This window comes from Seriola aureovittata, chromosome 14 (genome assembly GCF_021018895.1).
Source record: "Seriola aureovittata isolate HTS-2021-v1 ecotype China chromosome 14, ASM2101889v1, whole genome shotgun sequence".
Taxonomy (NCBI): Eukaryota; Metazoa; Chordata; class Actinopteri; order Carangiformes; family Carangidae; genus Seriola; species Seriola aureovittata.
In genome coordinates, this window is record NC_079377.1 from 855,001 (window position 1) to 1,058,840 (window position 203,840).

Consider the following 203,840-nt stretch of genomic DNA (forward strand, 5'->3'; position numbering starts at 1 on the left):
GTAGTTGTCCAGTATCTGTGATAGATAAGAAGTAACACCAACCATCACCCACACCATGCAAATGCCATATTAGTCTAATACTGCACTGTGTGGAAAAGAGATAATGCCGCAGATGAACGTGGTGTCAGTGTTAACTATAAACTCAAGGTAACATTTCACTAATCAAATGTTTTTTCCACACATCTCATCTGACCCTAACCCTAATTATTTATACTTATAATACTATCCTTACTGTTCAATTCTGACATAACAGTACAAACAAGTGCAATATTTCAATACTTCTATTCTCGGTGCAATACAAAGTGCAATTATTCCACTGTTGTTTCAGACAAGTGCAAATTTCAACTGTGCAATTACACCATATACTGCTATATTTATATTTATATTAACTATCACCTTTTTCTTATATCTTTAGTGGTCATATATCATAGTATAAGGACAATTACATTTTATTTTTGTCTTTTTATGTTTATCTTTATAATATTATTCCATATTCTCTATTCTTTGCTGTTACACTTCCATTCCTGAGGGAACAACTATAACGTAACCTAATTTCCCCCTTCGGATCAATAAAGTATTCTGATTGATTGATTGATTGATTTATTATAATGGCTGTCACATCATTCCATGCTCTCCACTTTGGTTTGCTCTGGAAATCTCCTGCAGGGGCCGTTGAGTTTCAAGGAGAGTGGCTTAGCACAGACAGGAAAAAGAAGCAGAACTTATTGGAAATTATTTTCAGAAGAGAAACTCTAAGCAGCAGATCAGTCAATATGTCCCGACTCTGTTGTTCTAATGGGGAAAATTATGTAAATGTACATGATGCTTGTCACAACAGGTGCACAGAGCATGTGCATTAACTGCTGGCAGCATCAACAGCTTATTCAAATAGGAGCTGAAAACAGGGAGGCTTCTCACAAAAATATGACAAAAATAAACCCATAAAATGAGAAACAAGAAATAAAGTCTGGTTCTCTTTCTCTGGTCAGTATTTAACAATTATTAATAAGAAATTGAAAATATGACTGAAATGTTTAGTGATTTTTAGCCTGAAGAACTAGATACCTCTGCTGTACCTAATGTATACAGTATGTGCTCTCTCTGTGTCTGCCCCTCCCTCCCTCCCTCACTCAAACACACACACACACACACACACACAAACATTGACCAACACAATGTCCTGGTGAGTGAATTGTTGAGTGACAGGTAAAATGAAATGATTGCACACATTTTCCCCTTAAAAACTCTTGGTTTGCTGTTTTCTCATTTTTGAGGCTCTGATCCATTCTCATTTGACGCAGCATGTTCTGCACAATAGCTTGTAAGCGAGTGTTTGAAGATGATTTTGAACCATGCCCCCTGCACAACCAGCACACCGGCAGTCACAAATCACGTACAGACACGCACAGCTCTCTGATGGTAAAAAAGCACTACAGATTGAAGTGGTAAGCACTGCCATGGTGAGGCTGATGGCCGCCCCTAGAGAGCTCATCCAAACGTTTCAGGCTGCATGCAAAAAATAGCAAATTAATGCAAGTGAAGGGCTTCTTCCTACAGGAGCAGTGCCCTCATTTTAGCAAAACCTGTTTTTTCCCCTGAGTCTTTTATGATGAGTTCAAAGGGATGTGACTTCCCTCAAACTCCTCAGAGCCAACCATTTGGGCAAAATAGATATCATAATATTCATGCATTTATCTTGTATGTCTGCTGCTTTTGTTGTTAAAGGTCTCACACAAAGCCCTGATGTACAGTATAAAACTAATTCCTGTGATAACCACAGGAACCACATTCATCTTTGGGAGATTCTGCAACACACAACCCTTCACTGCCATCGCTGGAGGTGTGTTATTTAGAAAAGTCGAAAGATGGTGATGTGGAGATTTTGATCTCTTTCTATTTAAAAATGACCACAATCTTTCAATCACTTTAAAGCTGCACAAATCAATATTTTTAATATGAATGGAAGAGGAAAATGATTATAAATAATGTTGCTCATAGGGACAAAGACACAGAGAATTATCCTCTCAGCTCTACAGAGCTTTTTAGCCTCTTTCAACTTATTGTTTGCTTAACTTGCCCCCACATGGAGTTTTGGTTCACATTCACTGCTCTCATCAACGGTGTTTCTGAGCAGGCAGCTGGTTCAGTGAATAGGCTCTGAAAAGCACCACTGTTGATTTAGTTTTAGTCTATTGACAATAAGGTTTGTTAGTTTTAGTCAAATTTAATTTTATTTAACATCTTATTGAGTCATTAACACCTGGAGAGTCATTGAGATCCCATGTGAATTACTGATACCCCCCCCCCCCCCCCCCCCAAACCCAGTGATGACTCACAGTGATCTCAAGACTGCATCTATGTGACTGACTGAAGTTGTTTCATAAACCACCTCCTCTGTTTATTGATGGTCGTTCCAGTTTGAGATACATGTTTTCTTTTACTCCTCTGAAGACTAAATGTGGACATTGCTGTCCTCAATTGAATGTTGAGTGACGGACAGACTTATTTTATTTTATTAGTTGGATTATTGTGTTGTCTGTTCACAGAGTCTTTAAGGGTGTAATCAAATGCTCAGAGCAACTTAGCATTGCAGAGTGTCCTACGTGTAATTCCTAAAGACTGCAGTTGAAATAGTATTTAGTAGACTGTCCTGTTGGTCAGTGTGCAATTAATGGATAAAAATGATGTTACACTAAAGTCATACTTTGTCCCTTACTTAGTAAATGATTCTGTTGGTGCTTCAGCCAACACATTAGCAAATGTGTTTGTTTGTTGGTTTGTCCACTCTGATTATTCAAAGTTAGAAGCCTGACCTTTAAACAAAGTAGTTTTATTAAAAGGCCTGTCGGTACAGAAAATAAAAAAACAATGTACCAAACAATGTACCATTAACTATTTTTGCAGATGAAGCCAGGTTTATTTTTTGAGTTAATTAAGGTTGGCGAGTATGTGCTTTTATATATCTATGCCCATGGCTTTTATGTCCTATGGAAAGTACTCTGTGGTAGTTGAAAACACCATATACTATTAAAGAATATTAATGCAACAGGATCAGACTGTGCTCAATGTCTTTATAAGCATATCTTCTTCATCTCACATTTTTCCTTCAGATAATTTAAAGGTGACTGTTTTACTTTAAGGACTAAACCAGCTCAGTTTCCCATAGTGAAACAGTTCAGTTTTCCATTTATAAATGAAAGGTAGTCACAACATGACAGTTTGAGAACCAGTGGCAGGACTGAAACATTTTAAACCAGATTTCAGAACAGAAGAGATGGTTGCACTGCATTTGATACCACAGCAGTAGACTGCTCTAGATCATACTTGTCAAACAAGGTGTTTTCATCACCTGCTCAGCCCCTCTGACCTGTGGTGTTCCCCAAGGCTCCACCCTCAGCCCTCTGTTGTTTTCTATATGTTTACGCTAGGTCATATTATTAGCAAATACAACACTCATTATCATTTATATGCAGATGACAACTTTTGCTGTCAAGGCCTATCAGCTTTGGAGCTCCCTGTCTGACTATCAGAGATTTGCAGAATCAGTAACATCTATCAAATCACCTCTTAAAACATAACACAATACAATAATAAGACTATTATTATTATTGTTATTATTATTATTATTATCATAGATAAAACTGATCTTTTCTGGTATACACTTTCCATTAAAGCTAAATTACTTGATTTCTTTTTCTCTTTTTTTTGGGGGGGGGGGTGACACAGCTATAAATGCAACATTGACAACTCATAAGTTGTAATTGCTGAAGCAAACAATTGCCTGTTTCCACAACTAGCAGGAGCAATATTAGTTTTGTTTATGTTTATCTGATGACAGTCCAGTATTCAATCTCCTTTTAGCTAGTTTGCTCTTGGGAAAAATATCTGGCTCGTTAGCTGTTAAATTGTCCAATATGTTCATCAGCAAGATTAGCTGCAGCTAGCTGAACCAAAGCAGTTGACTGTTGAGGAAAAGCATAGAAGCAGATAATAATTCTCTGTACGCTAATCACCACAACTCTTTCACACGTAGCAAATAATACTATAGCCTATTTTACTATGTACCAGGATTTTGTTCTCCTTCTGTGTACCCACTAATAGCACTGGTGTACTTGTGAAAGTGATATTAAAATAACTACTGTGTTTCAACTCATCTGAAAATGATGGTTATTTCATGGCTTTATGCAAAGTGTTTTAGAGAATACACAAGTAAAAAACTATGCTTTCAGGGGGTTTCCACTCCCCTCACTCCTTTGATTACTTAATGGGATTAATTATTCTGAGGAAGCAGAGTAACTAAGATGTGCAGGTTTTTCACTGGGATGCCTGGAAGGAATCCTGTAGATTTATTGCACTGCAGACCTTAATGTAACTAGATCAGTGTACTATTAAAGGGTTGTTTTTTTAGACTTGTTAGCATGTTAATCCTGAGATCTACTGTGTGACAAAAACATACTAAAACAAAACGGGATGTAGCCCTTCTTTCACCTCCTAAAACTTGAGCTTAAAGACAGGGCCATGTGATGGGAGAGAATATGTTGGTGGTCTGCAGCACTGACAGCCCTGCGCCTGCAGACATATGCACATTCCCCCCAAAACCCCCCACTTACAAAAACCTCCCAGACCTTCCTTCTAATTGGACTTTCTGGTGAAGGGAGAGAATGGGTGGGTGGGGGTGGGGGGGCTGAGAGGGTGTAGGAGGCATAAGAGTGACCTTTTTTTCCTCTAGGGAGTTTCCCAAGACACAGTGGGGAGGACTGGTTTCTTTGACTCTGCTCACAAAAGAGCCTCAGTTTTCTCTGTTACTGGACAGTCCCTACATTTCTGCTGTGCTACAATAAGAAGCAGAACTAAACTCAGACCAGAACACAGAATTGTCTGAATATTACAAACAACCTTAAACTTGCAGTAGCATCTTTGCAAACCACTGTGTTCTCACCAAGTGCATATGTTGCTCTTAGGTCAGTTTCTTCACAGAAAGTGGTGGACAAAGTACCTAGATCCTGTCTTAAATAAAAGTTGCAGTACTACACTCTACAAGTAAAAGCCCTTTTACTTTCTGTACTGTCATAAAAACGCAAAAGTGTGATCAGAAAAAGTACAATTGTTAACAGCACAGAGTGCTGTATTATTATATTTTGACTGTTAGTAATGATGCATCAATATGTAAACAGCATATTAATGTTATCCTGGTCAAATTAGTGCTAATTTTAACTACGTTACAAACTGTAAATTAATTTAATATTTAAAAATAAACCCTGTTCACATTTAAGTACCGTCCTTCAGTAAATTCATATAATTACTTACACACCACACTGCTGTTTAACTTGGCACACTGCTGAACAGATGCTTGTGGTCTGTATCTTCTGCCACTTCTTTCAGCATATTTCTCACAATTTATAATTTATGTAAATTACTTAAACATTTGTTTTCTCTCTTTCTCTCTCTGTCTCTACCAGTCCAGTAGAGCTTTTGCTTTTTTGGCTGGACCACAACAACAAGGTCAGCCCTATAAACGCGAATGTGTGTGACTGACTGACTGAGTGACTGAGTGACTGACTGCAACCAGCTGACACTAGACTGAAACCAGCTGATACTAGACGGAAACCAGCTCACAGTAGACTGAAACAAGCTGACATTACACTGAAACAAGCTGACATTACACTGAAACCAGATGACACTAGACTGAAACCAGATGACACTAGACTGAAACCAGCTAACACTACACTGAAACCCTGCTGACACTAGACTGAAACCAGCTGATACTAGATTGAAACCAGCTGACACTAGACTGAAACCAGCTGATACTAGACTGAATGCAAATATGACATGATGATGTCAGTTATTTACAGCAGCCCCACAACAGTTTTCAACCACATCCTCAGTCACTAATCACACATGGTGCAGCCATGTTCTAGGTTTTGACCTGGTCTTGTTAATGGTGGAACCAGTAAAATTCTCCTGCTGTATACCTCAGCCACCACACAGCGTGCGGGGGAAGGTGAAGTGTTTTCATTACCACCAAAAAAAAAAAAAAACCTGCACTGTGTCAATGCCAAACAAGGAAGTTCATTGATAACCTTGGAAAACATTAGTTTAACTTTCAACCACACCACACTGTTTTCATCATTTCTGAGAGGCTAATGATTAAGACAGTAAGGTGCTGTTGAAAGCTCTGGTTAGGCTGGTAAGTGACCTTCATTTGGTCAACTTATTTGAATGCTATATCTTGAATATACACAAATATATGTTAATCTGGTAAATGACATATTCTGATGACATAAAAATGGTTTCCAAAAAAAGACAGATAAACATGACATTTTGTTTCAATGACACAGAGTTGATACTTAATCATAGATATTTTAAACTAGAAAGAACACCAACCTTTACTTCCTTGTCTTTGATGTTTAATTCTAGTGTATTTTAGGAGAATAGTAACTAAATTATATTTGACCACTTTCCGCCCTGAGAGGTGCCTGAAGCTCCCTGAAGCTCCCTCGTTAAGATACAATGACTTTTGCTGCTTCTCGTTGTTGTAGATCATTGTAAACTGACTGTTGGTCAGACCAGACAAGATATCTGAGGACATCACCGTGGATGAAACTGTTTTCTGACATTTTATAGACCGTACAATAAATAAATAATACAATAATTGGCAAATTGATTGATGGAAATAATTAGGTTAAGTCCTGAAACGTATTGTCATTGCTTTTTAAAACCTCTCACGCCAATTTATAATCCTGCTGTTATCACAGGTTTATAACCACAGGTTGTAAATGTTGAATATGGATGAATAGTAAAAACACCAGCATGTCACATGACCAGAAATAGTGTAAAAAACTCTCAGGAGCACACACACATTGGGTCAGTGTATATAAGAGGTATAATAGTCATGAAATTTATCATAACTTGATTCATAGCAACATGTATGAAAGAAAAATGGAAAACACACTTTGTCTGTATCCAGATACATCATATATATGCACATTTGTACCACACGTTTCACAAATTTCAAGATATTTCACAACAACAGCACCAAAGAGCTTTTGATTGATTCCTCAACCCTGCAAATACATTCATTCATTATTTTCCAGATACTAATAATCTATTAATTACAGAAGTGAATAATTTACAATAAAATAACAATTTAAGGTACTTTTCTTATTTCCAGTACTTTTATACAACAATAATGTCACTCAGTCTTCACATGTATCAGTCTGCCTGTGGACTAACTGTAAAACTCACTGTATCTGAATGATTGAAAAACCTGTTACCTGCTGCCGTGTTCAACAAAGCAAGCAGCTCACTAATGCTGAAAAGCCAATTGTAAGACCCTCCTGCTCAGCAGCTCATTCCTGTGATTAGTTCCTGCATGGAGTAGAAACTGTACACAAAACTCTGAGAACTCACAGTGGTATTAAAATCACAGGCAAACGAAGTCAGGTACTGCACCTCAAAGAGGAAAATTCCACAAAGTGAAGACTTCTGTTGTAAAATGTTCAAATCCTCACCAAACCATAGAGAAAACAACACTGAACAATTGAACCATCAAACTGTATGACAACACCGTCTCTGGATTATGTTTTGGCTTGGTCGAAACTTAATACAAACAGATGTACAAAAGATCTTTTTGTGAGATAAATTTTTGCAGGGCATCTGCAAAAGCATATCTAATGCACTGGGCTCTGCGCTCACACTGGCCTTGCAGTGACCTTCAGAAACAGGCACTTTTTTTTCTTCCCCAATTCTATGTTGAAAAATCGACCTTGCTTGTTCATTCATAACGCTGCATTTTAAATTTGAAACATTCAAATCGGCTGATTGGATCTCACAAACTGCTGCTGCTGGTGTTTGACAACTCCTCCTCCACTTACTGTGACATGCATCTACCCAACACAATCAAAAAATAAAACAAAACTCAAAAAGGTACCATCACTTTACACTTTCTGTCACCTTCACTTCCTGCTATACACTATGTACCACTCCTGCAGTGTGGTATGAAGCAGCCATATTCTCTGGTTATTAGAACAGATAGGACTAATGATCAGTTAATCAGAAACCTGAAAGAGCCCTCAGTGATCACCTCAGAGTGTTTCTCTCTAAATCTCTGTAACAAAGTCCTGTTGTGAATATTTTGTGCAAAATCCTCCCACCTCCACCCGGTCCCATCAGATGAGCTTGTACAGGTTTTTGTTTTCTTCCTTTTACAAGGCTCCAGATGTGCAACTAGAACACATGAACTGCTACAGAACTTGACACAGAGAGATGAAAGAGACTGAGCAAAACCAAACAAAGACAGTGAAAGCCAAGAAAACAACCAAACACGTCCAGAGGAAACAGGAATCCATCTCTGTAAAAACAAAGCATCATTCCAGAATTTTCTTGTCCATGGATTCTTTGCCATTGGTCCGCGAGTAAGGCTCAAACGCAGAGGAGCTCAGGTAGCGGGCTGAGAGTTCCTGCAGGTTGCCAGCCAGCGAGCCGGCCATGGACAGGGGATTGGAGGAAATGCGGGTGGCGACGCCACTGAGTAAGGACGGCATGGGGAAGCTGAAGAGGCTGTGAGCCGCAGGTGAGCTCTGCAGGCCCGCAACTGTCCCTGAGCTGGTAACGGTGGGTAGAGGTGGGCTGCCGCCCGCTGTGCCTGTGCTGCTGCCGCCGCTGCTGCCATTGCTGCCATTGCTGGCCATGGCCATGGAGGGAGGGCGCAGGGCGGAGCCCAGGGTGCCACTGCTGCAGTGGGGCAGGAGGCCCGGCATGCCCGGAGGTGTCAGCAGCCGCCCCTGCTCCAGCAGTCTGAGCACGCTGCAGGTCGCTGCTGTTTCTGAAACCACTGAGCGCAGCTCCGAGTCCTTCCCCTGGTCCTTCTTCTGCTTAGTGCGCCGGTTCTGGAACCAGACCTTCACCTGGAGAGGAGCACAGAGGAAAGAGGGTTTAGAGAATGTATCATATATAGTTCTTATATTATTTATGCCAGATATAACATATAGAAAAAATATGAATTTAATTAAAAGCTTTTCTATTGTTAGTGGCAGCAGTAAAAAAAACTGGCTGTGATTAAAGTGCAGCAATAATCTGATCATCTCAGTAGTGATTATGGCAGCATGAACTATACAACTCAATAACACAACAACAACACAGATGAAGTTCATTGATTTTACTAAAGCTTTTGTTCGTGCAGTAAAAGTTACAAAGCGCCTGTGTGTTCCCACCACACACATGTTCAGATACTCTTTAATGTATCGTAGCTATATATACAGGCAAGCTTACACACACACACACGCACACACACACACACACACACACACACACGCACACACACAAACACACACACTCACTCAGAAACACCAACAACTAAAACTTTGTGAAGCCGCTCAGAGATTCTGAGTCTGTTACACTGAAGAAGCTGAAATCACTCACTCAGTTCTCAGAAAAACAGATACAATCATTTTACTGTTTGCTGGTTTGACTGAATTTGTTGATTGTCATGACGATGTCGTCTAATTGCAGTATAATGACGATTTATTTAAAGCTGAAATTATCAGTCGAGATTGACAAAAATGAACTGTGGATAATTTTAGTTATGGCTGGATTGTTAAAGTCAATTATCAAACAAAACAGCCAAACGTTTGTTGGACTTAGACATGAGGATTGTCTAAGTTTATTCATTTATTTATTGATTTTAAATTGAATATATTTGGATAGTGAAAACAACAATTATCAAGCTGTGAGAACTGGGGATAGTTTTTTATTTCACTATTTTCTGACATTTCATGGACTAAATGATAAATTGTTTCACTGGAAATCTAAACGACACATTAACTGACTGTGTTACTGTAAATTGCAGCCCTCCTTTTGTTTGTGTACAGTAGATGTTCTGAGATAAAGAACACATTTTAAAGACAGAAAAACACAACACACTTATATAAAAGTTGTTCTACTTTTTTTACTGCAAATTTCCAAATTCCTCCAAATTGTAAATGGCCACCTGTGACTTCAGTGACCTGTATCGGCCCTGGCTCTGCAAATATAGGTTACACATTTCAGACAGAATCTGAGATACTCTAAATGTGAACCTGGCCTTTTTAAAAATCAAAAGCGGTTGCCATAGTTACACCTCCTTTAATTTCTGAAAATGTAAAGATCTACAAATCTCCCCTTACCGGAATAAATATATCATTGTCACAACCAAAAGGTTTAGCTTCAAATATTTCTGACAGACTGTGTGCAGCAGCTTCTGTTGTATTAACCTGAAGAGAAAAAACTCACTTTATTTCCACAATGATGGAAAAAAGAGGACATTCTTGTTGATGATGTTATTTTGACACATCCATTGTGTTCTTCCACACAGTCGTCTAAATTGAATAAATGTCAAAACTGAAATAAATACAGGCTTTTCTATGTATTGTACCTTTAAGTCTTGTGTAATCACACCTGATTGCTTTAATATAGAACAACATTTGCATGTACCAATCAGCAGCAAGCCTCTAGCTCAATTCTGTTGGTAGTCCAATCACATTTGAATATTTTTTTCCTTCACTCCAATAGGAGGTTTAACTCCTCAGTAGCTGTTAACAACCATTTCATGTCCAGAGGAGAATTCAATGTGTTTTCTGTTTGCTCAGAACATCTGGTTCATTTTAGAGGCACATAAAACAATAAGGTGGAGCTGGTCGCTCAAACAAAGATGAGGTGCACACACAGTGACTAGCTGGGAGTGACAGGGCTACATGTTCATTTCACCACGCTATCATTAAAAAGCATTTTTTCATCACTTGAAGAAAAACCCTGGAGCCTTTGTCCTGCCTCAAATCTATACTATCTTTATGTGAGCAAAATAACGTCTTCAATTTTCAGTTTTTGTAAAAAAAAACAAAAAAAAAACAGAAAAGCAGCCAAATGAAAAATTTTAAAATATAAAAAGTAAAATCTACACAGCTGTTAATAAAAGGAGCCGTGTGTTTGTTGTTGGTTGTGCCGTCGTTTTGTGAGAACAGGTCGACCCCTCACAGACCTCCACTATGGGTCAACCTCCTTCAGCCGCTCTGAAAGCCTCAGCACATCAACACCGAACACCAAGCTGATGGCACCGTTAGCCGCTTCGCACATTTAAAACAGGAATAAAATAGATGAACGAAACTGTGGCTGAAAACACAGCAGAGCTTTGATGCTGACAGCCGGGGGTTCCCTTCAGTCCAAGTCACAGGGTGACCGGGTGAATCTGGTGTCAAACGCAGTTCACCCACAGCGGACACTGCAGGGCCCGCTGTTGATCCAATATGCACCACGTGAGGAGGAAGTCTGAGATTTTCTCTAATGACAGTGTTTGGCAACGTCAAACGCTCTATAAATCAAGATCAATTACATTTACCATAAAGTTCATACAGTTTAATATATGTCCGTGTGAAATCCTCAAACAAAGAATGAAGACAGTGAGACTGTGTGAGCTCTGATGAGTCTGTGAATACAACCAGCAGCACTCCACAACAGCTAGTTTCATTACTGGTGCTGTTAAATGTTTGTTAACATCAGTAATGTTTGTATTCATGAATATGATCAGCTGTGATGCACTAAACTCTTCTTTTATCTTTGGACTGTATGTATCTGATCATATTACTTTATATGATATAGACAAACAGGGATTAGAGGGACTCCTCACAGACTGGAACATGACTATTTAAAGTCAGGACAGATGCAGTGAGTAGGTGTAAAGAGGAAAAAAAAAGAAAATTACATTGAATCAATTAAAAGTAAAAGGATCCATTATGTCTGTTACTCAGTAAATTTTCCTGTTTACACAGAATCAGGTCATCATTTTTAGGTTTAGTAGGTACAAGTATGATGCATACCTACCTGAGTTTCAGACAGATTGAGCTGGCGGGCCAGTTCAGTCCTTTCCCTCCCAACCACATACTGGCACCTCTGAAACTCCATCTCTAACCGGTAGAGCTGCTCTGCAGTGAAGGAGGTGCGGGTCCGTTTGGGCCGGTCCAGATCCAGACCCTTCGGCAGAATTATCTCTCTGATGGAGCCTTTAGCATCTGCAACAAGAAGCTCTTTGAATCAACAATGTTCAGGCAAATACAGAGGCAATTAAAACAGATACATACAATTTATTCCCAGGTTTACCTGAAACAATATTATTATTATTATTATTATTATTATTATTATTATTATTATTATTATTATTATTATTATTATTATTATTACTACTACTACCATTACTACTACTACTATAGGGAGCTCCAATGTGGAAATACTGAGAATTCATAATAATATGTCAAATTGTGATTTTATTTATTGAATTTAAGTATATGTTCACGATGTGCATGATGAGACAAATACTGTTTGTTTAAATTATTTATTATAATGTATTATCACAGACGATTCACTATGTTTTAAATTATGAAATTGGAAAATATAAATCCAGATGAAGTGTCATAAGTGACAGAAAACTCCATAATGTTGTTGTTGTGTTATTTGATAGGAATTTAATTTACATGTATTAAGACACATTTATATCAGGTGCTGACAAATTTGTGCAACTAACAACAGAAAAAACATGAAATAAAAATGACTGAAACATGATGCGGTTCTATTTCCATTCACTCATTTAACTCAAACCTATGTTACCACAAAAGAGAAATTACAACAATGTGTGTTGTCATCAGAAGTATATTAAAGTAATGTTACCAATCTCTGCTTAACAAATATGTGTAAAATTTTTACATCCTTTCAAAATAAAAAGTTGTTGCAGTGTTTCAAAAAAATCAATTTACAATCATTTAATTAATAACAAATAACAAACAAATAAATGAATGAATATTAAAACATATATATTACATGATTGTCTGAAAATATATTTCAATACAAAACTTTTCTCTATATTTTGAGGCGGCTCTGTCTTGTTATATCTTGTGTAATTAATCCTATTTTATTATGATGGAAATCACACAACTGACTCTCTGAGCCCCTGACAGACATAAACACAAATCCACGTATGGTTTGTTAACATTAAATATCTGTACAAAGAAATTCACATTTCTTTATTTTTTTGTGTGATTGAATATTTATCATTTCAATATGTATCTCTCTGGAAGTGAAATGCAAACCTACAGTGTAAAACCCCGCAGGCATTTTTCCTTAAATACATGACCTTGCACATATTTGAATTAAACAGGTAAATACACATGAAAATGTAATTTTGATAATTAAAATTAAACACTTTTGAATAATCTAACAGCATGTATTATATAAGTATGACATATGAAGAAAGATGTAGTTCATCTCAGTCTTTATAAAAATGTAATAAAAATGAAACAAAATCACTACGGTTATGCAGAAAGATTGGCATAAAATTAAAGATACATTATTGTTTTTTCATAACAATTGAGTACATTTCATGACCAATAATAAAGTTACACAAACAGAAGAAAGAAAGAAAGAAAAAAAAAACAAATCCAGATGCCTCTTCATTTAAATAGGCTCCATAAATGTAAATTAAAAAAAACGATTTTTAGTTTAAGGGGATATTTTTGCTATTAACTTAAATTTTAAAATTAAGTAAAATCCTCATAACTAAAACAGGTGATTTGTCTTTTTTCTCTCTATGCATCAACAACCAATGTCTGATATTACCAAGGCCTCATTTTACAACTTGGTTCTGTAAGATTCTCTGATTGTAAAATACATGGGAATCTAACAGCAGGTCACACCGTTCATCTGGACGATTCCTTCAGTACCGAACTGCAAGTTTGTTAAAAACAAACAAAGAAACAAACGAAAAAACCAGCCTTACCTCGGACTAGTATTCTCCGACAGTAGTCTGGGTCCCCTGTGCTCCCTCTGTTCTTCTCGCAGTTGTCTAGAGTCCCAGAGGGGGAAAAGGAGTCCTGCTGCTCCTTGAGGAAGCTTTTGGACAAGCTGCCCTGGGAGTCCTTGCTATCCTTCCCCTCCTTTAGTCCATTCTTCAACACCATCCCGTCCGTCTCTTGGTTGTATCTGACCTCCATTCTCAGTTTATCCTTTTGGACCTGCGGTTTGTCTTTTTTTTCCTTTGTCAGGTGAAAAAAAAAAGGAGATTACGGAGAGCACGGAGCAGCAGCTCGTCCGGACAGTGTGGGTTTTAGTTTCAAAACAGCACCTTTCAGCACGGCACAGTCAGCTATCTAATGCTTGGTGAAATATTTCTGTCGCCAGACTAAGGAGCCCTATTATCACTGACCAAACTCCCTTTGCCCAATGATCATGGACTTCTCAGTGAAACTCAACAGTAATTCAGTGCCCCCCTTTCCTCGTTACATAGACATCAGGCTGATAGATGATCTTCAAATAATCAGAGCCATGGATGCGCACTCGCTGTTTCAATTGATTACGGTAATTTTGCTGCCTCCACATTTGCGTAACCTCATGAATACACTAAATTGTTTGGGGAAATAGATCAGGTCTTGATAGAGGGGTTTGCTCGTCCCGTCCCCCTCTGTTTTCCTGCTCTCAGCCCAGGGAATCAAGACAAATGATTAGTCTTGTCTCGCAACCAAGCCTCCCTGAACCCCACATGAACGCACACAATCACAGGGGTATGACTCTTCCAGACCTGAAAAAAGTTCCCGGGTGCTTCATTCTTCCATCCACAGACCACGGCCAGGCATTTTTCCCCGAGACTTTTCACAGTGCACCTGATTGCTGCAGCATGTCAGCGAACTTTGATTCCGTCTTTTTCTTGGCACTCTCGCCAATCACCAGGTTTTTGCAATGTGCAGATCTCACCACTATGCTACTGTAGGCAAGAGGAACTGGGAAAGAGCCAGAGAGGGAACGAGAGAGATAGGTGGAAAAAAAGCATAGTGAACAAATCCATGTCAATCAAAATTTATGAAGGCAGTGACGAGCGAGCCAGCTTCAGCTAACAACGCAGCTCTGGTTTGACAGGGATTGTGTGAAAGTTTCCTGAGTCGTCCTGCGTGGATTCAGAGAGCAGGGTCCTGGCCACTAACACCACATCCTGCAGGATTAAGATGATTGCACCATCCTCAGTTCTCATAATCCTAACCTACACATTTGAAAAAGACAAAACAGGAGAACAAAACTTGTCATTAGTGCTTAGACTGCCTACACTCTCACACATGCATGCCCCTGGAATGGCCCCTACCTCTCTCACCGCTCGCCTTCCAGCCCACTACCCACCCACCCAACCACCAACTCTTAGCTATTTTCATTGTCACTGCAACAATATCTCTGAACACAGCAGTGGCCAGTAATCCAATAAGACCATTGATTAGGCCACAATGATTCAATTCAAACCAGTGGCCTAGTGCAAGGAACATTCTCTGGCCCTTCTTGTCACCTCAGCTGGCCAGAAGCCCTCTTCAAGCTGCCCCCCTCCTTGAGTGCCATTCATGCTTTTATGGGAAACAGAGAGGAAAAGGAGTGAAAGATGGCAATTATCTAATTGGACTATTAACAAACAATTCTGCGAGTGTGGCTGCCCGGCAGCAGTCTTGGGGTGGGTTTAAGGGCTGCATGTTGGACTAACTTTATTCACTGACTGTTTGGGGGGCTACTGCTTGATGTGGGGCAGGATCCATTGTTTGAAAGAGGTAAAAAGGAGGCTAAAAAGGGAACGACTAAAGGGGACTTGGGCTTCTCAAGCTGTGGTGCGGAGCCCCAGCCTGGGAAATAGGTTGAGGATGCAGCGTCTTGGCCTCTCAGTGACACACAATGGCTGAGGAGGAGAAAACACTAATGTGTTCAGTTTCTACATCAGACACTCAGTGTGCACAGAATACAGCAAAAAAAAAAAACACAAAAAAACCAAACAAAAAAAACACACGTCTCACAGTGGTAAACTGCCAGCACTGAAATTCAAGTGATTTGATTCAAACTATTTAGGAACCTCAATTGTTGGATCAGTAAAATTTAAAAGCAAATTTCTAAATCTATGATGCCAACACATACACTGCAGCGCATGGCTCCTGGAAAATATGAATAGTGTTCCGGGCCTCACTTCTGATCACTAATATAATGATCTGCAATACACTCATTACAATGATCTGTCTCACAGTAGAAGCCTTTTGGTGCTGTAAACACAAAGCTTCCAGTTTTGTAACTGCTTTATATTAGCTGTATAGAAAGGGAAAACTATTATATTTGTGGGCTAACACCATGAGCAGCCATGCTGAGCAGTCTTCGGGGAGGTGTGTTCAAGTGTCAGTCGGCAGACTGAATATGAAACCTACAGCATTCATCTAGTAATAAGCTGCTCCTCTGGGTTTGTGTGACCCCGTTCATTTTGTTTACTTAAATAGCTCTATGGAGAGAATGTAGAGACAATAACTTCACTACATACAATGTATACAATTGTTTTAGTTTTACACATAAGTAAATTTCAATTATTTTAAATTAAAGTCGTGTATATGAACATGTCAGGAGTGTTTAACCTTTCTAACGCCACATTTGTCTAAATGATCCAGTAGTTAGACACAGCCAGTGGCACCAAGGATCAAGACATACTGTGCATTCATTATTTTCTGTTGATATTCCATTACTGCCATAAAAGGAACCCTGTTCAAAAACTATATTACTGTTCATAATGAATGAGCTCATGTACAAATGATAAACGTCACCTGCAACAGAGTAGATGTGAAAGTATTACTGCTTCAGATTTTGTTCTATCCCCTCTGAAAGGATAACTACATGTTCTACTATAATATGTTCAATATTATTGTAGAATTTCAGCAGTGCAAAAAAAGCCTGTATAATATAATATTATTGAAGAAAATTATACCAGCACAGCAGCATTTCACTGAACCTTATCCTTGGTGAATATGGTAGATTTGGGCCACAGTCCTTATCGTTCATACAATCCAATTTAACACAAGGGTTCCCTCCAATTGGCCTTCAGCCGTCCCTCAGTCACATCACAGAGTCTGATATAAAAGAAATGCAAAAGGTGAATCCACAGGGTTTGAATATATATTTCTTCATGTGTATTTATACTGGAAGCATCCAACTTTGGAGACAAGTACCCTCCCACACACGCTCACACACTCAGAGCTCTGCAACGGTCCAATCACCACAGGCCAGCAGTGAATCACCAGCATTATCATCACTATTACAGTCATCATTTTAACACAGCAAGGCTTCAGTGACATTCTTTAAAATACTGGACAATGTGCTGTGCTGTAATTTGACCCGGCTCAAACCGGTTTTCATTATTTCAACACCGGAAATTAGAGCTGTTCTACGGACACATTTAATGTCTGGTTATAAAGAACTGTGTCCCAGGAAATCAAATCAAACCCCAAACTGCTGGAGCAGCTGGACAGAATGAGGGTGTGAAATTTCAAGTTATTTCTGCAGAGGAAATGGTTACTTTTGTTAAAAAAAAAAACCTGCTGAGATGCCAGCATGTTTATTTGTAGTGCCTTCTCCACAACTGTGACTGTGCCACACATAAATAGTCAGTTAACACAGTCAAAGCAAACTACAGAAATGACCATGTGCCTAATGTTGTATTAATACTTACTGTAATTGCTATAAGTTGGCTCTTTATGGTGCTGTTATTAGGACCCAGGGCTCCTTGGCACTTTGTGGCAAAGCTTTTTAGGCTCTCTAATACAAGGTAGGTTGCTGTGGAGAGCGCAGGCCTTGGAGAGCCTTGATGTCTGATCGACAACATGGTAACTCAAGATGAATGGTTACATTCAAAGCCCTGCTTTACGTTTACAAATGTGGTGATTATGTTCCACAGTAAGAGAGCAAGCTGTTCTTGAACCCTCTAAATAAAGAGCTTGTTTCCATCTATGGCAGAGGGCTGCGCTCGCAGCTGAGCTCAAAAATTGTTGAGCGCTGATGGTTTTCAGTGTAAGCATGGAATTTATATCTAGCTTCTTTTCCCTTTGCTTGAAAATCCTTGGTAGCTCATAAACACTGAGTGCTTGTAGTTACTGACGGTGTTGTGAAAACAAACTTCCCGAGCAATTAAGCTTCATTAGAGCTGTTGAAGTTTACACGTTTGATTTCAACTCTGAGTAGTTTTGACAACTGAGCTAATAAGTGGGATTAATTGTTGTGTGTGTTGGTTTCTGGTGTAGGAACACTATGTTCTCAGGCCAGTGACAGCTCTATTGTTAACGGGCACTGAGAGCTTCCAGATATGTGCTCAGCTAATTTGTAGTAGTGAAGGCACAGCCAGTGTTACAGTGCTGGAACAAGTGCAGGAGAAACAGAGAAAAAGGTTCATCTGAGAAGCCTTAAAGAACCTATTTGTAAGTTTTGTTATTGCTATATAGGTTAGCATTAACAGCTGTTTACTTACCAGTCTTGCAAAGAGCTCCAGCTATGGTGTTAACGACACAGTAGGTTATAAAACGTCTGAGCAGCTGCTTCTTCAGTGACTCAGTATGGGAAGGTGATGAGACGGTCCAACTGGACCAGGGTTGGTTGGTTAGCCTGCTAACTTTGGTAGAATAAGAGAAGTGATAGAAATAAAGGCAAAACAAGCTAGTTGGTTTCCCAACACTGTTTGTGAGTAAATGAATGAAGTTTGATGCTGAACTCACAACTCCCTCTAGACTGGTGAGCAAACAGCTGTTAATGCTAATGCTAGCTATGTAGTAATAGCAAAAATGACAATTAGCTCCTTTAAAGGAAAGTGCTAGTGTTTTTCGTAAATTGTTTTATTGTCAATGAATCTAATGAAAAAACAAACAATAAATGTCTCCAAAAGTGTTGTGTGTGTGTGTGTGTGTGTGTGTGTGTGTGTGTGTGTGTGTGCATCTAAAGCCTGATGTATTTTATTCCTCCATTGTTGTCCAAAAACACACACTGCAGCTCATCATGACTTAATCCCACAAGCTTTGTCCTGCTGGTGGAAACAGTCCCTGCTGCACCGAATGTGGATTAATGCAGATGAAAAAATGTTTGCTATAAACTACACTGGCCGACTGTATTACAAAATTATTGAGCCCTTTTTAAAAAATGAAATCGCGTTTAAAGATTGTATATTGGTGTGATAATGTCAGGGCTGTGAAAACAGTGCGTGTTGTCTTTGATTTTAATTTATATTATTGTTTGGCATTATGATGTAATGTTCACTTGACCCCAGGAAGAGTAGTCGCTTCCTTGGTAGTGGTTAATGGGGATCCAAATAAATAAATGAATAAATAAATAAATAAGAAAAATAAAAGAAATAAATATCACATCTGTCTGGATGATATATAACCACAGTGACTGTATTGGCTCTGATTATACCGAGGGAAACTAATGTTGTTTTCATTTACATCACTGTACTTCAACACTTTGCCTTAACTCTTTCCTCCATTCTCTTTGGTTTGTTTAGGCTCAAACAAGCTGTCCACCACATGATGGATCTTTGGCTGATACCATTCCCTGAACTGTTGAGCTGACAAGGTTCTGGAGTTTGTAGAGAGACACGTCATCATCTTGCTTCCTGACAGACCTGACCCTGAGTAGCTGGGCTTAACCACATCTCAGCGCACGTTTTCCTTCTTTAAATCTCCAAAGGTTTTAAGGTTTAGGCAGCCTCTGAAAGGTTGCTGGGATTCATCAAGGCCTAAGCAAATTGTCTTATGTTATTACATGATGGTATGGAATAAAGACATTTTATGAATGTAGATAGAAGGTTGACTAGCTCGGAGGCCATTTGTATTTATGGTACTACATGTAATTTTGTCATTTTAAAGACAGAAAATACCACAGTGCTGTTGTACTAATCTGCTGTTGACAATACAATATTTTAAGTGTGACATACCAGACAGCCTAAAACCTGCAACAAAGCCTCAGCAGTAATTGATTTTTTCTGTACATTCTCTGTGAGTAGTTTTAGATAACACTCTTTTGTCCCGCAGACAGCGCCTAGCTGTAGTAATTGTCACAGGTGTAATTTGAGCAGTTCCTTTGTATCTCTGCAACAGTTACGGCCCCATTGGCAGTCGTAGTATGCATCAAGACTAAAGCAAGAGGGAAACAATGGAAAGCATCATAAAAGCCTTGAAAATAAATCATGTTTTTTTTTCTTCCCCTCTCTCACCACTCAGCCCACCATTTGTCAGAACACAGACAGATTTTTTTTTCTGGGAAAATCTTTTAGCAGTGTTTGGAAACACGGCAGGCATGACTGTGATTCTCTGTTTAACCTCATCTTAACTGTATTGGGTGATTAAGAATTACAGCAAATTATTCCTGCTGCGAGCTGTAGTGATTAAATAAGCATAAAGCTGGTGAACAGTAACCTCTGAGGAAACCAGCGTGTTGGGAGTGAGGACCTGTATGTTGGCACTAGGCCCCTCTCAAATGATTTCTCCCTCTGTCCCTGCAACAGAAGGCGTGCACGAAACGGTTCAGTTCTACAGCGTTCTGGAGCGGCTGTGGCTCAGGAGGTAACACAGGTCATCCACTAATCGCTGGGCTGATGCCCGGCTCCTCCAGTCGGCATTTCAAAATGTCCTCGGGCAGGATATTGAACCCCAAATGTATCATCGGTGTGTGAGTGTGTGTGTGATAAAAAGGCACAGTATGTATAGAGAACAAAGTGCTGTATGAATGTGTGAGTGATTGTGGCTTATACTGTAAAGCGCTTTGAGGGGCGAGAAGACTAGAAAAGCACAATATGGGTGCATGTATTTACCATGTATTTACAAGGGTACAGTAAAATTTTGGCAAACTGTTTCATAATTTATGGAAAATAAACACACATTAACAATTAAAGGATAAATGTTTCTTTTTTTTGTCAACAATTCTCATGAAACGACTGAACCAACGGTGTCTCGCAGTATTTTACTCCCTACTCCTAATACCCCATTGGTTCCTATAATGAAGACATATCATTAGAAATGGGTCAATATATATAAAATAAATTTCGTTTTTAGTGTCCTAAAACAGATGGCCACTGTATTTTTTAGCAAACATTAGTCAGACAGACAAGAGATGTTTGCATTTTTTGAGGGACTATTTTCTGCTGTGGATGAATCCACATTTGGTGCTCTGGTGAGTATTTCCAGCAGCAGGGTGGTATGTGTGGGATTGAGTCAGGTTAACTCCTACAGTGTGTTACGTTAAGAGGTTACGGGTAGATAAAGGTTGGTTGGCTACAGTTAACATGAAACTTCCAGGCATGAATCAGTTTTAATAATTCATTAGTGATTGCATGCAGTAAATGTGTTTAATACAGGGTTTAGTATATTTTACTAGAGTCAGTTATGGTTCTGAGCTGTAGTTGCAAACACAGTGGAATAAAAGATGATATCAGCTGTAAAATGACCAGCTCTCATCAAGAGATGAACACACAGAGCTGAGGATGTCCTGGCTGCATGAGGCAGTAGAAGTTTGTCAAGTTACTGTTTGCCTGTAAAAAAAAAAAAAAACGAGCCCATTGGTCGTGTGTTCAAGCAGGTTAATCCAATCTATAGTGATGCTTTATTGTTAGGTGCCCTCTAGTGGCCAAAGCAATTGTGATGGGAGCAAAGGAAGAAGTCATCCACCCTCCTTCATCCTGCCATCCTCCTAAATGGAGGATGGCAGGATGAAGGAGGGTGGATAGCTTGATCAGACTACGAAAGTCAACATTGTTTCACACAACCATAACCATGTGTTTATCATTGTAACCATGACGAGGAAGGTCCTTTAAACTGAAGGAAGTCGGATGCTTATTTAAACCCAAACCATCATGTTTTTCTAAACCTTCTTCAGCTGTTACTGTCCTATAACATTAACTGTGTTTATTATTATTACCATAACAACCAAGGTAAGGTGCGCCTACCACTGGTACACTCCTCGAGTTAACCACAAGCAACTATATAGTAGGAGGACTTGTTGTTTTATATAACCACAAATCACAAATTTCAGTAGCAGACAGCGCCAAGAACTGTTAATACCTGGACCCCAAAACTGGACTTGGACTGTCTGCATTTGTTGAAGGACTGTACACACACACACACACACACACATACAGTGGGTCTATATATGCCTTAGGAGCATGTGCTGCACACTTCAAGTCAACTAATGAGGAGGTGTTGTATGACTGAGACAAACACAGCTGCACGGGGCAAATACAAGTAATGGCAGCAACCCAGTGATCATAACAAAGACAAAGTAAAATCCATGCTGGCTCAGCCCTGTTTACTCCTCAGGGCAAGAGAGAGAGATTCAGATTTTACTCAAACAATGCTGCAGTGTCTCTTTACAGAACAATTCAAAGAGCTGAGTACAGTCATAAGTGCTTGAGAACGTGATCATATTTTCACTGTCATACAATTGGTCTCACTTGTGGTCAATCATTTTCCTGTAGAACGCAGGAAAATCGATGCTGGCACACAGCTACCAGCCGTCACAGAGCAAACAGAGAAGTCACTACAAGCAACATTGAATATCTAGATGAACAAATGAGGCAGGAGAGAAGCGGAAGCCCTTCACATCTCCTCTGGGATTTGGTTTTCATCAATCAGCAGGATTTACTACAACTATATCTTCAGGTCAGCTCCAAGGTCAGATCCATAGGTGGAAACAGTTACAGTCAATGATTGTAGCTGTTGTTGACTATGGGACTAAAACATATATGGCTTTTTATAATCCTTTATACCAGTCCATCATTTACCTAAAAGTAAGTGCTGACACATTCTCGTACATGCTAAACAAAGGAAAGTGATTCAATCTGATAATGTCTCATCTAATCAAGCCATCCTTTTCATTTCACTCCTGCCGTATAAAAGATGTCCTTGGAGCTTCATTAACTTTCAGTATTTAAAAAAAATCTGTTTTTGCAGACATTCAAAGTGATAAAGTGTGTACAAAGTCTAAGTACCTCTTATTGCTGAACTCTTGACACATATTTTTCATTAAGACTATGCATGAAGGTATGAACCCAAAAGTTTTGATGGTAGCTCATGTTCTTCCTCTTCATGTAGGTGGTCATCCTTATGATCTAAATAACTATCACCCAATCTAAAAGCTGCTCTATCTAATAACGGTTTTAGAGGCCATAATTAAGAGTCTGAGGTGTGTGTGAGTTCCTGGTGTGTTTCCTGTAAATGATGATGCTTCAGTTTATTTTTCATTAGTTCAGCTAGTAAACACCATTGTGATTCTCAGGTCAGTTGATTACATGTTTTTTTTTTTTTTTTTTTAACTAATTGAATAACAAAGAAGATGAAAGTATAAATAACTAAATTAATCGATGATTACTTTTCCAGCAACTGTTGTAATATTTGTTGTAAGAAAATGCTAATTTGTCATCAGTCATACAAACAGTGTCCGTGCAGCCAGAGATGGTCACATTTTATTACTGATGCATCACAACAATCCTCACTAAAGCCTTTGTTTGCTTCCCATCCAACTCAATAGAGTGAGTGAAATGTAAACAGCTGGGGATCAATGAGTAAAACAACAAAAACACAATTTCATATTACATACATTAAAAATCCTGTTCCTTTTCTCATTAGACTGAACTTGTGTAAATACACTTGTGAATATTCAGCAATGTACAGTATGTTTACACTTTGTGAGGATGAAGCTAAAATGAAAATGACTGTTTTGAAAGTTTGTAAAAAAAAAACAAAAAAAACAACTGATTAATCAATTAGTCAATAGACAGAAAATCAAACAAACATTTTTTTTTAATGTTTAGCCATGAAAATCATTTATCAAGCAAAAATTCACTTTTTGGTTTCAGCCTCTGCAATGTGACAATTTGCTTATTTTCTCTGTTTTACATCATTAACAAGTCAAAATCTGTGGATCCACTTAATGGTGATAGTCTACAAGACTGTTTGATTAATCTGTAAGTAAATGTAGTTAGTGTCAAGAAAACGTTTTAAGCATAACATTGTTGTCATTAAGACTATCTGCTCTCTCAGCAGTGAGCTCAGCATTAACCTGAGCTCTGACATACGGCAGTGGGCAGGAAACCATGTGACATGTGTCATAGTATTTAACAACACAAGTGTATTTTACCAACATGGAAGTTGTTATTTAGGATGTTAAGTTGTGTTTAGATAATGACATTAATAAGATTAATTAATAAACCTTTTAAAATTTGTATTCATTAATGCATTGTAACTTTCCAATTATATTTTCAATTAAAATTTCTGTACATTATTAATTCCCTTAATGCTGAGCCGCATTGGATATAACGCTGGGAAGAAGAATACTAAATCTTTTTATTAAGTTTTGATTTAAATTAATAGTTTGGCCTGAGAGCAATAACATTTGAAGACATTTAGCTTTAAAGAAAATATCACTGAGGACATGAAATCTGTGATCTCAGCTGTAGCTACGTCCGACCCTGACACACATCAAATGTGTCAGTATGTTACTTAAAATTAGACACGTAGCTCTGATCACAACATTGTACAAGTTAAAATATTTACTCACCTGAAACAAAAACCTGGAACTTTGTGACAGGACTGAACCTTTACCCCCTGCTACCTCTAATCTGCCAGATCTACAAACATCTTGTTTGATTTACATATACATAGCTATTATTCCAGTCCATAATTGGAAGGCTAAATCACCACCATAAATTATGATGCTGGACTAAACTGTCACAAATTTGCATATGAGGGCTGGGTTCCTGTGCCAGGGGCCATTAGACAGGAGTTTGTGGGCCACAGATTCAGATAGCTGGAGAGCTGGAAAGATTTGTAATATTTCAGCACCAGTTTGGATGTGTGACTATCAGACCTCTGAGGCCCTCATGTGGCCTCTTCAGGTACTACGCCCCAGCTTCATCGAAGGCACAGAACATGGAGAACAACATGCAGTAAACCTGCAAACACTGGCTGGCAAAAACTGGCTTCAATCAATCAGTGAGGTAGTGGGTTGATTTTCTGTATGATTCATAAGAAATACATAAAGCACACACCCTGAAACGCACAGACGTGAATGCATGCATCTGATATGCAAGTGTGTGTAATTACAGTAAGTGAGTTTTACCTCTCTTATTTCAGCAAATGGTATTGGAGAGGGGTGTAGAAGCATTTTAAGAGGTAAAGTAGGTTAACTTTAGTGCATGTGTGTGTGTGTGTGTGTGTTTCCTGGATGTGTTTTTATAGAAGAGTTAATGTAAAACTGGAACATTTGCGGCATAAAAAAGGATGTTATTGTAGGCAACATATAGGAAAACTATAACTATAAAAGTATTAGTCAAATAAACAATAATAAATAATCAATAACTGGCCACATGTTGGTGCTATTTCAACAACTTTTAACTATGTGACACATTTCACCTGTCGAGTTTCAATTCTGTAGCATTTACAATTTTTGAGATTAATGATTTCACACACTCCTAGTTAGAAAATTAATAACTCATGAGCTATAAGAGATATCCGCAAGCTGTTTAAAAGCTAATATGGCATTGTGTTGATTGACATATTAAAAGTGGAACCACCTTTCTACCCATCACTATATGGCAGTAGTACTGATTTGTATTAAGCAATTTGTTTTTATTTTGTTTGTTTTTTTCCATAGTGCCCCTTAGGGAGCAAATGAAACTCAGCAGTCTTATCTGTCATCTCAATGTATGCATGCACCAAATTTGGTTGCAATTAGATGACACAGACACAAGAGTTACAGCAGTTTGAATTCATTTGGCCACACCTACAAAGATTTGTCAGCCAATCATGGAAAAGCAATATGTCTTATCTCAAATCAAACATGTGTACAGTGTTTGTGGTTGGTGAAGCTTGGATAAAAGATACCGGAGAGGGAGTCAAAATTATGTCTAAAGCAAACTGAAAATGTTATGACACCAGTGAGTGTGGTTTATTGTATTCTCTTCAGCATCATCCACTGAATCCATAGACACCAGAGTTTTTTTGCGAACCGCAAGGCGTAGAAAAAAGATATTAGCCAAAACATTTTGCAATATTTGAAAGCTCAATCTCACCAAAAGGTGGCGCTATCGCTAACATTATTGAGTAGGTAAGGCACTGAAGTATGAGGATCTGTTCGCCAAGTTTCAGTGTTGTAGCTTCTGTAGTTTTTGCAAAATCATCATATTCCATCAGGTTTCATAATATTTTGTTCACTCCCAATGGAAAACCATTCAAAATAAGTCCTTAAGAAAATTATATAAAATCAACTATTACAGATGAAAGTCATAGCACACATGAACACATGAACATATGAGAAAAAATATAAAAATAAAAGTATTATTCAAATAAAATATCAATAGCTGTCCACATGGTGGTGCTATTGCAACACTATTGCGCTATTTTTGACCGTGTGAAGCATTTCATCGTGGGCTACATCTGTCAAGTTTCATATCTGTAGCCTTTACAATTTTGAAAATATTTGTGATTTTACACAAAAAACGATTTTCTCCAACTAATTAAATAAAATATCCAAAGTTAACATAGTATTAAACATTTTTAAGCACTTGAAGATCCCATCATCATTAAAGCATGTGTCATGTAGAGAGCAGATAAAACAAATAGAATGGTCAAAGTTGTCATATTTACATTTAAGGTGTATTGATTGATTTTAAAATGTCAATCAAGTATTGAGTAACATACAAAAAAACATTCCACCTTTAAAGCAACCAATAGCCTCTGAGCTGGAAATTGAATTAAATGGTTAATTATTAAAGATAAAAAGACAGAAAACATCCTCTCATTCATCATTCACTCCTCTAACAGTTTCTTTATCTGTGATGTATTTACACAGAAACATGACAAAGTCTGTTACTGTTGGACAGCTTAGTATAGGCCAGCCTGTTAGCTTGACCTCTGCCTGCACTGCAGCTTCTCCTCTGAATGGCTGTTACCAATGTGGCTCAAAGCCGGCCCAAGGCATAAGCGAACTAAGTGGCTGCTTAGGGCCCCCAAGAGTGCTTGAAATGCCCCATGAGATCTTTATATATATATATATATATATATATATATATATATATATATATATATATATATAAAATTTATTTATTTATTTATTTATTTTAAACACTAGGACCGCCAATATTCTAATGGTCTGTCACATAGACCATCACCTATAATTAATCACGTTGTTTGGGCTCCCAAGCTGTTCTGCATTCACTGCAGAATAAAAATGATCAACAAAGAAACAATAAAAACATCACTTGGCACAAACATCTTGGCACTCTCATGCCAAGAGCCCGTGTTCGCTCAGAGATTTATTGGATTGTTATTTTTTGTGTCAAATTCTGTTTACAGGCCCATAAAGGCTTGGGTCGGCTCTGATTGGCTTCATTTGCTCAACACAAGTCAGTAAATGAAATCATTCAAAACACAAACTACATGTGTTCCGTCACCTACTGTTTAATGCTACACTAATTACAACCTGCTACATCACACATGATATGGTACCTACTGTGGTATGGTCTTATATTACTGAGCTGGATGTTTGTCTGATGCTGTGTCATATTCTCAACATGATGAAATTCATTCATTAAGTCAGTCTAACATCTGATCATGTGATCATAGTTGACTGATCAATGTAAACTTGTCAACGTACGAACAGTGGTTACAAACGAGCCCCAATTTAACAATGTGGGTGAACAATAGGTGCAATCTGGCACGTAAACAAAGAGCCCTACACCTCTGCACCTGAGAGACAAAAACATGGCAGACAGGGCTCCAATTTAGAGGAACAATTTAGTTCTCTGAGAATCTCATTCATATCGAAACAAATTGGAATCAGTTCCTATACCCAGCCCTAATCACACATAAAAACTGTTACAAGGAAGAGCTTGCTGAATCCCATCGAGAATCAGCACTCAGTTGTGAAAGCAGTCCTTGAATTCTCTTCTTGTCGCTCTAAACAGCAATCTGATCACAACCTGTGAGAGGCAGGAATTTGCCATGTGGCATCTAGTCCACCAGCACAGCGCACAACTACCTAAAATGAAGGCAAGGAAAAGTTTTTATATTTTGTAACCATGCTGAAAAGACACTATGCCTGGAAAAATCAGAACCACAAAGATTTTAGTGTCTGAATTCATGTTTACCACGGTTCCCTCCACTGTTGAAACATTTCACGGTGAGCCTACCACTTCAAGGAGGAGTCCTTCAAAAACCATGCACAGTTCGAATTTGGATTTTCACAACGTTATTTCTGAAGGACTGGGCAGTGCCCACTTCATGTGGCCCACCATGAGACTCACAAAGTGTAAGTCTGCATTATTATTGTGGATTTGTGATGGATTCTAGGTTATGAATATCATCATGTGAAGTCCATCAGGCTGTTGAGAGACTTTACTCGCAGCACTTCTTTCTACATTTGCCATGTCCCTCTTTCTAGCTGCCTGACAGTGGGTATGATTGTTTCCTGCTTCAGTCCAGCTTGTGAAGGTGGGTCGGGTCTGTCATCTTCTGGTTCAGGATGGGACTCTGGCTCAAACTGATAAGGAAGACTGTAACGGCCAAAACCGTTTGTTTACAGCTGCCCGAGGAGGGAGGGGGCCTTAAAGAGCCCTGAGCTCTAACAAAGTGTTTCAGACAGAAGGTGAATAGAATACAACATAAGATTCATAGACTGCCATCCGTGCTTCATCTGCTCGAGGACTTTAATAATCCCACAAGGTTACTCGTTCATTTCTAGACTCCTTGATCTGGCCCCTCAGTCTCATATTTGCACGACCAAATCTCACTGGATGAGGGCTGCCGTTCCAATCTAAAATTCTGGTCACTGTTGCTAGATCAGTGGAATGGCATCTCCTTTTTCTATGACTAAGTAGTACACTCCGATTCCATTCAGGTTTTCACAGATGCGGCTCCATCTGTGGGTTTTGGGGGGTATTTTCAAGGTCAGTGGTTCACCAGTACCTGGCCTATTTCATTTCTGCAATCACATTATTCCTCAGCACTGTACAAGATCTATCCCATTGCAGTCACCTATCCCATTGCAGTCACCTGCCATGTGATGGCAACGCAAAAGAATAGCAGTGTTATGCAACAACGAAGCTGTTGTCGATATCATTAATAAAGGCTGCTCCTCCGCAAGAGACATCATGCCTTTCATGAAATGCATCACCTGGCTTGCCGTTACACACAACTTCCTCATCACTGCCCGTCACGTGCCTGGCCACTCCAACATTATTGTTGACTCATCTTGTTTCAATTTTCAGGTGTTCCGGACTTTGTCCGGATGCCAGTCCAATTCCTATGCCTGTCCCACCTCTCAACCTTCTAGCTGTGTATTAGGCAGGGAGCCATATGAGAAGTATACAGATTCAGCCAGGTTTTGCATGAGGAAAGGTCTCGCAGCTTCCACTCTAAAATCATACGATTTTGCTTGGGTCACTTTTGCTTTATTTTGTCATTCAATTAACATTCCTCTGAAACCCGTACTTATTGATACCATATGTGCCTTCATCTGCTATTGCACCAATGTTCGCCATCCAATTTAATGTTAGGTGTTTTGATCCCACTTGTCCAAGCTTTTTTTTGCCAATCCAGCAAAAAAATTGATACTGAAAGGTATTTCCAAATGCTTCCCTTCTGTTCCTGACATTAGACACCCCGCCACACTGCCTATTCTGCATAACATGATTTCAGTCCTTCGTGTTTGTGCATTTTTACTGGCATTTTATGGGTTTCTTAGAATTGGAGAATTCACTTCCCCATCGAATTTATTCAATCCCAATAGAGATAGCTCTTTTTCTGACCTAGTGTTTCACCGTAGTCACTATGGCTTATTCCTTTAGCATTCTAAAATGAAATGGGGTTGTTCTATTGTTAAGCTCGCATCAAGTCCCCCTTTTGTCCTTTTAAAGCCATGGTAAATTATATTAAACTCAGATCCTCCACTATTTCACTATCGCCGCTTTTTATAACCCCAGGCAATAATGCCATGTCAAAGTTCTGGTTTACTCATCATTTAAAAAAAGTTCTCCTGAAATGTAATTTATCATCTCAGCATTACTCAGGTCATTCATTTAGAATATATAAAATTTCCTGCATCATAGCTGTTATTTCCCCCTGCTTCAGTGTCAGCTTTATACTCACACATTAATGGCTTTCTCCCCTGCATCATTTGACATTAAATGTTTTTTTTGCAATTTCCACTGCATCAATGCCACATTTCTCCCATAGATGTTGCCAGCTTTCTCTAACATGAATGGCATCTCCCTTGCATTATTTCATCATTGTTAAAAAAAATAAATTAAAAATTGCCATTTCCCCTACATCATTGCCATGGCTATATCCCTGCATCATCAGCCAATTTCCCCTGCATCATTAAGAAAATACTTATTTCCCCTGCATCATTGCTCATCTATTTCCCTTGCAGCACTGCCGGGTTTTCAACTATGAAATATCGCTATCTCCCTTGCATCAATATTTGCCATTTTCCCCTGCATCACTCAACACTACAGGGGTCCCAAACCTTTTCAGCTCAAGCCCCAAATGAGAAATTTTGTCTCTCCCCGGGACCCAAACTTATAAAAACATATCATGCCATAACATTTACATATATTAACAAATGATAAAGTCGCAGGGGTGTACAAATAAACAAACAAATAAATAAAGATACATCTTAAGCTGAAAAAATTACATTCCTGGCATTAACATTCCATAATAAGCTTATTCTGACTGAATAACATCATTGCACTGGTTCTTTCTTTTCTCACCACCTCAAATATATGTACATGTTTTGTTTGTAACACAACCAGTATTTAACACTTAAATGAACATGTTCCACATGTCCCTACCCCCCTTTTTCATCCCTTTCTGAACCCTAATGAGAGGTATGTGGTTAGTTGAAGTTTTCAAACGGTAGATCTATTCTGGGCTGGGTTTTTTCTGAGGTCATGCTGAGCATTTAGTCTGTTTTTGTATTTGTTTTTGAGGGAAGCTAGAGTGGAAAATCCAGATTCACATAAATATGTGGTGCCAAACTGAATCAATCCTTCTACAGCTTTCCTAGCCAAGCAGGAGAACACCACCTGCTAGAGATGAGCAATCCAAAACTTGGAGAGAGCGATTGTCTCAAACAGCATCTTACTGCCATTGTTGACCTGCAGTGTGACCAGTTCCTCTAACTTAGTTTGACTTCTTGAGGTAGGCCATGGCCTCTTGACTCAGCTCCCTCAATCTGTGCAGAACCCTTCCCGTGGAGAGCCACCTCGACTCACAGTGAATTTCCTTGCGTAACTCTGTGAAGAGCCTTGATTGTAGTAGTCACTTTTTGATTAGAATCATTACTCTCGCTACCATATCCAAAACGTCACCTAGGTCACGCTGTAATGCTTCGCTGGCCAAAGCTTCCCTGTGTCCTATACAATGTGCCAGCTTCAAATTTGCGACCACTCGTACATAGACCCACAAAACCAGACCTGCACCCAGTCATGTTCTTGGCACCATCAGTGCAAATTCCAATACAGTGAGTCCATTCCAATTCGAGATCTCTCAAATTTGTGTCCACCACTCTGAAAATATCCTCTCCCCTTGTTGTTGTGTCCAGTCGGTCACAGAACAGGAACTCTTCCTTGTGATAATTATGGCCCTATAGGAGCACATATTGCACATCATTCTTACATGGGGTTATTTGTCTTATTTCACATTTTTGTATGAGCAATTGTCCCAATTTGCCAATCTTAGGTAATCTTCAGCACTAAGTGATTCAGTGGTAGGGTACTCACAATGTGCCAGACTGACAGGCTGTAATATGACCCACATGTTTTCAAAAAGTGTTTGGATTCTGTAATCAGAGATCGAGATCCCTTCATTCATCGGCCACAATGCTACCATTCCTTCCGATAGATCCTCCTTATTTCAGCTCAGGCTCATCTTTCCTTAATGATACATGTTTTAGGTGCCCTTCATCCCCTGTCAGACTATATATGCTTATAGATACATATACAAAAAGAAAATCATCTGTTTATCTCTGAATGGTTCACTTCCCTTTAACACAAGCTGGTGCATTCCCTGTTTTTTGCTTTTTCCATGGATGCCTCCATCCATTGTTTTGTTTTGTTTTGTTTTGTTTTGTTTGTTTTTTGTTTGTTTTTTGTTTTTTTTTTTTTTTTCTTTTTTTTGGGGGGGGGGACTTCCTTATAATTTATGTTACCATTTCATACTCATTTCAGCATGCATTTCTCTGTGTAACCTTTTTGTTACCTATTTTACTAGAAGTCCTCTGCTGCAGTAAGGTAAGGATCGATATATCTCTGTGGTCTGTCATTCTTTCTAATATGTTGCACAGCCTCACCCCCTTATCACATATGATGACATCACGATGGGGTCTAACCAATGATGCTCATATCTCTCACTTTTCCTATCTTGCTTTGCACAAGACAATACAAGTTTATTCGTTAAGAAAATATGTCTTTCCTGATTGAAATACAACTTGTGTGTTGATGGTGTGATCTTTCTTCCTGTTTACAAATACCTCCTCGTTTTGTGATGGGGCAATGATCTTTACATGCGTTCCATCTGTTGCACTGATCACACTGGGTCGATCGGCCATGAAGCTGCTTAATTTCTCTGTAGTTGGCAAACATTTACAGGAAATCATATAAATTGCCTTATGTTGTGGGGTCTACAGAGCTGTTCATGGTTTGCTCAGCATTGCAAGCGTAGTGGTGAATGCTTTCAGGTACTGTAGGGCCCGTGGACTCAGCCCTGGGGTGATTCCTTCCCCAGCCAACCTCCTCATCAAGGCCAAGTTATAAAGATTACCTTCTGGCTTCTTTCAGTTTCTTGCTGGTCCCTGTCTGTCGTGCCAGGTAGTATTGTTCACCTGCTGTTCTTTTGTATTTGTAGTTTTGCTTGGTTTATTTGACTTTATTGGGTTCATTTTTTTAGTGTACTGGGTTGTTTTTTGTTTTTAGGTTGTTTTGTTATTTTGTTATTTGTTACTTTTTTTTATTTACTGGTGATTAATTGCTTTTGTATTAGCCTTTCTTTTGCAGTGTCACTGAGTGTTGCCAGGTTGGGAGGCTAGACACCCCGGGTGACATCCCCCACACTTTATGCATGAGCACTGGGACACATGTATATTTGGAACAGTCTGCTTCTTTATTAGTGGCCTCAGCTCACTTTTCCTCTTCTTATTTTGCTTAGTTTATGTTCGACTGGTTTTAGGCATTTTAGTACTGATAATCTTTAGTAAACTTTTTTTGTAAATTTTAATCTCAAACTTAATTTATTCCTTATATTTGTTTTGATTTGGTTTCTCATTTGCCTGTATTATAATTCTTCTTTTCAGCAGCTTCAGTCCCTGCTTCTTCATATTTTTTTCCTAACAAAATATTTTGTTAAATTCAAAAACACATTTCTGTCTCATCAGTTAACAAGCCTGTGTCCTGATATCCAGTTAACAGTTAGAGCTTAGAAATAGCTTAGAGCTTTAGAAATAGGGTGTGATTCCCCAGGTGGCATTGTTGGCCCCCCTTATTACATCCTTTCCCTTACTCTACACTCAGCTCCACACTTGCCTTTGTCAGCAGGGTACTGAAGACAGAGATGTGTAGTTTATTTACTTTTCTTTTTTTTTTTTTACAGCCTACTTGACTTATTTGATTTGTATTGAAGACTTGGGTGTGTTGGCAAAACAGCAGCAGGTCCTGGATGGATCTAGGAACTGCTATTCTACTCTGTTTCCTCATGGAGGAGGAACTTATTAAGAGGAACACAATTAAGAGACTTGGTCACACGGCTGCAAGGTGAGAATCAACCGATGTGTAGGAGGTGCCAAAAGCCTGGTCACTTTGCTAGGGAGTGTAAGAATGACTATGTAGCTACACAGCCCCAGCCCTCTTCTGTAGACATGCAGCCCAGCTCTAATGATAGGTACTGCCCCTAAAACAAGGGAAACTTACACCCCATGAACCATTGAGCCAAATTTTAGGTGGGGCTCCTCAGGCTCAGATTTGGCTGCAAGTCATGAAGATTTGCTTGTAAGCTTGCCCAAATATTACCATATTATTGGGTGGGTTCCATGTCCCATGTATGGTTGACACTGGGTCAATGGTGTCCACAATAACAGAGTTTCTTTGTGCAGCATTTTGAATCTTGAGGCCCAGAAAAGCTCAGTTCTTGTAACTGGTTGAGGCTAGGGCTGCTAATGGGTTAGCAATATCATATGTAGGCTACTTGGAGTTGCATCTTTGTGGTAAGGTAATTGGGGGTGTTGGTGGTTAGGGATCCCCCACATAGTGTGCCCTCACTTCCTGGTGTATTACAAATGAACATTATCAAGGAATGTTACTGGGAGTTGTTTGTACAGCATGGCCCTGCCCTCTTTAACTTACCTTCCGTGTTGCAGGCACCCACCCCAATTCAGCAGGCTCTCTGGCAGTGTCACCAGGTCCAGGCTAAGGCCCCTCCTGAACGTTCAGGTTGTGTTATGGTAAAAGGGGGGAGGGTTTGCGGAGTCCCTGGGTGTACCATGGAAAATATGGCCACATGTTCCCAACATCTGAAAAATGATGTTTTGTTTGAGCCCCTAAGCATCGATTTAGCTGCAGGACTACTACCATCCCCAGCTCTGGTCTACATGACTGGAGGTACTATGTACATTCCCATTGTCAACGTAGGGACCCAGGATGTTGTACTGTACTCTCGCACAGTCCTAGGTACTAGGTACATGCACACCTTGTTGGCTCACCCACAGGCCTTGAGGAGAAAGGGGTAGCAGTTACAGTCTCTTTCCGGACTGTAACCAGTTCAGTGCAAGACAAGAGCGCGGCAGTTTATTTAACAGCACTCACTGAGGAGGAGCAATGTCAGGTTAGGTCTTTACTGCAAAAGTACAGTGGTTACTCTTCTACTCATGAGGGAGATATAGGATGCACTAATCTCATTTCCCATGATATTCCATTAGTGGATGAGGATATTGGTGTATCCCCCCCTCAGAGTATGAGGCAGCAAAGGTCCATATCCGCCAACTCCTTGAGGCACAGGTTATCAAGGAAAGTAGTTGCCCCTTTGCCTCTCCCATTGTGCTGGTGAGGAACAACATGCCAGATGGCAGGCGGTTGTGTGTGGGCTACCGGCTTACTGAACAGCAAGACCCCGCAACGATGCATCTCCCCTGCCCCATACTGAAGGGTCCCTCTATGTCTTGTCAGGGGCTCACTGGTTCTCAACCTTGGACCTGGCTGCTGGGTACAACCAAGTACCCATCACAGAAAAGCCAAAATGAAGACTGCATTCTGCACCCCTTTTGGGCTGTTCGAGTTGAACCGGATGCCATTTGGTCTTTGCAATGTTGTAAAAGTGCTCGTTCTTTAGATTAGATTAGATTAGATTAGATTAACTTTGTTAATCCAACAACTGGGAAATTAATTTACCACAGCAGAAAAATAAACATCTATAGAATAAACATCTATGGAAATATACATCAAAAATACACCAAATATACACTGATAAATACAATATACACAATACACACGATATGTACATGAAAAAGTGCAAGTTTGCACATAGTCAGGAAGAGCAGGAGTTGTGGAGTCTGACAGCTGCTGGAATGAAGGACCTGCGGAACCTCTCCTTCTTACAGCGAGGATGTAAAAGTCTGCTGCTGAAGAAGCTACTCAGAGACCCTACAGTGTCATGCAGAGGGTGAGAGTTATTGTTCATGATGGATGTCAGCTTAGCTAACATCCTCCTGTCACCTACTTCCTCAATGGAGTCTAGGGGGCAGCCCAGGACAGAACTCGCTTTCCGGATCAGTTTGTTGAGCCTCTGCCTATCCCTGTTAGTGCTGCCCCCTCTCCAGCAGACCACAGCGAAGTAGATGGCTGAGGCCACCACAGAGTCATAGAAGGTCCTGAGGAGAGCCGCACACACACCAAAGGACCTCAGTCTCCTCAGCAGGTGAAGGCGACTCTGACCCTTCTTGTAGAGAGCGTGGGTGTTGGTGGAGCAGTCCAGTTTGTTGTTTAGGTGAACCCCCAGGAACTTGTAGTTCTCCACCACCTCGATGTCCAGTCCCTAGTTCATTGGCCCAGTTCTTGTCGCCGCAGCTCAGGTCTCTCCTCACTCCTTTTCCGTGGCCAGAGATGTTCTGCAGTCCACTCCAGACATCTCTGGTGTTATTCTGCACTAGCCGCTCTTCCAGTTTCTGTCTGTAACAGTCCTTCCTTTTCTTGATTTTCTGTTTGAGTTCCTTCTGGACTCTGCAAAGCTCCTCCTTGTCCCCCGACCTAAACACCCTCTTCTTCTCGTTCAGCAGGGCCTTAATCTCGGAGGTCACCCAGGGTTTATTGTTGGCGAAACAGCGTATTGACTTGGAGGGCACAGTGTTCTCCACACAGAAGTTAATATAGTCCGTGATGCAGTGGGTCATGGTGTCGATGTCGCCATCATGGGGGCTGCAGAGTGCTTCCCAGTCTGTTATTTCAAAGCAATCTCTGAGTCTGGCACTGGTCTCCTCGGACCACACCTTCACAAACCTCTTCTTAGGTGGTTGTTTATTCACCAGAGGGGTGTAGTCTGTGATCAGATGGACAAGGTTGTGATCTGAGCGTCCCAGCGGGGGGAGGGGGGATGAGGTGTATGCATTCCTGATATTAGCATACAACAAGTCCAAAGTTTTATTGTCTCTGGTGTGACAATCCACATACTGGGTGAAGGTAGGAAGAGCAGAGGACAGGGACGTGTGGTTGAAGTCCCCAGAGATGAGGAGGAGGGAATGGGGTTGCTGGTTTAGGATTTGAGAGACAACACTATGGATCTGTTCTGTGGCTGCAGCTGCGACGGCCGAGGGGGGATGTACACAGTCACCGCAATGACATGTGAAAACTTTCTCGGGAGATAGTACAGCCGCATGCTAACCGCTAACAGCTCCAAGTCTCTAGTGCAGAGTTGTTTCTGGACACTGATGTGTACAGGGTGGCACCATCTCTCATTAACGAACACAGCAACCCCTCCTCCCTTCTTCTTACCACACTCTGTGGTTTTCCTGTCCGCCCGTACCAGTTGAAATCCGTCCAGTGTGACATGTGAGTCGGGAGAAAGTTCACTCAGCCACGTCTCCGTGAAGCACATGATGCTACACTCGCAAAACTCTCTCTGAAGCCGGGTAAGCGCAGTAAGCTCTTTCATCTTGTTTCGGAGTGATCTTACGTTCCCCATGATGACAGACGGTAAACATGGTTTATACCGTTTTTTCCGTTGTCTGCGCGTCACTCCAGCTCTACAGCCTCTCCTCTTTCTCCGGATCTCCGCAGGGATCTCTGGCCGCCCAGCATAGTGAAGGGGTGTGTGGGATATAGCTAACAGCTGGTCCCGAGTGTAAACAATGGGTCCGTGGTAGAGTGAGTCTCCCGACGTTGCATCAAAAAGTTCAAAAAATAGCAAGAGGCAAAACACGACTGTAAAAGTATAAACACCCATAGCTGCACTTGCTTAAAGTAGTGGTTAGCTAAATAGAAGGGGTTTCAAAGTGACAGTGGGCTAACCATGTGTTCGAGTTGCGTTCCTTCCTAGGATTTTCAAGCTATTACCGGCGCTTCATTGAGGGGTTTGCCAAGCTGGCGGCCCCTTTGCATCGCCTGGTTGCATAAATGGCTGGCATGAAATCCCAGGAACCATCAGGAAAGAGTCTTTCTGCTGCATGGATGGAGGAGTGTTAACAGAGCTTCAAGGGCCTTAAAAGTAGTAGCCCTCAAATGGGCCATGACTGAAAAATTCTGAGATTACCTGCTGGAAAAAATGTGTGGTGTACACTGAGCCACCCTCACAATGGGCTCTCGCACTCAGCAACTCCCCTCTAAACTGCCTAACTCAAAACTAACCTGAACCAAAACAAAAACCGATAACTGAACTACCAGTGAGTGCCAACCTAATACATAAAATAAGAAATAAAAACCAGCACTCTGGAACATGCTGGAGAACAAGAACCAGGTTGGGCAGAGATTCCACTCCCGGGGTCAGCCCTATGTTCCCACATTTCTTAGAACTTTTTTTACACAGAAATTTTTGAAAATTAGGGTTAGAGTTAGAGCTGTGGGAACATAGACACGCTCCCCCACTCCCAAGCACTTGGCAGGTAGGTGGCAAATGTGACAGCAGGCTCTCCCTCCAATCAGGTCTCTCCTTTTATTGTCAAGCATAATTGACAGAAGGTGTTCACTGGTGCTGAGAGAGAGCGATTTTTTGATTTGTTAAATGTATATTATATATATATATGTTATTTACATTATATTCACAAACACACAGTCAGACAATCGCTCTCAGCTAAGACAAGCAGCACACTTCAGTTCATTGCGATCAGTCATAAAACCTCCTGACACCCCCACCTCTCAAGAAAAGCCTCTACATCCCTGGTGACCCTGTGGAAGCAGAACTCCGGCCTCAGTCTGGCTTTAAAGTTGTGCTTCCACAAGGTCAAGGCATCACAGCTGGGCTCAGCCTGCAGTCATCCTCGGCGTGTCAGGTAGATAACTAGCTTTGCTTCTCATATTAAAAAGTTTAGCAGTTGGCACTTGAATTTGTCTTTGTTGTTTTGTTTAATTCCACCTATAGAAACAGGGACAGAGAACACAACACCAAAAAGATTAAAAACACCAGTTAAAAAGTCCTGTCTAAAAGTCTCCTGCACTCTGTAAAAATATGAAAAACATTCTCAGACAGACCACACGAAGGACATTCATTTAAAACACTGGGATTTAAAACAGACACAAAGGCATTGGTGACAATAACTGATGCAAAATCCTCCATTGGAGGTTCCTGCTCAGTGTTCAACACGGTCAAATGCCTTTTCTTGACCTAATGACATTAATCCAGTGTTTACAACCAAAGAACTGCAGACCTCAAAACTGTCCTGAATGAGGTAGATGTTATCTACCATAGACCCGCCGGGCACACAGTACTTCTGGTCTCGGTGGATGACCTGCTCCACAGCTCCTCTCAGACAAATGGTCAAGGCATTGGAGAGGATCTTGTAGTCGAGAGACAGCAGAGGAGAGACAGAGGGTGACAGTTTTTAATGTCCAGCAGGTTTCCCTTTTTAGGCAGGAGTGCAATGACCGCTCTGCGGCAGGACAGCGGCAGTGAACCGGCCGTGAGGCTTTGGTCATCGGTTAAAACTGAATTAAAATGCCAGTAGGTGCTTTTAGGTAAAATATTTCTAGTAAAAACACTACAGACAATTAAAAAATAATCTGTAAAAACCAACTGGTAAAATCCTACTGCTTTTAAAAACACTAAAATGGTGTTTAAAACAATAAAAGCGGTCGAGGTGAGCCAAGGAGATCCTGTTGTCTCTAATGTGGGACCATGTGTACCGTCAGCTTGTGTGCATCCTTCTCCACATGTCCACCAGGCCTTGTGGGTAGACCAGCTGCTTCAGAGCCTGCTGGGAGACTGGATGAGGCTCTGCATGGTTACGGTCTAAAATCTCACTCTCATTACAATTAAAATCCCCATCTAAAAACAATCACATGACCCACAGTCACTTTAGCTTCTGATAAATCTTCTCTAGAAAGAGCTTCCTCTCTGAACTGTTGTTGGGAGCATAAAAATTCATAAAAACAACAGTAAAATGATCAAAAGCAGCTGTGACTAAAAGACACCTGCCCTGAAGCACATGCTCCACCTTCACTGATGTTGGAGTGAAAGCTCTGGAGAACAGAATGCCCAGCCCTGCATTGAGTGTGCTGCTGTGACTTAAAATGGCCTCCCCTTCGAACTGTCTGCACCACTCTGCCTCATTGTTCCAGTCACTGTGTGTCTCTGTGTGAATAAAACATCCAGATGTTTGAGTCTGGCTGTTCATACACAGTTGCCCTTTTCCTTCTCTCTCCCTCTCTCATTTACATCTAAACTCCTGACTTTAAAAGTGTCCGTAGAAGAAGAGAGGTTTAAAACTAAACTAAAAACAGCCCATGAAACGAGCAAATCAGTCAAGTTGTTTTTTGAGTTTAAGTATCAGTTTCATTTACCTGAACAGGCTCAGCACTCGTGTAAACACATCAAAATTCTATTAGACAATCAATCAGTTTGTCCATATCAAAGATAAATGGCACTCTTTTCAAAATATATTATGCCTTTAAGAGAAGTATCACATGTTTATCAGTCACACACAACTTCATCATCACTGCCTGTCACGTTCCCGGTCGTCATAATATCTTTGATGTTTCCCGACCTTCTGGATCCTCTGTCCAGATTCCAGCCCTGTACAAGTTCCCCCTGTCCAAGTTCTAGCTCTGTCTTAAATCAGACCACTGCTTAGGTATGTGCAGTAGGATATCTATGAGAAAGGGCTTAGCATCTTCCCCCTAAAATGATTTTGCTTGGAGCACTTTTGCTATATTTTGTGTGTCTACTGTCTTCCCACTAAAACCTCTGAATCTCCAATTCAAAGCTCCTATATTCACCCTGATGTCGAGCCTGGTAATTCCAGTGGTAGCTTTTGGCTTTTCTCTATTTCCTATTGTTGTTACTGCCCCTTGGAGTTTATTTCTATTTAATTCCCCTCAAGAAAACATGTGTCATTGCAGGATCCAAATCTTAATCAAAACCATTTTTAATTCATAGGCTGCAGCTCAGAGGTTGTTGCTGTTTCCCGTAGTGAAGGGGATTTTAAAAGCAGTGACAAGGAGGGGAAGCAGAAAGAGTGAAATAGGTGCCCAATGGCAGGTTTATATTCACAGCCTACATCCAGTGAGTCACACTACCAACAGCCCAGAGCTTAACTGCAGATTCTTTTGTGTCCAGAGATTAATGGAAACAACAAAATTTAAAAACCTGATAATACTGACACTCATTAAAAACTAAAGGTCAGTGGATTAGAGGTGTTAATCAGTTTTATGACCCATGTTAGAAAAGATGGCACTCTGTGTTATTGCATTACCTAATGTTACAAGAGTTAATGCTTACCAACTTACATTACTTCAGTTCACACTGTGATTAATTATTAACAAACCTGCACTATGGATTGCTTTTAAGGGGAGAAGTAGCTGCAAACAGGCAGGCGTGTGTTGAGTGGTGTTTCCAGTGAGCTGTCCGTCAATCCCAGGGACTGGAACCGTGTCAGGAGCATGAAAGGCAGCACCCTGCGACCACAGGTCCATGAGGGACTCCAAATGGCATCTAACGCAAGCCACAACATTTTTCCCTAAGTATAGTTTTGTTCAAAAACAACTATGGCACACTTTTCATTTTAAGACAAGGAATGACAACATTAACATCTCTTACAATAGTATAAATGGTGTTTAGCACATGGCAGCATGTGGGAGAGAGTAAGGAATATTACAAATAACCCAAGTATAAAACAGACAGATAAATGAAACAAATAAAAACAAAAATAAAAGGGTGTTCTGTTAATATAAACCTTATTACAATAATATACGCATTAGTGCACAGAGAATAGCTTTTGTTTTTTTGTTTTTGGTTGGTTTTCATTATTTTTGAGGATTGCATATTTAACTTTAAACTAATTTTTTATTTAAACTCATTTTAAGAGATAAATAACATTTTGGAAGAATAACACCAAATCTGACAAAATATCTAGAACCAAGAAAGGTAAAGGATTTTTCTCACAAACTAATCTCTTATATACACCAGGCTCATATTTTGAAAACAAAACTGTACAAAAGATGTGTATATTCCAAGCAAAACTATTTATACTGGATGAGAAGAAATGAGCCAAATATGGGAGTCTGGGTTAAAGTTATGGTACAATTTGTCCACTTGCTGTCCTCTCAGTTCTCTATTACAGTGCAGCACAGCTGCAGATTAAACTGATGGACACTTCAGTAGTGTTTACTTGATGTTGACTTCTTGCATCAAGGGTGAATCTGTGTGAACAAAAGGCGTATCTCTTTAATGGATGTGCAGAATAAATAAAACTGTCAGCCTGCTGCAGATTTAGATCTGTAAGTCAGAAGAGGAGACACTCTGCTGCACATGACACATAACTGCAACGTACATCTGAGTCTAACCTGGGACCTTTGATGCATGTCTTCTCTTGCTCTCCTGTCTGCCTCTTCATTATCAACTGTCCAATAAAGGCAAAAATGCCTAAAATTAAAAAAAAAAGAGACAATCTGAGACACAGCCCAGTATTAAGACTCGGTCCCAGTTCAAACCCAGGCTCTGGGTGGTAAAAGAGAGAGAACATTATCAGTGGAAAAACCCTCACTGGAGGGAAGGGAGCGCCTTCAGACTGACAATTAGATCCTGTTAATGGCTTTAGGGTGTGACATAATGCTTTAAATGCTATCAGTGCCATCTGGGTCCAAATGGAATTGAATTACATCTTATCATAATTTCATTTTTCTTCATAAAGTTTCTTGGTGAACTGTGCTTCTAGAAACTTTAGATCACTCTGTGGATTATTGGACATTATGTAAATCTAAGTCATGTGAGTGGTCTCAGGTCTTTTAAAACGACCAGTTTGCTATTTGTTGAGATAATAAATAATCTGTTGTTTTTTTGGGGGGGGCTTTTTTTATGCCTTTATTGATAGTACAGTAGAGAGAGACAGGAAATGGGGAGGCAGAGAGAGGGGGAATGACATGAAGTAAAGGGCCGTCCGATGCGGGATTCGAACCGGGGTCAACTGCAGCGAGGACTGTAGCCTCTACATATGGGGCACCTGCTCAACCAACTGCACCACTCGACGCCTCGTAATGTATTGTTTTAATATACATCCTAATAGCTTGAATTGTTAAGACTCTTTTATATGATTAAGAAGCAGTAAACTGAAGATGGAAAATGGGTGAATGCTCTTTAAAATTACATTTCTCCTAAAGTGCATAGAAAATCCAACACATGTCCCCACATAAGACTCTTTTAATCTATGAAAAAGTCTAAGACCTGGACCTTTCTAGACAAACTGAGGGACCAGGTGAGAAGGACCTGTTTCAGAGAGTAGCTTCAGAAGAGATGGAGAAGCTGCTGGAAGGACAAGCCTCTCCGCATGCGCAACATCCCGCAATAATAATAAAAAAACATAGACAAATAAACAATTACAAATGAAATAATAACAGATTAGATGCTCTTTAAAAAAGTAGTACATTCTCCAAAATGTATCTGTATGATAAGGTTTGTGTCGACCCGGGGGAATTTGATTTTAATATAAAAACTTACATTTAAGTCTCTCAATTGAAAGAAAAAAAAAACTCACCTGTCCTAGACGACCACCCAAAGCTAACTTGTAGCCTATTAGCCACAGCCTGCTGTAGCTGTACCTGTTGTAATGTAGCTGTGGTCCCAGCTGTGGGTCGAGGTATGAGAAGATTCCCACTGTCCCCCACCAGGTGACATCCAGCTGGAATATGATCCTTTCAAACAGCTGCCTCAGGTCACTCTCCATTAAGATCCATGAATCGTGTGTAGATCCTGGACACTGTACAACAATGTCTACAACTATACAGGCAGCATCCAATACAACCTGTGTGTTGATGGTGTGATTTTCTTTTCCTGTTTACAAAATACTTCCTCGTCTTGAGATGGTGCAATCATTTTTTAGATGTGTTCCATCTCTGGCACCGATCACACTGGGTAGATTGGCAATTGCCATGAAGCTGCTTCTCTGAAGTTAGTGAACATCTAAAAGAAATTGTATGAATTGTCCTATGATGTCAGAGTGCATTTATTGTTTGGTGAATAGATTGGCTTTTCTCTGTTGCCAAGTAACGCAGCTTTTCCAAACACTTATTTCACCCAAACTCCACAACCATCATTATTCCCTCATGATTGAGTCGTATCTTTTAAGTAATTCAATGTAAGGTTTCCAAAACACTGTGACGTAGAATGACAGCAGGCCTTTAAGATTCTTTGTGATTTGGTCTTAGTGAGTTAGGAGTCCTCTCCACTAACTTTAACTTCTCCCAGACTAAGGTGCTACTTTTAGCGCAATGGAAGGAAAAACTGAAGCTCTAGGAAACACAGGGGAAAAATGGCTGGAACAAAAACAGACAGACTGTCCCATTTCAGAGGCTCGTTCAAATGTGTCCTTCTTTTCCTGGGAAGCTTTGATGTGTGGTTATATGTACATCAGCTACAGTTTAGCTGTGGAGAGTACACCTGTAGCAGGTGCAGCCGTTGACCCATCAACACACAACTATACATCTGCCTTTAAGTTCCTAACTTAACTCTGGATGTTTGCGAAACTGCCCCATTCATCCACTGTTTCATTACAAACCTTTATCTTGGTGCTTCAATGTGATGAGGGAACTTAAGACACATCTCCACCCACACTGTGCTGGTGTAAGACCACCAGCACTTGGCTTTCAGCATGGTCCATGTGTGCCATGCTCAAACTGTCATGTGGTGTTGTCCTTAAAATTAGCCTAAAATATACACACAGTCAAAAATGATTTATCAGCCTGTGTGAGATTTCCTCCAAGTTCACACTAATACAAACAGAGATGACTGAGCGTGCCTTTAAAAGCTTTGTCTGAGACATGGAGTCGAGGGCCAGGACCAACATCACTGATGACTCGCTGCTTTGGTATGGTGTCAGTGTTAAATAACGTGATGAGCAGAGGCCAGAGCAGCGTGACTTTGATGGCTGTTTACTTTAAACACAACTCCAGCAGAATGTTTATTCCACTGACGCTGAGCAGACATTAGGGTTGTTCAAGTGGAGCGTTTTAGATGGAGACGCCAGAAGTCTCTGGACCTCCCTGTGCTGGATTTTACCTCTGTTACACCAATTATGGTCATTATGAATGAATTTGAGTGAGAGGGACACTACAGACTTTATCATCAGTTTAAATAAATAAATATTGAATATATAAATATTAATAACCTTCAGCTCCATTAGAAATAATAGATAATAATGGATAATAATTATAATAATTACTGACATCTGAATCTGATCACAATTATTAAGTTATAAGCTGTGACTCTATAATATCATTGATCAATTAATGTCTTATACATAGTTTTTTTTACCTGTTCACCCATTAATTACACTAAAATACCTTCAAAATGGAGTCTACATCACTGTTTTCCTCAGAGTTGATTCAATAAAAGTTCATGTTGATGATTCTCTAACTTTTAATAAACACCCAGTACTTTGGTCTATGACTAAATACTGAGTAACATCAACCACACCGCTTTTTGTGTAAAGCTGGTAGATGGGAGCATTTGTACATGTGTTCATGTTTGCTGTAGGCTCTTGTTGAATTTTCTTCTGAATTCTTTGGGTCAAATCCATCAGGTTTATGGTAGCATGAGCTGTGTCCCAATTCAGGGGCTGCATCCTTCGGTCTACAAAGGTGTGGTCCTCCATCGTCGTATAGACCGCAAAGGTTGAACCAAAATGAAACAGTCTGGTCTATGGAGGATTACCGTTACCTTACCGTTGCGTCACAAAGCTCAGCTCCTGTCGCCTGGCAACCTTGACAACATGTAGCTTTTTTTTCACAAAAACTTGATGTTTTAAGGCCCTTGATTTTAACAGTTGTACCGTTAATTGTTTTGTCTTTCAAATGCCAAAGAATTTGGCCGCAAAGATGGATTTGATATGTTTCTCTAATTTTCCTTCTGAGATAACTATCGCTATTAATCTATTGTATTGACAAGTGTTCATTGTAACTGTGTGAAATACACATTACTTTTACTTTTACGTTTACATTTAATCATTTGTTAGATGTGTTTATCCAAAGAGACTTACCGGTGAGGGACACCAGTAAAGCTTCAGAGCAGTAGGAGACCTTGGTATAAGGACTAAGTTCAGTACTACATCTATTTAATAAGTGAAGCAGATCAGGCAAAGCAGTGCAGTGAAAGTTCACAGTGCGGCCAAACAAAAGCAGGACAGACATGAGGTAAAGTTAGAGGAAAGAGACTAACAATAAAATAGACTTCAATAGAAATAAAAACAACTGAGGAAAGTAGAACCAGTAAAAAACAATAAAAGGATGACAAAAAGATGACATCATACAAGCAAAACTGGGTTTTAAGAAGTGATTTAAAACAAGTCACTGATTCTGCTTTATCTCTTCCTGATTGCAAGAGTCAGTCACCTTTAGATTCAAGCCTCAACTTTGGAACTTTGGAGGTTGAATGATGGATCCAGGTGGGCGGGGCTTTGGGCGTGGCTGAGGGCGGTGACTGCTTTGTTGTGACATCACAAAGTTCCAGAAGTCCTGACGGCTGGTTTTAAGGTTCAGTTTCTGAATACAGGCCGTGTGCATTTCTCTGTGGACTGAAGCTTTGATACTTTCACAGTATTAATATAGAACCCAGACCTGCTGTATAATCAAAGGACATATGGACAGAGACCTTTAGACTATATGGAGCTTTAACATTTCTGTTACGTAGCTCTGGGCCAGGCCAGGCTTTAAAAGTGATCAGTAAAATCTTAAAATCAATGTAAACGGACAGGGAGCCAATGAGGAGAAGCCAGTACTGGGGAAATGGGATGTCTTTTGAAACCAGTAAGAAGCCGTGCTGCTGTGCTGGGAACTAGTTGGGCTGTTGTATTACATCAGTCCCTCCAGTGCTTTCAGCTAGTGTCTCTGAAAGTGTCAGTTTTCTAATAACTCTTCTCTAACGTGGTGTGAGGCCGTTTAAATGATCAACTCAATAGACATCCACATTCTATAAGAATATTTGTTAAACTCAGTGTGAATCTTTGTCTCCATAGTAAACTGAATAATTTCACATACAGTCAATCACATGTTAAAGGCTGGCACCCCAAATATAATGCGTCGGAGTGTTTCATATTCTTGAGGTATTTACAGGAGGCCCCAGTTGTTGTCTGACTCTGACCCGCAACTGGCCCTCACATGATTCACTAAATATAGACATCCTGCAGCACCTGTTGCCCCCTGGTGTTTTATGGAGGACAAGATCATTTGTTTTTCGAGATGAAGGGGGTGTTATTACTTTTACTTCAGTACAATTTTTTGGTGTTTCTATTGGGTGTTTCCATTTATGCTACTTTATATTTTAACCACATTTCAGAGGGAAATATTATTGTATTCTTACACAGTTGTATTGATTGATCTTAGTTCCTGCACCTGTTGCCAGTCTGCATGTTGATGGATGGGATAAGCTGGGAGAATGGGATCTTATTCCCATGAACAAAAGTAAAAATACGGCTTTATGTGGAATCTGCTGTATTCATGATAAATGGTTTTATTCTAGCTGTATATGTATTCAGCTTCACTTCAATTTAGTATTGACAAATAAGTCAGTGTTTTCATAAAGCCTTCAAACTGATCACATCAGTGTTGGTCTGATGCTGGTAAATGTTTGTGGAGGCTGTCAGAGCCTCTGTCAGGCTTCCCCAGGACCTCAAGTAGTCAGAGGGGGAGTGATAGACTGTAGAGTCAATAAAGGATGTCCCCGGAGGCCTCAGCCCAGTTTCTGTAATGCGTGCATAGACTGTGTATGTGGTGTGGTCCTGCCTCAGCTGCCTCCGCACTCATTGCGCACACTGAGCTGACGGACACACATCCGCTCTCTACACACACTGTTGGAGCTGCAGTGGAACAAGTGGACGCGGGAGAAGAAGAAGTATTAGAAGAAGAAGAAGAAGAAAAAGGAGAAGAAGATGTCACTGGCAGTGAAGAAAGGAATAAGCGCCAAAGCCGAGTCCAGAAAATGCGCTGCGCGTCTCTGGAGGCTCTTCCCGCACCTTCTGCTGTGTCTGTCTCTGGTCGCTTACGCTGCGCTGGGCGCGCTCATGTTCCAGTACGTGGAAGGAAGCAGCAATTCCACCACCCAGACGGAGTACCATGAGTTCCTGGGTCAGATCGTTCGCACCGTCCAGAACCTCTCCGGTAAATGGCCACAGATATCTGTTGAAGTAAAACTTTAATAGTTCATTTATGTCGACATGTGTGGACTTTTCTTTTGAGCTAACACAGAAGATGAGTTTGGACTAAGGCATCCTTCCTTCCTTACCACAAACAACAAGCCCATATATAAATATTAATAACGGCTCAGTACTCCCTAATGCATGTGCCATGCATCAGTGTTTCCTCTGTATTTCCAGATAACGCCTCCCTCACGCATCAGCACATACTGCAGGAGGTGGAGAAAAAGATGAGTGCCAGCTTCAAGTCGATCTGGCTCCAGAGGCCTGACAGGTGGAATTTCTTTGGCTCCATGTTCTTCTGCTGCACTGTGTTCACAACAATTGGTAAGTCAGAGGGATGATCATTCATTCAGTGGGCTCCACCTTCCCATACAAGTCATTATTTATTTGCCATTCTTCTCTCAGAGGGTTTTTATATTGCTCTGTTGTGGTCTGTGACTTGTGGTTTGGTGCACTTTAGTGCTAATGACTATGAGCTCGGCTCCATGTATTGAGTAAAAATGCTTGCCTTGTATTACTGAGGCCTAGTCGGTGCGTACAAAGCAGTCGGCAGTGTGTATACATGAGAGGAGATCTGGTGTTTCTCATTGTAATACTGTACTTTATACAACAACCACTGGAACCTGTGTTTACTTTGCTAGTAAACGTCCAGTTGCCCCAGTTGCGGGGCAGCACAGCCTGAACTATACTACTGAACTATTGTTATATTTGTGGATCAGATGACTGTGTGTATAATGTAACAATGTAATAATGTAACATGTCCTTTCAGCTCATCGGAGACTCTAACCTAACTTTGGTTCTCTGGTACTTTAAAGGTCCCATATCGTGAAAATTACTTTTGGGTTTTTTATTTACTCAGTTGTGTAAAATAAAAGCTGTGAAAATATGAAGTTGCAAGATTGCTTTACAAGCCAGTAAGAATTGGATCCGGTTTCTATGTCACTAAAACCAGAAGCAGCGGCTGGAAGCTGAGTTGTGTGTGTTAGGGTGAGATGGTATAAACAAAGTTGTCATAAGTTCAGGACAGATCATTTTTCTGTGGGCTTGACAGTTTTAGGTACCACTAGTGTTTTAACCATAGACTGTAAATAAAGATGGACACAGCCTTTGTGATGTCACCCATAGGTTTCTGAAGAGCGGTTTTGAAGCTCAGCGTGAGCCATTCCATCGTCACCATCTTGCCAGTTCCTGACTCCGCCCTCAATTATGCAGAACTTTAAGCCCAAGGCTCAGAATATCTGCCATTGTCGTTATTTGGTGTGAAATGCTCCAAGTCCAAACAAGTCATATACCAATGCATCCTGGATAAAACGGGCGGAGCGGGAACATGTCCTGATATTTGATCTATACATGAGTAGATGCAGACTTTGAACTGGAACAGTACTCTGGCTGAGACTGATGACTTTTCACAAGTCCACAAGAACATAAGCAGAGAGAAGAATGCAGAGTGAGAAAGGGCTTCAGTGTTGTATCAATATTTATCAAGGTGACTTAGAAAAGAAGATGGTTGTCAGAATGATGTACTTCTCTAGCCTCTTTTAGTTATCACTCAGGAGATGTAGCGTGAGCAGCACATTAGCTTCAGTCCTCCCTCTGTGTATACAAGGATGTGTTCAGGTACAGTACAGAACGTAGGTCAGCTGTGTTCAAAACAAAAGGAAAAGTGTAAAAATATGCTTCGTTCATGCTGTTTACGTGCATATAGCATGAACAAAACACAAGCCGTCACACAGCCTGTGAAGAGGGCTGAATGACTGAACCAGTCTGAACCCATTCAGAGTTTGCAGCAGCGGAAAAATAAAATTCTATTCAAACCTTTTGTGATAAATTTAGTGTGGAATGATGCTAAATGTGGGCGGTGCAGCAAATTGAAAACAAGGAATTACAGCCATAATAGCAATGATGTTTAGATGATGTGATATGTTTGAATCTCAGCAGTAAAATTAAACTTTACTGAATTGAAGTGTTTGGCTAACTCGTTAGGAAATATATGGACATTTGTCTGATACGTTATGAATTATTGATGAATATTGACAGAATATTTTGTGGAAACATGATCTTTGGACCTCCTCCACATCTCTAAGAATCCATACAGTTTCATGACAGTCTGCTCAGTAATTGTTGAGATGCTTTTCTCCGGAAATGGAGCATATTTCCACTGCACACAGTACAGACACATCATTATCGCATTACTTACTGACTAACGAGCTGAGATCCTAAAAAAAGTTGACGCTGCCTTCGTTCCTGGTCTGTCTGTGTCTCATGATCAGATGGCAGCTGCTGTTTGTGGATAGCTGGAATAACTGAGGATCAACAGGCCTCTGGCCACTGCCTGTCAGTCCCTGTGGGGCCAATGCCCCATTCACAGTTTATTAGAAGACACATCTTGTTGGCATTGTCTGGAAGTGCTCAGGTATTTAACTCATTGGAACAATCTAAAAATAATGAGAACCCACAGCCATTCAGCTGCAACTGGCCGTTCATCAGGTATCTAACACCCTGTTTACACCTGGTGTTAAAATGGGATCTGTATCCAGATTATAAATGATCTGATCTCACCTTTGAGTTTACACCTGGTGTTTTTAATGAGGTTTCATTGTCCTCACTGACGTCAGATCTTTGTCCTCCAGAGCAAAAACTATGTCATTTCAGGTGGTGGCAAATCAGCTGTAGTTGTCAAAGATTGCATTAACACCTTGTTAAGATCCAAACACAATGCAAGCCGCTAGTGTTCAGGCAGATCCAATAACATTTTGATCACAGTGTCTTTACACCTGACTGCATTTTAATACTAGGTGTGAACAGGATCTAAGGATCTGTAGTAATGTGCTTGTGTAGACAGACTTCAGAATGTATTTACCTCCACATCTGGGATTCAGATGAACCAGGGTCTGTGCTCTGCTGTCAGCTGACCATTGACCAGTAGTAATCAGCAGGGAGCTTCAACACATGGTTGTGGATTTTACCAGTGGAAGGAACTGATTCTGCTGCAGACCTGCTGACAAACATGATTTGTCATTGTAGTAATTTTGAAACTATATTGTCTTTGTGCATTTTTTAAAGATTTTTTGTGACTGCAAAAGGCTAAAATGATATAAATCTATTTCAGGATCCTTCATAATGCGTAAAAGCCTTATGACAAATAAAACAAATCTCCAGATCTGGGACTCGTGAATAATCTTTATTTTATTAGTACCATGGAGGTTATGTGTTCACCCATGTGTCTTTATTTGTCAGCAAGATTACACAATAATTACTGAACCGAATGCACTGAACTTGGTGGAGGGATGGGACATGGGCCAGGGAAGAACCCAGTCAATTCTGGGGAAGATGAAGTTCATTTACTATGACTTTGAGTTTTTTTCTATTAAGCTTGGTGTATGTCGGGCACTGAGTTGGTAATCTAGAAGATTCCTGGTGGGCCGCGCTGGAGCAAGAGAGAGAGAGAAGGAGAGAGATGGATAGCGCTGTGTCGTGGTGATTCAGTTCAGTCCCACACAGGAACAGACGGGCAGAGCAGCAGAGTTTCATAGAGTAAGCGTTAAGCAGAAGACAACAGGAATCTATTCTTAGTTTATTTAGCAGGATAATGTTGTACAGCTTTGTTTTCTGCTCTGGTTTCATCAGTTATTCTAATACTTTAATTAAAGTCCTCAGTGTACAGTCTCAGATCTACAGAACTTAAAGAAGGAGAACAACTACTAAAATTCAATATGTCTGATGTTGTATTTACTATTGTACTGTTCAGTCTGAACTCTGACCTCACACTCTCTATAGCTGCAAACTTATTCACAGTAAAGTGAAAAAAGAACTAGTTTAATGTGCCGTTGTTCTATTTTCTTTGTTGTTTATCCTCTGTTTACTACATGATTCTTATAAAGTGTGACACTGGCCGTATGTGATGGTGTCTCCAGACGACTTTTGGTGGGTCAGTCCAAGTCCAAAGTCCCGGGCTGGTTGTTACTTCTGCTCCTTCCCTGGTGTCTGTTGTTCTCTGCTCTGCACTCTACTGAACACATCTTCTAGTTTTTTTTTTTTTTTTTTTACATATGTGGCACATTTATATTAAGCAAATATCTGAAGAGCTGAATGTCATTCCCTCCCTGATTTTCTTGCATAACATTAAAAAATAAAGCAGCAATGATGATGCAGTGTGTCTAAGCAGACAGTTAGCAGCAGATGATAGTACACCTATTATAACCATAAGAGACTTAACTTGGACTTGGACTTGCAAAAAATGACTTATATATAATACAGTATTTTCAGTTGTTCCATCACTTTGGTTTAGACTGAAATTTCTTCTGTAAAGAATTCTTCTCTATGTTTTAAATACTTTGTTAATTTATCTATTTACGTCTACTATCTGGAGTTGATTTTTCCGAAATGATTTAATGTGGAGAAGCCTTGTGAAGATACATTAGTCAGTCTGCTACCTACATACTACATATACATGGTTAGTGGTTAAGGGAAGCCAGCTAATGGCTAATGGCTTAGCAGCAACAGGAGGCGTTGTCCTCTCTCAGAGGAGAATAATGTTTACATCACCACAAAAAGCTCATTAGAAGTTGTTAGAGGTTAGAGCCACTCTCCTCTGTGTTGTCTTGTTAGTTACTTTTGAAAAATGAAATTGATCATTTAAGTTCCAATGGGAAACAATTCGTCGTTTAAAAAAATCCAGCATTTCTTAATTCATTACCATGCATGTACATTGGAACCTTGAATACATTGGATGCCTCAAATTCTTTACTATCTATCTGTATTTTTATTTATTGGAAGATTAGTTGACAATAATTTTGTGAACATTTTAGTCTAGTTTTAAAATCTGCAAACAGCCATCAAACAAGACGTCAGTATGTATTGCAGAGAGGGTTTCTGCGATTAATTCAAGCAATTACATACATGAAAGAGGTTTAAACAATTAAGTCTGTAAAAGATGCAACAACATTAGCAAATCCAATGCAATCCCTGTACAACAGCGCTGCAATAAGTTCTACTCTGATAACTTTCTGATTTGTTTGACTGTGATTTTATTCTGTAATGTTGTAGGCCTTAGTGCTGGACTGCGTTATTCTCATACAGTTAGTGTTTATTATAGGTTGTACAACACAAACTTCATATAATATGCTCTTCATTTCAGCACGATAGCATGTTTAACACTGCAAAATAAACAAACTTATCTAGGTAAAGGTTAGCCAACTTAGCTGGGTAGGCTATTAACTTTTCAATTAAGTTAATTCTCCATGTGCAGGCAATGTAGCAAAGCCCCATTGTTGTGAGATGCTAATACATAACATTACCATCCTTAGTATTTGGCTTAATTCAGCTTTAAAATGAATGTACCATTTAAAGTCTTCACATTACCTCAATATCTGTGTGGTGCAGTGTTATATGACGTGGTGTTGTGTGAGGTACCGATCTACAGTCAGTGTATTACCTTTAGAGAAGCAGCAGCAGCGGTACAGAAGCTGAGTGATGAGCTGCTGTGGACAGGTTCAGCAGAAAATCTTATCTTAGCCACTTAAAAAATACCCACAGAAAAAAAACTGTTGAAATCAACTGATAGTGGTGAAAATATTCAAAATACATTGAACACTTAAACTGATATTAGTCTTTTTCTGTGGGTATTTTTTAAGTGGCTACAATACGTTTTTCTGCTGACCCTGTCCACAGCAGCTCATCACTTAGCTTCTGTATCAGTGCTCCTGCTGCTTCTCTAAACTGAATATACTGCAGGTAATACACTGACTGTACGTAAGTACCTCACACAACCCCACGCCAGATAACCTGAACTTTAAGGTGTCAAGTTTGTGATATTCTTCCCAGAGACTTTGTAGCTTTTCAACAATATTGTTCAGGGATTTAAACACAGACATCAGTTTCGTCTTGGTTGTTGACGAATATGTCTTGTTAGAATTTTGGTTCATGAAATTAAAAGTAAAATTCATATTTGCAGATCTGTTCAATAGTCTTTGATGTGATTGCTGAGGTTAGATTAACATGGCTTTGTCTTTAAATCCTACATTTACTAAAGTGTCCATTTTCTCTAATATTGTTGCAGGGTATGGGGAGATTTATCCGGTTACCCTGCCTGGTAAGGTGGTGTGTGTCTTCTATGCCATGGTGGGCATCCCCCTCATGCTTCTGGTCATCCTCGATGTAGGAGACTTCCTTGCTCGGCTTATGTCCAGAGCCTACGTCCACATTCACACCCTCTGCAAAATCCTCCTCTCCCGCACCCGTTCACCGTGGAAGGCTCATAAGAGGACGGTGGAGTCGAGCCACTGGGCCCTAAACGATGGTACCTTTGTTTTCAGTCATGATGTTGTGATCCGTGAACCGCTCGACATCCGGCAGGTGATGCACAGCCAGGCAGACGTACGGCACAAGTCCATCCAGCTCCAGGACAACAAGGAGATCTTTGAGAAGATTCTGGCCAGGGAGAATTTACTCAGAAAGGGCCCACTGCTCAGGACCCTCTCCTGCCCAGAGCTGGACCGGCTGCCACCACCACCCAAAGGATACACCATATGGGACTTCACAGGGTTAGGGGATGGAATGGAAATGTTGGATGTCCCTTTTGTGCTGATCCTTTTCATTGTGTTTGCCTACATTTTCTTTTTCGGTTTGATTCTGCCGTTGTGGGAAACAGAATTCAAGGGATTTGACCCCTACTACTTCTGCTTCATCACGCTCACTACCATAGGTTTTGGTGACATTGTGCCAAATCACCCCAAGTACTTCATGCTTACTTCACTCTTCATCATTGTTGGCATGGCCATCATGTCCATGGCTTTTAAGCTGAGCCAAACACGAATTGTTAGTTGCTACCGCCAGTGCATCAAGTTCATCAGCAGGGGAAACGTGGAAACTTTCAAAAATGAAGAGAATGACTAAATGACCAGAGAATCTCTGCCTCATGTCCAAGAGTTGTGCAAGCTCACAGTCCTGGCTTTGAAACAGGCCCAGACCGGAGTCTGAAGGAACTTGTCCAGTGCACTCTTTGTGCTGGTTGTTCGGTTACAAGCATGAGCAAAATAAAAAATGTGCATGTGCCAAACGCTTTTGCCCAGTACAGTGCAATATTCAAAATGATTCCTGTCAAAAGGAACTTCAAATTCTGCATATCTAGGTACAGTATCTTGCCAAGGAATGACTATTAGTTGTGCTGCAGCAATTGTACTGCTTTAAAGTACTACAGTGGACGGACACAGTAGTTTAGTGTTTACTCTGGATTTCTTACCACCTGCTAGAAAAATTCAATAAAATGCCTTTTAAGTTCAGCTTTGTTGGTTTTTTTAAATTCACATTATAACATAGTGTCAAACTAACATCATTACATTTTCTAGACTGTAATATTAACCCTCAAGTTATGGTGAGGGTTAGGCATTCAGTTCAGATGGTTATGGTTAGAGAAAGGGGCTCAGGGCTGCATTATCTCAATGGCAAGTCCCCACAAATATCATAAGACAAGGGTGTGTGGGACATCAAAGGCATGCAGCAAAGAGTCCAGTCGGCTGGGAATCGAACTTGGTACTCACTGCTCAGGACCTTTGCACCTCCATGGTATGTAGGTGCAACGGTGCTTATTAATTGAAGGTGCTGGAATGCCATTCCCTTTAACACCCACTGATATGCCTAACCTTTGGGACCTGCCACCATGAATTCCTGTATGCTGTCACCCCCCAACTCATCCATCAGTTCCCACAAGTATATTTCCCAATTTGAGTCAAGACCCCCATCTGTGGTGACATCGACCAGGCTGAATAGAAAAGTGTTCCAAATAACTGTATGCCTGTAGACTCTGTAGCTGCTATGAAGACGACATCCACCTCGTTTGCAATACATTGATTGCTGTAACTCCACTTCAAAACTTCCAAAGTTTCTAGTTTGGTTTGGGTCTGATACTTCTCTGCACAAACTTACCCGAAAAGCTGTGGAGACACAATCTAGACATTTTATCTGGGTTTTGATGGCGTCCAAGCAAATTCTCCTTTTAGTATGATACTGATTTACTTCTCCCTGCTTTTTTGATCCTTTTACTCAGATGGGGCCCCCTCCTGTGTGCATGTAGTTGAATATTAAGTTGCTTTTTCTATCAAAGTGCCACAAACACGCATGACATGATCTTTGTTACCCAATAACCCATCTCCAAGATCTTGTTCAATTCAGTAGTGACCAAAACCTCCGTCAATGCTCTGACCCCATCACTGTGCCCAGATGTGACCCTCTTGAAAATTTAGTTTGGCGTTCAGACAACAGAGGGTAGGAGCTTACCTGCAGATGCTCCGTAAGGTCAAACAGGAAAATATAGCTCAACCTCAAGGTGCACATCCTACCACCTAACAAATCATTGCAGGGTGACAGAGCCTGGGGAATGTGATTCAACCCCTGATGGGATTTTTTCATCTCCACCCACGTATGACGATCGATTTGACCCCCTGATCAGACTGTTACATCTGTCATTTATCCTTACAGGTCACTTTCAACTCCTTAAAGGTGGTACCAGTCAGAGGAAAGGTGTCATGAGGTTGAGAACAAGATGGACAACCTAGAAAGTGCCACACATATTTCAAACCTTTAATCTTGGCAAAACCATCTACAAAAGACCGCACCAACTGTTTCATTTAAAGCGTGTTGAATGACGATGTCTTTGAATTTGTTTTGAAATGATGCCTGTAATCGAAAGTATTACTAGCCTTTCAGAAAGTAGACACTGGTGGTGCAGCTGAAAGGGTCCACGCTTGTCTCTTCAATATACCCTTTCCTGAACAGTGTACAAATGCACCCCTACACACTGTCTAGTACCAACCCTCTTTTCCACTGTAGTGATGCAGTTGATGGCGTAAACATTAAGCAACGGGTAGAGCCCCTTGTACTTCAAATGGGCTTTGGAGCTGAAACCGTCCCTTTGTTTAATCAACAAAGCCTGTCAGCATGGAGGTAAAGCACATGGAAAGTGTTGTTGAAATCTTAATAAAGATATAAACTCAGGGCTGTCTTTGTGGTTTTTATTCAACACAGCATTTGCAAATGGACTGAAGCATACAGAGATCACAGGTCTCCACAGCAATAGCAAAGTTTTACAGTTACAAGTCTCAACCAACGACCACTGGACACTGCGCTCATGGGTTAAGACAGACTGTGTGGCAGCAGAAAATATTAAAAGGGTTTTTATATGTATTCTCAATTGTGACCACTAGGTGGAGCCAGAGACCACATAATAGGCACACATGAGGCTCTGTATCAGATCTTATACTGAAAATGTCATGATATGTCAATGATATGACTGTCACATTACAGTTATGTCCTATTTTCAGCAGGTGGTTCTGTTACTATAGTGTAATATTAGTATGTAGATGTCTTCAGTGCGAGACTGTCATCAAACGTGAAATTTGGGGAAGATTGGACAAAGTATCATAGAGTTATAACCACTTCCTATATTTCCATTAGGTGGCGCTATGAGTATTACTAAATATGAGCATGCAGGTGTATTCACGGCGGGAATCTCATCAAACCCTTAAAATTTCTGCCTGTTTCAGCCTGCATGCTGGAGTTATAGCAACTTCCTGTTTCATGGCGAAAGATTGAAATTCTCCACGCCGCCACGGGCAGGTCATTTGACGAAAACTCAAAAGCTCTGCAATGTACAATTGCATTGTTGGAGAATGAACCAACAATGATCTTGGAATTGCACAATATGTCACAGACATAAAGCCACTTCCTGTTTCGTATTTAACTCGCCGCTAGAGCCACGACCTTCAGTGAAAATTTAAAATTGACATCCATGAAGTATCAGCATCTGCAACAAATTTTTTTCTGATCCTTTTTTTTTGGGCCAGGTCAACTCTCTAGGAATAATAAATGAAAAAGAAATCAATATCACATGTTGAAATGAGGTGGTGCTATGAATTACTAAATATGGACATATAGGTCTGTTTAGGGCAGGACTCTTATCAAATGCTGGAGTTATAGCGATTTGAATTTTCATGGCGAAGGATCAAAATTCACCGTACCGCCACAGGCAGGCTGTTCCAAGAAAAGTCACTGTTTGACCACAATGCATAATCAAGTTGTTAAGCATTTCCTGACCATGGTTGGGTCAAGATATGTTCAACCTGCTGAGAGCACTATATCAAAGTGTGAAACATCGCACTTCCTGTTTCCAAAAGGGGGCACTATGAGTATCACTGAATATGAGCATACGAGTTTGTTCAGGGTGGGACTTTTATCAAACACAGAAAGTTTGAGGCAGTTTGGACAATTTGTGTTGGAATGAGAGCGAGTTGATTTTTCATGACGAGGGATCGAAATTCGCCACGTCATCAGGGGGTTCTACAGCTAAAATTCAAAGCTTCGCAATTACCTTCACAAAGGTCTTAAGATGACACTCAGCAACCATCATGTCAATCTGATGAATTCACTAGGAGGAGTTTGTTACAGTATGTGACGCCCTCAATTATGCAGAACTTTAAGCCTTAATAAAATGTAAACAGGTGAGTTATATAAAGTAAAGTAAAGTTGGACATTTTAACATGGGAGTCTATGGGGATTGACTCACTGTTGGAGCCAGACTCTAGTGGTCATTAGAGGAACTGCAGGTTTTGGTTCTTCTGTGTGGCTTCATGCTTCAGCTTGGAGATTGATGCTCGAAGCAAATTGATGGTGAAACGTTTTTTTTCTTTGTTCACCATTTTTTCACAGTTTCTTTTGTTAATTCTGACTTGAAGGTTACAGATCACCTGCTCAATTATTTGTAGCTCACCTTCTGCCATAACAGACATTGGATTGTTCAATGCGGAGCGGGAGCTCCTTAAAACCAAACAAATCTGTGTCAACACCACCACATTACTATGCAGTTACTCCTCTGTCAACTCCAGCTGTTTGACATTTGACATCTATGGGAATCTTCTTCATGACACTGTTCCCGGAGGGGAAGAATTGTGATTGGTATTTTAATCTGCATTTCCCCCTTAACTGTATTAACTCAACAGATTGCTGTATGGGCCAGCTGACAAATGCCATCACTCTTGACATGACTACCTTGTATGGCACTATGCCAAGTTAAAAGTAGACATGAACAGAAAAATGCGAATGCACATACAGCAGTGTAGGCGCCACAAGTTCTGTAGGAGTGAGATAGAGTTTTATGACCCCAAAGATGGTATTAGGAATGTGCTGTATTTTCCTAATACATTCGTCCACCCCCACTGACTGCTCACCTGGTTCTGATCCTCCTTCTCGCTCAACCATGTCTCCAGCCTGCTCCCTAATGGTCCTGTTGCTTCCCCACGAACTTTCGTGGTTGTGTGTGTGTGTGTGTGTGTGTGTGTGTGTGTGTGTGTGTGTGTGTGTGTGTGTGTGTGTGTGTGTGTGCGTGCGTGCGTGCGTGCTTTACTCACTTGACCCACGGCTCTCCCCGGGGCCCACCCCAGACCACAAGCAACTACTCATCTGTTTATTAACCTGAGCTATACTGCTGCTCATCCTCATTCCTGCGAATAAGTCATTACAGTCTTACCTGTGGTGTTTTGTGCTGCAACACCTGTTACTCTGTCTGATAAAGCCTGTAACAGTATCTATTGCTTCTTTAGCTTCTTCCATCAATGAATCACAATCATCTGAATGTTTCATGCATTAAAAAAAATCTATCAATCGAAGAACACAAAATTGAAAAAGAGAGAGAGTTTGTGTGTGACTAGAGATGGTGACATCTGCTGGGTGGCCATTGGTATAGTATATGTAGGCAGTGGTGGAGGAAGTAATCAGATCCTTCACTTTAATAAAAAGTATGCATACAGATGTAACAAGCCTTCAATACAAATAGAAACCTAGTAAAGTAAAAGTTCAGAGTATTAGCAGCAAAACGTAGTTAAAGTAAAAGAGCTGTCAAATAAATGGAGTAAAAGTAGAAAGCTTAAAATGGAAATACATAAGTACAGTAATTAAAGAAAAAGTTACTTTTAGGGCAAACTGTGTCTCACTGCAAATGCTTCATACTGAATAAATTAATTCTACTTTTTAAACACTTAGTGGGTGAGGATGTCTCAGAGCTGATGGTGCTCTGCACCCTCTAGGGTTCACTGGGTTGCTCTCTCTTGTGTTTCTGACCCACAAATAGAGGATTCCTCAAATCTGACTGGGCCTGATGGTACTGGAGGAATCGGAGCACTGAAGCATAGGACGACTGTCAGACTGGAAGTGTTCGAAATAATCCAATAGTTCTGACATTTGCAATATGTTAGATTGATATAAAGATCTTTGGTTCAAATACCCACTGTAATCCGACTCATACATAACACTACAAGCAAAAAACCGCTCCCCCACACTAAGCTGTGAAGTCATCGGAAGCAGCGAATAACTTTACTAATATCACCCTCAGAAGTCTGCTGGTCATAGCTGGTCAATTTGTACTGTTATGGTTTGCAGGGAAAAGGACCCAATTGCAGAAAGATGCAGAGGCAAGTTGGATAAGTGAAGTTGCTCTTAAATGAGGGATGAGATATGAGAAAAAGAATTGCACAAGTGGATATTGGCAGCAAGGAGTCCATGAGGTCAGATAACAGAAATAAACACAAGGAAAACAAAGGAGCTAAATCAGGAAGAAAATAGATGTCAGGAAGTAAAACAATCAACAGATACAAAAGGTAAATAATATCAAAATAAAATAGGAAATAATAAACAGAATCCAAATAAAGATTCACTAACAGGGGCAGATATGACCGGATTAGATTTGGAGAGATTGCTCTTAGACATATCTCAGGGTGTAATGGAGGAGAAGCTCCATGAGTTAGGATGAAGTGCCACAGATCCCATCCCAAGAACCTGCCCTTTACTAAAACACATCCAAAACAATGGGAATGGGAAATTGCCGTTAAATCCATGTAGGTTGGAAGGAGCGAGATAAAGAAGAGATGTAGAAAATTGAATTAATCTATATCTTGAGTTTAGTGTACAAGTAAGACTATTGCTAGATAAATCTGTCCACAGTACTGGTCCCTTTCTCGCCTCAGTCTCCATCTCTCTGGTTTAGAAGTTGACAGAAGACGTAAGAGGGTTTTGTTGTCAACCTGGGTTGACTGTCCTGAAAAAGAAGTTGATGACATCTCAGCTAGTTTCCACTGTTCTCAAAGGTTAACCCTTATAAAATTTCATAATAAAAATCAAAAAATAAAATATTTTTTGACGCACATGAAAATTCCATCAAATTTTCTATTCTGGTACAAGATATGGATAAACCCTTTTTCACACAAGGGAGTCTTGGGTGACGCAGAATCATATGACTGACACATGCACAGGATATGATGTCATTGACAGACAACAAATGAAATAGAGTGTCGAGCATGATTAAAGTCACAGATTTCTCTGGTTTGAGAATTGATGGAAACATTGTTTTTAGACATCTTAATGTGGAAAAGTTACAGATTATAAGTTTAAAGTTATAGCAAGAGTTGAGCTTCTGTGTCTCTGTGTCTCTGCTAGTAGGTCCACATTCTGACGTCCTCCTCCATGTCTGATCACTGTTTCATCTTGTAAATTGTTCTGTTTGTTGCTGCTGCAGCATCAGCCTCAAACTCCATTCTCACAGGAACAACAAGTAGATCAGTGTTCATGAGGGATCTGACTATTTATGTTATATTGTGGGTGTGTTGTGGGCAGAGCATGTGGCTCATCAAAGTGCACACATTTTCAAGTTGATTGTGATTCATAAAGGGAGATTTCATGGGGGCATTGTGTACAACATTTTTGGCTTTTGTGCACACATACATGTTCAGTCTGGATCCTAGGCTGTTTGAGGCCCCCAGTAAGTGAGAGCCCTGTTGTAGTAGTGTTCACAGAGCACAAGATGGTGCTGCTGTAAAAGCATGAGGAAGTGAGAGCGGAGACTCGCAGCTGCTGCCAGACTGTATCGACCTCAGATTTACATCTGCTTCACAGGCAGAGGGATCTGCTGCTGTTTGAAGCTTTCGGGGGGAAATTTAAGTAAAACATCGTTATTGAAGAAAAACCATGAAAGCAAGCACAGATAATTAGATTAAAAAATGTCCTTTATGACACCAGAATCATGAAGCTGGAATAATCTACTGCAATCTTTCTCCTGAATATTATTATGACCTTTTCCATGTGATTTAGCTAATGTTCAAATCCCAATAAATTCAGCCCGAAACTGGTCTCCTTCAGACCTATCCATGACCCAAATCCAAACAAAAAGAGTAAGGAAACACTTGATTGCTACTTGACTTGATCATCTCTTAATCTGTGCCAACTACTTTTGGTTTCCATTACATCAGTTCAGTCGTATGCCTTCATTTTCTTTTCCTTTGCCGTCTTTGGGAGAAGACCACTCTGATACCTTAAAGCTGCACTGTTGGTGCAGTGGATCGAATAACATCCTGTGATGTGTTGAAGTGACAAACCCACAGAAACTCTGCAATTTCACTCCATGTTATAACCTGTTTGAAGTCAGTGTTTTTTACTCCCCACCCTCATCATCCTCAGTGTCAACCTGTTCAGCAGGCCACATGTACGAACAACACCTGAATTCACTGAACTGAATCACTGTCATCAAACACATTAGGAGTTTTTACTTGTGGATCTCTCATCCGTGGTGTCCATACAGCACATCGCTACCAGAAACAATCCTGTTCCAACTCGTCAGTACATGGCTGATGTACAGGCCTAGCTTTAGAACAGTGTAAACCAGACCTGCTACTGAACTGAAGACAGTCCTCTGCTGTCATCAAAGATGAGGTCCTCTCCCTCATGTAGGAGCAGGAGGTGATGTGTTTGATGCAGTTGATTAGTTTAGAAAAAATGACAAAAAAATCTCTGAACTACACAGAAATAAAAATCTAATTAGCAAAGTGATAATAATAATTTCCATCTCGAGTGTTGATGCCTCATCAGACACAGGATGTGTTTGTCAGTCTGATATTATATATAACGATATTTACTGTAAATGCATCAACTCTGTTTAAAAGTGATTTCATTCTAACTTTTGGACAAACTATCAATAATGACGTCACTCACACCATTTACAGCACCACTGCTTCGTCTCCCTCATCACTGATGCAGCTCCCTGTAGCTCTGAGACAAAGAGACACTTATCCAGTCTCTGGACACAGGAAAGGGGCATTCACAATAAAAAATACTGGAGATAATGGATGATATTAATATCAACTGTTGATAGTTTCTATATGTTACTATATATTACTATGCCCCAGTAAATCCTGATGGTTCTGTGTACCAGACTGGTATACAGTCAGTGAACTCTGCAGCAGGAATGATGTTCAGCTGTGAAATACATACAATAATCTATATTCAACCTCTGCCATTACTTTTACTTTTAAACCTGTCATTGTTATGCAGTTATTGATTGGGTTTTAACTATTTCCTTGCAGGTTTTCAGTGTTTCAATTCAGCTACATTTTTATGAAAGATTATGAATAACTGATGTGTTGAACTGTTTTGTCTTTTATGTTATTTATTATCCTAGGTATCTGTCGTTATGTCATTAAGCAAAGAAACAGGAATTTGTAAGACATTTCTCTAATGAACCCTGGCAGGAGGTAAATCATGAATGAATACCCGTGACAGCAGATTTATTTTGAGGTGGTCATCTCCAGTAAAGTCGGTGATCTATGAAATATTAATTGAGGTCAGTATTTTTCTTCATATCATCATTAAAGGCCAATTTTGATCCTGTTTACTACCTCAGGTCTACTGGTGCAACACTGATGATGTTCTCTAATCCACTGGTTCTGGTTTGACTGTTTGAAGGCAGGTCTGACAGGGAGCCAGGCTGAATGACGTCAGCAGTGGGTCCAGTCAGTAGAAACACACAGCATCTCCTCCTCCCATCTCTGCTGCTGCTGTTGAACCCTGTGCGTCCAAGGTAAGGTTTCCCAACCGCAGCGGCCGCAGTGTGAACAGTTAGTGGATCGTTTCTCACTCAGACAGGGAGATTTTTAAAAGTTACTGATCCGTTGATGCCACCTCTCCCTCTGCAGGAGCACATCCGCCCGCTGTCGCCCCTGTTGCTGTGATCGGGACTAACATCATGGGAAGGTTAGACGAGCTTCGGCAGTTTAATTTGATCAAATGGCTCAGAGAGGAGCGACAGTCGAGGAAACTGATTCTCTTCATCGTTTTCGTCGCTCTGCTGCTGGACAACATGTTGCTGACTGTAGTCGGTAGGTGCACTACTGCTTCTCTCACCTCTGTTTGTTTTGTTTTGTATTGTTTTGTTTTGTTTTGTTGTTGTGTTTTATTTTGTTTTGTTTTGTTTTGTTGTGTTTTGTTGTGTTTTGTTGTGTTTTTTTTTATTTTGTTTTGTTTTGTTTTGTTTTGTTTTGTTTTGTTTTGTTTTGTTTTGTTTTGTTTTGTTTTGTTTTGTTTTGTTTTGTTTTGTTGTGTTTTGTTTGACGCTTGTTGTCTGATGCTCAGTGGGCGGTTGGAGCTCGCCCCGGGTCAATGATGCATCTTAGTAACAACCTTGAAGTCAACTGACAAGATCAACACTAATATCAGAGTTTCTGCTAAACTGCGCTACAAAGTCTAGATGAAGAAACACAGATTTTTCACTTTTTCATTTATTGCATTTACTTTTAAAATCCCATAATCTCTGCTTCGTCTGCTCTGCCTTAGAATGACTACCATACTACCACATCTGGTTTTAGCTCCTTATTAAAATAATATAAGGGTACCTCTTTACAATAAGACTATCCTTATAAAGGATTTATGGTTTATAAATAGTTTATTAATTAGCTTTTTAACACTTTATAAATCATTTATACGCTGTTGTAACACATTAGATAAAAAGGGCAACAGTGACCTGTTGCTTGCCAAATAGTGAGCCCACACGTTTCTGTACTGTTAAGCCTCATATCTCATTAGTTACTGAGCTTCTTTTGTTTTCTCCATCATCAGCGTTTGTAGCTGCTGCTTCATCACCTTTGTTCAGTTACTATCAATGAACCACCAACAGCATCTTAATGGTCAAATCGTTTCATTTGACAGATCAGATTATGGCAGATGAAATGATCATATCACATGACCAGATTCATCCTCTTAGGCCTTGGCATAATTGTTTACCTTGACATGCTCTGCGCAGCCGTCCTCATTCTAATCACAGCTGTTGATCAGACTGTTCTGCACAGTGGAGATTAACATGGAGATGCTTTTTGCTGCTTGGTCTCTTCTTTAGGACTTTAGCGTTCCAGGTAGAAGACAGTTGGTAACCTTCCTTTACTTAAGGAATTAATGAGTTTCAATAAAGCTTTCTATTACCAGTTATAATTACAAGTAGCTCATTAATAAACGGTGATGTGTTTTACACTTTACTACAAAGCTACTTTTACCAGTTATAAATGGTAGTAACTCATTAGTAAGATTAATGAGTAGTAAGCATTAACTTGATCTTGCCAAATAGTGAGCCTGCATCATTGTATGAAAACTGTGTTATAACTTGTATATAATTGTTTATTGATGGTTTATTGAGTGTTAATAACAGAGGTAATAACCTAATTATAAACCATTTATAAATCCTTTATAAGAGTAGTCTTATTGTAAAGTGGTACCAAGCCTTTATATTGGCTGTTATAACATATTACAGTAAAACTTGGTGCACATTGGTGGTGTTTCTGTTATTTTTCCAAAACTCATTCTCCTGTGTAAATGATCATCAATCATCATCATGCGACATCATTTCTGAAGCCAGACAACCAGCAACAAACCCTTTAATAACCCTTTAATTAGTTCTTAATTTACCCCTGAAAACACACCACACACCAAGGTTGTCAGAGACCTGTTCATTTAAAAATAATTCCCTTTAAATTACAGATAGTTTGAAATATTTGACAATCAACTAAGGTATTATTGCAATGTTGCTTTTCACTTGGCTTCTGAAATATTATCAGGTCAAAATTCATATTCATTATTTGAAGAGATGCTAGATGCTAGGTGCTACGTAGATTCAGTATTCAGGTTTGCCTCAAATTTTGGGTAAATGGATAAATGAACAGGCTGTAATACACTCCCTGAGCACTTTATTAGGAAAGCCTGTACACATTTTATTCGTGCAATTATCCAATCAGCCAATAATGTGGTACCAGTGTATAAAATCCTGCAGATACAGGTCAGGAGCATCAGGTAATGTTCACATCAAATATCAGAATGAGGACAAATGTGACTCAGTGACTGTGACTGTGACATGATTGTTGGTGTCAGACAAAAAGCATCCAGTGAGCAGCAGCTGTGTGTTGATGAGAGAGGTCAGAGGAGGATGGAGAGAGTGGTTGGCGCTGACAGAAAGGCTATGGTCACTCTTTACATCTGTGCTGAGCACAAAAGCTTCAGAGTGATCAACACGTCCAACCTTGAGGTGGATGGACTACAATAGCAGAAGACCACGTCAGGTTGCACTTCCTGTCACCAAGACCAGAAACATGATGCTGAAGTGGACACAGACTCACCAACTCTGGACAGATGAAGACCTGGTCTGATGGATCAGGATTTGTGCTGAGGCAGCAGATGGTAGAGTCAGAGTCTGAATCCACGGAATAACCTGACTTGTGTCAACAGTCCAGGCTGGTTGTGGTGGTGTGATGGTGTGGGGAATGTGTTCTTCTTAATACCAATCAATCATGGTCTGAATGTCTCAGTCTATCTGAGTATTGTTACTGACCATGTTCATCCTTCATGGCCCCAGTTCACCATCTTCTAATGGCTCCTTCCAGCAAGATAATGCTCCATGTCACAATCTGGTTTCATCAACATGACAATGAGTTCAGTGAACTTCAGTGACCCCAATCCAGTAAAACACCTACCAGTCCAGTAGAGCACCTTTGGGATGTGGTACAACAGGAGATTAGCAGCATGAAGGTGCAGCTGATCCATGACATGAAGAACTGTGGAACTACCCAGTGTTAATGTGCTGTTCCTAATAAAATGCTTGATTTACATTCAGGCACTTCCAGGGACTGTCTAGTAAAAATATACTCCACAGCTTGTTATGACACAGTCATGTTTTATTGTGAAGCGACCTCTAGTGGCCGTTGTAATTATAACAGGAGCAAAGGAGGAAGTCAGGTGACGTAGTATGTGGAGCGACCATGTTAGGAGGAGGAGGCTGGGGTGGATGGACGAGTCCTGTCACAAAGGAGACTGATTTTCGTTTCCCACATTGAACCAATAGTGAACTTTGTTTCTTTTAATTGTGACTCAACTGTACCTGTGTGCTTATTATTGCAACCTTGACACCAAAGGTACACTGATGTTCAGCTACTTATTTTAATCTTTTTCTAAACCTAACCAAACTGTGACTGTTGCACAATATTAATCATGTGTTTGTTGTTGTTACCATGATAATGAAGGTCCAGCATACCTGTCACTGGTACGCTCCCATTGGTCATATCCAAGGGTTGGGACAAGTGATCTATATGGTTGCTGAAGTTGAAGGATTTGTTGGACTTTCAGTGGATTGTCTCTGTTTAACGGTTTTAAGGGCTTTCCTGTTTTATTTTCTATTTTTTTCTTTATATTTATCATTATTAATGGCGAAATTAATAGAATTGATAAAATTGTAACGTTAACAATGAATGGTTAGTTTTCTAGTGTCAGAAGTGTTAATGAATGAGACCATCTCACTACGTCTCTGCTCTGTTATTCATAGACGGGCAGCCTCTGTATCTTTCTCTTTTTCTCTACTGATGAAGTGTTGAAGCTAATCAGCAGAAAGAAAATGGATTTGGTTGGTTATGTTCAGTCTTAAAAAACTTACCCACATCACTGCAAAGTCTTAGATCATATATCATGTCTAATATGACAATAATATTATTTTGGCAGTGCCAAAATGTTGACCATACTTAAAATACCATGTATGATATGAGTCTACATTAGTTATTTGAATATTACTGTCTTCCTGCTGACTATGAACTCTATGGCGCTTAGTAATGTGTTATACTGATACTGTCATCTCTTGAGACTGTCCTCCTGTAAAAACACATAGGGAACACATAGGTTGTCTGTGGAGGGGGATATTATGACCCATAGTTATGTTTTGTTGCTAGGCAACAACAACTAGTAGTTGTAGTGATGATGACAGGAGCAAAGGGAAAAGTGCGGTGACGTAGTATAAATAGAGACAAAGTCCACATCAGGAGGAGGTTGTGGTGGATGGATGAATATGACACAGGAGAGTGGTGTTCGATTCCCATGTGAAATGAACTGTTTATGTTGTTTCCATTATCCATGACTGTTCGACAAAGTTAACTGCGTTGTCATTATTGTAATCGTGACAATAAAGATCGTCCAATGTTGAGGAAGAACATATTTAACTAGCTGATTAGTTCTAGTGCCTAAAAAACCAAGTAGTGCCTAAATGTAACCAAGTACTTCTTGTGCCTAAACCTAACCAAGTACTTTAGTCCCTAAACCGGAACAAGTACTGTAGTGCTTAAACCTAACCAGATAGATCTAGTGCCTAAACCTAACCAAGTACTTTAGTGCGTAAACCTGAGCAAGTAGTTCTAGTGCATAAATTTAACCAAGTAGTTCTAGTGTCTAAACCAAATCAAGTAGTCTAGTGCCTTAACCTAACCAAGTACTTTAGTGCCTAAACCGGAACAGGTAGTTTTAGTGCCTAAACCTAACCAAGTAGTTCTAGTGCTGAAATCTAACAGGGTAGCTCTGGTGCCTAAACCTAACCAAATATTTTTAGTACCTAAAACTAAACAGGTAGTTCTAGTTCCAAACCGAACCAAGTAGTTTTAGTGCCTAAACCTAACCAAGTACTTTAGTGCCTACACCTAATGAAGTACTTAAGTGCCTAAACTTGAACAAGTAGTTTTAGTGCCTAAACTTAACCAAGTAGTTCTAGTGACTAAACCTAACCAAGTAGTTCAAGTGCTTAAACCTAACCAACTAGTTTTAGTGCCTAAACCTAACCAAGTAGGTCTTGTGCTGAAATCTAACAGAGTAGCTCTAGTGCTTAAACCTTAACAAGTAGTCTAGAGCCTAAACCTAACAAAGTAATTGTAGGAGCGACAGTGATAATGTCCTCCAAGACCTCAATCTATTGTATTTTACAGATATCTACCGAAATGAGCATGCTAACCAACTAGCTGTGTCCCGCACCATGTTGTAATACCACCTTATTGCACTAGATGCTGTGTGAGTCAGTGTAGCATCTAGTCTGCCCTCAGTCCCACGAAGAAGAAGAGCTTCCTCCAGATCTTGAAGTTACACCACAGCTCCCGAAAAAACTAGAAAACTAAAAAACTAGCAAACTAGCACCTACTAGCATCGTAGAAACGCAGAGATGGCTGACTCTCCCAGAAAGCGATATTTATCTCCGTCCCGAAGGAGCACTCCGACAAGAAACCACGTTCAACGGCAAAGGAAAGAAGAAAACATGAGTAAATCCTGGTGTGGCTTCCCACCGCTGGAGACAGCTCCGGGCAAGTAATGAGACGCAGTTTGATGTGGAGCTGCATCTTTTCTTTTAGACTGGTGAGTAACATCTAATGTTGGTCTGTAGCAAAAAGTATCATTAGTGCAAATGACAAACATTTCAGGTGGCATAAATGTATGATTGATGATGTTGACAAACATTTAAGTGATGTAGTAGAATTTATCCAACTAGATGCGTCAGTAACTTTTCTTTTACAAGTAAGACAAAGAGACTGTTTGATCCAGAACCAGCGGGTTCAGGATCCACTGCCTAGTACTGTATATATTTGAGCATATTCATATCTATCCTTACTATTTATTATACACACACAACAGACCTAACATGTTTGAATATAAAGAACTTGTATGATCTAAACTAATTGTCCTATCACATGTTTGTCTGTATCAGGACCAGAATTCCAGTCCAGTCCTCCCCAGTGATGGATCAGCACCTGCTTTTTCTTCTGTGTCTCGCCTCATCAATCATCGACAACCACATTACAGTAACACCTTGGAGTATTATCCCTGCACAAAACAGATATAGTCTATACTGTGATCTTTTGCACATCCTGCTCAGCAGGGGTAGTTTTTTTTCATTGTTTTATTTTTTTAATATGTGTATCTATGTTTATTTATCTTTTTGACTGTTGCAGTATTTTACCTTTTTATTGTTATTTCCTGTTAATATGTTTATTGGCTACTGCACCAAACACCAAGCAAAATATCTTGTAAGTAAAAACCTACCTGGCAATAAACTTTATTTTCTGATTCTGCCTTTGTGGTGATGTCATCATCTCTTCCTCATACTGCTGTAGCCTGACACCTATGTGTCATGCAGTATCCCCTTGCCTTCATATTTTTATAGGTAAATAAAAACTTGCACTTGTACTACAAGCACTCATAATTTGTCTCAGTGCTATCAACAATTTTAACTATGAACAATAAATGCACATATAAATGCACAAACAGGCTGTGAGAAAGAGGCTTTTCTTCTGGGTAGTGCCAGTGAATCACCCTTGAACAATCCAGCTTGTTCTTTTCTGACTTATGTTGCAGTGATATCTGGATTAGCATCATGCCACTGAGCATCAGTCAGAAGTCATGTCATGTTTCATTACAGTCTCCTCTCACCTCTTTATGTCCGCTAGTTCCCATCATCCCCAGCTACCTGTACAATCTGGATGAGACGGCAGATGTGGTGTTGAAGAACAACAGCCTGATGCAGCAGGATTCTCCACGAGCCTTCCACAGCATTGTGTCCCTATATGACAACACTGTGAGGTTGTCAGGCTCCAACGCCACAGCCAGATCTGCTGATCTGGTCCCTACCACCCCTGCTGCTGCGGAACTGCCACAGAACTCCTCTGACTGCCCCCAGTCCACAAGCAAACTGCTCAACGAGAACGTCAAAGTGGGAATGCTGTTTGCATCCAAGGCCACTGTACAGCTCCTCACCAACCCCTTTATAGGCCCACTGACAAATAGGTAGGTTCTTGTTATCTGTCTGTGTAGAGGTATTACTTCTTTTGCATTTACAACTGGGGGATTCAGCTGGTCAAGGTTATTCACAGGTGTTATTATTGCCTGTGTAATAGCAGTCTGGAAATTTGTGTCACAGTAGAAGCAATGAAAATCCATGTAGCTGTCACATAATAAACAGAGATGCATTGTTTGTTATTCTCATCTTAAACCACAAGCTGTCTTTTAATAATTCATTCATTATGTTAACACAACACAAGGACAACACTGTGAAGTAAATGTCCAGCTTATTTTCCCCTGAAACACAGTTAATGCTGCAGCAAACAATCAATGAATCTGATTATTTTCTCCATTGGTCAATAAATAATTTGGTCTGCGAAATTTTGTATGAAAGTAGTGACAAATGCCTGAAAACAACAAATGATGTCATCAAATTCTTTCTGTTTGTTTTCAACCCAAGCATGTTCAGTTTACTGTCATACGGGACTAAAAGCAGCAAATCTTTTACAATTAGAAACTAGAACAAGGAATTTTCTGCCTGACACAAATAAATGATCAATTCTCAAAATAGCTTCCGATTGTAGTTTTCCTGATGGACTAATCAGTTCATTGGCCGATTGTTCAGCTCTCCTTTCCATAAAATCACATTAGTTATCGATATAACAGTTCAAATGGCAGAAGGTCCAATAAAAAACCTAAGGAAAATTATGTTTTTAGAGGAAAATAAGACAGATGTGTGTCATAGCTTCACTTTTTCTAATTGTAATTTATATGTAATATATACAGATTTAAGGTAGTTACCTTAAAAACAGTGTTTTTAGCTTCTAGTTTTTCACTGAGAAATCAGGAATGAGTTTTATGAAGTAAGAACTGATATGTGCATCAGTGAATGAACGCTGTGATTCGTGTCTGGATTTTCAAAAGCTGATCTGGAATTGTCCTTTTGAATCTCTTTTTATCAATATAAATTTGTAAAATTAACGTTATCTGATTTGAAATTCAACCCTTGGATTTTCAACATAGTGGCCATCAGAAGGGAAACGTACTGTGGCCCTGAGAGCACACACCGCACTGCATCTTAAGAAAACACATGCAAACAGACAAAACACAAACCACTAAAGAAAACAACTTCATCAGTTTGACAATACATGAGCTGCAAATACTCACAACACAACAGAAGTGTTTCCAGGGGACACTGAAAAGTAATGAACCTGGCTGTGATGCACTTGTTGTTCAATGCCAATTGTGACTATTGAAGTTAAAAGCATTGAAAAACTAGTGTGTCCCAGCAGGGTCATCACTGTTTTCTTTTTAAGTCATTTTTTACTTTAATTCCGTTAGCAAGTGAGAGAGAGAGAGAGAGAGAGAGAGAGAAAAGTCAGAGAGAGCAAGTGAGAGAGAGGATGATAATCAGAAAAGCCTGGGTTGCTGCAGTTTGGACTAGAAACAGGATGTGAGGGTGTGTACTAAAGGCTTTTTTTACTGGTGTTGTTCTGTGTGGCTGAATGTACCTTCACTCCAGCTTTACTGAACCGGTCCGTCTGGAATAGAACAAGTCTGTATCTCTACGGTGACATCTTCAATTATGGAGGGACAGTGCTGTTCGCTGTACAGAGGGGAGGAAATTGCCTTGAAAATAATGTGAATTCAACCCTGTTTTTCAAATGGCTTTGCATTCGAGTGCCATCCGAGATGCATACCCTGTCATTTTTAAAATGTATGCATCACATTGCTGTGTATAATGTGAAATATGATTTTGCAACAATTTCACAGATAAACTGTTGCTTCCCCCTCCAACACTAGAAAAGTTTTGAACCTCCTGTATATAATTACTGTGGTTGTCACAAAAATGAAAGAGTTACAGACAGTTACAGACAAAGTGTGTTTAGTTCTGGGAGGGAAATCATGTTGTAAACATGTGAGTTTAATGTGGTGTTGAGGGTGTCATGTCAACTACAACAAATGTAAACCAACACACTCAAACAGAGCAGAAGTCCTGATTGTGTGTTTTCTTGCATGAATAGTTGAAATATGGATGACTAACTCAAATCTAACACAAGCATAAAAACTGAAATTAGTTATGGAGACCATAATGCGATCTTTGTATTTGCGAGAGATAATATGATTCTTTGAGTAGCCTGTTGAAGACTGTTGGATCCAGCAGATCTGTGGAGCTAGCACTTACAGCAGTTGGTGGTGCCAAATCCTAAGGCTGCACTAATCAATATTTTTACAGTGGACAAGCCCACGTTTCCTGTCTCTTTCTTCACTATCAACTGGCAAATGGAAAAACACTCAATAAAAAATATCACCACAAGCGACGATTCTGGAGCAGGAACGAGCAGATTTCAGGCTTGACATCAGATGGTTTAACTGTTGTTTCAGCATCACAAAGCCTACAGCACTTCTGTAATTGTTCCGCCATTTTCCCCCCTTTATCACATGTGAATGAAACTCAGTGTGTATGTAAAGGAAAGTTTATTCTGGATTTCTCAATGTCTTCTTGAGTTATGAGCAAATATATGTCAGGCCACACCCCTGTCCACTGCATTTTGAGATGCACGTTTCTGTTCTTGGTGATGCCCCCTATGGGTCGGGCTCAGAATGAATCGATTGAACTATTCCCAAACACAGCCTGAAGATATGTACCAGGATTTATAATGATGACAAACTTTTTCCATTTTCCTGCTGAGCCCCACCTGTTGTGGTCAATATCTTGAAAACTAAAGATACAACTTTTATGGTCCAAGATGCTTTTTTGTAAAATTAATTGAGATGTAGATGTGAGTCAAATTTTAAGTCAATAGGACTCAGTGTAAGGGGGACAGGGCAGTTTGACTGTTAATTATAGCGCCACCATGAAGCCAAATGTAATAAGATTTTATTAGAGGAATTAGCACATCATTTCCAGTTATGGTACCAAGTTTAATGTCTCTAGGCCAAAGGCATAATATGGCAGGCAATGATGAATATGCACGTGCACTAATATGTCACTTCAGATTTTGGTTAATAATTTGGTAGATGTTTTTGGTATTTATTAAGAAAATGCTGTGGTAGGCCCATTCCCAAATATGGACTGAAAATATCTACTAAGATTTATGATTTGGACAAAAATTGGTTAATGAGTTGTAGCCAAATTCCTGCTAAGCGAAGTTGTCAAGTTTATTGGTCAATATCTTGAAAAATAAATTAGATATCAAAAAGCTTTGTTAAAGTTTTGATGACCTTGGTAAAATAATTATCTACAGAAAATTCTGTAGCAATTGGACCTACAGCTCAGGAGGAGAAAAAAATAGTTTTTCAAGAAATTCAAAAATCCATCGTGGCAGACTGTTATGGTGCATAAGGCTTTTATTTTGAAGAGCACATTGAGCTGGACTCAAGTCAATCTGACTCCCAGGCTTTGTCATGATGAAACAAGTGTGTGATTGGTCTCTCAGGATTAAACCAGCTGAAGCGACTTTGCTGAAACCTGCTTGTTGCTGCATGGCTTTATTCTTGGCTCACTCAGCTGAACTGAATAGTTTTTGTAGAGATTGTTTTTATTATTCTGCTAGAGAAATTCATTTTTGAGTGAGGGGCTTGGGATGCTCGAAAACTGGCACACAAGTCAGAACTGGCAAAAAATACAAAGCCTCCATACACAGGACCATGTCGGGATGAAGTTGCTTGTATGTACATGAAATTCAATAGGATCATCATTCTGGACATAATGTAAATTTAAAAAAAAAATCAGCCAGACAGTGAATAAGCCATATCGGATTTTGTGCATCAATTTTCACAACACATTTGGAGGTCTTTAGGATGCGCAAAAACTCGATTCATGTTCGATCCAGTAACTATTTCAATTTGATATCGCAATTGGGCATGGGCGTGGCACATTGGCTCTACAGCTCCCCCTAATTACTTTTAGCATTTTGATGGGCTAAGGGTGCATGAAAATTCACAAAACTTTGCACATGCATCAGAAGTAATATAACTTGATATCTGAAATGGGTGTCAGGCATGGGTGTCACTATGAGGGCACCCCCTAGAAATTTAAAAATGAAGTAGCCCTCATGCTTTCAACTAGAAGTATGAAAGCTGGGTAGGATGTGTATCATACTCAGATCTACAAAAAAAACCTTCTGGACTTGCACCTTAAACCCAACAGGAAGTCTGCCATTTTAAATGTAATTTTTAAAAATGTTTTTATTAGTCTTAAATTTCAAAAGATGTACTTCAGCACACAACATAAAAATTGTGTAGGTGAAGATATAGAACGGTGAACACAAGAGAAGGTGTTTTGGTCGGTAACTCCAACATTGAACATCGCGCGTTCAAAAACCCTACATGGATGTGTCCTTTGAATTTAGCTGAATCATTGGACATATGCTAAACCTATTTTCACCTATACTTTTTTATGTTTTCACATAATTGTGAAATATACAGACTTACTTTTTCAAACTTCTCCAAAGCTGTTAGTCTGATCCATCTGAAACATAGAAGGCTGTATTTTAACGATCTAAAGCGCATTGTCTTGGTCAGAATTTAATCTACCTCATCTGGGGTTCAAAAAATTGCAGGTTGTTCCCATCATGGTAGATATTGAAATAACCCGTCCAGAAATGATATAGCTGTGGGCAACATGAAAACATGTGGCTCTGTGGGTTTAAACATGTCTTACATTTTTCCTCTAGTTCTGGGTAAAGCTCAGACATTTTCAGTGGTAAAAATGGACACTGTGTAAAATATTAACCCGAACGAATGTAAGACGAACACTACATTGACCACCTAAAACTCAGGTGCCATCACTAGAACAAGCTTATCGAAGGTTGTAAAAAACTTGTTGATATCTTATTACATAATGATAATAATAATAACTGACACAAAAACAGGGTTCTGCTCCTTACGTGCTTGAATCTTGATTATCTTTTCAAAAACAACTCAGCAGTTCCTCTAATTTCTACAGTGCAAGATAGCAACTTTCAGCTCATTGTTTTGATTTTATGGCCCATAATTATTGTGTTGTGGTTCAATTGCATGTATTTTACTGACTCATACCCAAAACCAGAGTAAGAATTGCCCCTTCCACTGGCTTTTTTGCCCATGCCACGGTCAAAATGTCGAGATTCTTTTAAAATCATCACAGCATCACAGTCCTTGTTCTCTACTCAGGTTGCCAGCTACACCGCTCTCTCTTCTCTTCTTCTTTCTCTTCTATTCCTGAAAACTGCTGCTCTACTCATGTAACAATGTTCTTTCTCAAGCTTACTGCAGATCTCACACAGAGTTAATAAATCAGTGTAATTACTTTGTTTACTTTGTAAGTTTAGTTTCCACACGTCTGCACATGCGTATAATGCTGCAATATTGTAACTAATCTCAGAACGACTGGTGTCCTCTCCGTATGGCAAGCTCCAGTCTCTGTCATGTCACACCCACAAAAATGACATATACTAAAGGTACAAAACTTAACTTTAGTATTACTTGATGCATCTAAAAAACACAACTTTTTTATTTATATCAAATGTGAAATTTTGTATTATTTTTTTGTTTTTTCTTGTTATTTATTTGTAGTACTGAAATAAGAACTGAAACTATTTGCACCAAACTTTTTGGATGTATGGGGCCTGAGCCAGGGACGAACTGCTATAAATATGAATTTATTTCTTTTAAGTGTGGTTTAAGTTTGACTGGAGAATTATAACATAATGACTGGCCAAAACGTGAACAAAACTAAAGAAGAAAAGCTACCAGAGCAGAGCCAGTCTAAATATTCTCCTAACAGAATGTGAGATACATGTTGAGGGAGAAGTGTGAATTTTCCAACATTGCTGGCTTTCACCTCAAAGCCAGTATTTAGTGTCTCAGGTGGTCACTCAGATGTGCTGTAATTGAGTCCCATTACTGGTTCTTAGTCACCTTCCCTCCTGACAGAGGACGATACAAGGTAAGTCAAGCGTGTCAGGTATCTACGGAGGATCACTGCCGCTCTGATGTGCCTGGCAGCTTTTAGCCTTGTCTTCACATGTTGTCATCCTCCACCGGTGTTGTAGTTCCAGTCAGTGGTGGATGTAGATATGGGCAACATATGCAGCCACCCAGGACGGCATCTTGTCAGGGGTGCACGGGCGCTTGCAAAAAAAAAAAGAAAAAAGAAACACGATCGGTTTTCTACCGCTCATTTCCACATCGCACGAGGCCACCTGGTGAGAGGGAGCGGGTGCCAGTTTGTAGACCTCTGCTGAGAAGGTTTCCTCTCTCATTCTCAAATCCTTGAAAATGACCTGTGGAGATGCATCAATCTGTTACACTTTAACCCTAACCCTAACCCTGCGACAAATATTCAACAGCATAGGTCTATGACTGAGAGGCGACACCCACTGGATGACATTTGCCCAACAACACACCCTCTCTCCCTTAGTGTAATGTTACTGAGCTGCCGCAACAAAATGCTCTGCAGCCTGCTATAATCCAACACAACGGGTGTCATTTCAGTCAATCAGTCACACAGCACAGTTCATTTGAATGACTAATTATATTTCAGCCCCATTGTAAAGCACACACTGTATAAATCTAGGTTTATTTGCATACAAGCAATCCTAGCTAGCTAGCTGAGCTAGCCAACTTAACAATTTAGCTGAGGCTAGCTGAGCAAGCAAGCAGGACAAAAGTAGCATACTTGCTCAAAAATTGGCTAAAATTATAGCTACACCTTCCACCCCGCAAGTGAATCTACATCATTAACAAATGCCTTACCTTTTTCCTCTGAGCGTTTTTCTTCTTCAGTTTTCTTCTTTTCTTCTCCGGAGGGACAAGTCCTTTTTGATGCCATGATACCGTTACTAACACTACTGTTATTCTCCTCACTGACGTGATGTGCGGCTGTCAGTCATCCCATCATCCCCGTCGGCAGACGTCACTCATTGCCTCATAGCCTAATGATTATTTTGACTTGATTACCCCACAAACACAAGCCACAGCTTCCCTGTCATTGCAGCTTAGTTTTGTTTATATCCTACATTTGATTTTTTTCACAAAACACATGAGGAGGCTTTGCTGGTTACAAACAAAGACAAGTAATTTGAATTCTTCCCAAATATATTGAGGCTGAACTTGCAGGTTGAGGGCCCCCTAGAGGCTGCAGGGGCCCTATGCATCGGCGTAGTCTGCATATAGCAAGAAACGGCTCTGCTCAGAGGTGGTGGGAGATGGGGAGGGTTGCGGGATGTAGTTTGACCACAGGTCTCCCCACCGGAGTGGGAGAATAGTGCACTTCTATCTCTCTAGAGTAAAATTAGTAAAATCAGTCACAGCAGGGAAAGCTACCAAATAAACCACAATTGATCCATAATACTGTGATACAGACCTGTAGTTTCACACACATCAATTTTGTGGGTTGTGTGAAATCATTAACAATAATAAACTAGTCTCTACACCACTACATGTGTGTCTTTGTGTGCATCCGGAAAGTATTCACACCCCTTCACTTTCCCCACATTTTGTTGTTACAGCCTTATTCCAAAATGAAATTCCTTTTTTTTCTCATCAATCTACACACAATACCCCATAACGACAAAGCGAAAAAGGTTTTTTAGACATTTTTGCAAATTTATCAAAAATAAAAAAACTGAAATATCGCATGTACGTAAGTATTCACACCCTTTACTCAGTACTTTGTTGAGGCACCTTTGGCAGCGATTACAGCCTCAAGTCTTCCTGGGTATGAAGTTACAAGCTGATCCTCTCAAGCTCTGTCAGGATGGGGAGCGTCGCTGCACAGCTATTTTCAGGTCTTTCCAGAGACGTTCAATCAGGTTCAAGTCTGGGCTCTGGCCGGGCCACTCAAGGATATTCACAGACTTGTCCCGAAGCCACTCCTTCGTTGTCTTGGCTGTGTGCTTAGGGTTGTTGTCCTGTTGGAAGGTAAACCTTCGCCCCAGTCTGAGGTCCTGAGCGCTCTGGAACAGCTTTTCATCAAGGATCTCTCTGTACTTTGCTCTGTTCATCTTTCCCTCGATCCTGACTAGTCTCCCAGTTCCTGCTGCTGAAAAACATCCCCACAGCATGATGCTGCCACCACCATGCTTCACTGTAGAGATGGTATTAGCCAGGTGATGAGAGTGCCTGGTTTCCTCCAGATGTGACGCTTGGCATTCAGGCCAAAGAGTTCAATCTTGGTTTCATCAGACCAGAGAATCTTGTTTCTCATGGTCTGAGAGTTCTTTAGGTGCCTTCTGGCAAACTCCAAGCGGGCTGTCATGTGCCTTTTACTGAGTAGAGGCTTCTGTCTGGCCACTCTACCACAAAGGCTTGATTGCTGCAGAGACGGTTGTCCTTCTGGAAGTTTCTCCCATCTCCACAGAGGAACGCTGGAGCTCTGTCAGAGTGACCATTGGGTTCTTGCTCAGTTTGGCTGGGCGGCCAGCTCTAGGAAGAGTCCAGGTGGTTCCAAACTTCTTTCATTTACGAATGATGGAGACCACTGTGCTCTTCGGGACCTTCAATGCTGCAGCAATGTTTTTGTACCCTTCCCCAGGTCTGTGCCTTAATACAATCCTGTCCCGGAGGTTTATAGACAATTCCTTTGACTTCATGGCTTGGTTTCTGCTCTGACATGCACTGTCAACAGTGGGACACGTGTGTGCCTTTCCAAATCATGTCCAATCAATTGAATTTACTACAGGTAGACTCCAATCAAGTTGTAGAAACATCTGAAGGATGATCAGTGGAAACAGGATGCACCTAAGCTCACTTTTGAGTGTCATAGCAAAGGGTGTGAATACTTATGTACATGCGATATTTCAGTTTTTTATTTTTAATAAATTTGCAAGAATTTCTAAAAAACCTTTTTCACTTTGTCATTATGGGGTATTGTGTGTAGATTGATGAGGAAAAAAAGGAATTTAATCCATTTTGGAATAAGGCTGTAACATAACAAAATGTGGGGAAAGTGAAGGGGTGTGAATACTTTCCGGATCCACTGTACATCAATACAAAAACACAAACACACACACATATATATATATATATATATATGCGTGTCAAGATTGTCAGAATTTCTAAAAATACTTACAAGACACTTATTCTTATGAGTGATGATGATTTTATATCGACACGTGTCCTAGTTGAAACACTGGATTCAAACTGAAGATGGATTTCTCTCATGTTATTCACAGCATCATCACTCCTGTGGCTGAAGTGTTCTGCAGTTGTCAGCTGTCATTTAAGATTCCTAATTGTTAATTGTAATATCACTGCCTTGAAATCATGAATTTCAGCTTGAAAATAATGTCATTTATTTGAGGTATATTTATATAGACATATCAAACTGATGATGTTCTCAGCCTTTTTCTCTCTTTGTCCCTTAAGAATTGGATACCAACTTCCCATATTTGCCGGCTTCTGTATCATGTTCCTCTCCACCATCAGTAAGTTCCAGCCGACACGTCTTCATTATCAGAAAATCAGAAAGCTTTCATCTCTCGTGATGTTTCTGTGTTTATATTTCTGTTGTTCTCACTGTTGTAAAGTGTTCGCCTTTTCATCGAGCTACGCTCTGCTGTTTCTGGCCAGATCGCTTCAAGGTGTGGGCTCCTCCTGCTCCTCTGTGGCAGGTAAGACCTTCTCCTGTCTGATTCCATCTGATGCTCACATCCAGCATATCTGAACACGTTAACACAAATCCACAGCAGGCAGTGAATGACTATTAGGATAATTAAATAGAATACTACTAGTACTAGTAAAGAGTAGTAAAGATAAATAATGAAAATAGAAATGTAAAAATGCTACAAATGCTAAATGCTAATAGAGGAAGCTGAAAGGGGGTAAAACCAGAAATAAAAGTAGAAATCAAATAAATAACCAGAAATAAAAATAGGGTAGTAGAAGGAAAACAATCAAGAAAGTAATCAAAAGGACAAGAACAAAAGGATATACCAGTAAAGGGTTCATATATATATATATATATATATATATATATATATATATATATATATGTATATGTATATATATATATATATATATATATATATATATATGTATATGTATATATATATATATATGTATAAAGATGAATAAATAAACAAAAGTAAATTAAATTCTGCTGCATTATGGGTTGTTTGTAGTCTGGATGGTGCTAGACAAGAGGTGCAGGGTTTCCAGGAAGGAGGCAAGTCCTTTACTTTGATGCCACAAAAGTGTTTGTCACACAGGACCTTTATTGTTTCTTAATTTGTAGGTGTGAGAGAAATACTAATTTAGCTAATGCTAATATTGTTGTAGCTAAGGTAGGTCAGGTGAAGTACAATCAAAAAAAGGCAACATTTACTTTGTCAGATATAGTTTAGTGACAGTTGTACCATTAATTAGGACTACTACAACTTAGCAACTATAGATAGGTATATCGTATAGGTATAGATAGATAGATAGATAGATAGATAGATAGATAGATAGATAGATAGATAGATAGATAGATAGATAGATAGATACTTTATTTATCCCCTAGGGGAAATAAATGTGTCCATTAGCTCATTGTTGATAATAATAATAATAATAATAAAAACAGTTAATAATAAATAAACAGTAATAATTAGATTAGTCCACTTCCTTTGGCTGAGGTGTCGTATAACCTGGTGGCAGTGGGAACAAAGGATCTCCTGAACCTCTCTGTTCTGCAGCATAGTGATATGAGACGTTTGCTGCAGCTGCAGCTGCTTCTCTGTCCTGCCAGAATGTTGTGGAGAGGGTGGTTGGTGTTTTAATGGTTGCTAGCTGCCTTGCTGTGGTAATTAAATATTTCCAGCCACGCAGTTGTTGTATGTGGATGACAGCACAGTATTATTTACACTTGTGTTGAATGTTTTCACGATGCGTCCCTAACTGATCAGATCACAGTCTGTCCTCAGTGTGTCTTGGTGAGTTTACACCTGTAGCTTCATGTGGTCGAGCTCTATCTGACTGTAATCTTTTTAAAAACACATTATAACACCAGGTGTAAATGGGGTATGAGTTTGGGTTCATCGCTCATAATGAGGCTGTTTATTTCTTGATTAGCTAATGGTATTAGCCTTTGGGCAAATACTACATCTGGCTGCGGGCTTTACTCAGCCATAACATAGCTTAAGTGACAAAGACGAGCAAAAGTATTGGCACACTCACACTTGTATTTGGGTTGTGTGCTATAAAACTGATTCTACTTATGTCACTTAGTGGTTTAGCATAGTATCGACTTACAACAATGTCCACAGTTACATTTCATATATGAAAGTCATCATTATCATGATGCTAGCTACCTCAGCAGTCAGTGTTAATGTAGCTATTGTCAATGTCTTTAGTATTTATTGTAAAGCTCCTGCAGGATAACTACCTTGTAACTGTTGTGGTGTTTGCAATCTGTACATGTGTGTGTTTTCAGGGATGGGAATGCTTGCTAGTGTGTACACGAATGACGAGGAGAGAGGTCACGCCATCGGCATTGCCCTGGGAGGTCTAGCACTGGGAGTGTTGGGTATGTAAACATACATGGTCCAACCACGAGATGCTTCAACAGGTGACACACCAGAGGCCTGTACTAAAAAGCAAGTTCAACATACCCAGGATAACTTTTAGTTATCTGGCTTTACTGAACCAAACACTGTTGGTCTTGATAACCTGTACTACGAAGCAGGTGATCAACTGGCTCAGTTAACCCTGGGTTGGGTGATACCTGCAGGTGAATTCATTTATAGTGATGTCATAAAGCTATATTCAACAAGGTGAAATTATGAAATGATGATCACGTGACTGGAATAAAAAAGAAACACTAGAAATACTTTGTAATTATTTCTATTTCTGAATATGATTTCTATTGAGGTCAGACTGAGGATATATTGTAAATAAGTGCATGAATTATCATGAAGTTTCTCACTGTGTATTTTCCTATCTTTTGTCTGATGATGAACAAACTGTTATAAATATGTAAACAGTTAAAGTTAATGTCAGGCTGTTTCTGCTGCAGAGAGGAGAGAGAGAAAAGAGAAGTAGTTGATGTCTGAGTCAGACTGACTGAAGTCTTCATTTATCAGTCAGTCCAGAATGTCACATTCACAATAATTAACGCAAATTCAACCAATCCCTGTGAATTCTGCATTCTTGTCCAATCACCAATCATACCAGTCCCTGCGCAACACCTTGATGTACGTCACCGCCTTGTTTCTGGTTTTGAAGCATGTTGTGAAGCTGCAGACATGTGTGACATGAACGTCTCGACATTTACCAACAAACATTTCTGTTAAGAACCGAGTGAAGACATTCAACAATGTTTTGCATGAAAGTGGGGTTAATTATTTTGTTCATTGTCCATTGTGGTGGAACCAGGTGTAGAGCTGCTGGAGCCACTGTAACAATGCTCCTTTTTTCTCCAGGTGAAATGAAATATCTACTGTTCACATAATCCAGATCAAGTAAATCTCAAGAAAACATTCCACCTTCAAAAAATGCTGGGTAGCTGCCGGTAGCCTCTGAGCTGAAGATGAAATGACAGAAAACATCTTCACATCGTCAGAGTGCTGTCAGATTAAAGAATCTGTGTTCAGTTCAAATGAAGCTATATATAGTTATCATGTAGTTACTTAGTGTGATAAACTCTCCTCTGTTTGTTAGAGGCTCTATTTTAATACCAGAATGGACACATGGAAAGTCTCAAACAGAGCCATTACACATTTATTTATATTTGTCAGTAAATTTGTGTGGTAAATGATACCACACAGTCACAATAAATGTTAGATGTGCCACATGTGTTCACCTATAGCCTGAAATAGCTGATCAAAACTTAAGTTAAAGGGGACCTGTTATGCTTTTCTGAGTTTTCCCTTACTTATAGTATGTTATACAGGCTTTTATCCATGTAAATGGTCTCCAGAGTCACAAGGATCAAAGTTTACACCAAAGGGAATAACTCTGTCAGGGCAAAACCCAATTTTCTGCCTTTGTATGAAACAACTCATTGAGGGTCCAGAGATTACGTCCTGGTCTTATTGGCATCAATATTTCTCTTGTTGCTGCCCATCTTCTGGTTCAAGATTGGACTCTTGTTCAAAACGATAAGGCAGCACCGAAGCTGCCACAACCGTTACTTTACACAAGACATTTGGAATGTGCCATGGTAGTTGCCAGCAAGCTGAGTCCAGTGTGCTCTGATTGGGAGGGGAGGCCCTCAGCTTTAACAGTGTTTCAGACACAGGGTGAATAGAGTAGAGTATAAAACGAAGAAAAATAATGTCTCTTCAGAACATTAAACATGTAAATCTATTATGGTAAACACCAAGAATGAAATGATGAACACTAAAAATGGCCATATTAGGTCATCTTTAATTATAAAGCTGCAAACTCACCATTCTACAACCAACAAGTGTAAGATAATGAAACATGATTATCACCTCCATGTCTTCCATTGTTATTCTACAGACCTGTTGCACCCTGAGCTGTCTTGTAGGGGAGAGAGCTGTAATAACTGATCTCTCCACCACTGACATTTATTTTGGTCCTCCACAGTTGGACCCCCGTTCGGCAGTGTGATGTACGAGTTTGTGGGGAAGACTGCTCCTTTCCTTATCCTGGCATTCCTGGCTGTGTTTGATGGAGGTACAGTTACGTTTCTTACACCCAAACCAAGAGTAGTTATTGTAGAAGGAATGGTGAGAATTAGGTGTGAGCTTAACGTTGTTCATCATAATACTGATTTGACTTTGTGTGTCTTCTCAGCTCTGCAGCTGTTTGTTCTTCAGCCGACCAAGGTTGAACCAGAGGTGAGTTTGTTTATCGTGATGATTCATTTCCTGAGGTTTTCTCTATTCATTAAGATGACCGTTACAGCTGCAGAGCATTTTAAAGACTCTATAATGGCCTTTTTTTCTTAATTAGATATTAAATACAGGAGGGGTCGGGAGAAACAGAGAAGGTGGATGGCATGAAACCAAATATCTATGACAGAATCTGCTCTATATACAGCAGCACCTCTGACTTGGCTCTAAATAGCTCTAAGTAACTGGCATTCACCCAAGCAAACAACTAAACATTTAACACTCAGGATACAACTTTCAGCTCATTTTAAACTAAAGTTGAAATTACTGAGTTTATACTGTCTAATCTCACAACACCAGATTTACAGCATCGAAGGAAACTGTAATTTATTACCATTATCCTTTGTCAGACGAGTGACTGGTTCTTTGCCAAGAGGCAAAACAGCCAATTGGAAAGTAATATATGTACATATAGTGAATTTCCATATATGAAATACATATATTACAATGAGATATGAAACCTAACGGAAATTGAAATAATTTTATATATTGACATATATGTCAAGCCCAGAGAAATATGAATGCTTACATATACTGTATATGCTTATATTGTATACATATGTTAATATATATCCATCCCAAAGTCTGTCAGTATATGTTGATATTATATACAGTAGGGTCCAAAAGTCTGAAAGCACTTTACAGAATGTGAAGATAGACATGTTTAAAATGGGTAAGAAAATATGGCTTTAAGGCAGTAAAACTAAAAATAAAATTACTTAAAATCACAATTTACTTTTGGGGGAAGTTTAAGTCACTCCTTGTTGCATCAAATGTATGAACAAATATCTCTTCATTTATATTAAAGATGTTTCAGCTCACATCATCAGTGTTTGGTTCAGCATGTTGATGAAACATGTTTGATGTGACAATTTTACTGACTTGACATGTAAATATTATATCTTAATCAGTATATAGCACATTTCTTTTGTGAATTCTTACATTTTACTCATGATGGGTATAATCCAGTTTACTCTGTTTTAAATGTATAGAGCTGTTAGGCTTATTGAGAGTGAATAGCATCTCACAGATGCTTCAGTGAACTCATTAGACATAACTCCTTCAGCAGAGAGACAAAGACAAGATGCTTGTCTTCAAGGATGACACATGATCTAATATATTAGCGGAGATAACGACCAAACACAACTGATAATGGAAGCAAAGCAACAGGAGAATCTGTTCCTGGTCATTAGCAGATTCTTTCACCTTTTCATCATCCTTCATCTCAGGCATGTCCAGGGGCTTTCTTAATTAACGAACAAGGTGTGTTAGGCTCACACATTCTGTATTAAACAGGAAATCTCATTATCAGTTTCATGTGTCAGGTGTTTGACTTTTCATTTACTCCAAATAACATGCCGGCCCTTTAAGGACAGATAGTGTTTAATTTGTTTCGGCATATTGATACAGATTTTTGTCTTACATTCTGAGACTGTCCTGTAAAAAAAAATGAGTCCATAGGTCGTCTGTGCAGCAGGTTATTTTGGGCCATAGTTATGTTTTGTTGCTAGGCGACATCTAGTGGTCTTAGTAATTATGGCAGGAGCAAAGGGAACAGTGCGATAAAGAGAGACAGAGTCCAGGTCAGGAGGAGGTTGTGGTGGATGGATGAATATGACACAGGAGAGCAGTGTTCGATTCCCATGTGAAAGTAGCAGTTTATGTCGTTTCTATTGTCCATCTCCATTCGACAAAGTTAACCACCTTGTTATTATTATAACTATGACAACAAGATCATCTAATGTTAAGGAAGTACTCATTTGAACCCAAATCACAATCTTTTTCTAAACCTAGCCATGGCCGTTATTATAGAAACCATCGTGACGAAGGTAGGTACGCTGCTCTCGATACAGTCGATGCATTTATTACTGTAACCATGACAACCAAGGTCTGGTACGCATGCTGCCGTATGGACGCTATTTCAGGAGTCACTCCTACACAACCTGTGGTTGTTCAGGTTGGAGGAGTTATACATTCGGACAGTTTAACAGGTGTGGTCAGTAATAACTAACCCTGACCCTTTACTTAGCCTGTCTACTGGATTAGTTCACATAGGTTATGTTTCAGAGGGAGGAGGTAGTTATCTTTATGATAATGCTGTTACATAAAAGAAATATTATATTTTTTCGTCCAAAAGCAGCTTTTACCAGTGGGGGTTCATATTGGGAGCCTCCCTATAGAGAGATAGAAAGTCCAAAAACCTGGAAATAAGCTGCATTTTATCACTTCCTGTTCCCTCATCCTGAATTCTCTGGGTGTTTTGAATGGGTTTTTGGTGTGATTGGACTGAAATATGGTGTGTGGTTAACACCAACTCAAGACATTTTCACGTTTTATTCTACAACATAAAGTACGTCAGTAAATACCCCAGTCCTGATTTCTTGAAGCTTTAACGTCTGTTAAAAAAGGTTGGTTGCTAACAAGTGTTGAAATGAGATCACTGAGGTTGTCGGGGACGTTAACATGAAAACTGATCTACTCACCAGTTCACCTTTATAGTCTCATTGTGTTTATACTCACACTAACTCAGCTTGAACTCAAACTACTGAAGTTTAGTGGTGGTGATGTTGAAGTCATGTGACCATGGTGTCATTGGTTTATAGCCTAACATTAGCTTTTAACCTCTGCTGATTGTATTTAGGCTTCAAACATCATAAACTGGTGTTCATTAGTGAAGATGATCCTGCTGAACAAAACCTGTCAGGACCATTAACTGTTGTTTTTCTCTAATAATCCAAAAGATAATGGTAAAACCCCATTGGTTTTTAGTGGAGGGAAACAGGGTGATGATAAATTCAGGGCTGGTCTACAGAAATACATCATCCCTTCAGGACTCTATAAGCTTTTTGTTACTGTGTCTCTTTCCTCCACAGAGTCAGAAGGGGACACCACTGCTGACCCTGATGAAGGATCCATACATTCTGATCGCAGCAGGTAAGAAAATAAGAGTTCAGTAAATGTGACGAAACTTCATGTAACCTCACTCTGAGGGATAGTGCCTTTTTTAATGGTGCTGGGAAAAGAGGCAAAGTTTTTGTTTGTTATATTAGCCAAATTTGTTATATTAACCAGAGATTTTCTGGTTACAGAACAGAAATATGGCTTGAAATGTTGCTGCGAAGTGAATCCTGCATGTTAAAGAGGGTCATCTATCCATCAGAAGAAACACTGAGAACAAATTTGTGTTGTGTATGTGTATTGTGTATTGTGTAAATGTAGATCAACCTGTAGCTCTGGCTTAAGAAATGAACCAGCTATAACAGACAACCTGTATATTAAACTCAGTTCAATGTTAATGTTATTTGTTACACATATTAGTCACTGAAGTGCATCCATCCATGTTGTCTGAGGTAAAGTTTGCAGTGATGGCAGCCCAGACAAACCTCCCCAGCCACGTCCTCCAGCTTTCCTTGGGTCAGACAGGCTATGTAATCCCTCCATCATACTGTGTGACGACCATGGCGTCTCAAACCAGTTGGACATGCCTAGAATTCTTCCACAGTAAGGCATCTAGTGTGCATTCTAATCAGATCCCCAAACAACCTCAACTGGCTCAGACTTCTTTCCCTGTTCCCAGGTTCTCTGACCTTTCAGTCATCACCCAAAGCTCATGATCACGGAGGTCACGGAACATGAACTGCTAAACTGAGAGCTTCATGCTTTGCCGTCTCTTCACCATGAAAATCAATGCTTTACTGCCAACACAAGTTGACTGATTTCAGGCTCAGTGAACAAGACCCCAAGATAAATGAACTCCCAGCAATTTGTTTGCAAACTATAGGGAGCTATCCACTGTGATCTAGTGTAGTACCATGGCCTCACACTCGGAGGTGCTGACTCTTAGTGCAGCCATTTTACACAGTTACAAACTGCCCAGTGTGCACTGCAGTTTGCAGGTTGATTAGGCGGTTTCGCAAGTTTCATCATCGGAAAAAAGCTGAGATGGAATCCTGAGGTCACCAATCTGGGTGCCTTAAGTTCCTCAGCTGCTCGTAGAGATTTTGTCCATGACTATCACAAGTGGAAATCCGTAGTACTACTCCCTGCTGAAAATGACCAGGGTCCAGTCCTGGCTCCTCCTCCTTATCAGTCTCATGGGTTGAGCCAGCAGAAAGTACTCATTCATGGTCTCCCTGTCCTCTTCTGTGACCACAGAAGCTGCAGTCCTCTTAGACCTGATACCTCTTTACTGATTCAGGTGTTACCAAGGCTAGCCATGCCCTTTTTCATCTTTATGGCCTCCTTTACCACCAGTGTCCACCAACAGGTTACTGAAGTCAGAGACACCAATGTTCCCATCCTACTTGATTTTTTTTCTGGGGATGAGCCAGACTGGGCCCATGGGTGCAGACCCCAAGTCCAGTCATTCCCCTGCAATTTCTCCTCCTAGGCCTGGCTCCCAGATAGGGCCTTGGTTTCCCTTTTCCGGGAGACGTTTTCATGAGACAAAGCAGTGATTATCTGCAGTTTAACAATACTAGCAAGTCAAACTGAGTCCACCCACAGTCAAACAAGGCTGGAGTCATCCCATTGGTGGATGAGTCATACCACTTTTTACATCAAAACACAACTTGATTTTGAGTTTGATATATATGAACAGCCTTGAGGTCAAATGTATATGCCATTATCTTATATCACACTAATATCACACCTTATATCACACCTTAATTGGCAACAAGCCTAGTTCAGTTTAAACTCTGCCTGCAGAAGCTTACAACTGTGATGTGCAACAGATATGTTAAAGTCTGAGATCACCAGTAGGAAACAATCCCAGTATTTCAAAGTTGGCAGAAGGGCAGGATTTATTTGATTGTTTGTCGTTGTTTAGGTGGATGGGGGTTGGAAGAGCAGTTGACACTGAATCAACTTATCATCAATCTTCCTTCACAGGTGCCATTTGTTTCGGAAATATGGCCATAGCCATGATGGAGCCAACACTGCCGATCTGGATGATGGAGACCATGTGTGCCAGGAAATGGCAGCTAGGTATTTTAAGCTCTGTTCGCTTCAGTAGGACACGTACTGACACAAGTCAGTCAAAGTAGAGGCACCCACACAAACACATACACACAGTTCCAGACATTCAGAACCCCTCCCCCTGCTGGAGACCCTCTGGCTGCCACACACAAGTCTCCTTTTTTTCTTCTGTTGTCTGAAAAGGTGTGTCCACATTCCACAGTAAACCTGGGCATTAAAGTGGCATTCATTCAATTGCAGGGTGTCACCATTAGATTGCACTTTGTTCACAAAAACACATTCGCAAATAACAAATATGTGCAAGGTTTGTACATCATGTTTAGTTGCTGGAGTCCAGATTTTTAACAGCATGAACCTCGATTTCATTCTGAAATTTCTCCTTAAAGGATGTTTTTTTGCTATTGCAAATAGCCAGTGTTAACATTAACAGCTGTTTAATTACCAGTCTAGAAGAAGCATTGTGAGTTTAGCTTCAAACTTCATTCCTTTACTCACCAACAGCTGTCTCCAGAGGTGGAAGTAAACTGCAATGTCTTACCTCTGTTTCTACAACTTATTTTTCTTCCACTGGTTAGCATGTTAACAAGCTATCACAGGTCCGGCCCGTCCTGTTTCATAATACTGCTTTGCAATAGTGGTGCACTGTAGCGTCCAGTCTATTTGAGCATGAGAGGATGAAGAAGAGCACAGCCCCCCAGGGTCTAGACTTTGGTAGTGGTGGCAAAAAGAGATGCTGGAGATCTGGATATGGAGCTGATGTGATGTGGACTCTGATGAGCTGGACCTGGTGCTGGATGTGAAGACTGGAGGGGGATGGTGTGGAGGACTGTAATAACAGCTGACAGCAGGAGAGGGGAGAACAGATTTAAAGTTTAACAGGGACAACGTGATTGGCTGGTTGAGATTGTGGTGAAATGTAATTGGTTATTGAAAACACCTGTAGTCCTGCTGCCTTCATGTGCTGCAGGGATTTAGTGAACTGCTTTTCATGCATTGTAAAACGTCTGTGGACAACTGACAGTTACATCTATTGGTTATGGGATGATTGATTAAAATAGTTCATCTCACAAAACTCATTAATAACCATTAACATTTCTAATGCTAAGATAAATGATGAAATGTATAAAGTCTAATTAAAATCTAATGTCTTGTCATCGGTCATTTAAGCTCTGCCGTGGTCAGTGCGCTGTCATGTTATTTTATTAACCTTTGCATAATTATTTGGTGTCATCTCAGTGTTCCTCAACGCTGCCATGCGTTACTTCAGGGCGGTAACACACTTAGTAGCAAAGGAGAGGTCACATACCAGCCATGTGTAGAGTATGAAACCAGTGGGGACCTGCCATTGATAGCTACCGCTCATTGCTGTCCTGTGGTGTGAACACTTGCAATCTCTACCATCCTTCCTAAATGTCATGTACTCTGCATAAATCCTTGTTGCCCTGACAACAGGTTGTGTTTAAGCCACTTTAGAAGATGTGAAAAATCCAAATCATGGACAATCAAATCAACTCAGTTATCCTCAAAAAAAAAAACCCAGGGCTCAGGACTCCTCCAATAGGAGGGTCAACGGAGGCCCCCCCACCCCCACCTATGTGACAGCCCATAGTTCTCAGCTGTTATATGACATTTAAAAGGCAGAGTATTAAGGCTCTTCCACGAAGGGTTTACAGTCAGGTCCTTAAACTGTTCTTGGCCATCAAAAGTGAGGTCAGTAGACAAAGATATTTTTGATAAGGCAAGATGCTCAGAATTTAGTAGTCATTATAAAAGTGCACACACACGTACCTCATAATACAGACAGAAAACACTAAGGGCTCTATTTTAACAATCCAAAGCGCATGGTCTAGAGTGTTTGTAGGGCGTGTCCATAACAATTCTGCTATTTCAGGAACTATTTTAACGAACTAAAAAAACAGTCTCTGCTCCAGGCGCATTGTTCAGAAGGGTTCTACTAAATCTCTTAATTATTCATGGGAGTGTTTTGGGGCGTGACATCTAATAAACCAGTCACAGTGTCATCTCCTTTTCCCTTTAAAAGCCAGGCGCTTGCACCTTGAACAGATTTGAAAACCCTCTCTGTCAAAACACTTCTTTGGTTATTACTAAATAAAAACATTTAATTCACAAAATAATATCATTAATCACATTTCCTCTCGTCTCATATACATTTCTTACTTGACTTGACTTTGTACAGGAGTGTCACTCCTCCGTCCTGCCAGGTCTTTTCTAACAGAGGCTTCCTCAGCTCTCTGCTGTTATTAGTTTGTTCCTCCAGGATGCTGTATATGAAGTCTTGGTCAGATAAAAAAGGATGAGGGGGAACAGGATATTAGGGTGTCATATAATGGCAGGTGCAAAGCATAAGTCTTCATTACAGACAATGGGAGATGTACAGCAGCTCAGTAATGAGGCTCTGATAGAGATCTGCTTTTCTTGCCCACACCTTCATTCTCTCTTCTGTGTGTGTGTGTGTGTGTGTGTGTGTGTGTGTGTGTGTGTCTGTCTTCGGTCCAGGCGTCGCTTTCTTACCAGCGTCCATCTCCTATCTTATTGGAACCAACATCTTCGGCACATTGGCACACAAGATGGGGAGGTAGGGAGGGAAATTATCCTTATCTACCTTCTCTCTCTCTCTCTTTCCCTCTGTGGATGTAGCATCTGTTTCCGTTCCTCTAAATGAGTTTCCCGTGTTTGTGAGGCTGCCTTTATTGAAACCTTGATGATACAGAGCATCTATAATTTCTGTGTGTATGTGTCTGCTCTTATAATGCTTATTTGGCTTCTTCGTTCAGTGTTGCCATTAACCAAATCTGTTTTAGTACCACCATAAAACTCTTTAAAGTTAAAACAGGACTTTCAGTTTCATAACTTCACCATCACAAACTGTTATAGTCTCACTTCTACTATATGTACAATGTCATTTTTCTGATACCTGAACCTGAACTTGTGTATCGACTGATACCAAGCACTGATCCGATAGCACTGCATTCAAAAAACATTTGAACAGCTGCATCAGCTGTATACTACTAACCCTGTATGGATGTGACATGATGTTATTGTTCAGTGGCACAGGTTAAACCCTTTGCGAACAGCTACATGAACCATAGTGGAAACTTCTTATAGTGATCACAGTTACAGTGATCGACCTCTTGTATGGATCAGAAAGCTCGGGACAGAATCATTCCTTTACAAATGCTGTTTAAATAATTATCTTCCAGTAATCAATTCGTTTACTTACAGTGTTCAGTTTGGATCTTTTCATGCTCTACAACATCTGGAAAAAGTCCTGGACCTCTGTCAGTCTATTAGTGACTGTGAACATTACGCTATTTACCAGAAATCAATTATTCTGTACTGTTCTACACACGGTCCTGACTCCCACCATATATATATATACACACACACACGCATACACACACATCTGCAAGGAAGACTGAGATAAACTGAGCAGATCCAGGTTCAGAGCTTGTAAAGACTCAAGCAGACTGAAGTTGTATTATTATTATAGATTATAGATAATATAATGTAGATTGATGGGATAAAATATCAATTTTATCCATTACAATTAAAACTTTCTGAAACTACTATATATACTGTTCTATTATGTTTATACTCATGTTAAACAAACTCACATCCTGCTTCACCTTTATGCAGAGATTATTGTTGCTGACTGGAGTAAAATATATTTATAATGAGATGACACTGATCACATCTTGTCTCTTACAGATGGCTTTGTGCTCTGATTGGAATGGTGGTGGTTGGGATCAGTGTAATATGTGTAAGTATGAGGGAGACAACCTCTGGAATATTTGATGAGCATCGATGGGTCACTAAAGACTTACAAGAGTAAGATCCACTGAATGTGGATTTTAAAGGTTGTGCTCTGAGATGGTTAGGGTCAGTGTTGTTGGGTGTTTAAATCATCAGATTGTCCTTCTGGGCTTGAACAGGGAGTGTGTTCATTACTCAACAAATCTCATTCTGACTTTACAGTGACTCTGACTCTCACAGCAGCCGGCTCCTCTGCTCATGTGAAGTCTGATGTTTACACTCCCTCATACAAAGATGAAATGTGCCTGTGTGTTCCAGGTTCCATTTGCTGGAGACATCTATGGTCTGATTCTTCCAAACTTTGGTGTCGGCTTCGCCATCGGTACGTCTGCAACACTGAACACTAAGCTCAACACACAGCACCTGCAGTACAGTGTGTTTGTATGTGTAAGACCTGTGATGTCTGTGATGTGTTGCAGGCATGGTGGACTCCTCCATGATGCCTATAATGGGTTACCTGGTGGACCTGCGGCATGTGTCTGTGTATGGAAGTGTGTATGCCATTGCTGATGTGGCCTTCTGTATGGGCTTTGCTTTAGGTAAGCAGGGAGCACACATACAAGCATTAACAAAACTACAGACTATTAAACTACAGGATATGACGCCTCTGAAGTGAATCTGAGTCTGAATCTTTGGCTCATCATGTTTCCAGATTAACTTGTGTTGTCATAGTTACAGATGCAGAGAAAGGCCATACTCACAAATGTTTTTTATCTCTAGATAACAAAGCTCGTTATCCCGAGATAATAAGATATTATCAAGAGAAAACGATTTTTTGTATCCCAAGATAACCAGGTTATTATCCCGTCATCTCGGGATAACGAAGCTTGTTATCCCGAGATAATGAGATTATTATCCCTTTATTTAACAAGATATTATCAGGAGAAAACATAAAAAAATATTTGTTTTATATAAGAGCTTTCAGCTCTTATAATTTGAAATATGGTCTAAAGTACTATATCTGTTTCCAGCTGTTGTTTGTTTGTCTGTGACATTTAGATTATCATAATGTACAGTGTTTTTAACAGTGCTGATTGATGGTTACTATGGAGAAATGACTGTATGTTTCCAGCTAAACACTCTGGTGCTTGGTGTCAAGGTTAAAGTAGTGTATGAATCATCAACTACAAACAGGTGCTGCCTCCTCCAGCACAGACTGGTGTTAATTAAACAGTGTGTTTCAATGTAAGATATAACAGTTTGAAATAGAAATTGATTTGGAATATGTGGAATGGGGAGGGAGATGGAATTACATTTATTTTCAGTGAATGATATCAGTGATTTCCTGTTAATTACCTTATTATTACCCTTTTTTTACCCAAATATTACCTCTATATTACCCCAAACACAATTACCTAATGACATTTCAAAATATTACCATGTTACTACCTCGGTTGTTACCAACACGTCATCTTGTTATTACTAAGCTACAATACAAACTCATCTGACTAACCCGGTGTGTGATGTGTCGTCTGATGGTGCAGGTCCGTCTATAGGAGGATCCATAGCTGAGAGTATCGGCTTCCCCTGGCTCATGACCATCATTGGAGTAGTGGATATTTTCTTTGCTCCACTTTGCCTCTTTCTCAGGAATCCACCCGGTCAAGAAGAGAAAATTGTAAGTTTCAAAACACACTTAAACCCAGTCAAACAAAATCCTGCAGAAAGGCGCAGACAAATAATATGATTTTCATCTCCCAGAGATGTTGCTCTGACATAAGCGGATGTGGGTAAATCCACACCCATGTAAAAGCTAAACAGAGACTGTGCTGGGAAACCAGAAGTATTTCATACTCCCATCACACTGTGTAAACACTCCCACATCCATGCTGCACAAAAAGTACCAACATGAGAAAATCATGATGTCATTATTTCTTAACTTCAATCACACAATGAAGAGACAGTTGGCAAGAGGAGATAGAAGCTAAGTATCAGCATTTCACTGTGAACACTGAGGTTAAAACTGAGCTGAAGTTCTGTGAGTCTTGGTCACACTTTCAGGCTCCATCCACACTGCCATGTTTTAGTTTTAAATCTCTTTTGCTATGTCTACTCCTGACGTCCACACGACTCTGGAGTCTTTAGCCCCTAAAAACAGAGACTTTCAGAAACTCTGCTGGACCCGTCTTATTTTGAAAACTCTGGGGTTGTATTGTAGTGTGGACGAGCAGACACCCTAGTCTCTCCTGATTGGCTCTCATCAGCCTGGACTACCAGTGGTGAATACAACATGATAATGAATTACAAGGGTTGCTGACCTTGTTGTTTTTGCTAGCAGCTGTTGTTCAGTTACATTCTGTATTTTATGCAACAACTGTCTTTGCTGTTCCTCGTTTTGAGTACTTTCTACAACTATCCAACTGCAGAGAAGACAATCTGCTTCCTGTTAACACCGGCTCGCACATGCTCAGTGTATGTGAATGGTCATGTGATATATGTTTTCAGGAGTGTGAGTCTGGATGGACATTATTTCGTCTGGACAGAGATGGTTTTGATTTAAAGTGAAAACATGTCAGTGTGGACGCAGCCTGAGTGAATAGCTTCCCTCTGTGTGTCACATGGATGATGATATACTGTTGGCAATGCAAAAAAAAAGCTTCTATGTGTATTTTGTCTAAACAGTCTCGTAACAAAGGCTAATGACTGATTCACTTTTCTAAGGGAGAAGCTTAATCGTTCCTCTGTCTGCATCTAATACACAATAACAGAGCTGAATTTTTCTTTTAGCTTTAACTTAACACGTGAACTGTTGTCTGCTCTCTTTTCCCTTACAGAAAAAACACATGAATTACTCATGTGCAAAATCACGTGTGTAAACATGTAATCTCACATGTACATGTGTTTTCTGCACATGTGAAAACATGTTAAAAACACATGTGAAATGTGTGGAACACAAGGGAAATGTGGTTTTGGGACATTTTTGTGGTGTAATGTGTGAAGCCCCATGTGAAACCCATACCTAACATTAAACTTAGATTTACATGTGAAATCACAACATAACATGGGCTTTTTCACTACTTTTGTGACATTATCTTTTTCTCATATGAAATTGGTATTCACATATAGAGCTAAAAACCTCAACTATGTGAATTTTGAGATACACGTGTGGTTTCCACATGTGAAACTTAGGTTAACATGTGAAATGTTTCACTTCATGTGTCACTATCATTTTCACTCGCAACGTTTATAATCACATGTAAAATGAAAAACTTGTTGTTGCTAACACATTTGAATGTATATAACGGAAAAACAAATGTGAAATTTAGGTTCACATGTGAAATCACAACATCACATGTGAATGGAAACCTCCACATGGGAATTACGTAATTCACATGTGAAAACAAAAGTGAAAATTTGATTCAAGTGTGAAATCACAACTTAACAAGTCACTTGTGAAATATTGATTTTAATGTGTTTTTACCACTAAAGTCAGGAGTTTTTTTCTAATCTTACACACAAGTGCTGGACGACATGACAGCATTTAATAAATTATTTCAACTTGACATGAACTCATCCTTGACCTGGCCAGAAGAGGATTATAACATTATCTTGATAACGGAGCACAAAAACCCCAAAAATTGACATTAAAAGAAGCAGTTCTAGGTTTTACTGAATGAACTTTGACACATGTTGTGGCAGAATCAACACTCTCCATAATCTGTCTTTTCAGGCCATTTTGATGGACTCCAACTGCTCAATGAAGACGATGTCCTACTCCACACAAGGGACATGTTATCAGGGTGAAAACATGGATCCAGAATATGACGACTATGATTAACAGTCCATCAGCGATGCAGGTTAATCCTTCAGAGGATCTATTTTATTGTACAAAAAATGGGAACACAGAAGAAAAAAAATAGCAATGAAACAACAGCAGCCAAGATTTTTCCATGTGAATGTTCTGCGTTCAGTCTTCACTGTTCAGTGTCTTCTTAGCAGTTTACTGGAGCAAACCAAAGTTGTTCTTGATCTGTAGTGGCAAGCGCATTGTGTGAGAGATATTTTTTTAGCCAACAGCCTTATTCAATAGAGAAACATGTCATAAAGCACTTTGTAGACAGTAGGAGGGTGCTGAGCAACAATAGTTTGGTGTGCACATTGGTAGTGTGTTGGGTTATTGTGTGGTTTGTCAGGAAACTGTTGTTTGTGTAAAATCCATGGAGATGTGTTGGCCCGGTCATTGATACAGATCCAGATGTGTTTACTCAGGCCTCTTCAAAACCCAGCTGTTCTTGCTCAGCTGTGTTGGGACATCAAAAACAGAGGAGAAATATATTCTAAAAAGAGAATATAGAGATATAAATATGTGATCTCCTCTTAAATAGAATAGAACCCACATTTTTGCATTTTGGCAACTTCAGAGAGAAAGATAATTCTAAGCTGCAAAATGCACCAACATATTCATTATATCAACACCACAAATCTATATCCACAGCAGGAAGTTCATCAGTACAACACCAGAGTCCTGTCATACTCACCAGTCTGCTGCTGTCAGGTTTATCCATAGACTGTAAATAGAGATGGACGTAGCCTCTGTGACATCACCCACACCCACATTTCTGAAGAGTGGTTTAGAGGCTCAGAGTGAGCTGCTCCACTGTCACCATCTTGGTAGTGCCTGGCTCCGCCCCTAAATCTCCCAGCTAATCCAAAAATGGTCAAAGAGGAGGTGCGTGTGTGGAGCCGAGACTTAGGTGACTTCAGTGTGGAAGGCATATGCTCACCCACCTGTCAAAGAGGCCACGCCCTCAATTCCTAATAGCTTTGAGCCTTAACCTCCTAAGACCCGAACTCTTGCATGGCGTGCATTTTTAATTTCTCTTTGCTATTTAGGCTGTGGGACCTGAGAAAAATGATGTCCACATATGAGGACATTAGTTTTAAATTTTGATTACTGAGTGGCAGTATAATATCCTCATATGTGGTCACCAGGCCCTTGTTGAGAAAAAGTTAGTATTGTGGTCTAGAGAACCCAAAATGTGAGGTCCACATATGTGGACGCCAGGTCCTAGGAGGTTAATAAAATGTAAACAGGTGAGTTATATAAACAGTTGTCATGGAGGAGAAAAATTTGCTCTAGAAACCAAAGCTGTTTTTGTACCAGGCTGTAAACATGTTTATTTCTGCTTTTAAGTTGGACATTTTAACATGGGAGTCTATGGGGACTGACTCAGCCCTTCCTGCTGATCTTTCACTTTCCCTTTATACACTTTATTGTAACACAAACAATGTGAAGTGTCAAGTTTCATTGACAACAGCTGAATGTCTGTGTGGAGGAAGTGGAAAGACTAGAATGAATTGGTGAATGAAAACTATTCCTGACAAAGACAAAGTGAGAGCAACATAGTGGTGAGTATGACGTGACTCTTATTAAATCACTTCTAAATGTTGACTTTGTGCAATCTTTCACAATAACTCCATCTTTGCTGCAGGATTCTCACTCCTACTTATGTATGTATTTTGGCCTTGATATCAAAATATGCTGTAACACTTCCTAAACTGCAGTCCCAGTCACAGCTCTCTGTAGACTGTGTCTCAGTGTGTATCCAGATTTCCATCCCCCTAAAGTCAACTTTGTTAGGATGGTTTGTTGTTAGTCAATGAAGTGAATTTGTGCCAAAGTTATACTGTTGTTCTTATAATTAACAGATTTTGCTTCAAACAGATGTGGTCTTAAATGATGTTCCGACCGCGCTTTGACAGAACCACTGTTGTCTGTGGATTAAAACCAGTGGCCATACCTTCATCAGTCACTGTAATCATGTCACTGCACATATTTTAATGCCCTGTGTGATTCAGTGTTAAACATTTTTATAAAATTGGCTCAGTCACAGATGGCAGCAGCTGAAGTTTATCAGAACATCCATAGAAACGTCTCCCACTTCATCCCCAACACTTACAGACTGTATCTGACAAAAAAATGCGAACATATATAGATAGCTGTTAATAATTAACCTTTTTTTTTATTTTCACGTCAGAAAAAAAGCCCAGGTGTTAATTATGATGTTGCAGTATTTTCTATGAAGGTGATCCAGATCCAGCGTGTTGGTATTGTGCAGACACAGGGAGACAGGAGGGTAGTGTACAGGCCAAAACTGTGGCATCGTAACAAAGCATGTGTGTGTGGATAAATTGAATCTTCAAGTTATTATTTTACAACACTCATCAGATGCACCACACTTTGTAAACAGCATTTTAATTGACACCTCGATGGGTGTACCCACCGGCCACTGACGGGGGGGAGGTGTCGCCGTTCCCTGGTGACCTTGCCACTTACTGTGTGTTTGTGCCCCGAGCCATCATTACTGCTGCTGCCACATGTGAAGTGTGGTGTAGTGGAGTATTCCTGTACACAGTCTATGCTGCAAATTTACAGTCCATTCACACTGGGTTTCAGCAGTATGCATTAAAGAGAGAGTTAGAAGAGAAGATTGATACCAGTCTCTTATCTGTATGGTAAAATATGTAGCTGGAGCCAGCAGCTGCTTAGCTTAGCTTAGCTTATTTTAGCTTAGCTTAGCATAAAGACTGAAAGCATGGGGAAATATATTAAAACAAAATGTATCTATTTTTTCCACTAAAACTGTGTCTTGGTGGAGTGGAACAGCCTCTCCATCAATATCACTACTTTAATCCTTTTTTATTATTTATTTAATTGTTGGTACTTTTGAAATGTCACACTGGAGTAATAAGAGTTTTTTCATAGACATTGTGTACGATAATCAAATTGTATTCTACAGTGTGTGTTTGACATCTCTAACTAAGACCACTGACAATTAGTATGTAGTACTAAGTATGTAAAAAGACAATATGTAAATCAACATCTTTTTTTAAAGTATTATATAAACTTGAATGATACTCAGAGCACAGATCTCCACCCAGACACGTCTGTGAGATCCAGATTATTACCTGGATCTGCATCTGATTTTTCACATTAAGATTCAAACATTATCTCCTGAGAAACTTTTGGAAATGCAGTAAATTGTCTGATCTCACTATGTTAAGGAAAGGGATTGAAAAAACAAAAAACTAAACCCCTTTGCACCAAAATGTAATGAGTTCTTCCCAGTAAAACAAACCGGCACGGGTGGAAACAGAAGCTCGTTGGGGGACGTAATGAGGATCTGCTAATGGCAGGAAGATGAAAAATGTTGAACACTGGTGAAACAAAACAGCTGATAAAATCAAACATCAACTAAAAACTGTTTCCATACAGATACTTAATGTTATTTTACTCGGTTTACGTGAAACCAGAATTTAGGAAAAACCAGCTAACTTTCCTCGGTGCTATGTCGAGTGCTCTACTCTATATGTCAAGATAATGATGGTAGATTTTTATAAAATTCATCCAATCTCATTTACTTTCTGGTTTTCCCACCAGCCCAACACCATGAGAAGAGATTGTATATAGATGTATTAGCTGCGCTGCCGCACTGGGAAAACTTTATGGGAGCTGAAGGGTTTTTTTTTGCCAAGAAACTTAACATTGTTAAACTTATAAATAAAACGGTTCTGTTATAGATAGTAATACATCTTAATATAAAATATTCAGGAACATGTTTCTGGTTTTTCAGAGAGACTGATAAAAGTATGAGAGTGCAGTGAGTCACCACAGTGAGAGGAAATCAGCCCAGGCATGACGACAGGATTCAGCTCTCTGCTGTTCCTCCCCCTCCCCCTCTTTTTTTTATATTACAATTACTATTTAGACCCTATTTCTTCAGGTACCAGGGTGTCCCAGCAGCCTGAACCTGTTGTACCAGAGTAAACAGTATCTACATTATATTATTAGTTTGGAAATGAGGACACACACCTTTCAAAGCAACATGCACATTCAAGCTAATCTAATATCCTGCGGATGGATGGATGGATAGATAGATAGATAGATAGATAGATAGATAGATAGATAGATAGATAGATAGATAGATAGATAGATAGATAGATAGATAGATAGATAGATAGATAGATAGATATTTTAATTATTATAAAATATGTGGTAGATTAAATCAACCAACTAGTTTCTCCCTGATCAGCGCTTAATGAACCGTTTTCCCTGTGATGTCCCTTGAGTTTATCATAGCAAAAGCACCAAGCTCTTTTGTGAGTCATATGTAGAGATGATTTTTGCCCATGTCATCGCGTTTGTTATCAGCTGGTTGTTTTTCTGATTGTTTGTTTTTTCTTCTTCTCTTAAATGTGGCGTTTTTGCTCTGACAGAGTTCTTTCCCAAAAAATGACTATGAAAATGAAACTAAAATACAGACAGATGGATTTTCCGCTCATTACCTTTTGGTGCGATTAAAACACTGTTGGTGTTGCTCTAAATACGTATAGGTACCATGGAAATGTCAACAGCGAAGACTCCATTCTTCTCAGAGTGGTAGGAGAAGTACTCATATTGATTGTGTGTTCTGGATGGTGGGAGACAGCAGAATGAGTTACCATGATGGGGAAATGTGGGAGCAGACACACTGTAATCAGCCTGTCCATCTCAGCACTGGGCTTCAATTACTTTGCGGATGATCACACAATACAGTACCTTCCCTCCTTTCCCTCTCCACGAGACAACAGTGGATCTTACAGCAACGCTGGTACAAAGCTTAACCACATTTTTAATGTCATGTTGCTTTTTTGGGAAGGGGACACCTCTGAGAGGAAAAACAATGTAATGTACTCAAATATGTAAAGAGAACATTTTTGACATTTTCCACAGCTGGAGTAGTGGGAGTGCAGTATTGTTCTGGATGGAGGATAGTGTGCTATTGTTAGTGATAATCTCTGTCCCCATTTTGCTCTAGATTCATTCTAACTGTGCATTAAAGGATGTTGCTGGTAATATCATTTTTATATTATATATTTCTTACTGTCAACATATCCCACTGAAAGTAGTTAAAGGTCTTCCACAGGTATAGCATTGCGCTCCCATATTGTTGCCTTGCACCTACATTACCCAAGATGCAAGTCAACTGCCAGCGTTTGGTTGCAGAGTTGGATGTTGTATGTTAGCAGTGGCTAATGTAGCCTCAAGCTGCTGCAGCAGAGATGAGGAGCAGGCTATAGAGGTGTGGTGAGCTCACCACACCCGTTTCAAACCTGTTCTCTGACAGTGAAGATCAGCTGGAGCAGTTTGTCAGACTTCATACAGCTAACCTCCGAAGAGACTATCGCTTTTATTCAACTTCACATAGAAACAGACCTCGATGTGCACAGATGCCCTTCAAAGATTCACATCCTTAATAGGAATCAATGGACTTGGACTGAATGCAAGTGTTACTGTATGTTCAGACCAAAAGAGGCGAGTGAACTTTGAAGGGACTTGAAGTCATTTGTTTTCTATGTGAGTCGGCAGCTTTTAGCAGTGAGCAGCAGTTTGCCCATTGGTGGTACAGGCGTCAGAAAAAGTTGAAGTCAAAGTTGACTTCAGTCAGCTGAAGTTGAAGTGCTCTGCTCTACAGAGCACTAGAGAACACAACCATGCAAACTTTTGTTCCCAAGCTCAACCGAGGAGAGGTTGATTGCTTATATGACGAGACCCTGTTCGTTTACTGGGACTTAAGTAAAAAAAAAAAAAAACGATGCATAGACCATGGTGTCTCACACTATAGGTGTTCAGATGAGCTGGTGAAGTGTAGGCTACATAGGAGGGGCTTGTATGCTAACTAGCACCATAGCATGCAAAGCAGTCGTAACAAAACTTGCTAGCTGTTTATTTCATCCACTTCATCTATGTCAGAGCACCCACAAGCTTCAGCAGCGTCTTTGATGGGGATCCAGAGCCAGTTCTTTCACGCTCGCTGCTTTCGGTCTGAACGTGCAGATCAGGGAATCAGAATGAGGCTAGCTGCTCGGTTCTCATGGCAGACTTCAGAAAGGCTGCAGGGAGCTGCCATATGAAGGCCCACATTAGGAGTGCTTAAAGACAACATGACCTTCCTTCCTGGCTCACATCTCATCCACTCTCATGCCCCCACCAACAACACCTGTGATGTTCTACATGCAGTACTGTTTTCTGTAACATGTTGTTGGTTTTGATCTTTTTATGACATTAAGAAAAATTGCGCTAGCTTTATTAAATGTGAACTGTGCTGATACTAAAAAAAAAGAAACAATTGAGAAAAAACCTTGAACTCAGGTTATACTTTCCCACGTCCTCTGAAGCTTTTAACTGCATCTCACTCTTCTTTAGTGGTTGAAGTTTTTTAGTGCTCATTAGTTCTCAGTTTTGGTTTTTTTTGTTTTGGACACAGCATTAATTTAGTGTACATAGAAATAACTATACATTCAGTGTTATCATATACTGTACATACTTGAGGAATTTGAGTATAAATACCCATCAGCTGACTTCAGTTTAAAGTATAGGCTTGTATTTGTTCCTGTAAATAAAGCTTTGGCTCAGACTGAGTGTTGGTCCATTGTTAGTCTCATGTTAAATGATATGTGTGGATGTAACTGAAGGTTCAAGTCCATTTTGATGTTTGCTGGTGAAGTGACTCTTGTTTACATTTGCATCACATATTGTGCCTTTAAACTTCTTGTGTGTGTGAGCTGATTAAACCACGAAGCAGAGAGACGGGAATTCATTTGAGCTTGTTTATTCAGGTTATGTACAATAAAGCTTCATCACATGAGCCTTCTTGAAAACTGTTCTATATCCCTCACATACACGAAAAAGAAACAAATACCACCTTGACCTGCTGAAAGCTGTGGTGGGTAAGTCATATTTCGAGTGCAGTTTTAAAGGTTAGGGCTGGGGGAGGGGCAGCAGAAGCATGTGATAATGAGTTCTGAGAAGAGCACATAGTAACAACAACAGCAGCAGCAGCAGCGAAAGCAGAGCCTGTCAGGCCAGAGGAGGGTTTACAGCGGGAGCTCCTCCTCTGAGGTTGTCACTGGTCTCCAGAACCTCAGCTCAGAGACAGATGGTCACACACAACACACAGTTTCAAGAGAAAAGAAGAGAAAACACAGACACCGGGATTCAATGCTGATAATCAGTTTCATTTCCTACAAAAATATTGCACAAAATATCTGAATATTCAGTGACTGAGAGAGATTGACAAGAGCAGCCAGTAAGCTAATATCCACATGATTAACAGATCTATTACACTGAAAAGAACGGGGAATGATCCTTTGCCTCCAATCAAAGCCAATTCATGCCTTCCACGTCCACATGTCCAAAGGGGTCCACGTGACGTAACTTCGTCTCTGGCGTAAAGTCCATAAGGGTTTGTGTGGATCCTCACATGTCCACACAACAAGCACACCGACTGTGGATGCTCTTGCTATGCAGCGTATGAATGACATGTTTGTAATGTATTATACGTCCTTGGCCCTTTTCTTTTTAAGCTGTCACACACACTCTTTTCTTTTTTGACTTTGTCCTGTTGTTCAACCAAACAAAACAAACTGACGAGCTCCTCTTCAGCTGGCCACACCCACCCCGAGGTCACCAGGGATCAAGGCTCTTATCCCATTAGATAATTCTCTGTTTGGTCTTTTGTACTTTTCCCAAGAAAATCTAAAGTTATCTCAAGAAGACCCTCAAGGTGGTGGTTCCCACCGTCAGCCTCCATCAGGCCACGAGGAAACAATGTGACTAAAGAACATTTTAAGCCGTTATGTGCTGTGTTTCAGGTAACTTGGTGCATCTTTCCTCGTCACTCCATCCCACGCTCTTAACAGGTCAGCAGACCATCATCATCCAGCTGACCACTTGATCTGTGAGTGCTGTTCCTACGACTGCTGCAACTACCACGTTCAAATGGGCAAAAAACAAAAACACAGTGTGGAGTTAATTTGTTTATTTCTTAATGAAACTTATTCTTTCGTTCAGTCATGAAGGGGTTGGAGTATACTGGTCCATGACAATGTAGTTGGAAACAAAAAAAGGTATCGGTGCTAAAAAGGTTGGAGTTTTCATGATGTGTCATCCAATGTGTTCACAGGCTGAACTCCAGGAACTTGATGGTGTTGCACTCATTCTTGTGGTTAGACAGAAAAAAGTTTTGCACCTGTGCTTACTGCCTGTGCCGGACAGGCCTAGATTCTGCTGTCCAATGTTCAAGACTTGATCCTACTTTTCCAAAAATGCCATTCAACAGCCCTCAGAGATGGTTTATAAAGGCGCCAGGTTGTGCTGCTGAAAAACGTGGTCCAGGGGCCAGCTGGGTCAACACATGGTCTCTAGCAAAAAAAAGATTTCAAACTGGCTCAACCTTTAATATCAGCGTGACCCAGCAGGGCGGGTCGCTGGCACAGTGTACATTCTTGGTGGAGAGCAACATATTTCTACTGTTTACCTTGTAACTGTCAGGAAAAACCTTGCAGTTGAAGCCCCTGATAAGATTCTGTTACTCCAGTCAGGCTTCCTGGATATTGTTTGATAATCTGGTTTTTTGAACGCAGGGCTGGTTGGCAGCTATCTCTCAATCAGATGTTGTCCCTGCACTGGTACATCTCCTCTTACTGAGTTCTGCCTGTACGCCTGTTTGAATGTCCCAATTCTGATGCACTGACACCAACACCTGCTGACCGCTGCTGATCGTTTTAGAGAGCTATCACACTCAACCTCACTGAATATCCACAATCACACTCAATTATATTTCTGCCAGAAATATGTGATGCTTCACTGCTTGGCAAAACAACCATCAGGATAAAGACAGAAAAGAAAGAAAGAGAAGGACATCACCAAACAGATTATAGGTATTCTTCATTTTTCCTTTGATACACAAGAGTGAGATACTTTCTCTTCACAGGCAGTTATTCTCCACAGTCTCTCTGGAGTGAAGAGATGTACGGTGTCGCAGTGTAACAGGCCAGGAAGTGGAGGGTGGGGACGGGTGGTGCCAAACTGTTATACTGTATATACAGTCACACAGAAAGGGCTGAACATACATTCATTCATGAAAACAACTCATGAAGACACACACAATTATGTGCCTTTCTCACATTTCACCCAAGATTAGTTATGTGCCTTAGTTTAGTTAGTTAGTTAGTTAAGTTAGGGCTGTTCTTAACAGAACGTTATTACTTGGCAAAACAAAACAAAACATGGAAATATATATATCTTTAAAAAAAAAAGAAATGCTGAAAGATGTTTGGCTTCACTAACACAGACAAATAGACCAAAGGGAAGAGGCAAATTATATACGAGGTTCCACTAATAATTATGCAGCTGCTGAAATCCCAAAGAGCTTAGTGAGGAGGGAAAGTCACTTCTGAAATCCAAATATATCACAGTAAAAAAAAAAAAAAAAGATATGTGTGACTGCTTCAGGTCCTTGGAGGTCTAAACCTGCTTTTCCTTTGTAGTGTTCACAACAAGCAAATATTCAACATTGTCCTCGATGATTCAGTCGACCGAAGAAAAGTGCACATCTTCCAAAGTCCTCATGGTGAAGCAGTTACAGACAGGACGGTGAACTGAACCCAATGCTTACAATGAGGTGTTGAAGCCACAGAAAAGCAAAAGTAGAGGATAAACGTGCAGCACTACTGAGGGCAGGTGATAATGTAGTTGTCGAGCTTCCCTTTAAAAACTCAGAAACACATGGAAAAGCATGGAAACGGCATCACACTGTGCAAATCAAAACACCAATGACACGTTCACCATGAATCTGTCAGGAGGAGATTCCTTTAACCAACATTTGTTTTCTCCTCAGAATGAAGTGAACCACACTTCCCCACTATTAACACCATCCCCACCATTATCTAAACAGGACACAGTTCTGCAGGGAGACATGAGTCCAAACAATCCTCTTCCTTCTGTCTCTAGTCTTATTCAGTGGAGAGCTTCCACACAGATCTGCTCCTCAGTAATGTCATCCAACAGCTGCACCTCCACAGGGCTGCAGATGTCACTGTCATAGACCTCTGTTCCTATCAGGGCCTCCTCCTCCAGACCCTCTCCTTTTCCTTTAAAGCCTTGCTGCTCTGAAGGAGAGGTGCTCTCTACTGACTCCAGGTCCTCGATGCCCGCCCGGTAGTGAATCATTAGCAAGGTAAGGGCCTGCAGTCTCTCCCCAGACTTGGCCAGGGCAGTACTGATGAGGGCCTTGCGCCGGGCATCTGTGGCCTCCCTCTCCTCCAGCAGGAGGGCGTTGTTGTGCTCCAGCTCCTGGTCAATTTCCTGCTGCAGCTTATCCAGCATCAGCTCCAGCTTCTGGGAGCGCTCGTCTGTGGGCAGCCCCCGGTACAGGTCGCGTCCTATCTCCTTCACAGCAATGAACACACTGTCGTCCAACCCACCTTCCTTGCGTACAAGTTTACTGCTGCCACCACTGCTGGCAGGCTGTTTGGAGGGACTGGCACCACTGGTGTAGGTCTCAGTGTCACTGCTCTCATTGTCAGAAGTGTTGGGTGTATGCTTGGGTGAGGGCTCCACCGCTCCAGGAACCACATCAGCCACCTGTTCAACTAGCCGAGTCTTGGGTACCTGGCGAAGGTTAAGCAGGCGGGAGCTGGTGTTGATGATGTGGCGTGTCAGGCCAGTGGTGGCCCGGTTTATGGTTGATTTGGCTTCAGGGTCAGCTCCACGACGTTCAGTCGCTGCCACACAGAAGGGGTTTTCAGAGAGGCACTTGTCCTGGCACTTCTTGTGGCAGACGTAGGCGCAGACCATACACTGAGAGGCTGCCTTGGTCCAAACTTTCTTCTTGCAGTACTCACACCAGGTGGGGTTCTGGAACTGGGTGTCCTGGAAGTTGTGACGAACCTCCACCTGCATGGTGCTGTAGGCCAAGTCATCACGTGGTGCAGAGGGGACATGCTCCCGCTCCCTCTCCTTTAGATCCTCGTCATGAAGACTCCCCTCTCGCTCCCTCTCCACCAGCCCCCCTGGATACTCAAAGTCCCCCTCAGCCAAGTAACAGAAGTTCAGAGTGATGTCTCCGTAACACAGTTTCTCGTTGAAGCCTTTGTGGGAGCTGAGGCTGCGCAATGCGGTGCGGCTGACGTTAGCTCTGGGCTCTGGAGGCCCCAGCCTAAAGGTGCTCTGGTACTCTGCTGAAGATGTGGCCATACACTCCAGGGCTACGTGTTCCAGCTGGAGGCTGACATGACCCAGGCACAACAAACTACCCAGCTTAAAGGGATCTTTGCACCACAAGGCCACGTTAAGGTACTTGTGGTTGCTCTCTACCTCAAACACCATAGAGGCTTTGGGCCAGCGTGCTGTCTGGTTACGAAACATGGTTTCTGGGGACTCCAAGATGGAGTGGTCCTCCAGACTGTCCCGTGTGCTGCATGAGCTTTCTGAAGCTTTGTCCTTTGCTTGATCAGCCTTGCTGCTGCTGGTCACAGTGGGGGGGACTGGCAGCTCATCAGTGGACTCTGCTGGTCTGGTGGACTGCTTTGCCTCAGCCTGTTTGACACAGATCTTCTCAGTGCCAGCCTTGTCCTCTGTGGCTCCAGAGAGAGGAGCTTTTTCTGGAGATTTTTCAGAAGCACTGGTGGTGTTGGTCACAACAGGAGCAACAGCAGCAGTAGCAGTTGTGACAGAGTCAACACCTTCTAAAAGACTGGTTTCTGAGGAGGCTGATGTCAACCTTATCTGAGGTCTTGGTGGCACTGGGGGGCGAGAGGGAGGAGGTGGGGGAGGAATTGTTGGGCGCTGCAGACCCTCCCCTGCATCACTACTGGTCTTATGTGGTGAGGGCTTTGGTGACTCTTTGGGCTGAGGCTTGAGTGGTGACTGAAGACCCACCAGGTTTAACTTGCGGTTGAGAATGGGTGATATGGTACCGAGGGGCTTAGAGGCCAAGGTGGCCACAGTCCTTTTGGGGCTTTGGTTTACTGTGAGCAAGAATTCCTCCTTAGTGTCACTGGTATTTGTGGTACTGTTGTTAGGGCCACCAGTGTGGCCAGGTTTGTCCACAATCAACTCTTCAAACTCAGAGTCCATGTCTTTGCTGTCGGACATGTCAGACAGGGTGGTTATGGGGGCTGGGTCCTCCTCATAACCACCAGGCTGGGGAATAAAACCTGTTTCCTCAAGCTGCCCAAACCCTTCCTGAAGAGTTCCCAAGGTTCCCAAAGAGGAAGTCTGGTGACGAACCGGCCTCTCATACAGCACCAACACCCTGTCTCCGGCCTGCTTCAGCAGTTTGGGCACTTGAACTGAGGATGTCACTTTGACACCTGTCAACAAACAACAAAAGGAAACAGGTTTTCAGTCAGTAGGGCACAACTGAATAAAAATCACCAAATTCAGCGCTTGTAAGAATAGCTTGTGATATTAACAAAATGGTTATGACATTATGACTGATTATTAATGTGTGCAGTGATATGTGAGACCTCCAATGGCGATGAGGCGATCACCCTTTTGCAGATCTGCCAAGTGTGCGGGGGAGTTGGGCGTGACCGTCTCAATGCTGACGTGGACTGCGTCGCCCTCAGTGGCAGGAACATGCCTGAAGGTCATCCCCACGCTGCCACATGGCCCCTTGATGACCTCCGTCTGAGGCACACAGGAGAAAGCAGAGCAGTGAACACCAGTACTGATTTAGAGGATCTGCTTTATGTACTGGTAGTATTGCAGTGTGCTTAATGCATGATCAGTTCTAAGAGGTTAAATCTCTTTGGCAACACAAAGAAGGAAATTCTCTTTTGACCAAATTTTTTAAATTAATATTTTTCAATATTTATGGATAACCTCAGGTTATATATATATATATATATATATATATATGAGATTTGAGTGAGCTGTGAAAATCAGGTTGGAAGAGTAGAAAATACCGTATTAAAAAAAATATTAATTTATTATTTATTTTATTATTATTAATTATTATTTTTTCCTCAGTGTGTTTGGTAAAGAAGATTTTGCAAAATAAAATACTGTATGATTTGTATTTATGATTATTTATGGTAAAAACATGAATGTTGTCCATGCTGGACTGGAGAAAGGTGTGCCACACGTTGTTTTATTATGGATGATTCATTGGTAATAACTGTGCATAATTTACTTGTTAGAGGGGTTACGAGCAGGTTAATGTATCTGGGTGAGCGGTACATCAACCAGAGTGTGTGTTAAATAACTGTTCCAGATGAAACTGACACCATGGCTCAAGGAAAAAGATTAACTAGGGAAAGAAGTATTGAGAGAGAGAAGAAGGAGACAGGTACAGTTTCTTTATTCACAGAGAGAGAACAAAACATGCTAATTAGTAAAGACAATTGTTTAAAGGTTAAAATTAAAATAATACAATAGTTTAACCAGAACAGGTTTGCATTAAAGGTTCCCTGTGGAGTTCGTGACCTGTAGTAGCACTTTGGAACTGTTAATGAGTATCAGTTATTTATAATTTGATATTATAGAGCCCCAAAGTATAATCCCATTTTTTGGTGAGTGGCTCTGAATGAGATATTGAATGTTTATGTTTGTCTACAACCTACAACTAACAGGGACTGCACATTTCTTTAGTCCAGATGCAAAAGAATAATAATGAGAATAAACTGTAAGATGACAAGTGTTTCAAGTGCATCACTGACACCTGCCCCCAGCACATTCATGAGAGACTCAAACGGAAAGTGGCAATTCTGTGGGAGAGGAGAAAGCTGCAATTAAACCTCCATCCCCGGCTGCCTTGATAACTGCAGTCCAAGTCACAGATCCCACAACACACCTGTTGTGATGCGGAGTTGACCTGCTTTATGCCTGACAGGTTGTTTGTCACACAGCGCACGTACATTATCAAGACATTGGCACCTCCTATGCTGATCGTCAGCGGTGAATGTAAACCTGTACACTTTTAACTGTGATTGGTGGAGACTGTCAGCTTACTGAAGATGTATGGTGTGATCTAGGTGCAGGTAAACAGCTAAATGAGGCAGAGGAGGAGGAGAGAAAGGACAAAGATAGTACAAGCGTCCTGGTTTAAAAGCCAGAAACAGATGGACGACATGATGTGGGTAGACGGAGACGAATGACTGTAATTTCCTCTGCTGTCATGTGTTACGGTTCTGGTGGAGGGAAGTGATTGAGTTAGGGCTGGCCTCTAATAAACAGATGATCTATACAAGCTGGAGAGCCCTGATCATAAGCATAACTGACGCTGCCACATTTCTATATACCCTGCTCCCCTCCGTTTATGAGCCACTTTCATTCACAAAAATGTTATCAAAGAGCAAATATCATCCAATCAGCAAGCCAGAGGCAGCTGTCGGAGTCACAGGACTTTCCCTAATGACTATTAAACTGAATGAGTTGCCATGCCGATAAAAACAAACGTGGTCACAGCCATGATGATGATAGAATGGTTTATTTTATAGTTGATTTTGCTAACATTTAATCTGCAGATTCATTCATGAGGTTCACCCCATGTGGAGAAACTATCTGCACAGGACACATCAACAGGCCTGGACCACGCATCACAAACACAAGAAAATTGGTGAATAGTAAAAAAGTTGTATGACATCACTCCTATGTGCTGACAACAAGTCTGTTCAGGTGAGTAGTTCTTGCAACCCGGTGACTCCAGTATATCAGTAACTTTCAAGGTTTTATATGCCAAGAGCTTCTGCTTCACCATTTGGTGTGTGTGTGTGTGTGTGTGTGTGTGTGTCTCGATGGTTAATCGAATCTGGCCATGTTACAGCTCTTCCATGAAGACTGTAACAACATTTAAAAGGCAATAGAGAAAATATGGAGGCTAAAGGCCTATTCAGCTTCACATCACACATGACTGTGGGCAATGTTCTGAAGACTGTGTACAAGAAAAGGAGAAATCACTGGAACATCACATGTATCCACAATACGCAAGTGATAATAATAATAATCCAGTCCATCTCACAGGGTTATTACAACACTATACAGTCTTATGTTTATTTAACATATTTACATTACACTCCAAAATGTAACATCTCGATACATTTGAGTTAATTATATTGTTGTATTTTATGTTTCAGGTGTTTTTTATAATATATAATATTATTGTATTTTATGTCAAAGATGGTTTTTTATCATATATAATTATACTAATGTACTTTACGTTTCAAATTGTTGTTTTTTTTACAACATATAATTGTGTTATAACCCTTTTTTACAATTTTTTTTTCCAGGTATAAGCGATGCTGCCACTCAACAACAGTTGAGTTTTGAAAGCATAGAGGACCATCTAAATAAAACCAAAATAATAAATGTTTTAAACCTTGACAAACAATGACTAAAGAAAAAACACACATTCTTCTTCAGTGTTATTTTGCTCTTTGAGGAAGAACCACTGAAAGGTGTGTGTAGGTGCTGAACATCCCTAATTGGAGCAGCTCTGTAGCTGTGTGTATACAGCTGCACCATGTGGCCATTGTGCCTTCAACAAATTTACAAAGGAGGGTGTAAGTCCATTGTGCTGAAGTGCAAATAGAGGCAATCTCCCTTTTATACACACCACCAATATATGCACAGTCACAGACTCTCATATGGACCTAATTATATGTGAGGGCTATCCTACAGCTCTCCAGCAGCAGCACTGCTTCCACACATATAAAGCTTTCTTCTCTTAGGTCCAAATTCAGTTTACAGTTTTGTCCAAGTCTGAATAAAGCAAAGGAATGATTGTCAAGTCCAACAATACAAAATTACAAGAACACCTCTGAGTATAATACATTTTTTAATACATGTCCAGCATCACAATCTGGCTGGGAGTGCATGCTGTGCCGCTTATCCATTGTATTCATCAAAGCCGTAAACCCAGGCTTGGTTACTGTGCTGAGAGGCATCATATCTTTCCCTGTGAGCTCTGTTATTGCCTGAGTAATTTCCCTGTGCCGATTTGAATCACGTTCATATGGAATTATGCTTTCAAGTCAGTGATCCTTGTCAGGTGGTATTTGGCTTACTGGACACACTGGTGGTCGGCATTTTAGCCATGCAACTGTGGTACATGGCTTGGTTGTGCTGATACAGGATAGTTGTGTTGCCCCATAACGTAGCAATGGTAGCAAGGCAGGTTATACCTGACGCTGTGCAGCATCTTCTTTTTTTAAAGCCAAAATATTTCCACATAACCGACATACTGCTGCTCTGACACTGAAGTTTCCGCGATGCCAGGTTCTGTCATTGTACAACAGGTCAAAGTGAAGCGTGCCAAGTTGTTGCTCCCTCTTTTAGCTGACTACTCGACTCTGGCTTGCATGTCACATGACCAGAGTGTAATCGCAGGCTTTGCAGTTAGAAAATCACACTTTATCATATCGTAATATTATCGCAAAAGCAATAGCTCAGCCCTGGTCTGGTTCAGCAATCAAAACAAAGGTTAGCATGAATCTAAGCTCCAGCTCTTCCCTGAGTCTCTGTCCTCCGTACAGAGTCGCTCAAACACTGACTGTAAATGTCAAACTGCTTTATTCAGTGTTTTTAACGGTTCTAATTAGCAGGTCTGTTTGATTTCCTGAACCACTGATACTGAAGGAATCCAAACCGGGAGGAGCTTGCGGTAATGGTGATGAAGACAACAACTCCCATGATCAAATGCCATTTCATGATGTCACCCAATGCCATTTTTTGTGATTGTTTTTAAATAAGGGACCGCTGGAAGCAGAAGTTACAGACTGTATAGCATCTGTTTTTTATTCCATCCTTTCTGATCACTATCTTACACATATTTTCTTTATACTGCACACTGAACCTCTGCACATCACCTGGTCAATACATTGCAAATTACTGCACAAAACTCTACAGATAATTCATTTCAACATTGAATAACTCTAATCCTTATTTTTATATTCTTTCATGTTCTATTGTTCTTCTCTATTTTCTATTTATGCTTCTTGATGTAAAGTACTTGCTTTCTCTTTCTTTATAAATATATATTTTTGTTTCTTGCTATGAAGCAAACGCTTGGTAACATGATTCTGATTGTAAAGCGTGATGAATCCTCTCTCCACTGACTTCCCTGAGAGAAGTTGCTGTTTGCTGACTTTAATTGTTGTGTAGTAGAGCTTTCTCTTGGGGCTGAGCAGCAGGACTAACCTCGTTAAAATTGACTAAGACAACGAGCAGCTCTCGCTAACTCGTCTCTGTGCACGAAAGACAAACAAAGAACACAGCAGCCCCGAAATGGCCAGATGTAAATGATGCAATTTACCATTTATTTCAGCAAATCCACCCTCACTTTTATCTGCACTGCCACAGAGAACAAATGAAAGGTTAATATGTTCAAATGGCAGCTATCACTGCTTTAAAGTTCTCTCCTTTACCTCCAGGACAAACACCCAGACAAGTCTTCCTTTGATCCCTCTAATAAAACTCCATTGTGATAAAAGACATCCATTTCACTTTCTGTTCCACTCTGATTTAACATTGTCTTCTCCCCACAAAAGTGGATCAACACACACTAATAAAGTCGATCAACATAATGCTGCGTTCTTTCTTCTTTTTGTCACAGATAATGCAATGGTTTGTAAAGTTCTGAAAATCTTTCTATTTTTATCTGAATTAACTTTATTGTGGGGAATGTGGATTGATCCATAACAGCTGGTGTGTTTTAATAATATCGAAAGTGAAGTCTGGTGAATTTGTGTATTTTTCTTTCTGTCAATAAATCCCATGTGCAGACCTAAACCAACATTGACTGTGTCTTACTGACAAGGATTATGTGTCCAAAGCCACATACATCTTATTCCTCTGTGCCTGATGCCTAATGTTCTTTTAATCAACACAGTGCTAATAAAACACTCTCATAGAAATACTTCTGAGAACCTCTCAGAGCTGCTGAACTTCTAACTACAAGATATAAACCCCTGGTAAGACTCAGACCCAGAGAGTCCAGACTGCAGTTCATAAACACACAGAGAGAAACAGGTAGAGTTCTGGAACAAAGGTCTATGGACTGCTGAGACAAAATCAACCCCTGTCTAGACCAATCTGACAAAGAGGCGGCCGAGTCACATGATCTCAGTCTGGGCGACAGTACACCTGCTTCAGACCAGACTACAGACAGAGACACTGCAACAGGAACTGGAGGACGCTGCAGTGAAGGGAGGATGGACTTCTGATGTCTAGAAAAGTCGGCAAAACACAGTAGTGAACGTTCTGTGTTTCCATTGAGTGATGTTATGTGAATAAAGTTGGGTTTTCTCCTCTTGCCACATCGTCAACTGTCTCCCTGAGGCCTGACAACGGGAGCCACGACTTGAATGTGAAAAAATTCTTTCCATTCCACTTGAGTGAAATATTGCTTTGTGGAGTAGTCTACCTAATGCGAGCATATAAATTGTGACATTTGAGAGTTTTTTCGAAAGTCATGTGTTTCCATCACTGTTTTTTTAAGCGGGATAATGGAAACACACCAACTGACTGTGCAGTATTTTCCTCTAAATATTAAATATGTGTCTCTGTTTGATTACTTTTGAATCCCTAAACTTTGGGAAATGTGTTTTAAAAAATCCTCTATCTCCCAAAAATTAGAGCTGAGACTTGGCACTTTAATTTTGTATCTATTATTTCATTTCAGACTGAATGTGCTGAAGCTCAGAGTCATATATTTGACTATCATGTGTTGTACTGACCTCCATCAGAGCAGTGGTCAGGAGGTGGACACAGGGAGAGGTGGCTCGCTTCAGGCTGGCCTGACACCCTTATGGATAGCTAGGATGGAGCAGCATCCTCCGTTACTTGACTGAACATCCTTCTGTTCTCCAGCTTGTCTGGGAGGGTGCGTGTGAGATGGAGAGGTGGGGGTTGAACAAATCCTTTTCCCTGTCACTGCTCTGCTTGGTAATTTAATCTAATACCACATGTCAGATCGATTTGTGTATGGTTATAGGGTACAAGTCGCTGCAAGGCAAGTGCGCCGCAATTCCCTGCCACATCCAATTAGTAGCCCTGGTGGTGATGGGGGTGGATAGGGCTAAGGGGTGGTGTGCATGGCCGGTGGCTGCTTGGGTGTTTACGTAGGCACTTATTAGGCTGTTTAACAGTGACGCATATTGTGTAGTACATGTTCGCAGACACAATATCACAGACGAGTGTTAAGTTAAAAAAAATAAGATAAAAAAAAATCTGAAAACTGCGTCGGAGTATTTCCATTCTGTTTTGTGGAAATGATCCCATCAACGGCAACCTGGTCATCCAGAGGTTTCCATGGAGTTTTACTGAGCAAGTCTCATCCTGGGGGGGGGGGTCAGCTGAACCCAGCAGTACTTTTCTAACAGGTCACTGCTCCATCCAAAGAGAGCTGATAAACAATACTATTAAAACTATACATCTGCTGAGTGCTACAGGATCATATCAATGATAAAAATAGTCCTTTATTAGTCCCACAGTGGGGAAATCTGTAACATTATTATTATTATTATATTATATCAGCCACAAAGTTTTTTTTTTACATTAAATAAGTATAAATGAATTGAATTCAGGAATTAGTTCTGTACAACGGCTACAGGGCTTCACTGTGTCATTGACAAATATTTTAATCAATATTTTACTTGGAAATAAACTCAACATAATTTCAAAGTTCATTTGTGTGTCTAAGAGAATGGAGTGAGATGCAAAAAAAAAAATTCATTACATTCAAGTATGAGGATAAACAGCAGACAGCTCATGTCGCCTAGACTGCTCCCGTCCACAGCTTGGTCTTCCTCTATGGTTAAAACATGACCTGATGTATTTCTACCGTCAGCTGCTGCTTGGTTATAACAAACAGGCAGGAAATGAAAGTCAGCTGATGCTAAATCATCTGAACAGATAGACTCATAACTGCAACACTAAAATATCAAAACAATATAGAGCTCTACAACAATTCCTCTCTGAGCATACACATGCTACATTACATTAAATATTTAACAGCGGCCAACAGTTTCTTGTGGTTTGGTCTTGGTTTAATTTGTACTAAATTTATGTTGTTAAGAGGCTATGTTGATAAAATCTAAACATGGGAACCTGCAAACAGCATTTATCCTGCCCTTTATTTTATGGGGGGCGGGGAGGGAAGTAGTAATGACCAGACATTTTATGTACTGGAGCCCTCAGGCTGAATGATATGCGAAAAAATCATTCTGCAATTATTTTGGCAGATATTGTGATATGACTCATGATTTCAGGTGGAATGGTTGTTTTCCCATTTAATTTCACTAGAAAAATATAAAAATGATGATGATCTGATTCTTGTTGGTCAATAAACCAAACAAACATGTTCCTTTACTTCTGGAGAATATGATCTGTAGGCCGGGGCTCTCTGTAGCACCACAACACTTCATTTAAGATTGATGATGTGACACATTTGACCTTTATTAAAACTAGAATCACCTCCTCATGGTTGTCTGCCTCCTCCACTCAGACTAGTTTCAGGTTACATCCTGTTTATCCAGAGTCATATAAGATATGAACCATTCATGTGAAATTTTGTCATAATGCTGTGAAATCTTGAGTAATGGATAAAAAGTGCTTTGTGAGGTCACACTGACCTTGACCTTTGACCACCAAAATCTTATCAGTTCATCTTTGAGTCCAAGTGAATGTTTTTGCCAAATTTGTAGAAGTACCCTTAAGGTGTTACTGAGATATCACGTCCACGAGAATGAGACAGACAGACAACCTAAAAACAATATGGCTCCTGCTCTGACTGTCGCCAGCGTGGAGACGTAAAAACCGCAGCTGTTGATTTGGTTATTGCACTTGCGATTTTGATAATATTTCAATGAATTGTTCAGCCTAATATTGATCAGCCCCTTTTAAAAGAAGCTGAACACTGACCCACCCTGGGCCGCCTGCCAGTATACAGATACAGTGAATGTAAACAGATGCGAGTTGTAACACATGTGACATTATCATTACTCACACGTTCGTCTCTTCATTATCATTCACTCTGTTTATACATTATGACAATTTTCACATCCACTGACCAGCTCCACTCGCCCAAGACCACCTGCTCCCAGATACAGAAACTATTACAACCTGGACAAACACACAGAATAATCTGCAGATATCAATGAGTCAATGGCGCACACAGTTCAGAGTAATTACTCTGTCGAAACATGGATGGATTCAAGGTTTAGGTGTGGATGTCAGATCTTTCTTGAGCTAAATAACCATGAAGTTTAGCTTCGCACTGTTTATTGTGTGGCTCAGTCTGAATTTTCAAGTTGCCTTTTTATCATAGCAAGCAGGTTTCAAAAGCGCCAAGAACAAAGGAGTTGTTATGGAGACGTGGACAAACAAAAAGGCGCTCTGCCTAATTTGCACTTGTATCAACAGCAGCAGTGGTTCAGTCGCCCACTCACTCCCTTTCTGTAGACTGTCATTGTCCCGCCGTTGAAAACTAATGATCTGCAATGACTGTTACATCATCACACTTTATTAAATGACAACTAAATTTTAAACTACCACCACTGGCTCAGAGAGGAGTGAGACACCATTTCCCTTGTTATCAAGTTGGCATTTGAGTCTCTCCTCTGCTTTGAAGAGCAGAGCTCGTCTGTCAGACAAACACTGAGCCTATCTCCTCCTCAGCTCACCACCTGCTGCAGCTGCTGGGTAGCCACAATGTCATTTTGCCGTTTGGAGCCTATGATCCGACTGCTTGACCACAAAACATTTCCTTATCATTCATTTAACATTTGCGCAGTGTCTCACCTGATTCCAGCCTACAGGTAAACAGGCTGCAGGTCGTTAACATCTCGTCTCTTCCGGCCCTTTGAACTCCCATTCAACAAAATAACTATTTCAAATTTGCACAACTCTCATCCTCGGTAAGTCTGGGAGGAAGAGCACGACAGAAAAGGATAAATGGTTATATTTCATTTGGCTCTGCTGCTGCACAATACATCCTATTTAATATAATTTTTGTCATGGAGCAGTAGAAACAGCAAAGATACTCAGTGGTTCCCATCACGCTAAATAAGACTGACATAGCAGAAGGAAAACAGACAGGCCTACGTCATGTCAGTGTCAGATCCTTCTGGATGGAAAAAAGGACATTTAGAGTAATTTCATAAATCAATAGCCTGGATCATCTCAAAGATTACAGGGAGTTTGTTATACTAATGTGAACTTATGGCTCACATTGCTGACTGTCATCCAAGGAACAAAATCAAAGGGTGAAACTAATCAAAGTGGATGAGAAACTGAGGCGAGTCACCCACAAACTCCCTTTTGGAGGTGATAAATCCCTACTACGTTTAATTTTACCCACAGACTGTAAATAAAGATGTTCGTGGACTCCGTCACGTCACCCACAGGTTACTGAGGGGCGGTTTTGAGGCTCAGAGTGAGCTGCTCCACCGTCATCATCTTGACTCCAACTCGAACTCCCAGCTAATCCAGAAATGGGCAAAGAGGTGGGGCGTGGGTGGAGCCCAGACTTTGGCATGCACTCACCCACCTGTCACTCAAAGAGGCCACGCCCCCAATTATGTATAATTTTAGGCCTTAATGAAATGAGCTGAGTTATATAAGCAGTTGTCATTAAGGAGGAAATAGCTTTAGAGACCAAAACTGTTTTTGTACCAGGATGTAAATATCTTTATTTCTGCTGTAAAGTTGGACATTTTAACATGGGAGTCTATGGAGACTGACTCACTGTTGGAGCCGCACTCTAGTGGTCATCAGAAGAACTGCAGGTTTTGGTACTTCAGTAACAGTTTAATTTTTCATCCCCAGAGGCTGATGTTTGGTTTAACCAGGAGGATACAGGTACTGCAGTGACTTCCGACTTCAGGAAGCAAATTAAAAGCAGCAGAGAGGCTGAGGTTGGGGATGGTTTGATTTGTCTGACATGCTACCAACAAGATTCGCTGCCAGTCCAAAATGTATGATAGAAAATAACTTTATTAACAAAAAGATCAACTTATTATATTGTGCACAAAATTATGGTGAAAATAGCTACAGCGACCAAAAGAAAGTGGCAGTCAACAAAAAATGCAGTGGGCTACTCATCCCCTCTCACTTCTGACACACAGCTGAACAAGTGCTTATAACAACTATACAAATATCCATGTCACCACCCATATCCATGTGACCCAACTCTCCATAATCACTGTGATCAAACAAAAATAAATGACATCGATAACTGATATCACAAAGACTAATGAATAACAATATCAAAATATAAACCACAAAATCCGTTCCTTTCTGAAAATCATTCATGGCTCCTAAAGGCACTTTGGTAAAAAAGAATAGGGAAATGGCAGAGTTCAACTGCTACACTTAAATCAATAAATTTAATAAAACCAATTAAAATAATCTTTAGTCTCCAGTAAACTCGTCTTTTAGTCAGTGCACAGCTGAAAAATGCGACATTTGTCTCCAGACAGAATAAAGTTTCAAATAATAAATCATTATTGAATTAACATTCATTAAGGTTTAAATGTAGAGATTCTTTAAAGGAAATGTATATTTTCCCTATAATTAGTATCAAATTATTAGGAAAATATATTTGGACATTACAAAGGTAAAGTGATACCAAATGTTTTTAATTGTAGATAATATTCTGTACATTTCAATCTGATTATTTTAATGCCTTATCGACGACATTAATGTGATATAAAGCGAAGCTGTATTGTTAGACTTCCCTCATGTTCTCCACAATAAAAACAGGGACTTCATTCAGTAAGCACATTTATCTAAATTATTTACACTTTGTATTTGGATACAGGAACATATCTGGTGGAAACAGTGAAATCTGACAGTGTCAGTGATCTACGGTCCCTGGCTTTGATCTGGCTGGTCAAGTCAGTTCTAATGAGAGGCCATGCCTATAGGACCTGAAAAAAACATTCAGAATGAAAATAGCAACAAGTCTGTAATATGGCTGTGGCTCTGTCTGTCATGCACATTGTGGCCTATGTATTGAGTTTCCTCTGAAGTGAATTGATCAGTGGGAGAAGCGATTACAAAACAAACAGCTTGTAGGAGCAACCTCTCATGTCTTTAATCTGCTCTTCGCCGCACGCCCAGCCGTTGTCAAACAGAATTAGAACAGCCCATTTAATTGGCCCAGAGAGGCAGAAACGGACCACGAATGCGTCATCAATGTTAGGAAAAATGACAGAGGTGATATGCTCCCTTAGCTACTATTTGATTATGTGTTGGGTGTCAAAAAAACGCACAGCTCTGGTATCACTTTTTCTTTTTTTTTGGAAGGAGAGACCAACCATCATCACACAGATCTAAAAACCTCTACAGACTGAGATATACTGCAGGAGAATTTTACACAGGTAAACTGTCAGCAGAACTTTGTATTACTCGACACGTTTGTTATTTTATCCATTGGCAGCTTCTCTATTGATTTCCCAGAACATTTTCTACATGCTAACAATATGTTGCTATAAAATGACATATACATGATATATTATTTTATCCATATTCTTTACTCAAACAAAGCCAGAAGGAAAAGTGAAACCATGGCCGGTCTGGTGCCAGCACTAGATGACTCATTGTTATAGGGTGTGTGTGTGTGTGTGTGTGTGTGTGTGTGTGTGTGTGTGTGTGTACACCGTGCCATCAACCAACTGTCTTTCATCAGGTGTCCAAGGCTGATTAAAGACACAAAGACACCCTGAGTGGAACATCAAACAATCACCGTGAGGGGGAGGGGTGTGTATGTGTATCAGTTTGTGGGGGGTGAATCAGAGATGCTAAAATCACCTGCACAAAAGTCCCTGTTCTCCCTCTAAGCTTGACATGTGTGTGTGTGTGTGTGTGGTGATTATCGACTACAGTGCAAGAAGCTAAGAAATAGATTCTGGGAGAGCAGAAGAAAAAGCGCCACAGCTGATGAGATCTTGGGTGACAGCTGTGGACAAGACTCTCGACATGTTTTCAAGATATGACTGAAGAACAAGAATATGGACAGCTCAGATATAACAGCTGCAATTCAGTGTTACAGTATGTTACAAGTTTCAACATCCTTACCTTTAAAAACAAAATTATGTCACAACACAAAAAATGTTTAGTACAATATAATATTATCATATTGCTGTATTTTATGTTTCAGATTTATTTTTATAATATATAATTCTATTAATGTATTTTATGTTTCAGGTATAAGTGATGCTGCCACTAAACAGCAGTTTAAAGTGTTATTTGTTTATGCCTAGGTACAATTAACAGTAAGCAAAGTAGTAAAATGGTGTCAGACTCACCATCAAATATCATCCCAAGCCTAATGACTTTATTCCACCTGTCATTCATTTCAAATATATAAGGTAAAAAAAAAAGTATGTTATGTAGTGTAAATGTATTTTCTTATGATTTCTGTCAAAATGATGCAATGTACTGAAAGTCTGTTACAGCAGTATAAGTTTTGCTTTAATCTTGTACGATGTTATATTTTACATGATTGAACTTACAAGTGAATGAAATAGCTATGATTTGGTGACTTGAATAAAAACAAACTCTGGTGGATACAGAACAGAAAGAGTAAACTAATGCAATCAAGTATGATCACCATGTATGAATAATTCAATCAGACTCTTGACTTCGTTATTATTAACAATATAATTGACTACTACTGCAATACAGTAATAAGACCATGTCATGGAAAATTGGAATATGTCTCTAAATGAGTCTCCACTTTGTTTTGGATGGAAAGATAAATAAGTTCATGTTTTGAATGACTGAATGAATTGAAAATTTTTGTTATGATAACATTATGGTATCATTACTAGCTGCGCCACCCAGTGATTAGCAACCTGTTTGTGAGACTGCTGTGGCGACACATTCCCACCTGGTTTCCACTGTTTCTGTGCCTATCTTAAAAGGACAACACAGACTGTTGTGGCTGATGAGGCTGAGTCAAGCTCACTTTCTAACAATAACCTGGTGAGACAGGAGGTCTATTCTATTCATCACTATTTACATTATACATAAATAACACCATTCTTTCTAATCACTACTTTAATGTCCATTTTAAGCAGATACTAAAACTTAATCTGCCCTGGGCCCCAGCCTTAACTCATCTTCACTTTGCCTTTGATTCTTTATCACTTCTTAATCATGAACTATTTTTAAATGCAGATATAACTAGTAGCGTACATGGTGTTCTCCACTGTCTGTCTATCCTGCTATTAAAACTTTAGATGGTACCTACATCACTCTTTAGTCATACAGATAGTTAGGAATCTGGATAGTGCTGCCAGACCGCACTGGAACGACGCTCTGCCACTTCTTTTCTCCAGGTGTTGAAATTAAATAATCCAGTTGAAATTTATATAAAGCTTTAAGAGTGTGAAGATTCAATCATTACTGAAGCTTGTGTCATGTAGAGAGCTAATAAAAAAAATGAAATGGTCAAAGTTGTTATATTGACATTTAAGGTGCATTAATTGATTTACAAATCTCAATCATGCATTGAGTAACACATTCCACCTTAAAAGATGTGGGTAGCTACAGATAGCCTCTGAGCTGCTTGGTGAATTAAATTGTTAATTAGTAAAGATGAAAAGACAGAAATCATCCTTTCATTCATCATTCACTCTTCTGACAGTTTCTTTATCTGTGATGTATTCACACAGAAACATGACAGAGTCAGTCTTACACTTGGACAGCTTGTGCTGCTGGAAATGAAAGCTAGCTTAGCTATGTTTTCATAGCCTAGCCTGTTAGCTTAGCTTGACCTCTTCCTGCACTGCAGCTTCTCCTCTGAATGGATGTTTCCAATGCAGCTTCATTTGCTCGACACAAGTCAGTAAATGAAATCATTCAACACACAAACTACTTAAGTTGATTCACCTGCTGCTTAATGCTAGGCTAATACAACCTGCTACATCCATGGTATTATCTAATGCTACTGAGCTGGATGTTTGTCTGATGCTGCCTTATATTCTCAGCATGATCAAACTGTTCATAAAGTCAGTCTAACATCTGATCATTTGATCATAGTTGATTGATATATGTGAACATGTCACTGTAGGAACAGTGGGTACCTAACCTTAGAAACTTAACGGTGCACATTCATGCACGCACGCACGCATGTTATAGGTGCACTCCAGTACTTATAATAACACTACACCTCTCTATAAACCTATTGCTCAGTCCAATTAAGTGTCATCGTCATTAAACCCTGTTTATCACAGGTCTTCACACTTTATCACTCCTGACAAATGTCATACTCGTCACTGCTCTTGGTTCCACAGGGCTGGATGGACTTCCCTCATGGCAGGAAGTAACAGGTATTACAGTATATCCAGCTGTATTGTTAAAGCTGCCAAACGACCTCACATCTTATTTAAGTCTTGTAACTATAGTACACAATCCAATAACTACACATCCTCAGAGTCTGTGTTCCATATGTGCGCACTGAGCCATAAAACACATTTGCTATACTGGATTGTAGCAATTTTTTAAAAAATTAAACAACTGTAACCCTTTTTCGTTATGTGTATGAAAATAATCAAATGTTTTTCAGCTGAAGGCAAATGAGTGGCTGCTATTTTGGACCCTGCACACATGTCTGATGAGAAGCTGCCCATATTCCCTCTAATCTGACCCCAGAACCACTCGTGTCTGCTGTTGATAAAACGCTGCTCCTTCTTTCAAGTCTGGGAAACTGGATGATTCTGGGCCCTGGGCCATGAGCCTGACCACACACAGCATCCAGTGTAACACTCACACAGCCGCAAATACACCTTCTTTTCATACAAGACAAAGCCACAAATACAGCAACTGTTACACAAGATATGGAGCTGTAGTTTATGTGCGTGCGCGCGCGCACACACACACACATACACACACACACACACACACACACACACACACACACACACACACACACACACACACACACACACACACACCTTCAGTCCTTCAGTCAAGCTGTCAGCAAGCATCAGCACTCAGGGCAGACGATGGAATCGACTAGGCAGATGTGCAAACACGCCTGGCGGAGCTTCCACCCCCAACCTCAACACACCATAAATGAGTAATAAAAAAAACAACAAAAGAAAAGCACCCACCCAGTCTCACACTGGAATGAACTGGGCTTCATTTATCCTGGTCCCTGCTGTACAGATGCACTGACCAAACGACCAATGGGAGGCGGCACTATCAATGCAATATCTTTTTAAATAGCTATTCTCAAATATACAGCTAGACATTCTTAGGTTCAAATAAAAAAGCAACACAATTTGATGTTTCAACTAGTGCAGGACTTTTTCCTGGCCGAAAATCATGCGGGCAGTAACATGAATTAACTTTTTTGTCTGCAGTGTTTCACCTCCTTCCTCGCGATTCTCCTCCTCGCGAACTCTCCTTTTAAAATAATCTGTGATTTGAGACGTATCTGCAAAAAAATATACACAATGGGATGTAACGTTAATTTAGAGAAACTTTTCAAGAAGATGGGTGTACTTGGATGTAAAAAAGATAATATGCATCTGTGGCAACCCTTGCCAACTTTTATGTGAAAAAGGTAAAAATAAAAAATAGTAAAAAATACAGGACCAATTGCATCCAGTATTGATTCATTATAGGACGCAGCATTTTATTTTCAAATACAGGACGATCCCGTATTATAGGGGACGGGTGGCGACCCTAACCCCCTGTTTGAAGAGCCACAAAATCAGGTCGCCGCCTCCTCCCACAGGGAGAAAATCCAGCGCATTCATATTCTTCTTCTTTGGCAATTTGGGATGGCTCTGCCTGATGCACGGATTACGATACAGCGCCACTATATTGCCGTAGTGGCCGCAATTGCAGTTACAAACGTCAAATCCACCGAGTACCGAGAAAACAAGTACTAGAATTTGGCACGAAATTTGACGGAGGGACCGCCTCCCAATTCTCTATGCAGGAAAAACCCTGTAGTGCAATTTTTTTAATTTACAAATCACTCTAAGAATCTATCTATCTATCTATCTATTGAAATAAACCAAAGCCAAAGTTACTTCTTCAAATTGTTTGTTTTTTCACAATAATTCAGACGATGTTTAAAGTGATGCAGCTGTTGAGCAAGAAAAGAGCCAATCCTTCAATACTGGAAGCGTATGTTTGGTATTGTTGCTCAGCAAATAACTATAAAATAAATAAATGAACTCATAACATACACAAACATTATTGATAAGTATAAGGTAAATATAGACTCACCAGTGCTCTCTGGTGAAAAAACTATATAACAGCAATACTGAGTCATACCCTCATGACATTTCTTCTTGCTTTGCAGCCAAGATGCAGCAATGTAGTATCAATCTGCAATCAGCTAATATCGGCAATATATAAGTAAACATGAAGACAAAGCAGCTTACAAAGAGAGGCCACCTTAAGGACAAGTGCTGGGCGGAGCACAGATGTAAACGAGGAGAATGAGCACAAAATATTTCCAGATGCTGCAACAAGACCTTTAGGATGATACACAACACACATATTTAACACATATTGCTTTAAATATGTGTAGCATATTTAAGACATGATTAATGTGATTAGTGTGTGAAGAGCTACTGTTCACAACATCATTAGATAGGAACCTGGAACTAACAAATGTCCAACATAATAGCACCATTTAATAATAACTAAGAAAGATAGATAATATTTGGCAATTGAAAACAACACAGCAAACTGAATGACTATGAGCTTGAATAGCTCATTAAAAACCAGCCAACGTCTCTTAGGCCCATTCAAATCTGGCATTGTGACTTTCTATTGTGTGAGGAAGCAGAAACTGAACAGTGATATCCAACTGGAAGATAGACATTTTCAACCAGCCCTTAAAGGTATGTTGAAAATAGCAAGAGCAGGTCTTGCCTTGGGAAGACAGACACATGGTGCAGGGAGAAGCAAGAGCAAGTGCCTCACACTGGTTAAAATGAAAGAATATGCAAATGGCATGAAAACCTTTAACATACACAAGACAAGCAGCTGTTTTCATACGGGAAGCAGAAGACGCTTCAATCTGGCAATTATCAGGGGAAAAGGGAGAGAAAGACAGCAAGTGACCTTTACCAGATGGTATAGCCTTTAATCCTTACTACAGAGTCCTGCTGGGGACATGCAGACTGGAGGAGGCTGATAAATCAGGCTCAAATGCCACTGTGAATCTGCATTTCTATGCCTATATTAACAAAAAACGGATAAAAGTGCTTTGAAGTGGGTCCACTTGGGGAGGGCTGAACTGGTCAAGTGTTGGGGTGGAACAGTTCACATATTTATTACTTATTGGATTGCTGACTACACCTTCAACTGACCACGGGGTGGCTCGGTTCAATCAGTCCTTTGTGTTGTTGTTGTCCAACACATGCTTTAGCAGTATAGCTGCAGCAGTTTCACATTGTAAATGAAGGTCAGTGAGAGACAGTGGTGGAACGTAGCTGTTCTTAAATACAACACCTGACTGAGTATTTCCATTTAAGGCATGTGTATACTTTTAGTCCACTAGAATTATGACCGTTATACACTGCAGATTAACATTTTATATACCAAACATATCAACATGACTTCATAAATTACAATGCATTATAATAGAGTATTAGAGTATTTAAAAAAAAAAAAAATTAACCCCATCATGAGATCACAAATACTAATCTATAATACACACATATATATATATATCACTCACATTCACAGGGGGGGTTTGTGCATAATGAATGAGTACTAGGGCTGTGAACATTAATGCACTGATTAATTAACACTCACAATTAATCTGGAAACCTCAACACTGTTTTTTTTTTCTTTTAAGCAAATTAATAACATCACCAAGTTTGACCACACCTTCCTCCCATAGTCCTCCAAGCGCGTATGTTTATCTGCTTGGGGCTGAAGAGGTGAAAGGCGTGGCAAACACAGCCAAAAATGATGAGTGAGGAGACAGACCCCGGTGTGCTTAACGGCAATTCCGATTTAAAAAGCTTCCGAATGGAAGTTTAGATAAAACCAAACTTGTGTGTACATACTGCAGTGATGAACTGTCTTTCTACCAAAGCACAACAGGTTTAAAGTACCATCAGGCAAAGCACATCTCTGCTAATGTTAGCAAAGATGCTAACACAGAGGCAGAATCAAGCCGTGCTCGTCAGAACTACACCGGCGCAGTGCAGTAAAGCCGGATCTGTCAACAAAATTACAACAACTAAGCTAAATAATGATATCGTTAAATGGGTCGCTGAAAACTGCAGACCCATCAACATAGTTGAAGACAGGGGGCTTCAAGACATTATCCAGATTGCCTCAGGTGACCCATCCTACAAAACACCTTTGAGGGGAACTATTGTCACGAGAATCCATGAACTGTATGGGAGTGAAAAGGCAACGAAAGTGGAGCAGCTGGCACAAGCTTCATTTATTGCACAGGAGACCACTGGACATCAGTAAGCAAATATAACTACCTCAGCATCACAGCACACCTGATCGATGATAGTTGGCAGCTGCACTTGTTTGAGTCAGGTGTAGTGAAAACAGAGGAAAGGCATTTCACCGAAGCATGCGCTTGCCAGTTTCTTGACGTTGCTAAAGATTGGAGGAAAACAGACAGGGTCACCACTTTTGGAACAGATAGTGCTCTTTGTATGATAACGGCAGCAAGGAGTCTACCACTCGAGCATATGCCTTGTGTAGCGCACATTATACAGCAGGCGATCACAGTGTCTCTCCATGACAACAAGTTGGCCGAGTGCTGTAAAATAGTCGGACATTTCGTAGTATTTTAAACGTATGATTAATAATGATTAATCACAGCCCATTTATGTGATTAACGTGAATAATTTTTTAATCAATTGACACAGGGTTTTTCTTGCATACAGAATTGCGAGGAGGCAACTTCGGTCAAATTTCCTGCCACCTCCGCCTCCTGAAAAAATTCTAGTAGGCCTACTTGTTTTCTTGGTACTTGGAGGATTTGACGATTGTAACTGCAATCGCAGCTATACGCAGCAACAGGAATGTAGTTGCACTGTATCGTAATCCGTGCATCAGGCAGACCCATCTGAAATTGCCAAAGAAGAATATGAGGCGGCGACCTGATTTTGGTTGCTATTCAAACAAGTGAATATTATCTCTTTTACATCCAAGCACACCCAGCTTCTTGAAAAGTTTCCCTAAATTAACATTACATCCCATCGTGTACGTGTATCATGTTTTCTTTTGTTTTTGCAGAAATGTCTCAAATCACAGATTATTTCAAAAAGAGTTTGCAAGGAGGAGAATTGCGAGGACAGGTGAAACAGTACAGAGTGCAGACATCATTAGTTCTTCTAATATAGGGGGAAAAAAGCTCATTCATGTTACTGATGAGATACAGTTAATGTGTCAGGACTGACTGTAGGCCTAGTTCTCAGCCGTAAGTGGAAGGTGCTGGTGGAGGAGAGGAGTATATTAAAGCCAACGATTTTAACATCACTTTTTATTCATCTTCCCAGATGTTCTCAAAAGATGTTCTCAACAGCATAGAGTGAGTGACCCACAGTGGCTGGAGAAATAATGATAATGAAAATATAAATATTGCTGCGAATCCCCCACCCCCACGATCGTACGGCTTAGTACCACCCCCGCCTAATTTTCGGCCAGGAAAAGCCCTGTGGCAGCACTAATGAATACATTTATTTGTGATAATTGAAGTGTATTAAGCTCCATGGTTTTAACTCCGAAATGAAACTTGAAATACGTCCAACCAAACTGGAAGAATCTCGCTCAGTCTGGCAAGATAGTCTAAAACATTTAGTGATGCCAGAGCAGCCTGTTACCCATCATTTAAGAGGTAAATAAAAACAGCCCTGCAGCTCTGTAGCCAGACTGTCCAAGAGTCGTAGCTCTGTTGATCTATGTGTTCCTACATCTCTCAGTAGTGACGATTTCATGAGCTTCTTTAGTGATAGTTATACTAACTATTATAGATAGGGGTGGGCGATATGACGATATTAGATCGTGAAGGATTACAACGTGAAGACGATCTTTCAAACTGCAGAGATCGTGGGATCGTCTAGGGGCACATTCTATAAATTGCAGTTCTATGCTGATGCACCGACGCACCAGACGTATTGATGTCGTCAACCTGACCGACCAATCATAGTGAATTACGGGCAGTGACGCGCTTTCCTACCCGCCTCCTTGTTTGTGTGTGTAGCGGTAGCACAGGGAGAGCGATGGCTGAAAGCCAAACGGAGTTGGTCGCTAAAAAAAATTCCACTTCCATTATATGGAATTGGTTTGGATTTTCTGCAACTGATCAAGTGCAAGCAAATGTAATTTGCAAAGTTTGCACAGAAATGACTGTCAGTAATGTCTTTGATTGATATTTTACTTTCTGTTACTACTTTTGCAAGAGTGCACTTTATTAGAATGTTGTTGTTGTTGTTGTTTACCTTAAACTTTACGTTGTTTGCACATGCAGGCAAAATTGCCACTATTTGAAATAAAATCCGTTAAGAAAGGTTCTTTGGTCTAAATTGTCTGTTTGTCTTTTTCCAATTTAAGATTGTGATAAAATCGAAATCGTGATTTTATTTTTAAAAAATCGTGATATGATATTTTTGCCATATCGCCCACCCCTAATTATAGACTAAATTCACCACCTCCTGCCCCAGTAGCGGTTTATCACTCCATAAATGTCCACTGTTATGCAGACGATACCCAACTGTGCTTGTTAATGAAGTCTGATGAAACTGATCAGTTAGCTAAACCTCACATTAGGACATAAAGACCTGGATGACCTGCAATTTTCTGCTATTAAACTCAAAACTGGTTATTGGACTTGCCCCCAAACACCTCAGAAACACATGATCTAATGGTATAGTTATTCTAGATGGCTTTGCCCTGGCCCCCAGCCACACTGTAGGGAAGCTCTGAGTTATCTTTCATCAGGACAACAGGTCATTTAACTCCCACATAAAACAAAAAAACAAAAACTAGTCCATGCTTTTGTTATTTCTAGGCTGGATTATTGCAATGCAATTGCAATTCCTTATTATCAGGGTGCAGCAAAAAGTCTCTAAAGACTACTCAGTCCCTTATTGGTCAGGCACCATCATATCTTAAAGAGCTCATAGTACCTTATTAGAACCACTAGACCACTGCCCTCCCAGAATGCACTTGTGGTTCTTAGAGTCTCTGACAGGAGAATGGGAGGTAGAGTCTTCAGTTGTCAGGATCCTCTCCTGTTGAACATTCTTACAGTTTGGATCCAGGAGGTAGACACTATCTCCAGGTAGGAATTTTACGGCAGCCATTGCCCCTCCCTCTAGCTGTGGTGCCACACTAAAATTGTACGCCCTACAACCACCATGACCTTTGTACCCATGCTACTGACAGAATGTCTAGCTTGCTATAAAGCATCACTGCAGCAGTCCTTGTGACGTGGATTGGTTGTGTGCATATACTGTACTGCTAACTTCTACTGTATCAGTGTAATTGGCTCATTTACTTGCTACTGCTGCCTCTTTTTCCACACGTCTGCACATGCCTTTAATGCTGCAATACCATCACTGATCCCAGAAAGGCTGCTCACATATACAGTGTTTTAATACAGCTGAATTCACAATGATGCTCAGCCCAGGCTGTTTTCAGGAGAGGAAGAGAACTGTTGACTCAGATTGGTACAACAAGGAACTTTGTCAACAGAAGAATTATTTGGAGACCGAGATGACTGGCAGTGTGGTCATTTTATGTTGCCGCATTTAACTTTATTAACAGTGAAACAACATAATATAGGTAAAAAGCAATTTATCCAGCAAGACTTGTCCAAGTAATTGGTATTAGACAGCACTGTATTATTATGGCCCCTCAGGACAAGGCTCATAGTAAACAGAGTAAACATTAAGATACAAATAGGAAAAACACAAAAATAACTGCTACATCAGAACTGCTCTACTTTTGCATGCCATCCGGTTTATGTACCTAACCATTTATTAAGTTCTGATATTTTTTAAGGTAGGAAAATAAACATTTAGATTTTGAATTCCTGTTTATTTAAATAACGCCTGTTTGGAGCTTTGTTCCAGTGTTTTCAGATATGTGAGGAACCTGCCTGGGGGATCACACTGTAAACATGTGTTTCTGTCTGAAGGTAAAGCTGAATTCATAATAAATATATTTCATTTTATCTACTGAAAGGAATTACAACATATTTCTGAATTCTCTGGCCGACAGAGTCAGTGGAAAATTACTAAAGGGCTGCTGAAATAAGACTGTTCCCACTGGGACAATGGTGCACATTCAGTTAGTGAGTTGTTTCTGAAAACAGAAATGTGAGTGCCTGATATGCAGGCTTTGTCTGTAATGTTGCTGCTGAAAACAGCCACCGCCTACAAAAGAAATTACACTGATTGGCAGCAGGTCTAACAATCTGACAGTGTAATGTTGATTCCAGCTGGAACCTGAGCAACATTTTCCATCACCTTTGATTTGAGGAGGGACAAAATTTAGAATAAATGAAATTTCATAAATAAAATTTTATTTTTTAAATTTGCTAAGTAAATGCTAAATCTGAAGTTCCAGCTCTACGGGACAGAAACGTAGAGCATCTGTTTTATTGAAGTACAATGACCTGCTGTTTCTGAGCGAGAGAAATCGGAGAGGAAGATAATGTGGTTCGATCTGAGAGGAAGAGCTGATGTTTCACTGCCACCTGCTGGTGGAGGACTCAACTCCTCCAAAGTCATTAAACCTAACATGAGAAAACAGTACAGGGCAATTACTACAACAGAATCTTTGAGCCACTGCAAATGTCATTCAGAAGTGTGTGGCAAGGATAGCAGCATCAGGCTTTGTTGGAGCGAGAGCCAGTAATTAGAGCTGACATTTCCCTCTAAAACGGTCATTAGTCACTCCCAAACAAGCCTGATGTGATAACTGTAATATCTTTAAATTGCAGCAATTAGAAAAGGTTTGCCGAAGGGGCCTGAAAATTTTCTTTGCCTCTCAAAATGTCAACAATGCGCAATCTCATCAGTGCAAGGAAGATGAAAATAAGCTCATATTAATGTGTCAATAAGACAAAGTATGTGGCATCTGCAGAGGAAGTGTTTCTGGGTCTGAAGCTCTGTTCAGCAGGTCCACTGTTGGAATCTGGAGCTCAGCAACAGGTGACTTTTAACTATGTGAATTTTGTTTACTGGCAGTGGTACTGTATTTGTTACCAACACATATTTCACTGGTATACCTGTTATAGCTGAGCAATGGAGGGAGAAGGGTCCTGGTAAGAGAAGTAACTAAGAACCTGATGGTCACTCTGAGCTCCAGAGATCCTGTGCAGAGATGTTTTTGAGCCTCGATACAACCCTGTCTCTGAGCTCTGCAGCTGTTCCTTCCTCTCCCCTCCTCGTGGTTTTTGCTCTGATCTGCATCGTCAGCTGTGAGACCTGATATAGACAGGTGTGTGTCTTCAGCTGACTTTACCACAGGTGGACTCCAGTCAAGGTGTAGAAACATCTCAGAGATGATCCAGAGAAATGGAGGAACCTGAGCTAAACTTAGAGAGTCAGAGTAAAGTGTCTGAATACTTATGTCAATGTGATATTTCAGTCTTTCAGTTTTTCCTTATTAATAAGTTTGCAAAAAAATCTAAAATTCTGTTTTCACTTGTCATGATAAGGTATTAAGAGTAGTAATATATGTTATATTTTTTATTTTAGTATGAGGCTGCAACATAACAACATGTGGAAAAAGGGGGGTATGAAGACTTTCTGAATGACCTGTATCACAGTATAATAAAGTTAAAGTTCAACATAAATTGAACTGGATTAAATTTGGTTAGCTGATTTCAATAATAAATTCACAGTAACAACAGTATGAGCAGGGCTACAGTGTTATTAGATTATTAAATGTGTTTTTGTGTTCATTGCCATTTAAATTGAATTCTATGATCACGCTTATTGAAATGAAGATATGGGATGTTGTCACTATAATGACACACATATAAATACGTCTGAATAATTCAACGAGCAGCTTACTAACCAACTCAACAGTGAATCCTGTGTTTATCTGCTAAATAATATCAGCTAACTCTCCACACAGCAGGATATTTGCATCAGTTTTGTTTCCACTGTTACATTTCACTGCCTTCCACAATAGTACTAATTAATACAGTAAGTAATGCAAGCTAAAACACCCGTTTGCTGTTATCCTTCATATTTAGTTACATTATGCAGACCTAAAAAACAGTGTTCATTAAATTACATTACTCGTACTGACATGGGCTCCTCCAACCTCACTGTGTCACTCACAGTGAACTGATAGATATTCACAACGACCTCAGAAATCACTTTCATTCACAACATGAAACAAACAATTGCCTGTGATAAAAGTTAAAGGTTCAGAGCTCAGGGACCTGTGGCTGTGACTGTGTGAAGCCACTCTGTAGTATGAGTTTGGGTGTTGGATTCAATTCATTTTGTCATAACAACCTCAGCCACTAGGGTTTGGCCTCATGGTCATCTGAATTTGTCCAGTCTCAACTTCATTAAAACACATAGAAAAACCTGTACCAGCTTCCATCTTGACTTTGGTGAGAAATCTTTTGGTAATTTTTAACTATTAAGTTCTGTGTAACTGCACATGCTTTGTATAGTGATTAAATATACACATATATTTGTTGAATTAGAGGGAAGAGAGGAAAAACCAGAGGACAGAGAAATGAAGAAGAAGTTCAAACCCACCCGCTTGATGGAGCTGCGAGTCTTCTCCTTCCACTGGTTGCTGCTCAGCTCCAGGGTGCAGTGAACATGTGTTTCTCTGTCGTAGGAGCCCAGGATGAACAGTCTGCAGGGTCAGGGCACAGCTTACATCAGAACCACACATTCAAACTGTAACACTAAGATATTTATAGGCACCAATCAAGTCAAATCTTTTTGTGTTCATAATCTTGTGTTTCTATTTTCCCACTTATAGTTATAATGAATTATATGAACACAAACGTATCTCCTGAAGCTGGAACAGTTTGACTGAAGTCACACGTTTCTGTGCATCAATCATGATTGATAAAAAAAAAAAATCAGCAGAATCAAAATCAGATTTTTGGGTTATGTGGTCAAATGATCCTCACACAGTCCTGAGTTTTATGAGTTAAACTCTTTGTAAGTAACACTCCATTTGTACATTAATAAAGAAATGCTAATGGTTTGAAATAGTGAATTGTGTTATACAAGGTGCTGTACAAATAAGTTTTAAATATTAGAAATAAAAAAAATAATAATTTTGTTTCCCAAATAAATACATTCTTTGTAGAACAGAATAATTTAGAATGAGTTCATACTAAGTCTTAATGTAATAAAATCAGTCATGTATCTACCAGGTATTTGTTAACACTGCTGTGATTATGTCTGCTGTGCTTCGACCAGAGACACTAGTTAATCCTACAGTAGAAAAGAGATTGATCATCTTCTCTCAGGTTATAAAGGCTCCATTCATCTTCATCCACAGACACTAAAATCTTAACCAAGTCTATGTCGTATTACTCTTTATTTCAGAAATAAACTCTCTCATAATCTTTACAACAACATGATTTATTCACCTGGAAACATTTTTTGTTTTTCAAACATTTCAATGTAGTTTTATAGACAACAAAGTAGAATTTAATCCAGGGCTGCAACTAACAATTATTTTCATTGGTGAATCATTTACTTTTTGATGAACTGATTATTTAATATTTATAGATTATTTTATTAAATAGTGAGAATTAGACAAGAACTAAAAGCCATTCACCACCCAAAGATATTCAGATTACAAAGGTCTAAATAGGCGAAATGCAGTAAATCCTCACACTACAGAAGAATGGAATTGGATGGAATGGAATGGAATAGTTTTAGCTAGTCTATTCAATCTCTCTATCTATTTGCAAAACTAAGAAGCCCAACTTTCCTCATTTAACTTCTGGCAGCAGTAATGTTCAGCTACAAATTATTTTCATTATCCAGGTTCTTACAGGAAATAGTGAACATTTGTTCAAAACTCAAAGATATTCACTTATCTGTCATATAATAATAATAAATAAATGATCGTCTCTTTCTCTCTTCTATTACATCTTTCTCAGCTAAACAGTTCATTACACCTGACTGTGGAAAAGAAAAGATGAGGTCACAGCAACATTTACTCTGGCTCCTGCTGCCCCCTGCTGTTCTCAGGGGGTCACTGCATCAGAAGAGTTTCCTGCTGTAACACTGAGGAGAAGAAGCTCCCTGACTAACCTGCTCTGACACACAGTACATTTCTGCAGAAACGTAATGTGATACTAAATATCTCCGGAGCAGGCCTCTGAGAATGAGGCCTGAATGAGCTTTAACTGTTTCCTTGGCAGGACTCCACCTAACAGGAGAAAAATGGGTGGATACATCCCTCTGCTACACCTGATATCTTAACACAGTTAAAATACACTGTAAACCTCTGGGATATGATCTAATGTAATTCTCATATTGGGAGGATGGGGACAAAACAAAGTGATGTGAGAGGGAAGAGGAAGAGGAGAGTTTGTATGATTATAATGGGCAGGGCATGAATTATTAATAGATGAGCCTGATCTGATCATCTTGTGGTCTATACACATCAAAGCACACACAACTAGTCTCCAAGGAAACAGAGGATAGGCCTCTGTATTGGGATGACCCTGGGCTAATTGATTTGACTTTTAGGCCAATTAAAATTTAAACATGCCATCTCTGAACAAAAGGGAACGGGTTTGTCTTAGAGACAGAGTTTAGTCTAATGGACTAATGGATGCAATAGTTGATAGAGTTTGAACACATTTCTTTAATGGCGATTGCCACTGTCACAGAGATTATGATAAAACTCTTTAGATTCAGATTATTTAGACCCTGTGTTTACTTCATGTAGAATTCATATGGGTGGTGAACTGTAGTAGATACTGTTTGGATTTATTAGTTTTCTAACTGTAAAATATAAAGTTTGAAATTCTGATTGATCAAAAAGACTGCAACAACAGCAGATGTCCCAAATCAGATGTTAGCTTGTGAGTGTGACAGCTTCCACTATGTTCTTTAAAATGACAGTCAGATAGTTCAGAAGCAAAAAGGAATGAATAAATGCATCGCATCACTAACAATGCACTAGAGCACATGGTGTGCAGAGAAACAGTTTGTAAAATGCTACGTTTTTATATCAAGTGAAGCTTAACAAAAACTCTGTCCTTGTTTGAGGAGAAAAAACCTTTACCAGAGGATCTCAACAAAGATCAAGTAAATACATCCTAAACAGCCACAACCGTCAAATGGCCACAGTGTATAAATGGAGCTGAGGGTTTCAACTGAAGGTTTCTACTGACGGGTCCTACTGAAGGATCCTACTGACGGATCCTACTGAAGGATCATACTGAAGGTTTCTACTGATGGATCTTACTGAAGGAGCCTACTGAAGGCTTCTACTGAAGGTTTCTACTGACGGATCCTACTGAAGGATCATACTGAAGGTTTCTACTGACGGATCCTACTGAAGGATCCTACTGAAGGAGCCTACTGAAGGTTTCTACTGACGGATCCTACTGAAGGATCCTACTGAAGGCTTCTACTGATGGATCTTACTGAAGGAGCCTACTGAAGGTTTCTACTGAAGGATCCTACTGAAGGCTTCTACTGATGGATCTTATTGAAGGAGCCTACTGAAGGTTTCTACTGAAGGATCCTACTGAAGGATCCTACTGAAGGTTTCCACTGAAGGATCCTACTGAAGGATCATACTGAAGGATCATACTGAAGGTTTCTACTGACGGATCCTACTGAAGGAGCCTACTGAAGGGTCCTACTGAAGTAGCCTACTGAAGGTTTCTACTGACGGATCCTACTGAAGGAGCCTACTGAAGGGTCCTACTGAAGGTTCCTACTGAAGGATCATACTGAAGGTTTCTACTGAAGGGTCCTACTGGAGGATCCTACCGAAGGGTCCTACTGAAGGTTTCTACTGAAGGATATTATTGAAGGATTCTACTGAAGTGTTCTACTGAAGGGTTCTACTGCCAAAGTTGTTCACACTGAGGAGATAAAATAGGTACAAAGCACCACTTTAAATAGTTGTTTCACTTGTTGGTACACTTTGTCCATTTTCTTTTATCGAGCACCGAGGGGCCTGACATGAGGACATTACGATTGAACTTAGCTGTCAGTTTATTATGCTCCCTAACTAAAACTAATCTAGTCTCATCTAACTAGTCTAAGAAATAGACAGCAAATAAAGATGGATGTAGCCTCTGTACCTACCCCCTCAATTATGCATAACTTTAAGCCTTAATAAAATGTAAGTTATATATGCAAGTTATATAAAAATTCACCCCAGTTGTCATGAAGGAGAAACTTAGATATAGAGACCAAATCTGTTTTTTGTACCAGGCTGCAAACATGTTTATTTCTGCTGTAAAGTTGGACATTTTAACATGGGAGTCTATGGGGATTTACTCACTTTTGGAGGCAGCCTCCAAAAGTGGTTGGCTTTATTTTTCAGCCCTGGAGGTTGATGCTTGGACTAATACAATAGCCCTTCATGAATGTTATGATGCTCAGTTTTTGTTAAAACTGCTTTGGAGAGGTGTTGATATGTACTCTGTTAAAACTGAAAGGTAATCCTAATTAATTTACCGTCATTGACATGAATGATGTGGACTAAATGTTGTAACACCCAGTAGTAAACTAACAAATCCGTCTGGATTTGAACCTTGTGCTTCATCGACATTAAATACAACAGAGGTCCAGAAGTCATCAGAAAAAATTATAAAAAATCATTGTTATAGCGCCACCATGACGTGAGGTGACATGAATTTTGTTGCCTTGACAACTGGGCAACTGTGTTGTTATGACTGTTGCTCATATGTTTATTTTTCTAGTTGTGTTTGACAGCTCTCGCTCTCCTCCTACGTGGGTGCAATCCGTGTGTATGTGTGTGTGTGTGTGTGTGTGTGTGTGTGTGTGTGTGTGTGTGTGTGTGTGTGTGTGTGTGTGTGTGTGTGTGTGTGTGTGTGTGAGGAGGTGCAGGCGATGCTGGCTGAATGGCTAACAGGAGGATTTAAACCTCAGCTGAACCAAACTTCCACCCCTCTCACCCTCCCATTTCCCTACAATGGAGCCTGCACATCAGTTGACTGTCAGCTGTCAGTCTGAGCTATAAGCTTTCAGTGTGTTCAGGCTTAGTACTAATCAGCAAATGTGTTTGTCAACTCTTGTCTTTTTTGTTTCATTTTATTTTGGTAGGTTCGTTTAAAGTTTTTGGGTTAGATTGTTTTGTTGGTTGTTTTGGGCACAAACATGTAGCATCCACATTTCCTTTAACCCATGGACCAAACAGAAGGTCTTACAGTTTTTCTGAGATAGCAATAATAATAATATAATAATGATAATAATAATAACAATAATAATTCTGTCCTTCTGAAGAGTGTGAGTGTGTGTGTGAGGTACAAAGGTATCTAGAGTTTTACCTGCTACATTCAATGAGGGTGACTTTGAGTCGGCCTTCCACCAGCCTGCTGTCCTGGACTGACAGGTCCAAATCACAGGCCGAACCCAGCAGAGGCTGCACTTGGAACGGGAAGAAGGGTTTGTATCTGGAGAGAGACACAGGAAAAATCCAAATTTCAGTTTCACTGATGTTAAGTCCCTGACTGTGCATAAATCAAATGTAATGGGGGCGTCGTGTGGCGTGGTGGTCTAGGCGGGCGCGGTGTGTGGAGGCTGCAGTCCTTGCTGCAGTCGGCCCCGGTTCGAGTCCCGCATCGAACGGCCTTTGCTGCATGTCATTCCCCCTCTCTCTGCCTACCCATTTCCTGTCTCTCGTTACTGCACTATCAAATAAAGGCATAAAAAAGCCCCAAAAATATACTTAAAAAAATAAATAAATAAATCAAATGTAATGAATCCAACTAATGCAGACAGGGGAACCCCACAGTGCCTCTAAACTGACACAAATATATCACTTTTCATTGACCTTTAAAGGGAATTCACATAGTGCTATTACTTTAAAAAACAAGTAGACACCGTTGTCAACAAACTAAGAGTTAATCAGATTTGCAGAACCTGTCCACTCTCTGTGAAAGGTATGAACTGACACACAGTGGAATGCATCAGCTCTGGTTTGTATTGTTGGTGAAGAATGCAGGAGTCAGAGTCACAGTTAACGCAGGCCAGACTGACTGCTTCTGTTGGGTGTGGTGCTTGGTGGAGAATTGCCTCTAAGTGCAGCAGCCCTGAGTCTTCATAAAACCAGTCACTGTAATGTAGAAGCATGATGTCTGAGATCACACACCCGTCCTCAGCTATTCTGGGCTCCTGGTGTTGCTATCGCTGGCCCGAGGGCTCCTGCTGCTCTAAATAGTGGACTTTGTTCAGATCAGTCGTCCACCTTACTGATCAGACTGATGTTATTGTCTCCTACATACAAGTGCCAGGGCCAAGTGATGATTTTGTAAAAAGTCAACATTCACCCAAATACAGAGAAAGTTTCACTGATGAGAGACAAACTGTTAGCATGCTAGATAGATCAGCTGTGACCACAAGATGCACCAACTCCAACATCAAAAGAATCTGTCCTTTGGATCAGCAATTACTTGCCATGTTGAACATGATTTATTTTAGAAATTTTAGAATTTTAGAAATGGGTCACTGAAGCAAATGACTTATTGTCTACTTATTTTGTTGCTTTGATGACAGTAACTCCTCAGAATCATTGCTGTACCTGTAATTTCTAACACAGTTATAGTCTGGTGTAGAGGGACAGACGGTTCAGCCTTCAAGGAAACAGATTTGATTTGATTTTGAAGGAGGTTTTTCTGCAGCGCCACATGTAACACTACATTTATAAAGCACTACTCACTTCACTGACTCTACTCTGTCTGGGGAACCAGATTTATTGGGAGTCAGTGCCCAGGCACTTTGCTCCTGTTCAAAGTGACAACAACACAAAAACCCCACAAATGGACATAGCCCTTCTATATTAAAAGGCATGAAAAACTGTCTTCTGTTCTTGGCAAATACAGACTCAAATTCAATCCATCTGCTTAGTTGACAGTTCAGTTAATGACAAGATAAAGGACTTAATAAAAAAGAGAGAAATTATTTACGAGAAGGATACTTTGATCACAAAGCTCTTATTAGATGATCCTCCCTCTCTGGCCCACTGAAAAGGCCACAAACACATTCTGTACTGGCCAAGACCAGGAGAGCTCTTAGGTTACCCAGCTTCAGACCATTCACTACAGTATGTGCCAGATACACAGGCTTTGGTGTTAGCTCAGCAAGTACACTGTCAAAGCCTTCAGAGACAGACTGACTGACTGACTGACTGACTGACTGACTGACTGACTGAGTTACACCATCAGTTGGCAAAGTGTTGGACTGTTGCTCTGTCAAAATGATTTGGTGTCAACAGTTTCTATGACATCATCATGAGATAGTTACAAAGAACTCAACAGTTTTCAACGACTGTATTTCCTTAGACAGTGACTGGGCCTTTATTTACCAACTGCAGAAGGTAACAGGTCTTTATTATAGGCGGGTCTTTATTTTCTAATTACCTCTGAAATGTAGAATTGGTCAAACTATTTTTCTAACATTAAACATTTGTTAAAATAACAGCTGATATACTAACAGTTTCATACAACTAGAGTAACAGTACAATACCTCTCAGCTTAAGCCAACATCTGTCAGTGATAGATGTGTCTGTCGTTGCTTTGTGAGCTGCAGCCAATAAATTGATGTTTTCTTATCCAACCTTCAAAGTGAGTCTTGGCCGTTGTGTGGTAACTGTGTCAGTTAGCCAGGTGTCTGTTCAGTATGCTCATATAAGAAACCACTGTGGAAGTGTGTTAGCAGATTGCCAGGTGGCCCTGTTCACAACTGTTTCCATGGGGGGTCCTAAACAAGGCTATTAGCCAGCCAACAGCAGCTAGCATCTCCCAGCTGAACCTTTAGCTATGCACATCACATTAATATTTTAAGCTTATCACTTTAGTGTAGGAGAAGCAGCTGTAAACTACTGTATATGGTTAGCTCAACAGCTGAAGTAGAGACTGAAATAAAATGTCAATAATCATCCAATAATCAGATAACTTCAGCCTAAATTACTACCTACCTAATTACTAAAATCTGCAGGTGGAGACCACTTTTTCCCCCAGTATTCAATGGCTTAATGCTCAAGTCACCAACATCAACATGCATCATCTTTTACCATCTAATGGACTCAAATCCAGTAATCCGTAATCAATACTGCCCCGGTCATTCTCCTGAACAAATGTTTTTTTTATTTTCTTGAAGAGACATATTCTCATTTGACTAAGGGTGTTGATGTAGAAGATCTGGCTTCACTGTTGCACTATATACCTGCTGTGACATTGCAAAAAGAGGTTAAATGTACATTACAGGGCAGCTAATGAATGTTTTTAAAGGTCCCATATAGTATAAAGCCTCGCCCACCTGGACTCACCATCCAACCTTGCAGGATTTGGTCTCTCTGAGTTTACCTGAAATTTGCTATATTTTTATTGGATCACTCAGAAAACAGTCAGCCAATAAGAAGAGTGGCTCAGAGCCTCCTCTCCTCTGATTGGCTCACTGACCTGTTGTTACTAGAGCTCCACAGAGAAGCCTGAGAGAGGAGATGAGATAGGAGGAGATACATTGAGATGGTTTTTGGTTCTTAAAACCACAAATATATCTTCTAATGAACACTTCAAATAAAACACAGGAGAAGTGTAACATGTGGGGCCTTTAAACTATAGTGCTACTTCCTGTTCCAGTAAATTGCAGTTGTGTTGTTTACAAACCTCATCATCTCTCAGTTCTGGGCCAGCAGCCAAAACAACAGCTAAACCACAGTGACAGTCCAATCGATGCACAAGTCTCCTGTCTGTGGTACAAACAGAGGCTGAGCTAAAGGGAACTGGACTCTCTCTACAATGGCCAGCTGTTTGTTTGCAGTGGTGCTATCATCCTTCCTCTTCTGACAGGAAGTGACAGAAGGAAGGAGGTTAAAGAAGATCGACAACAGAAATCACTCAGCTAAACACCGTGTGTGTGTGTGTGTGTGTGTGTGTGGGTGTGTGTGTGTGTGTGTGTGTGTGTGTGTGTGTGAGTGTGTGTGTGTGTGTGTGTGTGTGTGTGTGTGTGTGTGTGTGTGTGTGTGTGTGTGTGTGTGTGTGTGTGTTCATGCAAGCTGTGATATAACACATTAAGGACACACCAAAATTTAAATATAGACATAGATATGGGTCAGTGACGTGACACTTCATTTCCTGCTTTTATATTCAATTGATGATTTATATACATGAAATACTTTAGTTTCGTATTATTTGAAATAGATTTGAAAGCGTAATTTTTTCCTAACATTTCATAAACTACAGTTTATGTTTAATCTAGAGTATGTGTTTTCACTTGGGTAATTGTGCATTTAATAATAATTCTTATTTATGATTTATGTATAAATTGATTTCTGAACGTTTTAATCTACTTTGTCAGATGCCCCTGCCAAGCAAAGTAAAAACCATTGGCCAGAGGCAGCATGTTAATTCTGACCCTACAGCAAAAGCGAAGTACCTTGCTGGGAGAAGAGAGATTCTTAGATTAATGTGATTATACACTAATGAAAACATATTGATGAATATTATTATGTGAATTAGGAAACATGTCATCTATAGCAAAAAGAAAATTGTTTAATAAAAAGTCAGACAGTTCCATGGTTGCATGAACAACGTTGTGTGCTCCCTCTCTGGCTCATAATGAACCAATCATTTAACAGGTGTTTCTGTTCAGTTGCACCAACACCAACAACACCACCACCACACAGGCTCCATGATGAAGAGGCACTCAGCAACAACACTATCACAACTTATTTGACCAACAAAGCAACAAACAAACAAACAGTGATGCAATGAGTGTGATTACTGTATATACATGTATATATATATATTTTTCAAAAAATGACAATTTGAATATGAAGATGTTTTTCTATAAAACTTTATGATTGCCCAGTGTTTTTATTCTCAACACAAAGCAGCCATATAAGAAGTTTAAACCAGGAAATATCTGATCAATGAATAAGTTCACAAAACTATGAATCTAACCAAGATTCATAAGTTTCAATACTTTGTGCTAGGGACACATTTTAGTTAGCACCCAAACAGCAGAGTAGTGGAGCTGCAGGACCTACGGTAACAATGAGGTCATTACTGACATCACTGAGACTAAACTTCACTGTAAAATCTAATAAAATACTACTAGGAAAACTTCATGTCTCATTTTCACTGTGCCATCAAAGCTCTCTGTCTTCTGACTGTGGGGTTGTGGTGTTGAACTGACTGCACTGACACCTGAGCCACCAACAATCAAGTTCCTCCGAAGCCTCTTGGAACTAGAAAAACTGTAGATTTTATATTCCTTTTAAAAGTTACCAGAGGATTGTGATTAAGAACACTGATGACATAAATTGCTTAAGCAACTAAATGGTTAGCTGCTGCAGCTAAGCTCCATTATTCTTACTGTGTTTGAAAGTTAATTCTCAAATTTTCAGTTTCAAAATTCAAGGTCCACATATTGGTTTTTTCAACACTATTCAGTTCACAGGTTAATAGATCCAGCTGAGCTAAATGCCAGCTACTGATGAAGGCTGTGTGATGCAGCTGAAAGATCAGGAAGAAGCTTGGAAGTGGACCTCGACTGGGGAATGTTATTTCTAAGGTCAAGAATTAACTTTGACAATAACAAATCTGGATGAATCATATCAGCTCCATCTGCTGAAGAAGTCCATGTGATATGATGGAAAGCTCTACAAAAAATGTTAGTAAATTGACCATGTTATTCATCAGATTGGATCATTGTTATACAGTATATCCACCATGATTCAAATTGATGACCACAGGAGACAACAAACTGTACTATATCTTTATCTATTCCTGTCTTTATTCTATCAGTCATTAACTGATTTATTGATTAATGAGCAGCCTCAGCTCGTTGATAAAACTAGTACCTGCACCAGCAGGTTCCTCTCCTGTAAACAGGGAGCTGGACCAATTGACTGGGTCAAAGTAAAACCACCACAGATTTGGCTCTGAACATAGTATTCCCCCATAGCAGGAGCTGGGACTCGACATGGGTGCTGTAATGCCTGGATTACCTCCAATGGGCTGTGGTCCCAGCCCTCCCCTCCACAGAACTACCATCTGTGCAACTCAGCAAATCCCAAGGTCCAGCTTTCATTCTCTGAGGCTGCTCCTCATTACATCACCATCATCACACTCTGCATGATCGCTGCTAATACACATTCACACGCACATTTAGAGTCCGTCTGTTTGCTGCAGTAGCACACAACTCAGAGTCAGTGAGTCTGTTTGCATTTCACAGTGGGATCTTCGATGATGTATTTAAGCATATATCGCCTCACGTCAGCCTCTCTGAAGGCCTTTAACAGGCTGCTGCTTTCCCAGGCCTAACTGAGCTCTCCACAGAGTCAACACCACATCCTTTCAGCCATATCCAAAATGTAAAATCTCCATACAGTCCAGCTCAAATATCACTATATATGATATTAGTGGGGGGAGGTTATTTGTCACATGCCAAGGTACAATGTACAGTAAAACAGTGAAATGATGGTTGGACAGGGCAGCAGAGCAGACTGTGCAATACTATAAAACTGAAGAAAAAAATGCTATTATGTGACTGGAAATATTGCAATATTGTATATTATTTAACAAGGTTTCCTAGTGTTATATAAACAAATAAAGGCGACACATTTACTGACAGACGGTTGTATAAAAAGTCATCCTGTGGTCATGTGCCTCTGTATGGCACAACCTTTCCATACGTATCAGGAAAAAAATCTGTCTACTGGAAGCAATGGCTTATACAAGGGATGTATAAGATAAGTTATCTGTACTCGGATGAAGTGTTTATATCTTTTTCTGAACTTGTGCAAAAATATGATTTGGAAAGAAAAGGTCATTTTTGAAAGTACTTACAAATCAGAGCCTGTGTCACCAAGGGACAATTCAGGGTACGAATCCAGTGATGGGATTTTTGGAATAAGCTGGTGTAGCACACAGGGCAGCTATGTTCTACAGAACCTTTAATAGGTTATAAAAGATATCTGTAAAACTCTGAGGATCATTTGACAAAAAGACCTGGGCTGTGATCTTGGTGATAATGGAACGGTTAAAAAATATTATCGAATACTGGGAAATATATTAAGGAAGCTGAGGGGAAATTTATTCAGCATAAAATAATCCATAGGTTTTATTTTACTCCTTCTAAGCTCCACGGGATGCATTTACTGACCAATAATTTATGATGGAAATGTCAGAGAGAAATAGTAACATTTTTACATGCAATTTGGCAGGGTAAACTTGTTTACCCATTTTGGGAAAACATAGTGTAATACAGATGGAGGTGGGTGGACTTTATCATACCTGTATCACCATGACTGTTCTTATTGGGGAACAATATAGGAATATATCAAAAATATGACTTTGCAGTGAAAAGTGTAGAGGAGTGATCCTCAGATTATGGAAAAGTCCTTCCTCTCCAGATCTTAAAACATGGATGGAGTCTACATTAGAGATAGTATCATATGAACACATGTTAGGTAGTTAGATAGTTAAAGTCAGTAATGAAGGTGAAAACTTGAAGACTCTTTGCTCACAGCATTAGTGGGACACTGTGATGATCTGGTTGTACGACTTAGATGACTAAATATTTATTTTGGTTGTTTTAAATATGAACATTTATCACAGGCCTATGAATATCTTATAACCAAAGATGATAATACTGTCTATTTGTGTATATATAAATGAATAAATAAAAGCTTTTATGATAAAACTAACTAAATTAATCAAGACAAATCCAGCTCAGCAGGTGATTGGTTGATCACATGGTGCATTCTCTTCATGGTAATTAAGGCTGTGATTAATATGGCAAATATTTCCCCAATTTATCAATAACTTATTTCATTCGTAAAAAAAAAAAATAGTGGAAAAAACAGCTGTGAAAAATCACAGCTGTTCAGTTGATAACTGATTGATAACTGATTAATCACTGTGCTGCTCTACTCTGAATATCTTTGGGTTCTGGGACGAAATGACATTTGAAGGTGTCGCCCCGTACTCTGGGAAACTCTTCACTTTTTATTGTTTCATGAAGTTTTATGGACTAAACATTTAATCAATTAATTTATCAAATAATGAGCTGATTGATCAGTGATGAAAATGATCACTAGTTGCAGCCCTAACTCTGTTTCCAATCCCATGAGACAGAGAACAGAAGAAAATCTCACCACCTCCACTGAGCATTCAAATTAAACTCTGAGCTTCAGACTCATGGTGTAGTTTTCTGTACGTCACCACTTAATTACACAACTCTATGGTTTGAACATGAAGCTGATATCTGACTACTGCAAACAAAAGATACGATCAAACTGTGGCTCTAATCGCAGGTCTGCAGGGACAAAGAAACAGTTATCACAGTGCAGTGTTTCCTGCTCTCTCTGACAGGAAGTGACATCATCAGCCAGTCTGCCCCTGATAACAGAGGGCGGGAACCTTGACAAGACATGGCCAAGTGGACTCAGGTCAGTAGTCAGAATGCAGATGTGTCTTGTGCTGCTGTGAGAAGGTCCCAAAGGACACAGCTGGGACTTGAGTGAGTCCACATCAGACAGTATAGGCTCATGTCCGTCTCTGGCATGTGCACTTCCACTACCTGACAGCTGTTCCTTTTTTGTAAGGCAAAGTGAAATAAAGACCTGAAAACACAAGTTCTTGTTTTTCCATGTCTCGCTCTCTCTCTCATGTGAACTTCTGTACTTCCCTTTTTTTTCCTCTCTTTCCGTTTCTCTCACTTCTTTAAACAAAATACTCATTTCTACTTCTGCCTCTTATTGTATTTGACCCCTTTGGACATTTTCATGTTTCACTGTCCAACAACTTTGAATTATGTAGAGTTTTTCATTGTTACCACTAATAAAGGTCAAAAAGAAATAATTGTTGTTATTACTACATTATTACAACATTATTACTACATTAGTACAACACTATCACAAGATTATGACATGACTTCTAATGGGTCAGATCACAGTCATCTTTGAACGTGCCTTCTTTTTGATGTCAACTACACACCTGTAAAGTTTCATGACTGCACCTTGCACAGTTGCAATGCCATTAAAACAAACAGACACAGAGCAAGTGTCTCCAGCACCACATTTTGCAATGATGACAAACTCACACACACACACACACACACACACAAACACAGAGAGAGAGAGACTCACAAGCCACAAGCTGACAACAATAGCAGCCCTGTTGCCACAGCTGGTAATCAAAGGAAAGACACAAAACCATTTCCAAGGTACTATATTTTCCTCAGAACAGTATAATCAATCAGTGTGTGTGTATGTGTGTGTGTGTGTGTGTGTGTGTGTGTGTAGCACCAATGAGGCTAAAAGCACTACAGGGATCCATGGGTGAGATGGAGACAGTGTGCATATTGAAGCTGTTGCCAAGCACTTCACCGGTCGCAGAGAGGAAAAGAGAAAGCTATTGTTTAAAACATCTCACATGACATCTGGACTAGTGTTTGCTACAAGGCATATAGCAAACTCTGAAACAAGTGGATGGAGGCTCTACAGTCAGCTGAGACCAAACTGAACTTTTTGGTCCTTATAGTAAACCCTGTTTGGCGGAAGTCAAACAGAAGGCACCAGGAAATAACTCCATCGTAGAGCTGAAACATGACCCATGCTCAGTTAAAGAACCGAACAGTTTAGAATCTACTACAAAAAAACACCGTGGACAGTGAAGTAAGATCTCAAGTTTCTCTCTGTAACATGAGCGCTTACTTCTCAGAAAGGTTGATTGAAGCGCATGTTTTTGGGATCACATGGTCGTTTGATCAGACATGATTTCTCTCCACACTGCCGAACCATTACTTTCTGAGAGCCCAGTGGATTCTGTAATCGTGCAGAATAAAAACAAAAGTGATATCAACACGATGAGTTACAGCGGCAAGAGGGAGGAAAGGAATCTGAAATCTTCTGATCCATGTTACTTTAGATTATGGTGGAGAATTTGGTTCTGCAAATATCCGTGCTATGGTGGCAGTAGCAAGTACCATGTCTAAGATCTGTTAAGAAACTAGCAGAGTCCATGTTGTACAGGTTTCTGGATCCCATCATATTTGTTCTTGTTGGGAAGTCATAAAAACAATAATATCACAATCTGACAACAAGACAATTACAACAAACAAACACAAGACTGGGTCGACCGAGCATCTTTCTGGACCGCATACGGTCAATGTGTGAAACTGAGGACATAGTTGAAAACTGCTTACATGTTTTTCTGTTTCTGTTGTCACAACAATGACACAAGTCAGAAACGGTGACTGAAACGTGGACCAGTAAGACTACATGTTAACCAGCAGTCACTTCCAAGCTGCTGCTAAAATCCTGATTTTATAACCAGGACGGCGTTGGACAGCATCACCAGAAACATGAGTTAAAGACAAAGACTTGAGCTGTGATTTCAGCTGGATTTACTGTAACATGATCTGATTTGTCTTCTCCAGATCTAGTGACACATGTGCCAAGTTGATAGCACTGCAGACTGAACGCCTCCTAATAGAAACTGGTTGCACCAATTTATTTTGAAAGAGCAACGGCCAATGGGTGAACTCCAACTCAGTCACATGGCATTAGGCTGACCAATGGTGGAAATATGATCATTCAGTCATCAGTCACAAACATTAACACTTACAGGACACTGCTGTTGCAGTCCAAAAAAAATATTAACTCAAAGTCCACTTCCTGGCTTCTCTCTAGAGCTTTCAACTGCATCTCACAGTCCTCAGGAGTTTCCTCAGTTGTCATGGAGATATTCTCCATGACAACTGAGTAAACTACATCTACCGATGAAAGCCTGTGAGATGTGGTTGTGGAAATAAATGAACCTTCAGTTAAACTGCTAGTTCAAATGTCAGGAATGAAGCCAGCTCTGATGAGATCTCCTTAAAATGCTCTGAAAAAAATCTACAATTTGGGTGAACTGGTGTGCTGAGTAAGAATGTTGTGATCCAGTCAAAAGCTCAAGAACAGCTACTGAGTGGGACTTAGTGGTGAAATACTTTCATCAAGAAACATCAGGTTAGATTATGAGCCGATTCCATTACCCAGGTCAGTATCCATTGAGACCAGTAACAATTTCAGGTGAATCCATTTGAAAGACCATTATCAGTAATTCTGAATTAACTGTGTTTTAAGTATGCAAATATTCAAAGTGGAAAATTCCAATATATGAACATCAAGTGCAATTAAAAGTCATTGGATGTATACTTGAAAAAAATGCTTGATTCTGGTCAATCTGATATTGTTAAGACCCTATTGTTCCATTGCAGAACTCACTGCTGGAAGAAATGGAAAATCATTCGAGAAGTAGAGCAGCATCTCTGGAGACAGCGCAGACAAATAATAAAGTCAAAAATTGGACTTCTGGGACGTCGAGTGGCGCAGTTGGTTAAGCAGGCGCCCCATATGCAGAGGCCCCGGTTCGAATCCCGCAGCGGACGACCCTTTACTGCATGTCATTCCCCCTCTCTCTGCCTCCCCATTTCCTGTCTCTCTCTACTGTGCTATCAATAAAGGCATAAAAAAATAATAAAAAAAAAAAAAATTGGACTTCTGTTTATATTAAGATCTGGGAGCAGTTTTTGAGTCGATCATTGTCCTTTTGATTTGAGCTGCTCTGTCTGGATAAACTACCAGTGGAAAATGTGTTTCTTAAACCTCATTTCCAAAATAACAAAATTACAAGCACTTGTAGCAGTAAAAGTGTAAAAGTAAAAGTAGAAAGTGGAACTTTTAAAAGACAAATATTTACTTTTGACCTATAGTCAGAGGAAGGAATTTTATTCTATTTTGAAAATGCGACAGACCATACAGTGGGTTCATCACAGGAGAAAAACCAATCGCAATCAACTCCTCCACTGTCAGTCGTGTTTGACCCTGTCAGTGTCCTAATGATGCCGACGTTAGATAAAGGTTCTGCAGTCAGTCAGTAGGTTGTTTCAGAGTCATTGGGTTCTGTAAATGTGGAACAATACAACAATGAGTTGACCATCAAAATGTACTTTAATACTTGAGTACTTAATTAACATAAAATAAAGTTTTTAAAATCAAGTACTCCAGTACTTAAACTCAAGTAAAAATCTGACTGAACAAGCTGTGGACTTTATCACCGGCTCACCAGTAGTATGATTTCAATCAAAATGTATAGGTCTGGTAGTCTGTTCTGAAGTAGCTACTACTAGCTGTGGACATTTAGCTTGAATCTTTTCGCAAGAAACAGTTCAGTCATTTTTGCTGTACATTAGCACAGTCTGATTTAGTGAATACAATGTTGGTGTACAGTGTGGAGTTATGACACGTGCAGGTGTATGACTACATGAGTTTCGGTTGTTTAATTGTAATTTCTAGTATCATATAAAACAGTCTCCTCTATCACAGTGGGGAACACCTCAGCCAGGTGCCTTGCTGGTTGTATTGCTGGGTGAGGAGTTTCTGCAACTGTTGTTGTTTGTGTAGATGTTGCTGATTAGCAGTATGTGTTTTTTTGAGCCTACCTGATCTTGTAGTTGGGTAAGGTGTGCTTCTTCTTGATCACTCGCTTCAGCTGATTGACTATGATGGAGGTGAGCTGGGGCAGCGGTCTCCCTTCAAACTGCGATTTCACCTCAAAATCCACCAGGGGGTCCTCCAGGAAGGAGAAGGACCAATGGGAGAAGGGCATGCGCGTGAACTGCAGCCTCAACCTCCCCACCACGCGCCTCATCTTCACGAACAGGTAGGCAGACTTCCCAAACACCAGCTCCACGTCGATGGCGAGGTGGAAGCCGCCATTGTACTCCAGGTCCACCTCGAAGTTGAGCTCCTCGGGCATGCCGTCCTCGTTTAAATGCGCCGGTTTCATCAGTGTAGCTGTTTTAAAGACCGGCAGAGAATTACCCAGGGAGATGTCCCTGAGACTGAGTCCCTCCAGGAGCCGACCTGCCGTCTTGGTCTGCAGCAGCTCCTCAAACTCCACCTTGATCTTCTTGGTGAGCCAGTGCCTGACTACGGGGGTGTCACGGAGCTCCCTGAACAGGAACAGGAATATAGCGTTTAAGAAATTGCACGTCTCCGGTTTGGTTGCATCAATGGGCTCGCTTTGTGAAGGCGGCGGCGGCTGTTGTTTGGGGCTGCCGCCGGTGACAGCCGCTTCCTGCTGCCGCGTTGAGGCGGCCTCTTGCTGTTTGGCTGCAGCAGATGTCGTGCTGTCCTGCTGCTGCTGTCCTGGTTCGGCATGTTGGGTATTAAAGTAATCCTTCAGCGCGTTATCAGGCACTACTTTGACATACTGCACTGTCCTGCTCACGGGCTCGGGGCTCCTCCGGTAAATCAGCAAGAACTGTAATATCAACGTAACGACTGCTCCGGACAACGCGGAAATGAGCATTAAGTAAATCATCTCGAGCAGCTGCTCTGACGCGGAGTCCGAGTCACACAGTCTTCATATTTACACGTTTGGCCGTTTTAACAAAGCAAGTTCCACCTGGTCGCTCTCAAAGCTGCCATATCATCTGCTTCTTTCCTGAGCTTCAGACTCCTCACCTGATTGGACGAGCCGGCTGCGTCGATGTGCGTAATGACGGAGCCACAGTGTGTTTCTTTCGATGCGTTCAAGGTATGTAGGATATACCAGCTGCCCAGCAGTAAGACCTGAGTTGACCTATGTGTAGCATCCAACAGGATATAATATGTCCAGAGCTGGACAAAGTAAAAAGCTGCATTACTTGAGTCAAAGTATAGATACGTCTGGTCAAATATTACCTGATACCAATGAGAATTGTTCAGTCAAAATTTTACTTGATTTAAAGTCCTGGAGTACTTGATTTTAAAAAAAGTCAAGTATTCAACACTTTTTTTTTTCCGTCATCACATTGTTGTATTGTTCCACATTTACAGAATCTAATGACTCTGAAACAACTAATTGAATGCACTGCCTGACTGTAGAACCTGTAGAATATAAAGCTTGTAGAATATGATACAAAGCTGATAGAAATGGCCATAAAAACACAATTAAATCAACAAAATGAACTTCAAGCTGTTCATCTGGAAATTAACAAACATTTAATGCCCCGACATGCTTTGTAAAGTTAGATGGCAAATTTCTGTAGGTAGTGATGAATTTTTTCATATTAGACACCAAATTAAAAAAATCTGTACATGGACTTGAAGAATCTTCGGCCTCATCTTTATCAGTGATTTAGCCATCATTAGGAAACTGACAGGTTCAAACTGAGCGGTTCAAACATGCAGCAGTACAACATGACTGACAGTGGAGGAGTTGGCTGTGATGGGTTTTTCTCCTGTAATGAACACAATGTAAGGTCTGTTACATTTTCAAAATAAAAGAAAATTCCCTCCTCTGACTCAAAGTAACGAGTACAATGTAGTGGAGTCAGAAGTACAGTCTTTGTCTTTTAAGTGTAGTGGAGTAAAAGTCATAAGTTTACAAAAGAAAATAATACTCAAGTAAAAAACAGATACTCTAAAAATATACTTAAGTACAGTACTGAAATGTAATGTACTTTGTTACTGTCCACCCCTGAATATGTCCCCTGGTTTTGTTTTGTTATAAGTCCATTTTAACAAGAAACTCCAGATCATTATACCTTTTCATATGAGAAGCCATTATCTCAAGGCACTCTAGGGTAAGTTCAAGACCTTACAATAAATGATCAGATCTTTATCTAAGATTCAATAACACAACAATTTACACACATTTATTGGATTTACTCTGATGTTGAGGGTCATTTTCCTGCTGCTGCATCAGCAGCTTCTCCTGAGCATAAGCAGGTAACAGACATCCTGATGCACCCTCCACCCTGCTCCATCTGTGGGAGGATGTTTTCATGTTGCTGTGCAGAGCCATGTTTCCACACATAGAGCTGATGTTCTTCAAACAGTTCAACCTTAGTCTCATCAGTCCATCAAACATGTTCCAGTAGCAGCAGTTTCCTCTGTGGTGTCCATGGCAACAGGAGTCCATGCTCCGTGATGTGTGTATGGTGGACTCATGAAGAGAGATGTGAATCCAGTAGAGATGCTGTGGACTGAACTCAGAGCTGCTCACACCAGACACCCAGAGAATCTGTCTGGCTTAAGCAGCTCTATAAGAAGAATGGTCCAAACTTCCTCCTGAACACCGAGCAGCTCTGATCAGCAGCTACTGAAGGGCTGGTTTCAGAGGAGCTTCAACCAGTTATTAAATCCAAGCTTCGCTGACTGTTTCCACCAGAGCTTTGAGTGTTTAATGACTGTGTTCAATAAAGACACTAAAAATTATAATTGTTCTTTTGTTATTAGCTGAAGCACATTGTGTTTATCTGTATTTGTGGCCAGTTCATGTTACCACATACATTTCATTGCCATTGTGGTAAAAAATGGTATAGAAATCAAAAACGGGAAATAAGAAGACAAACACTTGTACACTTGTATTTATGGGCTTTACTTATAGTACACGGAAAAACTTGACTATTATTAAACAACATAGCACAAAATGTTCCCATGATTTATGTAATTACTTTTCAACAGCCTTAAAGAGACTTTGGGCAGTGTCCCCCTGAACCATTCATATACTCCTACACATCTCTAAACATTAATGAAGGGTCCCCTGTCTTAACATATGAATTTATTATCTTAGTTTTTAATGTTGTTATCATCTAACTGTGAATTGAGCATTTAAAGTCAAATTCACTCATTTTACATCATAAAGTTATTTATCCCATGTACATTACAGCTTAAAACTTGTTATGTTAAGGGAGGTTTAAGGCTTCATGATGTCCCTGGTATATGTGCCCTGTGGTTGGGGAACCAGGGCATCCTGATGAGAAATGGGCTACTGGAACAAAACATAGGTGGAACAGAGCAGAGAATACAGACCTGCTGAAAAGCTATACAAGTAACCCAAGTAAGAGGGGCTGCATGCAGAGGATGTGGGATATATGGATGCTTTAAAACCCAACATCTAGGCCACAGCAATCTCCCAGAACAAGAGCCAGTAACCATTACAATGGCAGACATCCGAGAAAGAGTGTCAGGTGAAGAGCTGGACAGCACTGGGCCCAGACATGATCCACACCTACTGGCTAAAGAAACGAACCTAGTAGCACAGATGAACCAACTGCCCACCCAGAGTGGTTTCGACTCAATGCCACACACATTGATACTGGAATGCTTGGAAATGTATAAGATCAACAGGACACTAAGAGAGTTCATCAAGAACTCAATGTTGCTGTGGAAAACAGCTGTGGAAACTTTGGAGGCCAACTCAAAGCCAATTGCACAAGTTACCATCAAGTATGGCATATACCAAGGTGATGCACTATCCCCGCTGCTGTTCTGCATAGACCTGCACCCCGTCAGCCTTACCAGTTCCGAAGTAGAGCAACAATCAGTCACCTCCTCGACATGCATGACATCAAGTCGTATGCCAGGAATGAGCGAGACATCGACTTACTGATCTATATCACCAGGAGCTGGCCAAAGGAGGAGATAGAGGCCACTGAAACTCCTCACAATGTATGGAGGGTTTCATCCCAAGTCCAGCACCCTGAGACTGTACACTAAGCAGAGCGAGGGAGACCGAGGACTGGTGAGCGTCAGAGCCACTGTCCAGGACAAAACAATCAAGATCCAGGAATACATCAGGTAGATGGCCCCCGAATATGAGCTGCTAAGTGAATACCTCAGGCAGCAGAAACCTGATAATGCAGAGGAGGAGGATGGACCATCATGGAGGGACAAGCCCCTACACGGCATGTACCACCAACAGATAGAAGTGGCTGATGTCAAGAAATCCTACCAGTGGCTGGAAAAGGCTGGATTGAAAGACAGCACATAGGCACTAATCATGGCAGCACAAGAGCAGGTGCTCAGTACAAGATCAATAAAGGTGGGGTCTACCACACCAGGCAGGACCCCAGGTGCAGGCTGTGCAAAGATGCTCCTGAGACAGTCCAGCACATAATAGCAAGGTGTAAGATGCAGGCAGGAACAGTATACATCAGACGCCATTACCAAGTACCTGGCATAGTGTACAGGAACATCTGCACTGAGTATGGGCTGGAAGTCCCACGGTCAGAATGGAAGACACCTCCTAAGGTGGTTGAGAATGACTGAGCTAAGATCCTGTGGGACTTCCTGATCCAGACTGACAAACTGGTGATGGCTAACCAACTGGACATCGTGTTGATCGACAAACAAGAGAAGAAGGCAGTGGCAGCTGTAACGATTCCGAGCAACATCCGGAAGAAGGAACATGAGAAGCTCGAAAAATACCAAAGGCTGAAAGAAGAGCTAGAAAAGATGCTGAGAGTAAAGGCAACAGTGGTGCCAGTGGTCATCGGAACACTGGGGACTGTGACCCACAAACTCCAGCAGATTCCAGGTACAACATCTGAGGTCTCTCTCCAGAAGAGCGCAATCCTAGGAACAGCTAAGATACTGCACAGAACCCTCAAACTCCCAGGCCTCTGGCACAGGACCTGAGCTTGAGGAAGACACACCACCACAACCCCATCAGGGGCAGGTGAGAGGGGGAATTTTTTTAATACATATACGTGTATATATGTGTGTGTATGTATGATGTATGATATTCACAGAGACTCTGCACTGGTACATCCTTTAAAGCCTGAAGAGAAGAGGGACAAATTCAATAGTTTACTGTCTTTTCCAGAGGATCTCACTGAGGTGACTGTTACAGGTGATTGCATGGCTGAAAGGTAAATGACAACACTAACCAGTGAACAGGGATACTCTAATAAAATCTAATCAAAGCACCCATTCACCATTGAACAAAAACAGCAGCAATAACTATAACTATAATCAATAACTTATTCAAAGAATGCATCTGCTGCACAATCATCTTCAGGAGACAACATCACACTCATCAACGTGCTGCTGCAAACACAGGCAGACACTGGGCACGACCTGGTTAAGGTCTCTCATTAGATCAGATGAGATTATTTTCTCCATTCATCAATTAATTGTTTGGTCTATAAAACATAAGAAAACAGTGAAAAATGTCTCTATCCCACACTAGCCCAGAGGATGATGTTATCAAAAGTCCACAACCAGTCCAAAACTAAGAAAGCACCAATTTTTACATTTGAGAACCTGCAATGAAAATAACTAAAATGATTTATTATAGAAAATAGTTCTTCATCAGTTTTCTTTTCATTGACTAATTCATTAATTGACTAATTGTTATAGCGCTAAAAAATATTTGTGTTAAAAATATGATAAAGAAAGAAAGTTCAGTCTGTCCTTTGTTTGTGGTACAGTACGGAAACACTGAGGAAGCTTTTGTTTTCTGTAGAAGACAGGAAGTGTACATAGTAAGCTGAACTGTGGGAGTAAGCATCATCAGTCTGGAGTGGACCTTCACTAACATTAAGATAATCAATAACCAGATAAGCAAATATTTGCTGAACAGCTCTACAAATTATTGTATGAAAAATGATAATAAATCTACATCAACAGTCTCGACGTGACAGAAGGTTTTGAGGTGTCAGGGTGTTTTCTGGTTCTGTCATCCACATGAACTGTAGCAGCTTCGACATGCAGGGTCACAGCGATTATCCAGACAACAGAGAACAAACAGCTAGGCCTGCTGATTCAGTCTGGATCTACTAGTTCTGATGCAAGCTGTAACCACTGGGTGACTCCCCAGCACTCTGGGGTGGAGGCAGGCTGTGGCTGTCTAACTACTGCTCACCACTGATTATGATCAGACTTCCGCTCATGCACCATTACATTTATGGTAATCCTGTCAGAACAGGATGAACTGTCAGGTTAGTGACTGTTTTTATGTACAGGTACTGGAACAACACTGGAGCTGCTAATGTTACACACTCTTTCAAATCTATTATTACTATTCTATCTATTACAGTTTTTTTCGATTGCATAAACACTAAAATCAAAAGTATTACACAATTAGCACAACCTTGCACCACTATAAGCACGATGTCAGCCTCACGCTTTTTGCAAAACAATACACACAGTGATTACAAAACACTAAACACACTTGTATACATGAGACACAGAAGTATATCATGATGTGACTTCCTTGCAATTCCAAAGCACTGACTGTCAAATTACCACACCTATGAGCCAATTGGTTAAACACAGCCATCAGGTGTGCAAACACATAATTGCTTAATTGTAGACACACCAGTCAGGTTTAAGCTCTATAAAATGCAGAGTTCACCTGTCTTCAACCAAAATGGAAGGAGTCAGAAGAAGAAGAGTGAGGGTGAGAGGGGGAATCCACGGCGGAGGAGAAGGAAGTAGAGGAAGAGGAAGACCTGAAGCAGGAGGAGAACGTGCTCAAAGAAGAAGAGGACCAAATTTATCAAATTAAATTTGAGCAACACTAGTTGACCATGTTGTGAACCATGGATTGATGCTGAGGGAGGCTGGACTAAGAGTTCAGCCAAAATTAAGCAGATATACAGTGGCATCTGTCATTAGGACATTTAGACAAGAAAAGAAGTTAAAAAAAATCAGTCTACAGTTACAGTAATCAGCTGCTTATTGTACGCACCATATCAGCACGTTTGATACCCCTTCCTGTGACATATTACAGAAGGTTACATGTATTTCTTTCTACATAGGATTGAGGGTCGGGAACAACAAGGAGGAAGGGCGCCAATATTCACACAAGAACAAGAGAGAGAGATCATAAACATGGTTCTGGCCAATAATGCTATCAGGCTCAGAGAAATTCAAGCCAACATTATCGGTGACCATGCCATTTTCAATAATGACCATCAGGTCTCTCTGTCAACGCTGGCACGCATCCTGAAAAGACATCAGGTTCAAATGAAACAACTTTATTGAGTTCCCTTTGAGCGGAATTCAGAGGGTCAAACAGCTGCGGCATGAGCATGTGGAGGTATGTATTGTTCACTGTAGCACTGTGATGTTGCATACTGCACACGTAACCTTTTTACATGTAAATTTACTGTATAATAGATCTATGCTGAACTACACAATCTTGTCTTTCACTGTATTTCAGATAGTTTTACAGATGGATACATAGATGAGGCAGGGTTTAACTTCACAGAAGGAAGAAGGAGAGGCAGAAACATCATTGGCCACAAGGCTATAGTCAATGTCCCAGGGCAACATGAGGGTAACATCACCTTTTGCGCTGCCATTACACAGAATGGGGTCCTCCTCCGTCATGCCAATATGGGCCCCTACAACACACCTCACATTCTCACAGTGTTGGACCGATTGCACAACATCGTCACAGCAGTTAACCAAATGCACCAGATGCAACACATTGTCATCTGGGACAATGTGTCATTCCACCGCTCTGCTCTGGTCCACAACTGGTTTCAACACCATCCACAGTTTTCAGTACTCTACCTTCCGCCAGACTCTCTATTTCTAAACCCAATGGAAGAGTTTTTCTCAGCATGGCGGTGGAAGGTTTATGACCTCTGGCCCCAGGCTCAGGTACCCCTCATTCAGGCCATGGAGGGAGACCTGTGACCAAAACGACGCTGCAGCTTTGCAGGGATGGATTCGACATTCAAGACAGTCCTTCCCATGTTGTCTTGCCAATGAGGATATCACCTGTGATGTTGATGACGTTCTCTGGCCAGATCCAGCCAGGCGAAAAGATAATATATTATTATTTTCTGTACTGTATTGTACTGTCAGATTGTTTTTTTTTTACTATAATTGTAACCTGTACTGGATACAATATTTTCTGTTTGTCTGATATTTGCTGAGCTGACAGTGTTATGCAAACTACTGTAGTAGCATGAAAACTGGGACATGCTTTGTTGTGATTCTCCATGTTGACATGTGTTGGGTATATGTAGAGAAATAAATGATAGTTTCATCAGTCTGCATTATTGGTCGTGTGTAGTGTTTGGTGGATTTATTGTACAGTATATTTGCACTTTCTCTGTGTACTTCACTTACAGTTCCCTAATCACTGAGAAGTATAATTGCTAAAAGTGTTTTAGCTTAAGCACAGCAGTGTGTAACTGGTTCAAACAGAATTAAGTCATATGAAAAATGTGTGTTTCATCTGGTAACAAAATATGTTTTTTATAGATTAGTGTTTAGTTTTACAAGAGTGTTTCATTTTGCAAAGGATTTGAGGTGTTCAGCTAATTGGGTGTGTGGTTGTGCTAATTGTGTGTAGTGTTTTGAAAAACCGGGCCCTGTTTTCCAAATCGTGCCTAAGCAATCGAAAAAAAACTGTATTACATAAATCCTGAAGCGATCATGTCATGAACTGAACTGCAGGTGGCGCCACATAAAAGTCAAGGAATGACTAAAATCACACTTAAAGGCCCAGAATGTCTAAAGTTCATGGCAATCCATCCAGTATTTGTTGAGATCCAACATATGGCCAAAAGTATGTGGACACATGTATATTACACATTACTGGCAGGGATACAGCTTCTGTGTTTTCAATGCTTTCTGTAAGTTCCTGCTACTTGTCAATATGCAGCTTCTTCCCATAGCTCAACAGAAACTCCAATAATCGCACATTTGAATGCATAAGTGAAAACAAACAAGTTATTTTGTGAATTATATTTTATATCATCTCATCTTATAATATATTTACCTGTTCTGTTCATGATAAGCAATCAAATAAATGAATGGTGACTATTTTGACTCAAGGTAGGTTCTATGTTGGACACAAAACATTGCATAAATAAATAATACTATAATATTATTGTCAAACAATACATATTTTCAGAATACTATGTTTATTGAGACAAAAAACAAATGGTTAATTATTGAAATTTAATGTTTTTTTTAATATGTTGCAACATCTAAATTGTTACATTCAAGTAAATAGTGAATGATATGTCATGTGTGATCACCGTTCATTGGTCGGATTCATTAGCAGACAGATCTAAATGTAATATATATAAGTGTGGTTGGTCTCTGAGTAAGAAGTGTTGTAACCACCCCCAGTTTCCCCTATGGCCCGGATTCATTTTGCCATAAATATATGCTAATGTTGCTGTGTGTGTGCTGGAAGTGCAGTGTAACACAAACACTTTCACTATAACAACTTTATAAAGCAACATCATATTTACAGATTTACACACAATAGTGATCTACTACTTGCAATTATTAAACAACAGCATTATGCCTTTCACACTTTGTGTTAACCCTTTCAGCATTGTTAACATGAGGATCCGTCAGCACATAGGCTCACACTGTATTTGATTATAAATTAAAATTATTTATTGTTAGCGGACTGTTTCCTTAAAAACAGTAAACAGCTTCAGCTCGAGCACATTCAGATGTTAACGGCTTCGGAAACTGAGTTTTTTGAATTTTCTGTGGGGCCCGTGAAGGCACCAGTGATCCTGGTACCTTTTCATCACTGAGGTGTTTCATTGTGAGCCACCGCAGGGCTGGCGTCGGCGCCTCCTCTCAGCTCGGAGAGTCTCAGTGTATTTTCAGTCGTTCGCTGTTTACAGAGACTTAAACCTGATCCTGATCCTGATCCTGATCCAGTCCTCTGCATGGGAGACCTCCTCGCGTCTAAGATGAGCAGTTTGCGGGCATGTAAAGGACCGTTTGGTGAGTACGGACATCTGAGTTTACTGCAGAGTGTGTTACAAGATTAACAGCTGGTTTGTTTTAATTAACACTGTCAAGTGTAATTGTGAGACCTCTTAAACGGATCTTATCATTCGTCGTGTTTAATTGTTGTTACTGTTTTAACAAACAACAAATACACACGTTTAACCATTTAAAAGGTTTTATTATCTTGATAATAGATTTTTAACCCGTTTAAACGGATTAAATCACCGTTAGTATGGGGACACCATGTTTCCTGCTTAACTGTCTGTAACCACAATCTAAAGACTCCCTCACTCTAATGATGGAAAATCCCTCTGCCCAGTAAATGTCTCTTCATTCTGTGATACTGATTGGAAATGAATATTAACAGTAACATTAGTTACAACTGCAGCACCTTTAAAATCTCATTGTACTTATGAACAACTAGAATATTGAGTTATGACTTAACATAATGGGACCCTTTGTAGCCTACTGGTTTACAAGATGTAACTAATGTCTTATTATTGGTTAATGACTCATTTACTAATTCTTTCCAAGCAGTTAAGAATGGCATTTGGGTTGCCAGGTTTGGCTGGTGTTTATCTGAGGAAATAGGAAATTATTTATTAACCATTATGTAATCATTTAACTAATCCATTTAAGAAGATTGTCAGATTGCCTTCATACATATGAGTCATATAAACATGTGTTTGTCCACCACCTTCTGTTCCATTCTCACTTTCAGTGACAGTTGTTAACTAAAGAGAGTCACTCATCAAAGAGCCAACTTGACTGATTTCTGTAGTAAACATGAGTAAACATGAGTGTAGCGAAGCTTTTCACCTGTTCACTGTGACCGTGCTGAACACTCACCATCATGTTTACATCAAAGACACTTGGCTTTCCAACACCTGTGTGTGTGTGTCTGTGTGTGTGTACTGGTCACACAGATGTAAGATGTAATGTAATTGCCTTTAGATTCGGGTGTAACCAGCTTTTCCTGCCTGTAGTTACCGAAACCACTTTCACGCACACACACTGTATTTGACACAGGATAATGAACATGTGTTCAGTCACATTACAGGTTAACGGCTGTTTGCCTGCAATTCTGTATGATCCAATCACACACTGTAGTTGAGTAAATCTCTAAGATAAGCCAGGACGTGGAGCTTTAACAGTGTTTAAAATGGATGCTTTAAGTCGCTTCAGTCGTGTCTTTACAGACTTTAGTTGCAAATTGATTGAATTCATTTTCTTTATTTGGACCAATATGGAAATGTTAATGCAACAGCATACATCCATCATTATTATCAAGTAACTAAGACTATGGCAAAGCTATCACTAATATGTGATTGTGGATTGTAAACCAATAGTAAATTTGGGTCATATCCCCCTGACGGGACGATCTCGCCCACATGTATTCAAGCGTATACTATGAAAGTGACAATAAATTGGATTCTGATTCACTAGACTGATTGACTTTTTTTCTTTAATATCCAAATTGAGCAATGTCTGAACTACATAAGACCACAGATGCAGGTCTTAGTCAGACAGCCCACTATGACACATTCACACTGAGGGTAAGTGAAGTGTGGGTTTGCAGCTGTGACTCTGGTCACATTCAGCCATTCAGATGTCACCTCTGTAGATTTTGGAAGGAACACAGTAAGATTAACCATTAACTCACAAAACGTCAGCTGTTTTAACACATCTCTGTAGGAACATCGCTGGTGCTGATGGAAAAACGTGACCTTCTCAGCGCAGTGGCTGGAGAGAGGGGGGGTTCAGTTTAAAGTTGATCTGTCTTCTGAAACCTGGAAAAAGATTTTCTCATCATATCAAGCTGTGGAGATAAATAATTATAAAAATTGTTATTTTTCTAGTTTGTGAGAATCTTTCACTGGTATTTCTGACTCCACCCCAATACAATGGAGGTAAATTGAATTTCATTTGTGGCACAAAGATACAGCATTATGTTTCTCCACACTGTGGATAATCTGCAGAGCACACTGTCAGCTGATTTCACAGCTCACGCTGGAACTATTTCTTGATAAACATCTTAAAAAACATCATCAGTATCCATCCACCCGGTATTTCTGTAGCAAGGGTTTCCAAACATGGTCAGTGAGCACTGGTTTTGGTTTTGGTCCCTGCATTTGCACTTGCACAGTGGCACCAAACCTGGCAACCCCACTGTTGACAACAAGCATAGGACAAAGTAGCCAAACGTGAAACCAAACATCATGTTTCTGTTTCTGTTGAAACACAGGTAGTTTCTTCATTAGTGAGCTTTAGAGGTGTTCGGTCAGTGACAGGCTGTTTCCCCCTGCTTTCAGTCCTGATGCTGAGCTAACCACATCATGATGTCTGCTCCTAAACTTACAATCAGCTAAAAGAAACTTCTTATCTTAGACTGAGAATGGAAGCAGGTAAGATCTTTAAGACTAAGGTCTGCACCTGTTCAGTTGTACAAGTGTGGTTTATGTGACTGATCGGAGAGAAATCTCATTTTAATTGGCCGATATGTCTATAAAGACGTAGTATGAGGATGAATATACCTATCTGATGTGCAGCGAATGAATATGCACACACCACCGTCTATCAGCAGAGAGTTTGTACTGGGTATGTGTATGTAGCTGCTTTCAGTCTAGACGCCACTGTGGACTGGGTGAGGTATTAGCATGTCATTCACCTCCATTCATGTGTAGAAACAAAACCATGACAAAGCAAACAGGCTGCTAAACAGGCTGCTCAGAGACTGCAAGACTGGGTGGTCAAAATGGAGAGAAGTAGGGTTCACCTGCATGGAATTATGGCCCTGAGCAATGTATTATGATGTGGTTTATATTTCATCTTTTGAACTTTATCCAGAGCGTGCAGTCACATGCCCCTGCATTCCCAGAGAGGATGAAACAATGCTCAACTGATCTGGGGTTTGACTTACACTTGGTAATTGGGTGACTGGCTCTAAGTCCTGATAATTAATTCACTGTATTGAAAGGAGAATACCACCCAGGGGTGCATTGTTCAGTTCTGTCCTGGTAGCAAATTAACTTCAAATCACGTAAACATTTTACATCTGCATCAATTTATTCAAAAGTTCCACAACTGTTGAACTGGCTGATTTTCCCACCTTCAAGCTGCCATGACTTTACATTCATTTCAATGGTATGTGCTCTTTGTGAGGCTTTTAGCGTCTGCTGCTGAAATGCACTGTTCAGACGTCTGAGGACATCACCCTGAACTCTGGGATGTTACAGTTATAGCAATTTTGTGACATTTGATAAACCAATTACAGTGGGTACGGAAAGTATTCAGACCCCTTTACATTTTTCACTCTTTGTTTCATTGCAGCCATTTGCTAAAATCAAAAAAGTTCATTTTATTTCTCCTTAATGTACACTCAGCAACCCATTTTGACAGAAAAAAAAAAGAAATGTAGAAATTTTTGCAAATTTATTAAAAAAGAAAAACTGAAATATCACATGGTCATAAGTATTCAGACCCTTTGCTCAGTATTGAGTAGAAGCACCCTTTTGAGCTAGTACAGCCATGAGTCTTCTTGGGAATGATGCAACAAGTTTTTCACACCCGGATTTGGGGATCCTCTGCCATTCTTCCTTGCAGATCCTCTCCAGTTCTGTCAGGCCGGATGGTGGACAGCCATTTCCAGGTCTCTCCAGAGATGCTCAATTGGGTTTAGGTCAGGGCTCTGGCTGGGCCAGTCAAGAATGGTCATAAAGTTGTTCCGAAGCCACTCCTTTGTTATTTTAGCTGTGTGCTTAGGGTCATTGTCTTGTTGGAAGGTGAACCTTCAGCCCAGTCTGAGGTCCTGAGCACTCTGGAAGAGGTTTTCTTCCAGGATATCTCTGTACTTGGCAGCATTCATCTTTCCTTCAATTGCAACCAGTCGTCCGTCCCTGCAGCTGAAAAACACCCCCATAGCATGATGCTGCCACCACCATGTTTCACTGTTGGGATTGTATTGGGCAGGTGATGAGCAGTGCCTGGTTTTCTCCACACATACCGCTTAGAATTAACGCCAAAAAGTTCAATGTTGGTCTTATCAGACCAGAGACTCTTATTTCTCATAGTCTGGGAGTCCTTCATGTGTTTTTTGGCAAACTCTATGCGGGCTTTCATATGTCTTGCACTGAGGAGAGGCTTCCGTCGGGCCACTCTGCCATAAAGCCCCGACTGGTGGAGGGCTGCAGTGATAGTTGACTTTGTGGAACTTTCTCCCATCTCCCTGCTGCATCTCTGGAGCTCAGCCACTGTGATCTTTGGGTTCTTCTTTACCTCTCTCACCAAGGCTCTTCTCCCACGATTGCTCAGTTTGGCTGGATGGCCAGGTCTAGTAAGACTTCTGGTCGTCCCAAACTTCTTCCATTTAAGGATTATGGAGGCCACTGTGCTCTTAGGAACCTTGAGTGCTGCAGAAATTCTTTTGTAACCTTGGCCAGATCTGTGCCTTGCCACAATTCTGTCTCTGAGCTCCTTGGGCAGTTCCTTCGACCTCATGATTCTCATTTGCTTTGACATGCACTGTGAGCTGTAAGGTCTTATATAGACAGGTGTGTGCCTTTCCTAATCAAGTCCAATCAGTTTAATTAAACACAGCACGACTCCAATGAAGGAGTAGAACCATCTCAAGGAGGATCAGAAGAAATGGACAGTATGCGAGTTAAATATGAGTATCACAGCAAAGGGTCTGAATACTTATGACCATGTGATATTTCAGTTTTTCTTTTTCTACATTTCTGTTTTTTTCTGTCAAGATGGGGTGCTGAGTGACATTAATGAGAAATAAAATGAACTTTTTTGATTTTAGCAAATGGCTGCAATGAAATAAAGAGTGAAAAATTTAAAGGGGTCTGAATACCCACTGTAATTAGTAGGGAAATTCATTGTCTGATCATTGAATAATTCAAATATTCATTTGCACCAAGAACTGCAATCTCTGTTTTGACCTAATTCAGTCTGGGGAAGTTTTAGGTTATTGAAGTTAGATCCAGTTTTAAAGAAAGTAAAGGGCCAATCACACCAGTGATTCTAGAAATTATATTCGCATCAGATCATGTTCAACATCAGAACTAGCATGCCCTTTATGTAATGAGGTGGATGGAAAGGAAGGGAGTTGTGGTTGAAGTGGTGGACGTGTGTGATGGAAACTTTCATACAGGAAACCAGAGCTCAAGTCTTGTCACACATTTTCAGTTAACATTTACTTTTGTAGGAACCATCACCAGTCTTTCCCAAACCTTAAACAGGATGTAGTTTCTATAGTAGCACGAGATCAGTTTGAAAATGTTGGCATTTTAGATATAAGTTTTGCAAAATCGTCCAATATTGACTTTCTTGTCTGACAATTAGCGTTTCAGGGTGAGCACTGATGAAGAATTGGGTGTCGTCTGCAAATGAAAATTGATAAATATGACGTCTAATAATAAGATATAAAAGCTGCAAAGTAGTGGACCCAGCAAAGAGACTCTCAATGTAGACTCTTCTTCTCTTTTTTTGTAATGAGGAGCTTTGAAGTGAGACAAAAAGCTGCTCCTAAAATAATTTAAAATTCATGTGTATTACATCTGATTCTGAGATGATTAGGACTGGGTGATTAAATTGATTCTATTTTTGATTACAGTTTTGGCTTCCAATGATTATGAAAACAAGATAATCAAGATAAAATGATTATTGTATCACATTCTGTTTCACAGCAGACTTCATCCCCTCTACAAAAACCATCCACTTCCTGGTTACGACATACGTTAGCAACGTATGTTGGAGTCTGTCATCTTGAGTAGTTTGCCACTTCAAAGACTTTTTTATATATAGTCAGGAGAGACCATGTCTGTTTGGCTGCTATCCCAAGATCAGATATATTTTGTATTGCCGGAAAAACTACTCAGACACAATGCTCTTCGTTTTGAAACCTGTTTTTTATTTTATGTTTTTTCTTTTTTGGTAGTGCTTGATATTAGCTTACTAGCTAGCTAACTGGTTTTACCTCGTTTTTTTTTTTTTAAAGTTCGATAAATGCGTGGTCTTTCCAAAGTCAATGAGTATTTGTGTTGAATAATCGTGATCTTAGTATTGATCTAAATAATTGTGATTATGATTTTTGCCATAATCACGCAGCCCTATTTAGAGGTTTAAACTGAGGAGACTCTGGAACCAGATGGAAATGGTGACGTACTTTGGAGACTAGTCAGTGATATAATGATGTCAGGCAGTCTGTTGTTAAACTGTTGAAAATACCAGGCTGATGGTTCAGGACGTCTGGCACCAGCCAACAAAGCTTTCCACAAATATTTGTACAAAAATGTTATTCTACATGAAAACTACAGGTGTATGCTCAGCGTGGCTTTTTTTTTCCATATGAATTACTGATTCCATGCTCAAATATGGAATAACTAGCTACTTTCTAAAAATAGAGAGACAAAGTACAAAGTGCAACATGTCAACATTTCCTAGTAGTGTTGTGTAGGCTGGTCTACAGAAGCTGTGATGATGGGGATTTACCATTCATTTCCTCTCCAATGGATCACACACACTGTCACATCCTGTGGTCACTGCTGTGAAAAGGAACGAGTGAAAACGTTTAATCCCATAATGAGGAATACATAAGACTGGCAGACTGGACACCTGAAATACACACAATCCATTGTGTAGAAATGTAGAATTTCTGTCAGCCTGAGTGCATAGTATCACACACTGGAGAAATTTCAGAGCCACAGTCATGGTTCAGGGGAAATTATGTGTATTTTTGTTTGAGGAAGTGTCATTGTGATGCACATGTGCCCCCACAGTTGTGTGACTGTTGTGACAGGTGCTTGTGTCGGTGGGAGGCTTGTGAGAGGCTCTGATAATGGAAATGTTAAGAATAATGATCATCCTCACCTTTATCATTTTAACCTTTAATGACTGTAGTCAGACCACTGGATGTGAATGTGGCTGCACTTGTGCAGCAGATGTGAGTGATCACTAATTTGTTGAGCAGAACTATGATCATTTTAACCTGTTAGTCCAGGTGTAAACAGTTCTTTGTTTTGTCTTTGAGGATCAGAGATTCTCCTGTGGGAACATGAACATGTGCGTTTCCTAAAACGTTTTGTTTTTGACTTAACTGGCGGCTTACATCTGTGCTCTGTGTACAACATAATGTACAACAATTTAATCTTTATAAATACATGAATGTATACTCATTCATTTTTATCAGTCATTTTTTGAAAGGCTCAGTCATTTCATAAACAGCTGGGCGGAGTGGGCGCTGCTGAGCATTTGTTGGGATCTATTTTCGGCGGATGAATCCACGTGTTTCTGATAGCAGGAAGGAGGAAGTCGTGTTAGTGTTTGCGGCTGGTGATACTGTGATAACGTAACTGGAGTTTACACTGTGTGTTGGTTAAAGTGAGGCTACCATAAGTGTTTCCTGTGACGTACGGGCAGGTTAAACTCTCAGTGACCTGCACACACGACTGCTCTCTCTCAGGTGAACACACCTGAACACTTTATCCTAATTCTAGTTTCCCTTGAAAATGAAAGTTTCATCGTCACAGAGTGTAACCCAAGAAAGGCCCTTTGGATACAGTGGTATCCAGTGGGTATTTAGTGGAGTGAAAAGCTGCCTTTGTGCTGCTCTCTCAGCTCAAAATATTCCCTCTCACTACTGAGGGTATTTAATTTAAGAGTTTTCCATGTTGGTACTGAACAGTGTTTTCATTGTGTGTCTTTCATGCACGATCATAAGCTCATCCTCACACCACCACGTTTCATTTGGCAGGACTGATGCAGCTTGAATAAAAATAGTCATGACATAAAGCGATATCATGAAAAAGTTCCTGCCCTCATGGACCCGTTGTCACACTCACATACCAGCAACTGCTGGCTGGCTGGAGGATGTGGCTTTTCTGTGCATGTCTTAGGTTGGTAGGAAGTGGATGAGATGAGTGGAGTTGAGACATCTGTTCACAAACCTGAAGCCTCTTCCTTTTGTGACAGACGGAACCAGCTCTGAACCGGTGGAGGACACAGACACCACCAACTTCGTGGCAGAATTTGTGAGCACCTTTTATTTATTAACCCAGTTACATGTTTGCCTTGACTTGTCTTCTCTTCAGTTTGCTTTGTGCTGATTTCTTATTGTTCTTGTGTAGTCTCGCAGTAATCTGCTAAGAAATGTACCATAACTGAACACACTGTGCTGTGATTGCTAGAACCTGGGGGCTTATTGAGGAACAAGTCGTAGCAGGCTGTTCCCTCTCTGTGCACACAAGGTAGTAATTTTCCTCCACAGTCACAGACTACATCTTGATTGTTGAAGAGACTGAATATGAAGCTCCCACAAAGAAAGTTCACAGCAGATGAACTGGTGTTTCTCAAGTTTCTCATTTCAGCTTCCTTCATTTTACTATCTAATGTCATCATGTCTGTCCTTGTCTCTCCCACAGTCCCTGGAAGCCAATTATCCAGTGCAAGTGACAGATCCTCATGGTAAATAAGACAAATAAGTCAATTTTACACAGCACATATGGACACTCATATTTCTATCAGCATTCCTTCATTCTGTTTCTTCTCAGATAAAAACTGATATTTAGATAATGGCAATAAATAATGGCCTGGTAACAGTACCTACCTACCAACTGACCGAATGAAAGCAAGCTGATTGGTTGATTCAAACAGAGATGAAAACAAATGTAAACATACTACATAAAAGTGTTAAAGAAAGTTGCACATAAATATATCTGAGCTCAGCTCTCTGTACAACTACAGCTTCAATACATCAGGACAAGAGTCAAACATGGAATGTGTTGTCTCTGATTCAAGCTGATAAATACTCTGCTGTTGATGTAAATCCAGACTTTACACTGTTGTTGAACTGTCCTCTGTTACTATGAGAAATGTTCTCAGTGTTAAATGTGTACCTGCAGTGTTTTTTGTCATGTGTCTGCAGCAGGTGCTGTGACGCTCCACCTGAGTTCCATGCCATCTGGATATCTGAGCCCCTCCTCAGACAGAATAAGACAGGTCAGTATCACCTATGATGCATGCACATGCATACCTTTGTTTGAAAAATTAGACCTCCATCGTCATCTTTTACAAAAACTCAAGTGTTTTACACGTCACTGAAAAAACACAGATTTACACAGAATTATGTTGTTGAACATTCACCAACAGCTATAGGGCTGCGAATATGTGATGTATGTATCATTGTAGCATTGGAGACTATTTTTTAAAGAATGCCCTATTGCAAAAATAATTCAAAGGATTCAGTGGTCTGACATGGCTGTGAAACATTTGGTAATAATGGGATAAATGATAAATGTAGTGTAACAGTAGCACAAATAAGAGGACAGTCATAAAGTTAGCAAACTGACTCAGAAATGTCATTACAGCTCTACTATCTGTCAATGGTAAACTAATAATGTGTCACTCCGCCAAGGAACTAGACGACACCACGATTCGTTGTTACTGATGGATTTATTAATCTTCTGCACATCTAACGGCACCATCATCACCAACGCCCTCATCGTTGAACTAATTAAATACATAATGATGTACAAAATAATCACAATCCCATTACAACAGACTACAGAAACATAAATGTAAGCATACACAACGACACATAAGCATGTAAATAAACAAACCTCGCTGGCTGCACATGACCAAGAGGATGAATGGACCAAAAATAAATCTTAAAAACGGGCAGTGCATTACCTTTTTAACTTAAAACTGGAGAGGTTAGTCCAGAGACAGACAGACAGGAGTCCTGTAGAAGATAAGCGCCATGGACAGAAAAGACCAAACATTAGTTAAAGTTATAAAAAGTGGTCTAATCAGAAAAGAGAATGGGATCAAACATAACACCAAATGTTTTGGCTGTCAGACTGTGAAATCACCCACCTGTCAAGAGTTACTATTAACTGAATGAACTCAAAATAGTGCCCGTTGGGCCGGCCAACGACCAGTACCTCAGCTTTATGAGAATTTAGGAAACAATGTAACATCCAATTTTTCAGGCAGACCTCTAATTTATTAATCAGAGAATTATCAGACATATACAGTCAAGTATCATCAGCATAGCAGCAGAAATTAATTTCATTACCACATATGGTTTGGCCAAGAGATGAAACATAAAGAGAGAAAACCAATGGGCCAAGAACAGAGCCCCTAGGTACTCCATATTTCACATCAGAAAATTTTGATACAGAACATATAACATATAAGAACATACAGGAAAACACCATGTTTTCCTTGTGGACCACAGTGTAATATAGGACATATATATTTAAGAACAATAAGTGGAACAAACAAAATAGTAAAACTGACTAGAAAATTCCTTGAGAAATTTTGAATGTGCGTGCTGGTTGGTGCATATAATTCACTCCTCATGTTTCAATCTGTACAAAGGATGTTACTTTCAGTTTCATTCATGTCGTAGAGATTTATCCTGACACTGACCTCAGCCACTGCAAGTGTCCCTCAAAAAGCCTTTTGAAGCTGTTAAGACTGGCCAAAATAACCTCACACTGATGGTTTCAAATCCAAATTTGCCCTTACAACCATAGCAAGACATGTATACACATATTGTGCATATACATCCCCATAAAGACGATAGCTTCTAAGAATAAACTTTTATAACCTACCTTACCTCTTACCTTTTTGAGACTCTTATTTTGAAAGTGTCTGTGCTTCTGTGTTTGGCAGTATAAATTGCATAAGGTTTTGTGCAACAGGGCCAATAATTCCCTCTTACCATGTTGAGACTTTTATTTTGACGGTTATTCAAAATTGTGGCGATGGTGTTTGTGTGTTTCTGTCAATATATATGTGTGTGTGTGTGTGTGTGTGTGTGTGTGTGTGTGTGTGTGTGTGTGTGTGTGTGTGTGTGCGCGTGCTCACGCCCAAATCGAACCCAGCTGGAGCTGAGCTCTGTCTCCCTCAAAATCATATCATCATATCACACTTTAAATCCTCCAGTACCCCAAACAGCATATGGGCCTTGATGAGTATTTCTGTAGACTACAAAGAGAAATATTTGAGGTGATTTCTACGCCTAACCAATGTTAACAACGAGATAGGTGCTATCAATTATCAGATGCCATCAGATGCTTCAGGCACATAGTCTCTAACAGTGCAAATATCACCATCTGACATTCAGTCAAATCGTTTTGCTCCACGATAAGTTTTCAACTGTTCATCTGTGAGTTAGCTAACATCTTGAGTATTTACTGAGCTGTGTTTCCTTGGTGAGCTAGATATGTTCTCTCCCCTCCCTTTTGTTATCTGGACATTACAATTAGAGAAACAAAAATACAGTTCGAAATCGGAGCATGAAAAACTCATTCATAACTGATAATGTCGTAGACACTGAAAGACAAGGCCAAGCAGCAGCTACTTCTTCAGACCATCGGGGCAAAGTCAGAAATCTTTTATCTATAATTTATTCCCATACTGCTGCTCCATGCGCACACAGGCAGGTGTGTGAGTGAGTTACAGTGACAGTCTAGTTCTTTGTTTCTCATGATTGATGATAACAGCTTTTTAGGTTACTATGACTATACAAGATCATGAATATAATTGTGCCTCAGTATTGTTTTATAGTAATTATGTGCCTGCAATGCAATAGCATTGAAGGCATATCCTGCATGCTTACTCGACTTATTCATCTTCTATATCTAAATTTCGGCGCGTAACTTCTGCAGTTTTGAGAAAACACAGACAATATACATATCAGTATGTGCGGTTCAATCGGTAATGGTGTGCTATGACTTTTCTTAGCGATTTGAGTAACCATAGTGAAGTAAATGGCAATAAAAGGTGAAGAAATTACCAAAGAAAATGAATGGGAAAATATCTTCAAAATGACCAAGCCCAGCCCTCTACTGCTGCATCATACTTCAACATAGAAAAATGGTTGAAACAGTTCACAAGACTTGAGACTCTTTTGGGTTAAATCGGTATTTTGACTCCTATTACAGTTTACACAAAATCACAGTTTACGTTTTGTGTAATTTTTACACCATTTCAGACTTTATATGGGTGTGTATTGCACGGAATGTTCAGAGCTAGAGTTGATGACATCACAGCTAGAGTGGGAGAAGCTCTAGAACTCCTCTGAAAAAATTCAGTTTAACTCGTCCTTCTGGCCACATATTTCAGTCTTCACACATCATGGCTTCCTCAGTAGTAGACAAATTTATGCTGTTTCATAGAAAGTGTCTACCTAAGCACAGAGACTTACAAAATTTGAACAGTGAGCCTCAAAGTGATGGGAGTACCCTCCACCTCTCCCATTGACTGCAATACAAATTCAGGAGCTGATTTCAGAAGAAAAACAGATGTGTTGCTTATTTGTAACTCGCTACTGTGTCCACATTTTTGGCTCTACAAACACCAAAGCAGGATATTCAGTGCACGGAGGTCTTGTGTCGGTCATGGTCTGCTCATGCTTCTGATAAGAGTTACAATTTTTTCAGAAATATCAGTTATTTGAGAGGCTTGCCGAGCCAAAATCTCACTTAGCTCTGTGTCAGCTCTGTTTTCCTGCCAGACACGGGTGTTGAAACAGCTCATCAAGAGACTCTAGATCTGTGTGATGTTTATAAACACACACACACACACACACACACACACACACACACACACACACACACACACACACATACTACTAACACAGTATGGAGAAATGGACAAAGCTGATTCTTAATGGCTAATAATTAACACTTACCGTTATCACTCTCAAGTATGAGAGCATCTATAAGGCAAATCAGCAGTGTATATGTGTGTGTGTTCATGTTTTTCTATGATTGTGAGGACAATTTCGTTAAGAACAGATTTTTGTACACATATATGTACACACATACTGACAGACACACAAACCAGCTCCACCTTTGGATATTCAACTTATAAAAAAAATCATTATTTTGGCATCTGATTTTTCAAAACACACAATTAATATAAGCTGCTTTTTCAACCTTTTTAGAATTGTGGTGAGGTGATCTTTTCAATAGGACTTGTAGATATCCCTCTAATATCCCATTTTCAAACACAAGTTTCTTCTTAAAAGCTGTTGACTGCCCAGGGAGACGGAGGGGATTGTATGTGTGTGTTTCTCTCATCTGCCTGGTGGCTGCAGTTGCCAGTGGCAACCAGTGTCTCAGCAAGTGCTACTCAGCAGGTGTTCTGGGCAGAAATGGGCAAAACTGATTCTGATGGTTAATTAGGCTCATTAATTCTTACCACGTTCAACGGCAGAGAAGCAAAACACGGGTGTTTTTCCACCGCTGGAGACAGCTCTGGGCAAGTAAAGAGATGCAGTTTGACGCCGAGCTGCAACTTTTCTTTTAGACTGGTGAGTAACATCTAATGTTGGTCTGTAGCGAAAAGTATCATTAGTGCAAATGACAAACCGTACACACAAGCACTTGAAGTGGCATACATGTGTGATTGATGATGTCAACAGACGTTTAAGAGATGTAGTACAATTTAGCCTGTTCCTGTGGCTGCTGTCTAGGTAGATGCATCAGTAACTTTTCTTTTACAAGTAAGACAGAGACTGTTTGATCCCAAACCAGAAGCCTAATACTGTATTTATTTTAGCATATTCATATCTATCCTTACTATTTATTATACACACACACAACAGACCTAGCATGTTTGAATATAAAGAACTTGTATAATCTAAACTAATTGTCCTATCACATGTTTGTCTGTATCAGGACCAGAATTCCAGTCCAGCCTTCCCCAATGATGGACCAGCACCTGCTTTTTCTTCTGAGTCTGACCTCATCAATCATCGACAACCACATTACAGTAACACCTTGGAGTATTATTCCTGCACAGAACACATATTGTCTGTACTGTGATCTTTTGCACATCCTGCTCAGCAGGAGTTTTGTCAACACTTTTGTACATAGTTTTTTTCATTGTTTTATTTTTTCTAATATGTGTATCTATGTATATTTATCATTTTGACTGTTGCAGTTTTTTACCTTTTTATTGTTATTTCCTGTTAACCCATTTATACCCAATGCTGCGTAGCGCAACATTGAGTCTCCTGCCGGCTGCTGCATAGCGCAGCATTGTTGATTCCTCATCATTTTCATATATATTATACATAGATATATTTATACATATTTTACATATTTATATGCTGCATGCATCATGAAAATTACGAGGAATCAACAATGCTGCGCTACGCAGCAGCCGGCAGGAGACTCAATGCTACGCAGCAATCGGCGGGAGGGACAATGTTGCGCTACGCAGCATCCGGTATAAATGGGTTAACATGTTTATTGTATGCTGCACCAAACACCAAGCCAAATATCTTGTAAGTTAAAACCTACCTGGCAATAAACCTTATTTTCTGATTCTGCCTTTGTGATGATGTCATCATCTCTTCCTCATACTGCTGTAGCCTGACACCCATGTGTCATGCAGTATCCCCTTGCCTCCATTTGTTTCAGTGATATCACCACTTTTAACTATCAACAATGAATGCACATATTAATAATAAATCATAAGGAACATGGGGAAAACAACAACATGATTAACTGGACAGGGGTGAAGAGGTGAAATGCTGCCCCCTATGGAAGTGGAGCAAGTAGCACGATCTAACACATTATACCTTTAACTCAGATGTGAGAGCAAATATAAGGTCAATCAACACTGTGTATTTGCTTGTACTTGTGTATTCGTGTTGATGTGTGGTTCTCTGCGTGTGTGTACATGTCTTTCTATAATTGTGAGGACAATCGTGGTTAAAAACCATTGTTGTTGGTCCTGACCATTTCAAAGGGCTGTTTGAAGGTTAAGCTTTGGCAGTTCCCAACACCATGCACACACATATATTGAAAGACACACAAACAGCATCACCACCATATGGATATGGATATGCATATGGATAATGCACCACATTACTTTTTTGATATTCACCTTCAAAATATGAGTCTCAACCAGGTAAAAAGAACTTACTAGAGGTTCTGCTGGGCAGCAATACTGCTACACACAAATACACACACACAGGTACACACATATATATTGACAGAAACACAAAAAGACCATCTCCACAATTTTGATTAACCTTCAAAATAAAAGTCTCAACATGGTAAAAGGGAATTATTGGCTCTGTTGCACAAAACTTTATGCAATTTATACTGCCAAACATAGAAGCACAGACACTTTCAAAATAAGAGTCTCAAAACAGTAAGAGTTAAGGTAGGTAATTAAAGTTTGATCTTAGAAGCTGTTGTCTGTATGGGGATATAGTGGCAGATCAACCTCTGTTAGGGCATGTACATGTGTGTATACATGTCTTGCTATGGTTGTGAGGACAAATTTGTGTTTGAAAACATCAGTGTGAGGTTATTTTGGCCAGTTGTGACAGCTTCAAAAGGCTTTTTGAGGGACACCTAGAGTAACTGAGGTAAGTGTCAGGATAAGTCTCTACAACATGAATGAAACTGAAAGTAAATCCTTTGTACAGATTGAAATGTGACTCTAACCCTAACCCTAACCCTAATCTCACCAAGGAACATTCACATTCAAAATTTCTCCTGGAATTTTCTAGTTATATATTTTAAAAAAGCTTTCTGTGTGTGATGTCATCCACTCTAACTCTGAATATTCCGTGCAATACACACCCATTATAAAATCTGAAACGGTCTAAACATGACACAAAACGTCAAGTACGATTTTGTGAAAACCATAATAGTTTGTACGCAGCAGTATAGCTCCAAAGAGGACTGGGTTTGGTTATTTTGAAGATGTCTTCGTTCTCTCAGGGAAGTTTTTCACAGGACTCTGTGCAGGCCAGTCAAGTTCATCCACACCAAACTCTGTCATCCATGTCTTTATGGACCTTGCTTTGTGCACTGGTCCACAGTCATGTTGGAACAGGAAGGGGCCATCCCCAAACTGTTCCCACAAAGTTGGGAGCATGGAATTGTCCAAAATCTCTTGGTATGCTGAAGCATTCAGAGTTCCTTTCATTGGAACTAAGGGGCCAAGCCCAGCTCCTGAAAAACAACCCCACACCATAATCCCCCCTCCACCAAACTTTACACTTGGCACAATGCAGTCAGACAAGTACCGTTCTCCTGGCAACCGCCAAACCCAGACTCGTCCATCAGATCGCCAGATGGTGAAGTGCGATTCGTCACTCCAGAGAACGCATCCTGCTCTAGAGTCCAGTGGCGGCGCGCTTTACACCCCTGCATCCGACACTTTGCATTGCACTTAGTGATGTTTGCTTTGATGCAGTTGCTCGGCCATGGAAACCCATTCCATGAAGCTCTCTACGCACTGTTCTTGAGCTGATCTGAAGGCCACATGAAGTTTGGAGGTCTGTAGCGATTGACTCTGCAGAAAGTTGGCGACGTCTGCACACTATGCGCCTCAGCAGCCGCTGACCCTGCTCCGTCATTTAACGTGGCCTACCACTTCATGGCTGAGTTGCTGTCGTTCCCAATCACTTCCACTTTGTTATAATACCACTGACAGTTGACTGTGGAATATTCAGGAGCGAGGAAATTTCACGACTGGACTTGTTGCATAGGTGGCATCCTATCATAGTACCACGCTGCAATTCCTGAGAGCGACCCATTCTTTCACAAATGTTTGTAGAAACACTCTACATGCCTTGGTGCTTGATTTTATACACCTGTGGCCATGGAAGTGATTGGAACACCTGATTTCAATTATTTGGATGGGTGAGTGAATACTTTTGGCAATATAGTGTAGGTTCAAACAGTGAGCTGCTAGTTGCCATGTAAATGGGTCTGTCAGGTCTCATCCCTGGGTTTATTAAGTTCAGTGTAGTCGCAGTGTTTCTGGTTTTACAACACCATGCTGGACAGGTGTTAGGTGTGTTTATAGTGTCTGTGATCTGAAAGACATTACAGCAGGAAAAGGGGCGAAAATCTGCGGGTTGTGTTGTGTTTACATCAATGCAGATTGGTGCTTGAGCTCGATAAATATAAATACCTGTGTCTATTGCAGAGTCATTTGACCCAGGAGTGAATGGTGATTGAACCCTTTTCCACTGCTGACAAAAGCCTGATGTTAGCAGGTCTTAGTGGGTTTTTTGACCAGTGGAAAAGGGGCTATAGTCAGTCGTATTCAAAGGGCCCTGCAATCGCAGTCCAGCCACAAAATGAACGTAGCAGGTACACCACACAGTCTTAATAAAAGGAATGAGCACACTTGGACAGATTATGAGAAAACGGACCCCTTGGTACAGACACATAAAAGGCCCCAGACGTATGATGCAACAAGCTTTGCACACCTGGATTTGGGGATTTTCCGCCATACTTCTCTGCAGATCCTCTCCAGCTCTGTCAGGCTCCACAGGCAGTTCCTTTAACCTCAAGGTATTAAGTCATATGGGGTATTAGGTGTAGATTGTGGATCAGTTTAACTGCTGAACTGTGAGGCACAAAACAGAATTGGCAGAAACACAAAGGCAAGAAGTAAAAACAACAACCGACACATGAGGTGATAGATTTCTTAATAAAACAGGAAATCCAGGGAATGCCAGAGTAACAATCAGCACAGAGGAAGGAAGAGCTCGGCCCAAAACATGCCTGTATTAAATTGTATGTACCTTTAATCCTTTACCTATAATTGATTACCAGATTTGTGTAGGTGTTGCCTATTTCCCCTATTTTCCCATAAACTGCCATTGTGCCTATCAAGCAAAAGAGGCTTTGTTTTTGCCATACATGAAACCACAGCACCATCATTCATTTAAAGGACCACAACTCTGTGGTCATGTGATCACATAATCCATCCTTTTACACATATCCATGGGGCATTCTCCAAAAATGTGACCACCATTAATCAGTCAGTAGCCACCATCATTGCTTTGTGTATCAAAATGCACATTTTCTATGATTAAAACTACCAAATGTAAAGAATTACATTCGATCTTGGCTGAGTTGCACACTCTGAGTGCTTTCTAACTGAAGCTGTGAGCACACAGGATGTGGTCAAGTCCCACTGAACTGGGAGGTGCAGCTGTGAACTTTGCTAATAACAGAGCAGAAGCACAGAGGTTAGAGAGAGTGTTCACGTCATTCTCTATTATGCTAACATGCTTTCTGAAAGACAACAGTGTTGAACATAAATGTACAGTATAAGGAGCAGGCAGCATGTGGGACTGATAGGGGTAGTTCCTTCATTCTCTGTCGGCTCTTAATGTAATGTAGCATTCAGCACAGCTTCTGTTGAGACATGTTGAACTTGCAGAAGCCAGTAAAAAAAAGTCCGGCACCTGCCACAACCAAACTAGTGAAAAACAAAGTGGGGAGGGACACAGCTGGGGTTCAAAACATGTCCAACATAGGCCCTGTTCAGACCTGCATTAACATGCATCTTCAGTGATCCGATCACAAGTGGTCATCTCTCAGTACGTTGTTCACACCTGAATTTAAAAAAGTCTCCAGTGACCACTTGTGATAAGATCTCACTTCCTGCTTTATTTTTGTGTTGTTGTTTTCAGCCAATCAGACAGAGAAGTCTGTTGTTAATGTGATTGTGTGTGTGTGTGTGTGTGTGTGTGTGTGTGTGTGTGTGTGTGTGTGTGTGTGCGTGTGTGTGTGTGTGCGCGCATGAGAGAGAGGGAGAGAGTGAGAAAGAGAGAGGTACAGAGGATTTGAGTGAATTGTTGCTCTGCTCACAGCTCTACAGTGAAATAAAGTTTTATCCATTTGAAATAGTAAAATATTCTCAGTTCATTATAAACTGTGTTGGGACTAATCAGACTGTGTCAGAGGGTGTCAGTAGAGTAGGCGGTCCTTCACTGTGGCCCAGGACACATCCACATTCAATAGTAATAACTTTTCATTAAGTGTCATAATCACATCAAACTTTGGTTTGTGACTAATTACCTGCAAAACTAATGACATTTCCATCATCCTCAGCTATACTTTGTCTTTATTGCTTATTAGTAAACACACCTGCTAAACATCAGTATGTTAGCATTGTCATCATGTGCATGTTAGCATGCTGGAATTAGCATTTAGCTCAAGCACAGCTGTAAAGTTAGCCAAATCATTTCCCAGCAAATAAACTCTATCATGATATACTATGTATATCATGTGTATCATGAAATAAATTTACATCGCTGATGTTGAAAATACCGAAACATGAGAGGAGCTGACTGAGAAAATGACCAATACACTGGATGTGATATAACTAATAAGTGATGATAATTGTCTTGTGAGTAATTTTTGTTTGTGTTTTTCTGTGTTACAGCCAGTTGAAGATGAAGAATGCACCTGCCCAACATCTACTTCACCAGGTAAACTGATTCTGATAACGAGAGGAAAATAATCACTGACTCATTCTGCATCAAAATTGCATTATTTCTTTTTACCCTAATATATTAACATGAATATTTGCAGCCTTGTTGAGGCTAAAGGGTATTTTATTTTGAAAATTCAATGACTGTGTGAACACAGGAACATAATGTTATGGATGTGACAGTGACTTGCAGCACAGACAGATAAGAGACATGGGGAAATAGCTCAGCAGATATTTCTGGAAATCTTTCAAATGTGGATACAAGTACTAAACTTGACAAAAATCCTCCTTGAGTATAACTTTTTTGATTAAAAAAAACGTTAGCTACTCAACAATTCAAAATGGCCACCATTTCCAAGATGGCTGACATTTCTGCCAAGTAAATGTCTTTTTTGCAATTGATTCACCCACAATTTTCCCATGTGAATGATGACAGTGTCAAATCAAAGAGGTTGACAACATAGAAGGTGAGATTTAGTGCCCTGTAAAAATGAAACCTGTGAAAATTTTAACAGTTTACCTACATTTTACAAATTAAAAGTCTTGCTGAATTAGAACAATCATGCCGAGTGACAGCCCAAAAACCTCGTCAGCATAAAAATGATTATAATTATGTGCCTGCAATGCAATAGCATTGAAGCTATATGTAATTATTCTGCATACTTATTATGTGCCTGCAGTGCAATAGCATTGAAGCCATATGTTATTATTCTGCATACTTATTAGTGTGAATACTGAGGCACTACTTCAGCATACTTTCACTGCAGACTTCATTTAAACTTTAAAATGTTTTACAAGACTTTCAGCTATTGAACTTGTATTAAACTTTTTGTACAGTTATTGAATTATCACAGTTTTAGTTTCATGCTTTTTTCAGATCATTTTAGAGTTTATAATGGGTGTGTATTGCACGGAATGTTCAGGGCTAGAGTGGATCACATCATCCCATTCAACCTCAATTTTACAAGTTCTGCTTTTAATCCTCAGCAATTGCTTGAGTTACTTCAGTATTGCTTGAGCTACTTAAGCATTACTTCAGCAGTTGCATCAGCTTCTTCAGCATTACTTCAGCAATTGCTTGAGCTACGTCAGCATTGCATTAGCAATCTGATTCAGCTCTCAGCATTCACACGAAATTCTACCCAAACAATATATATATATATATCACCGCGTGCGGTAGATCAGAAATGGTTTGCTATGACTTTTCCTTTTCTTATACTAACCATGGCAACATAAATGGCAATAAAAGGCAAATAAATTCCCATAGTGAAAGAATGTGGAGACGTCTTGGACAGAATATACAGAGCTACAGTGGATGACATCATTGCTATAGTGGGAGAAGCTCTAGAACTCCTCTGAAAAAATTCTGTTTAACTCGTCCTTACGGCCACATATTTCAGTCTTCGAACATCAAGGCTTCCTCAGTAGTAGAAGAAATTGTCCTGTTTCATAGAATGTGTCTACCTAATCACAGAGACTTACAGAATTTAAACATGAGCTTCAATGCAATGAGCGTTCCCTCCACCTCTCCCATTGACTGCAATACAAATTCAGGAGCTCATTTCCTGTGAAATGTAGAAGTAAGATTTTTTTGTAACTCGCTCCGATGTCAACATTTTTGGCTCTACAAACACCAAAGCCAGATATGCAGTGCACGGAGGTCTTTTGCCGGTCGTGGTCCGCTCATGGTTCTAATAGGAGCTACTGTGACTTCACTAATAGCAGTCATTCGAGAGGCTCAGTTAACAGATTCCTTGATCGCTGTAATATTTACAAACACTACCACACACACACTGCCACACACACACACAGGCAGAAAGCTTTTTACAAGTTAGTGCTCATTGAGAGAGGTTACAGTTCAGACTGGACAGTACAACAGTAAATACAGCAGCAGACATATTGAATTTACTTTGAGCTTTGAGCTACAGGAACTGTTCAACCATCATAGTAGCTTTCCCATAGACTGCAATACAAATTCAGAAGCTGATAGCAAACAGCATGTCTCAGGTCTCAGCATGTGCTACTAATGCAGTATCTGGGCAGAAATATTTATACCATTTTAAATTTGTTGTTGATGTACTGTAATTTGTGATGCACATGTTCTCTTATGCTAACTCCATCTTCCTGCATCTCTGAGCTCAGACTACCCCAAAGAACTGCAGCTATTAAACAGCCCCTGTGAAAAGTGTTGCTTCCCAGCTCCACCCCCCAAGATCAGCGACCTCATGAACGACAAAGATCTGCTGGACTTACTGCGACTCAAACTGGATCCAAACCACTGCACCATCAAAAACTGGAAGAACTTTGCAAGTCGCTGGGGGATGAGCTATGACGAACTGACCCTGCTGGAGCACCGGACCCAGGGCTCGTTGTCCCACAGCCCCACCCAGGAGTTCCTGCTGCGCTACAACGAGAAAACGGTCACTGAGCTCACTGAACTTTGCCGCATCTACCAGCGCATTGACGTACTGCGACTACTGCAGAGCTGGATAGAGAAGGACTGGCCATCTCGGTGGCAACAGACTCAGTGACCAGTTTGACTATATGTGTATTTATCTTTCTGTCAGGTTTCTACTTGTTAGGATTTTCTTCCTCTTCCCTGAGCTTGGGCACATGTCACCACATTTTTAGTAGCTTAAAAAAGGTCTTAAAAAAGGTAAAACATTGACTTACAACAGGAAACTTCCTGTGGAGAATGGCAGCATCATTGGGTGCAAGTTGCACAGTATCTCACAGACAGTTTAGCACTTACTCACATTCTACTGGTCTGTTGCTCCAGACTGAAACATCTCAACCAGTACACAGATCTCCATGAACAATTGTGCAGATCTCCATGGTGACTGGATCCATCCTCTTCATCTAGCAGGACTAAATTGTCAGCAACATGTACTTTACACATTGGTACAGAATTCATTGCAGACATTCATGGTTCTCAGACTATGACTCTGTTGATGTTTTTGAGGTGAACAACTCGGATGGTTTCTATGAAATGTAGTAAACACTCTCATGTCCTTCTCTGGATGAGGAAAATGTCAGGAGATCACCACATTTTTGACGTGGTGATCTCCTGACATTTTCTTTAATCATCAGGTCAAAGTTTTAATGTGTTCAGCACTTTGGTTTATGACCAAACACCTGAACCACTGACAGTCAGATCATCATCATCTGTTCTTTGTGTTTAGTGCTAATTTGCAAATGTTAGCATGCTAACACACTAAACTAAGAAAGTGAATATGGTAACATTATGCCTATTAAACATCCATCGTCGTGTTAGCATTGTCATCACATGCATTTTAGCATGCTGACCTTAGCATGTAGCTCAAAGCAGCACTGTGTTTAAGCCAAGTGCATAGGTTTGGTTTCAACATTAATCTATGGTTTATTAACATAAACATAAAAACTACACAAAGTAACAGATTAAAGACTACAGGAAAGTTAACTTACTTATTAGGAAATTACTTGTTAATGGAAAAGTATTATTAATCTAATAATGTAAGGCTGGTGACGTTAGAATTATCTAATATGACTTCACTCTAAACAGTGAGTTCACTCAATTATTGGTAGGATATGTCCCTACCGTCCATATGCAAACCTACGCCCGTAGGTTTTGGTGCCAGGGAGCAGGGCTCCAACAGTTTGGTAATGTCCTGATCTTGACATTGGTTCTGCTCGTCTGTGTGGTGTTTTAGTGGCAAGTCAAGAGCATTTGGAAACAGGTGGGAGGTTCATTCAAATGAAGCAGTGCAAAGCAAGTTGTTGGTTTTTAGTGGGAAATGGGCCTTAGACTGTAACTGAGAATTGAAGCCACAGAACCACATCTGTTTCTAACACGTCACTTCAGGCCAGTCTGGTGATTTTATCAAGAGCAAACACGGCAATGCTTTTTTTATCTCATCACTCCACAGCCAGCAGAGGCATTTAAACATTGTTTACTGTGTTTGAAGCTGGAACATTTGTAAATCTGCATTTATCTATAATAAATATGAATGATTCTTCCAGTATCTGTAGCTGCTTCATACTGTACGAAAAGCTTCTCCTGTTGATTCAATCACTGCACACACACCTGTCCACACCTGTCCACTGTGTGCGCAAGTCACCTGGCTAACTCCATAGTGTACTACATACATCAGATGTGCCCATCATGACTCAGTACTCTGGTGTTTACAGCAGCTCATCTGTCCTGTGTCAATGCTCCTTTCTAACTTTATTTTGAGCAAAGTTAGCATTTTATGTTTTATTCCTGAACCGCATTTCAGCACAAATGTTGTGGTGCATTTTACAATATGATGTGACTAATTATAACATGAGATGGTAGAAATGAAACTGAAAAAGTGTCCGACTGATGTGATCATAGAATCTAATAACAGTTGACACCCCTGTTTCTGGCTGCAGGTTTGAGAACCAGACAACAGCATAATTTCCAATAGAAGCCACTTTCCATTCATTGAAATGCTGTCATGCCTAACTGTGATTGGCTGAGCTATTTCAGAGATCAGGGGTGTGACTTTATTAATCACCACCCCCCCTCTGAGTACACCTCAACCTGTTCTTCTGCACTTTGCCCTGATGCACCCACACAGTGTAAAATAACCACACAGGTCATGTGATCAGCCCTTAGTCTTGTTAATGTGCATCTGACTGTATGCGTGTTTAACAAACAAAGCACAAGAGCAGTGGCAGATTATAACACTCATACTCATACACGCCATGTCAGCAGAATCTTCTTCACAACCTCTGAGTGATAATCACACTGTATCTCGTTTGCTGTTCTAGTTGCCTCCTGTGGGGTGGAGGCAGTGGGATGGAGCTATGTGGGATACATCAAAACTTAAATGATAGATCAACAAGTATAATAACTCTTTCATAAACATCTTCTTATTTTAGTCAGATCAAACAAAATAGTCAACAAAAAAATATAATTTGTTCAATTCAAAAACTAAAAAACTAAAGTTAAACCCTTTAATGCTCTTCAGTGTTATTTGTCAGTCTTTTTTTCATTTGAAGAAACAACTTGTCTTTATTATACTTGTTTTGTCATTGTGAAATAAACATGTCAAATTCTATAAAAAACATTTTCATTTTATTTTTAAAGGAAAATTAAGTAGCCTAATTGACCAATCAAAAAGTTGTTTGTTCAGTACAGTACCTTTTTTTAATGGTATCTTTTTTTTATTAGTAACACATTATTTTATGGCTTTATTTTATATTAAACAAGCATGAAATTTGCAAATGTACAATTCAAATGATATAGAGTGAAGTTTCCAATAATAAATGGATATTAACTTGTGTGAAATTGAGCTTTTATTTAAGGAAATTCCAGTTTTTCAAAAAGTACAAAATTACACACTTTTGTCGTGTGAGCTTCTTATGCGTTAATTAGAAAATTACGGATCTGTAAAATGGAGAGTTGTATCCATTTACGTTGGATATAAACCAACGAGTCATCAGTTTTATTATATTCCTTCTTTTATATTATAGGAAATAATCACAAGTATATTGAATGTATTGAGTTATTTATTTACATTCACATACAACTGACTTATCTTTTAAAGTTTTTAAGGTATGGTAAATCTCAGAAACTTAAACTGCTCAATGTGATCATATGCAATACTGAGGAAGTTATTAATAATAATAAGTAACAAACTTCAAAATCAACTGTGTATAGAAAAAAAAGCTCATATAAATAACAGGAATATACACATAGTTTATAAAAACAAGTTGGCAACCCAAAGTTATTGCACGTGGCTTGGCTGGAATTATCTTCAGAAAACTGTGGCAACAGTTAACTTGTATTTTTATTTACAATGTTTCTGAACCTGTAACCAGACCTACTCAGTGTCTGAATCCTTGACATTAAGGCCAAGCATGTTGGAGAGGCTCAATGACAATTTGTCATTTTCATCTGATGTCAGAATTTCAGGGACCTCCAGGCCCAGGACAGATTCTGGCTTTTCTACTTTAAAGGTGCCTCCTCTCACCAGAGAGGAGTCTCCTACTTCTGTAGAGGCGCTGACATCAAGACTCGGGGCAGCAAGCTTCAGATCAACAGTTTTAGCTTCGGTTGGGGAGACATTTGCTGAGGGTGCTTTCTCCTTTGCTATTTTCAATCTCTCCATAATGTTGATCTTCTCTCCTGCTTTTGATGTTGTGTTTACCATTGGCAAGCGGATCCCTTTTCTGACAACATAATCCTTAGCCTCTGTGTCAAATTTTGATATTCCCAAGGTGTCACCAATTTCTCCAATGCCATCAATGCTGTTTCTGGGCAGTCTATGGAATATGAATGCAGGAACCTCCACTTCAGCATTTGACACTTCAGTTTCAGAGTCAGCACCACTTCCCTCTTCATCAGTGTCTGAACCAGACTTTAGTCCCCATTTGAAGGGCCATCTCAGCTTACTTTTTGGAGAACCTTTAACTTCGGCATCTGCTTCAGCTGTGAGATCCAGAACAGGTGTGTTCAGGCTTGTCTTCACTTCAGGTTCAGAGACACTTACATCAGGTGAACTAAGATCCTGAGCTTTAGATCCTGAAAATCCAAACTTTGGAAGCTTGAAATTAGGCAATTTGGACTTTTCAAGATTAGCATCCACATTTGGAGCTTTCACATGTATTTCAGGTCCTTTGATATCTCCCTCTAACTTCGGTGCACTCAGGTCTATTGCAGGAACAGAGATGTTGTCATCCGTTGTAATAGTGCCTACGTTCACCTTGGGTACCTCTACTCCATCCTCAACTGAAGGATTAACTCTGGAAACTTCTACTTCAGGACTCGAAAGGCCAAGTTTTGGAAGCTTGAAATGAGGAAAGTTAAAGTCACCGATATGAGAATCCAAAGCTAGATCTGGTGTTTTTATCTGTGCATCATGTCCTTTTAGGTCTGCTTTGGGCAGGTTCATATCCACATTTGGAGCTTTCAGTGTTACATCAGGTGCTTCCAGTTCAGCTTTTGGCAACTTGATATCTGTGTTTGGTGCTGAGAGGTTTCCATGAATTTTTGGTGAAGAAAGGCTCAGATCTGGTACCTGGAGGTCTGCCTTAGGTAGATCCACGCTTGGTCCCTTTACACCAGCTTTGAAGTCTGGTAAACTGATGTTAGTTTTTGGGGCCAAAAGATCAGCATCCAGATCTAAATTAGGTGCTTTGACATCAGCTGTTGGCAACTTAAGATCTACATCAGGAACAGAGACATCTGGAGTCTTTAGTTCTGCATCGGGTAACTTTGGTTCTCCAATGTTAAGTTTTGGCATTTTGAATGTGGGCATCTTTAATTTTCCAGAAGGAGCGTCAATGTCAATGTCTACATCCGGCCCTTTCAGGTCTGCTTTGGGCAGGTTCAGATTCACGTCTGGAGCAGCAATACCACCTTCAATTTTGGGGACTGAAAGATTCAAGTCTGGTTCTTTCAGATTAACACCAGGTACTGTTAGATCTGCTTTTGGTAGCTTTGCATCAGGAAGAGACAGATCCAGATCTGCATCAACATCAAGGTCAGGTCCTTTCACTCTTGGCCCAGAGAAGCCAAACTTTGGCATTTTTATTTTGGGTAGCCTGAATTTTCCAGCTGAGGCATCAAGCTCTGGAGCCTGAAGGTCTACATCAGGACCTTTGAGACTGGCTTTTGGTAAATTCACATCAAGATCTTGTGCGTCAAAACTGCCATCGATTTTTGGTGCAGACAATGAGAGATCTGGTGCTTTTATGTCTACATTAGGTGCATCCACATCAACCTTGGGTAAGTCAAGACTAGGGTCAATGTCTGGTGCTTTTAAATCAGCAAGTAATTCTGGACCCTTGACTTTTGGCCCTTTGAGTGTTGGTAGCTTGAATTTAGGAAACTTCAGTTTTCCATCAGGTGGGTCAAGGTCAAGATCTGGACCCTTAAGATCCACATCTGGAACTTTGACATCAGCATTAGGCATGTTGATACTTAGGTCTGGCGCATCAATCCCACCCTTAATATTTGGTGCAGAAAGATTAACATCTGGCACTCTCAAATCCACATCATGCCCCTTGAGGTCCACATCTGGTACCTTCACATCAGCATCAATGTCAGCCTTTGGGCCCTTCAGTGTGCCAAATTTGGGTTTCTTTAGAGTGAACCATTTGAATTTTCCAGATGGGTCTTCAACATCTGGAGCATTGATGTTTAACTTGGGGCCTTCCAGATCAGCTTTTGGTAAGTTTAGATTTACATCTGGTGCATTTATTTCACTATCAATCTTGGGAGCAGAAAGATCCAATTTAGGAGCTGAAACATCTAGATCAACATCAGGACCACTAACCTTTGGACCTGAAACTAACCACTTTGGCTTTTTAAGAGTGGGAAATTTGAGCTTCCCAGATGGAGCGTCAATGTCTACATTTGGTGCTTCAACATCAATACCAGCTTTAGGTAGATTCAGATCAAAGTCAGGTGCTTTCACATCAGCATCAACATCAACGTCTGGGGCTTTCACCTTTGGTCCAGAAATCAAGAACTTAGGCTTTTTGAGTGTTGGGAACCTGATTTTGCCAGAAGGGGCCTCAATGTCAGCATCTGGTGCTTTAATATCAACATCAGCTTTGGGTAAATTCAGATCAACATCTGGTGTGTTCAGATCTGCATTAAGGTCCAGATCAGCTTTGGGGCCATGAAGTTTGGGTTTTTTCCACTTGAGATGAGGCCAGTTAATTTTCTCTGATGGAGCATCAACGTCAAGATCTGGAGCATGAACGCCTACATCGGGGCCTTTCAGGTCAGCTTTTGGGAGATTGAGCTCAGCGTTTGGTACAATAATGCCACCCTCAATATTTGGACCTGAGAGATTTAAATCAGGTGTGTTTAGGTCAGCATCTATGTCTAAGTCTGCTTTTGGGCCATGAAGTTTGGGCTTCTTCCATTTCAGATGAGGCCAGTTGATTTTACCAGATGGAACTTCTCCATCAATATGTGGGCCTTTCAGGTCTGCCTTTGGCAAATCAATGTCAACTTCTGGGGCATTTATCCCACCCTCCACTTTTGGAACAGAGAGATTAACATCTGATGTGTTCAGGTTTGCATCTAAGTCCAGATCAGCTTTTGGTTTCTTCCACTTCAAATGCGGCCAGTTGATTTTACCAGATGGGACATCGATGTCAGGGTTTGGGGTTTCAACATCTAAAACAGGGCCTTTGATGTCAGTTATGGGTAAGTTAATATCAACGTCTGGAGCACCTAGATCCCCATCGATCTTTGGTGTGGAGAGATTGACACCAGGTGCAGAAAAGTCAGCATTTAGGTCAGCATCTGGCCCTTTAACTTTGGGACCTTTCCATTTTAGATGGGGCCAGTTGAGTTTGCCTGAGACTGGCTCGATGTCAACATCTGGGGCTTCTAAATTTACATCAGGACCATTTAGATCCACTTTTGGCCTATTCAGGTCCAAATCTGGACTTTTAAGATCTAACTTTGGGGCTGACAGGTCCAGGTCTGGTGTCTGTAGATTTCCGTTGACAGAGGGGAGATCTATGTCTTCAGAAATGTCCACTTTTGCTTTTGGTGTTTTGATCTGAAGTATACTGAAGTGTGGCATGGTGAATTTTGGGGCCTTGTATTTTCCGTTGCCGGTCTTGATTTCTGGTTTCTTGACATCGATCGAGGCACTGGGTGTGTTGACACTGACATCAGGAGCTTTGAGGGTGCCATCTAGATCTCCTTTTATATCTGGTCCAGTCAGTCCTACAGAGGGCATTGAGAACCTGGCATCAGCATCAGCTGAGGGCTTATTTAGACCGAAACTGGGAAGGTCTCCATTGAGAGTGGGACCACTTATTTCACCACCCAATCCCTGAGCAGCATTTAACTTTCCATTCAGGCCATCAAAGGAAACAGCTGGTGCGTCCAGTGACATCTGTTGGTGATGAAGTGATAAACACATTAAGTTAACACACACTTTAAAACCACTGAAACATAATTTAAAGCAACTCTCACTTGTTCATATATGAAGACGCTGTTACTATTAATATGTTTTCTGACAATTAAATTAATTCATAAAATGTGCAAAAAGGCATTTGTTGCAGGTTTTAGGGATTTTCCAAGTGGCCTGAAAGAAACTAACATTATATCAGTGGAGGATGCAACACAGCAGACGTCACATCAGAGTGGGTCGCTTCATCCAAAAGTACGTATTAACCATACAGATAGTTTTGGTTTCATATATGTTATCAGAACTATTTTGCATGAAGATATTATACATCCTGTTTAAAACTGTTCACAACTATTAACTAAATGTTATTTTTCAATGCTGTGAGCATCATAGCACCCCACTGCAGTGGGGTGGAGCCAGAACTATCTGCATGGATGGAAACTACTACTGTTCAGTGTTTCCTTTTTAATTTGGGTGAAATAAACTCTTTAATTTTAGCCTTGGCTTTGGTTATGACGTCTTACCTCTGCAGAGTCTTTGAGACCTAATCCGAGGGAGCCAAGTCCCACACTGGTGTTCAGCTCCTTCTTTGTCAAGACCTTCATATTGTTATCATACGGCTCCAAGACCCTCAGGATGTTCAGCACTTCATTTTTGTTGAGGTGGTCCAGGTGTATAGTGGCTGCAACAATCTCATCCCCTGTAACACACAGAAACAACTCACTAAAGCCATAGATTCTGGTCTGGTCTGGACTGTCCTCTGTCCAAAGATTTCTCTCTCACCTGCTTGCAGCCCACTCTTTGCGGTGATGGTGTCGTCAGTGATTCCTTTAATGATGACTCCTTTCTCTGAGTCGTCCAGGACCAGGCACTCTGAAATACTCTTGCTGTCTGCGCTCTGGATTTAAAGTGGTTATAATACACAACATAAGACATCGTCTATCTTGTCGACATGGATAAAGACCATTGACATTTTGTTTGTGTAAAACTGAAAATTGTAAATTAAGTATTAAAAAAGAAGGTCTACATTTGCAATTTTACTATCCTAAATATTTCTTAGATGTTTTTTGTGTTAGTTTGTCGTACTCACCATCATTTTGTGTTTTGTGTTTACATCCACATATCAAGAAACCACGGGATCTCAGAACCACAGTAGAGTTACCTGTGAACACCAGAGAAAAGCAACATTACTTATAGGTTTATGTGAATGGGTTATACACTGTGTAGCTTCTGCAAGACGACAATCGAATCTCTGTAAACTGACTCCAATAAAAGATTATTGAATATTAGTCATTATTACTGTTCATGAAAAGCTGTTCCTTCTTTCACTTAGATGGACACAGCCAGCAACATGGTTTTCATTCTAATAAAGCACCAGTTCAGGTTTTCACTATGTAATTAATTTTTAAACAATGTCCAAAATGAACAAGATGATTTGGTATTTCTTGTTCTTGGTTTGATTTGGTTCAAACTGATGTAGAAGTATTGAACTGCTTCCAAATACAGGTGTGTGCATTAGATTCTAGCGCCGCTATTTGGACCTTTTAACTGTTTAACCATCATCTGACTTGATTTATGGCTTGTTTTCATGTTTAATTTGATCTATGTACAAGTGACCTAAAGTACGTAGCAAGTCCTGAAATTTGACCCCAGATGAAGACACACAGTTAGAACATGAACTTTGACCTTGGTAGAGGAGACGATGGCAGCACAAACAGCACCATCATACGGAATCACAGCAAACACCAGTGGGGGTCAACTCATCCCTCTACACATCCTTGAGTTCTTCACCTGCCTTTACCCTGACTGATGGAGAAACGACACCCACACACACATCACCTCAAGCCTCAGGAATCCAAAGCCTGCGCCAGGTTTGTTCAGGGGAATGTATGAATCCAAACCAGTCAGTTTGGATACATTCTGACTGACATGCCACACTGCTGAGCACTCACACACACGCACACACGCGCACGCGCGCACACATGCACACGCACACACACACACACACACACACACACACACACTTCAACCACACCCCAATAGCTTCGCATGTAAATGCAAATGCAATTCACTTGCAGCACAAACACATAGACACAAGCAGAACAGGCTTTGAGTTTTGCAACACAGCTTCCACTAAGATCCAAACTGTCCCCTGATGCTACAGAACAAACCTGTTGTCAACACCCATCAGTGTTCATGCAACAGTCAAAAGCTTCTTATGTCGTCAAGTGGAAAAACAGCTCCACAGTCATAACTGGTGAATAGTTTATACTGAGACAACAACGCGTTTGCTGTGCAGAACTCAAATACACATCAGAGATTTGTGGTCATCAAATCACAATTTCTCAGAGCAGCTGATGTCACAGTTCCACAGCAATAAAAGAGAGAAATAACCACACGACATGTGAAATGTCAGCACTGTGGCTTCAGGCTCTGCATCACAAACCACGAATCGGCAGCGATTCAAAGAAGACAGGATCAACAGTAAAGTCACAACAGATTCAAAAGAATGGTAATAATGATCGGAGTGGTGTGACTAATGGATGTATCTGGGAAAAGGAGAGGAAACATCAACTCCAATAGTGTTGTAACACAGCAGGGTGTGAGTCAAATGACAGTTTGGCATTTCCCAGTTGCTTCTTGTTACCAACACTAAATATAGCATTTGGTACAAAGTATATTGTTCATCTACATTTTTATTTTGTTTTGAATCCTCACTTGTTAAAGCCAGAGACACATGATAGGTCTTGATGTTTCAGTTGGACCATAATGCATCAAAACACTGTATTAAAACCTTTGAACCTTTGACTTAAAATATGTAACTCCAGTGAATATGAAGAATAAAAACCTACAACTTTAAACTTTAATGTTCATTTCAGTTCAGTTTAAAGTTTAAATTAATGTTTTCAAGTACATTTTCCCCCCAGAACAAGTCAACATGACTGAGCAGAGTTAAGGCTTTAAAATGCATTTGCTATGCTTCATTTCTATTATTTAATGTCAGTAACCAGCTTCTTCTAACACAGTCGAGGGCCTTTATCAGTGCTCTCATGTCAAAAAGATGCCATAGACCAGATTTGTGATGGACTCACCTTCTGCTGCTGCTTCAGATGCCTCCAACTGAGGAGAGTCAGCTGTCTCCTCCTCGGTGTCACCTCTGCTCTGTCGGACAGGATGGGATGGATCTGCCTGTTAAATGCCTGTAAGCTTAAAGCCAGCCAGGAGAACAGGTTAGGCGACATCAGCACCGCCTCTCCTGGTGGCCCCTGTTCTCCTTGCAAGACACACACACAAACACACACACACACACACACACACACACACCTTGATTCCAAAATATGTCACAGAGAGCGGCGCACCAGCCTCTTGGCAGCCGAAACCTGGCTAGAAAGCACAAGAGAGAAACACTCCTTCTTAACAGGACTAACCAGAACTAAACATCCTTAGCAACAAAAACACACAACACTTATCTCACACACTTCATTCTGATGCTATACATGTTTTCTACAATCACAGGACATGTAACTCATTACATTTTTAATGGATCATAACAGACTTACTTCATTTACAATAAGTGCTAAGTGCTATCAACACAACAGTGACATGTAACAACAACCGAAGCAGAAATGATGATCACGCAGTCAGGAGGACAGGAGGCAAGAAATTCTAAAAGTGTTCACTTCAGTGATGTGAAATAAAATGTCTCAAAGGTGCAAAAACATATGAAAAATAAAAATAATTGTGCTTGAAATACAGATTCTGTACATTTTCTTAACTATTTGACAGATTTGAAACGTTGGCTTTTGTTAACAATTTAAACTACATGCCACATTCTAAGCTGTGGTTACCAATAGCAACAAGGATGCTTCACAGTAACTTTATTCTTTATTCAATATGCGGATCCCAACACAAACAGCATATAAGCATACAACAAAGAAACAAGCATTGACTGACACTCAATTATATAATTAAAAATGAAAATACTCAACATATTAGATAAGTTAAACAATACACGTACATAATTATCTTTAAAATTATTAAATAATTTCGACTTGATCTGTTAACTCAGAGGTGAAAATCAGCTAACTGTGAGTTGAACATTTTTGTAAGAAGCAGGGAGGTATCTGAGCTCAGCATGAAGTCTGGAGGCAGAGGGGAAACAGCCTGGTTACAAACTCAAAATCAGCTTTAAACTCACTAACTAGCAGAGTGTAAAAAACAGCAGGTGTTGGTTTTACCAGGGTGACGTGTCTGTATTTCTTCTGTTACCCTCAGACAGAGCCAGAGCCCTGTTTCAAGTCTTTATGCTAAGCTTAGCTAACCGTGGTGGAGAGATTGTTCTGTCAGCTGCTCTTTCCAAGGTCAAGAATGAACAACACACAGAGATGGATGTAGATTTAAACACAGGCTAAGTGGTAGAAGAGCTCTGCTGTGCATCTTCACCTCCACAGCATTTATTATTTGAATGTACTGAGGCATCATGGTCACTCACTAATTATCCTCTGTATTATCATCCTTACATTAACAGTGGTTGAAAATGGAGAACCTTGGCTGTTTCTGTCACATGCTACTTTATGTCTCACTGTATTCTACTTTTTATTCCATCTATATTTCTCTGGCAGCTACAATTAGGATAAAGATTTTAATTAGAGATAACGACAACATAAAGTCCAACCTGTGATCATACAGAGCTCCACGTCCACCAACCACAACCTGAAATGATACTCACATTCTTCATCACAAGGACTTTGATTCTTTAAATACTTGTGACCAGCCCATTATGTGTGAGGTCTTATGTGTGTTTCTATGTTTCAACAATCTCATCTAAACAAGAGTGAACAGGGGAGGATCAAATATCTGAATGCAATGTGGTGGTAATGTGATAAACATTCCTGTGATGTTAATGGGGAGCCATGTTAACTGTGTCAGAGACACGATGATTGAACCCTGTGGTAAATCTTCACGCCATCATTTATTCTGCTGGTGAACTGGTTTTACATTCTGTTCTCAGGCATTTCAGGCATTTTGAAGATAATATCACTTCAACATTCTCCTTACCCAGATGCATAGCAACCCACAGTAAGCAGCATGAGTCACCACCCAACCCATCCAACCAATTAATAATATGTGATGAGTGTGTGTAGCAGGGATTGAAGAGGGTGTGGTCAGTGTAAGACGATAGCTGAACAATGAGCCATAGAAACCAGACTACTGTCTTCATCAGGGGCAGAGGAGTGAGTCCTGTTCTCTCTTCCTCAGTGGAGTCACAGTGATAGGACAGGTGGAAACAACATGACGTAACTTCTAATGGTGACGAGGGTCATGAGGATGTGTGGTAAGGCTGCAGGGAGACAGCTGAGTGGAGATAAGTAACAGAGTGGTCAGAATCAGATTCTCACTTTTAACCTCTAGTGTGGGTCACTTTCCAAAACAATGGAACCTACATTTCCCAGTATGTAACCAAGAGCATCTGCTAATACACCTGGCCAGGAAAACGCCCTCACGCCCCCAGTTTGTAATACAGACTTTCTTTTACAAATGTCTACTCTTCTAAGATAAACTTGATGACATCATCAGACTGGACAAAGGTCTCAGATCGACATAAGACACTGTTCAGCTGTCTTCACAGACTCGTACTCTTCAGGATAGGTGGGCTGTTCTTCATGAGTCTCCAGCTGTGGTGGCATGTTGACTATCAGAGAAGACACATCTGTCGACCCCTTCTCCAGATCAACTGTACAGGTACCAGGGACAGGTAAACTGGATTTTATTGGTTTTCTGCCTTTATTATGGCAGGGACAATGAGAGAGAGACAGGAAAGGTAGAAAGGAGAGAGAATGCGTTCTACCAGTGCCGCCCCATTTTAATTTTTTTTATTGAAAAATGAGTTTGCGTTGGGAACTGTTGTTGGTACATGAAGCTCCATGAAACACTGTATGTGATACTGTAGTGAACAGTGGTCCGGTGGACAACTACTTGAGCTAAAGCTCAGTGCAGATCCTCTTCATTCAAACTGAAGCGGCACATCAACATGCACTTAAAGGTGTAAACAAACTGAAGTTATTCAGTGTCAATCACCAGTGCAGGTTATGTTGAGGTCTGACAGGTGCGTTGAATGATTTCCTTCCTCATGGGACATTTGAAAAGTCAATCTTTAACATATTCTAAATAGTAGATGAATCACATTTATGTTTGTTTATTTTGTTTGTGCATTGCTGCGACTCTTGGTATGTTATTGCCAAACATGCATGTATCTCCAGAACATGTGCATGCACGATTTTAATAATCTGATTTGTTAACTGTCATGTAAGATAGTTTTGTGTCGTTTGACTCTCTTTGTCTTTCTGACTGTCTCGACCTCAAGGCTTCCCCTCAGCTCACTGATGCTTCAGATATTCTTCTATCTTTGTGCAGCTCAGATCTCCAGGCTGCTGCCTCTTGATAGTTCACTCCCACATATTTTGACTGACTTTGTCCTTATAATAACTAATAAAATTCTATTGAAAAACTGTATTTTTTTGCTGACTTGAGATTTCTCTGATGTACCTTGGTTTTTCACTCACTGTATATGTGAGATTTATAACTGAATATTAATGACATGAAATTGAACTTTTGGGACAGAGTATTTTAAAGTATAAGCATACAAATATACAAAATACTGAAAATAATCAAATATGGCCAGAAATGTTTAGTTTGTCAAACACATCAGAATCTACCTTCTAATGGAAATGCAACAAAGAGGAATCCCGATATTCTGAATGGAGTTCCTCTTTAACATTCAGTTACTACAGTTAATCAGTTGCATTGTGAAGAACTGTTCCCCCACAGAACTCAGCCAATGAACAACCGAAGTCATTCAGAGCTCATGACTCTTTTTAAGCCTAGTCCCTGGATGCAGTTGTGTGGCGATGTAGATGCAGAGTGTATTTGTATGTGTATGTCCACATGTCCTTTGATAGGGAAATGAATTTCAGCAGTTTGTTGGTTCAGTTTCTGTCCTCCCAGTCCCCCAGGCAGATGATCTTGAATCAGGTGTGAGGAATGTAGCAGGACATCACTGCTCAGCCTGCAGATCATTAAGACTGATTATTGTAGCAACTAAATCTGTGACCACAGAGTGTGAATGATACAATGACAATCAGGGGGTTAACCAGTTCTCCAGGGGTAAAGGAAACCCAGTACAGCACAGGCACGTGAACTGAGGTGTTGAACATACAATATTCTAATATTATTCAACAGGTTACAACTACCACCATAATTTAAACCCTGTGTGAGCAGCTTCCTCCTCAGGTTTACATCAATACTGAAAGAACTGTGTGTGAAACTCTTTTAACACATTGTGCCCAAGTTGCAGGGCATCAAAGGTAATTGGACACTTGGCTAACAAATGTTTCTTGGAGTGGAGTGTCGTAAAGATGAGTAAGGTGAGCAGTGCTGGACCAGTTGAAGCTAAAAATAGACATCTTTTAGAATGACACCAAAAGTTATGTGTAATAGAGGACGTGGCCTCTTTGAGTGATAGGTGGGTGAGTGTATGCTTGCCACAAACCGGCATGAACCAAAGTTTCACCTCCACACATGACCCTCCTCTTTGCCCACTTTTGGATTAGCTGGGAGTTAGGGGCGGAGTCAGACACTGCCAAGATGGTGATGGTGGAGCAGCTCACTCTGAGCTTCAAAACCGCTTATCAGAAACCTGTTGTTGGCATCATGGAGGCTACGTCCATCTTTATTTACAGTCTATGGTTCTGTCCCATAAAGGTTCTGATGCCTGTTTGCATTCATTTTGCAATTTACTGTCCACTTGTGGCAGCAGGGCATTGAAAAAAATGTTCCTTTCACAAGCTCACTGTGCCATGAATGTGCCATGTCATTGCCAACACACCAACATTTTTGTCAATGCTGTGTGTAAGATTATCTTTTAGATGAATATAGATTTAAAATTATCTGCTCTGAAATGTTTTGGGTAATTTCCTGTTTCCATTGGAGAAAGGTGAGGGCGTCCCAAACCGTGTATTTATCACCCTCCCCCTTGATTAAGAGTCCACTCCACACAGAGTTACACTCCATCTCTGAGTGGGAGGGTGTAGGGGCCAAATTGGAATTGGGCCGAAGAGTGTTCTGATGTCTGTGGTTTGAAGACTAAACTTTGGGCCCTGTTTGTCACAGGGTTATATCTGTCACACAGTTCTGTCTATATTGATATAAACCTGCTCACATTAAAGCTGAGGCTGTAATTAATGTAGAATCCAATGTTTTATTTAACATTTAAAGAAGAACAGAAAAACATGTAACTGTCCAAATACTTATGGTCTGGTCTGTAAATCTACAAATTACTTTCTTTAAATTCTGACTCTGCTCATCCACACAGGTGTTTTCAATTACTCTGATTAATTAGCTCTCCAGTCAGGTGTGCAGTAAGTTGGGCGGAGCTACGCCGGCAGTATCATGATGTCACCAAACTCTAGGCAGTAATAAGAATGATAATAGGGTCTTTGTCCCTCTGAGCAGGGGAGGGAGCTGCAGGTCAGTCACATGAATGAAGTGTATGGATGGACTGAGGGTAAGTGAGAGACATACACTTTAAAATATGCACATCATTGATTCAACTACCAAACAGTATAATAATAATGGTAACTAGAAAATTCCAGGGAAATTTTGAGTGCCACGGGGGCTACTGCCAGGATGAGTACATGATTTATTTCCAGTGTTCAAAAGTCACCCTGATCATATTATGGTTTTGAGAAATGTCTTGATATAAAAGACTCTGATATAAAACAATGTCACATCCCTCCATCATGTATTATGTGGGAAATATCTCATATTCTGTGTTGTTTTTTTTAATAAAACAAGAGGCAACATGTCTTCAAACTGGCATTTAAAGGGTTAAAATCCTGAAAACTAATAAACATTTGATAGGTTTGAGCAGAACTGAAGTGGTTTAAGAGATTTATGCAAAAAAAAGCAGAAAAAAATATTGATATATGATGATTTTATAGCATTTTCTTTGCGTGTCCTTTTTTGGACGCGAGGAACCCCAGAGGGTACAAAATGTGTTAGCAGTGTATAATAGACCTGTAACAGTAACTGACATTAGATTTTAAAAATATGTCAAAAAAGACACTTTCTTGCAGAAATCCATACCTTCAGCTGTAACACAGCCAAAATGATCAGCAAATCAAAAAAGAAAAGTGAAGAAAATGTCCAAAAAAGGACAGAGGGACCCCTGAGGGTTAATAAATCCCATGAACCGCTATTTAAATTACCACTATTATGTTTTTTTCTGTGCTAAATTTAACATTACTGGGGAGGAGAGCAACGCGACTAGAAGTGACAGCGAGAGAGGGCTAGTAGCTTCTCCTCTCCTCTGTCTCAGCGGAGACCGTCACAACTTCATTCACTCTTTTAACAAAACAAAAAAAGCAACGAAGGAAGCAGTAAATGGACTTACATATTTAAGACCTAACTAAATGTAATTTAAGACCTAACATGTGGCTAATGTAAAGCTAGCGGAGCTTGGAGAGTTGGTTATCTGGTTGCTAGGCGCACGCAGGCACGCACACAGGTCAGGATCTGCCGTTGCCATGGCAATGTGAAAATCTGCCCAGAATTTGGCTTCTACATGGCTTCAAACAACTGCAAATTATGAGAAAACCGTTACTTCTTTTCAATAACCGAAAACACCGTGAGAGACACTGAAACAAGAAGTTTCTACAGTCTCTATTTTATTCAGATTTCCCTTAAAATGAGTGAGTAAGCTCAGTGCGAAAACAGAGTGAGATTCTTTTATTATTAGGTGTCAATGAGAGTGAGACAGGTATTGCTGCTGGACTCGGCACCCCCGTTTAAATTTTGTGCAGACCCTGCCTGTCAAAGTTACATTTTATGAATCCCAACAACTATGTCTACATTTTCAGAAAGAATTATTTGTCTCCTTTTTACGGGTTGGCCGTGAGCTCGAGTTAAAAATAAAAATAAAGGTTATTTTTTACTGCTTCACGCACTCTAGCCAACTGACGCTTTCACTCGAAAAAGTGATTTGCACTCCTCCTTTGAGTGCTCACAGTTTGAAAAGTTTACATGTTATGTAAAAACAGTTCCCGTCTTTTTGAGAGAGCAGAAGTTTTCCTCCGTTTTATACTTTGAATCACATTTCTACGTGCAGGTATGAGAGAGCTGGGTGACTCAGAAAAATGGTGAAATTTTGTAGAAAAAAGGTGAAATTTTGTGGGTTTCTAAAGAAAATTCCAATGCATTCCTAATGCATTATTTATTCCCAGTTTTTTGGGAATAACTTTGGGAAAAATTGGAATTTTAACACCAAAAGTCATAGCACCTCTTTTGGGATCAAGACGCACGTTTTGATGTATATATTACCGGGGTTTTCTCAAAGCTGCGGGATGAGTTACGCGCCAAAATTTGGCGGAAGAATAATAAACCCGAAGGAGAATATTAATAGATGCCTCGGAGCTGAGCACCCGCGGCACTAATTAGCGTGTGCTCCACCTCGACCAGCTACCTCATTAAAGTGCTCTGCGCAATGAGTTCTTCCACTGGTGATACCTACAAGTACATTTTTCTGATAAAGTCAAATTTTGAATGTAGGACTTTTACATGGAACAGAATGTTTAGTGCCACGGGTGCTCAGCTCCGAGGCACTCCTCTACAGCTAGAATAGCTGAGAGGAGTGCCTCGGGGCGGAGCATCTATTAATATTCTGTTTCGGGTTTATTATTCTTCCGCCAAATTTCGGCGCGTAACTCGTCCCGCAGCTTTGAGAAAACCCCGGTAATATATACATCAAAACATCTTGATCCCGCAAGGGGTGCTATGACTTTTGGTGTTAAAATTCCAATTTTTCCCAAAGTTATTCCCAAAAAACTGGGAATAAATAATGCATTAGAAATGCATTGGAATTTTCTTTAGAAACCCACCTTTTTTCGACAAAATTGCACCTTTTTTCTGACTCACCCAGCTCTCTCATACCTGCACGTAGAAATGTGATTCAAAGTATAAAACAGAGGAAAACTTCTGCTCTCTCAAAAAGACGGGAACTGTTTTTACATAACATGTAAACTTTTCAAACTGTGAGCACTCAAAGGAGGAGTGCAAATCACTTTTTCTTCAAAGTTAGAGTGAAAGCGTCAGTTGGCTAGAGTGCGTGAAGCAGTAAAAAATAACCTTTATTTTTATTTTTAACTCGAGCTCGCGGCCAAACCGTAAAAAGGAGACAAATAATTCTTTCTGAAAATGTAGACATAGTTGTTGGGATTCATAAAATGTAACTTTGACAGGCAGGGTCTGCACAAAATTTAAACGGGGGTGCCGAGTCCGGCAGCAATACCTGTCTCACTCTCATTGACACCTAATGTAATCGTCTTTTTTTTTCAAAAGAATCTCACTCTGTCTTCGCACTGAGCTTACTCACTCATTTTAAGGAATATCTGAATAAAATAGAGACTGTAGAAACTTCTTGTTTCAGTGTCTCTCACGGTCTTTTCGGTTTATGAAAAGAAGTAACGGTTTTCTCATAATTTGCAGTTGTTTGAAGCCATGTAGAAGCCAAATTCTGGGCAGATTTTCACATTGCCATGGCAACGGCAGCTCCTGACCTGTGTGCATGCGTGCGTGCGCCTAGCAACCAGATAACCAACTCTCCAAGCTCCGCTAGCTTTACATTAGCCGCATGTTAGGTCTTAAATTACATTTAGTTAGGTCTTAAATATGTAAGTCCATTTACTGCTTCCTTCGTTGCTTTTTTTTTTGTTTTGTTAAAAGAGTGAATGAAGTTGTGACGGTCTCCGCTGAGACAGAGGAGAGGAGAAGCTACTAGCCCTCTCTCGCTGTCACTTCTAGTCGCGTTGCTCTCCTCCCCAGTAATGTTAAATTTAGCACAGAAAAAAACATAATAGTGGTAATTTAAATGGCGGTTCATGGGATTTATTAACCCTCAGGGGTCCCTCTGTCCTTTTTTGGACATTTTCTTCACTTTTCTTTTTTGATTTGCTGATCATTTTGGCTGTGTTACAGCTGAAGGTATGGATTTCTGCAAGAAAGTGTCTTTTTTGACATATTTTTAAAATCTAATGTCAGTTACTGTTACAGGTCTATTATACACTGCTAACACATTTTGTACCCTCTGGGGTTCCTCGCGTCCAAAAAAGGACACACAAAGAAAATGCTATAAAATCATCATATATCAATATTTTTTTCTGCTTTTTTTGCATAAATCTCTTAAACCACTTCAGTTCTGCTCAAACCTACCAAATGATTATTAGTTTTCGGGATTTTAACCCTTTAAATGCCAGTTTGAAGACATGTCGCCTCTTGTTTTATTAAAAAAAACAACACAGAATATGAGATATTTCCCACATAATACATGATGGAGGGATGTGACATTGTTTTATATCAGAGTCTTTTATATCAAGACATTTCTCAAAACCATAATATGATCAGGGTGACTTTTGAACACTGGAAATAAATCATGTACTCATCCCGGCAGTAGCCCCCGTGGCACTCAAAATTTCCCTGGAATTTTCTAGTTCTACTTTTCATTCAGTAATGCATCTGAATGCTTCCTCCCTCCACTGGCTATAACAGGGAACCAGTTGCAGAGACCTGGTGGCGGACACGGGGGCTCCAGTCACCCTGGATGGTCTCCTTTAGTGAAGATGGAACTACAGTTTTTGGTTCATGTGTGTTTCCTGTTAGACCACAGACAGGTCCAGGAGTATGAGGGAAGAGGTGAGGGAGGTCTCTCCTGTCATTGTAAGGAAGGCCTTTGATCTTAAACTGAGACTGAGTGGTTCTGGAGTGCTGGAGGAAATATGCAGACAGTCACTCCTGGTTTTTGAAGATTGAGAGATCCAGTGTTGGGTTTATGTAGTTCTTTATTATATCTCAAACCACTCACCCACACTATGA

At 40.2% G+C, this 203,840-nt stretch overlaps 6 protein-coding genes and 1 long non-coding RNA gene across 9 annotated transcripts; 4 read left to right on the forward strand and 3 right to left on the reverse strand.

Annotated features, from left to right (window-relative positions):
* Positions 1–6,865: 6,865 nt before the first annotated feature.
* Positions 6,866–16,925, reverse strand: vax1 (ventral anterior homeobox 1). Of its 3 annotated transcripts, XM_056396336.1 has the most exons (5): positions 16,787–16,925; positions 14,597–15,052; positions 13,799–14,054; positions 11,854–12,041; positions 6,866–8,906 (listed from the first exon to the last, which is right to left on the reverse strand). In XM_056396336.1, exons 3-5 carry the CDS (start codon positions 14,010–14,012, stop codon positions 8,367–8,369), a joined length of 942 nt encoding a protein of 313 aa, XP_056252311.1. In that variant the 5' UTR covers positions 14,013–14,054; positions 14,597–15,052; positions 16,787–16,925; the 3' UTR covers positions 6,866–8,366. The 3 variants fall into 3 exon arrangements, with proteins under 3 accessions (XP_056252311.1, XP_056252310.1, XP_056252312.1); XM_056396335.1 differs by having other exon boundaries at positions 13,799–15,052; positions 16,787–16,924; XM_056396337.1 differs by lacking the exon at positions 14,597–15,052 and having other exon boundaries at positions 16,787–16,917.
* A 30,345-nt stretch (positions 16,926–47,270) lies between these two features.
* Positions 47,271–56,688, forward strand: kcnk18 (potassium channel, subfamily K, member 18). Its single transcript, XM_056394745.1, has 3 exons — positions 47,271–47,665; positions 47,881–48,027; positions 53,762–56,688. Exons 1-3 carry the CDS (start codon positions 47,437–47,439, stop codon positions 54,595–54,597), a joined length of 1,212 nt encoding a protein of 403 aa, XP_056250720.1. The 5' UTR covers positions 47,271–47,436; the 3' UTR covers positions 54,598–56,688.
* Positions 56,689–63,485: 6,797 nt separating this feature from the next.
* Positions 63,486–103,660, forward strand: slc18a2 (solute carrier family 18 member 2). Its single transcript, XM_056394854.1, has 16 exons — positions 63,486–63,595; positions 63,711–63,893; positions 70,299–70,635; positions 79,984–80,042; positions 80,145–80,228; positions 82,028–82,120; positions 84,145–84,234; positions 84,355–84,398; positions 87,326–87,386; positions 89,343–89,438; positions 91,947–92,025; positions 93,159–93,210; positions 93,522–93,585; positions 93,683–93,802; positions 94,748–94,881; positions 96,934–103,660. The coding sequence occupies exons 2-16, from the start codon at positions 63,761–63,763 to the stop codon at positions 97,039–97,041; spliced, it is 1,554 nt and encodes a 517-aa protein (XP_056250829.1). The 5' UTR covers positions 63,486–63,595; positions 63,711–63,760; the 3' UTR covers positions 97,042–103,660.
* Positions 103,661–103,839: 179 nt separating this feature from the next.
* pdzd8 (PDZ domain containing 8) lies at positions 103,840–154,672 on the reverse strand. Its single transcript, XM_056394852.1, has 5 exons — positions 151,695–154,672; positions 139,526–139,651; positions 134,772–134,874; positions 109,557–109,719; positions 103,840–109,400 (listed from the first exon to the last, which is right to left on the reverse strand). The coding sequence occupies exons 1-5, from the start codon at positions 152,576–152,578 to the stop codon at positions 107,044–107,046; spliced, it is 3,633 nt and encodes a 1,210-aa protein (XP_056250827.1). The 5' UTR covers positions 152,579–154,672; the 3' UTR covers positions 103,840–107,043.
* Positions 154,673–161,547: 6,875 nt separating this feature from the next.
* edaradd (EDAR-associated death domain) lies at positions 161,548–185,027 on the forward strand. The gene is made up of 6 exons (XM_056396013.1): positions 161,548–161,742; positions 169,726–169,784; positions 170,175–170,217; positions 170,678–170,751; positions 180,982–181,027; positions 183,172–185,027. The coding sequence occupies exons 1-6, from the start codon at positions 161,685–161,687 to the stop codon at positions 183,558–183,560; spliced, it is 669 nt and encodes a 222-aa protein (XP_056251988.1). The 5' UTR covers positions 161,548–161,684; the 3' UTR covers positions 183,561–185,027.
* Positions 172,622–176,096, forward strand: LOC130181649 (uncharacterized). Its single transcript, XR_008829618.1, has 2 exons — positions 172,622–175,078; positions 175,446–176,096. It is a non-coding gene; the product is annotated as an uncharacterized LOC130181649 (long non-coding RNA).
* Positions 185,028–186,312: 1,285 nt separating the features above from the next.
* Positions 186,313–194,091, reverse strand: si:ch211-125o16.4 (neuroblast differentiation-associated protein AHNAK). The gene is made up of 5 exons (XM_056396012.1): positions 194,009–194,091; positions 192,007–192,078; positions 191,700–191,814; positions 191,441–191,616; positions 186,313–190,901 (listed from the first exon to the last, which is right to left on the reverse strand). The coding sequence occupies exons 2-5, from the start codon at positions 192,010–192,012 to the stop codon at positions 186,858–186,860; spliced, it is 4,341 nt and encodes a 1,446-aa protein (XP_056251987.1). The 5' UTR covers positions 192,013–192,078; positions 194,009–194,091; the 3' UTR covers positions 186,313–186,857.
* Positions 194,092–203,840: the final 9,749 nt, after the last annotated feature.

What these genes read in the sequence shown, in the direction of transcription:
- vax1 (XM_056396336.1), bottom strand. Translation starts at nt 14,012, where the DNA reads ATGGAGGTCAGATACAACCAAGAGACGGACGGGATGGTGTTGAAGAAT. An exon ending in TCGGAGAATACTAGTCCGAG is followed by an intron (nt 12,042 to 13,798) that starts GTAAGGCTGGTT and finishes TTCTTGTTGCAG; the next exon opens with ATGCTAAAGGCTCCATCAGA. An exon ending in TCAATCTGTCTGAAACTCAG is followed by an intron (nt 8,907 to 11,853) that starts GTAGGTATGCAT and finishes GCTCCTCTCCAG; the next exon opens with GTGAAGGTCTGGTTCCAGAA.
- kcnk18 (XM_056394745.1), top strand. Translation starts at nt 47,437, where the DNA reads ATGTCACTGGCAGTGAAGAAAGGAATAAGCGCCAAAGCCGAGTCCAGA. An exon ending in CACCGTCCAGAACCTCTCCG is followed by an intron (nt 47,666 to 47,880) that starts GTAAATGGCCAC and finishes CTGTATTTCCAG; the next exon opens with ATAACGCCTCCCTCACGCAT. An exon ending in CACTGTGTTCACAACAATTG is followed by an intron (nt 48,028 to 53,761) that starts GTAAGTCAGAGG and finishes ATATTGTTGCAG; the next exon opens with GGTATGGGGAGATTTATCCG.
- slc18a2 (XM_056394854.1), top strand. Translation starts at nt 63,761, where the DNA reads ATGGGAAGGTTAGACGAGCTTCGGCAGTTTAATTTGATCAAATGGCTC. An exon ending in CCTGGCTGTGTTTGATGGAG is followed by an intron (nt 84,235 to 84,354) that starts GTACAGTTACGT and finishes GTGTCTTCTCAG; the next exon opens with CTCTGCAGCTGTTTGTTCTT. An exon ending in TTGGGATCAGTGTAATATGT is followed by an intron (nt 93,211 to 93,521) that starts GTAAGTATGAGG and finishes TGTGTGTTCCAG; the next exon opens with GTTCCATTTGCTGGAGACAT.
- pdzd8 (XM_056394852.1), bottom strand. Translation starts at nt 152,578, where the DNA reads ATGATTTACTTAATGCTCATTTCCGCGTTGTCCGGAGCAGTCGTTACG. An exon ending in ACCCTCATTGAATGTAGCAG is followed by an intron (nt 134,875 to 139,525) that starts GTAAAACTCTAG and finishes CTGACCCTGCAG; the next exon opens with ACTGTTCATCCTGGGCTCCT. An exon ending in TCGCCTCATCGCCATTGGAG is followed by an intron (nt 109,401 to 109,556) that starts GTCTCACATATC and finishes GTTTGTTGACAG; the next exon opens with GTGTCAAAGTGACATCCTCA.
- edaradd (XM_056396013.1), top strand. Translation starts at nt 161,685, where the DNA reads ATGGGAGACCTCCTCGCGTCTAAGATGAGCAGTTTGCGGGCATGTAAA. An exon ending in CCTCAGACAGAATAAGACAG is followed by an intron (nt 170,752 to 180,981) that starts GTCAGTATCACC and finishes TCTGTGTTACAG; the next exon opens with CCAGTTGAAGATGAAGAATG. An exon ending in CCCAACATCTACTTCACCAG is followed by an intron (nt 181,028 to 183,171) that starts GTAAACTGATTC and finishes CTCTGAGCTCAG; the next exon opens with ACTACCCCAAAGAACTGCAG.
- si:ch211-125o16.4 (XM_056396012.1), bottom strand. An exon ending in AAAGAGTGGGCTGCAAGCAG is followed by an intron (nt 191,617 to 191,699) that starts GTGAGAGAGAAA and finishes TGTGTGTTACAG; the next exon opens with GGGATGAGATTGTTGCAGCC. An exon ending in GTCTCAAAGACTCTGCAGAG is followed by an intron (nt 190,902 to 191,440) that starts GTAAGACGTCAT and finishes CATCACCAACAG; the next exon opens with ATGTCACTGGACGCACCAGC.